Here is a 288358-nt window from a genome sequence, read left to right as displayed (position 1 = left end):
TGCCCTTGAATAACCAAAGTACTCACTCAAAATTGTAGTCTTCGCTACTCATTCACTTAAAATTATCAAGATTTGTAGAGGAATGAAGCTGGGTTAATTATCATTGATAATACACAACTGTGGGCTGGCTTCAGGGGTGTCGGGCTGGCTGATGTGGATAAGGTGCAGCTGTGGCTGGTTCTGTGAAGGGGTTGAGAGCCAATGAGGAGAGAGTGGCTGAGGGAGAGGCAGAAAGAAGCAAGAGAAAAGAGAGTGGGTGCTGGATGAGGTGAAGGCAGCAGAGGGACTGTATGAGGAGTATGATGGTATGAGATGGTAAATGATCTTGTTCCAGCTTGATAGTCTAGAGAATGCTGTGACAAAAATTATAGATAAAAATATATATCAAATATGGGCTGTGTAAGTGAGCAAAGACAGGGAAGGATCTGTCTTCTTGAAAGAAGCTTGGGATTTAAAGATCTTTTCCAGAAAAAGGTTGTCCATTTTTAGAAAACCTCTTCTTAAGAAGAACCTTGAAACCAACTTTTTACAAGAGCGACTTCCAAAGGGACAATTTCGATGCAATTTCTAATCAGATTGCATTTGAGTCAAAAGCTACTATCAAGCAAACAAAAAGTTTGTCCATATTTTGTGAAACTGTGATCTGAAATAGTCTATTTTTCATTTTATCAGAAACCCCCCCCAGGTTTTTGTTTCCTACTTACTGAAAGCTTGCTCGTGTGACAATGCTGTACAGAATCAAGCTGTGTTTATCACAAGGCAGTAAACCAGGAATGGGGGATGCACACTGAGGGCCGATGAACAGTACCTGGTGTAAAAGAAATTGAGAGAAGTGTAGTCACTATCCAAACCACTTCCTTTAAAATGGTGACAGCTTTTCAGTGTATCATTAAAAAACAGTCAGAAACCTAAGCTATTAGAAGATTTCCACAACAAAACTCATTCAATGAGAGCCCGCTCTAAAGTGAATGAGCCTCATGGTCACGTACCACAAAAAGAAGTAAAAGATGGCAAAAAAGGAATCCAGAGGTGACAAAAGAAAGATAACTGAAGTCTTGGAATGTTTATGAAATGCCAGAGACTATTTTTCCTGTTAAAAATCAGCAAATTAACATTGACCAGATGAAACCTACCAACCATTCAACAAGAGAGGCAGAGAGTTAAGAGGAGGAGAGCAGCAAGAGTTGCTTGTGCTGGCAAAACCTACACATACTTCTAAAAATTCAAAAATACACTTGTCTTGTGAGTATTTACTGGTTGCAAAATGTTAGCACGAAGCATCCTGTTTTATTTCAGTTTTCTTTTGAATATACAGTCACCTCATATAAAGAGTAGTTCTCCATACCATCCTTACACAGCCATTTTATTGTCTCTTGGCATCATATGTTCTGGGATATCTAACTCCACAAAGGTTACTATTATCCTATAGTTTGTCACTTACAAACATGGGCTACATTTTAGGTGCCAACAGGACAGGAATCATCTGTGGTTATACGTTCCAGCTGAATAATTCCAAGGCATTTATGTGTTGTGGTTGCAATAGAACTATTCTTCAGATCATCCCACAGAATTAGGAAACTATGAGGTCACTTCCAATAAACAATTACCACATAATTCACCGAGTGACTGCAGGGAGGAAAAAGCTGTGGTTTCTTGTTTATTGCCTATTCCTTAAATGAGCACAAGGTAAACATTAGTGGAATAGGTAAGAGAGTGTGACCTGCAACTAGCCCTGAAATAGAAGAGATATGGAGAGAGTTAGGAAGGAGAAAGGAGAGTTACGTCAATGGAAAGTGAAGTTTGAAAGGATGCTGAGGGAAACAGAAGCACAAACTCATCATTAATGTCCAGTGGTGTTGTCAAGGTGTTGGTGCTGCCCTACTGATTGAAGAAGCTATGGTACTAGATATGTAACTTCCAACAGTTGTTTTGGGTTCATGGGCTCATATAAATCCTTCCATGTGTATCTCCATGTTCAGATTTGTGGTTTGGGGGTTTATAAGGAGGAGAGGGCTATCCATACCTTGGCTTGCTCTCTTCTGCACCATATCTGGCCCCAAGATGTGCAGACATGCTGTGACATGATAAGTGAGGTTTAGCTTCATTTTGTATTCCTCCTTTCCAGCTTGCAGTCTTATCTCAGACACTATGGGATTGCAGAAGCAATGAAAACAGCCTATGTGGAGATGAAAGAGGTATCTGTTCCCATGGCATCTCAGAGGCTCTGACCTGGGTAGATAATATAGGAAAGATAAGAAGAAAGAGGGGGAAAGATATAGGGGAAGATTAAGAGCTGAGATACCCCAAGACATGCTTCAGAAAGTGAGGAGCGTTGCCTGATGTTGCCTTATATGCCTTCTCCTGGTCACTCATTCAAGTGACCCCTTGACCCATTTTTTTTGTTGCAGCTGTGGACAGCTATGCCAGTGCTGCGGCAGCACAGTGGCTGCTGTCCTCATGCTGCTGTCTGCTGACAGCGGGAAACAATGCTGGTGCCTATTGAACAGATGGCTGCGTGGGACACCGGGCAGTATCTTACCCATGCTGGAACACCATGGAGGCACCGTCAAAGGATTGGTCTTCAGCTCTTCTGCCTCTGAGGTTGGTGGTACAGGTACTGGAAAAAATGGAGTTATTGCAAAGCTGAATGGTCCTGAAAATCCTTTTGCTTCTGATCAAATCCAGTTGAAACTGGTGGCACAAAAGTTTCCCACTGAACATCCCTGGAAGTTGGATCAAGGCTTTTTGGATAGCTATCATACTCTGCTACTCCAAAAAATGAGACAGACTCTGCCCGGAGAAAAATGGACTGCTGTTTGCATCAAGCTAGCAGGAATGTAACCACCAACATATTGAAAAGGTTTCGTATGTAAAACGCTTGACTTTGAGGAGCAAGGCCTGAAGTCCTTATATAGTCTAAGATGGTTCTGGATTTGGCTGAAGTTCAGAAGCTTGCTTTCTGTCTGTACAAATAAGCCCCTGGAAGTCCAGTCAAGACATTCCTAAAACAGAGTTTCTTACAGTTTAAAATTAATAGTCAGTAGTAAGTCATTATGATTTTGTGTAATAAACCAGCTATAAGGGTTTGCAGCCAGTTCTTAAACTTCCAGGAACTGTGCTGCGGGATATAATGTTTCTATAGAGATCTTTTGTTGTGCCACAAAATAGGTCTACAAATGTACAGCAGGGTGTCCCCTCTTCGACAATCCTTCTTATATCTCTCTGCCATATATTAGAGTGGTGCCTCACACAACAAGCACACGTCTTCCAATAATTGTATTTTCTAAAGACGTCTTCATGCCTTCCAAAAAGCTGGAGAATAGAGATTAAAAATAAGTTGAAATTTACAGTTTTCAGAGGAGTAAAATCTCAGCTCTACAACTGTTGCTTTTATTTTACTGATTCTTGTATTCTACCTTTTGCTCCTGCACATACATGTTCATATTCTACTTTGAGTTAGAAAAACTCTGAGATTTAGGAATGAGAGTTTATTAGAAAATATTAATGTATTATTATTCACTCACATTTAAAATAAATAGCAAGCTACTATAACACATTGACATGGAAATAGGTTTTTAAATGTTTTTTTTTACATGAACAATTTTATTGGTGGAAGCTCAGGGAACTGGGAGGGTCTCATAAGCAAAGTTAATTTCTATAAAAAGTAAAGAGAAACAGAAGGAAAATCACAGATGGAGCAGTGTTATTGATATACAACAGATTTATAATGAGCTGTTTCTTAAAGCTGCTAAAATCAATAGGTGAAGCATGAGAATATTCCTTTCAGTGACTAAATTTCTTTAGTCAAATTATTTTAATGGATTTCTGTAGACTTCATGCATACTCTTCTGTGTTAAATTACAAGAAACTGTAAAAATCATTTTGCTGTTTAAAGAAACACTATAATATCCATTGAAACTGCAAAACACTTTTCAAAATTATTTTAAATGTATAAACATGAACTCTTGCATTGGAAATCTGACTCAAAAGATTAAGTGAATTTTGACTAAGACCACGTTTTTATTCTGACTTTTTTGTCTAGACACAGATAACCAAAACAGTAACTTTTATAATCAATGACTTAAAAAACATCTTCATCATTTTCTACAGATCAAGAATTATCCTACAAATTATAAAAAAATAAAAAAAATAGACTCCAGGACTTCCAGAAAAATGCCAGAACAAATTACAGATTTAGAATCCATCCAAACAGTATTGGGTTTTGATTATTTTTTCCAACAGTACTGGGGAATATTGTTTCTGTAAAAAAAAAAAAAAAAAGCAACCCCACAGTTTCCGGACATTGGAATTGCTGAATAAAAGAAGCTAATCTTGCAACATGTTTGTTGAGAAACCATTAACGTGCTTCCCTGTTTAAGACCAGCTGGCACATCACAGAAGACTTTTATGAACATTCTGATTTTAATTAATCCCTTGGGGTTCTCCATTGACCTCAGGACAGTTACACAAGGATGAGATTTGTCTTCTTGTTAGAAACAATTCTGTTTATAAATATGTCTTTAATTTTGTTAGGAGCTGGGTGGGTTCTCTACTCTTCCTCAGTAGAGCACTATGAGTACAAAGCTCAGAGTTACTTGCTCTTTGTTTGGCTGCTGCTTAATTAGACTTCTCAGTTCTAACCAAGCTTATTATGGAGCTCACCTTTTGCTGGCCTTGTGTTACAAACCCAGCTTTCATCACAGGCTTGTGTGCTCTTTGCATCTACAGCATGCTTTCTGGATAAAAGAGGCCAAACGTGTGGCTTTCAAGACTTGGGTTAACCCAAGGGAGGAGGGCATAGTCTTATGTGACTTTCTGTTTTTCAGCTGTGATTTCTGAGTTCACATGAGCTGGCAACTCCAGGTAAAATTAACTGGGAACAAACCAGCAGAGATTAAGATCACAGCAAACCCTCCCTTTGCCTTGACTGTGGATCTTCATGCGTCAACCCGATCTTTAAGCGCGTCCACAGCAAGTACCTGTGATGTTACAAAGAGACTCCTCAGCCACTTGAGGAAGGAGTAGGAAGAGCTGTTGAACTTGGATAGTTACGCAAATCCCTATCTCTATGTCAGGAAGCTTGTTAATGTATCAATAAGGAAAGGTGGGGAGAGGAAGGCACGTGGGAGAAGAGCCACACATATGCCAGCATTACGCCTTCTCCTTCGGGGGAGAGTGAGTCAGAAATTTTTGCCTTCCACATATCCTTGCTTTGAAGTGGCTCATTTTGGCTTGATTTGACTGCACAGGAGACACTGCAAACCAGCGCTTGTGCTAATACTGCCAGCCCTCCAGTGGGTAATGAATCTGGTGTAGACAGTCACCACAGGACTGCCCAAAACGTGTTCAAAAACATCAGTCACAGGGATTACACAATGCATTTCATAGCTATTTACATGCAGAAATCTCACCAGCTGGGTTAATCTTGTAGAAGCAAGTACAATTAGATGATATTTTATATGTATTAAAAAGGCTGAGCCACAGGGCTCTGCGCCAAGCTCCGCTCTCATAAACAACAGCGTAAATCCAGAGCAACTCCCTCAACTTCAGTGGAGATTACATCAAAGCTGAGCCAGGACTCATATTCTAAGTTGCTCCTCACTGCCTACACACAGCCTACTAAGTTGCCTAAACTGAACCCTGGCTGCCTCACTTCTGGCACCTTAAAGGAACAGTTACCAGATATGTACATACGTAAGTATTTTTATATATCGAGATATATAGTAGTTCAAATTGTTAGCGATGTTGGAAATAGTCATATAACACCAAGAATTTACTAATATGAATGTTACATTTCAACAAGCATGCGTGTTCTTGTGTGTGCACCTACGCGACACTCACACAGACAATAGATTTATAGATGCATGTGTGAGCCCCGAAGAAAAGGAATAGAGAGGGAACTCTAGCAAAACAACAAAGAGGGAGATGACAGGGTGATTTCAAGGTTATTAATCCAAATTTACAGCAGTGACAAGCAACACTCAGGATGACTACACTGGGGAAAAAAATCATGTAGTGTGTTTTGAACCTTTGACATGACTTTTAAGTCAGTTTTCCCATTTCCTAGTGTAGTCCTTTAAGGATGATATCCTGTGGCTGGGGTAGGCCAGTCACACAGTTAGAGATTACAAAGAACCTATTTTTAGTCAAATTTCCTAAGATATCTGGCTGTTCACATGACTACAGAGCCTGGGGATCTGCCCATCTTTCTCCTTGTCGTCCTCAATGACTTTTGGCCAGTTGCAGCCACATCAGAGATGTAGAATTCATAAATATATTAAATTCCTACAGGTCTCATGATCTTTTGTGACTGAGTGGAGGAGAAAGATCTAAACCAGTTCTCTTACTGTGAGCTCTGAGCAATATGACTAGACATTAAAGGAAGCCACCCAGGAGAAAGGAGGTTTAAATATTCCAGCCATAGGAAATGCTTCTGTCAGAGCTTGCACCACATGAGGCACAGAATGTCATTAGGCACAGAAGAACAAGCAACCAGAGCTCATTGGGTCTTCTACTCAGGGAACTGCTTCTTAAAACAATGAGAAATATGATGCTTCCACCACAATACCTGATAAGGCATAGAACAATAAAACCTGAAAGCAGTTTTAAATCATTACTCTAGTTTTCTAGTAAATCTCTAGTAATTCTCTAATTGGCAGTGACCCCTCAAAACCTGCTTCAAAAACCTATTTTAAGATGGTGTCACTAATTTGTTTCTATGTGTTGAGTTCCCTTTCTTTACGTTTTTTAAAAGCAAGGTTTTGGTACATTGTAGCACCTCACATAGAAAGTTCTAGTGAGCTCAGAAAGATTTGTTGGGTTGGGTTTTCACCTGGAGCTTTCCAGGAGCCCTTCAGATAAAAACTTGACTTAAACATGATTTTTGCTGCCTACAACCTTAGCCGATATAACTCACGTCTCTGAATGGGCTGACCCATGGAACTCTGGGTTCAGAGACCATGGAACTCTGCCATTCCCTGTGGAAGCTCCCTGTTCCCATTGAACCCTCCACTGCAGCTTGGTGTCCATTTATGATCCAATGATTAGGTCAGTTCTCAGGATTTTGAAGAAGCTCTTGAAAATAGATATTGCAGAGCTTGAGCTTGCAGCTGTCCAGGTAGCGGCCGGGAAATACAAACTCCAACTTTGTGCTTCCTTGCAGCTGTTAACTGTAAAGTTTAAAGCTGACATATTAGGCACCGAAGACAAACAAATCACGTGCATTTAATTTAGTATTCAACTAAACAAAATTAGAGTTCCTGCAGCTCATCTTCTGATGGAAAAAAAACCCCACAATAAAAACTTCAGTTTTTCAAATGCCAACAAGTCTCACAGAGAATTTGTATCCAAGTGTCACAGATGGCAAGCATCACGCTGCAAAGTATACAAAAGAACGAATTCGTTCGTTGGATCCTTGATGAGGGTGTACTGTGCTCATAGTTGGAAAAGGAATGTTCAATTAATTTCCAGGAAGTCAGACTTTCTAAACCATAAAACTAATGATACAAGCTTAATGCTTCCAGTCAATACTGATACGCTTTCTTGGCTACTGAAAGGAACCTTTTCACTTCGTTAAGCTGCACCTCCAGAGCCCTCCCCTTTCCCACGGGGCATGCTGCGCTCCCATTCCTTATCACTGCAATCGCAGAGATGTACATTACTGTAAGGCCTTTCATGGCACATCACGCTGCTCTACAGATGTGCTTTCTGCCCATCTGAAATTTTGTGGAGACAGGGGTAAAGGAGATTCCCTTTGAAAACAAACAAAAAACAAGCAAGCAAATAAAATGTTTACTGACACGTCACCGTGCCAGCGCTGCGTGTGCTTGCTTGCCTGGGCAGTCCGCTGACAGCACCATGGCTGAGTCGCCTAAGGCAGCCATGCAGCAAGCTGGACCAATTGCTTCCCTACCACCTTTCCCAGCGGTGGCAAGGAGTCAAAGTCTGTGCCTTCCGTGTTGGACCCTGCCCTTCACCCCACAGCAAATGTCAAGAGCATCTCTTCCCAGAGGACGCCGCGCGGGAGCTCCCCTTGCCGTCCCCAGCCAGTCAGCAGGCTTTGGGGATTGCCAGACCCCGCAAAGCGCGGGGACCTTGCCTGCCCCCCACCTCTCCTTGCTGACTGCCGGGCACATTTACCACACCGCAGTGCCGGAATGGGCAGAGGTCAGGTTCACCAGCCATGCTGAGCGCTGCCCTCTGGACGGGAGCAGCAGCCTCTCGCGTGGGGGATGGCTTGGCCGCTGGCTGCTGGCTGTCGTGTTACTCATTATTCCAGCCCCACGCATGGCTGGAGTTAGGATGATTTCTAACAGCTTGGGGATAAAACCCTAAATGTACTATTTCCTGCCTTCAGGGCCCTGGCTTTCAAGGATATTTCAAATGTGGGACTCTCACTTAAATGAAAAAGGAGAATAAATGCCTAAATCTTGCTCAGGTACTGGTTTTATACTCTCCTCATCACTTCCCAAACAATCCCTCTTAAGCCAGGGAATTTAACAAAACCAGGCTTATTCAGTTGCACACGCATAAGCCAACTAAGAGTGAAACTGAAGGACAGCAGTAAGAGAAGAACTGGGGTGTGGAAGGCAAAGGCCTAATTAGCCATGGTGCGTTAGAAGATCTGATAACAAATAAAAAGCAGAACAGGTTTTAGATGATCTGCATCCACAGGGAAGACTCTTGTTTCTTAACTAAGCAGAAGGGTAATAAACCTCTTGCTGTGCTGGCTTCATTAGGACTGGAATGCATTGTGACTAAGGAAAAGAAAAGCAGCTCTGACACTTTTAACTGATGCGGATTTTTTTAATGAGACTAGATGGCCTGACTTGCAAATGCACATAGACTTGTGCAGGGTTGAGCAGAGGTTGCTTCGTACTTGTAATGATACTGCAAAGTAAGTGCAAAGTTGTGTGAAACCAGTTGAATGTGCTGCTCTGTTACTGGTAAGTTATACTTACAGACCATATCTAATGAATATGGAAACTGGCTGATTTGGAGATAAAAGGGGTGTTAAAAAATGGTTCCTTGGAGTTCCTTCTCAGGCTTGTGTTTTGACACTTCTTTTTCACCTTGTGCCTGCTGTGCCAGGCTTCTCTGAACACGGAGCTTATTTGAATTCTAAGTTCTTAGTACTGCTTTTAATTTTAGTAATAGAGTTCATTTGGATTTTGTCTGGTTTCTGCTGTACTAAAACAGAGCTACATGAAACCACCAGTTTTTTAGTGGATGAAGCTTACAAAAACTATCAATGTTTACAACTTTACAACACTTAACATTTACAACAAACAGATCAGAAACTTTGGTAAACATTTAGGATCCTGCTCATGATTATCTTGACAGTGTCTTCTGAGTTACAGCAGGCCAAGAGCAAACCCCAAAGAAGCTGGTGTCCACAAACAGTAGGCTTTAAATAACAGTTAAAAATCTACTTGTCATCTAAGGCCCCTTGGAGTTTTTCCCTTATTTTCTCCAATTCAGGAGTCCCGTTTCTTAATTTGTACAGTTAAGCCTTCCTGAAGAAATAAAAAGCAGAGGGAGGAATTACTCCACCTATACCCTGGCATCACACTGGAATTCAGGGTCACTGGGGGCAGTAACTTGCTTTGATGAACCAGGAAGAGGTTTCTACAAAGTTCCCACTTCTGCTTTTTGCAGTGGATGCCACCAGCCCTGAAGCCACCCCATTGACATCTGCACTGTTTCCTGTGCTGCCAGAAGAAGTCAATGACAACTTTTATTCTTGTGCAAGCCCTACAAACAGATCTTGCAGGAGATGCAATGCAAACACTACCCCAGAATGATCCACTTGCCCCAGGGGAAGAGGCAGAAGGCACCTTCAACAGGAAAGGAGCATGTCCCTACAGTGGGACAGAGGACAGATGGCAAACAGCCTGTTGACACAGCATGTAGAGAGCTCGTAGCTGCCAAACTACCTGCCCTTAGGTGTCCTGAGCGACTTCCAGTGAAATGGCCACTTGTGGAAAATAACCTTTATGCCGGACTGCATTCAAGCTGGGAGGGTGGAGGCATCCCATCCGAAAGGCAGCAAGAATGCCATTTCACCGGGTGGATCAGATGGGCTTGCAGCAGGCAGGCAGTCCCTCTGGAGCAGGCAAGTTGCCTGCAGCCCTGTGTCCCCCCTGTGCACCCTGCCATCCCCATGGGGAGAGAAGCCCTCACCTTCTAAATCTGGATGAAGTAGAAGGGCACATTTGAAGTATTTATTTGGGGAACAAGAGGTTGCTTATACCTTGACAGCAGGACTGCCTTCAAAGCCCTCGTTCAAACAGAGCTGTGTTTATCAAATTCCTCTGCGCTGAGTATACACATGCCTGAGATTTTAATTCTTTCGTAACTGTGAAGCACTTGGTCATATTTCTATCTGAGCTATCAGGATAGGAATTATTAGATATTTGTGTGAATTCTGGTCTGTTTAGATCAAGATTGCAAAAAAAATCAACTATGTGGGACTTCAGAGGTTCCCCAGGCAGAAAGACTCAGGAGGAGGGAAATCTCTTCTCCCCAGTGGCCTGTTTTGTGACAAAGTGTGTCATAAAATCTCAGACATGGAATAAAAAAGCCCACATATTGCTTTTGATAACTACTCACCCTCAGGCTTTCCGAACAGATGGGAGCACTAAACACCAAAATTCTTCAGCTTACAAACTGGCAAAAGGCCCAGCAGCACTGCTAACAGAAGGAGTTGTACGAGCTCTTCATTATTTACAAATTGAAATTCTTCTGGAAAGAATTACTATAATATGTAGGACATGATCCCAGGGTTTTGGCAAAATGTATTAGTAACATGAGCTATTGATCCTAGGAATTAAATTAGATCTTGGAAGGTTAAAGTGTGATGTTGTCTAATGTATTGGGAACTTTACCTCTAATGGAAAGTTGTTTACACCTGTTGCGAGTGCTTTAGTTAATACATGAAAGTTAGTCTTTCCATGAGGGAATAAGCTGGCTGTTCCTCTGAAACGGTGCCTGTGGAAATCAGGCAAGCAGTTCTGGGCTAGAAGCATGACTATACTACCACTGCCACAGGACTGAAATGTTACAACTACTTTATCTCCTTTTTTTTTTGTCAAATGCAATCTTTTTGTCCCAAATATCTCATTGTGGAAACTTCCTGCAAATAATTCAAAGTTTAGAAATTTGTTTACTAAAAGAATATTTTAAGAGATGAGGGTTTTTTGCTTCTAGGTACTGTCAAAACAGTTTACTTCTAAGGATTCAACTATATCATATCAAGCTAGACCTGCAGACATATTACTGCCTTCGTAGGATATAATCAAACAGGAGTTTGAAGCACTGGAAATAAAGTAGTGGGAACAGAAGGCTCAGATATACAGGGTTGTTCCTATAATTTCAGAAAACCAAGGAGCTCTGAGTTTTGTCATGGATGGGAGCTGGGAGCTGCTGGTTCAGGCAGTGGTGAGGCAGCAAGGAGATCTGCTGGGAAGGGAGCAGGAAGGCATCACACAGACATTTCCTGCTTCCCAAGGAGTTTCTGCCAACACACTTCATCTCTAATTTAGGAAGGGAGGACGCCATCTGGCATACCAGCTTTGAAGGGAGTATGCCCACAGTTTATATTGCAGGTGGTAGCTCCAGTGGGTTAGGGCGGAGGGAGACACCCAGGCACAAATTCACTGAACAGAAGGTTCCTGCCTGCCAGATAACGTCCCTCCCCATGGGTACCCATCAATCAGAAGTGGATGCGTCTCTCTCTGTAATACCTTCCTCATTAAACTTTCACTGGCACTCCTATTGTTTCCTTTAAATGTTTCAGTGTTGACGTGTTGTTTTGTTGAAAAATTCCTGTCTGGCTCTGCTCTGTATCCCTTCCTTCAGTAAGCTGTCAGCGCTATGTGATTTGCCAGGCTTATGGCAGTCACATAACAAGGAAACCTGCAATATGAATGAGTGATATATGTGTGTCTCCCAGAGGATGCAAGTGATGGAAATCCCAGTTATTGGTTCTTATTGGACCAGTGGGAGCTTAGGGCTGGGAAAGAGATCATCTTACCAGTCTCACTGTAGTAAATAAGGCCCCTTCTTTGTTCCCTTGAAGCCACTAATTGCAATGGCAGTTAAGTTCAGGCCTCAGTTTTGGGACCAGCCAAACAGAGTAAGGGAGGCTGAAGCATTCGGATTACCCTGCAGGCTTGAGCTTTTGTTGGTTTTGAGTCAGAACAAGATTTCCAGAAGGCAGTCAGACTATGATTACTGCAGTGCATTTCAGGAATATCCAAACCAGCTTTAGCCAAGAAGCAATAGCACTGAATTTTTGCAAGATTTGTGCAGGCTTCAGCTGAAGCTTGCCATTGCTGTGCCGTGTTTAGAAAGCTAATAGCGGAAAGGAGGCTCAGGCACTGTATCTTTGGATCACAGCAAAGGCAGAGTATTTGTTCAGCTGTGCACGTGCAGGTGGGCAGGCTCTTGCCCCTGCTGAGAAGTTTAATAGATCTCTTACTGTTTTATTCTGCAGTCTTCGCTACAGAAGACCACGCTGTTTTGTTTTTGGGGTTTTTTTTTCTTTTGTTTTTGGTTTTGTTTTTTTTTTTTTTCTCAGGAAATCTTAGATTCCTGCTCCTGCCAGCTTGCCTGTATGGGGCATCAATAAAAAGTGATTGACTGAGTCAGGCCTCCTTCCATGCATTTGCACTTTTGCTCCTGTCAGATCCTTTGAAAAAAGCACAGTCAAGTTTGAGCAGTGCTCTAACTAGAAAACCTCTATACAACAAAATTGGTGTCTTTGTTTAGCACAAGTACCTACAGTTTATCCACAGCTATCTGCCACAAAGTCATGTGGCAGCTGGGTTGTGTTACTTCCTTCTTTCCCCCCTTCTGCTGTATTCATTAGCTTAATTCTTTAAATAAGTATTGACCTTTTCCACCATTGTGAGTGCAGTTGGCAATCATCTGCCAAGCAGCTTAGCTACTTGAGCCCGCATCCCAAGACATGCGGAAGCTAAAGGCACTGGCCTGGCCTGCCCTTACACCTGCTGCAAGCGGGCAGGTGAGAAAATGCAAATAGAGGGATCTTTATTAATTGAAAGGGGACGTGGTTATCAGTCTGGGAAAACAGCACCAATTACATGTGCAAATCAAGTTGAGTGCCTGTTCTTTTCCAGTAACAGCCAGTGCTCTCCCAGTTCCTATCCTAACTGCCATGGAAAACAATCCCTTGTACCAAAGTCCTCACAAGGGAGAAGCAAGAGGATGCAGAGCACTGGAGCAGCCGTGACAGCTTCAAAAGGAGCTGCTTGCTCCAACATGAGAGGTCTTAGAGGCCTTCTGTTCTCTCAGGACACAAGTTCAAGGACAGCAATAACAACTTCACAATGGTGTTCGCTAACCTGTGAGTAAACAGCTCATGCAAGCAAAACCCCATTGCAGCACCTCTCTAGAGAAAAAAGAGTTTTAAGATGGTGATTGGACTGGCCAGAGCAATGGGCATTTGTTCAGAAGAGGATTTGAGGGTTTTCCAAGATGTGTTCCTCCTGTTGGGGAGCAGATACCAAACTGCTTCATATTCCTTGGAAGGAGGTAACAGCCATGGACCACTAGGATCCAACGCTAAAGGCAATCCAGCTGCTGAGCTGCCATGGAGTAGGGCAGGAGTATGTATATGCCTGCACATACATGCACACATTCACGTGCACAACAAGCAGGAGACTGCCAGAGCTTTCTCTGAATTATTTCAGCATAGTGTTTTGATTCCTACAGCCTGACACATTCCAGCCATTTAATGAGAATCTGGGGGTTTTTACTGAACTTGCATTTAGGGAATTGAGCAGACTGTTTTCCTGTGGGAACATCAGTCCTGTACCTTGCACATAAATAGCACAAAGTTAACCTCAGTTTCTTTTATTTACTTTCTTAATCCAAGATCTTGCAGAATACAGGGAAGTGAAACAAGGTGATATATAACTGACAGAACAATGTGAAATCCTTTTCAAAGGCTTGACATTGAAATGCATGCCTGAAACTCACTGTTGCATGAGCTAATATCAGGCAAGTGAAAGCAACTGGCTATGAATAGAGGCAAATTTCTGCTTCAGAGATGAAATCCCCTCCGCAATCAAGAACAGCTCTGTGAGGTTATTTGTCAGGCTCTCACCATACTGCACTATCACGAATTGATTTCAGGCAGAGGATCAGTGAAATTGTATCCGATTTGGCCAGATGCCAGCAGTATTCAAGAAGTTATGATTTCCAGGAAAAAAATACGATTTCCAGGATGAGGACACAGTCTCTATCACCTGCAGAACCATGAATTCTAGGTCAGTGGCTCCTGACTGTTTTGTAAGAAAGGCTCACTAGAGAAAACTGATAGTATTATATGCCTTTCCCTCCACCCCCAAAATCCTGCTCCTTTTCCTCCTGCCACTTGTCCTTAGTGCTGCTGCTACCACTACTCCCCTCTTCATTTCTGGCAACCCACACAGGATTCCCACCACATTCTCCTCTCCTTTTGTCATTGCCTCCCAGAGGAAACCAGGGTGAGCACTCTCAGCAGTTTGCAGCTGGAGTCTGCCCAGCTGTTGTTGGAGAGGTGACTCAATAGCATCGCATTCTCTTCCTCTACCTGAAGATGCTGCAAAATGCTGATGAGCTTTTCAGTAATTACCTGCATCTGTTGAGACGTATGCTTTTACCATGTTAGAAAATACGCACTTTCCCAAACCCTGAGGACTGCAAATAAATGTTCTCAGGTCTGAATATACCACTAGACTACCATGATGGTATTGCATTTACATCCAGCACTTTCCAACAGAACAAGCATTGTTAAAACAGTGAGGATAACGTGAGGAAATAGTTTGAAGTTTTTTTTAAAAAAATACCTGAAACAGCACTTTTCTAATGATGATAGGTTTTTAAAAAAAAAAACCTGAAACAGCACTTTTCTAATGATGATGGAGCTGTTTGAAGTTTGGAATAGGATTAGTTGATCATCTTGTTTCACTAATACTTTTTATGAGTTTGTATAACAGCAGAGATGCATGGCTTATTTTCAGTGGCTTCATCTCAAATCATATCGTAAGAATCAGGTTTTTTAACCCTCTATAACCATATGATGTTTATGAAATACCTCTTAAAGTTCTCTTTTAGATCCTTTTATTATAAATTCTGCTCACTTTTCATTTGTGCACTTTAATAAAAAGCCATTCTTTTCTGAAGAAACATCTTGACTGCAGCTGAACTGAAGCCCATTGGTGATTGAGAGAGAAGGGTTATTGTATGACCCTTGGACAACAGGCAGCTCCAGAAAACCTACTGTCCCAGGCTGAGTTACAACAAGGCGTGCTGTTAAAATTAGTCTCGTATTTGCCAGAGAAACTGGTTTTGTCAACTGAATTGGTAGCGGCACCCAGTGGTTAAAACACAGACTGCAAATACCCAAAGATTTCCCAACTCCAGTGCACTCGTGCCCACCAGGTAAAAAGCTTCCAGCTAAGCACAGGTTGATCCTAGCAAGGGGAAACTGTTTCCAGCCTCTCTCATGAGTACTGAAAGAGTCTGGCATTGAAGTACCTAACTACCCTTGGAATACTCCCTTTTTCACCAAAACAGCTAAATACACATATTTTCCTAACATTATTTTCCTGGGCAACTGCTGCAGTTGCCACGGGAGGTTTATATAACGATTTTTGGGAAAGGAGATGATCCTTGTAATTGCAAATAGGAAGCAAAATATCTGCAGTGAGCTCCTGGCTATATGTAGCCCATGCTATAGCACACTATAACTGCCTTTGACATTACATGTATTTCTATTTACACATGTACGTGCATGTTATATGTATTTATATATGTGTGTTACATATAATTATATATGTGTCTGTGTGCACACATATTTTGTAGCAAAACAAATAGGCAGACCCAGTATATTAATACCAAGAGTCCAGTATCTACTGGTCTGTGTTGCTCACAATTTAAAAGCTGACATGAAGTCGTTCAGTATCAACACTTCATGAATCAGTGTTTGTGGAGGAAACACTGGGGCTGAAATACTGGCCTCCTGAATGCATCCATCCCATGAGGGCAGGTGATGCTCACACTGCTCTGCAGGCTTATCCCCCTGGTCCAGGTAACAGGGGCAGCAGAGCTGCAATGGCAGGGGCTATGACCTTTGTTAATTGGAGATCTGCTAAGCATCCCTTAAGTGTGTATAGGAGGGCTTCTGCTGCCATATCTTCCCTGCTGCTGATAAAACTCTCACAGAGTTCTGTGAGACATGGGTTTCTCACTGCATGGCCTTGGGCCTTTGGACTGAGCCCCCAGAACCTTTCAGGGACCCTGATCTCAGGGTGCTCATCCGTAGAGTTGCACCTACTCTGACAGCAGCAGCCAGAAACATCTTGCTATAATAATAAATGTATTTCTAAGTACTCAGACAAAGCTCTTAGTGAACCACAAAAAGTAAAATAACATTTTTCAAGGCAATGTAAGATCAGTACTAATATGAAAACCACCAACACACCCTTCACACGAGACAATAAACGCAGATGCTGTGAGGTGCAAGCGGTTACAAATATGTGGCCACCCATGGTAGCTCAGAGAGATAACCTGGTACATGGAAAGCTGGGAAGGAGCAGCAGAAAGTGCCATGCACTATTCAAAAATGGGAGAAGCTGGCTGATGCGGAGGCAGTGAAAGCAAGCACTCACTGAAGGACTCACCACAGCCCAGACCTCGCCTGCCGGCTTGTGGTCGTAACTACAGATCACTGCTGCCCTCACAAAACCATCGGGGAAGCTTAAGGCGAAGCTGCTAAGCACAGCCGCCATAAAAAGCTTTAAAAACACGCACCAGCAGGTGCCGTGTTGTTCTGTGCCTTGTGCACCAAGATAACGCCGTGCGGGACAATTTCAAAACTGGTTTCTGTTCTGGTTGTTTCTCCTAGTTGTAAGTCTCCCCTCCTACCACACCAGAGTTTAAGCACTGGAGAGAAACACACCTGCTGCACAGCTAGTTACAGACGTGATCCTCACTTCGGCCAGTTGTTCTTCCTTTGGGAACCACTGGCCAAGAGAACACCCTGCCATAGGAATGCTCACTTCTGAGTGCAAGATGTTGGAGTTAGGAAGAAGCAAACAGCTGGAGACATTCCCATCTCTAGCCCCCACCCCTTTTCCAGGGCTTCCTCTACCTACAGCAGAAGCAAACTCATCTCAGCCACCCACCTCCATGGGTACTTTCACAGGAGTGAAAAGTACCACTTTTTTTTTTTTTTTTACTGTGAGCTTGATGCACTTGGAGCCTTCTCCATTTTTGCCTTCCAGCTGCTGAGCAAACACCTCACACAGCAGGATGTGATGGGAAATCTTCAGTGATAGTTTCCTAAAGAGCCAGAGAAGACCTGGCTCAGCTTATGCATTCAGGCTCTGTGTGGTTAATGAAGCACAGGAATAGCTTGTCTGGTGAGGCAGAGCACTCTTCACCACTGACAACTCTTACAAAAAAAAAAAGGCAAAAATCTCTTGAAAATTATTTACTTGTAGCTGTCCCTCCATTATGAGAGGATGGACTACAGGACCTCCTAAAGTACTGTTCAGCCCTATTTTCTATGATGTCTAGTAGTTTCAGTTTCTAGAGATCTCTGACATGAAGGGACTTTCTACACTGATTAAGATCCTAACAAAACCAACCAAACAAAAAACCACTACCAAACCCAAACCCACCAAAAATCTCCAGTACCCCCCCGCTCCCCCTGAACAGTGATACTTCTTTGTAGCAAATATAAAGTCTTATTTTGTCTTAAGTCCATTAAATGCACAAAAATATTTGCTGATCGGTTGTGGCCAATTAAAAAAACCTACTGATTAATACATGACATAAAGTTTGCACTGCATTTAAAATGGTACTTAAAAGAGGATCCACATCCTTTTTTCATGATTCAGTAATTGCTGTCTTTCATATCTGAGATAATTCTACCTTTAATAAATACGTATTAGTGAGGTATTTTCACATCAGTTTTTGCAGACAATATTTTGAAAATGTTCTGCCTGCAAAATCTTGTGCTTATTTTACCTTGCTCAAGCTTAGTGGCCTCTGCAGCTGTCACACTACGAGGGACCTTCCCATTTTCTCACAGTGGTAATAAAGAGGTCGGCACCACCAGGTGGACTTCACAGAGCTTTTTCCTAATCCCTGTAAAATGCAGGATGTTCCAATAGGATGAAGAGAGTGAGAGCCCCTTTCCCCACTCCTCACCCAACCAAAACCAGCTTGAAGGGGGAGCAGGAATGATAAACACAGGGAACTGATAAAGAATGAAACAGTGTCCTGGTTTCAGCTGGAATAGAGTTCATTTTCTTCTTATTAGCTGGCGCAGTGCTGTGCTTTGGATTTGGTGTGAGATACTGATGGCACACTGATGGCTTTGGTTGCTGCTGGGTGATGTTTACACTGAGTCAAGGACTTTTCAGTTTCTCGGTCCCTGCCAGGGAGAGGGCTGGAGGGGCACGGGGAACTGGGAGGGGGCACAGCCAGGGCAGCTGACTTGAACTGGCCAAAAGGATATTCCATACCATATGGCCTCATGCTGAGTGTATAAGCTGGGGGAAGAAGAAGGAAGGAGGGAACATCCGACATTACGGCGTTTGTCTTCCCGAGTAACCTTAAACGTGTGCTGCAGCCCTGCTTCCCTGGGGATGGCTGAACCCCTGCCTGCCCATGGGAAGCGGTGAATGAATTCCTTGTTTTCATTTGCTTGCGTGCATGGCTTTTGCTTTACCTATTAAATTGTTCTTGTATCAACCCCTGAGTTTTACATTCTTTTCTGATTCACCTCCCCATCCCTCTGGGTGAGGGGGAGTAAGAGAGTGGCTGTGGGGGGCTTGGCTGCCCGGCCAGGGTTAAACAACGACACAGAAGCAAATGCCATCCTATCATCATACAGAATGCTACTGGTCTGAGTTCAGGATGAGGATACATGAATGCGTAGCACATCTTCCCCAAAAATGGTGTCATCCCCATACACACATGTGCATCTTCCTCTTCCAGTTATTCATTATTCATGTCTGCTCAGGCCCAGTTATTTTCAGCAAGATAGAGTCAGAACATGGATTGCAAATTTGGTGGGGCGCTGTGGAACCACCTAGGCAAGACCAACTCTGCCTGTCATTCCAGACCAAGGTTTATGTTCTTAAATACTGCCCAGTGATCAATCCTTTGAGACTTCGCTTTCCTGACATTTCCTGATGTCAAATCTGAACCTTTCTCACTGCAGTTTTCCTGTCATGCAATCAACCACAGACAAAGGGGAACAGTTTCCTTTCCTGTTGCATATCTGAAGATCATCACAGCCCTTCTCAGTTTACCCTTTTCTCTTTTCCTCTTGAGAAAAACAAATTCAAAACAATTCTAACTAATCCAGTCTTGTCTTCAAAGGCCCATTCTGGTTTTTGCTGCTTTCCACTGGTTCTCCTCCTCCTTGAAGGGTGATGCCCAAAACCAGAGGCATCTGAGCAGAGCAGAAGGATTGCTTTATGCTCTTGAAGGCAGTATTTCTGCTCACAGGGAAGGTTAATCTGCAAGTGATTTTGCACAAAAGCATGATGCTGTTAACTCATGTTCCAGGCTCTAGACTGGATAGGATACCCCATGGATTTTTGTCTGTAAAACTGTGGGTTACCTTGTTCCTCAAAATCTTGTGCCCTGTGACACAGGTTGTTTCAGTTACACGTGGAACCTTATACTTTCAAGGAACTTACACAAGTTCTCCGTTTCATCTTTCTAGCCATGGTTTTACAGCCAAACAAATTATGTAGGTTTTTCTTTTCCTTTATTGAATTTCATTCTATTTTCCCCCCAGGCTACTTCTCCAATTTGTAAAGATCATTTTGAATTATAATCCTGTCCTCCAAACTGTTTGAAGCCCCTTCCAGCCTGGTGGTTGCCAACACTCATTGCAAACAAAGACCCTAGGCGACTTTTGAACACAGATGATAAATGTTAACTTTTTGCTGAGCTGCATCACCTGTGGGTCAGTTTGGGGAAGTATTTTCCTTAGTCTGGATTAAAAGACTCTTAAGTATCTTGAAAAAAAGGAGAGACTTTATTTACTGGTACTCTTCTAAAGGAAGAGACATCTGGGCTGGCAAACGACATTAATCCAGAGCAGTCCTGCAAAGACTGTATTTCTTGCAGCTCTTTCCTGTAGAAAAAGCAAACTTTTTGTTTTGCTCTTTGAGCCACTGCCTGGCCTCCACATACTTCCGTAACAGGTCTAATTCACAGAATCACAGAATGGTCAGGGTTGAAAGTGACCTCTGGAGATCATCTAGTCTTTTTGAATTCAGGTCTAACTGCATATATGTCTATTCATTCTTTTTTTATTTTTAATTATAAAGACAATGATTCAAAGGCTTTTTGTACATGTTGAACTTTCACAGAAATACTTAACAGAAGTGCTCATGCAGCAAACTAGTTTTCACTAGGGTAATTTTTGGATCAGGGCGAGCTCTTAGCTTCTGGATCATTATCACATACTTTATACTATCACAGAGTGGCATTTTTTCAATGTATATTTCTGGCTTAGAGTCACGCTATCTGGAGGATTATTTGAATGGGAGGTCTCAAAATAGATTATTTGGTGAATTAATGCATATAGAGATTATGAGATAAAATTATAAGAATATAGAGAATATGAAGATACAGAGAACCCCATCATCTTTCAGGCACTGATTCTGCAGATAAACAAATTATGGCTTTTTTTTTTTTCTCCTCTGTTTCAGATCCTCCTTTGGGATAAACTGCTACTGCTTCATTGACCACAGCAGACTTGTGACATTTTGTATCAGTTGAGGACCTGCCTCTGTTACACTTCAACTAGAATATTAAAAGCAATATACTGTTCATTAAAATAAAACAACTGCATCTGGTGTCCTTTCATGTACATTAAGTTATGGAAGGTTTTAAAGCATGGTATGCTTCAGTAATTTAAGCTCTATTTCAGTTTCAGACGGCACAGTAAACACTTCATTTCATATAAGCAGTGCCATTACAATAGCTAGTTATTTGGTTATTTGGATAGGCATCTTACAGCAGATTATTAGGTGAATTACTGAAGTTAGAGGATATGGGGAACACAAGGGATCCTGGATGCATTTGTTCATGATGAGAAAAGCCACAGGTATTTGTAACAAGACAGAAAAGAAGCAAGATATTTCTGCAGTTAATAAATAAGCTCAATAGCATTTGTAATGGCGAAGCTGACCGATGTCATACACATCAAGGTTTCGTACTCCAGCAACCTACATTTAGTTGCAGAATCCACCATCCTTGTTTTCCTCTGACAATCCAGAATCCTCTGTTTCACATTTACAATGTGGATTTAACTTGAGAAAGAAGGCACACGGGGCATGCAGCACAGGTTTGTAGCCCAGATCTGGCACTGAACAATGCCCCAGACTGAAAGGAGAGGAACAGAGGGAGAATCTATGGGAACATGGTCATATACTGCGGTGTAAACAACTCCCACGAGAGAGGGAATTTGCAAGGAGCGCTAAGCATTTTTATAAACATGAAGACAAACATGCCTGAAATAGGGAGTGATTAAAAAGGGAAAAGTAAGAGCAGAAATTGAAATCAAAATAAAGACCAAGCAGGAGTGTGGGAAAGAAAGAAAGAAAGAGAGAAAGAGAGAAAGAGAGAAAGAGAGAAAGAGAGAAAGAGAGAAAGAGAGAAAGAGAGAAAGAGAGAAAGAGAGAAAGAGAGAAAGAGAGAAAGAGAGAAAGAGAGAAAGAGAGAAAGAGAGAAAGAGAGAAAGAGAGAAAGAGAGAAAGAGAGAAAGAGAGAAAGAGAGAAAGAGAGAAAGAGAGAATGAAAGGAAGGAAGGAAGGAAGGAAGGAAAGAAGGAAGGAAGGGAGAGAGAGAGAGAGAGAGAAAGGCAGGTGGAAAAGAAGGAAGGAAGATAGGCAGAGCAATCTGTCTGTTAGTCTTCACTGCAAACATGGCAACAATGAAGACTGGAGACAGGCTTTCCAAATGGTATTCCAGATTGATGTACTGGGGATACAACCACCAGCTAACAAGTTCTGGGCAAATTTGTTGGTGAATCATCAGATATAATGACAATTCAATCAGACCCTTCTCAGAATGAGCATAGTGAAGGGAACTACTAGGAAAAAAAGAAACAATTTCAAGTGAACTCATAAATAAACTAAGAGGTTTGTCCTTGTTCCCTTCAGAGACACCACTATGCAACAGCACTCAAGGAAAGGCAAGTACTTGCATTTAGCACATGTCACTAATTAAAAACAATTATTGCTGTAATTAAAATACTTCATTCCACTGCTCTCTGGTGGCAAAGGTAGTGTATATCTTGTATCTTTCTATTATCTCAGAGTGGGAACACTGAGGAAATTATTTGGCAAAAGCTATCTTTGTAGCCTCTGGACACAAAACTGAAAGTTGTCTTCGTTAATTTCATTAGCTTAATTAATTTGGCTAACTTAATTATTCAGACTTTCATTAAAACCAATGAAAAAACAAAGTACTGCTTTTGTGTTGATAATGTTTTTTTTAAAAATGCTTATTAAAAGATTGTTTGTACCCAGACAACTTTGAAAAATGCTCTCTATAGAAATTGGGGTTTTTCTCTGTGCCAAGCTTGTCTTTCACTCTGTCTTGTCTTTTTGATTCCTCTTAGATGACTACAGAAGAAAAAAAATATCAGTCTGCAGATCACAGCCTGCAGGCATTGAATACCCTGCAGCATTGGGCCAGCTTGCCTGAGACTAATGTCCTGTTTCCATGCAAAAGTCTCTTCAGCAGAAACAAAAAGGGGGAAGTGAGACTGAGATGAACGAAAACCAATTACCAGAATGATGAATAAGGAGTTAATCTTGGGTCAGCTTTTACCTTTCTGTGAAGACTTGCTCATGGAAACCAGCCATGGAGTCAGGGAGGAAAGGTCAAGCACCAGCAGTGAGAGATGAAAACTGGTCTGGACACCAGAACAGTTTTCAGGTTACCTCCTGAGTGGAGTTAATATCTTTCACTGCCTTCCTATGCACAGCTAATTGCAAAGTTTTTTTTTTTCCTGATATGCCATTCATTTCACAGCATAATTGCATAGGTCTTTGAGAAACAATACAGTGATTTTTCTTTCTCTCACCAACAGTATTTCAAAACATACAGGTCAGTGTGCAAGGAGAAGTAAATACATAAATAGGTGCTTAGTTACATGGTCCCTTAAATGAACATGCATTTGGAAAAACATTTTGTTTTCTATTCCAAAAATCAATTTTAGTTTCATGCATCTCTCTGTATTAACCTATCTAGCACCAGTGTGTTGTTTACATCTTTACTTACAACAGAAAAATCCAAGGTGTCTTTTTGCAGACATGCTTGAACTTTCTCTAACATAGGTAAGTATTTTAATTTGTTGAACTGGGTATGTGGAGACCTGTACACTTGGTAACAAAGGTCGGTGTTTCAGATGGGATCTCTCCCACAGTTAGCATCTGGGCTCTAGATGGTAGGAATCCAGGATGGTAGGACTTGCAGGCTGAAAGAGGAAAGCCACATGGAAGAAACTGGAATTTCTGCCACATGAGAGATTGTGGAGGATCCTTTTCCCAAGCTGCCCTGGCAAAGCAGGTTTGGTTTGCCATCATTTTTGAGTCCATATGCTGGAAAGTAAAGGATGCAGCATCAGTGTTACAATGCGGCAGGGTGGACTTGTGTAGAGGAATGAAGCTGGGTTAATTAGCATTGATAATATACAGCTGTGGGCTGGCTTCAGAGGAGGTGGGTTGGCTGATGTGGACAAGGTGCAGCTGTGGCTGGTTCTGGTAAGAGGTTGAGAGCCAATGAAGAGGGAGCAGCTGAGGAAGAAAGAAGCAGAAAAAGAGAGAACACATGCTTTGGGTGAGGTGGGGAGAAGGCAGCAGAGGGATTGTATGGAGACTGTGTTGGTATGAGATGGTAAAAGACCTTATTGCAGTTTGATAGTTTGGGGAGTGCTGTGGCAGACTTGGATCTAAACTTAGATAATATTCCAACTGATGCAAGTGTGTCTAATGGCAAGCAAAAGTAATATTTCATTAAGTGGTTGTCAGGATTAGTGGCAGGGTATTCTAATACTTTGGAAACTATATGTAATTTAGGCTTGTTCCTTTGTGGATAATAGCCATTAATACCCTTCTCTTAAAGTTAACAAATATTCCTATCTATCTGCTACAGTGGAATATATCTGTAATCCTACTCAATTTCCAAGTGATGTCTTTGTGTCGGATTATGAAACTCTGGCTGTGACCAGAATAACCACAACAAAAAGGAGTTATAATTAACAGCTGCAGTGGGATTGCATCACATTGGTATCATTTTGGGAAATCGGAGAAAAAATGGTGGAAATAAATAGTTCTTGATCCATTCAGAACCTATTCTAATCCTGGAGAATATAAACATGTAATAATGTTATGATGGCTCTTGCACCAGTTCTGTAATTAAAGTTGAGATGACTGTCCTTTAAAGCAGTTGTTCATTTTGCTTGTCCCTGAGGAAGATTACAGTATCTTATTCCCCCACTTTGAGAAGTTGCTTTTTTCAATTCTGAGTGAGTATTCCAAGTTTAATTTGAAATAAATTCAATGAACAAATTTTAGCATGCATTTTAACTTTTCTATGACTTGAAGGTTCTTATTAGGGGAATGACACAGGCATTTCAGATCCTATTAGATGAAAATTTATTGAATTCAGGTGCAAAAAGCTCTATTTTTAAAAAGCTCTTGCTAAATGTATCCATTAAAATTATTTGTATATCCATTAAATTTAATGTTTGTTAGAAATGAATAGGGTGAGGACAAAACTGAGTAAGACAAGGCTGCCAGAGATAGGAAAATATTAAGGATTTAGGCAGATGGTGACTCTGCAAATGGTGGTGCTGATGCAAGACGGTACTATGGTGTTTTTGTGCTAGATGTTCTTAATGACAGATGATGAGTCTTTAACAAAAAGTTCAATTAAGAAACACTCAAGGCATCTGTGAAAGGGATGTACGCATCTCACAGCCTCGGTTCACATCAACAAGACATTAAAACAGACATACTCAGACTCCTGGGTGGTCAGCCACAGTTTCCTTTACCACTTCTTGGCCTATACTCCACTGTTTATCACCACAACCCCCCCAGCTGAATTTATCATCCCTTTAGATCTACCAGCAGAAAAATCTGCACAAGCTCTCCTACATCTGTCCCATTCAAATCAGATGGGCTGGTTTAGACAGCTTAAATAGCAAGCATGGCAGCCCAACAAATTTTGTTTGAAATGGTTTAGTAAGTCTTTGGATGAGTATCTCCTCTTCAGGTGTAAAGGTGCCAAGGAGAAAAATGAATAGGAGTTTAGGACAGGTTCTTGATAGTTTTCCTTTTCTACTGGCACAGTTAGATGTGGCAGATTAAATTTGTCCTTGTTTTACTCAGGGTGTGTTTGTCTAATGCTAATTCTGAGGAACTGACTTGATGCGGAAGTTTCTGTTTTGTATTTTGGCTCATACAGGAAGGGCCACATCATACAGCAGTTACCCTTTTCTCATCTGATCAAAATCGCTCTTGCTTCACACCCCACTCTAGATCTTAGGCTCTTCCACTGTGTGATTATTATCACTGACTGAAGACACAGTCAGGTCAAGAGCCTGGATCACTTCGAAAAACTTTTGAGTAACAGCAGGCACGACCCTTCCTGGCCAGTCTGACGTAAGAATGAACCACTGGAAGGAGCCTTCTGGGTCATTAATTCCTGCAGGTTTCCATGTCATATACCCCCACCATAAAGTCATGAAGTTCCATTCTAAAAACACTGCCACTCTGTACTCACTGCTCCTGTTAAAATTTTTTTCAAGGACCATGTTCTGATAGTCAGAACCCAGCCCCAAGTTTCCAGCCCTTGTTAGTTGGAGGCTGAGTCTTTTGGTTAGAACATGCTGGTCCCATGAAGGGAAGCATTAACCAGCATCCAGAGCACTCTGCTGGCTCAGAGATGCCCAGGTATTGTGCACAGCTCGAGCATTTCATCAGAAGGGAGCACTTCCCTGAGCAAGTGGCTCAGATGCATTGGTAGGACTCCAGCAAAGCAACATTCTCCATGGAGCCTACGGAGGCATCACTGGTGGCTACAGCTGACACCCACCCCATGCAGATCCCCAAGGAGTTATAACAGCATAGCCCTCACTGGCTGTTATCAGCCTTGTCTCCAGATTTATCTACACTCTTCTTCCTCTTATCTAAAAAGATATTGTTCCCTTCCTCTCATCTGCCTCACATCCTTTCTCATCCTCCGTGGTTCAACCTCCTTCCCTCAATCCTCAGCATTATCCTCACAGTGTCTCTGCATTACCTCTTGTCACACCCACAAAGCTTTTTTCTTTTTTTTTACTTAAGTCCTGGCATCTTTTACTCCAGCTGGAGTTCCTTCACAGCTCCCTTCACAGACAGGCAGCACCAGAAAGATGAAACAACATGCCCACCTACAGAGGATGGAGGAACCTACCATCATTTTGAGACACCTTTGTGCCTTCCTTATTCTGCATTGCCTTGGATGCTGGCAAGATGCACTGATACACTAAACTCATCCCCAAGTGAGTATAGGCAAAGCTTTCTGTCCAGGAGTCCTTCTCTGCATCCACCAGCAAATACAAGTTCCAGCTATATTGTCACACTTTGGCCACTACCATCCAGTCGCATCATTCTGCTCCAGCACAGTACAAGCCAGAGAGCACTACCTATGAGCCCCACCAGTTGCGACAGAAAAAAAAGGAGATTGATGTTGTTCAACTCTTGTTCCTCTTAGTTAATTCATGGAGACATTATTTTGCTGAATGCCATGGAACAATGTTTTATAATAAATACAATAAAAAAGAAAATACATCCTAGGTAAAACATAGCTGTTTATATGTATCAGCTCCAGAACTTAAGATAAGCTGAGGATAAAAAACTCCTATTATTTTCAGTTATGACGTTACCTGTATGGCATGTGTGCCTTCCTGTAATCCTGTAATTTTATTTCCCATGCATACAATGCCTTTACTGGTGTGGATTCTTCAGACCGTCCTTGAAAGGTAAATAATTTTACTTCTTTCATAAAGGGGGTTCAGCGAGGGATTTGTCTTGTCCAAAGTTATATAGTAATGTTGTGGCTTCTAGAGCCCAGGTTTCCTGCTTGTGTTTCTGATACCAAACCAACCTTCTCAGTGTCGCTTTAATTTAGATAATGAACATTTTTCAATGTAGAGAAGAGCAAACTGTATTTTTCCTTTGTGTATATTCCTCATTTCCTTTTCTGTAACATTGCTACCGTATCTCAAAAATACCACATTTGAAAAGAAAGAGAACATAATGTGATTGAAAAAAAGTGTTTTACTTATATAATCATGGTTTCCTGATTTTTTATGCAAATTTTTATAACACTTATAATGGAAATAGGATTATAACCTTCCATTCTTTGTTTCTTCCTCCCTCCCTCTCTTCTTTCCTTCTTTCCCACTCATTCCCACAATACAGAAAGTATTAGTCCCTGTGAATATTTTAACATAGGCAAATATGTGACTAGTAGATTCATTAATTTAGGTCAATGTCCTCTACCTTTGATTGCATTATTTGCAGACCTTTCACAGTTAATTGCTCAGTTTTTGCAATAGCAACTGGAAGTTCCTCTCAAGGGTCCCAAAGGTACCTGTTCTTGAATGTGCCATTTCCTCATTGTGAAGACCACCACCACCAAAAAAAACCAAACAAAAAAAACCCAAAAAAGCAGAAGGGTCAGTAACTTTTCAACTAAATGATGCATAGAAACAAAACTGAAAAGCAGAACTAAAACACAAATCTGCAAATTCAGTTTCAGAATTCAAATGCACTTAACTCTGGCTGGGAAGGGAATCCTTCTCAGCAAAGTCTTTTGAAAAACTGCTCAGTGTTTCCATTTTATTTCATTTTATGTCAACATTTAGTTACAGTACAAAACTGACTTAACTATATAATGAGAAAAGCAGTTATTTCAAGTATTACATTGAGGATGAAATGCACGTTAACATTAATGCTACCAATTATGACTTTGTAAATGGAAGGTTATTTACCTTTTGAGAAAAAAACATTTCAGAACCAAACTAAGGTAACCACATGCATTAAATAAACAAATCAAATCAAACTTTAATTAGGCTTGGAGCTTCAAAACAGGGAAAATATCAAAGTTAAGCTAAATAAATTAAACATGAAAAATAAATCTCATTTACTGAGTAATATTTTGTCAGATTCTCTGTGGAGTCATAAATTCAGAGAAATTAAGCATGCAGATGAGAAATAAGGAGGAGGGAAGCAGGCAGATGTAGTGGGAAAGCAAATGTAAGTTAATTCAGGATGTGTTCTGCCTAACACTGATGAAAATCTAAATGAGAGCTCTTTAAACTGCATTTGTAGAACCAAGTCCTGGTGTGATTCACATTCTAACTTCAGATCTCATACACCCTGCTGAAACATGTAAAGCTTGCTTAGGATAGCAAAGGAAGCTCAATTTGGTTCTCTGGCTTTTTTATAAATTTTGGTTGGAGTGAAAGCGTTAGGCTGCAACACTTTGTAAAGTCTAACGTTAATAAGCAGACTCCCTTGTCTGCGCTTCCTTCAGTGCCTGAAAAATAAAACAGTGCAGCAATAGGATGAAAACACCAACTATGGAACTGACAGCAAAGAAAATACAGCAAGACAATTTGCTGTTGCCTGCTTAGTTTTTATAAAAGTATCGTAGAATGGTTTGGGTTGGAAGGCACCTTTGAAGATTATCTGGTTCCAACACGAACATCAATCAGTCCATATCAGAATCAGTTCAAGCATTAACTGACTGCACTGTTTTCTGGTCTGCTGTATTAATAACAAATACTATACTCCACAGCATTAAAAAAAAACCCTGTAGCCTCCCTTTCTATTTCCATAACAACAGTAGAAGCTCAACTTTTCCAATATCCTGATGGGTATCTCTAGAAGAACAGGTTGAAGATGGGAACTCCTATTTACTTCAGTGACTTTGAAAGGAATTGAAAATGCTTTGCCACTTCAAGAACAGGGCCACTCATGAGCAAGACTTCATGCACTAATTGTTAGTGCAAAGCTGCTTCAGTGGCTCTCGGAAGCATATGCAAAATTAAACACTGCAAGATGAGGCTCTGGTCTGAGCTACTGCTTCCCTGGGAAGAGGAAGGAAAGAACAGAAACAGGGAAGTGACGCAGGCAGGGAAAAATCTACAGAACTGGGCTCTGATGGCTGTCCCTGGGACAAGTGGGGTGCAGCCTCCCATCCCATCCCACCCCACCCTACCCTACATTATCCTTATCCCATTCCATCGTGGTAGTACCTGCTTCCCCACACAGCAGCTATATGCAGTATAGCATTCCCAGGTCCTAGAATAAGCAAAATTTGGAGAAAAACACTGCTGGTTTGGCAGTCAAATTAGTCTGTAGCCTTAGGAGACATTGCTGTTCTCTAAGATTAGAACAACCCTGATCTCACCCATTTAACCAAATCAGTCATTCGGCAAAGTACATGTGGCTTATTTTAAACATAAAGCCTGAGAAACCAGCTGTTTGGTCAGTCCTGAGAGGCAAAAAATGCAAAACTTGGTGATTTTGCAAACAGAGAGATGTCCACAGAAGACCTATTGCGGGGCATGCTCTGTGGCCAGGAGCAAAGATGTCTTGCTGATAGGAGGTTGGTGTGCTTTCTGGTTAGCCTCGTAAGTCGCGAGCAAGATGTAGATCACCGAGAGCTTTGTATTTGTACTGAAAAGCAACTTGAAGGCAAGGTACTGTATAACGCGTTCCAGCATGACATGTTCAACCTCCTTTGCAATGCCATATAAATTGCACTTTGTACAAAATCTGTTTTGGTGATACTGGCATGAGGGTTTACTTTGCTTACATGTTGACTAGCAGTCCAGTCCCGCACGAGAAGCTGCAGGCAGTGTTTGGTAGTTCACAGACCACCTCTCTGCATCTAGTGAGAGGACAAACTGCGGAATGATTCTTTTCCACATCCTCTGCTACATTCTGCAGTTTTTGAACGCATTTTGGAGTCACCGCAGAAGAGATAAGCAGATGTGTTGTGGAGGGCTCTGAATTTCACAATTATCTATGTCCTAGGCACCGATTGCAGCAAGACAGTAAAGTATTCTTGCTGATGAGAGCAGCATCAATCCTTGCACAATAACCACTGCTGAGCACAGTAACGGAGAAAAAAAGAATTTGCTAACTACATGGCACTTCCTACTTGAAAATGTTGTGCTTGACTCCTTTATACAGAGGTTGCTTTTGTTCTAGTTTTTACGGTTCCACTTATTCCTGCTGTAAAGCTACTTTAGCATAAAAGCAGTGTAAACAGAGGGTCAGAAGGCCCCTTGGTTTTGAACATTACATGCTGTTCTCAGTAAGAGTGGCAATGGGCCCTATGCCCATCCTCACCCGGAACTTCCAGAGACACCCAAGAGAGAACACTAAAATGCATCTTTGCTACCTTTCACAAACCCATTTTTCATTTAAAATGCAGCAAAACAATAATGAGCTGAGCACGCAGCCCACACCTCCCATCTGACAGAACCCGTACCAGCCATGACCCAGCAGGCAGCGAGGCCATCGGTCAGGCCACGCAGCGTGGCCATCCCTGAGCGCGGGCTGTGCGGGTGCCCGTCCCGCAAGGAGAGGGCAGGGCTTCTCCCCAACCCTGCCGAACGCGGGGGAAAAAGCCCGAAGCCTTTGTTCTTGCTGCTTCAGGGAAGGCCATGACATGTCTAACGGGAGATCCCACACCCCAAGCTTCCCGGTCGCGGTGGCCGCGACCCCCTGGCCCAGGGGCGCGCCGTGCGGCAGGGCGGTCGCCGCGCGGTAACGGGTACCAGCCGTGTGCCACGGGCGCTGCCGGCCCCCGCGCCCGCCGGCGGGCAGGTCCGGGCCTGCCCCCGCCAGGGACCGTCGCCCCCCGCCGCCCGCTGCCCGCGCGGTGGCCGCCGGGCGGCTTCGGCCGGGCGGGGAGTGAGGCAAAGCGGGTGCGCGGGGGCCGCCCTGCCCCGCAGGCGTCCCCGTGAGGGACCGGGTGCTGGGCGGCGCGGGGGGGCGGCTGCCCCGGCTGGCGGCCGGTCGAGGCGGGCCGCCTTGAGGCGAAGCGGGTCGCGCCCCCTCCGCCTCCCGCCACGCCGCGGGGAAGGAGCCGCCCCCGGCCCCCCACAGGCCGGCGGGCCCCCGCGCCGCCGCCGCCCCCCGTCCGCGGCGAGGCGGGCCGGCGGGGCCGGGGGGCGGAGGGGGAGCGGCGGCGCACGGCGGCGAGGTGGCTCGGCAGCCCTGCCGGAGGAGCCCGGCCCACCTCTCCCGTGCTGGCACCCCCTCCTCCCCGCCCCGAAAGAGGAACTCCCCGCCCGCGCGCAGCCCGGCCGCGGCGGAGGGAGAAGCCGCGGCGGCGGCAGCGGCAGCGCGCCCGGCCCCTCGGCACAGCATGGCGCAGCAGCGCCCGCCGCCCGCCGCCGCCTGAGGCGCCCCGCGGCGCCGAGCCGAGCCCGCGCCCATGGCGGCGCCGCCGCCCGCCCTCAGCTGGGCGCTGCCCCTGCTGGCGGCGCTGGCGGGCGCCGGCGGCCCCCAGAGCTTCGAGCTGCCGGGGGCCCCCATCGACAACATCGAGGTGAGCGGCGGCGGCGTGCTGGTGGCGGGCGGCAGCTGCCTCTACGAGCTGCGGCCCGAGCTGCGGCCCCGCCGCCGCGTGGTGCCGGCGGCGGCGGGGCAGGGCTGCGGGGAGCCCCCCGGCGTGCGCAGCAACCTGCTGCTGCCCTACGAGGAGGCCGGCGGGGAGGGCGTCCTGCTGGCCGGCTGGACCCAGAAGGACGGCACCTGCCAGGTGTGGGAGCAGCCGGCCTACCGGCAGCGCCTCAACCGCAGCGAGGTGGTCAGCTGCCTGCCCGACGGCTCCACCGCCGGCGTCGTCTTCCAGCTGGCTGGCGCCTGGTACCTGGCCGTGGCAGCCACCTACTCGGCCGGCCCCTATGGGAACCATCTGGGCTGCGAGCCTTCCCAGTCGGACGAGGCGACCGTCATCACGGTCCGCAGCATGGACAACCTGGAGTCCAAGGAGGAGCTGGGCATCATCAAGCGCAAGGAGGAGCCTTTGCACTTTGTTGATGCGCTCCGGTGGGGGGATCACCTCTTCTTTCCCTACTACAGGTTGAAGGCCAGGTTGGGTGAGGACTCGGAGCCACCGAGCATGGCTGTCCTGCACCAGCTGCGCCCCTCAGACGGTGGCCTCGCTTTGCAAGGGCATGTGTATTTGGACTGTGGGTGCAGGAGCCTCATTGTTTCCTCCAGCCTTGTCCGTCAGGGTGAGCAAGGCTGGTGGGTGGGTGTTTTCCGCCACAGCCGTGGCACCAAGGCCTGGAACGCCACTGCCGTCTGCATCTTTGGGATGGAGGAGATGAAGAAGCAAGCCTGTGCATCCACACACTTCGTCATGAACGGGGAGAGCTGTGTAAGTCCAGGCATCATTTTGCTAAGCTTTCATCCTACACACTGTTGTTGACACTGTTGTTGTTGTGGCTGGTGTCGCTGTGCATGACTCATGGGGTGTCCCTGACCTGAAGGCACATGAAGTTTGCTGGGAACTTCAGAGCTGCACCAGGCTTTGTGTGTCAGCCCTGGCTCCATCAGCCCTGGTGATAGAGTACTTTCTGTTTCTGAAAAGCTGATCCCTTATCAGATCCTGGAGTGTCCTTCCCACCTACATCTCAGGGAAGACATGTTTGAGGGAACACCTGAGGGCATCCTGGGTCAGGCCTGAGTCTCGGGGTCCTCACTCTGTGTGCCCTTTTCTGCCAGGGATTAGTCATACTTCATTGTATTTTCTTTACAGCCTAGATAAAGCATCTCCTACCTTATTCTGTGCATTCACATCTCATGTCATTGCAGCTACATTGGAAATGGAAAAAAAGCCCATCAGATTGACTTCTGTGCACTGGGCTGTTGCTCACTAGTTATTTACGGTTGCTTGTGTTGCTTGTTCGGTGGTAGGTGTTTCCCAAACCTCCCAGGACTGGCCTTGCTCAAGAGGGCTCGCAGCCACCCCCCCAACCTGTATGCTCAGCAGAAAGTGATAGGTGATACATCCTTGTTGTTGCAGTGGTTACATTTTCACAGGCAGCAGTATCCCATGGAGATCCCCTGGTCACCTACTTCTCTAGCACTCTTAAGCTCCTTCCTCCTTTTGAGGGTGAGCTGGGTACGTGCAGGGTGGGATGGGCAAGGCTACCAGCTTTGCTGTTGCCTCAGTAGCTAGTAAAGGAATGGACTAAAAATTGAATTCAAGAAGCTAAAAAATGTAGTTCAGGCAAAGAAGGTGCTTTTGCAAGGCCATTCCGTGCTTTGAAGTCACACTCAGAAGTCTTTTCAGAGCAGTGGCAAAAGGAACAGTACTGAAAAGTATCAGGGAGAACCACAGGGGATCAAGCAAGCCAACATAAAGCAAGCCGTGGCCTTTTGCAGTTCCCCCACCGTCCAGGGACTTTGCAGCTTAACCCCTGAATCCTTGCTGTGTTACGGTGGGAGTTTGTTGGAAACTCTTTGAAAAGTGTGGTAGATTTAAGGTCACTCCTTGGCTTCCCAAGTGTAGCCCGTAGCAGAGAACAGTGCTGAGATTCTTCCAAATACAAACTACCGGAGGGCACGTGTGGTTCAGTCTGCTCATCTCCCGGATGAGTTGCGAGACTATTGCCAGTGTTAGAGGGACGTAGTTATGAATGAGAACCCCGTATGTGGGTGAAATGACTGTGCTGAAGTAAATAGTGAAACTCTCGCAGCAGACACGGAGCCGATCCTTGGATTTCCAATGCCAGTTTATAGCTCAATGCATTTCTGTGTTCTCACAAGGCAAACTTGCTGAATGAATTTGCAGTCTCATTTTCATCTCAGAACACCTATTTACTAGTTGGATTTTTAATTCGTATTCTTTGTTCGTAATTACTCGTGGAGTTTCTTTGCAAGGTGCTTTCTGAGACTGCAAAACAACAAAGAAAAAGAAACCTCCCTGGGCAGCAGATCCTTTATAACCACTTCCCAAAGCCCTAGGCTAGAAATTCCAGAAGAGTCTCATGGATTTCAGATTAGTGTAATGCAGGTAAGGTGAGGCAGGTTTTTCTGTCTGACCAGTGTTCCTCTCAATCCCCTGTACCTGTTGCCTCCCAGTGCCTGAATATGAAAAATCAACGACCCAGTTGTTTAAGGGTTGGTCTGATTCAAGTCAGACTCCTGTGACTTCAGAGTTACTTTCATGTCCCAAAAGGCTTGTCCCTCCTGGAAATGTAGATTATATTTGAGTACAATGCTGAAGAATCCCAACTTTAAAAGTTATTTAAAGGATTGTTTGCTTAACATTATGTTCCTAACTATGGTGATGTTATTAATAATGATATCTTGGCACAATAAATACAGTTTACCACTGACAGGAAAGTGGTGTTTTAATATTTTGTGAGATAGCAGGACATCTGGGTGTTGTGTAGTAATACGACCTATAACATTACATGGCTAATTAGACTTCCTTTTAAAGCTAATTATATGTGCTTATGGTATATAAACATAGAAATAAATGCGTGTAGTTCAGCTTTAATATGTTTTTTATACTACAGAAGGTTAGGCCAGGCTATTGCAGAGTAGGTTTGGAGATGACAGGCCCATATGCTGCTGCTTCTGGGTTGTTTTAGACCAGATCCTTCTACTGTCTCTCACCAAATCATGCAGTCCCTGCAAATGTGGAATATGCTCTTCTTGGATTCAGAAGCACCAGGGCTTCAGAACTGGCAGGAAGATGGTGCACAGTGTGTCCATCACTGCGCAGCTTGTAGAAGTGTGTGCAATAGCTAGCAGTGGCTTTAGCCAGAAGGGAGTGCCTCATAACACAGAGCTGTTGGGAGTACATTGTAGTACAACATGCAGGAATGACAGCGAGCAACGGTACTTAACGTGTGCTTTGAAGTCCAGTCTTTTACAAAGGCAGTATTGATACTGAGCAAATGAATGTGTTGCAGTGTTATGATTGCCTGGAGTGCAAGACCTCTACACTGTTTGTGGTGGGTAGACCGTGCTGAGTGTCAGCCTGACTTTTGCATTGCGGGTGCGGTGTTGTAGGGTTCTGTGGATCTTAGTCTGCTTTGCTGGGTACACTTCAGTTCTGGAGCTCAGATGTGATGAGGTACACAGATCACGGACACAGTTTGTCAGTTGATGTAGGAATTGAAAATACTTTTTTTCACTGCAGGAATGCAGTTTATAGTCAAGAGTATATGTTAGGGAGTAGTGGCAGTTTGTTTTCCTTCTGATCTTGTAATTTTTCAGATTTCTGTAATTATTCTGATTACCTTTAGGCAAGACGTCCTGTTACCTGTCAGCACTCACACAGCTGCTTGTATTTGCACTGTGTTGGCAGTGTGTGTTGGCAGTGTGTGTTGGCACTGTGCTTCTCAATAGTACAGTGCAAGAGGGACTGAGTCTGAGGTATTTGTGATCCTGAATTCCCTGCTATGCTACTGCTGCATGTTCTGCTCTAAACTCATTCCTGTAAGGTACTGAGCTTTCTGGCCTTAACCCAGTAAAGCACTTTAGGGCATATTTAACATTAGGCCTATAAGTACTTCCATCATCTTCATGCCCATGCATTTAAAGTTAAGCATGAACTTGAGTACTTCACTGGATTGGAACCAAATTGCTCTGCATCCTGTAGGAACTGATTGTAGGTGTGCAGTCTCTTTAGCCTTGCATTGCTACTTAGGCCAAAGTTGACATTTGCATTAAGTTTCAATGCTGGTTTTGAGTCTGTCATTGAAAATTAGTAGTTTTTAAGATCCTTGCTTTATCAAAAACTATGTGACTGCTACAGATTCTGTGGAATTGCTCCTTAGAAGAACAAACTAATTCTGGTTTTGTTTTGTGAAGTATTGTGCACAAAGCATTTTGTCCTAATTGGATGTGTTTATTCTGGGCATATGTAATACTGGATTCCCAAAGACAAGATTCTGAACTAGCAAGAGGCAAGTGGTATCTTAAACTACTCTGAAAATATTTTGCAGTTTTATATTTATATGGGTGGTTTTCCTCTGATCCACACGTCTCTGTTTTGAGTATATCTACTTACATGCACTGTCAAGGTGTATGCATTAATGGACTCTAGCGTAACCTGCATGTACATAAGTGCATCTTCTTCACAATTTTCTTAGTTGATAAATGTGAATTTGCCACATTTCATTCTCCATTTCTTTTCAGAAACCTGACTGAGCACTAGCAAACATCTCTGGTGGTTTACAATTATGAAATTGAAGCTCCTTAGCCAGTACATAGGAGGAATGTTGGAATTTGTCACAAACTTGCTCACAGTAGCTAGTGAACTTGAAGAAAGGCTTTTCTTTAGTTGTTCTGTGGCTGAACAGAAGCTACTAGAATCTCAGATCTCTCCCAGAGATCCCAGGATCTCATGGATCACAGCCAAGCAGATGAGTAGGAGAAGTGCTGAAATTAGAGAACATGAAAAGGAGAGAGTTGTAGGGTGTTATCTAACCACACTGACAAATCTGGAAATTAGTGTTGCCAATATAAGAGGTTGTATGGGAAGAAAAGGATTCTACAGTTTTTCAGGGAGAAAATCCAAAAAAATGTTAAGCATATACTTATAAGACAGAGACAAGTTGCTGTAGTGTATATTAAGGTGTTTATTTTATGATGTGCAAAGGCTAAGTAGCTGTGATAGTTACTAAATTATAAGCTGTCTTGGTTGGTTTTTAATCTGCCATTTAATGCAAGTAAAGATGTATAACAGTCTGTTCTTTGAATTTTTGCATTTTTCAGTGGGTGATAAATATGTGGGTTGGTATATACCCCTTTTTAGAGCATAGTTTGGAATCGTAGGACAAATGTTAGCTGGTGTAAGCTCTGCTAAAGAGATTTTGAAGTCAACATAGTTACATCAGCTTAATCATGGCCATTAATTTGCAGGAATGACATTTGAATTTGTGTGGTAACTCATTCCAAAATGATTCATGGTCTTTTATTTAAGGAAAGAATTACAGGCTTCTAAATATCATTTGGTATCAAAATTGATCCTGTAATTAATTTTCTAGTAGTAAAGTCATCTCCTGTGTATTACCAGACTGCTAGTATTTCATCTGATGTTTGACAGATTTCTAGAGTTGTTTCTGAAGTGAATATTTCTGTCCAGTTACAATGAATTTTCAGTTCGTTCCTGTTTGGTGTGGGAAGTAAGCCATAGGAGACTTGTAAACTCACACTGTCAGTAAGAAGAAGAGTTGCTTTTAGTCATCTGGCTTCACCAGGTGTTCTTAGTGGAAACTTTTGAAGGCCTGGGGGCTCTTGAACAGAAGATTCACTTCCTTGGGATCACAGAGTCGTTCAGGTTGAAAGGAACCTCAGAGGAGGTCTCCGTCCATCCCCCTGCTCACAGCATGGTCAGCTCTGATATCAGACAAGGTTGCTCTGGGCTTTGTCCTGTCAGGTCTTGAAACCTCCAGGGATGGAGACTGCACAATATCTCTGGACAACCTGTTCTGCTTAATTGTCCTCATGGTGATTTTTTAAATCTTCTGTCCACTAGAAACCTCCCTTGTTTCAGTTTGTGTTATTATCTCGTCCCGCATACACTTCAGTCAAGAGCCTGGCTCTGTTTCTCTGGTCCCTCTGAAACTGTCTCCTCTGTAGGCTGAATCAGCCTGGGTCCCTCAGCCTTTCCTCATAGGTCAGCTGCTCTGGGCTCCGACTGTCACAGTGGCCCACTGCTGAACTCACTCTGATTTACCAAGATCACTGGTACTAAGGGTCCCAGAACTGAGCACGGTATCCTGGACACAACAGAACATGTGCCAATTAAAGGAGAATGATCACTTTCCTTGCGCGATCTGGCTGTGCTGCTGTCGATACAGCCCAGGATGCTGTTACCCTTCACTGCTCCCTGGCTACACTGTTTAGCCTACAGCCCTCCAGGACCCTTGTGTCCATTGCAGCAGAGCTGCTCCCCGGCCTGTACTGTCACAGGGGGTTAGGCCATCCCAGGTGCAGGACTTTGCATTTGTCCTTGTTGAATTTCTTGCAGTTCTTGTTGGCCTGTTCCTCCAGCTTCTTTAGGTCTTTCTGAATGGCAGCCCTGCAGTAAAGAATATCAGCTCATTTTGATACTATCTGCAAGATTAATCTGGAAGCTTTCAATGTCTTCCTCCAGGTCATTGATAAAGATACTGAGCAGGACATGTCCCAGGATAGGTTCCCTTAAGAACTCCGCTTGTAACTAGTGCCTGGGTAGAGTACAAACCACTAACCAATACCCTCTGAGCCTGTTGATCCATCCAGTTTTTCCACCCGTCCAGTAGTCCTCCTGTCTAAGCTGTAACATCTCAAGTTGGATACAAGGATGCTGTGCTAAACGGTGTCAGGAGCTTTGCTAAAGTCAATTACGTCTACTGTTCGTCCCTCCTCCACAAACTGAGTCATCATCACAGAAGGCAGTCACGGAATCATAGAACTGTTTAGGTTGGAAAAGACCTTTAAGATCATTGAGTCCAACCATTAACATGGCACTGCCAAGTCCACCACTAAACTGTGTCCCTAAGTGCCACATCTACACATCTTTTAAATGCCTCAGGTTGGTCAGGCATGATTCATCCTTGGTGAATTCATGTTGGCTTTCCACAGTCACTTTATTCTTGTGCCCAGAAGTGGCTTCCAAGAGGATTTGCTCCATGATTTTCCCAGGGAAAAAGTGAGACTGGCCAATGTGTAGTTCCCCAGGTCATCCATGTCTTTTTTGAAGATGAGTGCAGTATTTGCCTTTATTCGGTTCTTGGAGACTTCCCCTGATCTCCACAACTTTTGAAATATGAGAGAATGGCCTTGCAGTATCATCAGACAGTCTCTCAGCATCTTCCTGCAGATCCCACGTGGCCTGCCTGAGATTTTGTAAGAGATCCCTGGCTTAATCCTTTTCCAGTACTGGTAGTTTCTCTCTTCCTTGAACTCTGTGAGGACTACAAGACCTTGCTGGTGTAGTCCAGAGCCTTGTCTGCATCTACTGTCAATAAATCATGACCTATTCAGCAGCCGGTGCATATTTTCATTGTTTATTCTTTTATTGCTCATGTAGTTGTAGAAGGTCTTCTTGTTGCCTGTAACATCCCTTGCCAGTTTCAAACCCAGGTGAGCTTGGGCTTTCCTAACACCATTCCTATGTGTCCAGGCCGTTCGTCCTTAGTCACTTGTTCCAGCTTCTACCTCTTTCATACTGTTTTTCTGCATTGTAGTTCAGTCATGACTTCCCTGCTTAGCTCGGGCCATCTCCTGATGTGGCTGCCTGTTTTCCTGAGTTTTGTGCTTGGAGGAGGTCGTCCTGAAAGACCTGTTAACTTTCCTGAGCTCCATTTCCCTTCAAAGCTGCCTTTCAGGGGATCCCACAAACCAGTTCCCTGAACAACCTGAAGCCTGGTTTTCAGCTTTGTACTCTGCTGTTCTTTCCTCACTGCCCTCAGAATCCTGAACTCGGTTATTTCATAGTTACTACAGTGAAGACTGCCATTGATTATCACAGCTCCAGTCAGTTCTTCCTTGATTGTGAGTAGCAAATCCAGAAGAGCATCATCCTTCGCTGACCCTGTGGAGTTAACAAATCCTGGGGTCCCATCTCATTCACTTTGCCCACAGAGCTCTGTAGTCCTGATCTGCACTAGGCAACATCCTTGGTGTCTGCGTGTATGTGCAACAATGGGTAGTGGTCAAAGGAATGGAAAATCACTGGCAGTCTCTCTGCAGTTAATCAGGGCCCCTAAAAAAAAAAAGAAACTTCTTGTAACAGCATGACTTTAGCAGGTGTGTGCCTTCAGCCCTCACAGGAGGGAATCTCTGACCATGGTCACTCACCACTTCCTCTCACTCTCTGCTAATGCTCTGTTCAAGCTCTGCTGGTTTCAAAGCCTTCCTTAATGGAGGTTGTTCTTCCTCATTGTTTATTAGGACACTTTACCAATTCTGTAAACTTGGATCTGAGGCCAGAGAAGGAGTGTTTCTGCTGCTGCAAGGAGTCACAGATTTATAGCCTCCCCATCTCAAGAGTCTCCATCAACCTCTTGCTCAAGTGTAGCCTCTGACTATTCCTCCTGCCTTGCGTCATGAGGCTCAGGATCTTACCTCTGCAAGATCTCTGTAAAGACCCTGTCATTTACTGGTCATCCACCCTGATTTTTTGCAGTCTGCTTGCCTGAGATGGTTTGTCTACCTAGCATTGCTATGCAGTACACAAACTAAAAAAAATTCCTGGAAATAAAATTTTGGAACAGTTAATCTCTTCGTTCCTTAGCCCTAATAAAGGCTTGCTGCGTGCACCAATATTTAAGTTTGTTACCCTCTGATACAATAAAAATTGATGCAGGTGGTTGAAGGGTGGTGAAACTAAGAAAGAAGGATGAGGTAGCAGAAGTTTTTTTCCCTCTAGGAAAAGCATCGATCTATTGTTCCAGTGTTGACTATCGCTTATGCGCTGCTCACAAGTCTTGTGTCCTTTTGTATAGCTCCATCTGTTCATTCACTGTGATGCTCAAACCCTTTATTTTTACTTTTTGGCCAGCTGCAATATGATGAATGCTGCGTGAGCTAAAAATGCTGCCCTTCCCTCTGAGGCTTGCAATGTAAAATAATCAGGAGGAAATAAAGACAGAAAGTAGAATTGTGAATATGGTTGCTGCAGCTGGAATCATGCAGTGATAAATCTGAAAATTACATGTAAAATAGAAAATTAGTATAAATACTTTTCATGCCAATAACCAAACTTCATAGTGGGGTGAACTTAAAAGCAAAATGTAAGTCAATTCAGGAGAACTCTAGGCTTACCTGTACACATGAAGATTTTGGGGGACTATAGAATAGAGCAGAGGGTAGAACTGAAGAATTAAAAACCCAAAGGTCTTCTAGAGTAGTAATGTCTTTTCTTTTGCTTTTCTTGTGTTAGTATGAGCCTGGAAGTGTTACAGGATAGACGGATGATTGTGGAGATGAGTGACTCTTCAAGTATAAAGGAAGTTTGGACTGTAAATGCATTTTTAAGGATGGATATAGCTGTGAAAGAAAGAGCTTGGGAAGGCCCTACAGTGCTGTAACCCCATTAGTCACAGTGGAAGAAGTAAAAGGGCTTGTTAAAAAAATAAATGCACATGGAAAAGGGGTGACAGAAGGGTGAAAGCAGCAGCTGCACCCTGGAGGGAACGGGCAAGCTGGAGAAATAGGTTGCAAAAGGGAGAAGGCAATTTTTGTTGTGACTGCCCACCATCTGAATTCCCCCCTCTTCTTATCTGTATTAGCTCAGTGTCGCATTGACCCTCCCTCTAGCAAGCCGAGTGAGGGGAGGGGGCTTCCACACTTGTCAGTATTGGTTCTTCAGTCAGATGAGGAGGATGCACTGATATGACACTAGTTATTTTATTAGTATGTGGGTCAAAAGAAAATCTGGCAGCAGAGCTTTTCAGAGACTGGATGAGTCCTCCGCTCTTCTGTGATCTTATTGTGCCGAGTCTGCAAAGGAACCTGGGGTGGTTTGTTTTCCTTACACTACTGCATGGTGCACTGCAGAAAGAAACCCCCTAATTCTGGCAGAAATGAAAGCCTGGAAGCGAAGCTTCACTTCAGTCCTTTGCCTGAGTGAAGCCTCATTGTGTATATCAGTGCTGGAGTTTTGTGACCCTCTGATCTAGTGAGTGAGTTAACTTTTTCCACCTTAAAATACTTGCAATCACTTTTCCCGCCCCATATCTAAAACAGATCTCCATGGCACTGGAGTCTCATGCCTAGGCGGGTTTTACTGAAGTTCGGTGCCAGTCGTCTTCCTCCTGGATGAAAAAAACCCAGTATCTTTAAATATAAGAGTTAATCAAGTCTTCTTTTACTCCAAGTGGCTGTTCTTGCAAGCTAATTAAAATGATTCAGATGACTGAAAAAGATTTTAATTGATTTAGGATTGCAGTTCAGAAAAAAAATAGTTCTATGTGGAAAGACTTTTTGGGGTTAAGCCAGCATCCTAGCATGCCAGAGAGTTGAATTCAGCTGTTACCGTGTTATGGATTCACTTCATAACTTTGAGAAATGCCTTCACCTTTCTGCAAAATGTCAGTTTTAATAGTCTATTCTCACACTTTGTTTTGTGCATTAAAGCAAAATAGGTTCTCACAGTAAGAGGGTGCCTGTAGGTTTAGGCATCTGTCCTTGAGGCTGAGATTCTGGGCTTTGTAAGCTGACCTGCAGGGCTTGTTCCCAAGGTCCTGGTCCTGCCCGAGCTCTTGCCCCCCACCTCTCCATGCCTGCTACTCCTTTGTGCCCACGCTGGTGTCATGCAGCCACACGTTCATGTGGTGAGGAGAATGACTCAAACGAAAAATTAGGTAGATAGATGGATTTACAGACCATTTTCCAGGCACGTAATTTCCTTCACTAAGCTTACCGGAAAGTATTATACTAATAGAGGGGAAGGGGAGGTAAAGCTTGGCTGTGGTTGGACCCATTTGGAGGTTGACTGAAAGCAGTTACAGGACTGCACACCTGAGTTACTGCTTGCTGGGGAGATACCTGGGCTTGTAGGGAGTTCAGGGCAGAGACCATCTCTCACCTGGTGAATAACCTTATTCTCACACATCGGAGCTTCCTTTCAGCACTTGATTGTTTACAATCGGAGTTACTTCGTCAGGTTTTTCCTTCCACAAGATACAGGGATTTCCTGCGTGATGTTTTCTTTCATGAGCTCCTTACACACTTGTCACTTGACTTCCTCCAGCTTTGATGGAGAATTGTAGGCAACATGTTAAATTTAAAGTTCATACAGGTACATTCATATTTTCCCTGGCATGAACTTTATACTACTTTATCTCATATTTATGTAAATACGCAAGTCTCAACTTCCTTTAGTGTAAAGCAGGAAACCAGAAAGGGGAGGATGAAGCTTTGCATTTTTTGAAGCATAGTAGAAAAACCCAAAAGTCCATGTGTTTGAAGTGCTTTCTTTCTCCAGAATATTAACATGCTGAGTTGCAGCATGGTTGCTGAGTGTATCTGTAGCCTTCATAGTAGGTGCAGACAGGTGATGGCAAAGCATGGCTTTGCTGAGAAGAACTGGCAATTCAGAATAAGCCCAGGGCAGAATAAGCCCCCAAAAGAGGAATTCTGTTGCAGAGTAACTTGCTGTTAGGCCAAGCCTATGTCCCACTGAGGTCAGTGTTTTAGCTGCAGTAGGTGTAATCTTTATCACAGGTGTGGTCAGTTGCCATGTATAAAAAATAAGTAGTTTAATGTTTCATGTGCCATTTCCAATGATATGTGGCACTGAAATTGTGTCAGAATTAAAATGTTAGCCAAAGTATTGGCTAAAGTTGAGTTTTCTGAGAATCTTTCCAGGGATTCTTCTTTTTCTTAATGTTTTACAGTATAGGTGAATGATTTTGTAATAGATTTCTCTTATATCTGATTTTCAGGAGGCACGATCAATCAAGAAACTACCTACCTTGATTCACTCTGGATTAGTGGCTGTTTATGGCACAGTTGTTTTGGATCAGATAGTTCTCTTTTTGGGAACAGATGATGGACAGTTACTGAAGGTAAGCTAAGCTGAGAGTGGCAGTTCTTCCCTTCTCCATCAGCTGCCACTGTGTTCAAGTGGGTAAATGTTTCCTGGCTTAGGCACTGTATTATAAACAGATATAATCTCCTGAATCTCTGTTTCTTTTTTTGTTGGTTTGTGAAGTAACTGCTGTGTTGTTACGTGAAGAGCAACATAACTTCCAAAAGCAATTATGTACCCTGCTTAAAATTCATGGAAACGTTTCATTAAACTGCTAATGCCTACAGTATCAATTTATGGACTGTGGAGTTCTCAGTTACTTGGTCTTTTGTTTCCTTCCTTGCTTTGGTTGTCCAGTAGAAATGTTAAATATTGTTAAATTTTGGAAACATATTTATTTGTTTGTTGGCCTGTCTTGTGATGTGAACAGCTGTCCATTAAAGAGAAAAGTCAAGATTCATTTTGCTTTAGCTTCTGAATAGTCGACCTACGCTACCTTAAATCAATCACCTGGAAGTGAAAGTTATCTTATCTTATTATCAAACTTTTCAACCATCCAGTCAAATGTCTTTTATGCTTCAATTTTTTTCCGGGTTTTGCGAGAATGTGCATTTCCTGTCTTCACTGCAAAGGATGACTCTCATTTTTTGTTTTTATTAAGCAGGCAGTTGGAGAGGAATATAGTAGAGAGCTTGAAAAGCTTTTACCCATTTGATTTCACTGTGCTTTTGATAATGAAAAATAAAATTGAAATCTTCCCTGTCTCCTTAGTGCAGTGGAGACCATGAATGCATGAATGTATCTCCCTTGTTTAGTCATGTTTATGGAAAACCTTGTATCAATGTTGGTGTGATTATTAACTTGCAAAATAAAGTTTCCGTGGTCTCTGGTTCTCTTGAATTTTGTGTGAAGGGTGGTGGAAGACTGTAGAGTTAGGCAAGGTAAGAAAAAGAAGTACTACCACAGATGTATACTCACAGAAGCCACAGAGAAACTTCTGTCCTGAAGACAGTTGTCAGTAAGTTCCTATTTACATTATGGGTGTCTGGATGTTGGTTTGTTTTCTGAAGGCTAATACTTCCTTCTCCATTCATAGGAGTAGTTAACACATTAGGGCTTTGGGATATAGGCGTCTCTTCCACATTCAGTTTCTGTGTCAATCAGGAACATACTTGGTGGGAGGGGTGTTTCATACACTAAACCAGTGCGAGATTCATTGCGAAATGTGTCTGGCCTGGATTTTGTTGGAATTCTGTTCTGGTGTTCTTTTCCTCCATCTTTCTGCAGTGTGAGAGCCAGTGCAGTAGGTGAGTTGAATCAGGGCACAATAAATCATCTCAGCAGCTCTGATGTAGCTGAAATTAGGATTTTGTTTAAAATACTGACTGATCAGTAAAAGGACTTGTGGATAATTTAGTTTCTTGTGTTTTAGGCTGTTCTTAATGAGGATATGGAATCTAATTGCCCAGAGGTTTTATATGAAATTAAGGAAGAAACCTCCATTTTCCCCAAACTTCGACTTGATCCAGTAGATAATAACTACATCTATCTGTCCTCTGCCAATAAGGTAAGCGCAATATTAAATAAAAGAGTAGGTTCAAATAAGCTGCTGCTTTAAGGGTTTCTGCCACATTATAATTGAAGCATCAGTTTTGGTCGGAGTTAGACCTTAAGTATCCAAACTGCGGTGAACAACTTTACATCTAGTATCTGATTATGTCCTCTAAGTTTGGGCTGCACTGCTGCAGAGCTTGGAAGAGCTTCCACTGTAATGGTGCTGCCTACTGTTGCTGTGATCCAGCAGCACCCTTAATCCTATGCTTATTTTATGTCATTCTGTGGACAGAGTCTTTGCTTCTCTTTTACCTGGAGACATCATGCAGAATCAGACTTGGAGGCAGCAAAAAAACCCTTGTAGACTCTTTGGAGGTGGGAGTTTCTCTGAATTAGCAATCCGGCTATTGGTAGGCTGGGGTCTGCTAGTCAGTTATGGAGTTTCTAATGTGGAGAAAACTCTTAATTTAAGAGATGGGTTTGAAGTCTTAGTTCTGCTGAAATCAATGATAGAATTCTCATAATCTTCAGTTAGGCATAGATTTTAAAAAAACCAAACCAAAACCACAATCAGAAATGATTAATGTGTCTGCATAGTGATGCCAAGGAGTTCAGCAATCACTGGGAGCTACTGCATGTGAGCAAACACATCAGAGCTTCATGTCAAGCAGAGAGCAGCTCCCAGGAGCCAGTGCAGTTGTTGCAGCACATCCTGCAGCAGGGCTACTGAGCGTCAACTTGGCAAATCCCTTTGTCTCACTAGCAGCGGGGAAGATGGCAGTGAAACATAAGGGCTGGCTGTCCATCTGAGCCGGACAGGATTTCACCCAGCACTTGATTACTTTCATTTACAATAAAATCACTTTTCCAGCAGTGAACATGGCATTTTAGCCTGTCGTCTGAGAGAATGGGTAAGTTGGTAGGAGAGCTCCTGACTGATACAAACATCTATCACAAATGCAGAAGGAATCAAAATTTCAGTCAAAAGTATATGTAGATATTCAAAATAAAGACTCAAATTTTCTTCAGCTTTGGTAAAAGAGCAAGTTGTTATAGAGGAACAACACTTTTAGGAATAAATGCCTCTCTGTGATCATCTCTTGGAGCTTAAATAATGCTTTTAAACTATCTTTTTTTAACTTGCTAGTAGTCTATGAAGTTGGCTGGTTTCTGAGCTGATTATCTTGCACACCTGCGGCTAAATTTAATTTTACAAGATATGGCTGGAAAGAACAGTAAATATACTTTTGCAGAAAGCCACGTATCCTTGTTTCCGTTCTCCAAGCATAGGAATTTTTAATTCCTGCAAATTTGTAAAAAAAATAATGGCTTGAATTAGGAATATTTTTCTTATTAAGATTATTAATTAACATTGTTATTAATAATATTATTTGTATTTGTAATCAGATTTCTCTTTTTCTTTTTCCTTTCCTTTTCTGAAAATGGCCGGCTAGGATATTCAAGATGAATGTACAAGTATAGCTACATATAATATAGCCACAATTATCTACATTTACTTATTGAAATGGCATTTTCATGCATGCTAAGGAGTTGCATGCGTTTGTTCTAATGTGCACATGCAGTAACCTGACATGGTGATGCAAACACAGATGCATTTTGTTTTGCGCATGCATTTTTGGATGCACCTTCATCAATCATTTAAAAATCTCAGTTCTGATGAGAGGAAAACAGTGTTCTGCTAAGCAGAGCATTATTTGTAAAATAAAGCTCTTTTCTATTGTTATCTATAATTCGCTATGCTAATCAGTCTTTCTTGCATTAGCCTGTCCATGCTGGCCTTTCAGTAGTAGAACCCAATTATCATTGTCAAGAGGCGTTTCATCATCTGATGGCAAAATACAGTGTGTGTAAAATAGGCTGCATATTTGTATCCAGAGGTCTTCTGGCAGAGGGGAGTCCATAATGAAACTTCCCCAAAGGGATTGTGCTTGGTTGCTGTCAGATTTTTAATAGTAACCCTCAATTTCCCTGTTTATGAAGGCTATTTATTTTAATTCAGTGTGTTACTGCGTTCTTTGGTTTTAGGTGAGGAGAATACCAGTTGCAAATTGCAGTAGATACATTTCTGAGCAAGAATGCTTATCTGCGAAGGATCCCTACTGTGGGTGGTGTTCTTTGAGTCGCAGGTATTTTTTGTATTTTAGACTTTCATATAATAGCAATGCATTATTAGTCAGTGTACATTTTGACTGGCTTGGGGCTATTCAGCATCAAGATTGTATCTACTGAGTTTTTATGGAATCAGTCACAGCCATAAACGAGACACTACTGTCACGTGGAAGGGAGCTCTGCAGTTTTTAAAAACCATGTTAACCCCTCAGATTTTTGAGATCTACCTATAAAATATATGTTGGGCTAAGAAGAATAAATTATTTTGGTTTTAGAACAGATGTTTTTGCTTTCCAGATTGATTGAGAGATAAAACTGTATGCTCATGCTTGAAGCATCTCGATTGCTGAGAGCATCTTGCATGTGAGAATGGAGAAAGTGCTCAGTTGCCTTCTGTATTCATAGTTCCTTGCTTTGGAATCACTGCCTTTGGTTTAGGTCAGAGGAGAATTTCTTTCTAAACACTTCATTCCCACATTTGGGTCATAGTTTTGGTGCTTTCTTTGAAGGTTTGAAAGCTATTGTATATCTTTGGCCTGGACTGGAGAAATTCCTGGGTCATCAAGTGTAGTCTTGGCAACTGCAAGCAACCACATCATGTAAACCTACTCATGAACTAATCGACAACCACATCATGGAAACCTGCTCATAAACTAATCAAGGACCATTCTAAGTTTAGATAGGTTTTTTTGTCCTCCCTGGCCTGGTTGTGTGGCTACCTGAGAGTCTTATTTTTCTGCTGGTTAAAATCTGGCTGCTCATTTTCATCACGTGTGTGTTCATGGACAGGTTACACTGGTACACTAATTTGTTCTAGTGCTCGCATCTCCTTGGCTTGAATAGGTTTTTTCCTCTTCCCTCGCACTTAATCTCCTCAATGGTTTTGTGAAGGCAGTCTCTTTTCTGGCTTTCATTTTGGTGTGCTGAAACAGCTAACTTCACTAAGATCCTCTCACATAAGACACTCCTTTCTTAACTCCACTCCAGTAGGCTGTCTGTGAAATTTATGTATTATTTTAAAAATAAAGATGGCCAGGACTGTCACAGTATTCCAGAAACTTTCAGCTGTGCCTTGTTCAATGGTGTTTAATCAGTCTGTCCAGGAAGCACCTTACTTAGTGTGTCCTGGGATCACAAACGTCTTTTTCATGACAGCGTCACATTGATGGGCCACAATCACCCATGATCAAATAATGCCCCCAGGTCCTTCTCTTTCTTTGTTTTCTTTCCAGTTGATGAGTTTCCAGTCTATAACACATGGGTTGTGAGATCTTCATTGCTCTAGGTACATGTTCTTGTACTTTTATGCTTTGAAATGTCATCCCATTTCAAGGTTGTCCAAGCTTTCCTCTGTGATATTCTCATCTTCCTCTGCATGGTAATGTTCCCAATTTTTTATCATCGTCAGATGTTGACAGTGTAACCCTTCTTTTATGCCAGTTTATCAGGGATTAAAACATTAAACAGAAGTGGTTATAAGGTTGATTTTTGAGGAATTCTACTAGTAGCCTTATTTTAGAAGGTTAATACTACCGTTTAGGTTATTTTGGCTTGTTACAATGTTAACTTGATTTTGCTGAAGACCTGCTACTTTGTTTTGCAAAGGTAGTTACTAGAAGAGAGTGGCAGTGTATTCTGTTACCTGTTTTCTTCAAACTCTCTTTTTTCTATCTTGTTAGAAAGGGTGTATGTTACAATACTAAGCTTTTCAGGCTTTTCGTTACCTTACTGTCTGCGAATAACGGCTTTAGTCAGTAAATCCCCTGTTTATGAGGGGAATCACCAAAAGTTTCCATCTGGTTGAAACAGAAACAATTTACTCCTTTGCAGAAAAAATTACCTACTATAATATGAATCCTATTCAACACCCACATAATTTTTCACTGTTAAGCACTTAGCATCATTAAATACTTGGTTTTGTGAAGAGAGAGCTCTGAGTGAAGCTTTAGAAAAAGAGGAAGACATGTTTTTAGCCAATATTTTAATCAAAGCCCATACATGTCCACTAAAGCAATATATTCCATATGACATTGATGATATGTTTTATATTCTTACTGGGAAATAACTGTTATATTAAATATGTACTCAATTTTTTAAATAAAACTTAGCAGTAATGCTTCATTTTAAAGACAACGTGAACTCAAATCCAGTGTTTTGTAAAAAAGATCTGCAGCTTGTATTTCAAGTAAAAAAAAAAAATGAAACAAAGTGTTTCTGCTGTTCATATTTCTACTCTTTCTTCCATAGAGAGAAATATATAAATTCTCCTTTTCACAGTAATTTAAAACAATTAGTCATAACATTGTGTGATTTCTCTTGATGTTTCTACATTTTCTATAGATGAATCGGATTTACCTGAAGTATGCTGAAATTATTCCAATACAAGGCACTGATGTTTTACTTATATTTTCCATATGGAACTAACACAATAAGTTAGTTACCTGACATGACCAGACTGTCCTGGTTTCAGCTTAGGACTTACTTTTTAATTTGGTCAGTGTGTGTGAAATCTGTGGACTTCATTCTGGGGCTGGTACGTCAGAAGCCAAAATTTTATCTGAAACAAAGTTCTCATGCCATGATGAAATCAGTGTGCTTTAGCAAGCTAGAGAGGGCAAACTCAGCAGGATCTGTAGTTAATGCAAAATTACTGAAGCAGAGACTTAAGTACATATGAACAAACTGGTATGCATAGGTATTGTGTTATAATGAAATAAGAGGAGCTTGATTCCAATTGTGAAGAGGAATCTTTAGTGGCATAAAGAACTAGCTTGCTGTGAAAGATTTAAAAAAAAATATCTTGACTCTGCTTTTCTCTGTGCACATATCTATGCATGACTGAAACTTGATCCTAGGAATTTATATCTTATACTTTCATGCTTGTGTAGGGTCTGGTCTAGTCCACGTTTCCAAGAAAGTGAGACTTGGTAATTGTCTGAGCCTGTATGTTAGTTTTCAGAACTATGTGGTTCACAAATAATATTTATCGGTTATATTCATTCCAATGTGCTTGCAAACAATATCAGTTGTCTAAAAATAGGAATATAACAAAACAGTCTCATCTTTAGGTCACTGGAATTCCTGTTACTCTCGTCCTGTGCAGAGCAATTGTGAGAATTTGTGCTGAGGGGCATCAGATGCTCTGCTGCCCGCTTTGCGACTGCTTCCTATGAAATAACTATTCTCCATAGCATATTGTTTCAGTGTTAAAGGTCAGCTTTTAAAGCCACAAAAGACACATTTTTCCTGCCATGAAGACAAGCATGACCCTGGGTCTTGGGTGACATTACATTTTTTGTCATTAAACTCTTAGATTCTTCATTGTAGATGAGGGAAACAAGTTCACTGCTTGTGTTTCTCAGGCAGTCTAAGGCAAATAACTTTGTCCTAGGGCAGTTTTAAATATTCAGATTTATAAACAGTTTTCTTTTTTAGTATTTTAGTATGCGTCACTGAAACGTATATACTTATTTAGTATCAAGTATTGCAAGTGTGTTGCCTTGCATCTTCAACATCATGATCCTCAGCCTGTAAGAAACTATAGGATGTCTCTTTCTCCTGCATCATTTCCACTGAGAGTTACTTACTCATATGTATCCAAATATCTGGTTTATGCACATCTGTTGATGCCAGAACCCATCCTCTGTGGTTCTAAAACATTGGTGCTGATGGACCTTTGTGATCTCAGTAAGGTAAAGAGAGACATACATGGGACTGAAATCTGTCCTGGTTCAGACAGTTTGAAATATGTCAGGCATAGTCCCAGTTTCTTGCACTGTAGTTATGATCTGAATGTATTCAGATGCAAAGCCTCACCAGGTTCTTGTGCAGCAGGAACTCAGTTTCCTGAGTTAGACCGCAAAGGAAGTGACCTTTGCTTAACTGCATTCCAGTTGCCAGTGTCTTGAAGTACAGAGAAGATGGCTTTATCATTTCTATGGTTTGTGGGATTATTTCAGGCATTTTGGAGAGCAGTGGGTATTTTTCTTAAAAGTCATTCTTGTGTTATTCCTTCTGGAGAGAAAACACACTGTTTGTGAAATATGTTTATACAGTGAGCTCCTCATGAAAAAGTCACATGCTTCTCAAGTATGTACTAATTTCTAGCTTTTAGTGAAAGAATAGTTCATTAAGGCACATGTCAGTGATCACATGATCGAAGCTATACACGCTTCTATATTTGGTAGGAAAATAGTAGTATTAAAAATGTTTGATGTTACATTCATTTATAAATATTCAGTCTTAATATTAAGATACACAGCTAGCACTTACTTGTCTTTAATTGCTAGCTATATGAAATTACTTGGAGTTAATCTGTGGATTGTTCATTAACTCTTTACAGCAGACAGTATTTTAAGGATTCACCTTCCAAACTCAGTGATTGTACATCTAATTTGTATGCCTATGTTCTCTTTTTCTTATCACACATTTTTAATACAGATAATATTTGTAGTATTTGTATAGCCCAGTGTTTCGTCCTTCTTCCTTTTCTCTTGTATAGTTTCTGTTTCCTACAATTTGGCAGCTAACATTTTTATTTACTTTGTGCCATCCTACTTCTGACATGGGTTTTATTCTTGAAGACAGAGAAATCTGTTTTGAGCTACCTTTTCAAACCTGGTGTTTTTAACCAAGTGCACTGACATAAAAGGGAAAGATTACAATTCACATCAATAGATGACAGAGGATATTTGGAAGGAGGGTGCATCTCGTATTTGTAGATATATAGCTATACACATTTGTAGCATAGCTCTACATCTGAGCTTCATCCCCGTCTCCTTTTATACTGTTCGGAGAGAATGAGCAGCTTTTGTAGTGTGATTCATTTCATTTTTGTATGAATGTCTAAAGCAGGTTAGGTGACTTGTACCCTGAAAGAACATCTTTTTCCTCATTGAGTGTCGAGGGAACTGGAAGGGTCAGATCTGGAGCTGTACCATGGTGCAATCAAGTTGCGGGTGATGAATTCGATACCAGGCTACCAAGTCCACTGTTACTAGCCAAGCGTCTAATATTTGCTCAAGTCCTATTGACATAATCAGGACCCTAGGGCATATATCGATGCATTGTAATTTATTTTGATAAGCAGAAGACTTTACTGATTGTTTCCTGAAGCTTTTTGCAGTTATAACCATATTTCTGTAAAAAATCAATAGTGTTCCTGTAAAAAATCAGTAACATTAAATAAATAGAAGTACAGTGTCTGAAGTCAAAACCACAATAAGGAGGCTAGTATAATTTTATGTATACTTTTAGGTGCACATTAAAAGAAAATTGTACACGTTCAAACAGCATAAAGGGTTGGTATAACATTTCACATGCACCTGATAAAGATCTGAAAATCCTGCTAAGTCTCCCTGCCAAAAATCAGGTATGTACATCGAGTTTTATGTGTGTTTGTTTATTGTGACTTAAAATGTGTCATTTTGTCACTTACTGCAGCTTCCCTTCTTTTGTCACCATGTTCCATATATTAGTCTCTTATCTCAACAACTGGCAAATGTATTGGAAATCCCAGTAAGTTGAATATGTCAATCAGATAGATGTCCTCTTCCTCTCCTGTAAAATGTGTCCTGAAGCCATACTTCTGATGTTGAGTCAAAAATTCACTATGCTGACAAAGGAAATCTTTCTGTTATATCACTTTATCAGCTATTTTTATCTTTCTAATGACTATATATCAAGTGTTTTATGTAAGCTCTGAGCTTTGTAACAAGTTACAAAACATTCACTGGGACACATACGCTAACACAAATGCATCTTTAAGTGTTTGATACTAGTATTTACTCAGTATCTGTTCACAGCACACACAGCCTTGAGTATCTGATTATCAAGTATTGTGACTGGCCACTTAATCTGCATGCCATTGTTTCTGGTTTCCTGATTGAATGCACTAATGTGATCATATTTGTAAAGCACTCTCAGCCAGAAACAAAGGATAATTCTTCACAAGACAAATTCTGTTTCATAATTAAGTGCATTTTGATTATGGATGCAAATGTCGTCATCTGCGAGGATTTGTACATTCTTGCTCAAATATTTTTAAGGAACTATAACAGCATATGACACTGTTACAGCAAAATTCTTGTTTTTAAATCCAAAATTATTCCAGATTGCTCCCCTAACGTACCTTACAGATCCATTTAGGTTCTGGAAGTAAACAGTGCAGTTCCTGTCAGGACTCCTTCTGTATTGCCTCTTCAGCTGGGAGAGGCCCACTCCTTTGAGAGGCTACCTAGTGAATTTTCTGCTTCCACCACAAAAATTTCCATTTTGTACATTTCATGGTTTTGTAGTTTTCTGCAAAGACAAGGTGACCACTTAGCAAGTATTACAAGAAGTCTGTTGTGTTCTTTTTTTTATTGTTTTCTAGGTTGCTGTGGCTGCAAGCATAAGCAAAATCCTTACTTCCTGTACAATAAAAGTTGTAACACCTGTTGAAATATTTTATGAAAACGTAGTGCTGAAAAATTCATCCTGCTTCTGCAATCTAACCACTCCAGCGATATCTGATCATGGTATGTGTTACTATTACATGTATGTAATGCTTATTCAGTGTCCTTTATCTCTGGGGAGAATTGAGCATAAATACAGGCCTAATGAATGTGAGAGTAGGTAGTGATTTTTATTAAATGTCATTGAAAAAAAAATCTGTGTTTTGTCAGGTGATTTGAGTATAGTCACACTATTCTTGATAATTAAAGATACGGAATTATTTCTAGAAGTAATAAAACAGGTTAACCTATGGTTGGAAACGGCTTCCTCAGTTCAGCCTGTAGCACTGCAACGTTTTAGCCTAGGGTGTATTTACATGGTGCCATTAATCACTGTCTAAGGAAACTTAAGATAGCTCCAATGACAATCAAGCTGACTAGAGCTATGCAAGCTGGTCCAGTGCTCTGCCTTGACAAATCAACCCATCTTAACCCTTCTTTCACCTGCAAACATAACTTGTTTTTGCAAGAAACTGTACTAGTATAAATAAGAGGAGAATCTGACTATGGATATCTGTGCAATAAATAAACTTAACCTTCAATTAACTGTTTCAACCTAACTTAGACACTTGTGAGAAAGTGATTGCCCCATGTAGAGGATTAGCAGAAAAATAAGTGGTTCGGGGGCAGTTTGGCTGGTACATCTTTTTGACTTGATTTTATTCATCTTTCTGAATTACTGGTTGAGTCATTTTGCAATAATTCTTATACTACTTTGTTCACCAGTAGTTCTCAGAATTAGAGACCTGAGCCATTTATATTGAATGCATGTGATCTGTTTTGTGCATCTTATGGGCAGCTACAAGTTTTAGAATGAGATGGTAAATTACTGAATGTCTGGACTTTTGAGCTGTTCTCTAGGCTTTGGTCTCAAAGATCAGATGATAATCCTTCACAATAGAGTCTTATATGACTGCTAGGAGGAAAATGTCCTGCTTGCATTGCTTCAAGGGTCTGTATGGAAGCACAAAGCTTTTTGAATACAGATTGACCTTGTACTTTTTTAAACTCGCTTATGTTAGAATACAAAAGAGAGTTTTCATCTAAACTGAGGGACAAAGATAGCAAGGATACCATGTGCTCTTAAGTGACTTGAAGAGGAAACAAAATTTTCAGATAAATGCCTGCTTTTATTTTTCCCCGGATAATATAGCCCAAAAGACACCTAATACTTTGCAGGAATATGTTTCTTTTATAACACCTTTGTGTAGAAAGAGGTATGAAATGTTAGCCAGAACTTACAATGACCTGTTGTTCTGGAGAGCTCAGTGCTGCAAAGAGTGCTGTCTTGGGGACCCTTGCCCTTGAGGGAGGTTTCTTGGAATACTGGGATCTCAGGAGCTCATCCTACAGACTTTGTATGAGAAAAGCTCCTCTGACGTCATACAAGCGTTGTGTCAATTTCCTGTCCTATACTGATTTGGGAATCTAGAGTAAGAGACTTTGTCACTAGCAGATGACAGCTAGGGTTGATATCCATGAGTATTCTGGTCTATTAAGCTGTCTCTAGTAAACACTATTAGTGGATTTTTAAGAGGGACAAATGCATTATAGAAGGAAAAACTGTCCTTTACTGACCCAGTCCCAAAAGCCACGTTTTCTTGTAATTATGGAGTACATTGTTTAGTTTCTGTGCCTTCACGGACTAAGGCTTTCCCTTACTCCATTAGCAGGTTTTCAGAGTATAGTGTTATGGAAGCCAGCTTGCCTTGCCTGTGCTTTGTGCCAAAGATGACCCCTTTAACAGCATCAATCAGAAGCTTAGCTTGTGCCCACCAGTATTACTGCCACTCACATGCTCCTGTGAGTTGAGATATATTAGTGGATTATGCAAGTGTGGAAGTTATGTTGACTATTTATGGTACCTCATGTAAAGTGGTCTCAGCCTCACAAGAAGATGCACTTGCAAAACTCCTTCAGGTATCATTTCTGGAAAAAAAAATTAAAATGCCTGCTACTCAGTGCAATCAAGTGTATTTTGAAAGGTCAGACCAGGCCTTACAGAAAATAATAGCTTCCATGAATTTCCACACAGACAAAATCATGAAACCATATTTGACAGTGTTGTTTTTAAAAAATTACACAAATTTATAAGAGAAGACACGCCTTGCCAGAAGCAAATAGATTCCTTATTTCTACTTAGTAGTCCTAGTAAAATGCTACTTTTCAGTAGTACACGGCTTGAGACCTTTCTCATGTAATGACCTAGGCAAATGATTTAGGCAACTGTGTGCCCACTATGTCAGATGTATGCAGATACGTGGATTTCTGGAGATGCCAATAGGTGCTTGGTGAAGGATTTCAGAATGTTTATGTGTGCTAATCCACATCTTCAAGCATTAAAACACCTTTAAAAATCAGATTCTTTGCTACCCGTGTAGTGAGATATTTAAGCATAGGAACAGTCCCAAGGGCTGTTTCTAACAAGCAATGCAGGCAACCTTTGCAGTGAGCACCCCTAGTGCCATGCTGACATGTGGAGCTAGGAGATACTTCTGATTTAACAATTTAGATGTAGCCAAAGCTAGCTTTCATCTGAACAAGCCAGCCTGTGACAAAGACAAAGCTTTCTTTACCTTTGCAAGGTAGATATACTTTAAATCTCTGTAACTTTCCTGGATTAAAAAGCTATCTACTTCCTAGCATAGAGAAGCCAGAAAAGTCTGCACACACGAGTTTTGTTTGATCTCAGACAGTCATTCATTTCACAGACGTACACATCTGCAGGCACACAGATGAAAGGGACCTTGGCTTAAGTGGTATATATCTAACTCTGCTTTTCGATGTGGTATTCTGCTCATAGGAGAAGATACTCTTTCATTCCACAGCTGCCAGTGAATTGTTGGTATAGTAATTGCTAGCTGAAATAATGGCAAATTGACTCATGCAATCATAAAAGATTTAAATAGGATGAAAATTGCTACTGCATAGATTACAAAAGAAGACTCTGAAACCAAGTCTCTGAGACAGAAAGCGAGAGAAGTATGGTGTGTTAGGGTCCCTCACATTAGCACAGTCTGTTGTGTTAGAAGGCTTGAATCTGGGGTCTGACTGTATTATAGTATACCATTGTGTGCTCTTCAGGAGATGATTCTAGATCCCTGCCCCATGGTAGCATTTCCTTATCTGTATGCTGACAATAACGTTACTTTTGTATGTCATGCAGTGGTGGCATCAAGCTTAATTAATGAATGTGTATAAAGTCTTGGAATAACTCAGCTGAAGGATGCTATGGAAGGACAAAATCTAGTTATTTGTATCAGTCAAAAGTGTGAATGAATGTGTGAGAGAAGGTGCATACCACGTAGAGAACAGCTGAAGGCACGTGAGCTTTCAACTGAATTATTTTTTGACAGTTATTTCTTGTAATGTCCAGCATATGTCTGTATGTCTAACAGTCACATTTTTCCAGATTGTCTAGTTCTTGAAGCATCGCTGTCCTCAAGCTCTTGGAATATCACACAAACATTTCAGCTGAAAAAGTAAGAGCCTTGTTCCTATTCAAGTTCACTGAGGTGTTTGTGTGTTTGTGGGGAAGGGGGGCTGAAGTATGATCATTCTTCTTTTTTGTATTTATTAAAGAAATGCATTTTGCTAAAGGTAGTCAAATCCCTTTTCCTGGCCCATTTCCTCCTCCTCCTCCTCTTTTTTTTGTTGTCCTTAGAAAGCTACTTCTTCTGATGACGCTTTTATTTATCAGGACCCTGGCAGCTAGCTGTAGGAGAGTTATTACAATGATTGAATTTAAGACAAGTGCCTGAAGAGATAATAAAGGATGTCACAATGACATTAAAATCCTTTTTGTCCTTGTGAAAAAGGTGGGCCCCTGGAACTCGGGATAGGACCTAGATCAGAGGAGTCAAGAGATTCTGTAAAAGCCACTTTATGGAGCTGGTTTTTAATAGAGCCAGATGCAACTGAAATATAGTCCAGGGGTAACATGAATACAATTAAACCAGAAAGTGATATCTAATCTGCTAATAGGAATAATTAATACCTATTGTTCTGTATACGTTATCTTTCAGAGCTGTACTCTTTATTGAGAGCTCGCAGTAGAAAGCATTTGTGCCCAGTACGTGGCCTAACTCTTTATGATATGTGGTTGTTAAAACTTAGAAAGACATGGCTATCATATACTGTAGGTAACTGCAGTGTTCCTGTTCAGAATGGTCCTCCCCTATACAAAGGGCATCTGGCCTCTTGGCACATAGGCACCTGGAATGAAATTGAACTCCTGTTTTTTGGGAAGCAGCACATCACTTCCCTGTCCCTGGAGCAACACAGGGAAGGAGCTGTCTTTCTCTAAATCAGAGCATTTCTCAGCAGGTGTGGGGAGGGCCTGTGCTGCTCTTGGCTTTCCTCCACGCTGATAGATGCATTGCAAAGCAAGATAGGGACAAACTACTTTTCAACAGGCGTATTATTTGGTAAGGGAAGGCAATAGTAAACTAGCAGTACTTGCTAGCTCTACACACACAGAAGTTAAGGCAGGCTGTGAAAGAATCAGTGATGTTTTTTTGCCCTTCTCTGCTTAAAAAGTACTATCTGGCCACTTATGTACTGGAGAAAACCACAGCAAAATGAAACACAGAGTGTTCTGTCTGCTTCATGCTTTTTGGAAATTTATGACTCAGCATCTCAGCACAGATTGTATTTCATACTAAATTTGTCCTCAAAATAAGCACAACAGAACAATAGACTTAGAGGGTAAAGTTTTATGCATTTCATTATATGTTTGCCAGGTTGTTCTCTTGGGTTTGAGCTTTTTTCTGTCACTTGAAATTTCACAGTCATGGCTGAATCTAGGTTGAGTTCCTGTGTCTTACAAACCCTCTGTTTTCTGTGTTACCAGCTGCTCACGATGTATACACAAGGGTGAGTGTGCCAGCTGTAAACAGACGCGTGTCTCTCCTGCCACCACCTGCCAGGTGAAGTTTATTGGGGAGGACTGGAATCCCCTGTGATGCCTTTTCCTTCTTTTTTAATATCTGAGGAGCAGTGTGTCTCTTCCTTGTCCTGACGTGGAGAAATGCTGATTTTTTTTCAGGATAGTTGTAATGCAGCTGCTTCCGAGGGGATCGCCACTACGCAGAAAACAGAGGTTAGTTGGCATTTTAAGATCGCCATTACTGAGGTTCTGTGGGTTGGGGGAAAAATTTATTCAAAATGAAAGGACTTTGCAGGAAGAACAGAGATATGGATGAGAAGGCAGTCAGGTTACATAGAAAGGTAATGCAGGACTTGGATTGATACTATTTTTTCTTAATGCTTTGTTGATGCTTAAAGGTACCAACAAAGATTTGTGTTTCATATCTAGGCACTGAGACAGTGAAAACTACAACAGTTACATGCCTAGCTCTAGATGCAGTGTTTACAATATTGCTTTAAATGCCAAAGTCCACATGTGCTATATTTAGGTACTCCACAGGAGCCAGCGTACTGAGAGCTGGGACGTATAAGCTGACCACCAACAAAAAACCCCAAAGGAGAACATCTTGAACTTAGTTTCCCACCTGGACTTAAATGCCTGTTTGAGTTCTTCTCTCACAGACAACTCTGGGAAACTAAGTTTCAGAGTCTCAAACCTCTTCCTGATTTTATGCAGCCAGATCACAGCTTCTCCTGAAACATAGCTGCCAGGAGAGCAGAAGGAAGGGGAGGATGTGTCATCCAGTTTCTGTGTAACAGACAAGTGGCTAGAGGATGCATCCAGGAACTGAAAACCCTGGGTGTTAGTAAATCCCTGGTTCACAGTTCCAGAAAAATTCTCTTTGCTTCCAGACTGTAGACAGAACGGGAGATGGAGCTACTCTCCATCCATCCTGCTCAAGCTGGATCACTGGAAAGGAAGGAGTGTCACTGGTGCCCTTCTGAATCTGGTTCTTGAGTTCTCTATTGAAATCGTATAGACTATGTGAGTGTGCAGTCTACACGATTTGCCTTGTAGGCCAGCCCTTCAACCATGAGGTTATCCCTTCATTATTTAAGGTGCCAAAATGGTTTTATTTTCTCATAAAACTGAGCAATCTTGACATCAGTGGTTGCTTATGGCATGCAGGTGTTAGGAAAGAAATGAGTAGCGAAGAGAAATTTGACTGATGAGTAAGTACACAGAGATTTGCTGCCTACACTTTTTGGTTTCTGCTTTTCTGTGAGTGATAGCACGGTTGGTATAAATAGCAACTGTGTTCTTATCTCGAAACGTTTTGTTAGAATTACCCCAACTTTTACCTGTGAAGATAGGAATTGCCTCTTAAATTCAGCTGTTCAGCTGAGGTTTCTTAAACAAAATCACAAAATCCATTTTGTTTTTCACAGAGACAAGTGGGATTGTAATACTTGTGCTTCTGAGCATTAATATTCTGGATTTGGTTTGCATATAAAACATTATGGCTGGTGGAAGAACAGAGGAAATTCTTCTTTGCTCTGCTTCCAAGTGCATTAATTTGACATTGGTAAATAGTTGGAATTGCCTGGGAGATGGCTTTCTTCCACGGGCCTTATCTTGGAAAGACAGTGATGGACAAGGCAGTGAAAGCACCAGAGGCAGTCCAAAGGCAGATGTTTATTTAGAAGTGATTGATCCATTCAGAGGGCTTGAAATTGCATTTGAAATCCTGCTCTCCTTTGACTGCTGGTGCTTTAAGGAGAACATACTGGAGTTCTGAGAAAGAGGATTTGTGTTTTCCCACAACCCCAGCTGAGCATTTAGATTAATATACTTTTTTTTTCAGTGACAGCCCCAGCCCTCCTCCTGAATCCAGCTGCTGGATTCCATGCATGTGCCTTCCCCCTCCCCGTGCCAGAGCAGCACTTGGAGTGGTTGCAGAGTACGCTTGGCTGGGGAACTGATTCGGCTGGAAATAACTGTTGTCTTTCGGCAGGTTATTTTTCATCTGGGCCAGTTTCCTGATCCAGTTCTTCGCGTGGCCTCGGGCCCGTGCTAGCACCGCAGGAGGGGCTGTGCAGGAGCGGGGATGAGCTCCCCTGGGTGGCAGAGGCTGCTTAACCTGGGCTGCTGCCAGAGATCTGGCTGGGACCTGCAGCCATGCTAACCACACCTCTGAGGATGTGGCTGCTGCTGTTTACGCAGCCCCAGGGAAGTGCTAGGCTGTCCAGGGGACCAGGGGCTGCAGCTCAGAAATGTGGATCTCTATTGAAGTTGACAGGGCTGTGCTGATTTACATTACCTGAGGACCTGGCACACGCTGTCTGTATGTCTCTCTGCATGTTTATGCTGCTTTCATCACATGCCTCACCACTAGTGATTTTTATAAATACCCTTCTGCCTCTCAACTGTCTCTCTCCCCTCTCGCTGCCAGGCATCTCCCCCCGCCCTACCATGCAGCAACTGGGAGGTCATCAGCTCTCTAGCACTGGGCAGATGAGCACCCCAGGCTCCAGCGAGGGTGCTTGGTCCCTCCTGCATTCAGTGAGGAAATTCGCAGTTTCTTTTGCTGCTGAGGAAAGTGTCACAGACCGCGGTGGTCAAGCGGGGAAGCAGGCTCTCCAGTGGCTGGGGGTGCCTGGCGTTGCCCTCACCGGGGCTCACATCCCTGGTGCAGCTCTGGGGGATCGCCATGTGTTTGTGTGACACTGCATTATTCCTGTGCTTCACAGCTCCCTGCTGGTTACCAGTGAGAGCCCCAAAGCATGTGTTTTACTCATTTCTGTAGGATTTGGCTTCTGGATTTGTGTGAGGATATTGACTGTCCTTGGTGCGCTTGAGGCTGGGGAGAAGCAGAGGGACAGGGATGTGGGTGGAGAAAAGCACTGGTGCTTCGCTGGCTCTGATCTCTCAGATTTCTGCTTCACTTGTCCTGCTTGCATACTGAGGGTTAAACTGATCCCTGGATCGGGGTGGGAGCGAATTTCTCCCCACCCACCCCCACCCCCCAGCCTCGGGCTGTTTTTGTCAGGGCTTTCCTTTGCCCCATTATCCATACCAGAGGTCATCTTGGAGGCCCATTTGCAGGCCCTCTGGCCCCAGCCTTTCACTCTCTTGCCTTTTCCTGAGACACAAGTTGCAGCTTTCAGTCAGTTGTGACAGGTCTCACATTTGCTCCAGAGCACTCTGGTGTTCAGCAGGCTGTGGTAGCGTGTGGGAACAACGTGCCAGGGACCTTTCTGAAGCAGGCAATGGCTGTGTTTGCAGAGGATGGTGATGTGACCCCAGTGGTCCCCACAGACCACCAGCCCGAAGTCTTGGTGTTGCTCTGAAAAGATTACTGGGGAGAAAAACCCTGTGGGAAGGTCTTTCCTGGAGCTTTTGCACCAGCAGCTTTTCTGGGCTCAGGAAGGCTGAACTGCCCAGTGGAGGTGTCCACAGGTGCACAGCAGAAGTCAAGAAGTCAGGATAATCATAATACTCTAAAAACTCATTTTAATATTATAGGCAGTCTAGAAGCAAGCTAATAAATCATTTGGCTGAGAAGGTCCCAAACAGTTTGTGGTTTTTTTCACATGTGTTTTTTCCTGGTTTTTTTGAATGTCTTCAGTTTGTTGTCTGAAAGATACACTGAGAGGAAACAGTCTGTGTGATTATAAAACTGAGGAAGCAGTAAAATTGATTAAACATGAGATGCTGTCAAATGGATCAAGTAAATACACTAGGGGAAAAAAACTATCTCTTCTTGCTTGGTAGCGTTAGTAAGTTAAAATAAGTAAATGCAAAGATAGCCAAAGAAAAGCACAGTTTAAAAATTGTCCACGTTTCTGCAAGACTGTGACAGAGCAAACTAGAATTATTCTTCAGTGCTGGAAAAGAGATTTGTAAACTTCTTAGAATCAAAATGGGATACCAAAAAATCCCTGCAGTTGTGTTGTACCTTTAGCTCTATGTATAACTTTGAAAAGACTTTCTAGTAAAGCTAATTCTGGGGCTCTTTCTCAACTTTTCATTCTAGGATTTGACCCTGCTTCCCCTTTTCAGGTCATGAGAGATGCCTTCATTTGTTTCTCTGATCTCTCATAGTGACGGCACCACAGGTTTCGTCTTGCATTGTTTCTTAGTTCTTCAAGGGTCACACAAGATGTATCATTTCAAGCTGGGTTTTTATGATGCTTACCTTCCAGTATGTCAGATTGTGATTCCATTGGACAACTTTGTTATGAGATACATTAAAATAGAAAATATGTAGGTAAAAATAGTTGGCTTGTAAAGAAGTTCTGATTGACAGTTATTCCCAGGGTCAAGCTTAACGAAATTTGAAATTAATAAGACAGATCTGTCCCAGTGCAATAAAGATTGCATTCCTGGGTGGTGGTTGGTTTTGCAGCTGTTGTTTAACTGCCTAGCCTTTTTATAACCAGATTTTGTTTTGTTTTGTTTTCTGATAGCTTATCAGCATTCATTCCATTGAACCTCTGTGGATTTCTACGTTAGGCAAAAGTGAAATAACAGTGAAAGGAGAAAACTTTACACGTGCATCGGGCATAAAACTGATACTGACTGGAATCACAGGCTGTAAGCCAGACATGTGAGTTAAGCTCTGAAAAATAATAATACTTTTTACTTTGCATGGTGAAAATTATGCCCATTTTGCCCTAGCAATACAGTTGTCCAGTAACCCTTCTCAGCAGAGTGGGGGATGCTCTGCACTCCTTTAGTTATACTTCCACTTTAAATTCCCAAAGGATGGAAATTAATTTGGTGTTTGGGTACAATACAAGGGATGGATGTGTAGATAGGCAGTTCTCGCAGCAGTAGTAGGACAGTTCTGTACCTGTGATCCTCTGTGCTTTGCAGCAGGCAGCAAGAAGTTAGGTCACAAGAAAGCCTCAGATTTTGTTTGACTCACTGCTGCTTCAGAATATCCCCCATATATTCTAGGATTCTGCTTGTGAAAGCACAAACGCCGTGCCAGGGAAGGGAAGCTCTCATGCAATAGCTTGTACTTTTCTCTGTTAATGATTGCACAGTGTTACCCCCTAGATAATTAGGCTATCTTATTCTGAATCAGTCATTTTCAGATGCATCTGCAATGGCTGCCTGTGATTACCAAGCCCATTTTCCATAGCTAGCACTTGAAAAAGCATTCATGTGGTACTGTTTGATTTTTACTTCAACCATGGATTTCCTGGGGACTGCAGAAGAAAAAACAGAGAGAAGAAGTGAGAGAGAGGAAGTAGAAAGAGGAAGGAGTGAAAAGGAGGAAGGGGGCGAGGGGCAGGGAGAGGGAAAGAGAGAAAGAAAAAGAAGAAAGAAAAGAAAGTTTAAGGTTCTCATTCTTGACTAGCTCGTGGACTGTGTTGGTAGCACAAAGGAGTACACAGTAAACAGCAAAACCACACGTTGCCTTACATAGCCTCATCCCAAGGCCACAAGACCTGTATCTGTACTGTCTTGCCTGATTACTGTGACACACAGCAACTTCATTCAAAAGATGCCCTACTTTGTCTTTTCAGCTCCCTGCTCTATCTTTCCACCTCCATCTGGCAAGTCAGAGATTCATTTCTCTTTTCTCCTTATCCTTTGCTATAGGTCATAGGCTTTGTGTAGTAACAGCAGTGAGTGGCATAGTGGGTTCTGCATTTCTGACTGTTTTCTTTCTCTTCCAGCATTAAGGTTAGAAGTGTGCTAAATGATACACAAATGACATTTGCTCTCCCACCAACACGTAAAGAGGCCAAACGTATATGTATACAGGCTAATGGAGAAAAATGCTCACCACCAATGACCCTGCATTATGTTTCACTGCCATCATGTTTTGGAATCACACCCAACACTTCCTGGATTAGGTAAATTTGTCTTTTTATACTTTTTATTTATTTACTGAAGTGTAGTCCCACTGAGCTGATATGAACCTACTTGGCAAGACTGCAGCTGATGTAAACTTGGATGACTGCTGTAACCTGTCATGAAGAATGAATTTACGCCGGTGAACTGATTTAGCATACAGATAGGGTCATCATGCAAGACAGATTCTGTGTTTGTCAGGATTCTGTAAACTTCCCTGCCCACCCCAGGTCTTCTTTTGACTTCCACAGAAGTCAAAAATAGTCTCTTCATACTAAAGCTAAATCCAAAATATGGGTAGCATGCATGAATTCAAACTCCAGTTAACTTTGATTTCTTGATACTAATACACCCTTCACCTCTGAAACAGTATAAAGTATCAGTGAATTGGAAATCACACGAAAATTATCACCACTGCAGTGATACACCTAGACTTGCTTTAGGACTTGGTTCCCTAAAGCCAAAAGAGCCCTTTTCAAGCCTCTGCTGTGTTCTGTGAGAGGCTCATAGCTCCAGTGAAAGACTTACAGGGTGGTTTTAAGATACTCTCAGGCACAGCTTTCCACCTGTCCTCTGGCTGCACTGTTTTTACCCACTTCCCTGTTCTTAATCTGGTAACTTGGTGTCAAGCACTGGCATATGTGGGTTTGAGGCAATACGTTGGACTGGCCCCTGCAGCAGCTGAGCAGCTAGGGTGCATGCCCTCATTTCCAGGTGAGAGGCAGCTCAGGCAGCTGGAAATTAATAATACCTTAAACTACTCCAGCTGTGTTCAGCAGAGATTGGGAGCCAAGAGCCCTCAGACACAAGCACCATTGTGTGTGCTGAGACAGATGGTCTGAACACTGCCGAGAATGTTTCCTGTGAGGTGCCTGGCACCATTGGTTCGTCCTGAAAAAGGCAAGAATTAAGCATAGGCAGGGCTACTCTGGGGCAGTGAAAGACCCTGACGTTCTTTCTTCAAGACAGAATGTTAAATCATGGTCTAGTTCTTTGGCTGCATGAATAGAAAGCAAGTCCCTGAAAAGGAGTATGCATGTTTGTGCTATCTAGTCATTTGGTTTTGTGGTAGCAAAAGTATTTACCGTTACATTACGAGAAAAGAATGGAAGCACAATGTATAGCTCATATTATCTTGTCCTGCAGCTTGAGTGTATTATATTGGCTGCTACCAAAGCAAAATGCATGAGTAGTTTATTCATGGCTGAAGCCTTAATGCAGGACTTTATCTGTGAGAAAACAGATAATATTAACCCCAACCACTGCCCTCCAACCCCTCTTTCTTTTTTTACAGTGGTGGTCGCAAAATTACTACGATTGGTAGAAATTTTAATGTGGTGGACAGTGTGATTATTTCAGATGACCAGAGATCAAACCTCACCGTAAGTCTTAATCTCCTTTACAATACCAAATAGAGGTCTCTTGAAGGTTTTGTTCCTAAGGTTGCAGGAGAATCTCAATATTTTTTGAACACTTGCAGGCACACGTCAGACACCCTACTGAAATAAATGTGACCACTTGTAGGATTACAGTTGCACACATTCTCGGTACAAGATCATGGATACACAAAAGCTACTCTCCTGCATAATTCCCTGAGTATTTTTAATGTGCTCTAGAGACTTGTTCCAAATCCATCCTTTTTGAGTCTCCCCAGCCTCCAGACGGGGGTGGTGTACTTCTCTCTGGCTTTGTGTTGAGCACCCAAATGGTGCCACTGCCTCAGCAAGGGGTGGAGCTGATGTTGGGACAAAACCCTTTCTCCAAGGCTGTGAGGAGGTAGGCACCCTGTTGACTCCTGGGCTTGCAGCACAGAGACCAGAAAACCCCGTGGAGTAAACAATGGGGTGACTGTAGCAAACCCCGCTCAGAAGTAAAGCTGGGGAGAGCCAGTGCGAGGGGTGCTGGAGGGCTTGTCCTGCTCCTCTCGTATCACCTACACTGAGGGGAAGGAAGGAGAAATCACTGTCACTATTCCTGTCTCACTGCAGGAAATAGCTGCCATAGCAGTGTGCAATCAGCCTTAAAGCAGCGTGCAGAGTGTGTGGTGAATGTGCATAAAGGTAGACACAGGCTCAACACAGAAACTTTCCCAGGTGCTCTGCATGCAGCCCTGATCGCAGAGGTTTAGCAGATACCTGTGTGAAGTCAGGAAGACATTAAAATGATTTTGAGTGCCTGTTTGTGATTGTGCTCACTGTTGAGTACTTAATGACTTACAGCTTTGCTATTGCATTTCTAGGTCTCTAGGTGTCCTGGAAATGAATCTGAATATCATTACTTAACACCAAGCCTGGGCCATGCAACGGAGGGTAAAGTTGTTGATATGATGTTAAAAGTGGAAACTACCTTTATACCATGCGTCAAATTACACTATCACCCTGACCCAGTGTTCATTAACTACCAGCTGCACACTGAGCTGGATCCTGATCTGGAATTAAAAATATATGTAAGTTTGAAAGTAATAAACTCTTAATTCCTTATTTAAAGTAGTTATTGGGGATTTTGTTTCTTGCTGTATGTAGTTTATTTAGTTTTTATTATTTCATTGTTTTTCCCTCTAGAAAGAAAATGACAACTTGAATATTTCTAAAACTGAGGTAGAAGTTTATCTGTCATATATGAATGGTGCACAGACCAAAAAGATATGGTTCAGTGTCCAAAATATTACCAAAAAGCCAGACCGTAGCACTATACTGTGCAAATTCAAAAGGGAAGGAACAGACAAGATTGACTTTTCCACGGTGAAAGTTTTTGTAAGTAGAATTCCCTTTTGTTGCAGTTCAACAGTGTTTGGATGTTTATACAAATGTAGTAAACTGTATCGATAATGCTGCCATCGTGAATGTTCTTTATAGAGGGAGGAACTGGATGCGTTTTCTGCTGTACTGGTACTCAGTAGTACAGTTATCCGCCTCATATCTAAGCATGCCTGCCTAGCTTAGGTACCACTGACGGTACTGAGTTCATTTACTGTCTGGTTACTGATGTAGTGTCAGAGGTAGGCTTTGCAGCCCAAACTGAGCTCACTTCTGCTGAGCTCCAGGAAAGCAGTAGTTTGTCACACCTCTAGCTGCAGCACAGACATCACCGATACAGCATCACTGGCTCTAGGAAAGCCCCTCATCTTAGATCTGTAAGCAATCTGCTGCTGTACTGTGGCCATGACTAAAAGGATTGTGTCCTCCCATTTGCTTGTTCTTCCTAAAGTAGATAAGGATCTTGGAGAGTGCATAGGGATTGCCACCTAGACAGAAGAGAAGGCATTTCTGCATGAAAAAGGGGTGATATTCATTGTGTGCTGGGAAGGCCAAAATGCTTTGAACATGTGGCACAAAGCCAGGCCCAAACATAAGAACATTAGCATGGATGTCAAAGCTAAATGGCAGCTTAAGATATTTGCTCCAGGAAAAAGATGAAGATAGGAATTTTTTAAAATGCAATCATCACCATTTATGAGGGAGAAAAATGATGCCAGACCCTTATTGCAGTGTATGGTGGCATAAAGCTGAAATCACTCTATTGACTTCAAGGCATATGGCTCATAGTAAAGATTAACGAAGCTATTCTCAATTTCATATCACTGTTAACTGATCCCCCATCTGTGAATCCTGCCGTCTGAGCCAGTTATGGCACGGAAAAGCCTTTCTGAGATTGGTGTTGCATTTAAATATTAACGTTGCCTTGCAATATCACGTGCTCATCCTGCAAGCTTCATAGGAGTCACTGTCATCAAAAAGTCACCACTTTGCTAAGGCAAATCACATGCAATAGTTAGAATGTAACATTTCACTTCTGGTACCTTAAAAATTATTTTTTTCAACATCAAGAAAAATGTAAATGTCATAAACCATCAAGTGTTTTTTTCAACCTTATAAATAAATCATCATCGAAGAAGTAGGGCCACCCTGAAGAAAGGATAAGATGGGTATAAAAGATAGATATGGTTTAAGAATAAATGTATGTCTTGCCTTAGTTTTCAGGATGAAAGAGGATATTGAGTGTGGGGTCAAAGACAGGATCAGTCTGAATGGAGGTGTCAAAGAAGAGAATGCCATTCTTGTTACAGTACCAGGATTCAGGTAGATCAAGGGGCTCAAGACAGTAGGAGCAGGATCATTCCCATCACAGCACTGTGAAGGAAATGGCACATAATACTGTAGGCTTCATAGGAAAGATTTAAAGGAAAACTGCAGTCAGAAGACATACTGTATGACTGGAGAGCAGCAAATATAAAGCCAATATTCAAAAGAAGAAAAAAATAACTAGGCAAATGGAGATGTGCTGATCTAATCCTACCTCTGTGTAAAGCTTTATAATGTATTTGGAATGAGGGTCTCATGAAAGACCTGGAGGTAAATGGAAAATGGGGTGTCAACTTCTTTTCAATAAAAGCAGATTATGCTAGGTATCTTTATTTTATAAGATGAGTTGTTTTCTCAGCAAGAAAAAAGCAGTAGATCACATGTACCTAGTCATTCAGTAAACTACTTAACATGTTGATTATGAAGACACTAGGGATTAGAAAAACTGGATGCTCTGTAAGGGGAAGCTTACACTGGGCAATGTTGATTTTCATACGGTTATTATTTAACATCGGTAGTGACTTGAGTACAAAAATAAGGCATGTGCTAATAACATTTGGTGATGACATAAAGCTCAGAGGCATTACCAGTCCAGAGGAGGTTTTATAATGCCATGCAGGAAGAATATGAGTTTAGGAATAGGAATTGGATTGATTCAGGTGTACCTTATTTAGTCTGTGATTCATAAGCAAGATAAATAAAAGATAAGGAAAGAAATGGGGCCACTGGATACGAAGGTTATGGTGAAGATTAAAGATAATCTAAGTATAAGCAGAAAATTAAGTGAATGTTTTGCCTCTATTTTCAATAAGCGGGGATGAGGAACAGAAATTTCTGCTTTAGGAATGCTTTGGCTGGATGTGACAAGTGGAGAAAAGCAGGTGTATTAGTCACAGGATGATTAATGTATTTAGCCACCAATGCATTTCAGTCTTGGAAATGGCAAATAGGATCTTAGGAAGGCTCAGATTGGAAGTACTTTGTGTAGGAACTGTGAAAACATATAAACAACTGAGGAAAAAATAACATTTGACAGAGGAAATAGGTCTGCTTTATGTTCTGTTCTTTGTAGCCCCAGCAATACGAAGTCTCTGTTCTTCCAGCCCTGTGGGGTTTCTTTGCTTGCTTGTGTCTGTGTAGCTGCAATGTGACTATCCAGTTGGCAGTCTCCAGCTGCCCTGGCTGCTCACCTCCTGTGACAAGCCAGTGACTGAAATCACCAGATCTTTGCCTTCCCTGCTGTAACCCAAAATAATTTCAACCCGACTCTCCTTTTCAATTATCCCAGGCTCATTTCTGTCCCTGGCACTTGGTGGTATTCTTTTCCTGTGTCAAAGTGTATTTTTACTTCTAGTATTTTTATAGTCTTAGCTACCCTTTATTTATGTGCTTTCACAGTCCTCTTTGAGATCCTCCTTTGTGAAATTTCTTCTGCCATAATTATCAGTGGTGAATGCCTCAGTTTGGCATCTGGCAGACTTCAGCACTTTTGTGTATCCCTAAGAGTTAATGCCTGTCCTGCCTTCGACAAGCCCAGTGGCTGTTGGGGGATGTTGTGTGTGTATGTTGTTTTTGTTCTCAAACAGACCTTCAGGAATGCCCTGCATCCTATGTAAAGAGGTTGAAACTTCTGCAAAGAAATAGGGAAGAGGGCTGTGGGCTAGGTGTATGTCAAACATTTTACTTCCCTTATTATTAGCATGAGTCTTATCTTACTTTTCTGCTCAGCAGAGTAACACTGTGAGTGCAAAGGAATATTTTTAACAACACACCTTCCTTACCTCAAAATGCCAGAATGTTTAGCAGCGATTCTGAAGTCCATGAGCCACTTGGCCAGCCTGAGGCCAGATCTTGCCATTCGAGGGCTCTAGTTTACAGTGAGAGCAATGGCAAAATTTGATGCTGCATGAAGACCTCCAAATTTTTCTCTTGTCACTGCTCTGTTATCCTGCGTAAACATCAAACACACCAAAAGTTAAGTTTGTGTTGGTTCATACATATTTTCCCAAATTGCTGCTGTTTTCCCAATAATCTGCAGAACCAGTGTCTTCCATGTGCCTTATTTTTTTTTAATACAATAAATGTCATTTTAAGCACTGGTATAATGCCTGTCCTCTATTAACACAGCCATTATTTTTCTTCAGGTCAAATTAGGAAATTTTGAGCATGAAGTCAAACCAACATCATCACACATATATTTATATGTTCTTATTTTGCTACCTATTGTAGTGGGTGTCATTATAGGTAAGTACAATAACGTGTTTTCAGTTTTTGATTTGCTGAAGGGTATAATCATGACACATAAAACACATATACATGCACACATACATGTTTGGGACTGTCACAAGCAGTCCGATGGTTTTCCCTGGTTCCCAATAAGCGTGGACAAAGTTAACTCCGGTCTGGTGGTGAAGTCCATCTTGTCAGATTACAGCACGTTAGGAGACAGTAGTTATGTCTGTTCTGCTGGGATTATTTGTCATCATTTAGTGAGGCAAGCCATAGGACTGACATCCTTGTGTCACAACTCGGGCCCTTCCAGCTGTCAGCTGGGCTTCCCTCCTGTCCCTGGGGCAGATGTTCCCTAACAAACTGCTTATCCTCAGGCAGTGTTTGTGGTGTTTCTGCTCAGTCTCATTTGGATCATTCATGAATTTGTAGGTCATTACTAAATTGAGGGGGGTAAATAATTATACCCTCCTCTTTTTGTCATACTTGTTTTCTGAATGTGTTGACCTGATTATGTATTTGATGAATTTCCATCCATTGTAATAAGTTGAGGAGTTTGTTGTTTTGTTTGCTTGGTTTTCTTTTTAAAAAGTGCATTACCTTTACAGGAACCGTATCTCATGCCTTTACTCTCTCAAAATAAGCTTTAGAGAAGTTAATTCAGATTTGCTGCTTAAAACAACTGGTTTTCCTGTTCTATCAGTGCTACTTTAAGAAGGCTGCTAGCAGAAGTGGTTGTTAGATTCTGTGTCTCACTGTGCAGGTTGTACGTAGCAGGGTGTGCTTCGAATAAAGTTGGATTGACAATTCTATGACCTTGTTAAAAGGAATGTTTCTTATTAAACATTAGGGTTTAGATCCAGATAACCAGGGCTCATGGGTACTAGCACACTAACAACAGTAGAAACAGTAATCCTCCTGGAGAGTGCAAGTGTATGTTAATCTTTCTGTTTCTTAAAGTAATATTAATATATATTTTATATAGGGGTTTTCTGTTCTGCGATTTCTGTACTCAGAATCTTTTTTTCTTCCTTTTTAGCGGCATTCATAGTTACTAGATACAAATCCAAAGAGTTAACTCGTAAACAGAGTCAGCAACTTGAACTGCTGGAATATGAGATTCGGAAGGAAATACGTGAGGGTAGGTCTGAAGAGCTTTATAGAGCTTAAGTACAGGATAATTTCTGAACTGAAACTGTCAAGAAGCTCACATGATATAAACATTTTAATTTTATAGCTGTTAGAATATTTTTGTGTTGTATCAGAGTTCCGCTTTAATGTTGTGCACTGCAGTAGCAGAAAGCACTGAGCTACTAATAGGATTGCACGTAATATTTCCTTCAGCAAAAGTGGGAGGAAAAAAATGGATTGGTACTTTCCTGTTCATAAGAGCTTCAGTAGTAAAACAACCTCTCTTCCCTGAAAACTGTTTTTAAGGAATATCTACTGGGGCCAAGTTATAATCGTAAAGATGATTTTGTGTCAGCTAAACTAACTCTCTGGGTGGGGAGGGGGGTTGCTTTTTCAGGATTTGCTGAGCTGCAGATGGATGAATTAGATGTGGTGGATAGTTTTGGAACTGTTCCCTTCCTTGACTACAAACACTTTGCTCTTAGAACTTTCTTTCCAGAGGTAATTATTTACAAGTCTTTCAGTTGTCAGCCCTGCCTAATAATGAAAAAGCTAGGAAGATCAGGATCAAATAACTACAGTAAATACTACATAGTGATTGCACATTGTTTTCACGAGAAACTTTTCTTAAGTCAAGAATTAGCAAAGAACACTTATGGCTGTACATCTCTATATTTAATGAAGCCTAACTGCTATAGATAAAGAACTATTGTTGAATTTTCAAGGGTTGTGTGTGCATCCATTTCTTTTTGGCTCAGCCTCCCTAAGCTGCTTGCCTTTCAGGCCATCCTAACTAAGCTATAATTTATCCACTGCTTTTTCTTGTTCTCATGCTTTCACTTTCCATGCTATAGCTAATTAAAGCAACAGTCAGGCTAGCTAACATGCTACTAACATCATGACACTTCCTAATTAGACTTGTGGGATGAAGAAATGGCTCTAAGGTTGTGCTAACTTTCTACTCCAAGCTGCTGACAGAAATGGTAAGACCTTGATTCAGAGGAGTGCAGGTCACATGCTTAAAAATTTCATTAGTACTTAAGTGCTGTCTGGTTTAGATGTGGATATTTTCATTGTTCTTTGGAGCAGTTTGTGCCACTGCATCAGAGGACCGAAGAGGCCTTTTTTCAAATGTTTTACTTCTCTTGCTGTTGGGGTTTTTTTTTTTTGCATATGTAGCACATTACAATGCTGATAAGTGCATTTGCCACAGCTTTCAAAATTTTATCATGATGTTAAGCAATGCTTACCGACATTTACTAATTGGTAGAAGCTGTGATCTCAGCTGGTGATATTTTGCTGTGTAACTGTCACCAATGAGTAGAAAACTTTGGTTAGTGCTGCGGTTTTGTAGGGTATAGCTGGTATGTATGCGAACTACCCACTAGTCTTCATGTATTACTCATCAGTGCTGTGGTCCCATCCTGCAGTCTTATCTGCACACTGCATCGCTTTATTGCCATGTGCGATTCCACTAAAAGCTCATTGTGATAAAATTAAACATGTGATAGTGCAGAATGAGAGTCTTTTTATGTACACCACCAAATACCAGATACTAAGGTAGACTAATATTTAACAATTACGTATGCATAATCTTTGTACGCTTTGAGTCCAGCTCTCACACCAAAGGAAACTGGGAATATCTCTTCTGGTACTGCTGGGATGCCCCCAGTGTAATTTTTATGGGGTCGCTAGGAGGTTTGAAGGAATTGGACCAAGGAAACGTTACTTTGTGTATCTCTTTTCTTTCAGTTTAATTTGTTGCCAGGCATATTAGAATTAAAATAGTGGTTATTTTTAGGAATGCATCTTTTACTAGTGGTAGTCTCCTGTCAAAACAGTAACAATCTGTAGAAGCTGTCTGGGTGGAAATGCTTTGCTTTATGCAAATGAAAAGGAAAGGAAAAAAGACATGAAGTCTGCCACTCCATTGCATTATGTGAGGTCAGAAAGGGAAGGGCTCCTGTTTTGCCTTGGCGAGACTCATGCTGCTGCATCCTGGAAACGATTCCAATTAGATCTTATCTCAGTGTGAAATACTGATACCACAAAGGTAAACTTGCCACTATTAGCTCTCTGCAGACATGCAGTGTCAGTCAGGCAAGTTATTTAATGTATTGTGTACCGATTTGTCCTGCTAAGTACTTACCGTTTACATTACCGGAGTGTCCAAACATGCCTTGTGCTTTATGAATGTGGTAGGAGAGCAGTGCTCTACTAAACAAATATTGCTGGTGAACAGAAAAGGTGATGGGGTAGTAGATTGCAACTGAGTGTCAGAAGGGTCAAAGTGACAAACCACCACTTCCCTCACTAACCTCATGTGTTTGAATGATGCCTGTACTGTACTCTTTCTGCCTTCCAGTGTGTTCAATGTTCAATGAGCTTTGTCTCTCCTAACCTAAGCTGTTTAAACATGGACATCAAAGCTGTTCACTGAGCATCTTCTGTAGTCAGTGCAGAGACAGGCAGCTCAAGAAAGCGATCCATCCTACTTGTCTAAGAATCTGTCTCAGGATGGGATGAGTTGCTTAAGGATACCTGAATCAGATACCTGAATCAGATACCTGAAATGAAGAGTGATAGACCCCATCTCATTTTGAGCTTCTCACTTCCTGCTGCTTCAATTTTTTTATATTTAATCTGGCTTGATAGCTTTTGTTTTGTGCTTAATGCTTGTAGGTTTTTAGATGGATATTACATCTGTTCTTAAAATATTCCTTCTGTTCAGCCTGGTTTTTTGCTTTACTTGTTCAATTTAGATTTTTTTCTGTTTTCCCTCAATTTCCCACATTGTTTGGTTTGATGCTACCATACTTGTTCCCTGTTCACAAGCATTTTTAACCTTTAACGTGGTTTTGATTGTTTCATTCTCTGTGTGTGTGTGTTTTATTGGTAGATGGTGTTAGGGGGGGCTGAAAAAGTTCTGGAAAAATGGGAATAGCCAATGGAGGAAGAGGGAGAAGAATATGGTAGGGGAGAAGAGAACAGGAGTCATGAGGAAAAGGAGGGATGAAAAATCAGATAGGTAGATGAAAAATTAGATGTGAGCTGGCAATGTGCACTTGCAGCCTAGAAAGCTGATCATATCCTGGGCTGCATAAAAAGAAGCCTGGCCAGCAGGCTGGGGGAGGTGATCCTCCCTCCCTACTCTGCTCTCACAAGAGTGTCTCCAGCATAAGAAGGACATGGACCTGTTGAAGTGAGTCCTGAGGAGGGCCATGAAAAGGTTGGAGGGCTGGGATACCACTCCTGTGAAGAAAGCCTGAGTGAGCTGAGATTGTTCAGCTTGGAGAAGAGGAGGCTCTGAAGAGATCTTATTGCAGCCTTTCAATATAAAGCAAGCTTATAAGAAAGACAGAGACAGACTTTTTACCAGGGCCTGTAGTGACAGAACAAGGGGCAATGGTTTTAAACTGAAAGAGGATAGATTTAGATTGGACATAAGGAAGACATTCTTTACGATGAAGGTGGTGAGACACTGGAACATGTTGCCCAGAGAAGCTGTGGATGTCCCATCCCTGGAAGTGTTCAAGGTCAGGTTGGATGGAACTTTGAGCAACCTGATCTAGTGGGAGGTGTCCTGTCCATGGCAAGGGGGCTGGAACTAGATGATCTTTGAAGGTCCCTTCCAACCTAAACAATTCTGTGATTCTATGATTCTGTAAGGAAACTAGGGGCTGCCAGCATCACAGATAGAGCAGATGACTGTTAGGAGTGTGAATTTGTTGCTCAAGGGTGCTGCTTTGGGAACATGCAGCTGTGTTGGGACCTTACAGGCTGTTAGAATCAGACAAGAGGCACTGACAAGGTATTGGAGAACTGGGGGCTTCCCTTTGTTGTGAGAGCTTTTGCTAGGACTGGATGTGTGGTGGCACCTGTGCCTCTCTGGAGACTGACAGCATGGACCTCCTGGAGAGCTCATTAGTGAACATTCATGAAGTGCCTTGAAATGAATGGAGGCAGATGAACTTGAGTGTCACTCTGTTACAGAAACCCTGTATACCGAAGGCTATCATTGCTGTCCTAGAAGGATGCAGCCTACAGCACCCCTCACACGCCAGCACATTTGCAGATGAGGGTGATGAACAGCTTTTCCTGCGGACCGATAGTTGACTGCTGTGCTAGTGCAGCTCAGCAGCACAGAGTAACACACAGAGCAGCACTGAAGTCAGTACCAGCTCATCTTTGAGAGTTCACTTTTCAGTGAACCTTGGCAGCACCTTATTGTGTAGAGTTTTTTATATTGTAGCTGTGCTAGAAAACAGCATTTGCATTGTTTTATTTCGAGTCGTATGCCATCAGGAACGTGCTTGGCATGTTTAACATACATGTGTTAGAAATTATTGGTATGCTTAAGAATGATAAATATCACCTGTCTTATATTTTAGTCAGGAGGCTTTGCATCCATCTTCAGTGAAGACATGCCACAGGTAAGTTGATGTAGTGTGATATGCCTTATTTAACAAACAGTTTTTCAAGAGTAATTGTATCCCTTATCTCAGTGTTGTTCTAGAACACATTGGATTGCATTTTCAGTGTGTTCCCTTTCCCCCATGAGGAAGGTTACGTGGATTTATGTATAAAAAGAATTTGGTATGTAAGATGCTGTTACCCAATGTATATTATGATTTATTTAAATGAAATAAACAGAATCTAGTGATGGAAAATGACAGGCAAACTTAGCTATTGGCATTACTTTGTGTATATGACAGAAAATGTGTGCTCTGCCTGTGTGTACTCTGTGTTGCACAGAAATGCAACTGTATCTTTGGTAAAATCCTGAGACCCGTGAAGTAAATGCAAAATTCCCGCTGATTTGAATGAAGCCAGGTTCTTATCCCATATGTTGCTTACCATTTTTCTGAGCATTAAGAATCCATCATAGCCAAACTACAGTTTGCTTATTTTTGTTTAACTATTCCAGAGCAGAGACCAAACAAGCAAGGACGAAAGCTTCAACATGTTGCATGCTTTAATTTGTAACAAGAACTTTCTTGTTACTCTCATTCACACCCTTGAAAAGCAGAAAAATTTCTCTGTGAAAGACAGGTATAGTATGATTATGCTTATCATCTTCAAGACAAAGAATTAGCAGGAAAAAACAACATGGATTGTAGCACACAAATGTAATTTCTGTTTCTTGCAAAACACGCTTGCATTACCCCAGAGCATTTTTCTATCTTCTCCATCTGCACACAATGAGGAAGAAAAAACATTGCCATTAAAAAAAGCCATTAAAGAGAAATCAGAATGTTTGCACATGTAAACAAAGAGGCAGAGAAGCAGGAAAACTCACTTCAAAACTGTAAACACTTCCTGCAGTTAGATCAACAGTTCTACAGTTTAGAAGTGTTCTGTCACTGAAGCAGGTGTTGTTCTGCAGAATTAAATCTAGAGACACAAATTCTGTGTTTAAAAATAATCACAAGAGCAGATGGACTTCAATATTTTATATTTTTGTACAGATCAGTGGACAATTTCTGTACCTGTGGAGGGAGAACTTAAGATATGAACTGCACTAAAGTGTATTTCATTTGTTAAAGATGACTGGGAAGAGAAATTCCAAATACTATAGCATTCTTCCCTCCTGCCCCCTTCTTCTTCCTTTTTTTTTCTTCCTTTTATTTTTGTTTGTTTGTTTGTTTGTTTAACAGGTGCTTGTTTGCATCCTTCTTGACTATTGCACTACAAACTAAGCTAGTTTATTTAACCCATATTTTGGAAGTGTTGACAAAGGACTTGATGGAGCAATCAAGCAATGTACAGCCTAAGCTCCTGCTCAGGCGAACAGAATCTGTGGTAGAAAAACTGCTGACAAACTGGATGTCTGTCTGCCTTTCTGGATTTCTTCGGGTACGTGTACATCTTGTTACTATGTAAGATATGCAAAGAACTGTTTTAACTGATTTCTTCCATAGGAATTGTTAGAGGGATCAGTTTAAAGCATTCAATTTAACATTATTAATGTGTTCTCTTCTAGTTTAGATGACTTAGCTAGCTGTCATCAATGGGAGGTAGGAAAAGAGCACGTATGTAAGCGATGATCACGTCCTTTATTTGGCTGAGATTTGGGTAGTTTTGCAGTTCAAGCATATTCTTTTCTCATGTTAGACATTTCATCTCCGGGAGATGTATTCTGGTCATACTAAAAGACTGACATGCTTGTTTAAGTACAGCTGTACCTTTCTGTGCAAGCTGTTGGAAAGCTACCACGTAATGGAAATGTAAGGAATACCATCTTTTGGAAAACTAAACTTCTTTCCACACTTTTTAACCTCCAAACAGCCTGCAGATTTTAAGAACTAAATGACTTCAAGTGGAAACAAAATAAGCATTTTCTTTCATTTTGCTGTTTATTTTATTCCACTTCATAGCACCTCGTTCTTGGTTTCAGTGCTTGGTTATGCTTCCTGTTTCTCTTACCAGTGTGGTGGTATTGTACTGTTGGTATCACTCATATCAGTTCTTGCATTAATATAGCAGCAGAATTGTTTGAGGCTTAGCAGCTCACACCAGTTTCCTGAAACCCCAGGAGAAAGCCAAGGAACTGTCAGAGATCTGTTCTCGGTACACCAGTCATCTTTACAGAGCTGTGCTAGTGAGATGCCTTAGCCAGGCTGCAGGAATGGTGTCATGTGGAAACAAAGATCCATCCTTCCTTTCTCAGGTACTTCCCTGAAGCCTGCAGTTCAGGCAGGAGAGGGAAGCCCCAGGTTCATTCCCTCTTTTGCTGATACACCAGTCTACATCCCACGACCTTGCTCCCAAGGCTTTTTTTCAGGGACAGCAAGGGGAGACACCAAGTCAAAAGGAAACCAGTTGTTAGCTTGTTTTCTCACAAGACTGAAAAAGGTTGAAATAGCTGAAGTATGTGTGTGAACACATGCACATCTCGCCCCCCACCCACTCTCTGGTGGAACTAGGAAGCATCTGCCAGGTGGAGTAGGAGCAGCTTGTCTGTAGCGTGCTTGTGCACAGCAAGGGGCTGTGAGCTGTCTTGCCACACACTCCAGCTGTCCCTTGCTATTTGCATGAGACTTTCACATGAAAAGCAAAGGATGGGGCTTAAACAAATAACTAGATAAATCGGCTCAGAGGGATTTTCTTTTCTAATTGCAAGATAGCAAGTCAGTTAAAAGGAAATAATTTGTTACACTTGATATTTTTCTCTCATTATTCATGCCCATTTAATTATTGCAAAAATAAACATGTTCCTTGCATTTGTTTCATGTCCTAGGAGACGATTGGTGAACCTTTCTATTTGCTAGTGACAACCCTCAATCAGAGGATAAACAAAGGCCCTGTTGACGCGATAACTTGCAAAGCCCTGTACACGCTTAATGAAGACTGGCTGCTGTGGCAAGTGTCTGAGTTCAAAACAGTGGTATGTTTGCCAGTTTGTGTTCCCTCCAAACATGGACAACTACCGCATTTTGTCTTTTTCTAGGAAGCTAAATTAAGGTTCTTGGATGCTAAGGTGATGGTTAAGTACCCCGAAAATACAATTGTTATTGCTGACAAAATTTCAAAACGCAACAGAGTTTAACTAGCTAGCGTTTCACCAATACACATTTCAGAAATAGCACTCACTTGTGGCTTCACAGCATGCCTTAATCGCCAAAGGTTAGGCTTAATGAAGTCTCAGGGTATTAAAATTCCTTCTTATTTTAAAGTGTACTACAAAAATATAAACATATGCTTAGAATTTAAGCTAAATTACACTTTTCCAATGAATGAAAGAATGGAATGCTGAGGTTTTATTTTTCTATTGTGTTTACTTGTGGCTAATCTTCAGGCAGCAATCCTTTGCTGTGTGTTTCCATGTTACTAGCTCTAAATTAGCAAGGTTAATGTGGTGGATTTTAATTAGTTGCATGGTTAAAAACAAGGTGTCTGGGAAGCCTAGCTAAATTTCTGAACTTCAGCATAGATTTCTTGCCTTCTCAAAGCAATTACAAAGCGCTTTCTCTTTTCCAGTTACACCCAGAATTCTTTTAAAGCTGGAGTTCTTTTACTGATTGTCATTCTGACACTGAGGGGAGGAGGGCAGCAAGGATTATTGTACTTTGGAGCATGTAAAAATTGTGGCTTTTTGAGTAGAAGGTCTGAAAAAGGGTTTCAGAATAACCTGAGCACTTTTTTTCCAGAATTTCCAGATTTTGAGCCTGAGAACTTAAAAATCTATGTTTCCAGTCATTTCCATAGCTTCCTTGCTTCTTAACTCCTGGCTTCCTGTTAGAGTTACCAGACATACTTAGGAGTATGAGAAGTGTGACTGAATAGCGAGCTTCAGAGCTTGGGAGCAGAAACTGCCATGGCAGGGACACTGCAAGTGCTGGTGGCTTTGGAGGAGAATTCAGTACTTTTCAGAGTCCATATTCTGAGCCTCAGGTAGGGCTGGAGCTTCTAGGTCTGTCCATCTTCCATTTCTGCAGCAAGAACCTGGAGGTCCTAAGATGCCATATACTGGAGCAGACTATGTGACCTTGAAAATTTTGGCTGGTCAGTAACCCATTGGACTTAGCTCACTGGGTCACATAGGAAGCTCACTGAAATGACAACCTTTCTGTGAAACATTTCTGAATTGTTATTTTCTGCCAAAAGCTCTTGGACTGACAAATTTATAGGCAGATCTTCTTATAGCTGTTTACAAAGCTGTTGTTGGAAGCTTCATTTGAAGGTACTTCAAGCTAAGTTACCACAACGTGCATTTGGAAAGGAAGTTTGTGACTAAAAATTAAATGCATAATATTGTATCTTTGGTTTCCTTGTTTGTGCGCTGCGTTCTGGCATGCATTTGGGATCCAGGGTAAGTTTAAATATATCGCTATATATAGCCATAGCATACAAAACCCAGTAGTTATGCAGAGCAACAATTTTCAAGCAAGCTCAATATGCTTGTTCCTAGTAGACTGCGCAGGAACATCTGGTCCTGTGGAATTGATTGACTTTTCTTATTTATAGCACAAATTCAAACTGAGAGCACCTTGGGGGGGATAGCTGATGCTGAACCACTGTACACTGCCTTAAATACTTTCCCTAGTGCTACTTCTATGCATACAGTTGCTGATAAGGTCTTGTGGGCAGCCTGCAGTGGAGAGAGGGGAAGCGGTCTGAAGGACTCGGTATCAGTGGGGAAGGCTGGCTGCAGATGGATGAGGAAGTGAGAGAGCAGAGAGCCTTTCTTGAACATTGTTTGCTGCCTTTGTGCTTTGTATTCCTGCTTTTTAGTAGGAGAGAATGATACTGTTCCAGGGTTAGTTAGTAAGTCAGCTTTCCCCACTAAGGTCCAGTAGGGTATTGGACTTGGCTGAAAGTGGCTGAATGTTGCCTTTAAAACTGTCAGAAAAGGGGAGGGGATCCTGCAGTAAAATTATAGAGATGAAGCCCAAGGACTCTGGTTCTGGCTGGACAGGGAAACAGTTTTGTTCGGTGTTCTGTCTAAGATTTATGCTAGAAACTAGAACTCAGCTGTGAAAGAGATTTAGGTGGAACAGTGAAGCTTTCTGGGCTGGGGAAGCAGGCCAGCTGTGCACGTTTTCTCTTCAAGAATAGCATTTAACAGGATGCTGAAGTGGAAGGAGTCAGCTTTTCTTCTCTCACTAACACCACTCACGTGCACTGCAATGAAATGCAGGACCTTTGAGCGTACCAACAGGAAACCAAGTATTTTCTCCTTTCTTTGGAAGAAAATTTCTCCCTAAAGGATTGCAGGTTTTGGTTTTTAGATGGAATTAATTCTGAGCTGAATTTTCAAATGCATTTGCACATTTGCTCACTGCAGTTACATTCTGAGTCTTGCAGTATTTTGTTGGTATTTTATTTTGGCCCTTTCCACAGCCCTACAATAGCAGTACATTAAAACCTACCTGTCCAGAGCAAAGTATAAAAACACAGCCAAAAGGAGAGTGACAGAAAGATACTGAAGCACATCTGCAGGCACACAGTGTCCAGGTTTTTAAGCTGTGTAGCCACTTGAAGATGCAGAGATGCATCTGGTAAGGAGTTTAACGCTCAAAATAGTGGCAGGGCGCAAAGAAGGGTGTAGGCATTCTGCATGCAAATATCTCCTTTCAGGATCGGGAGTCGGTTCTAAGCCAATAAAAGCAGAATACAGACAGGCTCAAAAAAATCAAGGGGGGTTCCACCGGTTCTCTCCTAAACACACCACTATGCAGGTAAACTCTTGGAGCAGGACAATGAAGATGCACCGAGCAGAGAGCAAGAAGGAAGGACAAGACAGATTTTCTAAAATTCAGGCCATTTGTAACAGGTCAAAAAGAGAACTAAGAAATATGTTGGTTTTGAATTGTGTTAGAGCTGGCCCTTGGCTGGGCCCCATGCCTTTTTTAAAAAGGCTACAGACCTTGGACCCAGCCAGCCCCCTACTGTTAGCCCTCTCTGCTGGAAAGGGTCAGATATTGAACGGAGATGAGCTGCTGAAGTAAATACTCAAGCAGAGGAATTGAAGGAAAGATGCTTCTAAAAGCACTGGTCCAGTATGAGCTGAGGAGCTGTGTGGTTTCACACTGTGCTTATATTTGGGTATTGAGAAATAAAACTGCCTTGAAAGAGACTTGGATGTGTTGTGGAGCCTTTTCACAGGCTGGGGAAGCAAGTCTGCTTTCTCACAGGCAGACAAGCAGCTGCACCCCTCAGTGAATAATTTGCTCAATGACTGATGAAGCAGTGCAGCGCACAGCTGAGTGTTAGCGTTTCACTGAAGTGTTTCATTTTAAATAGAAAAGCTACACAATGTCAGCCTAGCATGGGAGAAGTTCTTGGTGGAATCTCTCCTGTGGAAAACCAGGGGACTTCTTCCTGTGGTAGACTTGGTGCTCCAGCATTCTTTTGAATAGTCACTGCTTATTTTAAAAGAGAGGATTTGGGCTGTTGAATTCTTTGCTGAAATGAGTTTGCATTTTGAGATGGGAAGAAATTATCTAATGCACCTGTTCAGCCAACTGCTTTTTATTGACAGTGAAGCAAAGCCAAGTGGTGGAAGGTTGTTCAAAGTGTCCAACTGCTTTATGAGTTAAAGAAGGGTGTTAAAAGAAGTGGGAGGGCTGCAAGGGAGTAGAGCAGCGAAAGGGAACCCGATTTCCTAATAATACCCATGCTTGTGGTATTATTAGGCACACTTTGTGAGAGATAAGGAAGCTATAAGAGCATGTGACATACGGGGATTTTTGTCAGCAAAAGAAGACGCAACAGCCCTCTCTAGGAAGCAAGCAGGGCAGATGTTGGCTGCAGGAGAGTCTTCTGAATTAGGTACAGATTGAGTACCGTTGTAGCATCGAGAGTAGAACCCTTGCTTTGCATAGTGCCCATCTAGCCTAAATTTAACTCCTGTAACATTTTTGGTGCCAATTTGTTAGCTGTTCTATAACCTCTTCATGGGTAACTGTTCTGGCTGCTACAGAAGGATCATACAATCACTATGTTTTTTCCTGTTTGTTGTATTTCATAGTCTGGGTGACAGGAGTGTAGGTCTAAGGCAGTTTTGTTGCGCTGTGCATCATGGTGCTGTCTCCTTTACATAAATTCTCTTAAGTTCTAGCAGTCAAAAGTTTTTCTTGTTTTTTCAGTCAGTGTGTTAAATGGAAATACACTTTGTTCAGATGCATAGCTGAATAGAGAACAGAGTAATGAGTAAGAACCCTTGAATATCCCAGATGATTTTTCTTTACTTCTAAGAAAATACGGCATTATCACATTTACTTGTTAAACCACATGACATTTATCTGCTATGGTTATTCATAGCTTTACTAAGTAATTCATTGTTGGAAATTCATTTTCAAGAAAACTGCAAAACTGAAGAATCATCTATAAACATTGTCTTCAAATGTCATTATTTCTGTCACTGCATGAGTGCAAAAAAAATGTTTTTAAAATTTGTTCCTTTCTTTTAGCTAGGTACCAAACTAGTTCCTATACAAGTAGTTGCAGGTGCTTGCCTTGTTCTCCTTCAGTAGCCTTTAACAATTCTTGCAACCTTTGTTAAGCCTTTGCTGAAGAGCACTGTGACTTTGTGTTGCTAATCACTAGTATCTAGTGCACAAAGTCTCAACTCTAGACATTACTAGGCTGAACCATGTCCTGTAATTTTCTCCTGAATCTTTCCCTAAGTTAACTTGTATTTCTGTTTACTTTGTAAAGTGAGAAAGCTTAGAAAAGGGGCCTGATAATGTTTCTTTGTGCCTTCCATGTATTCTCCTGTGATTTCTCTTAAATGTTTTCTGACCTTCAGAGCTGATCATAAAAGGGCTTTCATAATTTTACAGTCCTTTCTGATCCTTTTTCCAGTTCTACGCTTTGTGTCTAAATGCAGTGATTGTGACTGTCAGATTCTGATTAATGGTTTCTAAAGCCAGGGATCGTGCTGTCAGACAGGTTGAATCTGATTTATGAGGACTTCAGCTGCAGAGGGAAGACTTAATAATAATTGGCTTTCCTAGCTCCCCATCAATTGCTTCATCACTTAAGATTAACTTCTGCAGGAAATCATATCAGCAAAACTGTCTGGCTCTCTTGGTTTAGATTTTTATGCATTTCAATATTTCTTCCCATCTGACCACCTTTGAGTCGTAAAGTGTTGTTATTATCCTCACTTTGTGGATACTGTCAATTAAGGAGTCCATAAATTACTTGTATTCCACCTACATAAAGAACTGCTGCTCTCTTTTTACAGTCCTGTCATCCTGCAATGAGTTGAGCGCGCAGGGATGGGAGAGCTCTCACATGCTAATAACTGAAGAGTCTGCACATTTATGTGTGATCCGTGTGAGACCATGTGCTGAAAAGGGAATGCAGCAGAGAAAAAGACAGTTTCTCCTGATGGTCTGAAAGGAAGAGAAAATAAAGGAATCAGGAATGTGCATATTGCAGTGTAGGAATAATGTTAGGAGGAAAGGATCAACTAAGGGAAGGGATGCTTCCAAGGATGTAAAGACAAATCAACATTAGTTAAAGTGTGACTAGCTACTCCAGAAAGATCAGTCTGGAGACTACAAGAGACAAAGTCTGATTAAAATGAGTTTTCCAAAGTCAAAATACAGTTAGTCCCTGTCCATATTTTTATCCTACAAGACCACGACCTCAGGGCAGTCAAAGTCAAGGACAGGACTGCTGTCTGTTCAGTGGGTCTGTGGGCCTAACCAAGCATGACTCCCTCATTCCTGTGCCAATATATTTTTTACTAATTTTCTGCATGAAATCCCAACCTGAGGCATGGCGTTCAGTCTGCTTCTCCTTCTGTAGGCACCATTCCCACATATCCTCCTCTTCTGTTCTGTCTGTCCTTTCCATGGACTCATTTTCCTCACAATTAAACATCTTGGTGTCCTGATTAAGTTATTCTCAGTTACTTCAGTTATATTGTAGCCTTTGTTAAATCCTGATCTTCATAGTCTTGCAACCCTGTTTTTAATAATCCTTTTGCTTCTGTAGAAACAGTGAAGTTAAATTATGTCTCATTGAACTACTTTTTTTCACCACCAGTGTGTCGTAATTCCCATTCTTGCTGGGTAATAAAGCAGAAAACAGCATTCTACAACTATTAAATACATTTGTTATTAAATAGTAGTTATTAAATAATAGCTACCCATTTTTCTAAGAAGAGGGAAAAGTTGTCCTTGCAGCGACCTGGACGGAAGTTCTTTCCTTCACGTGACAGCAGGGGGAAAAAATTTTTAGTTGCTTCCTCTCTTCACAGTCACTCCTTCACTGAGTCTCACCTGCGGTCCTCTCATTTCAATCAAAAGATATGTATTATATCAGAGATGTCCAACAGCCAGAACAGTTTGAGTATGTAGATTTTCCTGCACCACTTACAGTAAAGTGCCAGCACCTGAAACACTTGTTTTAATTCTGCCCCAAGACATCCCCAGCAGAACATCTGTATCTGTGTAGCTGAACAGTGATTTCTCTGCATGGAGCAGGCTGTGGCACTGGAAGCGATTGCTGTTATCTCTCAGCACTAGCAATTCTGTGCTCATCCCTTTTCCCCTGCCTTTTGGCAGTTGATCTGCCTGACCTGACCAGAAATATGACTTGACTGAAATTCTCTGGAGATGGTCACCCAGTCTCATTGGCACCTCCCTCTAGCCCATACTCACCTTGTGCGCAGCCTAGCAGCTGAGTTGTGCCCCAGCTAAGAGGGAGCTAAAGGGCAGGGGTGTTGTGACTGGACAGGCTGTATGGGTGTTTGACCTGGATTAATAACGGATAGAATAAATCACGCTTTTCTGTGCAGATCTGGACCACTTTGGATTCTGTCTGCTGCAACATGCTTTTGCTTTCCACTGCTCCTGCAGCAGCCCTGTCTCTGCTGCCTCTGGAGACACAGCTGTATGCAGACAGGCGCTGACGTCTCCAGGGGAGGTGTATTTTTTTGTATGGTATAAGGCATTCGGCATGATCTGCTGGTGTAAATAGGCATTTTAACACTACTTCCTATCCACTCAAAATCGGCCATGCTTACCATGACGACTTACTTAGCAACCTTATCAGATCTCTAGTCGCTTACAGTTTTGCTTTTAAGGCATTCATTTTAAATAAATGATGCGCTTTTTTTTTAGAACATGCATTGTAATTTTTCCTAGTGTCCTGTCTTTTTTTAGTAATTCGCTATATAGGTTTGCACAAAAAGAGAGTACAAAATACACTTTTGGAAATATATAGCTATATATCTTTGATTCTTCAGACACAAGGATTTCTGAATGCTTCATTGTGTAATTCCTTCAAATAATCTTTATTTGAAATTGCTTTAATAATAAATATGCTGAAAATCTCTCAGGTTTGCTGTCAGGAATTTGTAAATTTCCCATGCCAGGTATTCCCTGTAAGTCAGAATAACATGTGTTTCTTTCCCCAGACAGTGAACGTTATCTTTGAAAAAATCCCAGAAAATGAGAGTGGAGATGCCTGTCAAACTATCCAAGTTAATGTTCTGGACTGCGACACCATAGGCCAAGCCAAGGAGAAGAGCCTTCAGGCTTTCCTTAATAAGAATGGCTTTCTCTATGGTCTTCAGCTGGATGAAATTGGTCTTGGTAAGAGAGTGTCACTCTATTATAGTTTATTGGAATTCACTGGTTTTCTTGTTAGGAATTCCTACCTTTGGCTTTGCTTTTTTTTTTGCTTTTTTTTCCAGTGATTAGGCAGAACATTATCTTTCTAGAAGAAAGATACGTTCTAGAAGAAAGAACATAAGGGATTTTAGGGAAATACTAGAGCATTTATGCTACCAGTTAGAGCACTGGAACTGTATCTATAGTGCTTCTGCCAGGACTTCAGCATGCAGTTAACAAACACATATTTATTGAATGTACATAATTTATTTGTTTCTTTTCTGGGTTAAGGTGGCCCATCCACCTAAGTACAGCCAGTTGATAAATTTTGTCAGTGGGTAAGATGAGGTGTCATGATTACCAAGTACTTTAGTCCCTATCTACTACCCCTTCTACCACCGCCCTTCCTTCCAACAGGCCTACATTTCACTTGATCAGGAGAACTCACAAATATAGTTTATTTACAGCCAGATTAGGTTTATAGAATAGTTTGCATGTGAATCACAAAGATACCTATAATATCTACACATGTAAATAAGGCCATTCCAGCAGATGAGTCGAGCCACCTTTCCTTCTCAGGTCTTCAGGGGCCCAGGGTCAGATAAAAGCCACCATGTAGTTGCCACCATACCACTTCCCGTGTGATCCAGTAAGAAATCTAACAAACTTTATTTGTATTTGTATTTGTCACCTCCCAGATTTGCCCCCTAAGATGCTGGTATTTCCTCACCTTCTCAGACGCTATGTCAGCAAGTGGTGATAATTTACTTTTATATCTGATGTTTATATCTACTACCAGTGCCTGACCACCCTTCACAAATACTGTGTCAGTCTCGTGCAGCTCGTTTTGGTGATCTCTTAGAAGTGGCTTGTGGAACCTTTCTTCTAGTCTCAATGTGGCCGTAACACCCGGGCACGCTCGTGCAACAGAATAGCTAGATTAGGTGAAAGCACCTCCAAGAACTCCAACACAAAGTGAAGCACCAGTAGCCTGCAGTAGTGGAAGCCACCCAAACTGTCACCTCAGAAAAAGAATCTGTAGCGTGGGGAGTGCAAAATGACTCTCATATGACCTAGCACAAGGACAGAGAGAAACAGCTCAGTTGGGAGCCACTGGTCTAGAAATAATTAGGTGTTGTTTTTCTTTACAAACATCTGTACAGTAAGAATGCTGTTGGGATGTAATTGTTTTCTGTTGCTGTCATATCGCAGAACTTGTGTCTGAAGAGCAGCAAAGAGAACTGTTAGATATTGATGGTTCCTCAGAGGTGATGGAGGATGGGATAAGGAAGCTAAATACCATTGGTCATTATGAGGTAAGTACAGGAGCCATACTAATGAATCCAGAAGTCTATAGAAGACTATACTGTCCTCATAGAAGTATCTTGATTGACCAAAACCTTGAAGAAAGCACTGAGCATTATCAACAGAAGGGAAGGAATGTGTGACACACAACTTGCCAATGAGTCATATGTTTTCTGTTACTTTTCAGAGGTTTGCTTGTTGCAGGGTTGCTTGGTTTAAGCATACCAGGTAAACTGTTGTTTCTGTTGAGCATTTCAGTTAGAACAGCATCTGATTTCCAGCTATGAATGTTGCCTTGAGTCTTTTCTAGTCTCTGCTGCTGAGGTTTTGTTGCACCATGAGCAATTGTTTATATCTCTTCCCACCTCATATTTTGATTTTCTGAACAGGCAGTAGTGATATTTGTGAAAGCTCATTGCGAGTCAGAATAGAAAGGACTGATGAGTTTGCTCTCGCTCTTCTCTTCAGACCTCCTGTGTCAGCCTCCTTCCCTTTTTCTCTCTGTTTCTGCTTCCATCAACTGTCACCACTCGTACCGTAAGTTTTCCCCTCCACTTCCAATTGCAGCTATAAACCAGTCACTTTTAATGTTGCAGTAATTTGTTCATTGTTGCAAAACACACAAGGCTGCAACTGGTCGAAGAGCCCTTCCGGGGGTAGCACGTTGCAAAAGCATAGCAAGTCACATTGCCTGTCTAAGGAGTTTCCACTGACAGTAGTCAAAGTAGAAGGTGAGAGGCTGGGGTACAACGTGCAACAGATGGTTGGCCTCGGGTGATAAGGTAGCTCACGTTTTGATGCTTACAGATGGATTTGGGAAATGAGGTTAGTATGCTGAGTGCTTTCAGTGAGCTTTCTTCATGCCTTGTTGTTGAATTTGAAAATCTGGCTCTTAACATCATGATCTATTTTTATTTATTTAGAAGTTTTGCTGATGAGTGTAGTCTGTGCCATGCAATGCAGTATGGTGCTGCGAAACCTGAGCCAGCCCTGAACACATTGTTGTCTGCATAAGCAAATACAGTGCGATCCACAGAGAGAAACGAGGACTCCTAGCAGGACTGTTAGTAGCTTGGGCAGAACAAAAAGCTGCTCAGATCTGGCCCAAGCTCATTTGGAGTCACTTTACAGATTTCTGTAGGTGTTTGTTGCGCTCCTTACCTCTTGGGGAGGCAGCAGTGAACCCCGATGCCCTGTGTCTCAAATACAGCTTTTCCTGTGCCTTTTTTGAATCATCTGTAGATTAATGTGGGACTCCCCCCTCTCCACTTGTAAAGATTTGTACATATTAGGACATTGCGGTGTTACACTCGGAGTCTGTGCAGCAAAGGTCAATGGAGATTCGAGTCCGATTAGGTATTTGAACTTCTCTCTAACGTCGTAGTACCCACTCTCTTTACTGCAGGCAGCTATTCCAATTCCCTGATTTTACCTGGTAGCTTTTGGCACTTCCTGAGCTCATGGCATGCCATGGCTCCTGGGTGCCGTACCTCATGGCAAACGAGTCTGCTCCAGTTGGTCACTGTCATTCCTGGGTATCATTGTCCCAGCCCTTATTTTCGTCTGAGGTTTCTGCAGGCAGATGCAAGTTAGATTGGAGGCTCAATTGTTTTTGCAAAGCTGTAACTACACCAATTATAGCTTAGCAGCTGCCTTATGGAAATTGTGCTGGTTGTCTCAGATATTTTAGTTTGCTTTTTCTGACACAAAAATGGACCTTTTAGGCAGAAGCTTAGTGGCATTTTAGGTTGTGGCTTAGTGGCAAGTATCAGCCATTAGCATATCTAGTTTATTTTCTTGTATGCATATTAATGCAAAAAGGAGTGTAAAGGTGTCTAGTTAGCAAGAAAAAGGAACATTGCATACACAGTGTGAGGGTAGTAGCATTGCCTGAGGAATTCCAACTTACATTTCAACAGTGCCTAGTTTCGTGACAAGCCTGATTTTTTCTTTCTGTTTGCCAGCCTTAAATGCTAGAATGTAACCAGATTTTTGAAACTGGGAAGTACCATCAAATATTTTTAAGATACTGGAGGATGAGGGTTGTGTTGCAAAGGTCCCAGAAGACCCGGTCATTCTTGAAAAAGCAGACATAGTTTCTACACTGGCTTTGAAAATGCACAAGTAGAGGATGTTTGCATTTCTTGTGGTGTTTCTGAACGTGAAAAAAGTCGCTGTTTCTAGACTTTCATGTGTGTCTGATTTGTGTGCTCCTTTTGCTCTAATTTTTTGCTCCTGGTAGGGTTATTGATGTGATTTTTTTATGAGGTCTGCAGTATTGTTTGCATGAGAATAATGAGAAGCCTTGACAAGAAAGTTGCTGGTTATCATGATGTCCTCGTTCCCACATAAGAAGAGAGCTAGAGAACCGCTTTCAGGTCTGCTGTCCAGTCACAGATCTCCGATTTCTCAGCCTGTAGCAGCATTGCATATTCCAGGATCAGGCACAGCCCCAGAGGGTAAATCTGAATGAGTGATCCAGGGAGCTCACTGCCAAGAACTGGATTATAGGGAGGACAGGAGGCCTGGAGAACAGGAAAGATACATAGAGCCACTCTGCTACGTCTTATGTTTTGCAAAGTAGCTTGTACTCCATGTTGTGTGGATCTGAACAGATCTCCACTCTCTCTGTTTGTGCCCCTCAATAACGCACCTGACAAAGTAAAGATGTTTTGAGGTGCCCGTGGAAGCAGCCCACCATGAAAAGCGGTTTAGGCATCAGGACACAAAAAGAAGGGCTTACTTTTATTGTTATTGGATCATAATGAAAGAAACAGGAGGTATGGCTGCTGCAGTAATGATAAAGCAGGGAAAGCGTATTCCACTCAATGCTAAAAGCACAATTTGTCCCAGAAATAAAACCTGAAGTGGGGGCTTGGATTATGACTGCACTGCACCAATGCTTCCCGTTCCTGGCAGGAAGCACAGTTCTGCCTCCGAGCTCTGCCCATCTCCCTCAGGACAGGAGGCAACAGATTCCAGCGTGGAGCTGTGCTCCTGCTTCTTGGAGAAGGAGCGGAGGCAGCGTATAGCCACACTGCTCTGGGAGCGTGTCAGCTGCTGGGTAGCGCTGTTCCGGTTTACTTATCTTGAGGGCCAAGGAGGAGGACTGTCTGTGTCACCTCACAAGCTAGCCTTAGAGCGTATTCCCACTTGTAGGTTTTAAAGTGCTCTGTGTTATCTGAAAGAGCTCTGGAACACTGTATGACAAATGGAAACCCTGCAAAAAATCGTACTTATAAAATAGATCGCATTTACTTTCCAGGAGCAAGTGCAAGTGCAGATTTCTTTGGCGCAAGACACAGCTTTTGATAGAGTATCTTAATGTTTAAACTGGTTTCTCACACCAGGCTGGCTGCCAAGGTTTAAAAAACACTTAAATTATTTTGGCAGAGATCCCTTCCTAGAACTGGCCAGTTGTTTTTGTAATTATAGAGGGAAGTACACTAGCACTTGGCAAGACCCAGCATTTGACAGCAGAGCAGTGGTGTAGTTCTCAGTGGGAACCTTTTTTCAGTTACTCTTCGACAATAAAAGCATGACTTGCCAGTTTCTTTTAAAGATAATAGTTACCATCCCCCGGCAGCACTATAAATTCAGGGAAGGCGGGGGTTGTTTTTTTCCTAGAAATCCCAAGGTAGCTAGATATGGATCTTGACTTTACAGTTCACAGGGTGTAAATATTTTGCTAAGTTTGAAAATAGTTCTTGGGAGCACCAGGCTAGGCCCTCAACATGTCCCCGCTGTAGGGCATGAGGGGAATGGACTGAGCTCAAAGAAAGGCAGCCAGAAGAGAAACCGTCCTGGTTTTCCCCTCCCTGCCTCAGCTTCCTCTAAGATCCTATCGCGCTGGAGCCAGGGAACTCAGCCTGGGCAGTCTGTAGAAAGATGGGTTGCAAGAAGCGGCACAAAGCAGTACATGGAAATGAAAATGTCCAAATAGGAGCTGAACTAGAAAAATCAAAGAAAGGGAAAGGTCTTAAAGACTGGTTTGCAGAAGAACTGCCATCCCACCTTTCCAGGTAAGGCTAACAAACCACAGCTGCTGCCCATGCCTGAAAGCCCAGCCCTGGCTGTGGGCTGACAGCCGTGCACGCCGTGGTGAGGATGAGGCGGGCTGGCGTGCTCCTTCACCACCACGGGCTTAAAGACAGGAGAAATGAAACTGAGGGGTTTGTGAATTCTAAACACTTTTGTCTCAGCATGATATGTTTGGTTTTGCTTTCAGATTTCAAATGGAGCCACCGTAAAAGTCTTTAAAAAGAAGGCAAACACCCGATCAGGTAACAAAGGAGCTGCAACCTATTTAACCTTTTGTGGGGAATGAGCTGGGAATGCAGAGAGCTGAGCTGTGACAGGTTGTATCCTGGTCAATAGGAGGTCAGACAAATTGGCACTTTGATATGGTTGAGCCAAACGAAGAGCCGTGTTACCCTGGCTCTGGGCCTCTGGTAGGCATAGTGGGCCTAGGAGGAGAAAGAAAGGACAGAAGGACTTACAGTCCTCGGCATATGAGTGCTTAAAGATACGGACTCATAGGCAGGAAAGCCCGGGCGACACAAAGCAGTGACTGGTGGGACCAACACAGGGAACATGCCTTGCTCTGGTGCCCAGTGCTGTGCATCACAGACATAGTGTGCTGTCCAGACACAGGCGTAACAAAAAAAGTGTAGTTTGGGATTTATTTTTTTTTATTCTCTTGGCTGTGTTTCTGAAAGCTTTCTTTGGGCTGTCTCAACAGCAGGTCAGGAATTAAAAGGTGCTTACGAGGGGTCAGTTAATCTCATCTACCCCTGCAATCAGGTTGCTCTATCCCAGCTGGTGGCTTGGGGAAGGTGGACTTTCTGTAGCCCCTGGGGAGAAACAGACACTCCTAGCATGTGGTCCTCACTGTCAAAGTCGACATCTAGAGTTAGGAGAGATGCATCCCTGAGGTGCAAGTCACTGGGATGGCACTGCTCTCGCCCTCAGCAAGAACAGGGTTGTCTGTTCTCAGTCACTGCTTTCAAGCCTGACCTTAGCCCACCTGCACCGAGTACTGTTAGAGACTAAACCAATGCAATCATCTCACCTGCTGTCTGTTGTCCTCCTTTCAGAGGAGCTTCAATCTGCAGCCAGCTTACCCCAGCAGCAGGTGATGATGCCCTAGCTTAGTGGTCCCAGCTACAGGCTGGCACTGGAGAGGGGAGACATGACCTGTGTGTTTCTCAGAGGCTCCCCCCACACCACAGGCAGGAAAGCAGGACAGCCAGCCCGCTTCCTCGGCATGCGGGCACGCACCCTGCTGCACAACCCAGAGCCCAGCAGAATTCACAAGCTTGTAGCCATGTCTTTCGTTAATGCCTCTTTGCTCTCTCCTTTCTGTTGTTTAGATGTGGACTACTCGGATGAACACTGTCATTTGGTGAGTTCAGTCATTACACTGTTAAGTGGTAGATTTAGTACTGAGCTGTATTTGTATCTGTGTAATCTCTCTAATCTCTTCGTGACAGATTTTACCAGACTCTGAAGCAAACAAGGATGTGAAAGGAGGAGGTCACAAAGGAAAGCAAAAATTCAAAGTGAAAGAAATGTACCTGACAAAGCTTCTGTCAACTAAGGTACACTGTAAAAGCCTTGTTGGGGGGAGGGCTGATGTTAGGCTTGGCTAATCTGGCAGAACAGAAATAGAAATGAAAGCAGAAATTACGCAGACTTCCCGCATGTGTATCCAATGTTAAATAAAAAGGTAGCCTAAAAAAAGTCACTGTGCTAAGTATGGATTACGACCATTTGCAAAGACAGACATATTTCAGGTTTTCTAATGCTAGAGTTTTAAAGTTGTCTATCTCCTATCTGTCTATCTCCTATCTCTCTATCTCCTCAGTAAGCACGACTTCTTTTCTCAGGTTAAAGAATAAAGGTGGGTTACTGAGCTTATAGAAAGCGAGTTTTGCCACTGAGTCCCATAGAATGAGAACGATCCCTTCTGGAGAGACAGCTTTCAGTCAACAATCTTCTCACTCTCTGCTAGACTTTGCCCAGCTTACAGACCACTTCCAAGGCCTGAGTTTCATAAAATACTGCCCATGAAATGAAATAATCTTTTAGGATCTCAAATTAAGCATCCAGAATAACTAGATTAATTTTGAAAACAAGGTCTTATTTTATTTTAAAACATTTAATTTTTTTTTTCATTTTAATAGGTCTTTTGGAGTTTTACTACAATTACCCAATTTATACAATGCACTTTCCTTAGGAATAAGTCCTTCCTACTCCCTCCAGTAATGCCATCTTGTTTCTGACTTACTCAAAAGGGTTATGAAACTCTTTGCAACAGCATATTTCTTAAAATATTAATTAGTACACAACACAGAGAGCTGTGTGATGCAAGAGGCCTGAAGGGATGATGATTATGGCCACCTTGAATTTAAAAATCTATCAGTCATTATTTAGTTAGATTGTTGATAGCATCTGAAGTAATTTGGGACACTGCCCAAAGTGAGAATGAAGACTGGTCATCTCTCATTAGCTGTGGAAACTAACATAAGCCCTTAGGAATTACTGGAGTAAACCAGTAACTTACGGTGGAAGGCTGAAGTACAAAAGGAAAGATCAGACTCTTAAGAAACAGTCCTTTTACAGGGCTTTAAATTAATCATCTTCTCCAGAGCAGGATAGTGCTCTGAACAACAGTGCCGTGATACCCTTTGCTGCGAAATTCCACCCGTGATACGCTGCGCACTAAAGGAAATGGCATTGAGCCGTGTCTCTCCCTTGCTCTCTCTCTCACCCATACACACACAGAGACACAGATGCAGAGTTTGCCCCGTGAAATGAACTGGCCAGTGGTGCACCGAGGCCCTGGGGTACACTTAAGTCCTTCTTGTTGAGAGAAAATTGGGTTGAACTGAGCTTCAGAACAGACGTGAAGAAAAAAAGCACAAAACAGTTTTGCTTTGTTTGCTTCCCCTTATGAATACTCTGTGATGTCAGTGAGTCCACCAGCAGCCAAGCCTTTGCTTTTATGAGCCAAGTAGTTTCACTTCTGGATCAGAAATACCCAGTTTTCAGTTCTTCTCTCTAATGTTAGTGTCTTCATATGCCGTCCAAAGCTGTTATCCTAGAACTAGATCAAGCGCCACAGTCACTTGGCTGTGAAGTGTTGATGAGCACCTGTGTTCAACATGTGTCGCAGACAGCACCCTGGAGACCAGTGCCCTAGAAAACTGCTTAAACTCCTTTTGCTCACCTTCCTCTTGCTTCCAGTCCAAGCTCCAAATGCCTTTAGCAACAGTGCTGACAGTATCTGAAGAGTTGATATTGTCTTGTTTGAAAGGAGCGATTCCTTCCACCTACGATGTATCACAAAGTTCACCACAATTCTTCTGTTGGTAAAGTGATAGGCCATGTGACATTTGAAAGCAGATCATTATGGTGCATTTGTAGTTTCAGTTTTACTATTGACTGTCTTGTTTGCCAATAACCTATGGCCTAGATGTTTGCCACAAGTGTATTGTAGTTTCGGTGCATGATTGCCTTGCTCAGCTCTCTGAGAGAAAAAGCACTATTCTTGTGCAAAAATAGCGTGGTTCATTTTCTTACTTTTCAGGTTGCAATTCATTCGGTTGTTGAAAAGCTCTTCAGGAGCATTTGGAGTTTACCCAACAATAAAGCACCTGTTGCCATCAAGTACTTTTTTGACTTTCTGGACGCCCAGGCTGAGAGCAAAAAAATTACTGACCCTGACGTGGTTCACATATGGAAAACCAACAGGTATGCCCATACGATATGCACAGGAGTGCGTGCACTCTCTGAAAGGGTAGTTGCAAAGATGGAACAGGTCACCTGCCGTCAGAAGAATTGAGATTTTGGCAGGTCTGGGTTTGGCTCTGTGGATCCCAGTAACTAGTATATTGTGATTGGATACTGATACAAACCACCATAGCTTCCAGGACTTGTAAGTCTGCATGGTGACTTCTCACTCAGACAGAAGTACCTGCAGGTTGTGACATTATTCGAAGATGGAAGGGTGACCGAGTGATGCGTTTGCTCTGTAGCCTTTGTTCCCTGATCCCTTTTTTAACAGCCAGAAATGTGCTTCTTTCCGTGAGTGCAGTGTAATTAAACTACCATTTTAAGGCAGTTGTGCTACCCGAGTTGTTAATTTTAAAGATGCTTGTTGTTTCTCTGTCTAGTCTTCCTCTTCGCTTCTGGGTGAACATACTGAAGAATCCCCAGTTTGTCTTTGATATTAAGAAGACTTCGCATATAGATGGCTGTTTGTCTGTAATCGCACAAGCTTTCATGGATGCCTTTTCTCTAGCAGAACAGACTCTGGGGAAGGTATGCTGCCCTTCCAGTTTTTTCCGCACTTCTCAAACCATGTCTTTTTCAACTCTGTAATGATTTAGGGGATGGAGTCCTGGATCTGCTGACATCGGGGGCAAAACTGTCAGTGGCCTAATTAAGCTGGGTTTCCATTCCTTGTTGCTCTGTCTCACGAGACTTTGAAGAATTCACTGGAGGAGACAGATACAGCTGCTGAAATGCTGTATAGTTAACTGCTGCTTGTCCTCTCTGCAGTTAGTCTCTGCACAGTGTGTTTGTAGAACGTGTGGGAGAGGGTGGAAATTGTAAGATTTTAATGAAGGTTTAAAGGATTTTTGAACACAGGTCTTAAAAATATTAGCATTATTTGGTAAGTAGTCCAAATTTTGTCTGCCGTACACCAGTGTGCAGAAAACACACACGGTAAGCTACTGGGAGCTGTAAGAATACTTGAAAGAGCTTTAAAGTTTGAAACAGTTCCTTTCAGATGTACTAGCTGCTCTCTTTTTATATGCAAAATTATTTGTTGGAGTAACAAGTCCAGAAACGTTACATTCAAAAGCTCTGTAGTATAGTGTCCAGGACTCTGGGGAGCAGAAATACTTCATTTTTCCCCAAGGATATTTTCCTTTTCTTTGGACCAAAGCAGGAAGCATTTGTTCAGGCTCACGCTACCAAGAAAAAAAGGCTAGTCGTTTTTTAGCCTAAAAAAAAATAGACTAATTTCCTGTGTGATCTGAACCAACTGCTTATCTGTTGCAGGTAAATGAAAAATATTTATTTATCTAATTTTAGGAGTGAAGTGTCATGAATTCAGACTAATCACATAACTTGATGGGAAAACTGCAAATGAGCATGGTCTGTCAGGTTTCTGTGCTTAACATCTGTTCTGAAGTACTGTTGATACTACGGCTTCCATTAGCCATTTGAAAAGGGATGCTGAAATGTGATAAAGGTTTTCAGTGCAGTAAATATCTTGTGGCCTTTTAGTACTAAAATCTATTTACTTTCATGATTGTTAGCCTTTTATCTTAAAACATTCTTTAGCCACTTAGAAAACAAACATTTAAATAATCTCATTGCACAGTGGAAACAGTAGTGACAAGATGTCACGTGGTGATGTCATTTATTCCCCAGACTTTAAACTAGAGCAGTGACAGGAAACTACCAGCCCCCACTTTTACGTTCTGAAAACATGGTTTCCAGGTGGGGCTTCGGCTCCTGCCAAACAAACATCAGCAGTTTATTTCCACAGATAAGCCTAAAGCTGCCTGGTAGGTCAGTGCTGACCTGGGTTCTTGAAGTCCTGGGGAAAAAAAATACATCCCTTTGGCTGTGCATGCCTGGCGGTCAGTTCTGCACGCACTCGAACCCCTGAGCAAAAGGAGTAGTAGGGACCGGAGAGTTTTAGGGAAACCCCTGCCAGGACAGGATCTAGCAAGGCTCTCTGGCACATTACCCTGGGGACCTTTCCACAGCACTGCTGTATACTGTGCGTAAACAGGGTACCAGCCTCAAGCCCTTTGGTTCAGCTTTCACCATCTTTCAGGCCTGGGCAGCAGTGAGGGGGAAGCGAGAAAGAAAAATACGTCTAAGGGACAAATGTTCATTGCTCCTGATGCCAATAGAAATAATTACGTGGCAACTGTCGTGAAACACAATGCGCTGTTACTGAGGTCCTGCATCTGTTCTTCATCTTTATTTCATAACCTTAATTCCTTGCGTATAACCACCACAAAGAGGAATGAGTCACAAAGAGAACAGACACAATTAGATGCAATTAACTATGTGGAGGTGGAACGTTAGGAAATCTGTGCTGTGAAAATTGACAAGGCTTCAAATACTTTCTTTTAAGGAAGCACCAACAAATAAACTTCTCTACGCTAAGGACATTCCACTCTACAAGAAGGAGGTGAAAGCATACTATAAAGCCATCAGGGATCTGCCTCCGCTGACCACTTCAGAGGTTGAAGAATTTCTAACTCAGGAATCTAAGGTATGGTTGAGAAGCGGCAACTTCATTTTCTTGTATGTTAAGTTTTTTAAAAAGGAGAACTATCTGACTAGAACCTTTTTCTGGTTTAGAAACATGAAAATGAATTTAATGAGAAAGTGGCCTTGATTGAAATCTACAGATACGTAGTGAAATACTATGATGAGGTAAGCGTGTCTGCTATTCCTGCTTAATCCCTGAATGTTACCTTGCTACCTCAGGCTTGGAAGCTGGCCTTGACTTGGAAGTAACCAAGGGCTGGCCTGACGGGTGACTTAGCGGGTGCCGCCCCAGGGACGGCCCCTGGGTGATGCAGCTGAGGCTGCTCCTCCTGCTGAGCTGGGGAGGGGGGGAGGGGGGTGGCAGAGCAGTGTAGCCCCCCGGGCAGTTGGAGCCCCACCTCTCAAGAGGGGTCACAGGCCGAAGTAAATGCACCTTTACTGTCACCACTGGATTTCACAGAACAGTAGCAATAAAATCCTCCCTTGCAGTTTTGAGGAAGTTCCTATATAGTCCAGATTTCTTGTTTTACTGTGTTTGCAGAGTATCTGCTAACGCCTGTCGCAACTCCTGTGCACACGCTCCATTTCCCTGGAGATTCAGAAATCAGATTAGACTGTAGCACCGGGGGTCTCGATTTAACAGTCGGTACAAACACCTCGGCAGAGCACACTCAGCCTTACAGCAAGAGGCGTCTGCTCCCTTCCCATCATAGCCCTCTTACGCTCTGCTTTCATAGTCTTTCTCTTAAAGAGAAAAAGCTATAGCTTCTGGTCCCTGCTATTGCTAGCAAAAGAAATCTTTTCTCAACTGAAAGCACTTAGTCACAGGCTACCTCTAAGCTGCTTTGTAAGAAAATCCCTGCCCTCCACTTTGCACGATAGGATTCTCCGCTCCGTTTTGCTCAGCATCCTTAACAGAGGCTGCGTGTGACTGCGCAGGGAGGCAGATAAGAGCCGAGCTGGGGTGTGTTGCCTGAAGGTCTCGTTACCACTTCCAGCAGGTTGTCTGGGTCTCCCAGCAACCAGACCTTTCTCTCTTTCATCCCCGGCAGCACAGCATCAGCACTGGCTGTAATCATCCAGCTCTCAGTCACCTGTTAGCTAGCTTACCGGTTCTGATCTCTTAACGTCTCAAATCATCTGGGTGCAGCAGCAAATCTTTCCCTCTTAAAAGAAGCTTGGGATGATCCTCAGAATGGCACTACACTGTATTAAGCTCATTAAAGTTGTTGATAGAGGAGACTTCAGAATACTTTCTAATCTTAGTGCCCATTTTTGCGTTTTTGAAGCTAGTACTGGCTAAACTCACCCCATCCTTAGAAGGAAACCCTCCCTGTGCCCTTCCCCTCCGGCTTTGGACTGGGAGCGGCTAAACCTCATTCATTGTTTGCTGAGACCTCAGTCGCTTTGTAGAGTTGCCAGCAGAGTTTTCAGACAGCAGCAGTGCGCCTTGCTATCGCCTGGGCTGGTGCCAAGTGGGCCAGTTAGAGGAAGAGAGGCAGTTTACTGCCCTCGGTTTATAGAGCAGAGGAAGAGAAATAAATATGGTTTGCAAGTCTGCTCTAGGGTGAAACCGGAGCACTGGCCTTGCCTCACACTTCAAGAGATGAACATGTGTTGGATTTGTTTTGGGTTTTTTGCTTGGCTCTGTCATTCTTTTGTGGAAGCGTATCAAATCCTGTAATCACAATGACTTAAAAGGAAAACTACCAAAATAGAGTGTTGAAGTCAGAAAAGAATGTTTACATATAGGCAGGCATTCAGATGGATTTTTCTGCCAGTAGTTGTTGGAATGCAGAAGAGCAGGCTTTAAAAAACAGCGAGTAAAATAAGCACTAAAAAAATTTCTTTTTTTTTTTGCTAATTGTTAACAGATTGTCAGCAAACTCGAGCGAGAACGGGGGTTTGAAGAAGTCCAGAAACAGCTCCAGCAAGTAAAAGCCTTATTTGATGAAAAGAAAAAATGCAAATGGCTTTGAGCAGAGCACTGGCTCACAGCATCACTGTGGGGGATTTTAAAAAAGTGCTACTGCTCCCAGAACTGTTTTGACTGACTGTATTTACAGGGTTTGAAACATTTGGACACTTCTCCACTCTGACCATTCCAATTTATGTCTGCGTTTGGGACTGAAGTACGGGCAGGGTTACATATTCAAACATGGGCATGTGAATGCGAAAGCGAGTCTAGCGTTGGCAGGACCAGCATTTTTAGGTACTTGAACACACATACCTTTTGGTTTAAAAATACAGCCTAAGTAAGCTTTCTGCTTACTTAAAACCAAGCTCATAGGAGATGTGCAAAACACACTGCAAGTTCAGAGCTGCCTGTGTGAACTTGTAAGTTGCCTGCCTCTTTTTTTTTTTTTAAGAGAGAAAGCTGATGTTTTGCCACATACTTCCAAACTGTAAGGATGAGCTCCGGCTTCAGAATACGGGTCAGCTGCAGTTTCCTTCCTTCCAGACAAATGTACACTGGTTCCTGTTTGGAGAAAAAAGAAAAAAACCCAACAAAACAACAGCACCAAAGCAACACTTAGGACAAGTGTGTTTGTTTAGCAGAAAAAGTGGGTTTGAGGTTTGAAGGCAGATGCCGCATGGCAGGACGTACTTACCTTTCTTAGGTTAGAAATTCCACATGCAAAGCAAAGCCAGCCACTGAGCAAGGGAGAGGCTTTTGGGGAAAGGCACTAGACGGGCATCAGTCTGTGTTTACATTGCTACCGTTCCATCCTTAAATAAGCTGTGAAACACCCGTGAGCAGCTTCACAGGTGAAATCTCCGTGCAGCTGCAGTGTGTGGGGACACCCTGATTTGATGAAGCAGTTGACGATGGCTGCACTTCGGTGCACAAACCTGTCCTCAGGTGCGTGGTCAGCCCATGGGTCAGTGCTGGCAGTCCTGGCAGGTCTTGCCATCTGTATACAAGGGCCTCCCAACTCTGAAGCCAGCATATTTTTTTTTCAGGTTGATCTGCGCAAAGACTTTGTCAAAAGAGGGTTAGGTTAATAATACGTAGGAACAGCAGGGCCGGTGTAATCTCCGACTGTCTGAGAAACTGATGCAAACGTGACAGCTAGGGCCGGATGGGGAGGGGGTAGCTGCCTGCCGTGGTCCTGCTGGGGGGGTGGGTTTGCGGGGCGTGGGCATTTCAAAAGGAGGGTGGCCATTACAGTTGCTGCGGTGGCTAAAGTCAGCCCAGCTGGAGGGCGGGTGTGTGGCCATGCTGCTGAGATGGGGCTGCCGTGCGAGGCCGTGGAGCGGCAGCCGTGGCTCTAGCTCTAGCACCCACTGCAAAGCCCAAGTGTTGTGTTGCTGTGGAGTCTGCTCCGGTCACGCAGAGGCACCTGGGCAGGCCTCCACCCGTCCCTGGATGGAGGGAAGGCGCCGATGAGACAGACGTTTCCACGTGTTTCCGGAGGGGTCCACCCCTGGAGGTGAGTGGCGTAGCGCGGTGGCCCACGGGAGCGGGAAGAGCTGTCGCTGCCTTGGCAGGGGCGAGTGCGCCATGGGCTGCGAACAGTGCAGATGGCCCAAGTTCAGTACAGAAAGCCTGGGCTGGGCTGTGACCAGCCGGGGACACCTACGTGTGGGGCTCCCGAGCAGCGGAGCGAACCAGTCATTTATTGTCACATGCTGCTGCTTTGGAGGAGCCCAAAGGCTGCAGCACAACGGCTCTAAAGCCGGCTGCTTCAGTGGCAGAGGCCACCAGCAGCTGGTACCAGGCTTAACTCCGGAGCACGTCGCTGACCATGCTTTGGCAGAAGCAAGGCCGGCTGTTAACGTGGATGAAAGCAAACACAAAAACACGTTGCCTACTGGTCTGCCCCCTCCCTACCCTGCGATTGCACAAGTTGTACCTCTTGCGTATCAGAGAGGGCAGCCACCAACACATACTGTGATGGCTTGCTTTTTTTTTTTTTTTTTTTTTTTAAATTTAAGGCTTACACTCGCTATTAAGTTTACACTTTATACTTGATGGAATGTATGGCTTTGTTCAGGAAACTGCACTACAGTGTTGCAGTACTTTCAGCAGTTCTCTTCTCTGCCTGGCACAATATATTTTGATAAGTTTAATTTTAATTGGAGAAAAAGTCCCACCCCAACCCTAACCTATCTTGCCCTCTGTCCTGAAGAAGTGGACCATGGCTTGAGTAGCACTTAAGCTTAGCATACACGTACCTTAAGGGCTCAGTTTTTATCCTTCCTAACCCAATGTTTTGAAGCAGCATCAAATAAATAAAAAAAGCACAGTAATTAAAGGAGGGGCATGAGCAGATTTTCCAGCTAGACAGCTGTCTCAGCAGTTCTGTTCCATTCCAGGTGTTTGCTGGCAGTGCATTTGAATTAACTGTGATAGTTTTGTTCAACAGTAACTTTCTGTACAGGCAGAAAAAAACAAAACCACCAACATTTCTGCTTGAAAAGCTGTAAAATATAATCTGTTTGCGTGGGTCGGATCCTGTGAACTTCACTATATGTGTTTATATGATGAGGAAACAAAAATCAGTCCTATTCTGTATTTGTACTACTGCTTGTTTGCTACAATAGCTTTAATTATTTCTAGAGATTAAGTATGTGTTGAAGCAGGCCCCGTAGCTTTAGCCTACAGCCTGGAATAGGATTATTGCCTTTTATTCAAGCCTCCTAAACAGCGTCACTCTGTTAGTAAACCATTTAAAGTCATGCTGAGACTTCGTAACCCATCAAGTGGATCTCACAAAGTGATGTGAAGTATAATTAAGTGATTGTGGCTCTTTTGGTAGGTTTGAGTCAGCACACAAAACATTGGCACATCTTCTACATCTGCAATGCACTGTTTACACGGACCAAAAAAACAACCTCTGACTAAAGCTGTATTAATTATGGCAACCCAACAATTCTAATCGCATCCTCTGAACTGAAAGCAAACTTCTCTTTAACTTATTTTCATATGTTTACAGGCAAACTGCTATGGCAAACAGCATATTTTCTAACACTAGCTTACAGAGCATTATTTTGCAGTCATCTAGTTTGAAGTCAAATCTTACTAATGTGTAAAGTAATTCCTGTTGTACAGAAGTTAATCTGTTGTTTAAAATGAATGGTTTAAAAAAAGTGCAAATGACAAATGTTGGTGTTTGTATGGGTTTATCTAGAATAAAATGCATTTGGAGGTTATTTTGATTAACTTGTCTGCTTTAAAACAGTTAAGGCAAGCACAGCTTGTAGCAATGCCAAGGTCATGCAAGGAACAAAGCACAAGACACTGACTGGTGTCAGCTGAGAAGTACCACTGCAGTTCCAGCCCTGCGAGGCTCCAAGGCGTGCGTTACAAACCTCTTCCGTCACTCTAAAGTACAAAAAAACCCCAACGAACTGTACAGTGGCGAGCAACACGAGGGCAGAGAGGTGCTGACCCAGCAAATAACCATAATTCTTCCTCCTGCTATTACCCCTTTTTCTGCCCTCCAAGACTTCCCCTAGTTTGTGTAAACTGCCCTCCCTGCCCCCTGCTGTCATGTAAAGCCTTGCTGAAGGCCACATAGGCGGAGCTGAGGACAGACGTGCAGGCCACCAGCCATTATGTATGAACCTTACACTGGGCAAAGCCAGTGGGGAACAGGTAGGTACTTTTTCCAAATTAACCCTGCAGGAGACCACAGAAATAGTTTCTGTTACTTCCAGTAGTTACACTTTTCCTCAGAGATGTCTAACAAAATTCCCCAAGAGAGCGCAGTACAATCCTTACACTTGGGGACTGGATGGAAAATCAAAACCACAGCCTCAGGAGAGAAATGTCACCATATGCACTGTCATTAGTCAGTTGTCTATTACTACAGTCTAATAACAATACTGAATAAGCTATTAAAAAAAGAAAAATCGCACTGTGTATCTCATTGGCTCATACTTTTACTGCAGTATTTTGAGGGGGGGGGGGGGGGGGGGGGGGAAGACTCCAAACAAAAACCAGATAACAACATCCCTGTACTTCCAGGAAAGTTTTTGCTATCAAGTAAAAAGAATAATTGATTCTTTACAAGTTTCTGTCACTAAGCTGATAATGAAGGGGAAAAATGCATTCAACCTTGAATAAATATTTTTATAATAGTTAAGTAAACAAATCACAGTAGCAACAAATACAAACTTACATTTTCATCATGTGAAGGCAATTTGTTATACTTCATCTCTACTACATTATATTAAAAACCCTGATTATTGCTTATTCCCGTTATAAAAATAGAAGCACAGTGCCAAGGGTAGCAAATAAAAGTTTTCAGCACTTCTTCCTTTTCATTTCATCCTCTTTATCTGCATGGGAACTTCAAAATGACAATCCACATGTGGATTACAGCATTGTTAACAATCAAAACAGTAACCCAGCAAAACTCCACACCGATACAGTAGCTTCTACGTTGAAGAAATAAGAGGATATTATCAAGTAAGTCTCAAAGGGTTTACAAAAAAAATTTAAATTTTTATTTTAAATATCAGCACAACTCAAACTTTGATAAGTGTTTTTTCGAGTTTTGTGTGATGAGATTATTTCATATATTTTGACTTCCAAATAATTTTATCTCATTTATATAAACACATTTCAAAATATAGTTATCTTTCAATACTTCTGTTTTGAACCATAAGATTTGATAATTTATGACAGTCTATCAAAAATACAAAACTATGTAGAATCTATATTACGCTATTCAGGCACATATAAGCATGTTTTTGGCAAAATATTAAAAGCACGTACAAAGATTAACCTATTGAAAACTAACAGCATGTAAAGTTTACAGATTTTATTTGGAGTCCTCACTTTGTGCATCACTTTCTCCAGCAATCTTATTTCTAGCTAAATCCCTGTACGCACCCACCGCTGCTCGCTCTCTAGATGGTCCAAGGTCTTGCAGCTGTTTTCTCTGTGTGGTTTCTAGTTCTTCCAGCCGCTTGCGAAGAAGGGAAAGTTCTCTTTGATGCTGTTCCTCCTTGAAATAAATAATACAAAAAAAGTGGCTCTATTACATTTTGCACACCTACAGGGGACCAAAGTGAGCAATAATTCCTTTTCTTTTAATTAGTGATTTTAAAATAAAAACACTGATGTCTAAAATATCCTTATTTGTTAAATTTTACTCCTCAATGTTTTGTTGGTATTGTTCCAATATTCATGATGAGCAGCATCAGCAAGAAATACGTGTGCAGGCGTTCCTCCTCTCAGATGAAGAGGGACATAGACCTGAGGTCTCAGTAACCAAGGATCTGTAAAGTCAGCCTGGTCAGCCTCAGCCAGAGAGATTTTCACCCCCAGAAGCCCACTGGAGTAAGTAAAATTCTTTTAACCATACAAGAAATCAAGAGCAGCAATGGCGCTTTCTAATAATGAAACCATGGTATTTGAACACCATTATGGTATTTCTTGCCCAGAACGAACTATTTAAAGACTGTCAGGAGAAAGTACAGAGAACTGGGTTAAAGCTGCCTGTTTGTTATATTCTGCAATGTATCATCTGTCTTTCAAGAACTCCTTCCTATTCTGAGGAAGGGAACGTCACTAGAAGCTTTCCTCAAAGTTTCCTTCCTCCGTTCAAAGACCAAATACTCCTTCTTTAAGACTAAGGTCTGTGATGAAGGAGTGTTCCAGTACCCTCTTTTGCTGTATTATTTTTCACAACTTGTAATACATCACCACCTGAAGAAGGGAGAAGGACACTTCAGGCCCAGGAGGCAAGGCAGATGATGACATTATACTGACTGGATTGAGTGATGGTATGTTAGGATTCAGAATTAAACTCCGGAATTCATTATGCCTACGTTGCAAGTCCTTTAGTCTCTTCTGGAGGCGTGCATATTCTTCAGAGGAAACATTCTGCCTAGGAAAGAAGAGATTTCTTACTGCTCAAAATCTTTATTGTCCCGACACAGAAGCATACTTCTCCACAAGTACTCTGCTGTTTACTATCCCTACGAAGCAAAACAATATACCAGAAGAACTGGAAGGTGAAAGACCTGTGCATATTCGAGAAGTCCCTCTACATATTAAGGTATCTCCTGTATTACAGATTAGAATTTACATGGAATAAATTAAGCCTTTAATATCATTCACAGCAGTAAGCCACAGCAGTCACATTACATTAATTATTTGAATCAAGCCCTCTGTAGGTGCTCAATAAAGAAAAAAAATAGGAGTTTGTCTTTCAAAGTGCATGCTAAGTCTGTTTCTTTTACAAATACGAAGTCTGTTTCACTTTCTTCTTTCGAAGGGATTCCTGCAACAGCATCCATCAGATATTTTTTCCTCTATTTCCTCCGCAGTTGTCTTACGGGCTCTCGGGTGCCTGTCCCAAACGGACTCCATTTAAATAATTCTAGTGCTGAAAATGCCATCAGACGGGACTCCAGTTACTAAACTAAGTGTCATGTATCTTCAAAAATACTTCATTTTTTAAATTAGATCTTGGGCATATACCATTTTTCAAGCTAAGAAAAAGCAAAGTTTATTACCTGTTTAACACCTGGTTTTCTTTTTCTAGTTCTTCTATCTTGGCTTCCAGAAGTTCTAGTTTCTCTTGCATCCTCCTCTGTTTATTGTCATTGAGAGTCTTTCTCTGTCAAACAGACATTTCAAACAGCTAAGTAATGTCTTGATAGATTAGATCCTGTAAAAATTAAACCTACATTGTACATGGTTTCAAGCTGTGACAGTTCTTAGGATTTTCCTTCCTTAAGAGGAGGTGCTGTGGTGTTTGAAGGTTCTGAATCTCCATGATGGGAAACAGATGAGATGGGAAATCATCCACAACTGCAACTGAAATATGCACCACAGCTGTCAGTCACTTGCTGGTCAGTGACCAACTGTATTAACAAACACGGACTGTATTTGAGAATTACAAAACTCATTCCCATGTATAAATAAGTATAAACATGACCAAAAAAATGCATGTGGTTTTTTTCCCCTCCTCATGTTGACCTCAACCTTTTACAAAATTAAAAGCTACTGGCAGGTTTCACAGCCTGTAAATGTTCAATGCATAAAATTGCCAAGTAATCTTAGGCTTTTATAAACAATTAATCAGCTTTTCCTTTCAAGTTCTTTCATAAAATGCAAGCTTATGAGAAGTTATAACATTCCATCAAGAAAAAGTAGAACATAATTTGTCTGGTATCCAAAACATCATTCTTACTAATCAAGGAGTCCACCTCTTAACCGTATACACACACACATGCACAAAAAAAGCCTCACAAAATCTTTGATGGCATTACAACAGAGTTGTTGGCTGTAAATAAACTCTTAACATTAAAAACTATTCTAGCTGACCGAAATAATAAAGCTCAACTTTTCATAAGCCAGATCATTCAAAAAAAGAAGAGTCAACATGCCTTTTTCTGAGCAACAGCAGCTCGAGATAGCTTGTTCTTCACTTGGTTGTATTTCTCTTCTGTCTCTGTGATGCGCTGAGTAAGCATGTGCTTCTCCTCCAGCCATTCTATACGTTTATATTCTAAAGTCCTTCGAACAAATCAGATTAAAAGATTAAGAGGTTATACAGACAAAGCAGTGCATTCAATTAATGCCTTAAGGCTCTTAAAATATAGATCTTTTCACCGCTCTTACCTTTATATACTTGAAGGATCTGATTTAATTTGATTATGCTAACAATTAATTGTGACTAACAACATTCGAACCTGTGCATTAACATCATCCTAGGTGTTGTTCAACTATAAGGCAAATTTTGAAAACTGATTTCACTAAGCTATTTAACTGTCAGCTGCATGGTGGTTTGGTGAGCTGCCCAACAATCCACGGAAAATTTCTACATTCAGGTCAGACAATGACACTGGAGCACAGTAGACACCTATGCCAAACATCAGCTGTCAGAAGAGCTGACAAGTACCTTTTCTGTTTGGGAGGCAAAATGTAAAACAATAGGTTGTTGTCCTGTGCAGTCTACTACACCTTTGTAACAGAGAAGTACAGACTTGACCAGTATGTTCTCCCAGCCAGAACAAACACCAAGACAACATGAAGCTCCCACCAATATGGTTCCTAGACAACATTCCAGCCGAACACACACCACCAACAGCATGCGCTATCTGTTCAGGCCTTTGCATGGTTAAAACATACTAAAATGAGGCTGTGTTCCCTAGCAGGGGATAGGAAAGAAGCCAGTTTCTCTCAGCTGCCTTGTTTGGGCTATCTGCATTGTGCGTCAAAGTAGACAAGAACTACCTACATATTTAACTACATTAGTATTAAAAAAAATAAATAGTGAGATTCTGTGCAGCAATTTTTAAGAAATGCAGATCAAGGCTTGGTATCCATGCATCCATTCCACTCCAAATCTGGGCTAATGCCATTTACCTACAGGGATTCTGAATGAATCCTCATACATTTCTCATCAAACGGCCTTTTCCTTCCCCACAGCAGAGGTATTAGGAATCATCCACTCTCATATCAGAACCAGGCTTCTGGCCCACTTGATACCCAACACAGTTCTTTTAGTAGACCCAGCATGGTTTGTACTTTGTTCTTGACTGTAAACTACTACTACTACTATCTAGAAACCAAAGAGCTTTCTCAAAAAGCTCTGCTTAACAACAAAAGAATTTCAATTGAGAAAGTGGTTAAAAATGCCATGAGTTTTTTCTTTTTTCCAATTCCACTAACAGTGTTCCTGGAATGCTTAACAAGTGCCTGTTTAAGCTCATCTCTGATCTGTATCAGTCTCAGTTTGCCTTCAGTCCTCATTTCACATTTTCATTTCCAAGCCTAACGTTGGTACAGGCAGGCAGGCAGCTGCTTTGCCTACTTACGACTAAACTGGCTTTATTTTAGTTATCTGGAACTTTTTATCTTAGGCTTCCTTATCTTTTGGTCCTTATTTCACTTCCTCTTTAAGCCAAGTTGCTTTGCTGAAACTTAACACTTGAAGTTCAAGCTTGTAAGAATTACCAAACAGAGGAAGGAAGTCCTATCACCCACGGTCAGAACAGGAACGGAAACCAGTCCCAAGGCTCCCACAGTAACAGTAGGACAGACCTGGAGGACCTACATGCAGGCTGCAAAGCTGCTTACTTATAGAAAGATCTCCGAGGACTGCCAGGATCCTCCCACTGCCTTCCCAGGAAAACCTGACTCATCTATGGCCCACAAACACAGAAATTACATTTACAGTCTCCCTCAAATAACAGTGACAATCTCATTCAAAATATGAATACACCTTCCTAAAATAAACATCCAAAAGGTATTCAACATGCTACTGACAACTGAATGTGCTCCCCAGTCCCAATGCAATCATTTCTTCTCATGTTAAACTGAAAAGCAATACTTAAGCTAATGACAATGAAGCAACTGCAGTACCAATTGGTAGCAAAAGAGAAGTGAAAACAAAAAACGCCACATTGTACCTTTTGGAAGTTTTCTATTTAAGCTAGGATGCTAATTTTTTTAAAAACCCAGCACACAATAATCCACTATAAATTAGACATGTATTTGGTTATTAGGATAGGAAATACCAAACAGCCATTTCAGATAACTGACAAATTAATCTTTACATTTCAGGAAACTGTTCATTGCTATGTGGAGTCTGAACAAGATTTGGTTTTGATAGTATGTGGTCAAGCTTGTGCATAAAAGGAAAGTGATTATTTCTGATTTTGATGAGAGCAACAATAAGATATCCACTAAGCATTTATTAGCCTCCTATCAGCTAAAAGGGTCTAGTGGGAGCAGAAAAATAAAAAGTATATACACACACATACAAAGACTAGGTCCCTGAAAGCTTATCAAAGCATAACACAATGCTTAAATGTTTTTTTCACCCTTAATGCTTCACACTCTTAGATGAACTGTGTGTGAAACTCTAGATCCACTTAAACTATAATATGTTTGAATTCACTTCAGTATAAATAGGATTTCCTTTTATACAGATAGTGTATTTCACTACTCAATAATTAATTGTAACAGACAGGAATGGAAACAAACTCCTATTTTTTGAAGTTACCACAAGCAAAGCTTTAATATATACTGCATAAGAGAAGGTATGGCCATTTTTAACAATGGTTCAATATTTCCTGGTCATTTTTAATTTCTGACTTTTTTCAGAATTTACCATCCATAGTTAAGTAATCCCCGTGGAAGAACACAAGCAACATGAAAAGGAAAAGTAAAGCCAAAAGGAAGAAAAAAAATTACTTCTCTGTTTCCAGTTGAGCTTTTTCTGCCTGAGTCCTTGCATGTTGACATTCTTGTTTCAATCTCTCTACTATTTCCTTCAGCTTCTGATTAGACTCCAACAAATCATTTTCTGATTGAGAAAGTGAGGCAAGCTGGAGTTGCATGTCATGAATTTGCTACCAAAAATAAAGAAAATTTTCTATCTGATAAGGTATATAAATAACTTAACAATTAACTCTGAGATACAGAGACAAAGCAAAAGGCAGATACCAAGTGGCTGCATTATCTTTTCATGAGCACTTCTTATTTGTTCCTTTTCTCTTTACTCTTCTCCAGAAGCTTTACAGTAAATCACTGCTAGACAAAGAAGGTTTTCTATTGTAGCTAAAATAAGAAAGATAAGCAAGGCAGGACTCTTCAGTCATTGATGTGTCCCCCAGAATATAAGAAATCCAACATTAAGCCCCAGGGCTGAACAGAACTAGATCACCACACAACATGTAGTGACAGAGCTGTGGAGCTACCCAGACTCTTCTCTCTCATAACACACAACGTGTGATAGCCAGCAGTGGCTGTACCAACCAGTTCAGAAAAACAAATAAGCATAGAGTATAAAAAGTCCACGCCCTGCAGCAAACACAGAGAAAGGATGGTTTCCCTTTCCTTATCCTTTCCCTACACAGACACGCATATACCCCACCTTCTGATTTCTAGAGGGGGAAAAAAAAAATATTGCCTTGAACTCCAAATGCACACAGCTTGCAGACTACTTTGATCCACAGCTATGTTCTTGCCCATTAAATAACATCATGGGTGAGCAGGAGTTAAAAGAATTAGGTTTTATTTTCAACGCTGCCATCAATTCACTTTGCAATAGAAATATACCTCTTTACACTAGTTTATTCATTTATGAAACATCTGTTAAGCACTTGAAGAACCTCAGATGAGAGATGCAGTGTAAATGCAAAGCATTACCTAGAAACAATTTCTAAGTCTCCATGGAAACAGTTAAATAGCACATAACTGTATTCAATATAACAGTCTATAAACATTCAGCTTTGAAATCCTTGGTACCCACAAAATGTATGAAGCAAAAAGCTGTAATCCATTCATAAAGGTCCAGGAAAGCATGACTGATTTCTGAACGCTTTTGCTTTTAAATATCTGTTGTATGCATTTTGTCCCTCAGGAAAAAAAGCCTTAAAAATTCATTCTAATCTTCAAACACTGGACATGGTAACTGCAGGAAAGATTTTATTTCTCTATAAAACATTACAATGCAATAAAACCTTACCTGTTTCAGATCAGCACTTTCACGTTTCTTTTCTTCCAACTCCTCTGTCTGAATAGCTTGCTGTTGAATTTTTAATCTAAAATTGTATAACACATCCTTATTTTTATCTAATTAAAATATAAATATTGCAAGTTAAGACAAATCAGTCTGACAACAGAATATATTGCAAAATTTGAAAGGCTGATAAATATTGAACAAAATAATGTTTTAAAATATATTTTTATTGATTATTGAAATTCATCTAGGAGTAAATAAGACGTTGATTTGTTTGCTTTTGGAGTGTGACTTTTGCTCATTTTATCATACTGACCTTCATATAAATGCTATAGTAAAACCGCTGAGAACTATAATAATCAACTCAAAGAGACATCGTATTAGGGTCACCGTTTGCCAGTTGCTGATACGGTGCCACTGCGGGAAGGGAAATGGTTTACTCTAAAATTGGGGCTATGGCAGAAGCCAACATGAACCCAGTTTTAACAAACATAAGCATTGAAAAATTATGTCTTAAAAAATTTAATTAAAATCAAATAAATTTTACATGTTTGGATGAAAAACGTTAGGTTTGGTAGTTTGGTTCTTGTTTTTTCTTTTTTCAACAGCACATTTTAAATTCTGCCCTCTTTTTACACAATGCAAAAGATAATTTTAATTTACCATAATGAATATTTGTGTATCTATGAACAGAAAACCTTTATCCTGACTATTGTAAAGAAAGTGGGGGGAGAGGGGTGGAAGAGAAATTTGTGTTATGATTAGAAAAGCCACACTACCGCAAACGCTGAAGTTCCTTTTTGCTAGATTCTTCTGCTATCTGTACAACACGTAGTTTCTCTTCATATTGATCCTTTTCAGATTGTCTCCATGTATCTTGTTCCAGTTTCATCTTCTCTAGATCAGCTAATCTGGTCTCGAGTTCTAACCTGAGACGTTATTGAACATGCACACAATCATGACAAAATGCCAGAAGCATTTCGTTGCTAAGAACAACATTTTTAAAAGTTACTCAAAACATTCCTCGTTTAGAAGTTGAGCAGTAAATCAACAAACATACTTTTCATCCTGTAAGGCTGCAATTTGTTCAAAAACTTCCTCTTTGGCAGCTTGCACTTTACGAATTAGCTCCCGATCCTTTTCTACTAAAAGCACCTTATGACGTTCAACAGCTGCCTTAAGAATTTCCTTGTCTGACAGCAGTCCTGCATTATACATTAAAAAAAGGTAAAATATCATTATTGATATCAACCTGATAAAATCTAGCATTAAAATAACTTTATAAATTGATAAAAGAGAGCTAAAAATCACAATTCACATGATAGAATGAATGAATGGGGGAAAACAACCCAAGAAAAACAGAAAAGGCATGGCCTTTCTTAGTATAATAGCAACATTTCAAAAACTTTTGAAGATTAACCATTATACTGGAATCAGTCTACGATGGTTTATTATTTTAACATACAAAAGTAATTAAACAGTTGATATTATCATAGATTTAGTCTAAAGCAATTTCTGCTAAGTAGTTGTGTCCAGACTAAAAAAAAAAAAAAAAAAAAAAGTTCCACAATAGCTACAAGAAGGTCAAGCAAAAAAATTTGTCATTTTCTTTTGATGGAAAAGTTTGTGGTAAACACTAACTGGTTACCAACAAAGCTACAGTAACCTGTCTACAATAAATCTCAAATTTTAATCCATTTGTATTACCAAATAAGGCAATTCTAAAATTATGACTCTATAGGCAGGGACAAAAGATAAAAACTAAAAATTTGTGACCAAGACACATGTGTTCACTGGCAAATAAGCCAACATGCTATAATAATTTCTCCTGGATTACACAGAAAATTCAGGTTAGCATAAATCTTGTCTGTATTTGGTTTCATATTTCATAGGGTCCAACATTTTTAGTTCACAATATACTGTTAGTGTCGGTATAGAAACACCACTTTTCAGCTGCTCTTAAGGGAACTTAATACTAAAAGCAAGTGAACAGAAACAACTATTCCAGGAAGACAAAGATACTGTTTTGAGGTTATGGCAGATTGGTGAGTACAGTCCACTTAAAAGCTGTGTAGTGATTTAAATCATCAACACATAACTAGCACTAGGAAGCTTGGGCCTTTTCACTCTAGAAAGCTATTTCAAGTTGTCTACATTCTCAGCTGTATTAGGTAGCTTAGAACACTGCCTATTTTCTTCAAAGAATGAGCTAGAAATTGTATTTTGGTTCACATGGCAGCCTTACCCAATTGTTATCAATTCCACAGAATCAGAAAACAAAACATCTACTGAAACCCCATGGTACGTTTCAAGCAGAGTGTGAAAGACTAAAATTTGGCAATAATATAAAAAATAACCATATGAAGTACACAATTTGAAACAGATTACGCTCAGATTATGTCACAAAGTCACCAATTTAAGTAAATGCAAAATTGTTCTGTAACTGATCTTCTTAACCTAGTAGACCAAGTAAAACAACACAGTTATTTCAGATACAGAATTGTCAGATCTATGATCTAGACCAGAAGTAGAAGGTGAAGGCTGCTGGGAAATGTTTGGAGGAAATATAATTGTAGTATTCTAACTAGAAGTTACAAAAGAAATCTTTAGGAATCAATTGCATGTTTTACCATCCATTTCACTTTGAATCTTGTTTCTCTCTCTTTCTACCTCACTCTTTGTTCTTGCTGCCTCCAGTTTGACATTTGTTACTTCCAATTTGTGTGAGTGTTTAAGTTCTTCCACCTATGAATTACAAAAAAGAAAAACCCAAATAAAAAATATATCTATATTTGCAGCTTTAAGTTTTTTTCATGTGATCCTTTGGTAACAAGAAAATCTGCCAAATGATCATGGACTATGCTTATTTTAAACCTACCTTAATTTTATTTTTTATCCAGTTTCCTGAAGACAATCTAGAATACGCACTTTTGTAGAGAATTTTTAATGGTATCTATTATATAGATACTGTAACACTAAAGCTATTGACATGATCTGATTCCCTAAATCATAATCAGGCTATTACAGGTTTTTATTAATTCCTCAAGTCTCATTCAATGATTTTCAGTGTGTGAAGTCAGTCATCTTGAAATGCAAGTTTTACATATTCCCCGATTAAAAGAATCAAAGTGCTCAAACACAACATATATTCTGTGAACTGACTATTGGCAAGTATTCCATCTTTAACCAGGCAGTTATTGCAAGCTACAGTGTAGAAAAGTTACTCTTTTAAGAAGCCTTGGTGATATATGCACAGATGCACAGGACTGCCTGTGAAAACTTGGTTTCTGAGTAAATGCTATACGTTCCACAAGCTAGCCTCCGAATACTGGGGTACTTCTGGAAAGACTACTCATTGGAAATATCTTGCTATGATACTGGTCCAAATTGTTTAAGACACTGATGCCTCGCTAACTCAAGCATTAGCATGTCAAGTTTACACAAACCTCACTTCTGACTAAAGATCCCTCAGTCAAGCTAAAATAAATTTAATTCCCTAAGTAAAACAAAACAGTGATATGCAAAACCAGATTACCAATTGCCTCCCCCAACTAATCTCAATTTAGTAACTACCTACAGTCCTCCTGACCTCCTGGAGTGCTATAGTACTTTCTAAAAATCCAGTTCTTCATAATTTTAAAGTGCATTTCTCTACAACTGTGACATGCACATCAAATGGCCTCATAAAAGCAGGAGCTTTAAGAACACCAAATCAAAGAAAATTACTGCTTGCATGGAAACTTTCTACAGTTTAGGCATTTGTATGCAGTAATTACACGGTCAATGAGAATTAAATATCTAGAGGAAAGCACTTAAAATAAAAATCCATTCACAGTGACAAATGTAATTACAACCTGCTAGCATATACAAGTGGCAAAAGGTTAAGAACGACATAGTAGCTTATTAAGTAACTACATGGTGGATTTGGTTGCTTAAATACTAAGCAAAGACATTTCAGGGCAACTTGCAAAGATTTAAGGTGGCTTTTTTAAGGCCCAAAATCCAGAATACAAATGCATGCACCTGTGCTCAGAAGTAAGTTTGAGCGGGTGCAGCGGGGGGTGGAGGTTAGCATAGAAATTGGTTTCTGTTTTCCTCCCTTCAAGAAACACCACTGAACATTTTAATTCTCTGGTCCTTCTAGAGGTGAGCAGAGAACAACAGTTAATACAAAAAGTAAGGACGGTAACAATCTTCTATTCCAATAGACAACTGAAAAAAAATGTTTAACAGAAGCTTTCCCTTCCTATTTATTCATATGAGACAAGTATGACACGCTGTATAAATGGGCTTTAAATACTGGTATAGGTATATCTTATTCTTACCGTAAATTAGAACTTACAGATACACTACTACTACTAGATGTACAAGACCAAAGTTACTAGCTTTACAGTTGGTTCAGAATTAACTAAAGCCTCTCCAGAAAGGTAAGAAAACACAGGGATTAAATACCAGCAACTGACAGATGTGATAAAAATTTATTACCCGGTATCCTCTCCAGAAAGGAGGGAATGAGAGACAGCAGAAAGCTAATATTTACCTGAGTAACTATTTCATTAGGGCTAGTATCCTGACTCAAATTTACATAAAGTAATGTAAGTATTCTGCAACATTTGAAGGTAAAACAGTTTACTAATGTTTCGATTTTTCTTGTTTATTCAAATCATCACATATGGCATTGCATAAAGGATCTCTCTGTTTTGTGTAGCTGAGGAGTCACTGCAACCAGATAAAACTCTGAATCTGGCATCCATACTAACCTAATTATGCTGAAATACTAAACAGTGATGTCAAGTTCCTTAAGCACTTTCAGGCTTTCCCTAAACTTGAAGCCTTCTGATCTTTTTTCATTAAGTATTTTTCTAGAAATTTCTCTAAAAACTCAAAAGAAGAAAGTATACAAACATAGACCAAAACCTCTAAGATCTGGTGCCAACCCAAGAACTAAGATACTCAAACATGTTGCAAGACAATGATCTCCTTAAAATGATACTATGCAGTGCTGTACAGAAATGTTTTTGTACAAGCTATGCTGGCATTAGCCCAAGAGGAACGCTATGCTAATGTGACTATCCCCCTTCTAATAGAACCAAAATCTCCACAGGTGATTCCAATGCAGCTTGCTTCCTGTAGCTAACGCAGCCCATTCAAAGGACACTTTGTAAGATCTCCAGAAGTCATAGCTCCATTAGAAAAAAAAACACAAAACCACAAACCACCAAAACCCAAAAACCAATTTAAAACTCTATTGCACTTTTATACACTTTATGAAAAAGTAATGCTTGTTTCTATCAAATAAGGCTGGCTATTTTCATTAATACTAAAAACACAAACAGACACATCTTCGAGGTGTGTTCTGTTTAGAAAAAAATTTAGAAAATTAAATAAAAACAGCGTAACCACAATCTATAGAGTTAGTTTTAAGGGTGACATTTTTCCTGTAAAGTCACATATTCTACATCTTCCAACTGAAACCGCGAAAAAAATTCCAAATCTATTTTAAGTTACAGCAGTTACTTTATTCTTCATGTAAAATATAAATGGAAAAATTTGAACATAACAGGATTTGAAACATGTATTTAAGATACCATTAAAGCACTTACTTTAGCAGCTAAGGAATTGACTTCTCGTTCAGATTTGTGAAGTTTGCTAGTCAAGAGTATGTTTTGCTCATGACTCATCCGCAGTTCTTTCTCAATTCGATCTAACTGTAGTTCAGCAGACTTCTTTTCTGCCTTGAATAAAGGAGTTATATGTAAGATTTTTGGAGCAAGGCTGTCTCTTGCTATTCACTTGAAAGGTGCAATTCATCTGGGCTTTCAGATATTACTGATCCTTTATGTTATACGGTAATATAATATATAAGTATTTATCTTTGCTCAACAGTATGTTCCAATACAACAAGGGTCTTGAATTTTACTCAAAAGTCACAACTGTTTTTACTAGCACTGCCTGCACAGAATCACATATTTTCAATCCTACTTCACAAGAGGCAATCTGACTTGGTTAGGAGGCAGCAGGTATTCCTACCAGTAAATTACTGGGCTGTAAACACCAGTATGACTACAAGCAGTGCTCAAAAAGATGTCATATGTTGGTCTATGCAGTTATAATAACTGAAGAATTAACATCATGGAGAGGAAATAAAATGCAATTACTGTGAGTACTGTAGACTCAAGACCCTGAGATTTACTAAGCATCAAAAAGTTAATCTAACCTATGATTTCAACTTCCTTTTTCCAAACTGACCTATTTCCAGCAAGACTTTTTAAAGTTTTCTACATTACGAATATTACAGCACTTTTTAAGTTCTGATCAGAACATTTGTAACACAGATATACTGCACTGATAACAGTAAAAAGGAAGATGAACAATCTATCCGTATGCAACCGTGTGAGAAATCTACATGGAAAGACTCACTACCTAAAGAGAGATCAAGAACGGAGAGGAAGACTGAAGACCGCAGATGAGGAATACAATGAAACCCGGGGAAGCATATAACAGGCCAGAAAATAGCAAAGGTTCTTTAAAGGGAAGCAACAACCAAAAACTAAACAATTGCAGTAACGTGCTGGAGAAAGGAGAGACATGGGCACGCAAGAAAGACAATAGATGAGGAAAGGATTAAAGAAATAGGGGAGCACCATACAACATTTTTGAAAAGTATAAAAAATTTACTATAGCAGATTATTAACATACTGTCATCAGTTTCTAACTCCAGCCAAGTGACAAGTGCTAACGTGATCATCTTACTGACTGCAAACATGAATATCACTCGCATGTTTAGAAAGGAGATCATTCAACAGAATCTCTGAGTTGAGCTCTCCACCTTTCCAAAGTTGAATTGGCAGTATGTGACTCCCAATGTACTTACAATTTGGTTTAAAATCTGAAATGTACAAATTGAAATTGTGGAGTCCATGGCAAAATTATCAGTGACTCCAGTGACAGTTCTAACAGGCCAAGCATTAACCTCACTACACTCTACAAGGAAGCAAAATTTAAAAAGGAAAAAAAATTCTTACCTCTAGAGACCTTGTCATAGTCTGCATCTCAGCTAACTGTCGTACTTGTACTCTTTGAACACTTTCTGCTTGCACACCACAATTGTCTCTTTCTGCTCTTAGTTCTGCTACTTCTGCTTCTAAGCCTTTTAGTTTCTGATACAGTTGTGCCTTTTCTCTAGAGAGTGCTTCCACACGTTTACCGTCCCTCGTGGGATCAACGCTAAGCAGCTGATTATGGAGCTCTTCTTTATCTTTATCCAGCCTTGCAATCTGATATTTTTTAATCAGAAAAATAAAAGCTTTTACATTGGTTAAGTGTCAGGCAGCATAAATACAGCAGTTGACAATTCAGAAAACAGCAGCAGTGTGCATTTAAACTATTAAATTACATTCACACTTATTTTCTTTCTTAGAGCAAGAAAATCAACAGACCCATTCTTCAATGCCTTTTTTGCTTCAGTTTTCACTGATAAGGATTGTCCTCAGATGTCCCTGAGCTCCCTCACAGTCTGTGGGAGTAAAGCAGTACCCAGAGTAGAGGAAGAAAATGTTAGGGATTATTTAATCCACTGGACAAACACAAGTCCTTGGAATGGGCCCAAGCATTTTGAAGAAGCTCACTGATATAATCACAAGCCTATTCTCGATCATCTTTAAAAAGTCATGGTGATCAGAGAAGGTTCTTGTTGACTGGAAAGAGGCAGACAGCAGGCCCATCATCAAGAGCAGCAAGAGGGTCAAGAAGAAGGATCCAGATAACTATTGGACAATCGGCTTTCACATCAGTCTCTGTGAAGGTTATGAAACAAAGCTTCTCAAAGCCATTTCAAAACACATGAAAGACAAGGTGATGGAAAGCAGGACTTACTAAGGGCAAATCATGCCTGACCTACTTCTCTGCTTTCTAGAAAGAGGTGACCAGCGCTGCAGATAAGGAGAGAGCAGTGGATCCTGTATACCTTGATTTTAACAAGCCCTTGGATACAGTCTCTCATAATCTCCAAATTGGTGAGATATAGGCTGGGAAAGTGGATGATAAAGTGGGTGGAAAATTGGCTGAGCTGCCAGGCTCAGCAAGTGATGATCACTGGTGCAAAGCCTGATAGGCTGCCTGTAACTAGTGGGGTCTTTCTGAGATCAGTACAGGGTCCAATATTGATTGATGCCTTCATTAGTGACCTGAATGGAGTACACGTTCAGCAAATTGAAGGTGACACTAAACCGGGGGGGGGCGGGGAATAGTCAATGTGCTGGAAAGCAGAACTGCTATTCAGAGGGACCTGGACAGACTGAAAGAACGGGCTGCCTGGAACCTCTTCAACAAGGGCAAGTCATGCATCTGCGAAGGAGTAATCCAGTGCAACAGTGCAGGCTGGGGGCAATTGTTTAGAAAGCAGCTCCATGGAAAAGGGGGTCCTAGCGGACAATAAGTTGAACATTTGTCAGCAGAGTACCCTTTCAGCAAAGATGCAGATTGGCAGAAACCTAGCTAGCAGATCCAAGGAAGTGATCCTGTGTCCCCTTTCCAGTACTCCTAAGACTGCATGTGGAGTCTGTGTCCAGTACATGAAGAATGACGACAAACTGGAGCATGTCCAGTGGATGTTCACAAAGATGGTCACAGGGTTGGGGAATATGACATGTAAGGACAGGCTAAGAGAACTATGCCTTTTCAGCTTGGAGAGGAGAAAGAGATGCATGGTGATGGGAAGAGGGGCAATGGACACAAGTTGGGAGATGTGAAATTCCAATTAGATATTAGGAAAAAAAGTTTACCACGAAGATGGTTAAGTACTGAAATAGTTTGCCCAGAAAGGTTGTGGAATCTCCATCCTTGCAAATGTTCAAGAATTAACTGGACATGGCCCTAAGCAATCCTATCTCATTACACTTCAATATTTTAAGCAGGATGTTGGACTATAAGGAGGTCTCTTCCAACTTATGATTCCACAATTCTGTAACCACAACAGAACTCAAATCTGCTAGTAACTCAAGATAATCAACATGATCGGGCCCTGTCAGCCAGAAAATAATGCAAAACACCCCAAAACTTACTGTTTCAAGGTAGTATAATAGGTACAAACTAATCTCAAGACTGTACCTAACAAACATATTATAAACATATAAACTCTATTGTTTCAAAATTAGTTATATGGACTAAATGTAATATTGGGGGCAAAAGAGTGAGCAAGTATGGTATATAAGAGTTCTCTTGATATTTGGAGACTAGTCCAAACTCTGATCCGCAGCAATTTTTAGAAGTTGCATCAGTGACCTCTATGGAACAAAGCCAATTTCTGCAGCAAAAGCCCTCCAAATCCCTTTTATGAGGAGATTCAAATGCTTATTGCATGACATGTCCAAGCCATCATTTAAGAATCAGGATGGTTTTGTAGCCTCCTTATGCTAAATGGCATGGAAGATTAAAAAGGCTCTAAGAGGAACTAAATCACATTGTGCCCTGAGCTCAAGGTAGTTTCATTCTCTCTAAGTGTGCTAACTAGCTGCAGGACTAGCACAAACTCAACAAGCCCACAAGAAAGACTGGCTGTAAAGCAGCATGTGGGTTTCACTCCGAAAAGGACAACTGTTCAGTTTTCAATGCATTACATTTGCAAATTTTGATTGATTTTGAAAGTGATGATTGCTTGGATTTGTGTCTCATGTTTGGACTAATACATTCAAGTCTGGCATCTTAGGATATATGCTCCCAGACAAATACTTAAATGAATATGCAAATGGCATACAACACTCATTTACACTGCTGCATATAATTAAAACATAAATAAGCTGGCAATTTATTTAGTTACACTTTTGAAAGTCCAAATCTTAAAAAATTTAAGAATTGTTTATTCAAGAGTTAATACAACTGAAATAAAGTTACCAAAGTTTTCAGTATCTTTTTGACCACCACTGTCATGATGCAACCTTGTTGCAAAATGTACCCTTGTCTGCTATTAACAATGTCTTCCGCAGCCTTCTTCCTGGATTAGTTGCCACACCAGTAATTTAAAATCTAAACTTACATCAACAGCTCAGATAATTTATTAATTTCAGATTAGCATAATGTCTCAAATTCCAAAACAATTGCAATTAAAAAATTAAATAATTTTTTTTTTTTAAGCAAAGCTACTGACTGTCAGTTATCAGAAGGCAAGTCTATTACTTATAATAGCACAAACGATATTGCGACACATCACTGAAGCAAACCTACAGAGACAGCTTTAGGCTAAGTCATAAAAGTGTTTTGAGAATGCAGAGAACGGAAACAAACACCACATTATGAAATGGTGTCAAACTGACAACCCATCAAGTACCAACATCTTAGCAAAGCTGCCTGAACATTGTGATCAGATACATTTTAAGCTACTGTAAGATTCAATGTACCTCAGCCTCATATTTGATTTTCTTCTCTTCTAAAATACGTGCATGCTCTTCCTTTTGATGTTCAAATTCTGATTTCAGAAAAGTATGTTCATAACGAAGTTTGTTATATTCTGTTCTGTATTTTTCCACTTCCTAAGTTAGACAAAAAAAAACCCAAACCAACACAAAAACATCAGAGAAGTTTTCAGATTTATTTCCTTCAAATGTCCATGCAATATTCCCATTATTTTACAAGTTATATTTGATGAATTGAATCCCTCCTCCTCCCTCTTCTAAGGTTTCAACCTTCACTGCCTGGGGCAACAGTACCAGACAAAGAATGTCATACTTTGCTCCCCTTTCAGTTTTAATTTCCTAAGGTTTTACCAACAACTATGAACTGGTGATCTCTACTCTAAATGAAATAGAATTTCAATACTTACTACTTACATTTTCTAGCTTCTGATAACGTTCTGTCATAGGAGATTCCAAATCCTGCTGTATTTGTGCTTTTAACAGTTCTAATTTTTGAGGAGTTAGCACCTTAAGACAGAAAGGTATCATAAATAACTAGTCGTATTCATTTATTTACACTGTGATAGGACAAATAACCAGGAATAAAGTATTTAAGATTTTAGGAATCCTGCTTAATTTTCTATGTTTTTCTGAAGAATTTTCAATAGTAGTTACAGAAGCAAAAAACCGGATTAGTGAACTAAAAATATTCTATAAGGATAACTGAGGCATTTAAAATGTCAGTATTTACTGGTAGAAGGAATACAAATGTCAAGCTGAATTGCCAAGAGATTCATCTCCTTTGCGGGAGAGAGGGGGGAAGGAAAAGTGGTCTCACATAAAAGACAAAGAATTGGTGTTTGGAAAACCTTAAACAGTAAGTGAATCAACAAAGAATCAAACTGAGCAACACCAAACAAATGCTTTGTTAAACACATTAGATACGTGTTCTCCCACAGACACATGGATACTGGTTTTAAAAGAAATTAACATCAGGAAAGATAACCTGCCTTAAGCTCCATGCTGCATGGTATTCTGTTAAGCTTTCTTGGGTATAGCTACTAATTATTTAGTTACACTTTTGAAAGTGTATATATAGCAAACTAAATACCAAGAAAATGTTTAAAATTTTGTCATCCACAACCTCCAACATATCCTAATTTATTCTACTTTTCTTCCACTTATCTGTACCTTGAAGTCCCTGAAACTATTCTAGTTATGGTAGCAAGGGACATCTCCATTTGAAGCCTGGGATCCTTTGTTAGATGCTGTATTTGTTTCCCAAGAACATGTCCTGAATTAGTTTAAGGAAAAAAGCAGTTCTAGAAAGCGTCATCAGAAGTTATCTTAAATGTGAGGGGGGTTTGTTTGGCTTTGTGTTTGGTTGTTGTTTTTTTAAAGATGAAGAAAGCTATCGTTCATGAACAGAAACAAATATCTATTTTTCCAGTCACTTATCCTAACAAGTTTAAGCATCTAAGTTATTTTCCAGGGAAGATGGTTCTCCCCATAACACAACAGCATGCACAGACAGAGACTAAAGGTCTTACTATTAACATAGCACATAACAGGATTTGGAAGATTCAGACAAACAAGAAAACGATATTTCAACCCATAGTCACTCCAGAGAAGAAATATTATTGGGGTCGGATGAATTTCAAGATATCTGAAATATATTCAAACTAGGTATATACATGTTCACATAAATACATGCATGGCCCTATTACAGGATTAAAATTCATATTAAATCCTGCCATTAAATTATCTCACCTGCATCTTCAGTTTTTCCAGCTCTTGAGTTTTACCCAGCAACTCTTCTCGATATTCAGCAAGAAGAAACTGAAATTTGTCATGTACAGTCTGCTTTTCAACTAACAACCGCTTCAGTTCATCTTGTGATTTTGTATATTCCTCCTGTAATCTGCAAGATAAAATACAGAGCTATTTTATAATTACCCTCTAAAATTAGATCTTAAAGCTTATAAAACTAACGTGCGGAAGCAAACATGCAAATACCATGTTGGAACTAAGCTATTAATATCCTCATTCTGTAGTATACTGAAAAGTCATCGCATATTTACAAGCCTAAAAAGTATTGCAGAAACATGTATTTGCAATGTCTTAAGGTATTTTGAATTGTTTATGTTCTAATATGAACAATGCTTAAATCTGTTCTTAAATACAGAAATAGCTAACATACACGCACACCTTCACCCTTCCACCTAACATTCAGCTTCACCTTTTAACAGTTCAAATGAAGAAACCTGTTTAAATTCATATACCTTAGATGTTCTGCCTTTATCGTTTGATAATTTGCTTTATGGTGTTCACATCGCATTTTTTCATCAATCAGAAGTTTTTGTAACTCTTGTGAATTAGCCGTATCACCATTTCCAACCGCAGGAGGAAGGAGACTGCCCAAAGTATCCATTTTATAATGACTGTTCACAATGAGTATGGAAAGGACAAAATAAAATTATAACTAATTTACAAAGCCATTCACTTTTTCTGCTGACGTCCCAGAAGATCAAGTCACCTGAAAAAAACCAAGCACATCTAATTAGCAATCAAGTACATTCACAGTTCAAAGATTTCACATGCTGCTTTTGCTTTCAGTACAGAAAGACCCTAGCTCTGCTGTAACTCAGGTTACAAACCTCTACTGAAAGAGCAACTCTTCTCTGCATGTTCTGCCTGCCCTGAGAAGTAAAAGCCCTTCCAGGGGCACTGAATAAACAAATATGGAGATTATTTGATCAATACAAAATAAGCACAAGCACTTTATCTAACAGATTACATGACAAGTTATTTTTATTTATGCTGTACACTAAGAATCGAACTATGATGCTAGTAATGCCCTAATTACACCTTGTTAACCAGAGTTCAAGCAGACACCACAGACACCAGACACATAGCTTTTACTACTACTTATCACAGTCTGTCACACTACCCTAACAATTTGTACGACTCAATACACGACCATTTCAACTGGAAGAAGAACAGATAATTCTCACTGTTTAATCCCTATCAAGCCCTCTCTGGAATAACAATCATAGAATTGTTTAGGTTGGAAAAGACCTTTATGATCATCAAGTCCAACTGTTAACCCAGCACTGCCAGGTCCACCACTAAACCATGTCCCTAAGTGCCACATCAGGGGTCCTCAAACTACGGCCCGCGGGCCGGGTACGGCCCCCCAGGGTCCTCAATCCGGCCCCCGGTATTTACAGACCCCCCTGCCCCCCCCCGCCGGCGGTTGGGGGGGGAACCAAGCAGCCGCAGGTGACTGCCTGCCACTGCATCCGCGCGCCGGCCCCCTGGTTAAAAAGTTTGAGGACCCCTGTGCCACATTTACATGTCTTTTAAATACCTCCAAGGACGGTTACTCAACTGCTTCCCTGAGCAGCCTGTTCCAATGCTTGCCCACCCTTTCAGTGAAGGAATTTTTACTAATATCCCATCTAAACCTCCCCTGGCACAACTAGAGGCCATTTCCTTGTCCTATTACTTGTTACTTGAGAGAAGAGACAGACCCCCCCTGGCTACAACCTCCTTTCAAGTGGCTGTCAAGAGCGATAAGGTCTCCCCTGAGCCTCCTTTTCTCCAGCCTAAACAACCTCAGTTCCCCTAGCAGCTCCTCGTAAGACTTGTGCTCTAGGCCCTTCAACTTTGTTGCCCTAAGAGAAGAGTTAAGGTTTCATGGAAAGACTGGAAGATAGCTGCTCAGAGTTCAGCCCTGAAATATATCATTGATACATGTCACTTCCTTGTTTTCAAAGTTTATCTAGTGGTTTCTTGTGACCTTTCCAGAAGGAGTTTTGCCAAATCTGACAATATCAGATTGGTGTGAGAAAGCTGCAAACTGACAGATGCTGAGAAATGAGGACATATTCTAATATGCCTCATTAATTCTTCTCAATAATAGAAGCAAGATGTATTTATCTGATCATTACTGACACTTCTAAGGGTTCTGGGGCAGGAAGGACTGTAACTGAATTTTAGGGAAGTCACAAAGCTGTGAAACCAACTACTCTGCCATTTTAGCTTTTGGCATAGCTGGACTGATGCCTAAGAACTCTATGGTTGCAGTGTACAAAGTTTAATTCAAAGTTACAAACTGTAACTTTGTACAAAGTAAAACTCAAAACAGGAAAAATGTTCAATTTCCACCATCACTTCTACCTCCCCATCTTTACATATATGGTTTAATATATAATGTTTGCTACCATTCTACTCTAAATCTTTCGTGGGTCTATCTTAAAACATTTAACATTTGATTTTATAAACCCCTGAACAATAGTTCAGGACAAGTAGTAAGATGAAAATTTATCTTCCATATAGGACAATAAACATTACATGTCAGTGCCCATTCCAATAAAGATATAACAATGTCAAAAAACACATTTACATTTTCTTTCACATCTTTTCCCTGCTCCATCACTAAGATGGGAAGATGTCAGAGGAAAATCTACCAGAATTATACCACCAGTATAGGCAACAACAGCAACTGTATTCTGCTTCACCCACATTTGCTCAGAGAATAAGGGGGAAGAAATCAGGAAAAAAAAGAACATTCTCCTCAGTGACTGTCCTACATGCACAACCAATTTCAAACATTAATAGCACAAGTTTCAAAGAACCTTCTAATCAATACAGTATCTATTTTTTCATTCCTGAATTTTGTTGGTTGTTGAGAAACAAAGGACAAGAGTAGTTTCCAAACTCAATATAAAGTCATTTTTAATTGTTAAACCAACAGCTGTATGGAGAACTGGTCAGTGATCCTAAGGACAACAAACCATGTGCGAGGTTCTGGTACACTGAGAAAACCGAAGGCAGTACATCCCTAAGAATTTCTAAGCATACCAACACAGTTATCATGATCACTGTAAGAAAAACAACCAACCACCAAAGAAAAAAACTCCACAAACAACACCCCCCAAAAACCAGAAATAATAATAAAAAAATCCCACAAATACCCAACCAACCACCAGGTAATAGTATTTTTCTCTGTCACAGGTCTTTGGTTTTATAAGCTACAGATATCAAATGTAACTATCAAACCGTAAGCCAAAGCTCAGATCTGTAGCTTTTGCTACTATCAAAAAGTTCACAAATTATAAAGCAAGGCACACACCTGGTCATGCATTCATCTGCATGATTATTTCATGAAAAAGGAAAGGACAGGGGTGGTGGGGGTGGGAATGTATCTTACAAAAAATTGTTTCAGGCTGCAAAAACCTAAGCAGTATGTATTTAAGGAAACAAAACTATTTTGGCTTGCAGGGACATCTAGTGGCATATTTCATGATTTGCAGTCCTGGTGATAACTGAAACAAACTACAGTAACAAAGGTATTTCATTACTTCATGAGAGCTCTTTCTTTGAAATCATTAATCGCAACTTGTAATATTTAACCAACTCACATTCTTAGAAATAAAAAGCTTTCCCCACCAAAAAAAAAAAAGTAATCATAAAATAATCCCTGCCAGTGAACTGTCAATAGTAAACATTGTTCAGGGCTACAAATACTCTACGTATATTCCTAACAAGCATTTCTTCTGTGCTAATGACTTACAGTACTTGCTCACAGTCAATGAACAGAACTTAAATAATCTTCAGAATTACACAAAATACACCCATAATTTTTGAGAAATACTTTAAAGGAACACTAGTTAAAATTTCTTCCTCTCTTGGAGATCTGTTCAAGAGGTAGAGAACCATAAAACATACTTCAAAGAAACTAAAATCACACCATATCTAAAATTAATTCTCCAGCTATATATTTGCCAAATGTTATCAGGTTACAGAACTGCAAACTTGTATCAGTTGTGCCAAATTCATACTATGAAATCTTAACATCATTTTGTGCAGGTACACGTATAAAGGTATCAGTACAGAGTCCTGAAACCTTGGAAACGCACTCTCGGTATCCACAATAAAGCACTATTTATTGTAGAATATCTAGCTAAGTGAAGTAACTCAATCTTTTTCCAAGAATCACTTTTGGTTTGCCTTTCTTCTCCAACTGTTTGTTTCATATGGAAACATTGCTTAAAGACCTACTTCGCATCGCTTCTTTGTATCTAGACATTGTGAAAGGGCTTTTCTTCTTTTAAAAGATTTTTCAACTATTTTAACTTTTTGTTTGCTACAAACAGTTAAAATGGTAATACTTGCATTTAGAGAAAATATTAAGATATCAATATAATTTATTTATTTATATACCAATTTTTATTTTATGTTGTTTACAACAACAAAGTTTCCTTCTAGCTTACCCAACACAACCAAATTATGTTATTTCAGCACATATTGGTAATTCACCTGGGTGACATATATAACTCACTCATGGCTCTGTTTTCCATAGCACAGTCACACTCAAAAGCTTATCATTTCTGAACACTGTTTTAAACAGTTAGGTGATATAATGAATGTAGTTTTGCAACTACTGATGAAAAAATTAATAGTATTTAGCCTTGTGCCATGTTTTGTTCAAGCAATAAAATTATCATTAAAATCTGCTGAAAGCCAAACAGCAGTTTCACACAAGGTATGGTTTAATCTATTTGCCTGCTTCTGTCACTCTTCCTTTTTTTTTAATCGCATCAGCCAAGGTCTTGTGAAACAAACCATTTGCCTGAAAGAGTGAGACACTCAAAAGAAGCACAGCCTCGTGAAAGTGCTCCTTCAAACACCACTCCTTAAGCTTAAGAGTCTACAGCAAGACTAGATAATGAACAATATGAGGGCTCACTGTCACCAGGAATGGGAAGATTCCACTTCTCCTTTCTTCATCCCCATTCCTAGATTTGTCACTCATCAGACCCTTCCATGAACTGATTTAACTCAAGAAGCCAACGCACTTAAACAAGCAGAAAGCACTCACTAGTTTTCTGAGGTCAGTGAGTCACAGTAGCTCTCGGAAAAATCCAACAAGCTACATCAGTGAAAGTAGGCTGCTGGTACTGGCTAGGAGAAAGGAAAAAAAGCCAAGTAAATAGGCAGGAGGAGGAGGAAGGCTTTCTCCTTTCAGGAGCAGAGTTGTCACATCATGAACTTGGATGTTCGCAAAATCACAGCCTTTGATACCTAGCTAGATACCTAGCCTTGGATACCTAGCTAGATACGTAGCTTTTAGACAGTCGAAGTGAAACACATCCTACCTTAAAAGACTATGCAACATACCCACAGAGATAAGACTTCCCATGAACATCAAGTGAATAAAAAACAAGAGAAAATAATATCATTTAAGAAATATGATAGTATACCTCTCATTATTTTAACAGTCCATATTCTACTACCACACTATCAACAACTTGCAACAGCCAAAGTAATCACCTTAAATATACATACATATATATATATATGGGGGCAGGTGGGAAATATCAGAGAAACATGCAAACTTTCATTACAGGAAGTTCCATAATCTCGCTACTGCTCAGATATCAGTGTAGAGAATCCAGTGAAAATAAACACTTAATACTTTTGTGCACCTACTGCAGACGTTTTTGAGAACATCTGTACAGCTTCTTCATTACAGGAGACATCACTCTCAAACTACTATTGCTTCCTCCACAACGCTGTTCAAATTACAAATTCCACCAATTAACCATACATTATTTGAGTGTCCATCCCTACACATGGCATACAGCATCACCTGTTCAATTTCTGTCTTATACTAGAGATATGGTTAATAATTAGGTGAAAAGCAACAAATAAGGTTGTGTCTTAACTCAGAATTGGAATTTTTGTTTTAACCACATACACTACTAAGTCAAACTGACAGCAGTTACTAATCAAACTGAAATTTTGTATGGGAGCCACAGCGGGTAAATCCAGCTATACTCAAGAACAAGTAATTTATACATGTTTTCCACTGTTTCTTCATGACAAGAGCCCTTCAAACACATATGAGAAACTTTTCCTCACCAGAATCTCATTCAAAGTTTAACTAGGGCATAGAGATGACTGCTTGTCATAAATAATCCTATAGTCCACAACCAAAACTCTTCTGAAAAATCACATCCCTTTCATACTGACTTCAAAACAGAGATGTTCAGAGAGGGCAAAGGTCTCATATAAGTATATGTATCCTACACCTCCTATAGGCAGAAATATGATTATATGCACCTTACAGTATGCAGGCAACGAGCACGTGAGAGGCAAAGCAAGCTCTGTAAGTCACCATAATATTTTTACTGTTAATTTTCCTGTGGCTTACGGACATAGGAGCCTGGTCTGAGGAGCAGCACTAATACGGACGTCACGCATCCAGAAGAGCGGGAAAATAATCATTACCCTCAAACCGCACATGCCTGCAGTTCACCGGTGCAAAAGCAAGCACGCAAACCAGCAGGTGACAGGGGGCAGCGCGCGGCCTTCCCTGCCCCGGAACCCTGCCGCCCCGGCTTGCGCTGGGCGATTCCCGACCCACCAGCCCACAACCCGCCAACAGGCCGCGGCAGGCTGCTACCGCCAGGCAGAACACAAGACAAAGACAATCGCCCTGCGGGACAGGCTGCCGGCCCCTCTGCTAGGTAACTAACGGCCCAGGGGAGGAGCGAGCGGGGCCGGGGTAACGGCCCAGCTCGAACGCCGCGAGGTGACGCCGCAAGCAAGAAGGCCCCGGTCGGTCGGTCCGGTCCGGTCCGCCCGCCCGCCCGCCCGGCCTCCCCTCGGCAGTGCCCTGCCCCTCATATCCCGGCCCGCTCAGCCGGCACGGCCGCCACCGGTTCGAAGAATTTAAAAATGGCGCCTAACCTTCCGCCGGCGCCTCCGCCCGCCGGGGTCCCGCGAGGCGCTGAGCATCCTGGGAGCGCGGGGGCGCCACGCCACCGCCCCGGGGTTGGCCGAGGCGAGCCGCGCGGGGCGGGGCGGGGCGGGGCGGGGCGGGGGGAGGCGGGGCAGCGTTGCCGGGGAAACGGGCTCGCGCGACCTCTGCTCGCCGCGTGCGCGTGTGCGCCAGCGTCCCTGCGCGGGCTTCCGGCGCCAGCGGTCGTTCCGCGGTTGGGGCGAGGGGCAGTAGCGTAGGATGCCGTGCCAAAATAACCCCCCTCTGGTGAACCGCGTGGGGTTAAAGCCCGGGTGATGCGTCCCGGTGCGGCGCTGTGCAGCTCCGGCACCAAAATACGGCGCTCCGAGCCCATCGTTGCAGTTTCGCCTCTGAAGGAGAGAGGGAAACAGCAGCGCTGACGGGCCCGACGGCGCGGTCGTGCGGCACACAGTAGTTTCTGGTAACAGGTAGCCGAGGCTAACCCTGAGGAAAAAAGTATGCATTATGTTTTGTATTCAGCGGTACTAAGTAGCTGATGTCCAGCTGCTAATACCAGACTGAACACTCGGGCTCACATAGCCACCTACAAGGAAAAATACGTTCCAGGCAGTAGTCGCTGTTTTCTGACAGAAATCAGCTTGTAAGAGCAGCTGAAATACTGTGAACAGGATCTTCTTGTAAACTTCCTCAATTTCTCTCTAAAATCTCTTTGACTAAAGTAGGAGACCGACCATCTGGACCGGTATTGACAGTCCCCTAATAAGATTAATCCTTTAATAGGGATGTATTTTTTTTTTTCAGTTAGTGTATTAGAAGATGAATATTACTGACGACACACACATCCCTGAGGAAAAAAGCCACATGTTAAAATTGCCAGCAGTTTTATACAGATCTGGAGATTCCAGTAACAGTTAGCTCCCCTAGAGGTGGTTCTAAGCTCAGTTAATATGAAGGTGTCTAAAACGTGTTACAGCCACTTCCATCGCTACATTGACAAGAGTTTAGTACTTCACTGGAAGTCTGACTGGGAACTGATGTTGCTGTACAGTTTTATGTGTATCTTGTGCTTGTGGTCAATACCTTTGCAATATTAGAAATAAAATACCAACAGTATTCAGTCTCTACCAGTGTATATATCTATACTGAAATAAGTAACATTACAGCAAGTTAAACTTCACCTTCCAAAATGAACTGAAATTTAATTCTGGTGCAAAACAGATTTTGGTGGGGAAGGGGGGGTGGGGGGTGGGGAAGCGCCGTAGTTCTACACAGCTTTACAATGCAAAAAATCTTTACAAACAGTATTATGAAGTTGTGTGCCTCTCTTGTTTTCTGTATCAAACTTGCTGATTTTCAAATTACTTCTCCTATTATCAGCTCTACAAATATTAACGCTAACTGAGGTTAAACAGAAGTCTTCCTCCCTTGTAGAGCTTCATTAACAGGAATGGTAGCATGGCCCAGATTCTTTCTTTGGTTCTATTAGTGTTAACATCAGGATTACACAGCTGTTACCTGTTGGAAAACAATTAATTTACACGAGAAACGTGACGTCAAGAATCTAGCTCACTCAGTGTGAGTACTGCAGAGAACATAGCAAAAAAGTTACAATATTCAAAGTTATTTAGTTAACGAAAAATCAACTGACAGGGTTGGGTGTCTTTTGCCAGCTAATATGTTGGATAATGGTGCCATTTTTGTGTAATCATTTCCAAGGTAGAATCTTGTTCTAAGAGGATGACTCAAGATGGTGGAAATCGTGTTAATTTATTTTTGCCTCCATGTTGTTCACATTCATCAAAAAATGGCATTTATTTCCATCCAAGGCCCACTGAGTCATGTAATTCTAGTTAATCACCTGATAGCATTTTTGAAGTATGGGTGGTAATGATGCTCTTCATCACAGTGACCGTCTCTCATCATGTCTCACAGCAATGTGAGAAGCAGCGCTGAAAACCTGCTCCTACCTCTTCTTGCTTTAAAAATAGAGCTGCTGCAGTGACTCAGATGGGCTTGACCTGGGAATCTTGTAGAGTAGAAGGAAAGAGAAAAATCAAGAGGCAAGATGGAGTTCAAAGGCACAAGGAGGAGCTTGCTGAAGGAAGGAGGAGTAGAAAGCAGGTGTGTGGGACTTACGAACACAGCAGAGGGAGAAGAGAGAAGAGGGTCAATCAAGAGATGAGCTGAGAGAGCAAGAGGAACAAACGGCTAGAAAATGTAGACTATAAATATTACAAGACAAATTAAAACAGTGAGAGAGAAGTAAATATGAAAAGAAGCCCTCCTGTTGAGGAGTGAGGGGAAATACATTGGGGTTTGTTTGTTTATTTTCTCTTTGTTTATGTCAGTCTTACTCTTCTAATTCAGTCAGTACTTAAAAGAAGCAGGTATAATACCCTTATAATATGTTGGATTCTCCCAACAGTGGCAAATTCCCCTTTTTAAAACATCTCCCACAACACAGTTTTTTTGTAGAAATAGAAATTTATGCAGCTACAGATCTCAGTGGTTTATTTTTCAAAGAAGTAAAGTCTCTCTAAGTTACGCTAAATTCACTGTGGGGCTCAAGTAAAAGTAATAAAGAGATACCATTTAGAGACCTCAAGGGTTTTGTTTAACAGTATTAGGGATTACTTATGTCTCTTTAATGTCATCTTAGATTAGTTCCGGGTAGATCAGCATTTCACAGGGCAGCAAGGTTCATCCTCACACAAAGAAAGCAACATGCAAAGAGCTGAAAAATATGTGGAAAAGCCCAGGAAAATATTTCAATGCTTTTTGCAGATACACTCTTTGGAAGAAGATATTGTGTAAGTATGGTCAGAAAATGTCTTGATGAGTTTGAAGGCTCGTTTAGACTTCCATGCTGCCTCAGTTGAGCAATCTGAAAATAGTTGCTAGATTAGATAAATCCTCAAGCTCCTGTAGCCCAGTGGCATATCTTTAGAGAAGGGTTTTGCTTTTACGCAGACATGCTGCTGGACATACCTGTAGTTTAATCCATGCTTAGTTTATGTCACCTTGACCTGAATCCAACCTAGCAGGACAGACGCCAAGTGGGAAATTAGTGTTGGGAGTACAAGCTCTGTTCAGCCTCTGAGTCAGCAGAACCTGAAAGCATCCAAATAGTTCCATCATCTCATATGGCAGAGATGTCTGTGACTGAGTAGTGTGCTATTTGTGGTGGAGAGATAAAACCATACATTGTTGTGCGCAGCTTGCCTGAGAAAAATAGTATTTTGGCCATTGCAAAATTACTTTTAATTTTTTAATGCCTGTCATGGTTTAACCCCAGCTGGCAACTAAGCCCCATGCAGCCACTCACTCACTTCCCTGCTGGTGGGATGGGGGGAAGAATTGGAAGAGTAAAAATGAGAAAACTCGTGGATTGAGATCAAGACAGTTTAACAGGTAAAGCAAAAGCTGCACGCGCAAGCAAAGCAAACAAGGAATTCATTCACCACTTCCCATGGGCAGGCAGGGGTTTGGCCATCCCCAGGGAAGCAGGGCTCCAGCATGTGCAATGGCTACTTGGGAAGACAAATGCCATCACTCCGAATGCCCCCCCGCTTCCTCTTCCTTCCCCCAGCTTTATATACCAAGCATGATGTCATATGGTATGGAATATCCCTTTGGCTAGTTCTGGTCAGCTGTCCTGGCTGTGTCCCCTCCCAATTTCTCGTGCCGCTACAGCCCTCTCACTGGCAGGACCTGAGAAATTAAAAACTCCTTGACTTAATATAAAATTGCTTAGCAACAACTTAAACCATCAGTGTGCTATCAACATTGTTCTCACACCAAACCCAAAAGAGAGCACTGCACCAGCTACTAAGAAGAAAATAAACTCTATCCCAGCCGAAAACAGGGCAGTGCCATAGTGCTGTGATAAGAATCTTCCCTGGTTAAACTCAGAGGGGTTTTTACTGTTGAGCTCAGTAGGGCCAGAATGCAATGTGTAGCACTTAGGACATCAGAAGATACAAAGCATGAGGCAGTTCATGAAGCCATTACTCGGGCAGATGTGTTGTATGGGACTGCTGATCACACAGGCATTACCTACTTCTCTGTTCAGCATGTGCGTGGAGTATCTCATGCTTATAAGTACTGATCTTCTGCATCCTTCCCCTTCAACTGTGTTTCTGTGGCTATGAGGAAAAAGGATGTTTCCCAGACCAGTACAAACTCATTAAGATGCTATTCAACAGCAAAATACAGGGAGAATTGTCCTGGTTTTAGCTGGGATAGTTGATTTTCTTCCTAGTGGCTAGTACAATGCTGTGTTTTGGATTTAGTATGAAAATAATGTTGATAAGACACTGATGTTCAGTTGTTGCTAAGTAGTGTTCATATTAAGTCAAGGACTTAGGAGCTTCTCAAGCCATGCCAGCATGAAGGCTGGAGAGGCAGAAGAGGCTGGCAGCCAGGACAGCTGACCCAAACTGGCCAAAGGGATATTCTGTTACTATATAATGTCATGCTCAGTATATGAACCGGGGGCAGTTGGCTGGGGCAGTGTGGATTGCTGCACAGGAACTGGCTGGGCATCAGTCAGAGGATGGTGAGCAATTATATTGTGCTTCATTTGTGGTTTTTTTTCTTGAGTTTTATTTCTCTTTCTATTTTTGTTATTTTCCTTTTCATTACAATTATTATTAGTAGTATTATGTTTTCCTTTATTTCAATGTTTTTACCTCAAACCATGGGGTTTTACCTTTTTCCAGTTCTCCCCATCCCACCAGGGCGGGGAGTGAGTGAGCAGCTGCATGGTACTTAGTTGCCAGCTGGGTTATACCGTGACAGGAATTTATTGGGCTACAAGGAGGTATCACGTTCATGTATATTGTCCTCCTGTGTTACAGGCTTCAGTCTGGGCTGTGCTTTCATTTCCATTAAATTGACTCCATTCTAGCCACACTAACTAAAGGCTTTTTCCAAATTTACACACATGGATGGGTAGAACCACACACTCACCAACTGAAGGGATATGACTGCATCAAATGTGAGTTCGGTTCCTAAAGCTTCTGTCAAAAGCGTGCCAGTGCTTCTTTCAGCAGCTTGCCACCAGCCAGCTTCCAGCTTGTCCTAAGGCAGGGTAGTTCAGCCTCCCTGCTTCACTTCTGTCTGGATCTGGTAGGCTGCACATAAAAGGTAACATAGCATTGATCCACTAGGTAACTTCACAAAACTAATGAGTTGCCCCCTAAGTCTGTGGTCCAAACAGGAACTGAGGAGGATACAGTGTGGAAATTCCCTCTTTTAATTACATCAACTCTCTGCTAGTTGCTATGGGAGGCAGCACCTGCCACTTGATTGCTGTGCTCCACAGTAGTGCAGGCAGAGCAACAGCACACACGCGTTCAGGAAGCATTTATCACCAACTCTAAACTGCACTGCTGGCGGCATCTGAACTAGCTACTTCAGAGTAGGTTTTGGTGTTGCAGAATGAGTTGCAGTGTAGTAACAGATTAAGTCTTGGGTTAACCTTCTAAACTAATCTTCAGCTAGTTCCTGGCACATTCACCCAACTTTAGTTCTCAGAGGTATTAGAGACACCTAATGGTGAGGACAATTTGTCTCATCCGGTGATGACTAATGCTGCATTGTGACTACTACTAGGCTATGAGTGACATTTTTCTTTCTGTGCAAAGCTAAACAGCACTGTTGTATTTTCCTCTTCACCTTTCTATCTTTGGGTGCTAAACCAGTTACCAGGTACCTGATGCACTCTTCAAAGTCAGAACTATGAGCAACTCTGAGAACTGATGATGAAAGAGATGCCTTTTTTCACGCCTAGTTTGCCAGTGTGTTAGCAGGGGTCATTCAGCCCCTGGCAGAAGTGGGCAAAAGTCGTCAGCAGCTGGGAGGCAGAACCTGCTGTTTGTGAATAGAGTCAGTCTTAATATAGGCTGAGTTCCAGGCACCCACATGAAACTCAGCATGACAAGACCTTGGAAAGTCTGCAGGTGACGTGGGAGCTGCTGTATGCCATTTCCTCAGATAGGAAGAAATAGGAAGTACAGCATGATTGCAAAGTTGCACGCTGTTACCATGCTGTTTCTACTCTGGTTTTCATATAAAAACATAATATAATTCCCAATGGCTACTGGAGCCATCTGACAAGACCTCTGCTTTGTGAAAAATAAATGCAAACGTTTTGCTTTATGTCAGCTATGTTAACTATTAGGCATGTCACTATTACTTTTTTGGGAGACATGACCCAAGATTTCTGACAATAAAGTAAAAACTCAGCTTAGATTTCTAATTTGGTTTTCCAAAGAAATAATCCAAAGCAAATCCAACTGCTTGGCACAATAGTATGACATTTGCATAGCATGTTCACACAAGCTCTGGAGAAGAGCAATGATGATCCCTCATGTCTGCAATTTTATCATGTCATAAGCTTGTGAATAATTAAATTACCAGTTTTGGTCAAAACTGTGGCAGAGCAGAATGCTTAGTTTCATCAGTATTTTAAGCTGGCTGTCCTGGTTTCAGCTGGAATAGAGTTCATTTTCTTCTTATTAGCTGGCGCAGTGCTGTGCTTTGGATTTGGTGTGAGATACTGATGGCACACTGATGGCTTTGGTTGCTGCTGGGTGATGTTTACACTCAGTCAAGGACTTTTCAGTTTCTTGGTCCCTGCCAGGGAGAGGGCTGGAGGGGCACGGGGAACTGGGAGGGGGCACAGCCAGGGCAGCTGACTTGAACTGGCCAAAGGGATGTTCCATACCATATGGCATCATGCTGAGTGTGTAAGCTGGGGGAAGGAAGAGTAAGCCGGGGGGGGGGGGGGGGAGGCATTTGGAGTGATGGCATTTGTCTTCCCAAGTTGCCATTACACATGAAGGAGCCCTGCTTCCCTGGGGATGGCTGAACCCCTGCCTGCCCATGGGAAGTGGTGAATGAATTCCTTGCTTTGCTTGTGTGCACGGCTTTGGCTTTACCTGTTAAACTGTCTTGATCTCAATCCACAAGTTTTCTCACTTTTCCAATTCTTCCCCCATCCCACCAGCTGGGAAGTGAGTGAGCGGCTGCATGGTACTTCGTTACCAGCTGGGGTTAAACCACGACACTGGGGCTTTACACTCAGTTGAATAGCTTTGTCGCTGCCAATTGAATAACTTTGTTACTGACAAAGAAATACTGCTAAGGGTTTGAATAATGAGACAGTAAGTTTAGGAAACAATGTTCATCATCAAATAATTGCAAATATTTTTATTTTAAAAAATGTTAATGGCACCTTAGAGGCAGTCATGACTACACAACAAAATATACAAAAATTACATCTTCGTAATTTCATCTTTCCACAGTGCTGTACAAAATGAAAATGGTATGAGAAACATTGTGGATCACATAGTGAGACAATTAACTTTAGTCAATAAAACCAGACAATTGATACTACCAGACCCAGGTCCCCTGGGTAAAAAGGAAAGGTGGCTTTGTGCAAAACTTTCCAACAACAACACAACTTATGCTAAACATACAGCAAATCAGCCGTACGAGACAGCTTGATTAGTCCTCATGCAGTCTTTATATATATATATACAGCATCATCTCAGTTTGCTTTTTCAGGGAAAATAAGCAAGTCCATAAACTAAAATTAAACTTTTCTCAGTCTTTCACTGCTGTAATGCAAAATTGTCTCATTCTTTCTGGTGGATCCTACTCAGCATCAGAGACACCATTCAAACTTTATCTGAAAACAAGCCTTTCATAATCTTTTGCATTTTAAAGGGAAGCAATATAATTAATTAAAGGTCACATTCTGGCATGATGGTAAATGAAAAAAAACTCAGATAAATATTTGCCTAATTAAAAAAAAAGGGAATAAACTTGCCTGATTGCTGTTCCTAGATGGACTTTCAGAAGTGATTAAATTCTGCTATCCAAATTAAAGTGTTTAATTACATTAATCTGTGTTTACCTTCTGTTGTACCATTGAATCCAGAAGTAAGTTGTCTATATCACAGTGGAAAAGGGCTTGGTTTCCAAAATCGGTTTCCATACCACCTAAATGAACCACAAGCTTCTGTGGTTTGGTTTGTTATTTTTCTGAATAATTTCCTGTGCATTGATTTTAACTCCAGAAGGCACTGCCTGTGATTATTCAGTTGACTTTGTACCAAACTTAAGCCTGAACCAATTCCTCTTCGAACAGCAGCATTCAACTTTCACTTCAAATGTTGGAGTACTTGTGGGTTTTTTTTTGCATGACTAACATTTAGCTTGTAACCCTTATGATTACAAACCTGAAGCTCACGCTTACACTGGATTTGTCTAGCTTCAACTTCTAGTCAGGGGATCACATATCCTTCCTACAGAAAATTGCCTTCATCTATTGAATTTCTATTCCCCAGATAAGCAGTCATGATTTGTTCACAGAAAACCATCAGTATGTAAATATCTTTCATGTAGTGCAGATATTGGAACTATACATGATGGTCCTGCATAACACAAATATTTTGATATTAAACTGAAAAGCAGTCAGAATTGATAGTGCTTCTCTAAGAATTCAGAACAAGTGGATACCTCAGGAGTGCAGTTAAATGAGAAGTTGCACCACCGCACATAATGTAAAGCTGAAAGGAGAAGGAATTTAAACTGGGCCTCATTCAGTGCTGTCAATGACTAATCAGATGTTCAACAACAATAGAGTTATAGTTGAAGCTAGTGGAGGGATCCATTATACAAGTTTTAGAGGAAACCTAATTTAGACCTGAATGCTGAAACGGGAGAGATCAGTAGGATTGTGCTAATTTTCATAAGAAACTAAATCTCCAGAAAGCTCTGAGTGAAAAACTGCCAGAAGCCTATAGAACAGATATTAACAACTAACTGAAGGTCTTTTCGGTTGGAGAACTACTGTCAAAGTGAAGTGAAATAACTGACTCCAGGCAACACCAAGCAGAAAAGACGCTGTCTGGCAACTTTTTGTTGAGTAGGAGTGTTTTAGAGGCTCATGATGAGTAAGCATAAGGAGCATACTACAAATGTCTAGCATGTGGTATGAGAACAGAAAAGCAAATGGTATCCTGACAGAATATGGTTAATCGATCGAGAAGCTGCACAAAGTTCTCATTAAGAGAAGTCTTGCAACCATTTGGGATGGCCTAGGCATGCTTTCATGGCAAGCAGAACTCTGACTGCAGGCCACATACAAACACTCATATTATTCCAGCCCAAGCAGCGGAAGTGATACTGATACCGAAGTTAGTGGCACAGGCATCAGCCCTGGCTAGCTCAGCCGTCAGCCTGCTCTTGATCTAGACACAGACACAGCTGGCCACATCCTGGTGCTGTTTCTATCTTGTTCCCTGTGAACAAGTGAGGAAGAACCTCTCTATGCTGAAGCTGCCCCACCATTCTGCAGGGAGGCTGCCCAGAGTGCAGTTTCAGGGGCAGCTAATTCACTGCAGCAAGAAAGAAAAAGGCTCCTCTCACTTTCCATCCCCGCTTCACACTCCCAAGACCATCCCATCAGCCCTCTAAGTCTCTAGATGTGGAAAGCTTTCCACCGCTCTTGCTAGGTGCTTCTTCCAGCCTTGTGAGCGAACATGGCACATGGAAGACTGCACCACACACCACAGTCAGCACGAGGTAAGAGATGGAAGGGCAAAGGCAGGAGGGGAGACCTCCCTCCCCTTTGGGTGGCCCTCTGCTTGGGAGAGCTCCTGGCACTGCAGCCTTACTCCCTGTAAAACTATAGCAGTTGCACCTGAAAGCAGGCTTTTGCCCTTCACATTTATTTTTTTTTTAATTTCTTGGTGCATGTCACATCCTCCAGTGATTTACATTCAGCTGGGAAAATAACCTATAGAAGTGCTATGCCCATGTACCAATTAGGGTTGTTTTAATTTGCACGACTAACATTATGCAGCCTTTACAGCTTTTACTGTGTCCTCTGCCAGATATAAAGCCAATACGGAAAGGCAAGACCTTTTTGGTCTTTCCAATTTGGACCCAGACAGAGTTTATCAAGACAGCAAGTAATCTTTCACAAGCCCACTGATTTTATGTTCTGCCCTCATTTTGCACTGAGGTAATCTTCCAGAATTGTAACAGGATGCCCTTGGAGCAGAAGCCTTCACATCCCCAGGTCATACCATACCAGCTTCCTTTGTTATAAGAAAAGTGACTAAACTTTTTCCTGCCTGACCCCAAGACTACTTGACATTACATTTTTAACTACATACACTAGCACTGGGAGGATCTTCTCTTTAAACATATAACCACACAACAGGCAAAGTTTTTCTTACATAAAAATGATGAACACATGGTATTCCTTTCTTGCACATGTATCCTTCTGAACCCATTTAACAAAATGCTAGACAAAGTGTTTTCCTCAAGTGGCCAAACCAGAAGGTGGCTGTGCAAACCACAGAAGAATGGAGGTTGTAATAAAGATGGCAAGAAAACACCATGAAGAGTCACAGCTTTCTGAGGATCAGTACCAGGACTTTTTTTTTTTTTTTTTTTTAATGGATGTATTCATCTTGCGGCCTATGGAAATGGCAGGGGAGGGTCATAGAGATGATTAGTAAAATGGATGGTGGAATTCAGGAAAAGATTTCAGAAAGGAGAGGACACTGAATAGAAGCACACTCACTGGCTAACGAAATGGAAAGTACAGACTATAAAAAGACATCATACGCCTTTTCAAAAATGAAGATCAGAACAAGTTATATGAAAACAGTGGAAAAGACCAAGAGGATCTCAGGACACATCAAAAGGGCATAAAAACAAACCAAAGGAAACCCTTTCTTGTGATGTAAATGCCAGGAAAAAACTGTTTTTTTCCTTTTAACCTCATTAACATTGTGGAAGGGACTTTCCTGTGGAGATAAGTTTATGAGCTGCATTGGTGGAAGCAATCCCTGCAGTTTATTAGCTGGCTGAGGCTAAGGACAGGCACTTGGAAGGTGGGGGTGAAGGCCTGTTGCAATGCATGCATATAAGTACCAAAATGGGTTGAGACACATGAGAAGAAAGGTCTCACTGGACCGAACAGCAACAGGAGCACATACAGAAATCAAGACAGAAAAGTTTTATACTTAGTACTACTTCCCTTCTTCAGGGGATACCAGGAGTACAGAGGTAAACACAAAGACGAAAAAAACCCAAACCCCAAACACTAAGGAAAAGAAGAATGTATCTATATAGTAATTCTTGACACAGCCAGGGATAAACAAATCGGTAAGTCTGGGCTTTAAAAAGTCATATCCCTCTCAGCAGGACTTAGGTTGTACACTCCACCTTCCCCTGAAGATGGGGCAGGGCTGGGTTAGGATAACATGCCTGATGTGATCAATTTCTGGTGCCTGCAAGCCAGCACAATCCCTCCAGATCTCTCCGTTCAAAGATGTAGCACATATAAAGAATTCTTTAACGATTATTAAATTGTTTTAATTTTATAAATGCTGAGTCATATAATTATTTATGCAGTTAATTCTGCCCTTCATTCCCTGAAGCCACAAAAAGTAACTATATTCACTGTTAATCCTATCATGGTAAAATATCAGAATTCTTCCCCCGCCTCCCCTTCCCCACTCCCTTTCTTCTGAATGAGGTCTTCTGAATTTCTACACCAACTATTGCACTTGATTAAAAAGAAATACACACACTGAGTAATTCCCCACCCCCCAATCCCATAAAACCAGCATAACAGATACAGCAACTGAAAAGAAAATCTGTCATGACAATTATTTTCTAAATAAGTAACACTGAACATCAAATAACTGGAGAAACTGTCTTTCCATTTAATGGACAGTGAAGAATAATTATGATTGTGGTGGTTTGTTTTGGCTTTGGGGGTTTTTAAGATCTTGTTCATCATGGCTGAAAGACAAGTAGATTTCAAGGAAATTTTTTTTGCGATTTTTAAACCAAGCAAAATAAATTCCAGTAAGAAAAAACCCCAACCTTGTCTCCTAGCCGTGGTACTGTACGCTAATATATTATTTTCAGGAACGTTTGTCAGGAAAGCCTGCACTGTGTGTGTATATTTACAGAAGTTTAACTCCCTGCTCCCCTCAGAAGCTGCTCACTTGCACTCCTTCCACATTCCTTAATCTGACACAGGGAAGAAATCCACTGTACCCAGAGTCCCACCACCTATCTGCTCTGCATTCCGAGCACCCCAACAATTCAGTGATAACAAAGGCTAACCTAAATGTTGCTTTTCTGTGTACTTCTTTCCCCGCGCAGTTTGCAGGGCTTGAAGCAAGTGCGTGCTTTGGTCTGCATGACAACTTATCCACCAGTTACTTACTACTTTGCTCCTTTACAAAGTGGCCTGGAGATCCAGCCGTTCAATTCAGTTCCTGTTTGGAAGTCTTCTGCCACATTTATGAACTTCCCAAATGTGATAAGGAACAGTGCCAGGATAGAACAACCACAAACTATGGTCAATAATTACCGGTCTAATTTACAAACAATAAACTCTCTGTGCAAAAGGTTACTAGCAGAAGCATCAAGTTTTGCTGGTCCTGAAAACTAAAAATCCCATATACAGATACCCATTAATTTAGAATCAAGAACTATCAATACATAGGACTGTATAATTTGGCTTCTTATTCTAGTTGGATTTAGAGAGGAAATTAATTAGTCTAACAGGACTGATACACATTATGGTCCACTCCTGCCCGATTACACTCTTTGCACTCCAGTCTAGTAAAATGCACACCTGACACGGGAGTTGCTTGGATCCCTCCCAGAGCATCATACCATCTTTTGTGGGTGTGTGTTTGTAAAGTGGAAAAACCATTGTATTAAGGCAGAAGACTGACATAAGCAAGCAGTTCATCACAGACACAGACAATTACACACAATTGAATTGAACAGGCAACTGACTGCCAACAAGTACGCGTGTTTGTATTTATACCTTGCAGCCCAAGAGTCTTTGTGGTCTTCTCCATCCAGTTTGTACATTTAAACTGACAAAAAATGATTTGTATACACAGAGCACTTAAAAACAAGGAGGGAAAGGAAAAAAGAAAAATAAAAAAGGGACAAAGAAAGTAGCTAGACCAGAAGCTTTATCTTGGTATAATCATCCTTTCTATGGCACAAATTATATGATCCCAGTTCTTACAAAATATTGCCAGCAGCGTCACTGCGAAAAAAGTGCAGATGATATGAAAACGGCTCTTCATCATAGGAGCAATGAACTTTGCAATAGTAGAAACGCATACTAAGATGACAGTCATGAAGGCCAGGATAACATTTATACATTTCCCCAGGAGCACTTTGGCATTAACTGTTTCAGACTGCTGTGCTTGCTGTTCTTGCTGATGAAGCTCCAGCTTTGAAACCCGGGTCTGGCATGATTCTAAGGCTTCCTGGAGACAGAAAATAAGAATTAGGGCAGCTATATTTCCATACAGCACTCCTCCCATTCTGGCTGCAGAGCCATCCATCAGCTAGATTAGAAGTATAATTTATTATAGACTCCTAAAATTTGAATAAGCCACCAACTTTTTAAAAAATAAGTGCGCATATATATCTGGGTGTGTTTTTGTATCACTGCCTGCTCAAGCATAATCTAGTCTGACAACACTGTCCAAAATGTAGTTTTTACATTTTTCATGCTTGAGAAGAAGTATCGTAACTCATAGTGTTCACAACAGAAAATGTTTCCTGCATATACTGATGAGATAAAGTACTGGGAAAGCTGTTGCCGTGGCAACTTGCACTGCATTAGAACAACATCATAGTTAGTTTCTTCATATATACTATAGAAAATATCAGGGCAGTACAAGCCTGCTGTGATACTAATTAAATCTACTTTGCAACATGTAGCATTTGGTTTACACCACCCTCTCTGGTCTATGTTACTTTTTCTCTCAAAGCCACCCATGGTACAGTGCAGGGCTTGAGCCTTCAGTAACAGATTGCCTTTTCCTTCTGTAGTGTGACGGCTCATCAATCCGTACTCCAAGTTGGCAGCAGAGACAGTGGTGATGCTTTTATGGGATTCTCTCTCTCACACGATATATTCCACTTCACATTTTGTTCTAAAGAAAGCAGACCTTTCTCTTCTGCTTGAGGGTGGACTAAAAATGGTGTTTTGAGTAAAACACTTCCTAAGTCACTAACCCCATGCTTAAGCCCTTTCAAAGTGAAACATGGAAAAATTTCCAGCTGCTTCACTTACTTGCCAAAAATGCCACTTTTTACTGGAGTTGGGACTTGGGGATTGCTATGTTACACAGTGCAAAGCTATAATTTAGCAAGATTGATCAAGTTGACATAACCTTTTACCACTGTGTAAAAGGGAAAAATCATGCTCCAGCATCCCTACTTTTTTCCTCAGTCTCAAACTCTAAACATTTTCCTTGCACTGGCGGGTGTTCACCTGATCAGACAGCAAGCTGATTCAACCCAATCCTCCGTGAAGAAGAAACAAAACCACTGCGCACAGTGTTATTAGCTTTATTTTGCTGGTCAGTTCTCCGTTGTTCTGGCAAGTAGAACTGGCTTACCATGTGACCAGCCAGGCACCAACGTCAGCGCAAAGCATATGGCACAGCACCTTACAAAAGGCTGCTTCCTTTCACTGTTCTAGGAATTAGTAATAATATAGGAGACAGTTCTTAATGGGTGGCACGAAGTCCCTTATGATTCACACATGCTCTCCATTACACACTAAAGAACTTTCCTGGGCCTTCTTTCACTCTGACCGTATGGTATTTGCAAATTTTCTTGTGCTGCTTTAAAGAAAGTCCAGGTGCAAAAGTCCAATACCTGCAGTTCTGCTTGAGAGGCTGAGAAAGTGTTTTAAAAACAATCTGCCCATCCCTTACGGACAGAGTACTCCCAAGTTACATTGTTACCTAAACCAGCCACAATTTAAATGCTTTTACTCCGTTCTAGCCTATCTAAAACCCCACAAAGAGACAGGTTTAAACAGATCCAACTGTACAGAGATAAAAGAAACAAGGCTGTATCAACGCGGCACTTCAATGAGTTTTAAAAGCCTCTGACATCCCGCCAGAGTTCTGCTATTGAGTTAGCAAATGTTTCACAGCCATTCTGCTGGAGAACTTGGGTCTTGCTCAGTTTTTACATCCTCAAGATGCCATCCCAGAAAGGAGTCCTGCATAAGAGAACTCTCCTTAAACCTACAAAACAACCTGAGATATGCTTCGATTCAGCAACATCCCTTTCCCACTCTGCTCCCAGGAGTTTCCCAAGTCTCACACCAATCAGGAAACAGTGTGATCATCTTGCTGCCTGCGCTCTCTACATTTAGAGATGTGGGCACAGGGGTGGACAGGACAGGGTTGGTTGGTTGTGGTGTTTTTTTCCGGTTTGGGTTTTTGTTTTGCTTTGGGGTTTTTTTTCCTCTTCCCCCCTCCCTCCACCACCATCTGAGCCAATATGAAGACAGTCTTTGAGCATTACTTAGTTGTTAGCGAATTTAAGCCCAAGGTAAGGCAAACTAATGTTTTCACCACCTGCTCAGATTTTGGGTAGAAATATTATGCATTATATCAATGCTTATATTGTATATAAATATTACAGTATGTAACTACATGCTGTCAGAACAAACTTGTAGCCATTATTACTGGCTTTTGATTGAAGCCAGACATGACTATAACTGATCACAGAGGTGAACGTATGCTACAGCTTTGATTACATGGGCCGTTGTGACTATGAGTTAAACCTCTTAAACTATAACTGGGAAATCTACAAGTCCAGTTATCAATTAGAGTTCTTACTTTTTACCTTAAATTCAAATTATAATAAGTCTTGCCAGTGATATGACTACCTATTGGAGAAAGTCTGAGCCAGACGTTTGTTAGGACACTTTCAGAAGTGGCGTTTACATAATACAGGGAGATTCAATTCCTTCCTCCTCTGGTACAAGAAACTAAACCAGGACATTCTTCATCCACAAATCTGCATAGTCTATATCATCAATTCCAGCAGATAAAATTCTGAATTTATTAAAATAGAGACTGTCATCAATTTAAAGCATGCCGGGTTTTCACCTTAAAATAGACAAAACATGGGCTTAAATCTTTCCAGAGGTTCCTTTTACACAAAGATGCAGAAAGATGCAAGGGTTTTATAGTACAAGATTTCTACAAAATGTTACGAGATTATGACAAGGTGAAAAAGAAGTACCTGAACATCTCGTGACCGCTCATACGCCTGATACGCCACTTTCTCCTCTATGCTGGCTAGCTCTTGTTTCAAGTTTGCTGTTTCATGTTGATGAAGGTCGGTCAGGTCATTTAGCTGGTCTTCCAATCTTTCGTATCTTATTAGGAAAAAAGGTCTAAATTTAGTGCCTTCTATTCAAGTAATGTTAAATCATGAAAACAATTACACATTTTAAATGGTAATTTCTCAGTGTGCTATAGATTTGACTGACTGGCATTAGAGAGCACATAGTGAAATCAGTAAAATCTTTGGAAACTCTTCATAAGCATTTATTCAGCAAACTGAAAGCCTTTTTTTTTTAGTGTTTCTTGCTGGCAGTGGGTGTTAAAAAGCAAATATTTGTACATCATAGACAAATTATAAGAACTATAAACAGTGCCTCAGAGTATCCAACACACATTTTCCCATTCTCACTCTTCAATTAGACAAGAAGATATGGTTTCACAAGTAAGCTTGAGCCAGTTAACAGCTCACCAGTAGTGAAAGGAAAAATATGTTCCCTGGATCCCCTCTCAAACACAACTGTGAGGTGCTGCCATTCATGTACAGCCTGTTCTGGCATGTCTCTGCATAGTAAACCAGTTCAAGTAAACCATCAGGAAAGCAGAAATGTTTTTGGTGAGTTTGTAACTTGATTTAACACACAAACAATTTCTGTGCAGCTGGCACAGAAATGATGGAGGCAAAGTAGTCTAGCTGTGGAAATAGTGGCAGGAGGCTTGAGATCTTAATAGCAGTGAGCTGTCAGAAAAGGCTGCTCTGCCTTTTCCTGAAACCAAGTCCTGAGTTCAGAAGGCCATTTGCTCTGTTCTTTCCTCCCTCATGTTACCACCTGCTATCCAGCCTCCCCGTGTAATTCAAGAACAAGGGAAACATTAAATATTGCACTTCATACTGAATTTTTGCCAATTAGCATAGTAAAGACTTCAAGAATCAACACTTAATTTAACAAGCGATATGACAAATGGAAAATAGGTAGAGCAGGTGCAAGCCCTCTGTAGAACGTATGTCACTTTCCACAGTGGATGATAAAGAAATTAATTGCCAAGTAACAAATGCAAGAGGAAACAATGCTACAGTACTTAAACCAACATTTCACAGCTGTGTGTTACACCAGGTACAAAGTGACATTGTGTCCACAAAATAGCAATATGCCTGAGAAGTTATTTGGACAAGGCACTCGGGACTAAAGGGTATACTTATCAGCTGTAAGTCAGCTCTGCTACACTGTAGACTGATTAGCATTTTCAAGTTACAATAGATTAGAATCCTTCCACCAGTTAAGAAACAATTGGCTTCTCCTATACGTAATATTCACATAATACAGTATGCCAGATGAGAGAATTTTCTGACAAGCCTTCGACAAAAGGCAAAGACCTACCACACCATCTGATAGAAAGTATTAATGTTCTACACATATTTTCAGTTACTGGAAGGAACATTTTTGTACCAGATATTCATTGGAATTATATTTTCCTCTTGCTTCTGAAATATCACACACACAAGCACACACCCACATTTACACTTTCCAAATAGCTTCTATACCAATTCAAAAATAATCTCAAGAAAACAGTTAAAAAAATACCTATATCTTTCCTCTTGTAACATCTGAGAAATAAAGCCATAGTCTCTTTTAAATTGTGTTTTTAAATTCTCGATATCATCAGCTAATTGGGACTGTGTGTCCTTGATTTCCCTTAGTTCCTCCAAAATCATGGAAAGCTTTCCTTGACTGTCCAGGGTACTTGCCACAGCATGACCAAAGGAAGTATTCCCATTACTATCTGCTGAGCCAGAGGTTCCGCTTGAGCATTCATCATCACTAACGTATTTTGGTTTGGCAACAATGGTGGCACTTCCCCCATACGTTCTAGAACTCGTTTCTGGCCGAAATTCATCCAAGGTGTTTTTGAGATGAGCAATGTTGTCTGCACTACCAAATTTGTTTCGGATCAGGTTTGCAAACTCTCTAGACTTGCTGAAAACAAAGACAGGTGGTGTCAAAGATACACCTGGCACACCCGACTTGCTGCTCTCTGTTCCGTGTCCAGAGATACGAGGCTTTCCATGCTGAATATCTTTCAGGTTATCTTTGGATGTATCCTTAGTAGTTTTGGAAGATCCATTTTGTTCAATATCCTTGAGCTTTTTGTGATACTGTTCCAACTTCTTCTGCAGCTGGGCAATGGAGTGGGCAGATTTCTGGTTCTTTTTCTCAAAGACTTGTTTAATGCGCCCAGCCTGTTGCTTGTCTGCACTGTTTACCAGTTTCAAATACTCAGCCACATTCCCATCTCGAGCTGTTTGTTCAACTTTGATTTGTTCCGTAACCTTGAGGATTTTCTGTTTCAAGCTATCTGCACTGAGCTTGACTTTGTGAAATTCCAGGACCCCATCTGGTACATCAAAGTTCAGGTTGGTGTCAGAGCCTCCACGGCGAATGTTAAGTGGTAAACTCAGGGTATTCATGTCATGTCTTTCCACCTGAGAGGAACAAAGATAGATGGCATTTAAATTTTACTTTTTTAAAATCCAACTTCTCTGTCCAGTTCCTTCTCTGCATGTAATTATAACAGGTACACCATATAAAGTAGCTTCGAGTAGCAAAACAGAATGAACTTTTCTTTGAAATTAAGAAGCATTTTTCTCAATTTCCCTAGGTTGACAAACAGCCCAAGGAACTGCCTGTTCCTATTAAAAAAGCAGCAAGATGAATTAGAGTGGAAATTATTCAAGTATAGATTTTCAGAATCATTTACAGTTATTCATTAAATCAGAACAATGCCTAGTTAGACAAGGTGCCTAAAATTATTGTTTATTATTAACGGTTTCAAAGACATCATGACTGATAATCACTCCATCTTTCTCTTAGAAATGGTCAAACCGATAGAGATGTAAACACATGTTCTCCTCTACAGCAGTATTAACTGTCCAGTGTATTTTACTAGGTTAAGTCCTTTTTTGATACATGTTCCTCCCATTCAAATTTGTCACACAATTCAAAGTTTTTGCACAACTAGTTGAAAATTCTTGGAAATTTACCACATGATTCAACAAGAAGAAGCTGCTAGCTTTTAATACAGAGAGCATAGAGAAAGAATGGGCCCACATTTGACTTGGCATGCTTGATGAAGATGTTTAACAACTTCAACTGCTGTGGCAAACTTTTAATAGCAAATGCACTGAGGGGGATTTGCAGAAAGAAACTTCTGAAAGAAAACTGCATTTGCTCAAGTATAGGATCCATACACCTTAACAGTGCTCTGAGGAAGCGTAACAAAAACGATCAGGTCACAACACAAACAACAGAAAGGCAAGATAATCTGATACAAAACATAAAAAGTATTTCCTCAGAAAGTCAAAGCCACAGGGGAGGCAATAGACAAGAATGACCCAACTAAAACAGCTTCATCTGTATTATGGTCTTGTACTAGGCTGTGTGACAAAGAAGGTGTATTTCGTTAAAGCTGCCGCATCATCATATCTGTAGAGACTGCTTAAGAAACACTCCAGCCCTAATGGGCTTTCAGAGCTTTAACACCAGAGGGTACTAATACAAATTGCTCAGGCAAGACCATTTCCGACAAATCACAAGCTGTATCAAAGTATCTTTTAAAGACAAATTTGTGAAATGCTTTAACTACTCTTCAAAATACCTGAGATACTATGTCAAAAGTTTGATTTCCAACTACAGTATTTATCTATAATACTGAAAATCTTGCAGCAAGACCTATATGCACATGCATGTTCAGTGATCACCATTCAATTACTTTCTTGATTAAAAAAACCATAAAAACATCATTAAGCATTGCGGTAAGGTTTGTTTTCCCACCCTTGTACAGTTTTGGTGGCCCTCCTGGAAATTCTCTCCAGCATTTCTGTATTGCCCTTAAAATACAGGCTCAGGTACCAGATATGGTGTCCTACTATTAGTGATATGCATCGCGAACAGGTTGATCAGAACTATTCTCGCTCTGTGTCTACCATGATGAGTTACAAACACACAGGAGGCAACACAGCCATAAAACTAGATCTGTACCTGACCATTTCAGAGACAAGATCATCTCTACTCCTACTTTATACTCTTATCCTTATATTACTGAGAATTACAGTGCTTTTTTTTTTTTCCTTTTTCTTTTGCTAATGCACTGTTCATGGTGCAAACCAGGTGACGGAAGTTCACTTTCACCAATCTCTAAGAAAAATGGACACTTCCAACATGCAAACTGAAGAGTTCTAGAGTTCACAATTTCTTCTGGAGTATATCGGTTAATGGTAACCTTTACGACTGGGACTCTGTTCTGGGGATTAAACCAATGCTGCTGCCTAATAGCTCTGCACTTTACCAGGTTGTTAAAAATAACTGATATTGAACCATATGCTTAATTATTAAAAAGACATGCAAATAAATTTTATGAATATATAAAAATTGTATATGATTTAATTCCATCAGTCATATGTGCTTCACTGAAAATCTACTTTGTTGATGAGATTTCATTTTAGTATTTGCACAGATATGACACACATGGATGGTATTCTATATTCAGGGTGACACCTGTTAAAAGAGTGATAAAACCCACAAGTGTCAAAAGTAGCTTCCATTTTTATTGTGTGCATTTTTTTGATTTCTGGTGTCGTTTTTTTTAAATTGAACAAGTCTTAGAAACATAACTAATAGAAAAAGAATAGCTTTTACAGATCATTTTTTAAAGCAGTAAGACTCACAATACTGTTGTGGTAACTAAAATATACATTTAATATAAGCAAAAATAGTTTGACATAGGATACTTGTATCTTTCCAGAAGGCCCATACAGTAAAGAGAAGCAATCAAGGCAAAGAGCTGGAAAGCTTAGGTACTAGATCTGAACCCCATATTGCAAATATTCCTTTAAATGGATTTACTGGGTCTGGACAAATTCAGTAAAGAGAAAAAGCTCTGTATAAAATAAGAGTTTCCTGAAAGAACCCAAGACCTTTTTTAATAAGCTTTGGCACAAAATTATGCTGTAATAAATCACCAAATTGCATATACACACAGATCTATCACTGATGTCACTCAGGACAAGCTGTACATACTCCCAAGAATGGGTGGGTCTATCTCTAACCTTTACACAGCATTAAGTGTTTACTTCCTTAGTACAAAATAGTCTAAAAATATGTTATAATAATTGGATACAAGCCCAAACCAGATCCCTTCTCCCTTATGTCCTCTCCTTCACAGGAGTCTAGCAGTCAGCAAGGTCTATCATCACCATGCACCCCACGGCTTCCTGGAACTTCCAAGGTCACAAGAGCAATAGAGATAATAAGAACAATAGCATCGAAGCTGAAAACTGCCTTGCTTTTGAAGTGGAGGAAATAATTCAGCATCTGGCAAATATACTTCTGAAATTTGTAAAACCTATCATAGGGTCAGTTCAAATTCTGTGAAGTTTAGAAAAGAACTATGTCTAAATTCCCAAAACACTGCTAGGAGTAGTTTTTTCGGCTTACTGAATTAAGAGCTCACTAAGAGGCTCTTGAAACCTTCTGTTGATGTAATGCACTTTGTTGGGTTTAGGTTTGGGGGAGCTGGGGGCAGGAGGGGGGGGCGGGATGGTGTTGTTAGTTGTTTGGGGTTGTTTGGGGTTTTTTTTTTTCTGGTTTGGGTTTTTGTTGTCTGATTGCTTTCTTTTTCTTTTTTTTTTTTTTTTTTTTCTTTCTTTCTTTCTTTTAATGCAGAAGCAAGTAGACACTGAAGGACCCAGGTATCTCAGTAGACAAGTGGCCTATCACCTGTCTTCTACCTTGATGAGGTAGAACAGTTTGGCAAAGATTCATTTGTGATTGCTTTATAGCTCAACACTAAAGCAACCCCAAGACAACAGAGATCCAACTTCAAATCCTACCCCAAATCCACCTTGCTGCAACAGTCTAATCCTGAGACAAGAATTACCTTCTGTGTTAGTAATTAATGCTCCTTCCTGAAGCACAGTAAGTGTAGCTTGCACGTCCTGCTGTATCAAATGCCCAGTTCTTTATACTGAACAAAAGACTGTCAGTAGAGTTCAAGATGGTACCTCATCCCCATAGGGACTGCTGCACTCTCCTGTGATGTGGGCTGAAATCTTCCCACATGCAGGAGGGCTGAACACACATCCCCCTCAAACTATGTGAGTGGTCTTCCAGCTACGCTACAGGAAGAGACATGGATGAATGCCATCCATGCCATTGTTCTTTCTGTGACTCTTAGGTCACCAACACCTGACAGGGCTCCAAGCTGTTAATAATAAAGAAGTTGCTGAGAGATTGAATTATTATTTTTTTAAAAAAAGATTGTCATTGCGGTCTCCAATAGAAAAATAAATATATATACACAGCAGTGGCCTCAATAGCCAAAATCGGACCAGACATATTTTGGAAAAGAGAAGCACTTAAAGAAAAAAAGAACAGAATTATTATACATCTCTCCTATTACGATAGCAGTTAATAGGGAGCTGGGGATTAGCAGCAAATGAGAGGAAGCAGTTCCAAGACAAGTGGTAACCCAAGCCCAGAGTCTGAGGAAATACCAGAGACATGCCCAGGATCTGGCTTCTAGGAAAACCAGGGAAAAAAGTTTGCACATGGCTGCTGGGATAGTCATAGCTGATGTTAGCTTGAAAGAAGAAACATGGAGCTTGGAGAGACCATTTTATGGTGCAGTTCACATATGCAGTTTGCTATAACCCAGCTGAGAACTAATTGCAATGTTTGTGCTGCTTGAAAACTAGCTTTTAAGAACTGTTATTTAGGAGTGCAGCAATTCAGGCTCCCTGCCTGCATCAGAACCAGACACTACACGTGACTAGATAGGTACCTCTCATAGGTAAAGCAATTTCCTTCTGCCCTGACCCGCCTTTTTCCAAGGAGCCAAGCAGATGCCTGGCTGCATGGTCAGGCTGTTCATGCAGCCCACCCCAGGCCAAAGTGCAGAGCTTTGAAAGGGATAGTGGAATAACTGCTCGGTGCAACAACCACAGGCACACTGCTAGGAACCTTTCATTACACATAAGTTGGCAGCTATACTTTCAGTCTTAAATGGTAAGCGGAGGGCTGGGTAAAAGGCAACCCGCTGCTCATAAAGCAGCACTCAGACCAAAACAGTGCTTTGAAAACCCAATCACAAAAGCAAGGATAGGGATTTTATTGGCATCATAAATGATCCACATGTTTTTTCATTTACCATCTGCAAAAGCAACCCAAGCTCAGATCTGCAGGCCATGCTAACAATAAGCCCAGAGTACAAAAGGACCCACGTGCCCAAATGCCACAGGTAAGACTGCTAGAAAGGGGTTCCATATGGACAGGAACTGCTGAACAGGTGAGAACATCGTGCTGACAGCCTATGCAGATTGGCCATTATATCCCCTGGTTGCAAAATGTAAAGCAGACATAAAATGTTCTTTCTTTCCCCAAAGATCCTGGGTGAGATCCACTTTTGAGAAAGAAATCCATAGCAAATAGAGCATAGAGAGCATGCAGCCCACTGTCAAGCAAATATCTCATGGCTGTTCAGATGAATCATTTCCTGCATTCCACTGACTGTGTCAGAGGTTCTCCACCAACAAGTGAGAGCTCAGCCATCTATGTTTAGGTGTCAAACTGAACTCTACTGTTAATTTCATAATTTCTTTTATACTCTAAGAAGCATCTAAAAGAAGCATAGAGAAAAAGCATTTGCAAGACTGAGTCATTGACTGCATATATTCATCAGGCTCCAGAAAGCCCACATCTTTGTGTGTCTTACTAATAGAAACAAACCATGAAGACAAAGTGATTATTTATTTGAATAGGCTTAATGTAAAGGTGTTTTTGGGTTTGGTCGTTGGTGGTTTTTTTCTTTCCCCAAACAGCCTCATTACCATTGCCAGTCATAACTGTGCAAGCTAAACAAAAGCTTATGATGACAATTCAAGTCCATCATGCAAGACTTTTAGAGGGGTATCTGCTTAGTGCTTAGAAAAAGAATCCCTTAAGAAACATAGAAGATAGGATTAAAACAGTTTTAAAGCTTTCATGGTTTATCAATAGCAATAAAAATAATGAGGAGTAATTCTCTTTTGTTAAGAAGCAGACATATACCAGAAGCACAGGGGTTCCAATGGGTAAAAGAGCACGCAGAGGAGATTTTGTTACTTTTCCAGTATATTCCAAAGCAGAAACGTGTTTGGGGAGAAAGTTTACCATCTCTTTCAAATTCACTGCACCTTCTAAAATCCACAGGAGAAGTCTCCTTATGAAAGGCTTAAAACAGTGCTTAATCATCATAAAATATTTTACATTACATAAAATCCGTACCCAAATTGCTGTGCAATACATAAGAGCAAAATACCCTCTGCTCACATTTTTTTAAAGAGCTGCTTGATAGTACTGTTTAGAAGCATGTACACTCTGAACATCATACTAATGATCATGCAGAGGGTTGAGAATATAGAAATGGAGGGAGACAGCCTGCTTCTACTTCTTGCTGGGGAAATCAGAGATCCAGGGTAAAGGATTTGTCTGAGCCCACCCAGCAAACACTGATGGGAGTCAAGTAAGGCAGAAGGTGGCTCTTTTACCATCAACAGTTCTTCTATCACCTATCAAAAAGACAAACATTAAATCTGTAAGGTGTCTCACTAACATAAGTGAGGGGTTTATTCCAGGTGAGAGTCAAAGATAAACCCAGATACCCTCTGGCAGGTATTGAATATAACTCAATACTCAAAGGCTGGGGAGCTTCAAGGCTGTTTCATGAGTAAGGCGTCATAGACAGGCAGACTAGCCTGTGCAGCTTTGGATACTTTTGAAAATTTTCCCCACTATGCCAACAAGGTCTGGTAATTAGAAAAATTCAGTTGTTATACTAAGCAACTTAGGCAAGACCTCAAACATAGAACCCACTCCTCCTCAGGGTCAGTTTGATCACCTATCTTTCCTTCCATTTTAATTATTTTTATTACCACCACAGAGTTGAGACTGTAAGCACAAGCACCTCAAGAAAGATATAAGTGAACTTGTAATTTTAGTTTAAGCAAAAAAAAACAAACCCAAAACACCCCTCGACATTCAAAATGCTTTAAAATAAACTCTGTAGAAAGCAATTGCAACGGAAGCATATACATATAAGTTCTGGTGTTACTAGAAAGACAGGTTTTCCTCTCTTGGTCTAATTTGGTCAACGCCAAATAGCCATGTATAACCTGCAACCCAAACAACCAAGTTCACACCAGTGTTCTTTTGCCTCAAATCCTATGGACATGCTCAGTTCAAACTAGGAGTATCACAGAAATAAACTTTTATCTAATTTATAATGAAAGGATTGAACTAAGGCCAATTTAGCTAGGTCACTCACTGCTTGTGTGTAAATAAGTCTTTAGATACAGTACTATTTCAGATTAAACCAACAATGGGAGAAGAGAACAATGAGGGGAAGAGGCAGTTCTCTGGTCATTGCTAACACCAGCTCCTTCAAAACCCAAAAACATCCATGAAGTGCCTCCCATGTCATGACTTGCACACAGTCCTGTTCCAGGTTGTTCCACAGTATAAAATTGACACAAGCAAACCAGTTCCAACACAGACAACTTCTGTGCCTAGACTCTACAAACTTCAACAGACCTTTATAAAAGTAAGCAAGCTAATTTCCATTTACTGTCCAGCAGTCATGTTAAAAAAAATATAATTAACTGTTCTGACAAGGGAAAACAATATAGCTATAAACTAATACATTTATTATGCTTAAGTTTCTTAAGCAGGCAAGAGGTAGGCTCCACACCCCACAAACTATTTTGCTTCAGATAAGCACCGTTAATTAAGGAGTCATTCAAATACTCTCTCCTAACTTCTTAAACAAATTTTTTTTGTTTAAGAATATAAATACAAAATATAAAAAAACCTTTTATATGCATGTCCCTTCTGTCTCAGGTTTCTATAGCAATGTAAGGAAGTACTTGGGAGCCCCAGGTGCTACACAAGTGGTTCTACCAAGAAGTGCTCATGAGAAGCCTGCACTCCCACTCCACTGAAGGAAAATGCCTTTCATCTGACACAAATCCCTCAACATACAGCCACTATGAATCAGTGCGGAGGTCGCATATTTTTGAAGAGTGATGCAAGACATTCTGTATCTCCTTCTAGACTAACTGTTCAACTCTTAGTGTTTCTAATAAGTGCTTTCCACCCCCCACCCCTAGCTTTTATGGATTTTCTTCCCCTCCCATTCAATAGTAAGCTTTCTTCTCCTAAAAGATGTTCACATAGGTGGCAGGAACGAAATTTTCCTGAACACTGTGAAATACTTTGTGAAAAGCCACCTGCTATACATTTGCAATTATTAAATCCTTTTCTATGAATGAGAATTTGACAAAAAGCCAGCCACAGCCCTGCTATGACTAACCACTTTCACAGTGCATATGCTTCTGATTTCCTACCACTTGTGATTTAGTGTGCTTTCCTTCGTATCGCTCCATTGCCTAACTGCACATCACAAATCATCTATTCCATCTTGACAAAGCTACAAGTCACCTGCTCCCTCCACCTGGTTCTTTCTGTTTCAGTGTCGACAATTAATTTCATTGCTATTCAGACTGTCTATGCATTTCCTGAAATCCCAACTCCTGGAACTGTACAATCACACAAGAGATTCCAAGGAATATTAGGAAGTTTCTTGCACTCTGTTATAGAGAAATAACCCCCATCTAGAACTTCATAGTCAACAACCAACCAAATCCTCCTTCCCCCAAAATACAGACAATGTTAAGAAAATTTTAAATGCGTGATTTAAAGATCTACAAAAATCAAACCCACAACACTGATTTTAGAATGTTTAATTAATGACTTTTTATCGCTTTGAGCTAGCAACACTTACAAAAAACCTATTTTGTAACAGGCACATTAAGAATTTACTGTAGCATGGAATTTTGGAAGTACTACCATTCAGAGATAAACCACCCTAAATCCAGACACAGCAGCCATCGTAGGCAGAAGACCCAAGGCATGGGGTTTTTGTTTGTTTTAACCATTGTAAAACTTCCATTTATAAACAAGAGAACAATAGCTCCGTCATGCATAAGATCTTTTAATTTTTGTTAATGCTGTGGCAGCACATCCTGAGCGTATAAACAATCACATCTTGTCCTGTACATGAACTGAGTCACTTACCAAAAAGTAGCCTGCTTACTTCTTACTTTCCACCCCCACCCCCACCCCCACCCCCCCACTTCTCTCCACACTGGGCCAATAAAGTAAAATCTCAAAAATATGTTTCTGTTACATCAGCAGGACTTTTTAAGTTCATTTTTTGATATGAAGGCCTGATGAAAAAGTAAGTCCTGCCTCATCGCATTACATGACTAACAACCACAGGCTGCCTAATAAGCAGCTTAGATGTCATTTTTCACTTTTGTGGAAACTATTGGAAGGCTTTACAGCTATAGCTTTGATCCCTTTTTAAGACTACTTTACACGTACCCCATCTCTCTAACTTTTAGATATTAGGTGCCCTAAGCTTTGCTTGTCCATTAAGTTTAATACCTGGCAGCCCTCCTTACAAGTGTCAGCAGCAAACAAACCTATTTGAGCTTGGATGTGTGCCAAACAACACAAGGTCTCTTACTCCCCTCCCCTTTACTTCAAGGCTGCTCTTCAGGATAGAGCATTTTATTTACCTCTCCATAAGAACTAGTACATTTCATGACAAGGCTACTCTTATCTTTTAAAGCTTAGTTACACTTACATATACAAGCAGATTTCCACTGTTTGCCACATTATACATATGAGTACGTTTTTTTGTTCCATGCCTATATCCAGGCTTGTATTTGTACCTAATACTGCAAATAAGCCCAAAGGCAGAAAACCACAGGGAGACTGGGCCATCAAAAAAATAAAAACCTTTGGCCATACTTCATGACCTGCATACACTGAAAGAAAGAAAAAAGATGACAAGCCTAGAAAAGAAAAAAAAGTTTTATTTTAAAACCTGTTTTATTTGAAAAAAATTTTTTTATTAGCAAAATCATATTTCATTATGCAAAATAAGGTCAACTAAAACTGGAATCACACAGATGTATTATTACACAGGTCATTTGTTACTCAAAAACACTGCTGCAGTAATGGTCTAAGCTACTACACAACTGATTAACACTGCTCTGAATAAACTCTGGAGAAAACATCTTAATTACAGTGCAGCTAAGTGCCAAAATTCTCTCTGGATTTGGTGGATTTAACCCTCTGCCTCCTGAAGACCACAACAACAAAACTTTAAAGAATTTTCTTATTTACATTTCTTTTTAAAATAGCAAAAATCTTTTCCTTTCTTTTGACTCAAGGGGCAATATAAAGCATTAGGCAACAGAACCATAGTTCCCTGCTCAGGCAGTACCATCCTCCTGGAAGAAAATGTAACATTGTCCCTACATGTTAATATAAATAACATTGTTTTGAAAAGTAAAAATATAATGGAATAAGGTTTTCTGCTGCTATGACTGTGCTACTAAACAGGGTCACAAGCAACACTTTCCATTTACAAATAGAACTAATTGAATCTTCTTGAAAGCAACTGTAACAGTTCTTAAGATGATAGTAAGCATACAAATATATGAAGACATTTCCTCCAGATTATTTATATAAATGTACACATAAAAATATACTTTTATGAATATTTTTAAATATACATAAAATTATTATTATTGAAAGTACTAGTCCACAGAATATGTCATATACATAAAAAATAAATAAATCAGTGTTTCAGCTGATATTCACCTTCTGGAAAACCAGCTCTTGGCATGGTATTTTAAGTTTACACCTTAAAATCAATTCAAATAGTTACAACTAAATATTAATTAAAAAAAAGTAGCTTTTCCAGGAAAAAAAGACATAAATAGCACATATGTTGAAAAGGGGTGTGCCTCTACTACAAGCAGATCTCCCTGAATCCTCCTTTTTGAAGGGGCTCCATGTGCACATAATAGCAACGCATCAGTGACAACTACTCCAGCTAGTGACACTTTTAGTGTGTGCCCCTGCTGCCTATTTGTTAGCTGCAAAGGAAGAAAATCTTTTTAGAAGGCTACAAAAATTTTAAAATAAACTCTTAGGTTAAGCATCTTGCAGGAATCATACATTAAAACACTGTCTTTACACACAATTTTAAGTAGTTTCTCACACAATCTTTTAAAATGCTTGTAAGTTCGTACTGGAGTGAATGTTTGTACTGAAGAGGCTGGGATTGTGTTTTGTTTTTTTTTTAAAAAAAAAACAACTTTCCTATCAGACTTTTCTCTCTGAACCAAGTTCAGCTAAAACTGTTGTATCAATTTTATTGAACTAAAATAACCCACTACTTGTACTTGGTGATGGGTCATCGCAATACTCGATTTTTTCCCTTTTACTTTCAAATTTTTATATACAACATACACTGCAAATACTCATGCACATTACAGAAGATAACCCATTAAAGAAACTGTATCGTAGAGAAGTTCCACAAGTTAGTAAGATAACATCAATTAATTAAAAAAAAAAAATGCTGAAAGTTTGTCTAACTGAAAAGAAAATTAAAGTTTCACCAAATCAGAGAGTAATAAAACCCTATGGTAAAATTTTTCTCTAGTCTTAAAATATTCCTATCCTGAAAACACACTTTCCCGGTTAGTGAGATTAAACTGAATTACTTTGAGATAGCAATTCAGACAATTTTGGAAGATAAACTAGGTTAAGTTACACTTATGTCACCACATTACTTGTAAAAAAACTATTAAATCATCTTTTTTTTTTTTTTAAGTTCTAGGGGTAAGGAAAGAAACTATTTTTTGAACTGCCTTTAACAGGGATTCACAAAATTTTGAGCGTATGGTACAAAACCTCGGATGTAATTTTGAACAAGCTTGAGTAGCAACCGTCATGTATTGTCAGTGTAGAGTACTGGCAAATGAAAGCAGACTTTTCCTCTCAAGAGATGTTTGCAAACTGAAAATACATCTGTGTCTGTTTGGCCAGAACTAAAATGTCAAGGGTAGAGTTAACTGTGGAATGACCTCCTGCTGATACTAAAGGCTCATTTACAAAGCTCACTGCCTTCTAGTCCAACTACTGGGCACATGTGGTGAACATGTCTTCATGTAATATAAATACACAGGAAAACATGTATTATGCACACAATTCAGGCACAAATTCAATGCTCATAAACTAAACAAACCAAACCCCAAAAAACCCCCGCTCCTCTCTCCCATCCAACACAAAAACCATTCCCAAATGCAGGACTGCAAGAGGAGAGTCACAGGCAAGAAACAATAGTGACTTTGTTTAACAGACTACTGGGAAGTGCTCAGAAACAGTGCAGTTGCACTGCACATTAAATTGCATAGAACAGATTCAGTACAAAAAAAATGTGTTCAGGTTGATCTTTCTTAATCTGCTAAAACCATGTTGCAAATCTAAAAGTAATTTAATACAGTGAAGTTAAACCCTTTATCTTACATTTCATCAACCCTTCAGTTACAATACATTACAGAGCAAATTTATGCAACTTCTTGGCTACATTAATATGTTTATGCAAAATAGTACTCAATGTGGCACAGACCTAGTCAAGAACTATCAATCATAGGAGACAGCAGGACTAAAAAGGCAACACCAATAATGCAACAGCAACAGTAAGAGTCACATAACAAAATTACAATCAATGACAGCTTTGCAGCCTGTATTCCTTTAACTGTCTTTTCTTGCCTTTTGATAAGTGTTATAGACCCTTCATATAGAAAGCCCTTCAGGTTTTTTATTTTTGTTAAAACTCTATCTAGGAGGACAGAGGCGATTAAAGCCTTTATAATGTTTTCAGAGTCACAATTTAATTTGGATCTCAGCATCGTTAAGGATATCTTGGGCGTTTTGTCCTAGCCCTCCAAAGAACATGATGGTGTCAGAAGTACATATTTAATTGAATAGGGCAATATGAACAATGTTTCATTATTCTGGGATAGTGTCCCTCAGGTAATGATAAAATTATTCTTCAAATAATATCTGTGGAAACATAATTAAAAATCTGAGGGGTTTACTTTACCAAGATGTTTACATGGCCAGACACTGCACTAACCATAATTCAGACTTTAAAGATGAAACAGACAAACTTGTCAATTCATATCAACAAGCAGCACTGGCTAATCAAACAGATTTTTTTGGAAGAGGAAACCTTAATATTGTCATTAGAATATTGCAGTACAGTCAACTCTGCATAAACAGGAACAAGCATAGCTTGTTCCAGAAATAATGTCTACACTGACAGTTACGTGCCTCTTCATGCTCTAACTTTGTACATTTTTCTTTTCAGTATATCTTTCCTTCTATTGTCTTGCTTTTACTCATCTAATATTTGCAACTTCATCTTTTTATCTGAAATTAGTTTAATCATGCTTTTTATCTGGGATACATTTTACCTGGTACAGTATTTGCCAAGATGTTAAAAAATTGCCAATCTATGCATTGATGTTTCTTAAGAGTCATATAGAAGGAGATACAGGAAATTAAGACTATCTCAGAATTATTCACCTTTTAAAAATAATAGTGAGGAGTTATATCACACCATACAAACAAGTGTTTACTCCTGTAATACTCTTGTAAAACTTTGCAGACTCCAAAGCCGATGATTTTATGGAATACATTCAATTCAATTTGAATGGATACTTGACACAACAACTGATAATATTGCTTAATTAATACAATACAAACTTAAAAGAGAATGGATTTTGCTACATCCTTAGTAGTGTCTATTATTAAACCCATAGTGATGGGTATAAATATGTATGATAGACACAATTTTCAAATTAGGCGTTAGTACAGACCTCTGTTTTACCCAAGAATCCCTTTCAGTATTGCTGGTAAGCTTCACATGCTGTGAAGAAACATAAAGCTACCTATATTGTCTAAGCAGACATGGTAATAGAAGTTATTTGTATTATATCTAACAAAAATTTCACTAAGCAAATAGGTATTTCAGATTCTTACACAGCCATAACCCATGTTAGCTAGACGAAGATAGCGCTTCTGAAACAGCAACACAGACTATTCCTTTTCAGCAACACAGACTATTCCTTTTCTGCTTGGTCGAGTTGTCACACAGACACTCGCCATCCATGACTTACACCTTCCAGGAACTGAGTCACAGAGTTGACCAACCAACTTCTCTGCTAAGTCTATGAAAACAACAGAAGATGCTGCAGAGCATTTTAAAAAGTTATTTTTCAGCTAATTGAAAGTCACTGCCTCCCTTCCCTAACCCCAGAGAATTGGGAGAACCTCTCTCAAGCCACTGCCACACTCAAACAGTTTCACTCATCTCATTATAGCATTCTTGCATGAAGATATAGGCTGTCCAACTCAGGTAAACTTGTTCCCCACATTCTTTGGCTATTACAGCACAACAGAATCATTTAAAGCAGGATAATGAAGTTCAGTCATGTGTTTCCCTACCTAACTTCCATATATCATTTTATTACGCCATAAAATACTGCGATAAACCTGATGGTCTTTTTAAGGCAGCTTGTAATCTTAATTCAGAGCATTTAAAAAAAATTACCAACAGAAAATGGTATATGTTCATCTTACATTCAAGCTAAATCCAGAGGGTTTCTCAAAAGCACAGACCTAAAAAGACATTGCCAATTTTCTTTTAATGCTAGTTCCTAATTACTAAACTCAGATGACTTTTTTCTTCTATTTTTAGAGTTGTGGATGTTAGCAGCTTATTCACCAACATGATTTCATTAGAAATGAAGCTGCAATCAACATTCTGTTCCTAGCCTGCCTTCGTCCCTCTCCTTTGAACTTCCTAAAGAGATTAAATTTTTTTTTCTCTCTTAAGTTTCTATTCAGACAGTCTAAAAGGATATGTTTTATCACATGGTTGGCTTTGGTGTAAAAGACTTATAAACATATTACCATATTCAGTCATAGCAACAGCACAGAAAAAAGCAACAAAGCAGAGCTCAGTGGGAAAGGAAGCAGACACAAGTCATGCTGTCCTTGGAGCCCAACCACGGTTACTGGCACTGCACTGAGCCAGCGCTCTGTACCTGAGCAGGGAGTTCTGCAATCCTGTAGAAAACACCCTAACATTTGACACTGGAGACCTCTACCTTTGAAAGTGGAAAAACAAAACAAAACCCAAAACACAGTACTCATTTTAAAAGATCAAGGCATTAGAAAGATTGTCTAAATACTTTTTCCCTTTCTCATTTGGTCATGTCCTTAGAGTAATTTAACCTGCATAAGCCACCATCTATAAATCAGATATTTAGTGGTCTCAGCAGGCAGACAAAGCTCTATATCCACTACCAAACCCTCAAAAATACGCCTCCTGTGAGATTAGCCAAATGATGCTAGCCTAATTACAACTTCCACACAGTGAGTTAGTATTTTATACTGTGTTACATGTTGAAAAAACATTTTCCAGATACTCTTCCTAAAGCAGACTGACAAATACTCTCACTTTCTGTAGTGAGTTACTTGACAAGTTTGAGAAACACATAGATTGCACCATAGCTCCTTTGCAAACCAACAGTGCCAACAGTTCCCCAAGCAAGTCCCGCTCCTCCTTTCAGCTACTGCCCTTTGCTCATCCATGAAGTCTGTCATGCCTTGACTTCAATTTTATTATTTCTAAGGAAAGTTTTTACCTATTACCTGACTGAAAATTCCACAACATATGTCCAGGTTTCACAGCTAGGGCCAAGGCCAAAAATTCAGGAGTCACATGGATAGTAGTTACGTCAGATTTTGGAGAGTCCTTTCCCAGAACAATTTGTATTTGCTGCTGTGCCAAGAAGCTTTTGCTGGTATCACTTTGATTTCAGAGAAATAGAGGGTTGTCCAAGAAATTATAGTGCAAACTGCAATGGCAGCTGCTTCAGCATATGCCCCCTAGTTCCTGGTATGTTTCAATTGTAGTAGACTGCCTGCAGCTAAGCAAGCAAGTGGAAGAAATGCGTTAGAGGTGTCACCTTTTGTACACAGGAGTGTAACACACACTAACCTAGCTGCAGTTCAGATTTTGGTTCCAGAGTATCAACTGTTTTCCAAAGTTGAGGAAAAGTACTTGCTCCCAGCATTGTCTGGGCAGAAATGTACCTTAAAAATTAGCTTCTGTACACTACTTATAATAAAACAAAAACAAGAATACCTAACGTTTCAGCAACTTAAGGTGGCCTGAATGGCTTATATTCTATGTCAGCTAGAAAGGAAGCCTGTAGATTTGCAAACATTCATTAAATGCTTTGGGAAATGTTAATGTGCTGCAGTGCTTCGCGCAGACCAAAAACCTTCCACGCAAACATGAAAGCAAGGATCTTCCCTGTCCCCGCAACTGCAAGAGCAAACGACAAGTCACTTCTTTAATTGATTTGCTCTCCAAATTCAGATTTAAAAATTCTCTATGTATGTACTAACCAGGCAACACTGCATCATTTTAACATTATGGAATAAACTGACATATTTAATTATTCATTCCATTTGATCTGTAGGCTTTTTATTTGCTTTTTATTATCTTTCTTGTTCATTTACTGCTTTAACAAGACTTATTAAAAAAAGGTCAGTACAGAAATAAATATGCCAGGTGTTATGTTCCTCTGTGTACTTTAACAATATTTAGACAACACTCATATAGCCTGAAAGCAAAAAAAAAAAAAAAAAAGTAAAAATTCTAAAAGCCTGCTACAGCTGACTGCTAGCTGAAAGCCAAAGACTCACCAAATTAAAAGCAGCTATATATTCAAATATTTTCAGATGCTTAGCCACAGATACTGAGACCACTATAGCGTAGTATATCCATGTAACAACTCTTAACTGCACTTAAAGTAGTTTAAAATAGACTAGTAAAAACAACTATTTGTCATTTATTTAGCTTTTTATTGAAGAGCTGTTCCCTCTTAGTATGACAAAGGTGATGTTTAGTTTCTGGATTGACTTCACAGTACAGGTTTTTAAAGATTCATGCACAATGTTGTGCATGCATTCTTATTAAGTGTGCAGAGCTGCGCTTGGAGGTTAGCAGATTTTAACTAACTTAAAGACACTTATGATGTGGCATAATAAAAAATTTACATTCATTTTAATACTGCTTTTCAAGTTCACTAGGTGGCTTCTGGGTCACACGAGGCAAAAGAAGTTCTTACTATGTTTAAAATATCACAATATTGTGATATTTGATTACCTAACATATATGGGTTGAAATTTGTGTCAGAACTTACCACTGGTCACTGATCAGTTTTATTACTACCTACATGGAAAGGAAAGGAATCTTCCCAGAAACACCTCCTAGAAAGAGTACGCATTTCCAGAATGTACATGATTTCATTACACAGAGCAACAACCCTGTAGGGACTATGTAAGATTTAACCCCACCAGAGAAATTTCATTACAGCCCAGAAGGCCAAGATCCAACTACAAGCAGTTATCTTTCTGTCAGACAATATCACATAGTTCAACTAAAATAGAATCAACTGATTCAGTAGGTGTGCCCACAGACTGGTTGTGTAAGAGACTGCTACAGATGAATGTACATAAAACCACTACCTACAGGACTTGGAAGTCTGCCAATATCCCTTAAAGTGAGCAAGTCTAGCAAGGTCAAAGTATTTTAGAGTAAAATTTTCAGAGTTAGGTTATTATGGCTTTATGATCACCTTCTGAAGGGTTCTCATTGTTAACAGCAGAATCTAAAAGTTATAGCCAGTAGTTCTAGACCCCTGCCTCTGGCACAACCTGCCAGAATGATTTGAGCTGTACTTCTGATCTGCAAAAAGGCAAATCCTAGAAAAACTCCACTAGTTACAAGAGAGGCCCCAGTGACAAACCGTATCTCAAAGCTTGCATTAAGATAGTCATGCCAGACGTACTCAATGATCTGTTCCACAGGAATTTGCCTTTCCTCCTACCCCCAAAGCACAAAGACAGACTGTTGGGTAATACAAGCCAGAGATGAAAAGTAAACCTAATCACCACATTGTTTTTTCAAACCTATCATGAGTTCTAAGTGTTAAAACAGGATCTATTTATTTCCCTTTTGGTCAATATTGCCTCCTGAACCTGCTCCGCATCTGTTCATAACATGAAGATTTTGTGATCCCCTGCCCACAGAAGATCAGGTGTCACAACTGCTTTCGTTGTCGAAACATTCAAAGACTCCTGTCTGGCCAAAAGTAAACAAAGCCTGTCTTTGACAACCACAGACACTTGATCTGTGCTTATGTTTAAATGCCACACAGCTCCTGCAGCCACCTCAGGTGAAATTTCATCCTCAGTCTGACACCACAGGCATCTGACACCTTGCACATAGTATTCCACTACCTGCAAATCAAAACCTGGGCTCTTATGTCTTCACTTTATCTCATCCATGGCATGAATGATGATACCAGCCACTTTGGTAGGTGGAAGCTGAACCAGTTGCTATTTTGGGTGAGGCAGGAAGGCCTGGAAGTTTTCTAAGCATTAAGCTCAGGGAGGACACCGCAGGGCCTGTTCTGCTCCTTCCCAGAGGATGAGAGGATGCGAGGATGCCACATACAAGGCCTTTGCTTCAAGTCACAGCTTACTGGTTAAGTGCAAGTTCATGAGTTCTATTTGTGTGAGCAAAAACTCATGTTAGTTCAGGCTTTTCCCCTTACCTCTTTTCCACCCTTCCTTTATCTCTGTATACTTTTTTGTGAATTCTTCGGTTCTCAGTTCCTTTTCTGTCACTGCTTTCCTCCCACTTTTCTATCTACATACTTTGTAATAGGTGAGTACCTTCTCCTCACCCAGAACTTCTGCAGTATCTACCTGCTGCCCAAAATCTCCAACTCAACTTAAGATTCTGCTCATCTCTGAGCCAAGGGGTCTTGAAGCCAGGATCCAGCTTTATAACACTTATAACAAGCATATATTTTGTCATCAGTGGTAAAACTTCCTGTAAATCATATCAGTACCCATTCACATTAGGAAATTTGAAGAAAATAATCCCACTATGCAAGCTTAATCTTTCTAGTAGGTCATTCTCAGTCTCTCAAAAGATGCCTTAAACATACAGATGCTCTTTAGCTTACATAACTTTACAAGGAAAGCAACAGAAGCTTTAATTCTAGAAGTCTAACACTAATTTAACTGCAGCAATATGATGCAGCTGCAGAAATAAGAACCAATGCGAATGCAGAACCAGCAGCTCCATAAAAAATGAAACAATCTCTGACACTCAGCCTTCCCCATCAGCCTGTCGGAAACCTTTTCTGCTCTAGTCCCCTGTGTATGCATCTTCACTTCTCAGAAGCACAAAAAAGTACGAAAGGGATCACATATAAGACCCAAAACAAACCCCAAACAAACCCAGGCCAATATGGAAAGCTTAAGTACTAAATTATTCTTATTCATACTCTACTCATGAGGCTATCCAGGCTGCCACTTGTCAAGCAAAAATAACATCTGATTTAAAACCTACCATTGCACTACACTGTAGATAATGCATGAGGGGGAGATGATTGCAATTGCCCTATAAAATATACTTCCAATTTTTTTCAGCTTTTTCCCAAGCTTACAGCAATTAGCAGAATAAATTAAAGCTCTGTGGTATCTGTATAATGAAAAGAATTGACAAACATCTTCTTGTCTCTCTTTTGTGCTACTCAAATAACAGATTGGAACGATGGTAAGTAATACTTCAAAAGCAATTTTAGCTGATTGAAATAGAGCCATGATTCTAAACAACATACAAGAGAACTAATGTAGGTAGTCTGAAGACTTAGTACTAAGGCAAATGTCACTGCTTGAAGTGAGATGCATGTAGCCAGTCATTTCCTAAATTCTTTTTCCTGTTATTTCACATGCTTTGAAATCTGTTTTCCTGAAGAGTTTATTCCCTCATTCTCCAGGGATTTCTTTGCAGTGACTTCATAACAGTCCACTAATATCACAGCCTCTTGCCAGGGGAATCAGTTCAGATGCAACATGTATCACAACTTCAGGGGAGAAATCAATGAGGAAGAAATACTCCATCAGGATGAATCACACCTTTAGTCACATGTGCCTTCAGCAACAGGCATGGGGAAAGAAAGAAACTGACAAGCAAGCCTACAATTAAGACTGTTCATCAAGGAACTAACAGTCACATTGTAGGCTCTCCTCAGCTTAAGACACATCCAAACTCACAGCTTCAAGGAAGAAACCCCAACCACCAAACTGACAGCAAAGACAATGGCATTCCTCTGCCTCTCCTGAAGAACTCTGACCACCAGATTCTGAGCTTTATGGACAGTAGGTCAGTGAGGGCATGCCCCAGCAAAAGCAAAACTGTCCTCACACTACAGATGTGTTTTGAAGAAATGCACTGTCACTACAAGAGGGCACGCTAGCATGTTCCCTCATGTTCTTGGGCTTGCTCTTGTTATTCTTCAACAGGGAACTTGTTGCCCTGAGCCCCTACAGTGCTGGGGCCAACTGCCTCAGGAGGCACAGAAATCTTTATAAGACTGCACACCTCAAACACAGGCTCCCAAGCAGCTCAGCAAACAAGACGGCAGGGAATACTCAAGGTGTCCAACAGGCTCCTTTCCTTAGTTCAGCAGCAGCTTACTCATGCTGCAGTATTTCCATGAAACATATCTGATTTTTATCCTACTCTTGTAAAACCATGTTTTGGACCATTTTTTCAGTACGTTATTCATCAGCAGGGTCAGAGCCACACATCTCTCCCATTAAAAGAGAAATTGTGCTGTAATGTGCCCTACCAGCCATGACCTGAACAAAGTCTGCCAAAAAAAACCATCTATCACTTCTTAATATTGACAGGAATAACTTGAAAAATGGTACTGTGCAAGCCAGAGTGCTTAAATGGATTGCAGACAGAACCCAATTTCCATACACTCTTCTTACCTCTTCAGTAAATAATAACAGAATTAATACCATCTAGTTAGCCAGTTCACCATGATTTCAGAGCTTATACACCTAAATAATTCATCACTGAAGAGATGTGATTGCACTCTAGTTTGAAATTAAGCCACGAGTCTGTCGCTTTTGAGACTCCCCTTGTGCCCGTTTCCCCACTTAAGAACCCCAAGTTGTTGGCTACAACTTTAATTACTGTTATGCTTGAGTGCTTTACAATTTATTTTTTTCTCTTAAACATACTCATGAAAGAGATTTTCATGAACTAGTCAGAGGGCAGCCAAGTACCTGCACAAAATTGCTTACATCCTTTGGAATATTTTCTTGAACAATCCTGCTCTGTATTGTCAGGTATTAGAAAAATCAATAGGAAAATTCTGAAGAAAAAAAATAATATTTCTGTATCAAGTGAAGCTTCAGTTCTTCAGATTATTAACCTTAACACGAACATCTAAAGTTCAGCAAATAAAAACTGAACCAGAGCTAAAAAGCTACCAGCAATATCCAGCCTTGTATGCAGCAAAGCCCAATACTTCCCAAGTCAGATTTTTTTAAATGAAAGTACACAAAGTATAGACAAGCTGATGAACACTTAACACTTAGTAAGATACTACAGAGCAATCCATTGCAAAAAAAGCAACATTTTTTAATTTCTTTTTACCAAGGTCATTATTTTCTTGCTTCAGTGCTTGTGAAAATGAAATATTAATGTCATACACAGAAATTACGCATACTTTTCCTGGTTTTGGCTGGGATAGAGTTAATTTTCTTCTTAGTAGCTGGTGCAGTGCTCTCTTTTGGGTTTGGTGTGAGAACAATGTTGATAGCACACTGATGGTTATAGTAGTTGTTAAGGTAATGTTTATACTAAGTCAAGGACTCCTTAGCTTCTCAGACCATGCCAGCAAGAAGGCTGTAGGGGCACAAGAAATTGGGAGGGGACACAGCCAGGACAGCTGACCAGAACTAGCCAAAGGGATATTCCATACCATGGGACGTCATGCTTGGTATATAAACTGGGGGGTTGGCTGGGGCCTTCTGATCGTGGCTCAGGAACTGGCTGGGCATCAGTCAGTGGGCAGCGAGCAACTATATTGTGCATCACTTGTTTTTTTTCTCCCTTCCCTTTGGATTTTATTCTTCTCCCCTTCTGCTTCCTTTTCATTATAACTATTATAATTGGTTTTGTTTTACTTTATTTCAATTATTAAATTGTTTCTATCTCAACCCTTGAGTTCTACATTCCTTTCTGCTTCTCCTCCCTACCCCTCTGTGTGAGAGTGAGTGAGTGAGCAGCTGCATGGTATTTGGTTACCAGCTGGGGTTAAACCATGACAATAGTGAAAACCCCCAGAGCTCTGTCCAGACACCTAGATCCAGAGTTTCAGAAGGTACAAACAGAGCTACTTCAGTAAAAACCATTCTTCCACACTACGTGGCAGCTAAGCAGTGCAGAAAATATTTGACTAACATTAATTGCTTTTTGTGTTTGCAAGCATGGATGAATCCAGATTCTCAAAAAAAAAATATCAGGAATATCACTATAGTATGCACCTGAAGACAATGAAACCCTGTCAAACAGAATTAAGTGTGCCTACTGAAAGAAAAAAACCCCACACTAGACAGCAACGAACATGCTGTGTTGTTGGAGAGAGAATTCAAAATGTAGATGGACCATAATTTTCCATTCATCCCCTGCCACATGAAGTGTATGCCCAAATATAGTTAACACTAGTCTTTTGCAAATCTTACATTAACTCATGGAACATGGATAAAAAAATCTAAGACCAAGAATCATTTCAAACTAAACCCTAAGATTTTAGTTTCCAATAACAAATACAACCATGGAAATGGTCAAAAAGAAAAAAAAAAAAAAGGGAACTAGTCCCCTTCTAAAATTTCAGTGACACTTTCTATATGTATCAACACAAATGCTTCCTGTGGCACTTACTCTCAATGAAGAGCGCAATGGTGTGATAGGAAACAGACACCTCAAAATGCAGCAGATACGAGAATAACTGTGCACATCAATCATGATAGGAAGCACTTTGAGCAACACCAAGCACCACACCAAAGTGGTCCACAGTCACTATCTGCTTCTTCATTTGATGTGTTTTGCCTTCCCAAAGGTACACCATCTCATTTTGAAACCACCTACCTCCCTTCATAGCACTTTTTCTGGCCACCTATTTGCTGCTAAGTAGTAAGAGTTGGCTGGGGTGTTGTGTTCAAATCAAACTTGCCTTCCCAAATGGTCCTAAAGAGTGCTCTCTGGCAGGCCTGTTTTCTCTTTCTACACTCCAGCATGACATGCTGAGGATGCTAGAGCACCGTTCCCCAAGCATTTAGTGTAGATCATTTTAGAGCTTTCACTATTAACGCACTTTTGTCAATTCATCCGCACCCTGCTGATTCAAAAACTTCATTCAAATTCGAGTATAAAGCTGCTTTTTGCGGCAGAGCTCCATGGTACATAGACACTGTCAGAGGGGGCACATGTTACACCTGATCAGTGGCTGAATAAGCATCAGCTATCTATCAGTTGGATAACTTGATCCTACATTAACTCTATACTCCTTCTGAAGAGTGTCATTATTATTAGCAATGCAATGCAGAGGAGACCACAGATGATCAAAAATTTGTTTCCAGAGAGAAAGAATGAACTTTTGCAGGGTTGGTTACATGCAAATTGATGGTCAAGCCAAAGACAGCAGCATCAGACTACGTTCAGCACCAGCAGACGGGCTGAACCTTCTAAGGTTACTAAGGAAGCTAAAAAGGGTATCTCATACCTGAGCACAGCCTGTACATTAAGCAAGTTGTCTGCAGTTCTACAGTAAATAAACTGTATAAAAAAAATAAAAAAAGCAAATAACAGTAATGGCTTTAAAGACACTAGCAACCCAATTGTCTTGCAGTGGACAACTGACAGATGAACAATAATTACTAAGACAAACTGTATGAATTATCCAAGCAGCATCTCTAAATCACTGGCAGAAACCACATATGCCCACAAAGCCTAGCCAATCCATTTTTTATTAATAGACTGGATTTCTCTGGAACATTAATCTTCTGTTAGGCTGTGACTTACTGCTTGAACTGGTGAGCACTATGGGCAAAAACATAAAAACATCTACATGTTTACTTAGTGTTACTATTTTTTAGCAACAATTTCTGGTTGCCTTAAATTACCCACTCCAAACTCCAGCTGCACATTGCCCATCACATAGCTTTTTTCCAATGCACCTGGAGGGTATCAGGACCAGCAGCTAGGACAGAGGTCTAGAGTGAATATATATTCTAGTCTAATACTGTTAAGCAAAATTAAGGCTTACCCATCACTAAATGGATTGGATTGTTAGCTAAGCAGTTTAACATAATAATTGCATTTGAACTGAAATACAAGTGTGTATATATTGCTGCATGTGGAAAAGCACGTGAGACGGGACCTGACAGCTCTCTACCACAAATAAAACTTCTGAAAGTGTTCCATAATGCTTTCCACTACCTCTTGCAAAATTGAGCCTTAGCTCAGCCTGAACAGCAGTGTGGAACACTTGCTGTATTCCCCTGGACATACCTGAATTGATAGAGAAGTCGTCACAGGGACAGTCTGCTGTATAATCCCCCACAATCCAGCAGAAGCATTAGTTCAGCAAAAACAATGAAATGTGGTATCATTATGGACCTTTGACTTGTTTCCTACAGCCACAATGGCAGCAACACCTTCCCAGATCCCCTCAGTCCCACACTTCAATACCCACAGTTTCTCTTATGTCTCTAAAACGCTACAGATTTTTTTTCTGCTTCTTCCAGTGTCCATAATTGTCTTTTTAAATGGCTCCAGCTTCACTAGTGTTCCTTGTATAATCTTTCTGGCCTGGAAGGTGGGCAAGAAAGCATATTTTGTGGATAATCTTACATCTGCCTACTGACAGACAAGCATGCCAGCCAATGGATCACAAGCCAATTGTCTCTTTCACTCCCCACAAGAACAGATAAGCACCTGGTGAGGACACAGGAAAATTATTTTCACAAGTTATCCGGGCTCATTAACTTTGAAGCCTCTAGCCTCCTGTCAAATTTTCTAGGCAGAATATATTCATTTCAACACAACTGAATGATGTAAAAGCCTCAGGAAATGTGTAAAATAATTTCCAGGACAGAAACAAAGGACTTATAGGAAATTCTGGGCTCCTACCATTGAAGTTACATTCAACTTACCAGGCTTCCTTTCCAAAGGAGTAATATATTTTTCCTGCTACTCAAGTTTGGAAAGTAATTTCAGATCATCATTATTCCCATGGATAAAAATTTCATCTTGATTTACTACCTTTACTTGCCGTTATGTCTTTCTCTTCTGCACCCAACTCTATTTCAACCATTTCTCCTTGTTAATGGCATGTAGGTGCAGGATGACGTATATTAAACAAAAATTAATTTCACAGCACAAACTTCCTCTCTTTGCCTAAAGGAAAACTATACCAGACACTTTGCAAGATTATTAATGATCTCTAGCCCCATCTCTCTTCTATTTCCCTATTCCCTGTGAAATCACCAACTGCACATACTGTTGTATGTGCATCACATGGCACCATAGCAAGGCTTTGACTCAGGGCCACACTCTTATTCTAAGCACAGGCAAATCAGCAGACATGGTGTTTACCTTTGCTGAGATAACAGACCATATTCATCTGGCAGAATCCACCACTGGTTAAACCAAAAGTTAATTTTTTTTCATTTTCTATTTATCTTTAATTACGTCTTTCATTATTCTCTTCTTGAAAATTTGCTCAGAGATCTATTTGCTTTAAAGCTTTCCACATGACTGAGGTTACACTACTCCTTTCCCTTTTACAAAGAGGTCCTATATTTGTACTCTTCTGGAGGAGTTTAGTCTTGCTAACTCCTTGCAGTTTTCTCTCCAGCACAAAGATTGAAGACAAAGTCCATGTTTTATTTTCACCTTGATTACAAGTACATTTCTACATATTCAGTCAGATTTGCCGTTCTGCCTACACTCAAAGACCAGTGCCTTCTTGCTAAACACGCAGGACAAAGTTAACTACTTAAAATCTATGCACACATCTAAATAGGTTAATCTCATTCCCACATTACCTTCACTGAAGAATTTACCTGTTCTCTTTTTATTTACAGTGGAACACACTGTTTCTAGTTCTAAGGGATTAAAAAAGTAAATACTTTGGAAACAAGTATCTGAATCATTTAATAAACAATTTAAAAGGTATCCAAAAGAGATGAAACCTAATGAGACAAAAGAGCTGACAATGTATTAGTCCAAAATTAAATGGATGCAGAGGGAAAAGAAGAGAAAGGTTAGTCAAGAAGGTGATGGGAAATCTGCATGCTTCAGACTGGGAAAAAGAATGCCCAAAGAATCAGAAAAATGATGCATCAGTTTTATACAAGCTCTGGACAGGGTGTAAAGCTGTAACGTGAAGAATCTTTTAGGGGCGTTTAGAGGGCTTCTAAGCTTTCTTTAATGTTATGAAAAAATCTATGCTGATACGATAGAACATCTTTTGTTGCCAAATTTAAGTACTGTCAGCACTACAACCACCATAGGCAATTCAATTTATGAGACCTCTGGCTAAAATCCCGGTGGGTGTCACATGCAAAAGTAGGAGCAGTTTAGCCACTAAACCACTAATGCTTTAAGAAAAAGCTAATACATGTTGCTACTGTAACTCACACTGGCCAGTAAACCCCAGAGTATATCCTGAGACAACAATATAATTGTCTTATCTCGTGCAGCCCTCACCCCTATTCTCCCAACTTTGCCTTTCATAATGAAGTTGACAAACTACAATCTCTATAGACGTTTTCCCAGAGACAGAAAACCGCAGGAACTGGTATGAAATATAGCTCCCAGAGGAAAAAGAAAAATAATCACATTCCATGCATTTCACATAGTGTAATTTTACAATATTTTTTCTCCACAAACAAAACATTGGAGGAAAAGATCAACCAGATATTCATTCTTCGGTTCTGCTTGTGCTCACTTTTCTAAAAGGAAAAGAAAGGTTAAATACATAAAATACAGAAAGAGTATAATTATTTTAAATATTTTATACATGTATGTGTATGTATGTATAAAATAAAGCAAACCACACAACGGCATATTTTATGGCAATGTAATTACATCTGTGTCCTCTTTTCCCCTCTCCCACAAAACACAGACAACCCAAGTCTAAATCTTTACTACTGAAAACACATATTTGGTACAAGCTGGTAATTTTAAATTAACACCTAGCAATTAGGAAACTCCATTTTACACCTGCAAGAGCACACCAAGAACATAGAGTTCCAAGTCTATTTAGGAAAAAAGTTACCCTGAGAGCACCATGTCGCATGAAGAACACACCTTGACAGAAAAGAGCTTTATACAGTAGAGACAGTCCTTTACTTTGGTGGAAACAGGGGGATGACTTAATATAATTCAGAATAAGGAGATTAAAAATAGGATTGTGTCTTCTGGGACGTTCAAATATCAAAACACTGCAATATTAATATTTTCACACTGTCAATTTGTTCACTTCTGAAAAAAGTATACAGAAATTATGTAGAATATATAACATACCTACAATTTCAGATAATGCATGAGAATAATTTTTAGTCATTCTCCCTTTTTAAAATGACAGGGATGAATAAACAATGCAAAGCCTGCTCAAGCAGGAGAAAGCTGAGCAGCTTTAGCCTGAAGAATACTTCTCAACATTCAACATTCAAAAAAGCAAGTACATCTCCTGTGATAACGCTGAGGGGTTTTTTGTGTTTGGAAATGAGCTGTTCAACTGAGGACAGTTTGTACCTTTGTTAACATGACTGTGTCCTAACTCTTATTGCTATTGCGAAGATAACGACAACACATAGACCTGCCGCTCCAGGAGGAAAAGATATTGCAGAGAATGATGCAATTTTATCATAAAATTCTTAGAGCAGGCAAAACAATCTTCCCAGTTATGTTAACCACAGCACTGGATGGTACCAGGCACTACCCTTCCAAAATTAAAGCTTCCCCAAGTTCAGCAAAGAATAATTACTACAGGAAATAAAGATATTTTCATGTGTTGGCTAGTAAAATATATGCCAAGTTCACTGCCCTTTATATGAAAATTTCAAAAACTCAGTTCAAATACAATACTTCCAAGCCAATTCTAACTCTGCAGCATTAAAACACACTGATATGATGATTCAGTACACTAAGAAACTGTTCAAAATCATCTCGGAATGAGAATTTCTTCTCATTTTCAATTCACTAACCCTACTGTTACTGAAGTATGTATTTATCAGTAGATCAGCCTGTTAGGCACCAAAAAAGCAACATCATAACCAACATATTTAGCCTTACACAGAAACATACAGTGCTAAATTTTATACAAGTATTCAGGCATAGCTATTAAAACTTTGTCTCACTAAACCAGGAGGAGTTCATACCCCTAAAATTAGCAAGCTACACTGGATGTAACCAGAGATAAAAATTTCTACTTAAAAATAGAAATTAACACTTTATAGCAATGTGCAAGGGGTATTAATAAAGTGAAAATTAATTCTTGCTGACATTTTAAAGGTAGCTTACTAGGCATTCTACAAATTAATTGCAGCCCTTTATTCTCCTAAAATCAGACACACGTTACAAAAAAACACCACAAAACCAAAACAGTACGAGTATTCTGTTTTACACATAAAATTACTTTCTCTACTTTTAAAAATGCAACTTCTAAACCAAATCTTCACTTAAGATTTCAGTTTCCATTATTAACAGCTCCAGTACAAGTTAACTCAATCAGCATCTGTAATAACAGTATAAGGCTGAACAACCTTTGTTTTCTCATTGCTAGAGAAAGGCAAAGTGAGGCAAAGTGGCATCTGCAGGAACAGGGACCACTGCTACAACTCCCTTCGTACTGTCAGTCACAAGCAAGTAGGCACAAATATTAACTACACAGTTACACCTGAGGAGTGATGAACATCAGACTCAAATTTCCTTAGCTCACACACACTGATGTGAGCTACAGCACTGTAGATAAAAGGGCAAAAATTTCCTCTTTCCCCCAGCTCACTCCTTTCCCCCATTCTCTTCAAAATGTCCATTCAGGAATAGCAAAAGCAATTACATGCTGAAGATTACAGGGCACATTCTGAAAAGATGTTATAGTTTGGGGAATTCACTGACAGATCATGCTGAAGCACTTACAAGGGTACTAATGCATAATTACTCTGAGGATTGGAATAGGGTAAATTAGAAGATCATCATAAAGACTAAAAGTTTCAAAGGAATTAGGACACAGTATCATCTGTCTTTGGAAGGCCAGGATTTAAGCAAGTTATGTATTTTCTCAGACAGCCTCTATTTTGGACCTCTGTTGAAGCCATTGAGTATAAGTTCCATCCACACTTTAATACAACCACAGTGATCGAAGATCATCTTTGCACCCCAAATTTCAGCCTTCTTCACCCTTCTACCCCTGCCACTGTGCTATACTGGTTTCTTTTTCAGCCACACTCACTTTACAAAACCAACATGATGGCACTAATATTTGCCAGCGTCTGGGCATAAAGTAGTCTCATATAAACAACATGTGACACTGAAAACTTACCACACAGCACTTCTCGCCAAGATGTGAAGTCTGGCTGCATATGCTCAAACACCCTAGTCTTTGAAAACTAAATTCCTGCTCTTACAGAAGATTTGTTTTATTAGCAGAACCTGCCCAAAAAGGTTACAGTAGACTGAAGTCTGACAAACATATGAGGAATAATAAACTGTCTCATATGTCCTATCAGTACATCTTTTGCTGTAGGTTAGGCAAGGCCAAAGTGAACTCTTTAAACAACAGAAGAATATATGGAAAAAAATTATCTTACTTCAAACCCAAAGTAGTACTGTATATACACAAAGAAACAAGTTCAATCAGACTTCCTAATTTGATGTTCTAAAAATTCCTAGATAAATTTCTGCCTTAGGCTTTTTAACAATCAGGTTCTGAATTTCTGAAACTCATGATGCCTACCTTGCTGAAAGAATGATTTTTTTAAATTCTTTTTTTTTTTTCTTCATCAGCAACACCTATAACAAGACAATACAAATACTTTACACGGTGGCTGTGTGCTTGCAGCTTCTATCACTAAAAGCTTGTCTCTTTGTGACTACTTACTGCCATGCTAAAAGTTCATGAACATCTGCTTTCATTAATGAAATTATTTAAAATAGCATCTGTAGAAGATGCTATTTTATTAGATAGCATCTAATCCTGCACTGATGAAATTACCCATTGTTGCTGCTTATTCGCCCAGGAACAGGACACAGCTGACAGGAACGCCCTGGTAGCGGTCTCATCTGTTTGCAGCCTATAGTCTTCCATAAGATGACATGTGAAATCAGTACCAGTCTAATTCCAATTAAATGCACCACTAAAAGTGCAAAGCTGCCAAACTTAAGATTATCAGAAGCACATTCTGCCACCAGAAGTAGTAAGAAACCTACAGATTTACAGAAGCAATCTTTTACTTTCTTGCAGTAATAATAAACTTAAGATTACTCTCCTCCTTTCCAAGTCACACATAGGTATTTTTTTCACCTTTCTTCCTTTAGCAAAAAAACACAAGCTTTCTGCAATTTAATTCTGGCTTAACTACACCGAGAAAAATAAGTATTTCTGTACAGTACAGCAGGAGCACTCTATAATAATCAAAACAGAGCCAAAACAGAAGAGGAGAAAGGACAGGTAACATCCTGTATTGCCAAATTTCTGAGCAACCAGAGACCAATGGTTTCTCCACATAATGGAAAAGCTGGCAAACAACAGATTTGGAAAAAAAAAAATCCTAAAACAGTACAGTTATGCATAAGTGAAATGAAGATTCAGTAATATTAAGAATGCACTGTGCAAGAGGGAGAGCCAAAAAAGCCTTTTGCTTTTCTGCATGATAAGAACTTTAAAGTCTCACTCAAGAGTAAAGTTGATTTGGCACAGGTACCTAGATAGTCAGTACATACATCTAGTTCTATAATCTATGAAAAATGGTGAAACTTCTATCTTTTATGCAGTGCCTGCAATATCCACTGCCACACAGCTATAAACTGGATTTAGGCTCACCCAGATTCAGATGCCCACCTTTATGTGACCTAGTTTAAGCTTCTACCAAATCCACAGAGATCAGACAGACAACCTGCAAGAGCTGTACCCCTCCCGGCTACTGAAGGTGCCTTACACAACTACCTGAAGAGCAAATGCCCAATTTCAAACAGTTATTCATGACTTACATGATTCCAGGGGAAGAAGTACCTATGGCTGATAGTCTTAAAATCTGCCTGATGTGGAGAGCAGGAACATGCATCCACTGTGTATTTTTGGATCTCAAAAACAAAACAAAAAAGGTCAGAAATGTTTTGGGGGGGGATTTTGTTTCTTTCTTTCTTCAAGTATCCACTTGAAGATGGATAATGATTCTGCAATATATATCTTTCACAGTACGTATCCCCTCCCCTGTGCACCCTGGGAGAAATCACGTTCCCTTCAGAGGTTAAATGACTCCCATCATTATACAAAGGCTGAAAGCCGCCACAGTAGCCTGAACCCCTGTCACCAGAGCCTTAGGCTAACATTGTCACCGCCGCTCTCGACTTCATTTCAAACCATAGATTCTCTTCAAGCAAATCACTGAACTTCAACCTTCCCTGACATTAACTGCCACACCACATGAGGGAACAGAGCACACAAAGATTATCCTAGTTGACTCTCTCAAGCCTGAACAAGAATAACTGAAAAAAGGGCTTGGCTATTTGTTTCATAACATTACAAGTGGGCGTATCTTCATTGCAAGAGTACTTCATCAAAATTAAAGAGCAGTTTGAATATATGCTACAGCGTAACATACATATTCACTAGTAAATGAGAAATCCCACCTAAAGTATGCATGAAAAGTAGCAACATATGTCAAAACGTTTTGTGAAAGAACAATTTGTAAGTTACTGCACTCAAAGCCCAGCTTTCCAAACCTGAAAGAATATCATAGCTTCTGGCATCAACAAATCACACACAAAAGCTTGACACCAAGTCTTATGTCACTAGAGATCCCACTTGGTCACTTCCAGATCAGGCTTTGTCAGTTCATGCCTTATTCATCCTCCTGATCTCATATGCAATCCAAGACTTTCCAGTTCCTTGGTAAAGAGTTCAGGGGGCGGGAGGGGCAAAAAAACCCCAAACACACACACAGAAAAGAAAGGTGCATCTTTTTTCTACATTAAATTTCTGGTGCAAGACACAATGATGCCCTTGGATAGAAATCCATAGGAAGCCAGTTTCATAAATATCAGAAATAGAAGATTTGCTCAACAGGAGATCTCTGTGCACTAGAGAGAGAATATTATAGGAGTTCACACTGGGAAGACACAATGGAATCGCCTGATGATGGCGCACCTCCTTTAACAGTAGCAGAAAGCATCTGGCTCTTACAGACCATAATGCTCCTTGGTGCTTCCCAAGACCAATTACAACCACATCCACACAGTTTATGGGAATAACACATATAAGGGACAGCAAGGACGGTCTCAGAATTTCTTTATGTATCTACTGGCAAAGAGAGGAGAAACTCTCGCTGATTGTCAAAAGATCTTCTCATTGTCTTTACTCTTCTCCTTTTCTTAAATCTTCCTGAGGTCTTGTTAATAAATGCTTTCACACTCCCATCCCCTAGGTCTTCCCATATCTTTGGTACAAAGGCTACCAAATCCAATCCACTTGCACAGGACACAAAGAGCACAGTTCTTGTATAGATTGCAGGCCATCATGAGGACCAGAAGCACCTGCTTCTGATGATGCTGTATATCAGAAGGGCCTGAGTGTCACCCATTGCATGAATTCATGTGTGAAGATAGAGTTTCACTGTACAACCCATCACAAAAGCTGAGCAGGACAACTTAAGAGTATGGCAAACTTACTGTCAACATTCTGGACCCATTTCAACAAAACAGGAGCCTGGCAGCTACTGAATTAGTCTGCTGCCATCTACTACATGGCTTTAAAAGAGACTCTTAATTCTTATCTTAGGAGCAGGCTGTCATCCTTCTTTTGTTCATTAAAGTGAAATTATGTAATTTGCTCCAAAAAAGGATTGGTAACAGGTGACAAGATGTAGTCAGATTTCTTCCTTAATATATGGGAGGAGGGCGAAATGAACAAAGATAACTACTTTTTCTGAACACAGCAGGGAAGGGGAAAGAAAGAAATCAGAAACCTGATGAGGTGACGAAATACTGTGCTCATCTGGCAACAAACGTCAGCGACAACCATGACACAGAACTACACTACTCCTGCCAAAACCTCTAGTAAAACACATTCCTATATTATGCACACGCATCAGTAATTGGAGCAATATCAAGTATGAAGAAGTAATTTAATTTCAAGTCATCTGTGTGGAATCAAGAAAGGAACCAAGAAAACTACACATGGCCTTTGGAATAATTTTTAGCTTGATGCTAACCAAGTCCACATTTTTCATACTTGCTTCAACACATCATAGATTCTTCTTAATGGTTTAGGTACAAACAAAAAGAAAAAACAACAACCAGATATATAATTCAAGAAGTGCAGTCAATTTTATTTTATGAGACTAAAGAGAATCCAAAGGCATGATACAGGATGCATCCTCTTCATAACTGCATGTATTAGAACATTTATTGGTAAAGAGTAGAATTGAGATAGATACAAGAAAGGGTTCCAGAAGTTGAAGCTTTCCTGCACAAAATGCCTTAACAAAAAGACTTATCACAAGAGCAATGTACCTTTCTTGCTTAACTTTTTTACCGTACTAAGTCACTGTCATGTTAATAATATTTTATTCCCTTTTCTTCCTTTGCTTTTTTTAGTGTGTGCCCTGCCCCCAACATCAAGAAGCATTTCTCCTATCCCTTTCTGGCTACTGTAATTTTCGGATTTGAACTCACATTTCTTCCAGACTTACATAAGAAGATAATAATAATCTAATATCTTATAATAATAAAATAATTACAATATATTGACAACAGTATGACACTATTAACACTGATATTTGTGCTGTATGTGGACACTGAATTATCAAAGTGTGGATTCAAAGGCTCAAGACCAGTACATTCAAGATTTACTGCATATGGAATTCTGTGTCTCACAGCATCTACAACATTTAGACACTTCTCTCAACAACAAAAAAAAAGTTAAAGAGAAAACACAAAGTGAGAATGACTCCATTCTGGGCAGAGCATGTGAAGTCCCACCTCTATTCTTCTCTCCATCATGTCTCCCCACTATCCCCTCCATTTCTTGCTATTGCTCTGACCGTGCCCAGAAGCTGCTGAGAACTGCCCAGTCACACCCACACACTTCCCCTCTCCCTCAGCCCTGGGACGGGGAGCAAGGAAGCTTAGCACTGGGAGGGGTGCAGAATCTGCAAGTACAAAATTACCACAGTGGGGGTGGAGGAGCCCCATGCTAGGTTGCTGATGATGGATTTGATACAAGATAGTTCTGAGCAACTTCAGGAAAGCTGGCAGCCTGAATGAAGATGGCAACCTGCAATACGGCAGACTGGAGGAGAAAGAAGCCATGAATGAGCACACAGTGAAGAGTTTTCTTTAGCTCTTCTTAAGTGAGAAATGTTCCTCACACCTGATCTAGGCAACTCTCACTCAACAAGATCTCTTTATTTAGTTTTTCTAACACTAAATATCTCTCTGAGATCAGTACTGGGTTTGATCCTACTTGGTTCCAAAGCTTCCATCTTTCCTTGCAGTTTTCTGCAGCCTTCAACCAAAGCTTCTTACCTACTGCAATCCAAAACACCTACAACAGCCACCAGAGTCCAAACAACAGCCACCTCCTGTTTAATATAAATTCATCTCCTTGGAAGCGAGACTAAGGAGTGAACCTTCAGAAGTCCTCAGCACACTTACAGTAGAGTATGTTACTAAACTGAACTGCCCTGAACCAGAAAAAATGTTAAGAGTCAGTTCTAATTGGTCTGTCAGTTTGATCTTTGGGCATCACTCACCTGCACAGACATGCTTGTATAAAGCAGCTTACCCTAACAAGGCTTCTCTTTCTGTCAGTAATTCTTGTAGCGTAGCACTGAAAGCCCACTTAGAAATCCACTTGGATTTAAAAACTAATAATCTACAGACCCTGAAGCACTGACTCCTCATATTTCCTGTAAGTTGTGTTACTTGCTTTTTTGGTGGTGCTAGGCAATATCAGGTTTTTCTTAAGAATGGAGGACTTACATTTCCACCAGCTCTGCACAATACTTTCACTCACCTTATAAATCAATACCTTCAGTGCATATAAACTCACTCCAGGGCACTGCAGTCCTCTCTATCTTTAAAACACCATCTTCCACCATAATGCTTCTTCAGCTGAAAAGCCTTGCTTTAAACACAGGATTAGCAAGTCAATAGAACAAAAATTAATCTTATTTAATGCTTGAGGAGCCAACAGTTTAGTATTCTGTAAATAAGAGTAGCCTTTTTGAAAGCCATCATCCTATTAACTTTAACAAAAATCACGACATAGTAATCAGAGTGTTTAATTGTTGCAATCCTTATACATATATATATACACACACACACTGGCTGCATCACAGCCTTTGCCAGGAAACTTAAGAGGTTTCCATAAATTTTTAGCAAACTCACTGCAAAAGCATTTACTTACAAAACAAAAACAAAGAATAAAATCCACCTACACCATCCCAGTTTAAGCTAGATGAAACTGTAATACAAAAGTAAGTAGCATCTACCACTCTCTAAAGAACACTTAATATGTAGAGATTTTTCCATAAGGTTGTTCATTTCAGATTGATTCCATAGGCCACTGATGCCAACCAAAAGTTTCCAATGGATTCAGCACTACTTGGATCACATTTTTTAATTCAATAGCACAGCTTTAATTCTTTGCATCCCTGCGTAACAACTTCATCCAGAGCTACTGAAGAAACACTGACAAAGGAAGGTAACTGTTACTATACTGTACCCAAACAGGTAAATCAAGGAAGAGATGCCTACTATAGTAAAGGTTAACGAAAAAGCCTTCAGAATTGATGCCAAATATTTCATATCAAAGTTTCATTAAAGTGTACCATAGTCTCAGTGTCCAATACAGAGATAACTAAAAAAAATATTATTATTTCTGTAACTTCTGCCCTCTCAAATTTTATCCATCTGCAACACCTAAACGGAGCAATAATGAAGTGGGCCAGCTCTCAATATGATTAAGCTTTTCTATAATTTTTTAGAAAACAAAAAGCCTCATTTCAGCTTTCTACAATAACAGCATTGCAGCTCATAATTTGTAGATATTCTTTATACCTCAGCCCATAGAGGCATCCCCTCCACTCTCATCCTTGTCCCTAAATTAAAGCTTAGATTATGTACAATAATATAAAGAACTGCCTCAGAGGGGTTCTCACTTGCTGAGTGACTAAAAAAGTCTAGTTACACAGCTACAAGCCATCCCAGTTGCATACCAGATCCCATATGTCAAGGCTTTAGAACAGCAGGTTTATTTTTGTCTTTGCATATTAATCCTCCGCTCTTTCAGACTAATGGAAGAGCAGAAAACTTTCAATAGTAAAGTAACTCGCTATCCTCATTAGCAATACTGCAAATTTTCTTTAGCAAAGTTTATCTATCTGGATACATAAATGAAAAGCAAGATTTACGTTCCACTATTCCCCAACACTACATAGAAACTCATCTCCCACACAGGTCTTTCCCAAAACCATATTTACTGGGCAGGAGTTGTAGTGTGAAGATGAAAATTGCACACTTGCTATTTGGTGCCAAAACAACTAAAACTAGACAATTGAAAGCGGCAAGCTTTTTAGCCTGGACAATGCTAGATGTCAAATCCAGCCAAAACCTTAAAGACTCAGCCTCTATGCAGGCATTGTGCCAGGTGGTGCCTAGTTAAAGCCCTACCTATAAAGGTGATGACAATAAGCAAGCTAGGAATTTAAAGCTGTTGGCATCCATCCCCCTACATCACCACTGGCAACCTGACAGAAGGACAATTACATGACCTTCAAAATGAAAGCTAACCAGAAGGCTGGCAATTTTCCCCCAGTGACTTTTTTTTTTTAAATATACCTAACATTTAAAAGGTGATAATAGATGTCCTAGTCCTGTAAGCAATACCATCCACTGCAATAAGGTTGAATCAAAAGGAAAGGAGACACTGTACAATCTTCAGAAACATGAAATTTCCAGGTGGAACCCAAAAACTATGAAAGGTCTGAGTATAAAGCTTCCAAACCTAAAAATCAGTTTAAACCTTGAAAAGAACACACATCCCCACTTCTACTTACTGTTTAAAACAGTCTTCTTGGGTTGGAAGGGAGAAGATTGATTGGGTTAAAATACAACCTTTATTGCTTATAACTCTACCAAAGAGGTTCACCTTGCAGGATCCGGGGAGCACAGCAATACTATACTAAGCCATACAGAAACAATTTCCCCCTTTATTTCATTTGACAACAAATTACACCTAACATTGACCTTTAGCTTTTAGATGTATTTAATCCCAAAACTCAAAGTATACTAAAGAAAGATACCAGCTTTCTAAACTTCCTAATAATCATTTCTGGAACTAACAAAAAAAATAAGAAGTCACACTTTTCCAAATAGCTCTACAATGACAAAATAAACAAAACTTTATTATTGTTTTAAATGATCAAACCAGGATTTTCTTCAGTTTGGATCAGCTAATCTGTCTTTTTGGGTTCACATTACAATTATCGCTTCCCTCTCTTACTCCCAATACCCCTGTATCATTTAGCCTACTCTTCAACAGGTTTCACATATTTCTAGATACACAGCGGATTCAAAACCATTGGAGGTCATAATAATATTCTGTCCCATCAAATTATCTTCCTCTTATGTCAAAATATGAGGGCACTGTGGGAAAAGCATGCCTAAGTTCTTGGAGCACAAAATATCTGGGGGTTTGGTTACAAGTCAAAAAAGCCCAGAACAAGCATTTCTCCTATGCTGATTGTTGCATTTAAAGTAACACCAGGAGATTAAATCTAACACTGTGGGTGAGGTGGGTTTTTTTGGTTTGGGTAGAAGGGGGTTTTTTGTTGATCTGTTTGTTTTGGGGTTTTTTTGGTTTGGGTTTTGTTTTGGTTTTTACATTTTTAATCCTTCTAGGTCCCTTTATGTTATTTCCTCTAAATGTACTAAAATTTTAAGCAATAGAGGGAATTCAAGGACAGATGATGAAAGTGATTAGAGGCTTAGAAAGATTTCAATATGAGAAGAGATTAGTAAAAAGACTGCCTTGCTTATAGATAAGATGAATGGGAGGGATCATAAAAGAGACACGGAAAATGAGAAGAGACATTCCACAGAAGTTTTTTCATCAGTAGAAAGCAAATGGATTTCTGTATTCCTTTTTAATGTAAGCCTTTTTGTGTGTGTGATCACACACACGTTAGAATCAATCCACAAACACTGGTTCTATTGCTAGTCTCACTAAGGCTGAAAGCCCAGGAAGATTGAAATTAAGATTCTTTATTTGTTACTAAATAAGCCACATTTTTTCCAGCTAAGGTTTGGAGTTTGTTTTTGTGTTTGGTTTTTTGGTTTTGTTTTTTTGGGGGTTTTTTGTTTTTTTAAATAAAGGAAGAATTCTTACTATTTCAAATATGTCTACCACTAATAAAGAGAAAGCTCTGAATAGGCTCCGATGTGCAAAAAATTACCTAATTAGGACTTCCTACATCTCTCTAAAGCATCTGGTACTTCTTAAAAGTAGGACGTATCACTGCATAGACTTCTGATGGGATGCAGTAAAGGAGCTCATATGTTCTAGTTGTACTAGGAAAGGATTTCTCTCCTACAAAGCCACACATACACATTTATAATCCTGATGACACATGGAGGATTCTTGTTCTGTAAGGAGCAAGAGATCAACAGAGAAGAGCAATGCAGAAAAAATATATACACAGGTTTCTGAGGTCTAAATAGGACAACCTGGTGAGCAGAAACAATAGCTTTAAGTAAGCCTTGAAAGGTGGCCCCAACACAATGCTCTACAAAAAAAAAGTCAACACAGCAAGGTGTAAATTAGCACAGCCAAGCCAGTCTGAGCATCAGAAATCTAACTATTGCAAATACATAGACCTCTGCATGGACTTACTGCCCAAGAAGTACAGTGTAGCCAGAATCTGAGCAGCTCTAGTCTCCCACAGTACTCACTGCAAAAACAAGTCCCTTCAGAAAGCTCCCCATGACACTCTTTAGTTATTCTGCAAGCTACATTCCAGCAAGAACAGCACTTGGTGCCTGATAGATAAAAATGCAGCCCTTGTTCCCAAATCTTGTCCTACTTCACAGCTTCAGTCCTGATTTTGAAAGATTTGGATTAGTTTTCGAAGTGTTGCAGGAATCAGCTTGTAATGATGCGAAGCACAGTGAAACTGTAGTGACTGGCATTAGCAGAGGCAGACTGAAACATTTTGCACAACTGTATTGTCCACATCGATTCCACCTGCGCCACCAGAGGTGCAGTAATGCAGATTACGAGAGTGACTAGATACTATTGACAAGGAGAGGCAGAAGTCTTCTAGAAGGGTACCCTTTTTTAAAGCTGGGGATGGACAATTTACCAGAACCGAGGTAACCACACAACTGCAAACCTATCCCCACTAAGTAATACCAAAACTGTAAGGCACTGGTATTGTTGCAAGCAATAGTAGTTTTATGCCCCACTCTGTGCTGCCATGCACAGCATAGCTTGGCTCTCTTGTGACTCGTCCAAGAAAGAGAACAGGAACCCAACCCTTCCCTCAAAATACATTGCCTCTTTAGGTGGTAATGACTCCCCCATGTTAAGAATGGCCCAGCTGTCCTTCATTATTGTTTCTCTTTCAGGCACTGGGAACTTTGCAAAAAACATGGCATATGGTTCACTGGAAAGTTGTTAACAGAGGCCAGGACATCTTATACTTCAAATGGCCTTAAAGAAGAAGGTCTTGAATAGACCTGTTGTCATATGCAGAAGGAGTTTTTTAGCTGCAGCAGGAATTTTAAAATCCTTTTCCCCTCAGATTCTAGTTTACAAACTATAGGCTATATTCACAGCAAGATGCTCTAGCACTTCTGCAAACTGAATGTGATGATGCCTTCCTACAGTATGTTGGAATTTTTGAACTGTCTTCTTGCATGTCAATAGAGAAGGCTTCACTTTCTCACAAGAAAAATCCTTAGATGGGCTTGAAAAACACAGGCAGTAATCTACAGGGCTGCAGAAGCTCTTCAAAACACGCCCACCTAAAAACTGGACTCAATAGCCTGTGTTATACAGACTATGAGATCCAGAAACTGTTTTGACAGCTCTTTTCCTCAGGCTTTATTAGAACTATCTCACCCTACTTCTTATACCACTGTCCCTATCCTGCAGACAAAACCAACTACTAAGACTTTCTTCACACAAGCAAGTCTCCCTAGTTTGTTCAGGTTCTCTGAGTGTGCTGCCTCAGCTCTGTATTGCTGTGTTCGTGCTCTGCATTGCTCTCATCAATGAATGTTTGGAAATTACAGCTTTAACTACTGCTGTTCTGATGCTTTTTATTCAGTCTCTGAAAGAAAAGCAGTGTCCTGCTTTCTCGCGTCTTTCCTAAGTAACACCACCAGTTGCTGCTGCTCCAGTGCCTGACCACTTCCATCCCCCTGGTTAAAGCAGTAAGAGGAATGTTGAAGTTATTCAAGCAATTTACCCAGGAAACAATCCTATTTGTCTGAAAAAAGCACAAATGGATTTAATGCAAGTTCTTGCCATCATCTAGAACATACAACCTGCTGCTACCACCTCCAGCAATTATATTACAAGTTCTGTGGTATCTGACACAACTTGTAAAGCCCAACCCCTCGAGCAAAGCAATTACATACAACTCTACAAACCTGTTACAGGGTTATATTTCCAGTTCTCATGGTCGCAGGAAGGGGAGGCTAATCCTGATTAAAAGAAACCCAAAATCCGACTGAAGCCCAAAGCTTTCATAAAATTCTCTTAAGCATTTTTTGTTGTTGTTTTTCAATGCACAAGTACAATATGCAACGCTGAAAATTAGCTGTGATACTTCATGCTTTTAAACAAATCAGCTAGACTATAGAGTGGACTTCAGATTTAACTCTTAAAAGACACCAAAAATCATCCTTGAAGATATGCAACTTTCTTCTGTGGCCGCAGTAAGCTAGGTACTACATTATTCTTTCAGCAAGAACAATTAAGAGGAACTAATGAGTTCAACTTTCAAAGACTAAAAACAAAGGAAATATATAAAAATTTTAAATGAGTTATGAGTAGCATATGCACCCAGCTTATGGTATGAAGAGCATTGTAGACCCCACTAGTAAAGCTACAGTGTACAGGGTTACCATTTTTAAAACATTTCATTATGCAACAACAATCTGAAGCACAGCATCTCCCTTCCAGCACTGTCTATTAATGGGGCTGGATGGAAAATACTACTAACGTGCAGTACAAGAAAAGAAAAAAAACCCAAACAAAACAAAAAGGAAAACACCCCAAGAACCCTCACCCATCAAAAACACCAAAATCAGTCTTCTTGCACAAGAAGCTAATCCCTACACTTCAAACTGTAAAGCTCATTTACTGACAGATGCAGGATCTCAGAATAGAAAACAGAATTTCTGCTGATATCCCAAGTCAGCTAGAGCAACCTCTCTTTCCTTCATATCTTCCTGCAGCGCATGGGAAGGAAGAGCCATTTGTTTGACACCTGTTTGAGCTGAGCATTTAGGCAAGAATTTGAAATCTGTGCATTAACTAGAGAGCCAACTGCCTTCATCAGCAGGACATCCACCACAAAGGCTACTAAATACATGAAAGGATCACAAGTATTGCCTATACATGTTTATCATATATTGTATGAACAAATCATCAAAACAGTAAGATAAAGATGAACTTGCTAGGAGACCGTAAGAGAAACTACCCCAACAAAGCCAGACGCCATGGATACACAGTATATTCTTACTTTATCCCTAGCACACGCAGATAGACCTTTTCTGCAAATCTCCATCCCTGCCACAGCCGTGTTGCAGGTAACTTCAGGAAGGGAACCACAATGATTCTCTGCTGCTAGATACAATCACCTGATTCACAGTTCATTAGACACACCTTGAGAAACAAGACCAAAACCATGTATTCACCAGCGTGATCTAGACACAGAGTCACTTTATTAAATCATCAGCGCTGTTGACTTCGGTAAGTTCTCTGTTACTCTCACCTCCAGCTAGTTTCTATTGTGGATATATCTCGAACATCAGTTTCTGTTATGTCAACAACCGGGTTGATTTCATTTTCCTATATCAAAGAGTATTTAGAGTCGGAATACGAAACCACAGATAAAAAAAACTTCCCTTCGGACCGACAACCTAGCAAACGCAGAGCCCTCTTGGGAACAGGCAGCAGGTCGGTGGCTGCCCCTCACAGCTCGGCACCCAGGCCCACCGGGCAGCCCTGCCGTCCCGGCCCGTCGGCTTCCAAGGGTGGCCTCACAGCCCCCTCCGCACCCCCACACGCCTTACCCGTGTCTTGCGGCGCCGGTGCCGCTCCGGATCCGAGTACGTCCTGTCCACGGCCAGCGCCGTGTCGCTGCCCGGCATGCTGCCCCGCCGCCACTGCCGCCTCCCCTCAGCGCCGCCCGCCAAAAGCCCGCGCGCAGGCAGCCCCGCCAGCGGCCGCCCAGCCACCAGCGCAGCGGCCGCAGCACTGAGGGGCCCGCCGCGGCCGCCGCCGTGCGGGAGGGCACGCCCCGCCGGGTGTGCCCCGCGGGTGTGCCCTCCTCCGGCACCGGGCGGCCCCCCGCCCGCACCGGGTGTGCCCTCCTCCGGCACCGGGCGGCCCCCCGCCCGCTTCTCCTCGGCCGCCGCACCCGCATTAACCCCTCAGCGCGCCCGCTGCCGCCGCGCGTGGTGGCGCCTCACGGTCGGGGGTGGGGGGGGTCGGGGCTGTGGTATTTCCCTATTTCCCGCTCTCTGCGAAATAGGGAAGACGCCTGAAGGGAGGCGAGGGTGGGAGCGAGCTTCAGCCAGGGGGAGGGAGCCATAAACCGCGGGGTTTTTTGCCTTTTTTTTTTTTTTTTTTTTTTTTTTTTTTAATTTTGAAGGCCGGCACTTGTTGGGCGGGGGGCAGCAGGAGCTGGGACAACGACGATCTTCCCAGAGGTATGGAGGGGTAACAGCCCCATTCCTCCTGCAGACAGCCACTGCTTTAGTTCAGGCTTTTCGCTAAAGCTCCAGCTCTCGGAGGACGTTACCATCGAGTGGCCATCTCCACTTCTTTTAAAAGAAAGTTAGAACCAGCAGCTATAGCAAAACCTCACAAAACCTAGCACATCCTGAAGGTTCAGAAGTACAAAGGGGAGAGACAGGAAGAAACCGTAAGTGTATTGTCATTTTGGCACAGACTCAGCTGTAAGGTTTTGGCTGTTTGCGGTAGCATAAGGCAGCCAGGACACAGGTGAGTGGGGCTGCTGGAAAATCCTCCATACCTAGAGGTTCACCACAATAAACATGTTGTAAAAACTCTGTCAAACCAACTAAATAACCAAGGGTCTGCATTTTCCAAAGTGGCCAGTGGTGTACAGCAGCCAATCCAGTCCCCATTTCTGCACATCACACAGATCAGATAAATCCTTTGGCGCCCTAGCACAGGGAAGCTGCAAACCTTACTTGTGAACACCCAAAGCAAACTTGTCTTCCCGGGCATGCGTATGCCAATGTAATTAAATTCCTAAATGCTGAGCAGGGTTTCTGACTCTTTTTTCCATTTGTCTTCAGAATATCTATGCTGATGAATGCATTTAAATCAGCAACACTTATATTTTAAACTGCTGAAAAGTGCAAGTAGAATACTGTTTTTGTAATCACTCGTTAAGTTGTACAGGAAATGTACTTCTTTCTCTTATGGAATAAACAGAACAGCTAAGTTACCACTTCTACCTCGTTACATAAAGTAAATCTGGAGTTCCTTCAGAATTACAGCCTTGCAACCACAGCAGGACTTCACCTTTTAGGTACAGTTGTTAAGATGTTCATGCATGAGTCACACTGCTTTTCCCTAGCTGGAGACAGCAACAGTCTCAAGGCATGTGCATATAAAAACATAAATAAATCAACATAGCTAACTATCCTAGGGGGGGCACACAGCACATAAAAAATGTTTCCCTGCCACCATTTACATTTTTTATTGTAATCTTATGCTCTGAGACAACACTACTATCACAGGTTAATGATCTGATATAAGGGCCTCCTTGGTGAAAGACCTAAAATACCAAAGTAAAAATCCTAGACCGCAACTTCTTGACAGGAGTTTCTTCTTCAACTCTGACATCAGTTTTTACAAAGCTATCCCAAATGAATTAGTGAGTGGGTTTACTAAAGGAAGCATTATTTGCCCAACGCAGTATTCAAAGTAACCAAACTAACACAGGATAACTGCACACAGGCGATGACTTGCCATCCTTCCTATACTTCTTACACAGCTGAACAAGACAGCTGAAGTTGGAAGGCTGCTGGGAAAAAGCTTTAAAACGGGAACTGGATTTCTTCAATCCTTCAGCTCAGGCATGAAAGTTAATTCATGACTCAAAATGTACCAGAGGGTGGGGAACTCTAGAGGTAAAGGTCATCAAGAAATTAAATAGGCAAATGTTGTGGGTTTGGGGTTTTGACTGAAGTCATAATTGTGCATTTCCAAAGGGGACTGTGCAGTTTCCAGCACCTCAGATGAAACATCCCTAATTCCTCAGAAACTTTCAGGAGTTTTTTAAGCCTTGCCAGACATAGTCAATCAAAGCACAGAGGGGGTAAGTAGTTGGAAAAAGGGCACATAAAAGGCTTCAGCTGCTTGGCTTTTTAGTAAAACATGGTTTATTGTAAATCATTGTTTATTCAAAAGTTTAAGAGTTTTATTTAAATCATACAAGCAGACTAGCTGCAAAATGATGAAACTTCTCTTCAAGATGAAAAGAGGCAGGGATGTGCAATATGTATTTAGAGTTATATCGTGTGTGGTTGGGCTCAGTAGTATTAACATATGTACCAATATATTCACAAAGGAAGCACTCTCTCCTAATGTAGCTTCTAAGAAGAGAGGATAATACAGTTAGTCTGACAAGACCTTGGCGTTGCATTAGTTACACCTTCCAATTAAGCCTGTGGATCCGCTTGCTTGGGTGCTGCTCTCAGTGGTGACACACGTACTGGCAACAGCATCCTGCACCCGCAGCAAAAGTCCTGGCATGGTGGTTCCCAGAGGAGCTGTAACCACAGGGCAGCGGGCTGGACAACTAGGAGCAACTGCTGCACACAGCAGCAAGTTATGGTGAAGGAGAAATAGCTGCCTGGGTAGAGGCACTGGTCCCACAGATCAGGAGAGCCCTTCCATGCAAGCTGCATTAGGAGCTGTTGCCATCTCAGCAGTCTCTGCAGGTGCTGCACTTTGCAGATATCTCAATAAATGGTTCTTTTCATATGCTGGAGCTAAATCATCTGCATCTTAAGACTGCAAATTTAGTGTGTACCAAACTATGGTGCCATGCAATTCTCTGGCCAAAGGCTGCTCTTTTCCCCTTTAACTTTCCCCCCCTCACACATGTGCTGCTAGGTCCTTCCTGGGCTGTAGCAGGAGCAGGACTGTTATCCTATGGTGTGTTTGTGGAATACATTTCATTTTGCTTGGCTGAGCAAGGACAACTCACCCTTCTCTTGCACACACAGCTGGTTTGTACAGAGCTCCTTTCCCACTCCAAAACAGAAACATGACTCCCCAAACGTTGCAGAATACTGCACAGCACTTCTGACAGCCTCACCAGGTACTTCTCTCACTGTTATTTTCAAAAGCCCACAGAGTTTAGATAAATGCTCTTCCCACACACTGCACCTGCTCTCAGCTGAACTTTCAACCCACTAAAGCAAATCCTTCCAGATACTGGCAGGAGCATGAGGCAGTGCCACAGATAGAAGTGGTAGCCCATAGATGAATTGTCTTATCCTTTGTTCTTCTCACAAAGTATTTTTAAAAACTCATTTCTATGGTTTAAATTAATGATAAAAGCATTAAATCATCCCAGACATCCATTGTGTCAATTTTAAAGTTCACATACCTCAAAATCCCTCACTGACTGCCCAGAGTCCTTACAGGCACATCCTTCTCCAGTGCTTTCCCTCACTTCAACATACTGGCTCCTTCAACATACTTAACTCCTGTTATTTACATTTTTTTGCCTACCTTCTTAAAGTGACCTTTTAAAAAGTAATGCCAATTAGGAATGGAAGGTCTGGTTAGACTTTAAGATCACTGTACACCACTGCGTTCAGCTTTCAGAGGGACAGACATCAATACTGGCTTTGCCTGCATTGCCCTGTGTTAGGAAAATCAAATCGGTGTCGGGGCAGCAGAGGCATTTCCCAAAGCAAGCCTGTCAGGGGGAGCCTGGGCTTTCTACAGACAACTCCTGTCTCACTCTTCCCTGCGAAAGCTGCATCTTTGCCATCCATTTCCTGCTGCACGACCCTGCACAGCAGGTCCCACCTGTAAGCCATGAATTATCTATACTCACTTACGCATAGGCCGTGGAGGGAGGGAGAAGAATTGGCAGTGGCAACAGTGGGATTACTTAGCAAAAACCCAACTCTCACACAATGTAATCCCAGAGATGAGGTTGTATACGCATACTGGGAAGCATCACAAGAAAGAAAACCTGTATGGAGATGGAAGGCGTGGAAATTCTGTTGTTAGGAGGCTGGTCTGAGGTTTGGCCCCATTCTTTTTCCAGATTTATCATGAATCCGGATCTTGGCAATTTACTTTACTACTTTGGACTTCCACTAGCACATTTGTAAAAGGAGAAGCACAGCACACCTTTCTTCTGCGGAGAACCTTGAGCTCTCCACAATTAAAAATGCTATTATTAAATCTTGTGTTCTGATGTTTGGGAGAAATTAAACATACAGTGTCAAGAGTATATTGGCAAAGGTACAATCAGGAAGAAGGCGAAGGTCCTTTTTTCTACAATGGTAACATCTGTACTCTAAACAGGATACTGCTGCTTCTCATGAAAGACTTTTTGACATGCCCTCCAAATCTTTTTCCAAAAGCTTGTAGCAACCAGTCTCCAGGGAAAAGGTCTGCATGATTACAGACTGTCAGTGCCATTTCTAAGTCTGATGGCAAATGGAACAGTGCTGAGTGACATCGGTCTTGCAGTTATCCCTGAGTGCACTGTCACGGTTCTTAGTTTATCTGCCAAAGCATGAGCCTTCCAAGCTCATAGGAAAGGAGATACTTCACTTGTCTGTACCCAGAACAAACTACCAAGGGATCACACACACAGAGACATGCAGATTGCATTGCCAAGCTGTGACGTTCATTCAGAAGATACTGATAAACATTCAAACTGAAATTTTAAATTGATTCCTCTCCTCCCCTGATTCTCTCCTCATGGAGAAATGTTTTATGTGCTTTCAGGATATAAAAGCCATGGACACTCTGTGAATACCCGTTTTCAACACAGGAAAAAACTGCAAAACTAAGACTGTCATCATGTCTTATGCATTGATAGGGGGTGAAGGATAGAGAAGCAAATGAAAAATTACAGTTGAGGGTAACAGCAGTTCTCCCTCTTCCCTTCCCCTGCCTACTATCCTGTGTTTCTTGCTGTGTGATGACAGGCAATTTCAAGCCCCTTCCTTATTCTTGCTCAGCCTAGGAAATTTCTGCTACATAATTCCTCATTGCACCTGCTGAGTGACAGCATTAGTGCAAACAGTACTTACAGGACTGTGGCGATGTTTTGCATTTTAAATGCTATGAATAAAAGCCACCTTTTTAGCAGACTTGATTGCCACCTGTTCTGTATGTCCAAGAACTTGCCTGGAGCCCAGCTATTTACATTAAAGATGACCCACGTTTCAAACGCTGTGCAGAATTCTCCCTCGGGCAATGTTAACAGTTGCTGCTCATAAGCTTACAAATTTTCTTCTGCCCCATAATACGTCATTTGGGGCCCTTCTGGAAATAAGTGTATGCAGCCTGGCTGCCCCGAATCAGCCATTTCAATATTGCCATGAGGTATGCTGGACCAACAGCTGCAGCCTGTTGGCACATAAAGGTGTACCCCATTCCAAAACACAAATGTGAACTTGCATCTAAACTGTTCAGACTGCAGCCAGAAGGCAGCCAGCCTGAATCTCCTATTACTGCATATCCTGGTGGTTATATCAGTGTAACCTTTTATCCCAAATTATTCCAAATTAAAACAAAGAAGCCAAAACCTCAAACTAGACATAGCCCATAAGCACAAGAATTGGTCTCAGGATGTGTGACCTCTACCCACTGCACAGAGCCTCCCTGAAGTGGCATGTAGCCAGGTAGCTGACATCTGAGCTCCTAGATGCTCTGTAAGTCAATACACCACAGCCTTCTCCCCACTGCTTTATGGCCGTAGCTTCACAGACATCTCGGCTCAGTTTGTGGCTGATGGCTGCACACGGAGATTGTAGATCGTGCTGGATAGGAACCCGTCAATTTTATCTGTCTATGAAGTGCATTGCATGGCTGTGGCTCTGCAGAAGTTATGTCATGGTAAACACGTGACATCAATTATTTCCATATTAAGAGACAATGTCAAATGCAGGGTTAGGACTTCTTTGCCAGTCAACCAGAAAACACAGATGGGTTATGAGAGGACAGAAATATTCATGATTGCACAAGTAAGTATACACTACTTCCTGGTGAGCGTTGTTACAATGCAGCTCTTTGGGTTTCAGTGTAGTGACTCTATCTACAGACATGCAAGTTACAGGGACATGAAACTCAAGTTCCCTCATCACTATCAAAACTGACCACCTATAACTCATCTAACTGGTTTTGCTAATTCTAATTCAATGTAATATGAAAGCTTTCCTTTAAAACCAGGTGAACAGGGAATGTGTTAAGTCAGTTACCTGGTGGGTTAACCAGGTAATAATAAAAGCCATTAGATAAATACGGTTAAGAGCCCATTTAAGATTAGCATAATAAAACCAGAAAGCTCCTTCCAGTTTACTTTTCTGTCTGCCAGACCTAAACATATGACATTTAGCTCTGATTTGGGTGACAGGGACTCAAAAGATCAACATCAACTAAGCAGAAAAGTCCAAATGCCACTATGTGCCACTATATTTAATTAGCATAAATTTTCCAAGTGCCTGATTTTTACAACAAATATTTTAAAGGCAGCAAAATGCAAACAAAAAAACCCCACAGAATAGCATAGATATTTGCATTACACTAAGTAAATTTGTATCAACCATCATTTATAAGTATCCAGCAACGTAATCCCTTTAATCACCTAAATATAGTAATTTATCAAGGAGTTGGTTCTGGGTTATTACTATGTATTACTATATAATGCTACAGGATAGTTTTCACTGAATAAAGCATTTGCTGTTATTTGCTTCTTGGTTGTGTTGCTAACAGGTATTACATTCATTTTATTTTCATTTTACAATGCTTTTTATGGAAAAAATCCAGGTCCCTCGATTAAAGTTTTGCCAACTGCTTCAATATGCAAGGCCTTTATTACATATTTCTGTATATTCCACAGAAATTCACTCACTACTCATGTCCCAAATATAGGAGCAGAGCTTCGTAACTGCCTGCATGTAAGTATTCATTCTTCAAAATATCAAACTGCAGCACCTGTATGCATACATTCCTGCATCAGAACTATACAATTACTAATACTGGAATCATGATTTAGATTGGAATTTAGGTTTAGTGAGTTTAGATATGTGACTAGTTGCCCATGGAGGCAAGAGATAAGATATAACATGATTCCTATTTTTAACTATCCTGGTGTTGTCAGATGCTTCATTATAGTCTGTGAGAGAACACAGATTCTAAGCAGAAAAAATAAATCTAATTGTTTAACATATACTCATACTCATCCTTTTAGGACTTTTAAAATCATAATTTCATAAACTATTATTTGTTAAAAAAATTTGGGGACAATTTTTGAAAGATTCAAGTGTTCTGCTTTGTTCTTGTACAACTAGTGTAATGTATGAGATATCTTACAGTACAGTTTTCTTATCCCCTGGGACCTGAGTTTTAGCAGGAACATATAAGCAGCAGCCTATTTTGCAATGTTTTGGAAACTGTAGCAACACAAAGTTGAGTTCTAGCATTTTGTTTCCCCCTGAACTTCCATTAATGGAAAATGTTACAGCATGCAATCACTAGAAAATGGATCAGGGGAGATAAAACATCTGCCATTAAAAATTCCTATTCTGTTATACAGGAATATAATTTTCTGGAACAAAATTAATACCTTTTCTCCCAGAATAATTGTAACTGAGCTTTTCTTACTAAAGTTATATCCATGAAGGGTAGGATTTCTTTATCTTCTTAAGCAATACAGCTATGTTGCTAAAGCATTTATGTGTAAACCAATCTTAAGGCAACAGAAGCATAGAGAACCTCAGTGTCCACAGACACCTGACAGGAGAGCCGAAGACACCCTGCAGCAGCCAGACAGTTCTGTGGCTGAAAGAAAATGAAACCTCTCTGCCCTTCCAGTGCCCCCTCTGTACTCTGTCCTACCCATCACCAGTTAGCCTCACATGCCACTGAAATATGAAGCTCTCCCTCTTCCTGCCTAAAACTCACCAGTTTTGGCAGCACAGTTTGGGTTGGTCTGATCTGGGAGGTTGACAAGTAATTGCCTCTGCTCGAGCTACAAGCAACTCCCCACTTCTTTTATGTAACCACCTCAGGCCAGCAATTTTACAGATGTCAGACAGATTTTTCAAGCCCAATATAAAGGCATGACATTACCAACAAAAATCTCACAGGCACACACTTACAAACCAAAACAGAGAAAAAACCTGTAATAATTATAGGCTTGCTAGTGAAACTGTTCTTTTACAATGTTCCCTTACATTTATTTATGTTTGTGTATCTTACATACACAGCCTTATAAACAATTTTATTTAAAGTATTATAAGGGGAGAAATTGAATGTTCCAGCTTTCCTATTCTACTAATAAAGATTAATTATTACACATAGGTTTTGAAATGGTTGTAATTATGAGTCTCAGTAGAAAGCATTGAAGGAATATATAAACTCTCAAAGCAACATAAAAACTCTAATAGCAACATGGCATATCATAAGCGATTATAGTTCTGGGGCTCAGGACAAAGTAACACAGCTGAGGAGAAGCTGTGTTACACAAATCAAGAAAAACCTTCAGAAACAAGTGGTATTGCAAAAACATAGGACATGAAAGGAAGGTGCCTGCCTTGAAACTCACTCTGACACCAATTCTAATGATTTTCAGTATCTCAAATGCACTGGTCTGGTACAATTACAAAATAATGGAGCTATTCTCCATTAACACTCACCAAAACTGAAAAGCAGGCTCAGGCGGGATGTTATTGCTCTCTATAACTACCTGAAAGGAGATTGTAATGAGGTGAAGGTAGCTCTCTTCTCCCAGATCACAAGCAATAGGACAAGAACAGCCTCAAGTTGCACCAGCAGAGATTAGATGGGATATTAATAAAAATTTCTTCACTAAAAGGGTGGGCAAGCATTGGAACAGGCTGCCCAGGGAAGTGGTTGAGTCACCTTCCCTGGAGGCATTTAAAAGACGTGTAGAAGTAGCACTTTGGGACATGGTTTAGTGGTGGACTTGGCAGTGCTAGGTTAACGGTTGGACTTGATGATCTTAGAAGTCTTTTCCAACCTAAATGATTCTATTTCTTTCAATGAAAGGTTGTCCTTTTTCTAAAAGATACATTTTCTTTTAAGACAACATATCGCAAACCTTTCACTGTCTGAAAAATTAACAGGAAAAACATTCTATTTTCACTTTCATTTTTCATTTCACTTATTTTTCATTTCTGCCACAAGTTTTCAAGAAAATAACTTACCATTTTCCAACAGCTCTGTTTTGCACGCTGAAATTCTAGGCATGGTTTGAGGATTTGCCTAAACTGAAAGGCACAGTTCTGCCTTGGCTGGTAAGCCAAACTGCTCTGGTCACATACCTGTAGCTCTGCTGTAACTGCACAGAGAGTAATAGCAAGCAGCTGCCAAAGGGCACTATTTATATGTGCCCGTTGTGCAGATGAAGAACAATTCCAGCTACAGGTGGGGCCTCCCCGACAGCACAGCCACCAGGTGACATCAGCAGCCTTGAAACTACTGGCATGGGAAGATACCAGAGGCCATAAAGAGACACGGCCAGTTACTGGTATCAGCCTGGAAGCAAGCCATGTGAGCTGCTCACAGGTAAGTAACAAAGGCAGAAGAGTATTTATACAATGCATGTAAACTGCAACAAAAAACACTGACTGCTTGGATGTCACTGCTTCCTATGTAAAACTGATGGCTGATAGCCTGTAATGCTACATCTATATATGCATTATCAGGGCAGAGAGATGTACCTTTACTGCCTGTGTTTGGTCTAGTATCTTATCCTTGAGGCTGGGTTGTAATATGGATGCAGAAGTTATGAGCTGCTCAGAGACTTGATCCAGGTGAAAACTACCTCTGTCAAAACAAAATACATTATTAGATTGCAAAAATACACAGGTATGAGTTTTATTAGCTCCCACATCCGACTGGCTGCACAGCTCCTCAAGCCTCGGTGTTGACTCTGGAAAATGGTCAGGGAATCATGCCTCAGGACAGAAGGCAGAACCTAGCAGAAGTCAGAAGTAAGGACTAAAGTTGATCGTGTGACCACATTCTTAGTTGCCAAGGGTTTAATGGTGTCATAGCTTGTTGGGTAAGTTTGTATTCAAAGGCTTTTAACATCAATATGCTGTGGATTTTTATAAAGGCTCATTATCCTTGTAAAAGATATGGAATGAGGATGCAGTCAAATATTAAGGAATCTAACATTTATGGAAATTTGTAAAAGTATGGACACCCCAAAATGAACTATTAAGCCTTTAAAATGAACCATTTTCTCATTTTCTAACAGATCTTCAATAATAGTATGATTCAGTCAGGCCTTGGAAAAATAACATACAGCATCTTCCAAGCAAAAACCCAGCAGGAAGCTTCAGAGTGAATCTCGTGCTAAAGCTGAAATCAGCAGTTATATCTGAGTGTCGTAATACCAGCTGCTGAAATTATGATGAGGGAAAGATGAAACTAACAGCACTGCCTGAAGGACCAAGGGTAATGCAAATGTGGCATTAGAACATCTGTGGAGATAAAGCATCTGAGGTACACAAACAATTATCTGGTTTGCTAGAAAAGTGAAAAAAAAATCATTCTGTATAACTAAAATAAGTGACCCAGCAGGAATATGCTCTTGTCTTCTCTAAGAATGTGTCATCCCCAGGGGATGCTTCACTAAATCTGTATAAACTTTCCCCTGCCTACTGATAATGAAATTTCCTTTAGTTATCGGGATTTTATCTGGTCAGCCCCCAAAACCATAACGTATTTATTTTTCTAAGGCATCCAATAGTAAGAAGGGCACATCTGTACACAACTCAGCTTCACTGATGCAGAAAAGAAGTAGATAAACTCAACTAAATCAGCAGGGAAGTTTTGCATTCCTCTGTAGTGAATGGACACAGGCAGCAGAATAAACATGTAAAAGTTAAACAAAGTCCCTAAGCATTTAAACAGCTTAAAGTGAATCCTCTTCTTCAGATGAAAATAGAAACAAACAGATGTAGTAACTGCTCTCAGCAAGACACCTTCATCCCGTATATCAAAATCATACAGCAATTTTGAATGAGAAGAGATGAACAGCTCCCAGTCGGCAGGTTCTCCCCCCACAGGGTGTGTTTTCTATCTGTGGACAGTTCTTTACCTCCTCTTCGCATGCACAGAGCTAAACTCCCTGCAACTTGTTTGCATTGCAACAAACCTCTTTTTGATTCGATTCCCCTAGAAGTTCTTGACACAACCCTCTTGTTTCCTTTTGTAATTTCTAGATTTATGCACATAAAAACATGCATCATCAAACACAGGCGCAGGAGCATTTCCCCCTCCCCTACTTTTCCAGTATTCCTCAGCAGCTGTGAATGACTGTTCCAGCAAATGAATCCCTACTATTTTCAACATGTCTTCATAACGCCCTGTAATCTCAGAAATAAGAAAAACACTAGACAGAAAATTTTGAATATAAACTGCTCAAGCTACCTTCTCTTTGTTCATTAGGTGTTCTACAGACATGCGTATGTATAAACACACATTATTAATTAAAGCCTCCCCAGTGCTTACAGCGTTTTATAGGCAGAGGGAGCAGTTTCCATGTGGCACTGCATGGCGTGTAGGGGGAACACCCACACCGTACCTTCTTGACTTCAGTCTGCCAAAAGCCTGAGCAGTTGTCAGCTGGGCACTGTGTTGGATGGACAGTAAATAGCAATACAGGGCAGTAGGAAGAGAGTTAACAGTTTCTTTTAGAAAGGATGTGACAGACCTGGTACATTTTTACCCCAAGAAGAAGTAAGTGGACTTGTCCTGCATGTTACAGGTTGATTGGGGGAGGGGGGCGGTTCTGAGCTGATTTTTAGTAATTCTTGCAACAGATTTTTAAGATGGCGTGAAATTGCAACGAACCTTTTGACTTCTGTGAAACATTACCAAAAATCTAAGGGCACTCCCAAATCACTTCTGTTACTGCCAATGGGTTTTAGTTCAATTAATTGTGGACAGCCATTAAAGCAGGAAAAAAATCAGTCCTGTAACTGGAATGAGCAAGTTATCACATTCTGCAGAACCATTCAAATACGGGCACAGCATCAGTGTCTGTAGTTTACGACAGCACTGCTGCAGATGCACAATAAAATCTTGGTTTCAGCAACTAGTAAATTTGAAATACTTTTCACCACAAATTCTGTGGCATTTGGATATCTTTGAGTGTTGGATATGGAGCCCTCAGTCAGACTTAATTGTGTGTCTAGCTATTGTAAGCTAGAATTTATATACATAAGTACACATATTTGTAGATACATATATATACACACATAAGAAAGCATGCAATATCATCATTTCTTGAATCAAAATCATGAGAAGCTGTATGAAAACTTGCAGTTTTAATACCGAGCACCTGCAGTGTTTCCATATTAATAGGTGGGCTGCAAGCTAGCAGGAGCACTTCCACCAGGACTGTGTCTCAGGAAGAGGGAAGAAATATATAATTTGTTCTAGCTGCCTTTTCCTAATTCCATTTACTAGGATTTAACTGAATGAGGGAAGAATAGCTATCTAAAAAGCCATATACGTGATGAGAGTTTGTTCCCATAAGAAATTTCAGAAATATGTCTCCAGGTATCTGTATGTATGTCACCTTCCTGATTAAAATCTAATGATAGTAATTAAACTGATTTTGATCATCAAGGATTTTATCAGCATATAGTGCTGCTGCTTAGACAAATGGGGATTCCTACACATGAAATATCACCATTTAGTTAGACCTTGTAGATCATACTGTCAGTACCAGTCAGCATCAGTCTCTGGAGCAGCTGTGGCAGAATTTACCATGTAGCTGAGATCTGCTGCAATGGATACTCAGGACTAATTCTTTGGACCTTAAATTCCATGTAGTTTTGCAAAGACACTGATGTATTTATGCAAGTGCTTTGAAGAATATGCTGATCCTGTCAGATCACATGGCATCTGAGAGAGAATGTGGAAACTATTTTCAAGATTTTAGAAATATGCACGTACAAGTTATTGACTTATGTATGGCCAACAGCTTTTCTGTGAGGTTATTTCAAAGGCACACTGATATTTTACCGAATTATCCATCACTTCAGGGCTATAGTTACAAGCATCTTTTATTAAAACTTAAATTTCCCTGGATAATCTACTTGGTCTTTTCACTTCATTTCTAATGTTTTTCCTTAAAAGAGATCTGGAGACTATCAAGCTGAGGTGCTAACAAAACAAAAAAACAACCCCAATTTAACTTTCAGATATGGCCACAGCACTAGCATTGCTAAACAGGGAGTCTGAAAGGCCTCCTGCTGCACCCTTTTATTAATATTCAACCTTGATCTTTCTGCATCCTTTGATTTTGTGGTTTGCTTGAAAGACTTGATACATACAGGAATCTTTCAAGTATCATTCTGAACAGTATTTTTTATTTTATTTATGTATATATACAAAATTGTTTATAGCAGTTGTGCTTTAGTGTAACACAAACAAATATATCTGATACAGTTAAGCAAATCAGAGATGACACTGTTCCCAGAACAGTTCTTGAGCTCTGCCTGTGTTGAGCTCCATCCCATAGTCAGGGGTATCATCATGCAGTTTGGCGCTGTCAGCACAGGATGAATTTCACCCCTCAGACACTTTCCGACTAATCTCATTTCTGTCAGCCTCCCTGGAAGATGGAAGACAGTGTATGGATGCCTTATATGAATTTGAAATAAGCCATAAAGAAGACAGATATTAATTGGGTCTCTTCTGCTGCTGAAGGCTGATGCCTTAGCTGTGTACTGAGGGAAATTCTTGTCAGCACAGATGGTTAGTTTCAATCAGGCCATGCCAATTAAATGTTATTATAACAACAGAGATGGGGTTATTTTGTGGCAGCAGCCAGATTTCAGGCGAAGTTAAAAGCACGTGGGTACTGAGAAAGTTAAATCTGATACTAAACATGGCAACAAAACTCAGCAATCTGCTGTGTGCAGGTGATACTGCAAGGCACAGGAAAGCTTGCCTGAAACAGTCTACTGCATCTGCTGGCATGCTGTAATGCAGTGGTACCATGTTTTAAATTTCCTCTGAGGTGAGAAAACTCAGTGTAAACACTCTGCCTGTATTTGTCAACATTTATCTCTCAATGTATATTGATCACTGGAAGCCTAAAAATAAAATAAAGCCAGTGTGCAGTACACACAGTTTAGCTGCAGCTCTGGGGAAAAAAAAAAAAAAAAAAAAAAAAAAACAAAACAGCAAGCACTGTCTTTCAGTCCAACATCGCTTCATTTGCCATTGAGTTACATGTCTGATCCTTCCCTCCAAATAGAGCAGAGGAGAAGGGGGTTGGGGTGGCAGATGTCACCTTCCATGTTCTTAAGGAGTTGACATGCAGATGTGTGTCCTGCTCTGTTCACTTGTGGGGTGGATGAAACCTCTGCCAGGAGGTATTGTTGTCTCCGATGAGGTGATATGGTAAATTTTTAAGCTGGGTTTGTTTGTTTGTTTTTTCTGTTAAAATCTGCCAGTGGCCTTATTTACTAATGCCGGTTACCCTGGATAAACGCCCATCAAGGACTGTTTTGCACTAATTCATCTAGAAGGGAAAAAGAGGTGCACCGTCATAGCTCCATCTTTCTGTTGCCATGTTTCTCAAATATTTTCACATTATGCTGCTTGTACAGGACCCCAGGGACAGCCATGTGAAGTTACTGGGGCATATACAAGTTTGTAACCCTCCTCAAGGTGCTTTTTTACAAATTGGGCACAGGGATGGGGGCAGTGGAACAGGCTCAGCGGCTAAGATTTACTAGAAGGCCTTTACACAAGAAGCAGAGACAAATCCTGTGTAAGAAGCTAACAGACAAAATAGGACAGCATGTGGTACTCAACATCTGCCCTTGTGCAGGATGGAACAAGCACAGAAGAAGATACCCAAAACATTTTTGACAAAACTTCCCTGCTTCATGGGCAGCATCCGAAAACAGCTGCTACCTTTGCCTTCATCTATGCTTCCCAAGAATGAAAACAAAACACATAGCAACAGGAAAGGAAATCTGCAGTAACCTTTCAAATCCTCAAGAGCAGGAGCATGCATGAATGCTGTGTTATTCCTTAAAATTTTTATGTAACTTGAAATGTCTGTGTAGCCTGCGATGGGTCATGTACCTCAAAAAAAAATCTCAAATCCCTTTAAAGCTGAAGACATTAATAAACCTGTGAACCAGAAAACCATTTCTATTGATTTTTGTTTCCCTTGTCTGCTGCTGCTGGAAACATGCTTCTCATTCAAGAAACTTACTTTTAACCCATGTGTTCCACCATCGTCTGGACATATGGGGAGGAGGAAGCAATAGGACATGGAATAATGCACAGGAGGGAAGCAGCAGTATGGGAAGTACAAGAGAGAAGACAGGGAAAACTCAAGCAACGGATGTATGATTACATTTTTGCAGAGCAACAAGCATGTTGGCTTTTTAATACACCGTCATCCTTGCTTCAAGTTCCCTGGTGAAAACACTACCTGCTGAGAGGAGCCAGTGAGACATGGCAGCACCACCCGGCACACACGGCATGGGAACATGCAGCAATGTGAAGCATGACTTCTCACTGACCTGCTAAGTCCCCAGCTGCACAAGTCCCACAGCAGCCAACAGAGGGCTAGGGCAGGTTACAGGGTCTGTTAGCCATGTACCACCATACTTGGAGGAGGTGTCAGGTGGGGAGATGGGAGCTAGATGGCTGGGTCAGAGGCTAGTTAGCTCTGCCACTGTAAGAGGCCCAGAGGTCTACACCATCCCCCTGTCAGATGTAACATCATCCCCTGATGCTTCCCTTTGGTAACCTGGTGCAGGGCAAGAGACAGACATTCATCATGGAGCAAGCTGCGGGCAATACCTCTAGGTGTGCTTTTCCCCAGCCCTGTGCCCACCAAAGATCATCTCTCTGAGGGCTGCTGCAAGACAGAACAATGATGAGTTGGAAAATGGCAGCACAACACATAAGTCTGTGATTCACTGACAGATGTTTTGTTTTCCCCTGTGAACCCTGTAGCTTATGTGTAGGGTCTGCCCATGTCATAAAACTGAGAAGGTGCAAAGTATTTTAGAACGTTACTGCCGGTCTATAAACCCCTTATCTATGTTGCCTAGCACGATTATCAAGGGTCGGGTGGCCCCCAGGTTCCTCAGTACTTAAACAACCTGTGTAATCAAGTCAAGATTTTAAATTCTTTTGTGATCTTCTTAAAATATCACATAAAAACCCCCACAAATACACAACACGGACTTGAAGCATGCACATACATGCAAAAGAGTCAGCTTCAACTTCTATGTAACCCAGTAATTCCTTGCCTAGCATTTACACAAGGACAGTAAAACCATTATTTCTAAGCCTCTCCCTTTTTTATGATCATTATGCAACAAGGTAATTAAGGTCAGCTGAGGTCATTATTCCTTAAGTTCCCAGCCCTGACAACAGAAACATGTGTCTGATCTTTGGTTCACAGAAAGGTTTTTAAACTGTTCCCACCCACCACCACTCTTAGAAAATTCCTCTTATGTGTGTTGGCTGCTCATTTTTCTTAACCTTTGGAGGCTGTAATGTTGCTCCTCCACAAGGCTGAACTCTTAAGACTGCCTATAAAGCAGGCATGTGGTCCAAGATAGTTATTGATCCTAATTTGAACTAAATACAAGACCTACACACACCAGTTGCAAGCTTAGTCTTAGCTATATTTTACTTGACAGCTGAATTCTGCTACCATAGAAGTTTTCTTAAAGGCCTGGACTATTTGAAGCTGCAGAGCAAAAAGTATTAAAAAAAAAAAAGAGGGATAAAATATGTTAAGGAGAACAACATGCTAACCTTCTAGGACAACAAGTCTAGTCAGGTACAGTGAATCACAGAAAGAGAAATCACAGCCATGCTTGAAATTGCCATCACAGACTTTCCTTTACAAGCACCTGGTAGCAATATCAACAGATGTGGATCTTGGGTTTGGACTACCAGGATGACAAATGCCAGTGAATCAGTGCAGCAAAGTAGGTCATGGAGTCACCACTTCATCTGTTGCTCCCACAGTCACAACAGACTTGCTTTCTTTTGCTTTGATTTCACATGTTACTGTGCATGTTTGGCACTTGCAACTATTTCATTGTTTCAAACAGCTCTCTGACATTTTACATGGAGTTTATTTCTCCAGCTTGTTCATTTTAGTCAGTGGATTCAGGTGCACATTAAGAGGTCCCTGATTTTACACTGATCAGAAGACTCTTAATTAAAACGCCAGTTAGAATGGTAGCACAATTACAGCAATAATTTTCTCTGAGCAATGGGCATTCATAGCTGAAGGTAATGATTAAATTTCTGCAAAAATGTTCTTTATTTTGAACTATTATCACTCCCCCAAAAAATAATATTCTGGACAAATATTTATTCTCGTGGCAATTAAAATTTTGAGTGGATGTGTCACCTCCCCATTGTGTGGAATTTAATAAAAATGCCATCACAGATAGTGGGCCATAAATAGAACTTAAGATTTTTCTGTTCAGTTAGCATTGCCTCATCTAATCCAAACTATTTGTGTCAAAGTGAGATCTTACTTAATTTTCAGTAGGCATTTAAATAACTTACCAAGTAATAATGCGGCAGAAGAAATACTGATATAGACTGTAAATTAAGAACTGTTCATTACTTTGTACCTGTGCGGTTGTTTGCAATACTTCTGTAATCCTAGTTTATCTTCAACCACTGCAGTGATAAATACAGTGCATCACAGTGCAATGACCAACTGAACTAGCAACTTAGGACACTTCGGCTGTGTTTCTGCTCAAGAAGCACATTGCAAAAGTATTGGGCAACACACTGAACGGGGTGTAAACCACTGACATGCTGCTCGGAGTCCAGCAGTCCTGGAGCCAGCCACACTTCCCAGAGTATCCTGTTGCAATCCCATGCTACAGCTGCCCACGTTTAAGATGCCCAAGGTCTGTCCTGAGTGTAGCTGAAACCCAGAGCACACCAGCCCCTCAGTTGCTAACCCTGACAGCTCACAGCACACCTCCTCCCTCAGCTGCCCTCAAAGCTGCACAGGTACTGTTACACTGTCCAGATATTGCTGCTACCCATTGGCACCATGAGTTCATCTTGAAAGAGCAACCATGGGCTAGAACTTACGCTTCATCCCTGGACAGTGTTGTTTTTTTTGTTTTTTTTTTTATTTTGGGTACATACAAACTTTTATCTTTCCAGTTCACTGAGAGAATTCTGTAATTTGTGACTATACTATTGTAGCTTCTTGTATCGTGTGTATTAAAATAATGATTAAAGTGTCACACTTCTCTCAATGCTGTCATTAAAAATCCATGCCAGCACTCAGTGGCTGAAAATAAACAAAGAGAGATAGACAAACATTGAAACGGAAGTTCCAAAGCCACCCATTAATTTGCCTGAGCCAGACAGTGCTGGTAGCATGGAGAATCTGGCACTTAGATTTCCAGTCAGACATTAGGGACCACACTGCCCTGGCCTTCAGCATCAGTAAAGCTGTTTATTCAATTGGAACTGCAGAAAGCTAACTTGAAAATTAACTTGATGGTAACCTACTACTTTAAAAAAAACCAAAATAGTGTGTGGCTACAGCTTCAGTACTATTGCCACCTACAGGTATTATTCTCTTCATTACACAAAATAGTGAAGCATATTGTCCTGACACTAAACTTTGGTAAACTCAATCATTACATGTAATTCATTGAAGATGTAACATCATCAGCTCTCTGAAGCTACAACTGAACATCTACTGTAAAATTCAGTGAACTACTACTCACTTGAATGTGGAAAAATGTCAAAAAAATCAGTGGCAGAAAGGCTAAAAATATAAATTGTAGTTAGGAAAAAAAAAAAGACTTGCTCTATATGATCAGACACTGTCTTAGCAGTTAGTTAGCTTCTGCAGACAGTAAAAACCTGCAGAGAATGTGCTCGATGGTACACGCCCAGGCAGTGGAGCAAGCCAGTGCTCAGGCTCAGGGCAGCAAAAATCCTACAGCTGGAGCTAGCTCTGGTCTCTGCTGAATGAGGAATTAGCAGGTTTGGTAACTCCAAGCTCCAGTTGAGAACACAAAGTGCACAGCAAGGATGTGGTTGTCTGTCTTTGCTGCCTTGTCTAAGAGGGGGAGGCAACAGCCTTTGTCTCTTAAGGTAACACACACTTGGGCAGAGCAGAGTGCCTTCTGAGCAACCTCTCTAAACCTGCAACTTTTTTAACTTCATTTGGAAACTGTTTTTAAGAAGGAAATTTAATCGTAATTTTTAGTGGTGACTATAATACTTGTTGCTCAGACCGATCACCGCCTACGAGTAAGTCAATCACAAAGGTTTCCAAATGAAGTACTTAAGCTTATTTGAATTCCTATTTTAGTTGCGCTGTAATTTCCAGATATGCTCTGTATCTACAAATATCACTGGAAAATGAAAGAAGCTGTGACCGCTAGCCATTTTGAGAAAAGCTGAAGAAACAAATATTAGAAAAATAGTGTAGTTGGAATAATAAAATCAATTGCTTTTGACACGTTTTGGACTTCCCAAGTGCAGTATTGAAAAGTATTGAGAGCACTGAGGCACCAGGGTATGTGAGGATGGGTATGGGAACTGGTACACAAGACCTTGGAAAAATGAATAATATAATGGTCTTAATTTAGGGAAAAAAAAAAAGTTTTCTACTGAAAACAGGGATCTGATTTTAATAGTGTTTCCCAGTTTTACACAGGTGAATGGGTGCAAGTACTGACAGAGAGATGGGTGTTGTTGGGAAAGGTGAATACTTGGTACAGCCATAGATTCATCTTCACCATTGCTGCTCCACACCACATTAATAATCTATATATTCACAACATTACCAGCAGAGCTAAATCACAGTGACTAACACTTCAGCTATAGCTAAGGCTTGTAACTATTTCAGAGTCAGAAAGCCATAATATATCCACTTTGAAAACAAAATTATTTAGCATATGCATGTATACAGAATACAAATGATCTTGATATAGTTTGGGCTTTCATATTAATGGATAATTTCAATCCAAATGCAGATATTTCTTTTTGCATGCTTTTGCCATGTTTATGTGCATAAAAAATTATGAGCCAAGAAATAAAAAACAACTACCACTTAAATACCACATACCAGACAAACCCAATCAGATGCGAAGCTCTGTGCAATAAGTTACAAAACAGGTGTGTATTACTTGGACTCCTCCAAAATCCTATCTATGCAGGAAAAGCAGGTTCACTCTATATACAGAAAAACTACAGAAATTTCTTGCTAGAAGTACCTGTCTTTCAGTGTTCTACTTTTAAGGTAAATGGCCAAGTTTCAGCTTTACCAGACTCAGGCCCCTTTACAAGATTTCAAAGAGTGAAAAAAACATTTCCTTCTCTTCACTTTCTCACACTTTCATTCAAGAACATTTTGTGCACAATTCAGCTCTAGCTGTCTCGTTGTATGGGGCCTTTCCACAGCAGAACAAAGAACAGGTTGTTTTTCAACAGTAGATTGGAGGGAGGGAACAGGGAAAAAAATAAAATATGCAAGCATCATCCTTGAAGCAATTACCTCTGGTTTTGTAATTAACTAAATTTCAACCTGATAATATCTATTTAATCAGAAATTTCAACCGAGTGGTCGGGAAATGCGTCAGAGCACAAAACATACAGCATTTGAACAGATATAAGCAGTATGAAAAGCACCCATCTGAAATCAGAAGATGCACACAAACCACGGCAAATCTCACAGCTGACACAGTGCTCAGCTAAAGTGGGGGCAGCACCGCAGCCAAAGCAGCTACTGGCCATTTTACCCCTAGAAAATGAGACTCATTTGAGAAATGATGGTACATCTTTCTGAACTGTTATGAAGCAAGAAATGCACTGTGTGTTAGAAGAGACACAGCTTGCATTCTCCACACTACATGAGAGGGGCCGCGCCACTGACAGGAGTGAGGGGTGTGGAGATCAGGCCTGGGAGCCGATGGCTATGCCAACAATGCCACGGGTTCAGTAGCTCTGAGAAGACAGCACGGGGAGTCAGGCAAAAACAAACGAAAAAGACCTCTTGACATGCCCTCTTGGAGGCCAAGCAAGAAGCTGGGACTTGTATTATGTGATGGGGAGCTCTAAAGTTCTCCCATGCAGGATCTGACAAAGATTAATTTTGGCTTTGATATTAATACATATATAAGAAACAACCAAAGTATCTTCACATGCCGAATAATGCAAACAAATAAACCCACATTGTTCAAGGAATAATGTCTCCAATGGTGTTTAGAGGCTTTTATTGGTACACTGACTCTTGTTGCTCTTATTCTTAGCAGATTCTGGTGTTTTATTCTAAGGGAAAGAACAAGATTTTTTGCAAAGAATTAATATATTCTTAAATGCACTAGGAAAACTGATTTCACTAAACTTAGCAAGAGTTTTTGCCTCTGACTTAAGTTACACTTTCACACATCTTCCCAGCTACTATAATAGGCATGTTTCTTCTATGCAGATAAAATCTTACCAATGTGGTCTGTGTCAACATGAAAGGAAAGTAGAAGTACTGTTAAAATTTATGCTAAAATATAACACAGTTTCACTTCCATGTTGGTCCAAAAATATAAAGCATTTAACCTTTAAAATAAAACCCTTTTAATTATAAATGTGAACAAGAAACAGTACATTTACTCAGAGTACACATTTTTTTTGACCGAGAATATGATTTACAGATAGCATCTGAGTTGTATGAATTTTCAAATGGAATTAGAGTATTTTAGATACAACACTGCAGAGTCCAAGTGATTCAGGATCTTCAGTCCTATCATCAAAATAGCTTCAGAATTTAACAGCTGGAATCTTAAAAATACACAAGTACAAAAAACTCTCAGAGCTGATCTCTTTAATTCATTGGGAATTAAAGCTCTAATTCGTCAGTAGATATAGATGAGCTTAAGAAAGCTTAGAAGAATTTTCTGTCCTAATAATCCGCCCATTTTAGATGCCTCCCTCCCTTCTTACAGGACCAGCTCAGCTTCTGGTGAAGTAGATGCTGTATCACTCTTTCATATTAATGTAAATTGGCATCAATTTTGATCTTTCCTAGTGCATCCAGCTATGATTTAAGATCTGTAACTGCTTTATGATTAGCCGAGCAACCCTAGCAGCAGGAGCAGAAATCTTTGAAGAAGAATAGAGTGAAAAGCGTGAGGCCAGAATCACCACAGCAGACAGCAGAAGCTGTCCCTAATTACGAGCCAACATCTTTGAGCGCTCAAATAGGACCCTGAGTTCGATTGCGATTACAGACTCTCCCTAGTATCTATGTCTTTTTTTTAAAGATGAGAGTTAAGAACAGCTGAAAAAAAAGTTATCTGTGTCTTGTTGGCCAATGCAGACATGACCTGTACTTTTAATTCACTGTTTTTTGTTTTACAGCAGGTCATTATTCTCATTAATTGCTAAGCTGCTGGCAGATCTGTTGACATTTTGGATGAAAGATCAATCTGGATTTAATAAAGCGACCAAAAGGAAAGGGGTTATCCTTTTGCTTAAGAGTCTGCCAGATCAACAGCATTGTGCAGACTGACATCACGATAGGCGGTAGCTTATTGATACAGCAGTCATTTTTTAATCAAGATGACATAATACAACTCTTGTCTGGCATGGCATATAATTACATCATAAGTGCATGGCCAAATTGTACTGCAAATCAAACACAGTTCCCTTCCCGATTCCTCCTAACCAGAAGTTCAAGGTGGGCAAGGTAGGTAGGAAGGGGTGAGAGGATTTGCACAGTTATGTTCACAGGTACCTGGGGACACAGAAGTTCTTTTGTTGGATTTACTTGTACATCTAGCAGGCTAAGTACAATGCAAGGATATTTAGGTTCAAGGCGTTCTAGCTTTCCATTCAGCATCGTTCAGAACTACTAAGAAATTTGACTAGCATCAGATCTGAACATAGAAGTTTTTAACTTTCTGTTTTCCGCTCATTGTGAAGTTTTCTTTCCATTCTCTCTCCTCCTCACAGACACGTGTGCACCATTCCTGCTTCCACATTAATACAGACTTCACGCTGCTAAGTTACAAACTTAGCTTTAGGCACATCCAACTGATTCCTTTTTATTTTCCTGGCCCATCCCCAATTCAGATGGCACAGCAAGCATGTTCCTTTCTGTAGCTTGGAGCACAAGAGGTCACTTGGATGTGTCCTGTACCCTTGCTGGCCCTGACAAAGCAGGTACCCATTTCCAGCAGCGCTCACTAGGAACAGCCTTTGACACGAGAGCAGAGCAAGGGGCTCAGGTACATGCCTCAGCTCTGAAATGAGACACGCTAACTGGTGCACTTTAGACTAAGTGCAATTAGCTTTTTCAAGCAAAGATTTTTAAATTTTTTTTTTTACAGGTAATTTTTCTTGGAAAAATTAAAACAAACCTTGTTTACTCTAAAACATACGTCCCATGGCAGAAACATCAGACAGTAGACACTTACACTGAACTGAAAAAAAACCCCAAAAACTGGCAGAAGGATGAAAGAAATTATGACAACCTGCTCTGTGCTGGGCTTTGGACAGGGAAAGCTCGGGAAAGGGATGTGCTGCTTCTGCAATTGACTGGAGTATGCTGTTAACTCAGCACAAAGTCTAAGAAGAGTAAATAGAAAGGCTGATTTCAAAGAGCTCTGGGTCAAGCCCCTGCTCTCTTGCTTAGAAGGCAAGTTCAGCCACAACATCTGAAAGGGTATAAATGAGAATATGCCATCCACTTGGAGTAGGAATTGAGCTTGCAGAGACAGGATTTCAGCACAGCATAACCAATGCTGAAATGACTAAGTACATGCGAGGAGGAGGAAATGGAAAACTGCTGAAAACTTACTTCCAAGATAATGTGTTCCCACTGTGACCCTTCAAAAAGTGAACTTTTGCTGAACCAAGTAACTGGATTCCACCAGGCTGCAGAAATGTCATCAATCACATGTCACTATAAGTAACTGAGTATTTCTAGAAAATGAAATTTAAAGTAAATACGGTAGGTCTATAGATTCTAAGAACTAATGACATTCACTCTGGAGTATATTGAATATTTTAAAATTTGGGAACTGAAAAAGATTTTTTGGAAATGTCTTCTAAAATTGTGCATTTGAAGGTAGCAGCAAGGTGCGTTAGGAAGTAGTAAGACAGGAAACTGGAAATTGTTTCATAAAGAAAATCACTTTTGTGAAACGCAGTAAGAAACATCACAGTGAAATTACAGATAACAATTGGCATTTTTGTGCTACCTTCCACAGCCTGTCCCGAGACACTTGTTCTAAGTGAATGAATAAGGAACTTGTCTCTGGCCAGTGAAACAAAGAAGAAAGAAAATCCTGTGTTATCCTAGTTTATTGTGTCTTGGTATAGGCAAAGATGAGGCACGTGCTGTTTTGGGGTATAGCTGAACTGACAAAGCAGGTACCTTCTTTGGAGAAAGGCTCTCTGTGGCTTTGTAATACCTGCAACGGGTGAGCTACTGCCCGAGCAGTCAATCTATCATGTCCCTTTTCTACTGGCCTAAAAATCTTCCTGCTGAGTGCAGCACAAACTGATTTTTTTAACCTGCACCCCTCCTTATTGAGTAGGGCTCTCACCCCTCAACTGCTTCAAATGGGACAATTGCTCTGTTAAACAAAATAGGGATTTAACATGTTAACTGTGCACACAGGTTTTCAGGCTGAAGTCTAGGAACATCTGAGCTACTGAGATGAGATTGAACTCAGTTTGCTGTCAACAGCTAGTAAGTGGATCAGTTGAGAGCAAATGGCAAATTACACACAGTTATGGCTGGAAAAATTACTCTATGTACAGGTTAGGATAAAAGCCTCATTTGGGACAGTGGAGTTTTAATGGCTGGAAACACAGTTAAATAATGCTAATTAGCCATTAACAAGCACTCTACACCTGCAAAGAGCTCTTCAATAGATAAATTGAGTTATCCTTGTGTTATATGAATTAGTCTCATTTTTTGGCAATAGAAATTGAGGTCTTTAGATGAGACACCCCAAATTACAATTATTTTATTTGCAGATGGCTTACCAATAGGCACGTGATGAGTCAATGACAAAATTCAGCTGCAAGTCTTTCAGTCTTGGGCTCTTGTCTGGTAAAAAGTCCTTCCCAGGGATGAGGAAAGGCAGAAATAAATAGACGGATACATTTTAGCTGAGTTGCAGAGGGCTGGAGGCTTGCCACAAGTCTCCACAGCAGTCTTTTGCAAACAGTGCACTCTACTCACTCATATGTTAAAATTCCTACATTAAAAAAAGGGGGTTCCTTTACCTCAACTGCCCCAGAAAGGGTAAATATAGATGCATATCTGTAGGGAGCTGAAAGATTACCTCAACCGGTCCTGTCCGGTCCACCTTTCAGAAGTAGCCAAATGGCTTCCAACTCCTGTTCGGCCTCTTCTAGGTCATTTCCTCAGGGATCTCAAACGCACAGGCCCACTCCATCTCCAGCTATGTTTGTGCCATATGCCTGGGAGCTGCCTGTACAAGAGTACTTGCCACCTTAGCTGCCTAGTGTCACCTGTGAAAGAGAGCTCCAAGACACACCCAAAGCACCTGTCTGGCTTAGATCACCACGGCACACTTAGATGTAAGTTACTCTAGTCATAAGTAGAATCTGCATTGCTAAAGTGTCTCTTCTCACCAGCTTACCAATTACCTGAATTCCTTAAATTAGGTGTGGGGACAGAGAGGAACAGTGTCTTCACCTGAACATAGTATCCCAGTTTTTCCCAGGGTCTTCATTTGGCAAAGACCGTACATGAGCATTTGTCATTCTAACAAAATAACCAGCCTCAAGGAGAGTTGGCTTGCAGTCTACATGAACAAATCAAATACATGAGGAGAAATGGCTAATTATTATCAATTTTTTTTCAAGAAAAAGAACACTTTCATAAATGTCATTAGCTATACCTAATTTTGAATAAAACTTAAAAAATAAAAATTTTGCTAACTAAAGCTCTGAAAAGTCAAAGACCTTACTTGCAACAAGTGCAGAATGCTAGTTCATTCAAGACAGTTTGACACACCTAAAAATAACCCAGTGAAGAACATTTCTGGGACCCTGAATACTTCAGCAAAAGTTAGGTCCTATTCTTCTTACCAGCCTTGGTAACCAATGACTAAGTTGAACTAAGGTATGAGAACAGAGATAACCTTGCCTGCCACTTTCCAAACAATCCATGTGGGTTATAACATCAAAAATACACACTTACCCGTAAGCAGGTTTGGTAATGAGCTTCCTGGCTTTACACCTAAAGGTACCTCATTTTTTGAGCAAAGCTGGCTTCCTTCAGCCTGATAGATCTCCTGCTGTTTTGCTCAATTCTCCCACTTTCCTGCTGAATTTCTTTAGTCTTCTGAAATCAGATTATCTTCTCCAAGGACTTGTACTGGGTTCATTAAGAAGTACAGACAATTCACCACAAAAATTACTCTGGGCATATACTAAATATGATATCTATCGTGAACCTCAGCACAGGTCCAGATCTTCTCAGTTCATTGGTAATATTAAAGCTCTCATTGCTCCACCTCCCTAGTAGCTTTAATAGGGCAATTTCTGCACATCTGAGCAGACACATCTGACAGAACAGAAGACAATGACCTCTTCCTCTCAAGCCCTCTTTGCATGCTGAGTGTGGTTTGTGCCTCCTCTTCTTGACATCCTTCCCTCTAGCAAAGCCACTTCCAAAAGCACGACACAGCAGCTGGTTGTTAGCATGCAGAGCGCCAACGGGAGGTTGTAGGAGCAGCATATACATAGTGCATAAGCGAGAGAGCTGACAAGAAGCAGAAGTGTTATCAGGGGTGGGGAAATAAAACTTTCCGTATAGTCAATACACCTTGCTCTAAATGCTCATTTCTAAAATTCTCTCAATTCCAGAACACAGCCTGGGGACTCCACATGCCTGGACGGACCAAAAAGCATACATACATCATAACCAAAATGCTTAGATTACCAGGTATTTGGCTGTTGGGGTTTTTCTTTTTAATACATACCACCAAGTTTTAGCTTAGCTGATTGAAAAGATTATATTTGAGTTCTGCATGCAAAGCTGATGTTTTTCACTTGTACACATCCAAAAAAAGGAAGTGAGACTACAATACAAATACTGAAAGGAAATGTTTTTATCTCACACATACTCTTTTTGCCACTGCCTTCACATTTCCCACAGGGTGGGAGCACGCCACGCAGCATTAGACTACAGAGAAAAGACTCAGCAGTGAGTCAGGCTAAGTAAGTCATAAGGTAATGCTGTCTGGATTCTCAAGGACTCTATCTAGACTGTTGTTTATCACCAAAGGCTGTAGCGGAGTTCTTGCACATAAATACAATGCTGAGTTTCTAACATACGCCATTCCTCATCCTTAGTCTAATGACTTTTCAAAATGCATGGCACTCTGATGATGCACAGGTCTTCCTTGGGATAAAATAATCAGGTTTTTAAAATCAGAAAAGTACATTCACAAATTATTTAAATCATATTAGGAAATACCAATTTCAACTATGATGCAAACATGGAAATTCAGAAAGATAACAACTTTCTACTTGATTTCTGTGAAATGCAAGAGACATTTCTCTCTTGACATTTTTTCCAATCATTCTCCTGTTTAGCCATTCTGTAAGTATTGTACAAGGTTAACAGCACCGCTTTGTTTTTAATTCCTTATTGGAGGCAGCTACAAAATCTAGAGGGGGTCAGAATGTGCAACTGCAAACCACTATTGCTTATTTTAGGACTTACTCTTGTGCCCCAGTAGCTCAAACTGCAGTCACTTTGACAAGGGGTTGAAACCAGCTCTGAATGCCACCAGGAGCTCTGTCTCGTAAACACTGTTTTCCTAATGTTGCATAGCTCTCTATGAAAAACAAATAAATCCCTATGCTCACTAACAGGGAGGAAATTCAGATATTACTTTCTTCTCTTTTCTTCAAGGGCAGATAAACACTGTGCCACTGTCACAGGCGAAGGTTAGGTCAAACTATGGCCCTTCCTACACCAAGAGTAAGAGTTCTCAAGGCACATAACCCATAATAAGGATGTGAAGACCAGCTGTCACCACACTACAGCTGCACATGGGCCAAGTAGTCAATTTTTGACAGGGATTCAGTACAGTTGAGAAGTAGGTAGTTTCCTCAACTCCCCATCCACACACAGCTAGCCAATATACAGAAGATATGGGCAAGCAGCGGCTGCAATCCCACACAACCTTTCCAAGGGAACCATGCTTGTGGTGTGTGTCTCCTTACTTGTCATTAACTCCTGGTTTGTGTCTTCTTGGGTCAGGAGGCCTTGATCCCTTGACAAACTTTGATCCCTTGATATCACTGGGAGATCCGTGCAAGCCCTCCTGCAGGCTAGCATGCAGAACCAAAAGAAGGATCTATTATCCTGCCGCAGCCCTGTCAACTCTCATGATTTTATCCAAATTTGCTGACATTTAGAGTTTCCCAAAGCTCCTAGTCCCAGAGTGGTATAACCAAGTGAGATTCTCGCTTTCATATTTAATGGTGTAATATTTTGATTACAAAGAAAAGCTAAAGATCTGTCAGGAGTGTCACCTAATATCTCATAAAGCAGATGGCAAAGAGAAAAAAGTCACTGTTTTTAATCTCATTACTTTGGAAGGTCTGACTCATGGCTGCTAAGTACAAAAGTGGCAGAGAAGACATAATACATCTAAATGCTGCCTCAAAGAACTTGTACACCTTGCCCCCAAGCTTTGATGTAGCTAAAAATTAATCAGTGTTGTGGAGTGTCTTGGCAGAAACAACTCACTCAAGTCACAAAGTTGAGCTAAGCCAGGAACTGGACTCTATCTGCAGCAGCCCAAAAGTACCATTGCTTTGGCTGAAAACGAGCAACAGATTATGCTTTTCAAAAGCAAACCTACTTGATTGCTTTCATATTGTCCAGCTCTGATTCTGTAAAAAATGAATCATTGAAGCTGATGAAAACTGAGTAATTGGCAAGGCCAAGCCCTGCGAGGCAATTAGTCCCAGACATTATCGCAACTGCTTGTACTTCCTTGCCTCTGGCAACTGGGTGGTAACAACTTGCATAAAAATGTATTTAGAAAATTCATTAGTAACAGTCCAAGTTAATTGTGGCATTAGTACAGCTCAATGTTAAGCTTCTAATTAAAAGATGTCAAATCTAACTAGGTCCTTGAAATATCTTTAAATAATATGCATGCGTTTGGGGTATTTATTAGATTAATATTATTTTGGTTTTGTTGCTCTTCAGCCGTTATGCAAGCTGCCTCATTTAAGGCCATTTAAACGGTAATAGCTAGTTTTAGTAACACTGAAGTAGACACTAGAAGACGCCTTTATTAAAGATGGAAACAGTTTCCTGCATATTTAAGAAATAAGGTTTATTTAAGACATTGTAAGCCACAGTTCTATTATCAAATAATTCTAAAGGGATTAATCCACAAAATGTACCTGTCTGGGAAATAGCATCCATCTCTTCCATTCAGTCTGGGAAATTCAGTCTGAGAAAGGGAAATACATAATGTGTCCTAGTTCATTTAACCTTTCAGTCAGCACTCCTGAATTCCTTATGAGCTTCCGATTCACAAATCTCCTGTTTTAACTGATGATACTCAACATTTTTAACCAAATTGAAACTCTGACAAATGCACATACTTCTCATGCTTCCAGAGTAGAGCCTCCATGACAGCGAGGAGAAATGGATAACATTTATCAGGTTTTTTTATCAACTGAAAAAACACACTGGAATATGTATTTTATCAAGGCACAGCTGGTTTCATCTTGCTGTAAACAGGACACTAGACTGGCATGAAAGACTGAGTCAGTATAGTAACAAACCGTTCATTTACAGAAAAAGAGTGCGGTTTCAGTTCACCTGGCAAAAGTTGCAACTCAGCCAGAAGTCACTAAAAAATTTTGGTTGAAATTAATAAAGTCAAGTATTTGTAAAGCAATTCTAGTTTAATGTATTTATGTCTGGAAGTGTTCAATCTTCCAGCTAACTTGAGAACTTACATACCTTCCACAAAACCGATGAGGGGACAGTGGTATCATGCCCCCTTATGGACAAGTAGTTAGTCCCCTAAAATGATTAAAATCCAAAATTCAGACCCCTGAAAAAATGTGAAGGAGACAAGGAGACACAGAGCTGCCTTAGGGACCAGCTAGCTAAACAGTCCTTGACAGAGATTTATGTATTCGTCCCTCCTTGCCTCCCAAACTAGGGAAAGGCCAAAGGCTGTTGAACCTTGAACAGTGAAACTCTGCAGAGAATCACTGTGGTCAGAAATACGTGTGTGAGTGACAGCTCGGCATCAAAAGCCTGGAGAGATGGCTTGCATCAGAAGAAATCTCAAGCCTAGCTGTGACTGAAGCAGCTTTCAGAGCAAGCCTTGGGGAGCTACCCGCTGTCCCAAGTGTTGGGGATGTGAGCAAGGACACTGCCTTGGGTTACTGACTATCCCTAGCATTCAAGGCAGTGGGATTTTGATGCAATTCTGTTTATTTACAAGGAAGTACAAAAATACCTGATTCCATTGCATTTGAGTTTTTTCTCCTAGCTGGACTAGCTGAAGTGCACAGCCTCTACAGTGCAGCCAGGTCAACTCTTGTAGAGGTGCCTCCTGCATCAGAACGTGTTTCAACACTTTGCTGACACCTCTTGACATCCGTGTAAACAGGGACCTGACGGATGGAAGAATTAAAGTTCATAGCCTTTATGTTTAGCTGTCAAATGGTCTGGATGAGATCAAGCACCTTAAAATCCTGTTAGTTCACTTGGGTGACACGAACTGTCAACACTGTGCTGTGAACACCCAACTCGCAGGTAGCTAGTAGTGCAGCAAGGAGTGGCAAACACAAGCTGGCAAGGAAATGTTTGCTAGAGGTGGCTGGATTTCACACAGAATAATAGGCAAAGGTATTTCCACTCAGCCTGAGACACAACCAACTATTATCTGATGGAATTCTATTCCAAAAATATAAAACTCACAAAGAAGTTTCCATCCTGCCCAGTTTGATACTTGGTTTCCTTATTACGCAAGGTTAATTCCCAAATCTGTTTATTCCCAGCTTTTCTGCAGGGTTTCTTTCTATCCTAAAGAAACTTTGCTTCCCTTCACAGACATCCTCTATCTGTCATGGTTCCCTAGGGATCAGCTGCCACCTAAATTCTGCCCAGATGGTCAGGACCTAACCTGCAGGGTTAGGAAATGGCTTCAGACAGAAGGGAACAAGCAGGACTTGTGGACCCAAATCCTCTACAAGAACAACCCAGGAACAACAGCGCAGCTTACAAATAGAAAAATTGAAAGTAACGTTAGAAAGTGCATCTTCACAATTGGTGGGGGGAATGTGAGCAGACAGAAGAGGTTAAGAAGGTCATTTTCACGGAGACAAGTTACGAAGTACACTCTGTGCTGCATATTACTACACTTTCCTCTGATGCACTTAGCTGTGATCATAACTAGTTGGTGAACTACCAATGTGATCCAAATTGGTAACTCCTATGTGCCTTTAAGCAGTCTGCTTCCTTCTTGAAGTAATGAAACAGAAAAAAAACCCAAATAAAAAAAAAGCGCAAACCAAACCCCAGAAATATCTGCAGACAGAAACGTTGTTATTTATTGAAATACTGTGCATGCCTCAGACTGTAATTCAGTTCTTTTAAAATAGACCAACTGGCCTAAAAAAAAAAAACCAGCATCACCTCACCTCTTATATGAGTGTTGACCTGGCAAAGTACAAAGGTAAAACTCTTCTGCTTACCAGAAAGCTCACATAACCAGAAGACAGAGCCACAACACTGCCAGTGAATTTTATTCTTTGATTCTGCCATGGTAAAGATTCAAGAAAAATTAAATCAGGGAAGAATTAAGCATTTAAAAATATTTTTTCAGCGTAAGTGAGGATATATTCATGTAAAGATGTAATTAAGAATGAATAAATACTCACAGTCCAACATATTGCAAAAGCTGTGTTCAGTGGCATGGTTCTGCTTCTGCCAAGTTAAGCTAAAAAAGAATATTAACTCTCTGTTTCTGTACAGAAAGTCCTGTTACTTCCTATTCTGTCACTGTGTCCAGTCAAAACAAACCTACTAAAAGCAACAAGTGTTAATGAGGCGCTTTTCTAATCTAGCAATCAGCATGTTACTGAAACCAGAAGATGTAAGGATGTTGAGCAGCCTCACTGATAAATACTGATACATCAGTATTTTAATAGCCTGATCAAAAATCAAGAGCCTCCAGTAAGAAAGCAGAACAGTATAATATGATTGAAGTAAGATGCTCTGTTGAAGTGTTGTACATTGCTTAGTCTATACAGGAGCAACTAAGCAGCAACTCAGAATATAATTCATTGCATACATCCCGAACGTTGAAGTAACAGCAAACAAATACAAATAAAACAAGCACCATAAGGGAGCACATGGTGATTCTTTGGTGTATCTGGGAGTCTAACTGAGGCACTCAGCAGCCTCAAGGTGCAACCACTGCCTTGGGGTAAAGGGGGCGGGCATATTCAGGGTATTCTTCCCAAGCCTTTTTCACCTGCACTGAAAATAAGCCATCTTACTCTCCTCTATTTTTCTGTCTTGACATGATACTGAAAAAATTGCTCAGCTGCATATTAGCCACAAGCAATATGAAGAAGGTACATGTGACACACCTTTTAATGAAGAAATCAAAAAGAAATGAAAATCCATTTAGACAGAACTTATATGCATATATATCACGCAGCACCATGAGGGAAGGGAAACAATTTCCCAGTTTCCTCCTCAGGATCTCTTCACAAATTAGTAGAGAGGCTGCTTGCAAGAGTCCCATCCTTTGCTCATTCTCTATGGGAACATCAATAACTCCCCAGGAGGGACTGCATGAAAGGCAGATACACGCACTGGAAACATATGGGTAATTGATCTCTGGGCTTCATTAGGAAAAGAGAATATGAGTCAATGCAACTGGCAATACTTTGTATCACAATACTTCCTATCACAACATCGCAGCTAGACAGATGGGCTCCTAGTGATGAAATTAGATGCAGCTGGAGTTGTACCCCTGCACCATATTAATCCCCAAGTTGTATTTTGTCATGGAACAAAGGCAGACTGATTGGCAGTGCTCAGTAATCATTTCTGGAGCCCGGAGCACCCCAATAGGGGTCAGCAGCCTTCCATTTTCTCGGGCACACTGGCAGACTCTCATTGTTCTCATATACAGAACCTTCCTGTGGGCTTCCAATAGCCAGGAAAGTAAAAAATTCAAAATGCAAGATCTAGCACAAAATTGCTTTGACTTCTCAAGACAAAGCCACAGCAGGAATAAGGCAAGAGAAGTGTCTGCTCTATGCACCTGCTAGAATAAGGGAAAGCAGAAAAAAAAAAAAAAAAAAGATAATTTAGGTGAGTCAAGTGTGTGGCAGCCTCCTAAGAATGAAACTCAGCAAGCCCAGGAAGCCAGGAGCTGCAGCAGAGGGCAAGGCAGCGAGAGGAAGAAGGGGATGCACATGTGGTGACCGTGAAGTCCTCCTGTCCTCCCAAACATGCGTACACAAGGAGGTGAAGGAGAAGGAAGGCACTAACTGAAGGCCCTAACTGAAGCCAGCTGCAATTCAAGTTGGGGATGAGGTGGCCATGAGGTACAGGAATGCCCTGATGGCTGCCTGGGGTACATGACTTCCAGAAGTTTGGAAAGAAGCTGCTAGATGCAGCTCACATAAGACAAGCAGGTTGTGCAGTGGGGCAAAATAAGGAGTTATATTCATCACTGAGAAAGCTCATTGAAGCCCAGAAATTTCACATGTATGCATTTAGAAATTAAATGCTAAAAGGAGTTGATGATCTTCAGCAATGTTTGCTGGCAAGGTTAATAAAGATGTCTTTATTTCCCTAAAGAGGAGACGTATTTCCAGAACTTAATTTTAAAAAACCTCTATCATTCAACTTAGATAGTAACCAAACTTTTTAGGAGGGTTTCTTTTCTGCTTTCCTGTGGAGGGCAGATTGGTCAGTAATCAGAGAAAGGAAAACTGGGCTAAGAAATATTTCTGTTCTGTTAGCTGCAGTCGCTTATTGAAGTAAGGCAGTTTTTCCATTCTGGTGAACAACCATGTTAGAATTTCATGTCTCTGCATGAGCAACCACAGGATAGTTTTATCAGTGCAATTAATTTCTTGCATTTACATATGGAAGAGGCTCATGTTCACACTTAGAGAAATGAGGTCGTGATCACTGTAGCTGGAGGTGCTCAGGAGTGTCCTGACTCCACTTTTGCCAGATCACTTAAAATGCCTTTGGTTTTTATGATTGAATGTCACAATGTTCAGCCACTGCAGTCATGAGGTCTTCTCTCTTCCGACAGCTGGATACAGAGCCTCTGCGAAAGGGCTGAAACATCCTCTCTTCACCCACAGAACGGACTCACATCTTCTACAGAAAAAGCTGCTGGCAACCCTCTAGACAGTGGGGTCATGGGCTTGGACCCACAGCTTGCCACATGCTGTCTGTTTACAGTATGCAGCAGTTTCAGCCCTGGTCAGCCACATCTCAGGATGTATTGTTCTCACTTGAAATGTAAGTAAGGCTTAAAATGCCACTATATAGAAATGCAGATCACTAAACTTTCTTCTGAAGTGCAAGAGACTAGAAGTAGTGTACAAATTATTGAAATCTGAAACTGAAAACGTGCATATTTTCATAAATGTACATAGGGATGCATGTTTGAGAGATTAATCAACTAACAAAACCCAGAAATGATACTAAAATATAAGTGCTCATCATTATTTTTATATTGATGTCATCTTTTAGCACAGAGCATCAAAGATCTTTAAACAAATTAATGAATTAAACTTCATAATGCTGCTGAGATTTAGGCAGTAATTACCCAGCCAATATGGATAAAAAAATGACAGGTTCTATAGAAAAAATTAAATGCTCATTTGTTATTGATACCTCTGAATGTTATCAAATTACAAAGAACAATTCATATTAATTGCAACATCGTAACTGCATGCTCTCACTCGTGGGACTTTTTCAGAATTAAACCTTTCAAGCATTTCTCTTTCTATGAAAATTTCTCCCCAGATCTAGGTTTATTTTAGGGACAATATAATTTTTTTCTGAATGCATTTCTATCTTTCTTTGTGATGACTTGCTTAGTACACATGGGCAGCGAACATCCATGTTGGAGGTAGCCTCCCGATATCTGTTTTTCTAGTTCTGTGCTCTGATGCCTTCCTTTCCGATGTAAGTATTTTGTAGGATTCTATAATCATAGATGGGAACTGCCTGTTTCCAGTTTAGCTTTAATTACCTCTCATTCAGCCTGCACCTTTAAGTAGACCAGCCTGTTCTCTGGACTATTAAAGACTTAAGCGTTTCTCCGGCAGAATCAAGGACCATATCAACAATAGCTGCATGGGGTTTTTCTTCACCAGGCTCAGTAAGTTTTTACATTTAGCACCTCTTGGTCTTGGTTTAGAGGTGTAATAGAAAGGAAATCCTCTTTAACAACAGTGCTAAGAAAGGAAAAGAGAATACAGTTTTATTTGTGAATAAAACCTATGGGCATTCAAAGAAGATGGCCAAAATTTGAAGCTGCAACATACTTACAAAGGCTGTGCAGTCTATGATTAATACTAACTGAGACTCAAGGACACTACAGCCACCGGAGGGCCAATGTTTTACTGTTCAAAGAGAAGATACAAGTTGAGAGAACTCAGACATTAGCTGTAGGGTACTGACACAGCACACATCCTAGTTGCTACCCGAGTTTTCATGAAATCAAGCTTCCTGTTATTAGTTCTCTGTAAGGCATAAACTTGGCTCTTTCTTGTTAAGATGTTAGAAGTATTTAGCTTCTTGACAAACAGTTCAGTTTCAGTGATGGTAGATGTTATTACCTACATGACTTGTGTGCATGCTGAGATTCTGATCAGGTGTAAATCCACTCAACTACCTGGCCCATGGGAAACAACAGGTACTTAGTATTTCAAGCCACCAGAAGGGAATATTGACCACAGTCTCCTTCAGTCTGGAACTGGACCATGGTCTCCATCTAAAGAGACATCTGTGTAAATACGGAATTACTGGTATCTACGTAAGCCTGCACTAATTGTTCTAAAAACCAGCATTACATTATACTCAGCAGCCTGCTGATTCATGATGAAAGAAATAAGCTATGCAACAAAAACCTGAACAATGTCATACCTAAAAATAGAGAACAGTTCAGACCAGTGCAGTAATTGCACCATAATATTGGTACTAATTTATGGGCCAACAATTGCAGACCTTAAGCTAAGAGCAGATTTCTGAAACAAGCCAGAACAAGATGTACTTATAAAGACAAAATACTGTGGGATGCTATGATGAAGATGGCTTCATCAGATTAGCCTCATACTGAGATGCAAGGAGAACCTCTTAAATCATTAGTAAAGCTGCAGCTTCTCATTATTTTTAATAGCTCTTGATATGAACACTGGCGCCAAAGTACCTACAAATAAGCCTTACTCAGTAATCTCCAGCGTTCAACACTGGGCTTCACAATGCTAGACCTTCATTTACAGCATCAGGCAGGCTAAAACAAATGCACAAATAATAACTCGCAGTACGCCTTCTTCCCCAGCTTCACCTGTCACATCTCAGATCAACCTCTCAAAGCTGCTCATTACCTACCCACCAGAGCTTCAGCAAGCGCAGGTCAGCATGACCCCCGTGACTTCAACAAAGCCGTATCACCATCCGCTCAAGACACAGCGTGCACAGAGGAAAGGTTTAAAAGTGCCCATTAGCACTCTCTGCACAGGAGATGAGGGGAAGAGAGCTGGGAGTCTCGTGGACAGGCAGAGACCCTGCAAGGGAGGAGTGGGAACTGGAAGGCAGGCTCAAGTAGGCCAAGGGCAATCAAAGGTAGGAGAGAACAGCAAAGTGCATTTGCCAGAAGACTAGGGAAAAAGGGTGCTCCGGAAACGCAAGAAAACTGTCAACCCTCTCAGGGGAGGAATAACAAAGGCTAAGTGAGAAGGAAGTGAGAAATCATGTCCTGAAACAAGGAAGCTTCTAGAGTGCTTGGCTGCTTTCCTGCCTTGTTAATTGGGAGACAGTGCAGGGCACACCAGCTAGTCACAATAACCACCTCTGCTGAAGCTGGTGCACCCTCACCATGCCAGGGGAGCATGCACACACTGACTTCCCAACAATCCCCCAGGAAGAAGCACATCTTAGCACACACTTGTTTTTTGGCTGCCCATGCTCCTCACTTCCATCCTTGCTCTCGGGAGCCGCAAGATAAAGCCCATGTTAGAAAGCCTAGGTGAGCAGGACCTGCCATGTTCTGCCATGTTTCCCAGGACTGCAGAAGATGACCTGGACTTCTTGCAGGAAACTTGGTCAGAGCATATCACAACAGCAGTGCTTTTGACAGACACTGAAGGATATGGAAAAAAGGACAATGATTAAACAAAACAATTGCATCGTTTACCTGAATGAAGAAAATGGTATTTGCTGTTGTTATCTATCTAACATTCCAGCTGAGTTTTTCTTATTTTATATTGTGACTTCCCAATGCCTGTACCCTGCATTTCTGCAAGGGCATTATTGTGAGATAATCAGACTCACAGAGTTCTCAAACTTTTCTAAAGTTCTCTTAAATGCATTAGAAAATTATAGGCTACAATTTTACAGGAGGGAAAATGAGACAGAAATATCAGTGCCATAACATCCACCAATTTTGGTTTCATTTTGCACAGAACTTCATACTTTCACAGCACTTAATACATTCAAAGTGCATCTTTAATTGATAGTTTCCAGTTGGATTGCTTAGCTCTTCTACAGAAATTTTCTAAGGAGACGACAAGCTCTCTGAGAAGCAGGAGTAAAGTATGGCTTCCTGAACTCTCGTGTCTAATAGTTGGGAAGCCTTGGTGCTTATGAATTCTGACTTAAGCTCTTCCAAGACTTTTCCCACTTAAGCTTTTCCCAGAACTACAACTTCTACCCATCTGCCTTTTAGGGACAAATCTGGTGGTCTAGAGCTAACTGTCTCCACAAAAAAAAGGAAATGTCCTTGTCCTCTCCCTTCCAGCCTAGGCACACCAGCACACCCACAATAATGCTAAAAGGACTCAGTGTCTGTACCAGCATCATCAGGTGAACATATCACCTGTCAGTAGAAAAAATAACAGTGCCAAAGTTCGAAGATTTTAGCTGTCCTAGAGAAAATGTGAAATGGGATCACAGTACATCTGAAGACTCACGAATTATAAGATGAATGAAGAAAACAGTTTTTGTCATCTCAGTTTTAAAACACTTTTAAGTCCAGCAGTTCTGCTATTTGCCCCAAAATACCACTTCTACGGAATCTAACTACACTGGCACTCTCAAAAAAGAAAGAAAGAGAAGAAAAGAAAAAGAGTACAATTACAGCCAGTCATAAATATTAAAAAGTAGATAAATAATGAGTAAATGCTAATTTTACCTCCTTTCTTGTGCCCACTAAAATTTGAAATATGCCTAGTGGTCCTTTCTGTATTATATTTAATAAGCTTTTTTTCTACTATATGAGTTTAAACCAGCATATTTGAATGCTGCTCATGGAAAATTTTTGTCCCATTGAGCATATATTGAAAACAAAATCAGAAATTGCCAGTGAAAGCCACGCTTTAAAGACATTTGTAGTCACAAAGTAGGATTATTTGCACCTTGTAAATGGGGCCAGAGACATTCTCCTTTTGAGCAATGTCCTGCAAACATTCTTGCACTTATGTAACTTTATTTGAATGAATTTAGTGTGGTAATTCTCATAAGTAGAAGTTACTTACAATGTTCAGTTTACTTCATTTTTGAAATCAAAATATATTTGAAAAATATGTCCAAACCTCTTGCAAAGCAAGAGGACCACTTGATGCTGAGGACACGATATGGAGCTATTCTCTGCCTTCCAAGATCAGTAACAAAATTCATAAAAATTTCATTGCAGAGATTTGCAAACTATATGACCTTTATTCATTACACTGCTTTACACGTTCACACACAGGCAACTAAGTGTTGCCTAGACTGCTTCAGGTCTGCAAACTCCCCAAAATAAAATAAGCTTGATCTGTGAAAGTTTGGCTCAACTGGAGCTCAAGGGAGAGTTTTGTGGATTATAGTAAAATGGGGTTTGGATCTCCTTGATCTTAACAATTGTCTTTTGTTTATGTCAGCATGATTTTTATTTTTTTTTCAGTGAGGTTTGACAAGTCTCATTGATGGCACCCGAGCACAGGAAAGCTAGTCACTACGTCACAGACATGACCTCTGCCTCGCACCAACAGAAGATAGGAAATGTGCAAGAAGGTTCAGTTGCCTTCCAGCTCCCTCATCCTCAGGGTTCATGTGGGTCTCGGTATAAATTATAGCAATAATATTATAGCAGTAATTGCTTTCTGGCTGCCACTGCTCTGGCAGTCTGCTCCAGGCACACGAGCAGTTCCTTAGGCTCAGCTGACAAGTAGGGGTGACTCAGGAGAAAGCAATTCAATTGCCTCTGGATTTCTGCTCACACCCTAACACAGACCATCTCCCCATGCCTTCCTCTGCCTTCCTTCTAGGCTGAAATTAAAGCTACAAATGTAATGGTGGTGTTGCTGAAATGACAGGAGGAAAATGAATGCCACGATTTTTTTCTTGTATGCCAGAAGCAGTGTTGGAAGAGAGCGTGATCTTCCCTCAGCTGGGAACAGGGCTTGGGCCATACCCTGCCTGCACATAGCATCCAGAACTGCCTGCAGAAATCACCTCCCAGGCACACGAGGGTACCCACAGCTGGAGGAGTAAGAAATGTGATTTATGGAATACAAACACCATATAGCACAATTTCCTCTTGCTCCATTCATAACGTGTAGTTGAAAAAAAAAAAACTATCCCATGCTATCTAGTTTATTGGAGGGGAGTCAGGTTACAGTAATAGCAGAGACTAACTCATCAAATCAGCATTCACCCACTTTAATTAATTAATGTAAAGCAATATAAACTGGTGACCAGGATAGAAGATAAAAACTCAATACAGTTTGGAGAAAACATCAAACATCATGGAGAAAAGTGGCATTCCTCTGTCAGGACGGGATTTATTCATAAAGCAGGTAAACAATTTCTAAGCTGTTCAAAATCATCTGTGCAACAAAAAATTAATAGTCAGATCCACACACAAGCCCAGCAATCTAGTCAGAATCACTGCCCCTTTTGTGCATGATGGAGGCTCTTGAGAAGCACATCACTGCAGGGTTGACAGGTCTTTCACCTCCATGACAGGACATTGGTGTGGATTAGGTGTCATTTTGCAAAGGTGAAACAAACATTTTTTATCAGTAAAGTGCAGAAATGTTCTGAATTCCCTGAAAGAACATTTGTGGGAGGAACAGGGCAAGGTGGTGGGAAATTGGTGGAAAATAGTATTTCCATGACTCTTTGGAAAGTGGGAGAGAAGCAAGTTGTCCCAGGCATCACCAGAAGTATGTGGCAGAACCAGGAAGGGAATTTCCATTTTCAGACTAGTATCACACCTCTGTTTTAACGCTAAAACTAACTTGCCTCTTAGCGCTCTGGAGCGTGCCCCCTAGCACAAGCGAGGTGGTCTCAGGTGACCAAGGCAGAGGAGACCCAGAGTACAGCCCCAGTATGCCCTGGCAGGCTGCTGGGAGGGCAGCTGTGTGGCTGCAAGGGCTGGCAAGTTAAAGCCAAGCTGTGATGATCACCGTGCCACCCTCCCTTTGCCTCCTGCCTCTCCTGTCACCTAGAGACACAGGCTATGACCAGCATGGGAAATCCCTCATTATCTATTTCACTTGCCTGGAGCTGTGGAGAGAATCCTAAAGCAAGCCATTAAGCATTGAATTTCAACTTATTTGTCTGATTTCTTATTTCTTTTTTTATTTATTATCATGATTCGTGACCTCAAGTCTCTATCTCATTACAAAGGCGCAGACAAGCCTGGTACAGTCTCCTTAATGGAAACGCAGAGCCGAACCACATGTCTGTCAATTAGCAAATATCCCAGTAAAGGGTCTGATTCTTAAAGTAATGAAACAATTACTGTTAGATGTTATTATTTATTATTTATAACACCGTGGCACTTCCAGTCTAGAGCAAGACCTCACTGTGCCTGGCACAATACAAACATCGAACAGAGTATGTAATCCAAGAGGTTTTGTTTGCAGAGCTGTGGCCTTATGCCTGATCCTACTGATGCTCTCTAAAACATGCAAGCAAAAATTATACTAAAATTAGCAGTGGCAACAGCAGCAGTTATTCTTCCTATCAGAAGGAATGCAGGTCATTTAGTTTGGGAGTGCCATCCCTCCTTCCCCCATTGGTGCTGCAAGGAGTTCACCCTGCCCAGAAGGTGGGAATACAGGAGGAGAGCATCACAGCTGGTGCACAGGCTTTCGCTTCTGGCAGATATTGCTGGAAAACCAAGGCAGAACTCACCCTCTCTCCTATACACAAGGTAACCACCTTTTTAAAAGCCAAGGGCAGCCCCTAACTACTGCTAGCCTGAGAGAAGAGAGAGGATAATACTTAGAAACGAACTCCACAGGCAACCAACAGCCCCATGTCCTCAAAGGTCAGCTCAGGTTTTCCAAGTGAGATGCTAAGAGGATGTAACCAAGACTGAGTGTTTCAACTGAGAGAGGGAGCATGAATGCTGAGCCTTGGGGAAGAAAGCTCTACTCAAGTGTGGGATACTTTCCTTAGGCAGCTGATGGAGCCTTCACTGCTGAAGCAATTCACAATTAGATGTGAAAAGAATCACATAAATACCGTAAGAAAATTCACAGTGGATTCACAATGATGAAGAATATGATCCAACAGTCTTTCCCTATCTCTTAGCATGTGTCCCCTGAAAATAAACACTTACCTTTCAAAATATCACTGTGATCCAAAGTCTGTTGAAGTCTCTAGAAAGGCAAAATTCAACTGGGCTTTAAATGAGGCCATAAATTTGGGGAAAGTGCTATATGTTTTTTAATTTGCTTAAACAATGAAAAACTAACTAAAGGTTTTGCCAGTAGACCTGTTGCAACCATTTATACATTTTGCCATAAATCCCAGGTATTCCTACAAGCCAGGTGCTAGAAAGTTTTTGCTTTTTTTGCCCTAAAGGTTTTTTGATGTATTTATATATAGGCTTGGCAGTACCAATTATTGTGTCAGCTGCATAAAGGTAAGCGTCCTTATAGCAAATACATATATACCCCATAGCAAAAAAACCCCCCCACATTCAGTAACTTTGCTTCAAGATATCTAAAATCGGTTAGTTTGTAAAGGCAACAGGAACATGGAATGGAATCTCATCTAGAAAATATGTAAAAAAAAGTAACCAAAACGTTTTAAATTCTGTCCCAGCAATAATGCAATCATACTGCAGTATCCCAATTTTGATAACCTGTGATTTTCTCAGAGCATGTATGTTATTACTTTACATCTTGAGTAAATGTGCACAACTTCCAGCTCAGGTCTGCACAAAAGTAAGGGTCTGGGGCAGAGGTCTGTTTTCCGAAGAATGAAATCCAATTCAGGCCTCTGCACAGAGTCACGCCTATCAAAGTCTCAGTCATAAAACTGAGAAAAAAAAGGAAATAAATCTGTTTATATAATTTGGTATTTTAAAGTAAAAGAACCAATCAAATTCCTTTGATGTTTTGAGTACCTTCATGGGGACAAAATACCCCAAAAACTCAAAACACCCGAAACCTGAAATACTCTAGAAATAGGAGATTTACAATGAAGTATGACAGATGCTATGAAAGCGTTCAGACTGGTAAATTTTAAGTGCATACAGTTAACACTACTTTCTGGAATTGTTTCTCTAGATGACACAAAGGAGTCAAAGGAGCATAAGAATGGATGGTCTGGAAGAATCAGAAGTGACCATACTTTTTGTTTCCATTCTTCCCACTAATAAAAACTGCAGAGAGAATTTTTGCCAGTGGAACGGAATGCAAAATCTCTATTATTAGCATTATCAGCTAAATCCTACCCCTCTAAAAGATGGATACCATTCTTTCATCTGTATTTCTCCTCTTACAAACTTCTCATTTTCTGTCCCCTGTGTAGTAAGTGCTGAAATTAGTTAGCTAAGTCGTCTCGACTACATGAAATACTGACTGAAGCCTGTAACCAGAAAGCAAGAGGAAAGCAGTGTTTTTTACAGCTCAGGACTAGGGTAAACCTACAAGGCCTGAGCTTCTGACACTTTGTGTTATGTTTTTAATTTTACAGAATAGGGCTACACATACAAGTGAATGTCAGAGGTAGAAATGTCATCATTTTGGTCATCTCCATTATCTACCTATTTCCTGTTCTAACAGGGGGGGGAAAAAAAGAAAAGCAGACTTTGACAGTAGTCCCAGATCATCTCATTCAATTCTTTATCTCAAAAAGACAGACAGCACCAGCTAGGACACAGTCACATGGAGGCTTATCCCTACACACTCTCCAGGCAACCAGCACCGAAGGCAGCAAGAAAAATTATTGCAGTGAAAGCCCTGCTTAAGCCTTTATGTTTGTCTGCTAGTGGAGTCCTTCCTTCTTCTCATGTATTTTCTTACAAGACTAAAAATACTTCAGTAGCGAAAGCCATTAATAATGGAGATAGTTGTGTTGTGGGGTTTGGTGTCAAGTTAACTGTTTAAAGAAGTAACAGCAAAACATGGGTCTGGTTAACACCGCATCCCCTGTTGAACTCCAAATAGCACCTAATTAACATGACAGGGGGTCAAAATAAGAGTTTGCATTAAACACGGTGCTGATGTGGTCTGTCAGCTTTTCTGACAAACAACTGCTCCACTTTTTGCCGTTTCCCAGTTCACAGCAGCAGCAACATTTTAGGCCAGCAAAAACCACAACACACAGCTCTGATCTCCTGCACCATGTGGGACACGGAAGTCACCCAGGAATCCCTGCAGTGAAGGGATGACTTCTTCTGAGCCTCGTGGGCAAACATTGATCTTAGGAGTCTGTAGATTAAATAAATCCCAGGCCCGGTTATGATTTGCACTGAGGCTGGCCTTACATCCATTTGAGTCTTTTTTACCCTGCTAGGATAGGCTGGAGATGCAAGAACATAGTCCTATCCCTCTTAGGAAGGCATCTCACACTTTGTGTCTCAACCTCTTACTCTCTTAAATGTAACTCACTCTTCAACACAGATTCTCTGAGATGCATAAATGGGAGGGGAAGGTAAAACTCCTGGTATGCTGCTACTCATGATTTAAATCATTACATAAATCTCAACACTGTGTAGTAGAAGGCTAGAGAATAGCCCAACACACCTCTAGCCCCCAGAGGTGGTATCAATGGATGCAGTTTTAGGAACAAGGCTCCAAAGCTAGAGGGGAGCTGCTGCTTTTCAGGTGGAGCAACTGACAAAAACTGAGCTGAACTGCATGTAAATGCTACAGTCTCAGTCTTCTCAAAAGGAACCACATTAGGTCAGAGGAAGCCAAGAGCAGCTGCTTATTGGTATTTGCAGTGATGATGCTATTATAATGCATTACTTTTAAGAAGTTCAAAATCCAAGCACAAGTCAAGCTACTTTCTCTCCAAGGATTTAACAGCCTCCCTTTACCTGTAAGTTTTAAACACACACACTGCACTGTCAGTTATTATGATTAATCATCCCTTTTTGTGGATTTGAGATCCTGTTTCTTAAATCTCCTCCTACTAAGAAGACTAACTGATGACATAAGAAAGAACTGAGACCTTGCAGTATTCCTTCTTGCAAGGCAGATACGGGAGATGGTAGCACACATCATCCACACAACTGGACAAGGACTCCCTACTACAGGTGTTGTGCACTGCCTTTACTTTTATCCTGAGAAATCCTGGGTTCCTTACACAGGCAGGGAAATACATCAGTGGATGAAACCTTCAGACACAGAGTCTAACGTGGAAGGAAAGCCCAAGTCTCACTGTGTGCCAGCCCAAAGGCATGCATGCATGCAGAAAACCACTGACCTATCCCATACAGCCATCTCCTGGAACAACAGACTTCCCTGGTTACTGCCACCCAATACACAGAATTAGAGTGGGTTTTACCCTGCTGAACAGCAGCTGGCTTAAGATACCCAAGAGCATGCATTTAATCCCTGAGCGGCTGTCTTTAAAACAGGAGTGCAATGATATATCATTTTGTGGGACCTGAGCTTTCTGCAGTTTTCCGACGAAATCACCTGGTCCTGCCAGAACACTGTTCTGTATGGCCCCATAAAAGAGCTGCATTCAAAGAAATAAACCCATTGGAATAATGCAAAATACCACCAAAGTATGCTCAACACACACATCAGTCATTAAATACTTACACTCAGTTTATCAAAGGGGATAGATGAACCAACAAAAATGAGTTTGTTCTAGGAGCTATCTTTGGGCCTTTGTACCTGTGGTGCTCCTAACAAAGATGTGAATTGCTTCCGAAGACAGCATTGCACTGTACTGCAGGGACAGATCCTGCCAGATGCCAAGCTGTATGGACACTACACAGTGTCGATACCGCCCCAGATTGTCAGATATAACGTCTACTATTTTGGCAGCACATTTACACACACTAATTACAGCAACATCTAACTAGAAGGAAATGTTCACTGGAGCTCTCGCCACCCAGCAGAGAAGAGAGGGCACAGCCTCACCATTGTTAAAGCACTAGCCAGAGTACCCCTGAGGTGTTTGAGGTTTTCACTGACAGGCTGTAGGCTGACACTTAGATACAGATAATAAGAAAGTGTTCTCACAGTACCAGGAGAAATCCAGTCATACATGTTCCCTTTACCTCATCATTTGAATTTTCTTATGCACGTTTATCTACACAACTTAGAGGCTGTAAACTGTCTTCTTTTAAACAGTGTAAATTGCCTTATTTACACCATTGCATTGTGGCCTTTGTATATTTAAAACCCCTTTGATTGCCATAGGCAATTAGATGGATGACCTGAACTGTCCCTGTCTAAAATTAAGCTGCCTGAATTTAAGCAAGGAGTACCACGAGCCAGGCAGTCAGTCCCAAACTACACTGCAACAGAGCAGGAATTCCCACTGGGCTGCCTATCTCCTGGCATTTTGCTGCCTTGCGAAGTACAATACCTTTTTAAAAATTGATTTTGCTTGTCTGTTAGTTTTCCAATTCTGTTGTTCTTTCCCGGTTCTTACATGTCAGCTGCTTTCTGTCCTCTATATGCATGTGTTGCTCACAAACTTTTCAGGTTTGCTTATAAAAAGCAGCCTTGCCCTACCCACAGAACGCATTTACTGTGGATGACCACACAGTCAGGGGATAATCATCTGAAACAACTTGTTCCACTTTCAGTTAGTGTCGCCTGTCCCTCACAAGAACACCCCCAACCCTGAAATCCCAGGTTATTGCATTGTCAACTACTATTCAGAATCTAAAGAGTCATTAAATCCAGAAATATGTTCTTATTCTGAAGAAATTTCATGTTGTCTTCTTATGGTCAATACAGTAAGAAGACAGATATGGTGTGGAGTATCTTGGCTATTATATCAGGAAGGAAAACCATATTACATTTAAAGGAAGGAAGGTGACAAGTCTCAGTGATTTTAATCCGCTTTAAAAATTAGTATTATATGAAAAACAGGCTAGGACCTTTGATAAATCTGTTGCTCATTTTTACCACTGCATTCTGTATGTGGGCACTCAAGTCAGCACCAGTGAAACTGGTCTCCTGGATAATTTTTCAAAAACATATGATAATAAATTCATAAACCGAGTCAACTGCTAACTTGAGCAGTAAATGCTCAAAACTAGCCCTTGCAAAACAAGAGATGAATGAGGAACATGACAAATAATTTTTAACATTGTAAATGCAAGGCTCTTTTTCTAAATTGAAGGAAAATTGTGAGTTATATGGAATCATATAATATCTCAAATTGGAAGGGACCCATAAGGATCAAGTCCAACTCCCCGCTCCTCGCACACTACCTAACACTAAATCATATGACTACAAACTGCATTTAGTGGTAAGCGCTGCCAAACAAGGGCTACAGAAATGCTGACTGACCTATTCTCTGAACTTGCACATGTCAAAAGTAAAACAACTCCAGTAAATACTGATACTATCACAAACAGCTTGTGTCATCTAATTAATCACTGGTAGTTATTACAGCCAAACTCTGGATAGTCAGGATACAAACACAATCCATCCTATGTGAACAGTCACCTCTGCAGGCTAACTACTACTTGTTTAGCACATACACAATACATCTCACTGTTGTGGCGGCAAAGAATAAGGCTGCTGTAAGTCAAATTAAAAAGTGTTTAAGCATTTGGAGAACATCTTTACTCTCTGACCATATCCACAGCAGACCACCTAGTCCTGGCTGGAAATGAGATGACAGCAATATCTAAATACAGGTGAGTTGCACTCAGGAAGCCAACAGCGTTCCCTAAGCAGTCCAGAAGGCCAATGTTCTCCCAGCAAGGTAAGAAGAGTTGAGTAGGTACCATTGATTTGGAGAGGTAGATGGTTTCTGATTTGGTGTGGCATCTGCAGGTGTCAGCCCCTGGAGAGAAACAGAAGTGTGAGCTGGGCAGCAAGGACCTGAACAGCACTGAAGCCAGACTAAAGGGTTGTTTCTGTTTCTAGAAGTGCAACCCAGCAGTTGTCTGTCTGTTAAAGATAGCCTGAGAGCCTTCCTCAAAACAAGACTCCTCCTCTTGCATGAATGCAAAGCCTCTTGCATTGCAGGAGCACATCCTGCCCAGCACTGAGCCCAGACAGCACATCCGCAGTGATCAGCCTACTTGCCCCGGATGTCCTGGATGGACAGAATGTGCAGGAGGGCATGCAATGCCTATGGCTTTTCTAGAGGCTGCTCCTTCTGAGCAAAGATGTGTAGGCAATGTTTTCAGGCTGAATTTTGATAGCTGAATATTAATGAAAAGGCTGGAGACCCCACAGGAATACACAAGAACCAGAAACTTCAGGGAGGACGTAGGCTTGCTCTTTTTTCTTTATAGCATCATTAAAAATTCTATAAAAACATGTAAAATGGTTTAAGTTTTCCTTGCAAGATTACTAAGGCCAATGAGGGAAAGATAAACCCTTTGCTCCTCCTCCCCACGCAGTCACACACAATCAAGCTTAAACTCCAACATATGAGCACTTAGAGATTGTAGGTGCCCTAAGCTCTCCCAGGGAGAGACCAGCCATGTCTTGTTCTTAGGCTACTATAAATAAAAGTAAAAGAATAAACCAAATAATTTGACTAATGCACTTCTTGATCAAACAAAAGAATAAAGCAATCTCCATTGCTTCTGCACTACAGAGCAAGCTTCTCTGAAGAAGTACAACCACCGGGTCATCTTTTTTTTCTTTTTTATAATGCTTTTTTTTGCAAAACATTCTAGATCTTCTATTAATGGCCAGTTCATTCCTGCTCTCTGCATCAGCTGCGTTCAAGAGGCACGCTATGCATAGCCCTGCTACACCCAATTGCAACTGTTTCAGCACCACCGGTTGCATTAATTGTACCTTGAGGACACAGGCACATGCCAGCTCCTACCTCACAACCATCTTTAGTCAGGCCTGCGTTATACCATGCTGAGACATCCCTCCACCACAATGGGCACCCATGTACTGTACACAGCTCATCGGTGTGATATATGGTCTCCTTGAGCAGGCGAACCCAACACAAGGGGTCACGGAGCCAGAGAGGGGCCACCACCCTATATTGTTGCTGAGCATATTTCAGACGGTGACACTGTTCCTTCTCCTCAGTCCCACTACACAACCCACAGATGTGGCTTAGTGCTGTGGCCATTCCCTTTTCACATGACTGACAAGCGGCCCATGGCATCATCCAACACGTGGTGCCTCTCTACTGGGGAAAAATCATACTGCACTTGAACCTGAGGCTTCTGAAAGCTGACAGTACTTCCCATGCTCCCATGTTTAGCTGTCCTTTATTCACTGGAGCCTGCATTTATTACTAGTTACAAGTTTGTCCCCATCTACCTGCTCCTTCCTTGCGCCATGATCCAAGTAGTTTCAGAGCAGTCTCCTGGGGGAGCCATGCACTGGAAGGAGACACAGGAGACAGAGTGCCTGTTCGCCTCCAGCACCATCTCCTGCTCCCACAAAAGCAGGGAAATGGGCTGGGAAGGGAGATGTCCAGGCAGTTCTCCAGAGAGCAGGGAAAAAGTCTCTTTTGTGGTCACGCTAAAGGGATTTAAAACCCTGCCCCTCCTGGGAGTTTTTGCTCTTGATTTTCAGTGTTTGGACCTTACCCTGTACAGGGAGGGTTAACTAGATGTTAGAACACGCCTTTTTCAATTCAAAATGGAAACCCTGGAACACACATTAAAAAAGGCTTTTTTTTTTTTTCTGTTTTTAGATACTCTAACATTCAGAAGGAATTAGATAACAGCTATAATGGCCCCGCCTACTCTTGATCCTTTCTGCTGCCAGAACATTTTGTGTAATAAATCATGAGAGCACTACATTACTCGGAAGCTAAAAATGGAGCAGTCAGGAGGCAGCACAGAGCTCTGCCTGCAGAATACGGAGTTGTATTTGATAACATCTGCACTTGGTCTGATTTTAAGCTGCCTCAGGTGGGATAACAAACCCAAATGAGGAAGGAAAGGTTCACAGGGTCATTACAGCACAGGCTGGCTTTTAAAATATTTTTCTTTCAACTTCACTTTCATCACATTTTGATTTAGGTTGGGTTAGTTCCTGGAGAGGGTTCCGCTTAACAGAACACCAAGGGCACCACTTACATTTCCCCAAATCCAAGACAGTTGTTGAAGAGTAGTGAAAGGGTGCAGCTGAAAGGCAGGATGCAATATCATCTTTCCTCAAATCAGAAGGGTAAGATCAAATTGTTTCCTCCAGACTGGGAGAGAGTGTTTCTGAAAAACCGGTCCAACTAGCTGTAAATTCTTAACTGGCATTTTATCCCCCTGTAAAATGAGTAACAAGCACTGATCACAGCAGCGGAATTGATAAGGCAGCTCAGGTCTGGCTAAGAGCTGACACATTGCTCCAGTTGCATCCCAAAGCCCAGTCCCAGGCACCCTCACTGTAAGTGATGGCTATCTACACCGAGTAAGTAACCCGGCTCAACACGACACCCACCTGCCTTTGCTGGGCTAACCAAACGGGTCAGCTGAGCTTCTGCTAGGAAATGGTGAAATGAAACTATCTCAAAGGCTTATTTGTAACAAGAATAAGAGGTTTTAGCATCTGCTAGGGACAAGTCTGGGTAACGGTCACAAACAGATTTTTTTATGCTTTAGGCTTTAAGAACAGTTTTAGTTAAAATAGCTGAATTTTGTAGATGGCTAAAAAATAGACCCCGAATGCTAGCACTCACTTCAATTGCATAAAGTAGTATGTTTCAGCTGCTGGCACTGAAAAGGCTTTTGGGACAGATTCATACTGGGAACCCAAAAATAATAAATCAAATGAGGTTTTTTTCTTCAAGTAGTCCTATCATCTAGGAACTAAACATCAGTGAGCGCTGAAATTCACGGGAAGATAATGAAAGTACAGCTGCAGGCTGCTAGTCCGGGGGGGTTTGACACCCACAGCTGCTGGAAAGCACATGAACCAGTGTGCAGATTTCTGGCAGGCCTCACTGCTGTACATTTACCACGTAAATAACCCTGTATGATGCAAAAACATCTTAAGGGTTCTTTCCATATCCAGATGGTATTGTTCTTTCTAGCCCAGGCTGCTAGATGTCTGATCTTAAGGCAGCCTGGCAGGCTACTTAGATTTTCCCCACAGATGTCTCCATGTTTTCTTCTGTGACTGATTTACTGGAACACGAAAAAATGAAAAGCAAAACTCAAAACTGCTACTCGCAGATGTGCACGAACTGCAATTACGCAAAGAAATCAGATGGAGCCATCTCATTAAGAACTGATCAAATATGTGAGTACCTCTTTGAAAAAAAAGAAGAGGAAAAATAACAGTTAATGACTGACATGATTTGAATTAATAGCTATTAAGGCCACCAAGACTGTTATACTCATCAGCCAGTCTGATCTGCAAATACACCAGCCAAAGATACATCAGCACTTTCCTGTTTCCACTGTCTACGCATAGGCGTTCCTTAAGCACATTCATTTAGTCCTTTCATCATGCTGCAGTATTCCAGCTTTATTATTTATTACAGATAAACAAAGATGATTATGATGATCACATGTAGTAATTTTTGTGCCTTTCTCTGCATGCTGTAAAGCCAGCAGATTTACGAATGACCTGATCTGCTCTCTGTGGCATTGCTTGGAATTCTGGCCACAAACCAGCACCAAACCATAACACCTACTGAGCAAAAACTGAGCAAAAACAGGGACAACTAAAACATACCAGTAGCACTCAGCTCACTAGCACTTTCTGTCTGTTTCCCACTCAGATTTCCCTTTTTAGAAATCATTTTATCCGAGTTCCCTGTGAATATGCTCTCTGCACTGTTTTCTGTCAGGTATCTTAATCAGATTTTAACTCTACAGTGATATAATGAGTTAAGTAAAGCATTTACTCTCCAGCTAGGGACCATCACACTACCTGCTTTAGTGCAAAGCGTATTAACTTTGCAAAGCACTCCCTCACTTAAACACTTAACTGCTGGTTAATACTAAAGTGTGGACCATTGATGATAGCATAAAGGTCTTCTTTGGTTTACTTACATAGAGATTACAACTGCACATCCATCTGTTGCCAGTAGGCATCCTTAACAAATGTAACTTAAAAAAGACCTGACCCAAACTTACAAACTACTTTTTACTTCTAAAATGCAATAATTTTCCCATATATCTAGCAGATCAGAATCATTAGATCAGCTGTCTTCCTCCTGTCACTAATCAGGTCAGGAGTATTTCCTCAGTTCTAGTCTCCCTGGGCTTGAAGCCAGACTGAAAGCACATTTTGGACCTGGACAGGCAAAAGATTCCAGGGACAAGAAAAGTTTGGGCATTGCCCTGGATGCTAGAGTGGAAGTAAAAGATGCAAAACTGAAATGAGACTCCAGGGGCTGATATTCTGTTCCTACCTCAGTCCCATGCTGCTTTGTAACCAAATACCGTTTCTCATAAACACCATGGTCATGAGAACGGTGTAAAGTCCCTGGAGGTGCTGCAGTCTCCACACACAGAAGCTAGAAGGGCTCCACAGCTATCAAACCACAACAGGATGAGCTGGGAAAACAAACTCCCTAGCTGATCTCAAGTTTTGCACACAGTTTTCAAGGTAAAAAAGTCAACACAAACAGGTGACTTCTTGAGCTAGACTCCAAGGATTGTAAAAACAAACAAAAAAAACCCCACAACAACAAATCTGCATTGCTATTCCTCTACATATGGAGGGGAGCAAGAAAGAAGAAAGTAAAAAAAAAAATGAAGTTTCTAAGACTAAGGTCTTTCTAGGCATTTTTTTTTTTTAAAAAGTTAATTGAGTTCTAATGCAGGAAGAACATGCAGAACCTATTGTAAGGATCTCTTCTAGGAGGAAAGGGTTGCTGATAATTTTTTTCTGGTTGGTAATTATTGTCTTTTAATGTGTGGGGTGGGTTATTGGGGCATGTATGTTCATGATAGAACTTCTTAGCTCCTTAAAGCATTGCTTTGATTAAGAGTCAAGCTCTGTAATCTAAGGACCCTATATCATAGAATGGTTTGGGTTGGAATGGACCTTAAAGATGTATTATGTGGACCATATGTCCTAGTTCCAACCCTCTACTATAAGCAGAGACACCTTCCACTAGACCAGGTTGCTCAAAGACCCATCCAACCTGGCCTTGATTTTTTTGGGCCCTGAAAAGGGCCTTTGTGTGGTGCTGGTGGGGGCTGGCCAGCCAGCTGCCTTAGCAGTCCTGTGACTCTTGCCGGCCCTGGTGGGACCTGTGCTGTTGCCACCTGCCTTCCTGAGCAGCATCATGGCCTGGATGTTAGGCAGAACGCTTCCCTCTGTGATGGTGATGCTGCCCAGCAACTTGTTGATCTCCTCTTCACTGTGTACCACCAGCTGCAGGTGACAGGGACGATGTGCATCTTGTCACATACCACATTGCCCACCAGCCCTGGGATGTCAGCCGTCATTATAACATGCATAACCGCTGGCTTAAACAGTGTTGAATCATGAACTTAATTCACATGCATAAAATCCAGAGACAACAGCGAGATCAAATACTATTTCCAAAAAGGCATGTTTTGCAAAATGTCTTCTAATGAGAATGTATTTTGATAAAATATTACTGTCTCCATGATATGGATATCTGGGCTGTTATTCTAACAATAATTGAACTACTTCTTTTAAGTTCAGGAAGTTTAATTTTATTAAGTGACTGCAATGTACCATATTCATAAACAAGTCATGAAGACTGCAGACCAACACTGACACGGTTAACTTGCACAATAAAAGGAGAGATTAAGCTTGTCATCTTCAACGCACTTGTGTAATCAATTTCTTTTGGATACTGAAGATATGAACAAAATGGTGCTTTCATTTAATTTAAACACTAACAAAAAATTAACATTTGGACTTTAGTCAAGCAGCCAGGAATTACTTCCACTGCTCATACTGTAGTGCTTATACTCCTGCTATAAATAAGTAGCCTAATGACATTCAAACAATCCAATCTGTCAAAACAGGGACACAGAATAAAAAACTATTTTAATACTCTTGCCATTTCAGCATGCCAGAAGTCAATTAGTGGTATTAACATTTGAGTTTTGAGACCCAAACCAAGGTTGGTTTCAGCAGCTCTAGACAGTATAAGGCTGCAGAGCAAGGACAGTCAAAGTAGAATTTCAGTATTTTAAAATAGTAAGAGTCCCTGAGATTGAAGACCTTGTTTTAAGGAAACAACCAGGAACCAGGAGATGTCAGATGGCATACTTTTAAAGTTTTTGTCTTCTGTTTTACAGGTCTCAAAATTCTTATTTGCCCAGGTTTTCCCAGCACTTGAGAAACTAGAAACGGTATTTAAAAGGTGAGAACTTAGTGTGACTATCTCAAAAAGAAGTCACTCTAAAACCAGCAGAGTGTAGCAAGGGTCCCTGTGAGTGCATGCTGCTATTAATATAAGCAACTTGTTTAGCTAATATTATATTTTATCTTCAAACAATGCTCACAAGATGCCATTTTTCACCTCAATAAGAAAATTGTTGCATTTAATATTTCCCATAACACGATGCACATGGTTTACTGATGTATCTCCAGGAGGCTGCAAGAGGAAAAAAGCAGTCTCCACCCCTCCAAGTGCCAGCTGCAGCATCACTGCCAGACCTGAACAGGGGGAGCAGGCAGCAGCTGCCTGCGGCCCCACTTCAGCCAAGTGGGGTCCAGCCTCAAGAAATGAGGAGACTAAGCCTTATGAAAGGCAAGCCCTAGAATCTGTTGGAAGTGCCTGAGTTGGCACAAAAGAGTCACCTTTAATTCTAGGCCTAGGCCTTACTGTTCCTCTAGGGTCCTCTGGTCCCCTCAAACTGATTTTAGCAGCTCAGCAAGGATGGAGGCCAGCACTGGCAGACGGCGGTCCCAAGTGTTTGCTGGAAGGCTGTCAGAGCTACCATCCTCCCTCCTGCCTACCTGCAGACAGGCTTTCTACCAAAGCAATGTCAAACACAGCCAGAGAAAGTGTCACTGCAGGTGGGTCAAGGTAAAGGACTCGGCAGCCAGCTCAGCCAGCTCCACATCCACCACAGCCTCCTGGAGATCATCTCCACTAATCCAAAGGATCATCCTAAATAGCAAGCTCTGTACCAGCCAAAGAAATCCAACCAGGAAAACTTAATGGGAGATACAGTGCTCAAGATGAGATTGGGTTTTCTCCCTGTTTGAAAAACTCCAGCAAGACTACAGATTGCACACACACTAATTAAACCCTAACGGAGCCTACAAAAAAGAATTAGGATGGAGTATCTATTGCACATACAGTCTTTCTGGGCCTTTCTGCAACTACAGTTGGTCCTGCACTTGGGTCACACCAACCCCACACAGCGCTACAGGCTTGGGGCAGAGCGGCTGGAAAGCTGCCTGGGGAAAAGGACCTGGGGGTGCTGGTTGGCAGCCGGCTGGACATGAGCTGGCAGTGTGCCCAGGGGGCCAAGAAGGCCAACAGCATCCCGGCTTGTATCAGAAGCAGTGTGGCCAGCAGGACCAGGGCAGTGATTGTCCCCCGGTACTGGGCACTGGTGAGGCCGCACCTCAAATCCAGTGTTCAGTTTTGGGCCCCTCACTGCAAGAAGGACACTGAGGTGCTGGAGCGTGTCCACAGACGGGCAACGGAGCTGGGGAAGGGTCTAGAGAACGAGGCCCGTGAGGAGCGGCTGAGGGAACTGGGGTTGTTTAGGCTGGAGAAAAGGAGGCTCAGGGGGGACCTTATCACTCTCAACAACCACCTGAAAGGAGGTTGTAGGCAGGTGGGGGTCGGTCTCTTCCCCCAAGTAAGCAGCAACGGGACAAGAGAAATTAGCCTCAAATTATGCCAGGGAAGGTTAGATGGGATATTAGTAAAAATTCCTTCACTGAAGAGGTTGTCAAGCATTGGAACAGGCTGCCCAGGGAGGTGGCTGCATCACCATCCCTGGAGGTGTTCAAATAACATGTAGATGTGGCACTTAGGGACATGGTTTAGTGGTGGATGTGGCAGTCCTGGATTAATGGTTGGACTTAATGATCTTAGAGGTCTTCTCCAACTAGATGATTCTATGATTTTTTATCTAGAGGAAAACCAGGATACTTGTCCATCCACTGAGATCATGGCAACACTTTTCACAGCTGTTTTGGATGTCATCTGCTCAATACAGCTGTTTTGTCCAGACCATGGGACAGGCTGCCCAGAAAGGCCATGGAGTCTCCTTCCTTGGAGATACTCAAAGCTCAACAGCAACACACCCAAACCACCTGCTCTAACTGGACCTTGCTTTGAGCAGGAGATGGGAATAGAAGCATCCAGAGGTCCTGTCCAGTTTATCTGGTTCTGTGATTCATCGCTCCCCTAAAAATAGCAAGCTGAAACTGTGCAAGATGTTAATATGAAAAATAATGAACATAAAAGTCAAAGGAGGTAATATTTGGTAGGGTTAAAATATGGAAGAAATCTTAAACTGTAAATTTTGAGGAAAGACAACAGACAAAGTTTTAACTAACTCCTGTTCTGCTGTAATCCAGACCAGTCATTTGCAGTTCACCATTGTCAGATACTACTTCAAGAAAGAGGCTTTAAAATTTTAAGCTAAATATAACTTTTAAACAGCAAGAAAAATATTCTGAAGTGTCTTATGTTTAGTGAATTTTTATCTATTAGAGCTCAATTCAGCTCTCATGAGGTCATAGTCCATCCATTATTTTTAGTGCAATCTGGAACATGACCTAACTTAGTTGGCTGATCAGCCTGTCTTTTTAGTGTCAGCATTTTGGATAGTCACAGTTATGGCCAAAACTAATTACAGAGAGTCTCTCTCAGGCCATTCCACTTTTAGTAAGGTCCCCATGTTTTTTTCAGGAGGTTAAGTGACTGCATCAATTACTGCAGTAAATCATTGACTTCAAAGTGAGTTTACTTGCTCTCTGCTGCCTAAGCTCATCCACCTAACTTGTTTTCTTTAACTGTGACACCTAATTGCTATCCAAGCACTCTATATTCCGTAGAAAGACAAATGAGTTGTCATTTAAAAGCTTCAAATTTTCTGGAGTGATTTTGGGCTGATATATCTAGATCTCCCAATAGTAACAGCTACAGACAGATCAATGTTTTTGCATCAGAGATAAGACTCTGCTTTCTGACTCCCACTCTTTCGGAAAGTGGACTAACAGAGTTTCCACTGCCATAGTAATTCATTAAGAGGACACTGTATTCAGCAGTGATTGTCAAAAGTAAGCACGCCAGAAATTTCGCATCAAAATTATAGATAGAAAACCCAGTTTCTGTAAAAACGCAGTGAAATTTGAAATGAAATAGATTATAGTTACCTCCACATAAGAGACAGAGTTTGAGCACCTCCATTCAGCAGAAAATTTGCTGTCTCTCTGGAAGCAACAATCATACTGACTGATAAATAACTTCCTGGCCCCACTGAACTTCAGCTCACAGGAAACATGGAAACAGGAAAGGAAATTAGCTCTCTCTTGCAATCACCCAGAAGGTTACAGGGTATTAAGAAAGAGGTAATGTGGATTTACCAGAGACAGATCATGTCACTTTTCCTCCTACAACAGAATAAAAGGCCTTTCTGCAAGACAGAAGTAGATGATGCTCTGTATCTTCTGTTAATATACAGCTTTTTTTATGCTCTTTCACAATAAAAACCAGAAAGTGCTTCTCAGTGGTTTGCTGCCAAACGGGAAGGCTGTACCGTGTGATACTCGCTTACATCTCAACTAAGACAGTGAAATAGAAAACATGAATTTTCTACACACAGTACAGACAGCAGCTGGAAGGGCTGCAAGCACATAGGAGGGCAGAATTGGAAGTTAAAAGGATTTGAGAAACCTGTTGGAATGAACTTAAAATAATATGATAATACTGTATGAGCAAATGAAGATGTAATTATCAGCTGCACAAATACAACACGGAGAATGGATGGATGTGGACATCGGACAAGGTCACAAATATATATGTCCATGTCATGCTGTTGCAAAAACAAACAGCCAAACAAACAATGTCCCTAAAACAAACTTCACCTTGGAATCTATAAACATTAGCTGAAGCATTAATATCTACAGCTGAAACAAGAGTATTGCACCCAGCCTGGGCACAGCACTTCTGAGAAAGCACAGACTACCGTAGGGTGGCCAAAGAAGAACACAGATAATTAAATGTAATGAGAACAGTAACTGGAGCTGTTGCATTTAGTTCAGGATTCCTCTGCTCCCCTTCTCTGCTACTGCACAGGATCCCTGACCATATTACATCTTTCATGTGACTCCCATTCCCGTTACTCATCCTGTATCACAGACTAGTCAGATGATGTTTTCCATAGTACAACATGGGAAATTTTGTTCTACAGAAATGCTGGTTTCTTTAACAGCCACATCACTGTTCTCACAGGGAAATGCATCTGCAAGTTATAAATGGGACAGCCAGCATCAGAACTAGAACAGAGGCCCTGGGTTCAGATCACCCCACTAAAAGCACAGCTAATTTCCTTCTTGCCTACAGCCTTTATTTCAAATGTATAGCCAGAGCAAAAGTAGGGCTGTGACCTTCAAGGTGTTCTCTCTGTCCCTCATGATTTGATTGATACAGAAAGGACAGGGAGGCACAGCAGTGGTTCGGCGGCATTACAGTTTCTACTCTAAATTTAGTGACAGGGAGGAAAAAAAAATTCAGATACAGAAAAGGAGAAGCCAAAGCGATGTGCTTGGAAACAGAGCGAAAAATGCAGTGGTGGGAGAGTGTTGCTGCTAATTGAAGAACTCCCTGCAGTGGATAGTCCTAGAGATTCCAAATGCAGACATGGGAAACTAGCACCAAAAAGCTCAAAAAAAAATTATAAAAGCATGTCTTTTCTTTTTGTGTTAATGAATATCTACCAAGCATACAAAAATCTAAAGCAACAGATGTCTTAGAATGAGCATGGGTATCCACAGGGGCCCATGCTTCTTTGATGTACTTCACTAAAACTCAAGTAAAAAACTTAAGAGATTCAAACAGCCTCAGTGTTTTCCTACTACGTGATGCTGCACATACCCGTATTTTCAGCTCACTAAATGCTGGGGAAACGCTACACCTTAAGAGGAGACAAATAGGAGTTTTGACTCGGGAATCTCTGCTCCTCAGGCTGAGGGAATGTTATGAAAATGTCTGAAGATAAACTTCTCTCTGACTAGATAGCACAAACCTTCATCATTTCAGCATCAGTGCCTGCAGGAACCTAAGGCCACCCTGCCCCGCCTCAGAAAGTGTTTTCTATTTACTCTTTTCAGTAAAACATTAAGTTCTTTTGCCATGGGTAAAACCTCCACAGTGGTGTGTGCCTGCTCTCCTGTCAGAGCCCAGCGGTGGGGCTGGCTGCGCTCCCAGACTGAAGTCAGGGACGTGGCAAGCAAAAGCCCCACCACCAGCCCGAGAGAGACCTCCAGCTACTCACATCCCCTGAAGCCCGGGCACCGCTGCCACCTCAGCCTCCTGTGTGTGCCCGGTGCCAGAGCAGGAGCGTGCTGTGCCGTGGGCTGGGACGTGCCTTCCTCTGCCATCCCCTCCCTTACGTAAGCAAAGGTAACCCAGAGGCCACAGCCATTTCTGCTTGAATACATGTCATACAAAATATCTTCAGGCACACAAGCCCTTTTTTGTTTGCTTCAGATACAGTTGCCTGATAAGGAAAGCAGAACCCCTTTAGCCTTGAGAATGGACTGTGCTTACAAAGGCATCCCCATCCCCCAGCCCCTGCTGACAGCAGGCTGGGGCTGCAAGACAAACATAAGGCACCTCTCCTTCACTTTGCCAGGGGGGCCAAGAGAAAGAGTTTCAACCTTCCATCACAAAACAGCCTATGTAATATGTAGCTGTCAGCAGCAAACTACCGGTCAGCTACACAAAACGAATTTATTACTGATTTTCTATTTGGAGGATCATTCTAAAGACAAATGAGGGATGCATCAAGAAATCAAAAAGGAACACTTGTAAGTTTTATAAATCAGACAAAATCAAAACAAATCTCTTCCCAACAATCTTTTACAGGATGACGTACAACCATATGAAGTTTTAATGGATACAGGTTGAATATTTGCTCCACAGGGCACAGGAGAGAGGGGGAGACCACTAGGCTTTTTTTCCCTTTTCTTCCCAGTTCTCCTCCCCATTAATCAAAGCACATCCTCTCCTGTGGCACACATAGTAGCTATGTGAGCAGGGTCACCCTCCCTTTTGGATCTTTTCTCCATCTGTGAGAGCCATTTGTGACTCTCCAACAGCAAGAAACGAATCATAGACAAGTCTGCACCTGCACAGGTGATGCGGGTTTGGAAAGGACCATTTGAAAGACCACAAAACCAAAAAATAAAAGTGCAAAATCTACAGGTATCAAGAGAAACCCAGTAATAACCAGCTGGGAGTACACAGATTCACTTGAATGAGATTATGTGCTGTCATTTTCCATCAGTCCTCTCAACCGATTGCAGCATTTGATACATGCAAGCAAGATTCTCAGGCAATGGCAGATGAACAAAACTAATTTCCTCCATAATTTGAAAGTCATTAGGATGCATGTACCAGAAGCATCAAATTAAGCACCCATGACAGGATCAACCTCCATCATCCCTCAGGTTTCTGCAAATTAACATTGCAAATTAAGTATTATAGTGAAAGAACTTCCAATCTGTTTCCTTGGTTAGAAATGATTTTATTATGCCTACTTTTAAAACACAAAATGATCAAGAGTTCTCTTTTTTATATAGCTAACAAAGCTGTAGCTAACAAAGCAATATTTTACTACTCCATGCTACAGCTGCAAAATTATGATGTGAATGTAGAAACTAAAATTCACACTAAAACTCATCTCTCGCTTGGTTTTTGTTAAACCTGTTAATAATACTTACATTACCAAGGATTGGTAGATACGGTAGGAAAGTACAGTTCACAAACAATCAGAGGTAAGAGGAAAGTGAGAAAAATGCAGCAGTACCAACGTTCAAACAATTTTATCTATCTGTACTGTTTGTAAATCAAGACATTCTCTAACTTAAGGCTTCCAGCCTGCCAAGCACTACACACATTGCTAGATCAAAGCATTCAGAAGCACATGGGCTAAACAAACTTTCATGATATTTTTGATTTGCTGACCAAAGACAGATAACCTAGAACACTATGACAGTATAAATACTACCAATCACAGAACAAACAGGCTCTGTATATTTGCCAGTTCACTTGGCTATCATAATCTTTAACATAAAATATAATATTCTGGCTTAGGCTTGCTGGATTTATTTACAAAGTAAGACAATTAAGACTGGGAGAACAGATCTGGAGAATATGTCTCCTCATTCAGGATGCCTCAGAAAGATAGCGAGTCTTTTTGAAGCGTTGCTATGTACAAGAAAATATACAGAATGATAAAGAGAGGAAGCAGAAAGACACCCCACAGCGTAAGGTTTATGTAAATTGAAACTCAAGTCTGTATATGGAAAAAGCTGGAATTATAATAGCAAGTGTACTCAGATATATGTTTGAATGCCAGGAAATTACTCCAGTACAACTTCTGTCTACTACAAAGTATATATTAGTAATTTAGCTCAAAATGGTGTTAGTATTTCTAAGTCTCCCAAGTCCTCTTTTCTCCCCAGGCCAGTTCAGCTTCTGCTACCACTCCATGTACTGTACACACAGCATCTCACAAAAAAGCTGAAAATTGCTAATAAAAACTGGTAAAAGAAAATATTTTAAAACTGTGATTTTTTTTCCCCCGGATGTTATTATAGATTAACACCACACACACAAGTAGAAAAGGAGAAATGCAGACGTAAAACACACATAATGCTAGACCTATGCATTTCCAAAAGGGAAGACTGCCACAAAGGATTAAGTTATTTTCCCTGTACAAAAAGTACATAAACACTACTGAAAATAGAACTGTATGTTATTAGCCCCCTCATATTCCATTCTCTCCTGGCCACTTCAGAGCAAAGTGTTCCCCCTCTTTCATAGCTGTGTACGATCTCAAAGTATCTAGTATGCCAATAAACTCCAAACACTATTTGGGAAGTCCTTTTTGAACTATTGTCGTACTGCGGAGCAGTTGCAGCTCCATACTTCAGTCCATAGCCCCAGGAGACCATTGAAACAAGGGGGCCAGTTTACATACTTCATCTTTTAATGAGTTAGAAGTTTAGGAGAAGCTATGATTTCACACAAAAAGTCACCCTCAGGGCTTCTCCACAAGCCACGTACATCACCCTAATTACTTTAAGTACCTAAATTCAGTTGTGTAATTTTGAATCAATTATTTTTTCCCCCTTCAAGTAGGAAATCAGGACTTCAATGCAGAATGTATAGACATGCACATCCAAGTGTGTGCATTTGCTTACATAAATGTTCATGCTTCATAAACCTTCTGCTAAGGTTTGACTCTCACTGGATCATAAATATCTGGAGACTGAACAAAGAGGATTTTCACAGAGTAAACACTTTAAAGCTCAGAGCAGGATTTTATTTCCTGCTGTTACACAAGCAGTGAAATATACTCTGGAACTACCAAACACATGTCCCAGGACTTGTCATATAACAATTGATTTCTTCATCTTCCCAACTGTATCACAGATACTCATTTCAGCCAAGGACTGCATGTTCTTATCATCTACCACAACCAACTTCTTCTCTAGTCTATGGGCCAGATACAAATTTATTCTAACCTGAAACCAAAATTCAGGAGAAACACTTCATAGCGAATTACTATCCACCAACCAAGCATCTCTCTTGGGAAATATTAGGCAACATTTTTGCCACCTGATCTTCCCAGAGGAACAAGGACAGCTTTATTTCTGCTTCGCACTCCTTCAGTAGCGTAAACTGCGGAAAAATTCAGGTTAACATGCATCCACCCTGTCGCTTCAGTCTCACCTTTCTCCCAGCCAGCATTGTCTCTCTCAGGTAGCTCTAGTAGAGGAAATTTTCACCTTTATAGCCAAATCCTGAAGTTCTATGACAGGATTTACAAACAGCAGAAGCAGCTGTTAATAATCCTGTGATGAACATGCAATGAATTCAATCCTGAATCCAATTCTGCAATCATTACCTCTGAAGCCATAGGACCTCTTGTTAAGGAGAAAGATTGCTGCAAATATCAGAAAAAGCTGTGTGTCTGGGTCACTGGTTTAAGCTTGTTTCATTCCAAAAGTACTTTCAGGAAGTCTGTGTCTGTTCACGTGCTGTCCTGCAGGGGAGAACCCTCATGAATCAAAAAGAAGAGGTGAAATACATTCTTGTTTTGATTGAAAAAGAATAGCCAAACAGCATCAGGCTGGAAAGTAATACAAGAATGTAATTCCAGTTGAAAGTAGATACCTTGACTCTGAGAAGAAGTTTGAAGGCAAAACCACCTCAGATGAGAATCTTACTTTAACTAAGAGGGTCATTGCTGCTTTCCCACACAGCTGCAAATCAGGACCCAGTATATGCAATAAAAAGCAAAAAGTTCATTTATCAGCTGGAAAAAACAAAAAAACAAAAGCTCTTCCAAATTAATAAGAAAAGAAAGCTGATAGTATTTGCCTTCCATTTTACACTTCTTAAAATCAAGTCTGTCTTTTTCCCCTTTTTATCTTGTTTCCAAATTATTATTTCTCCCAGTCTTCTCAAGAGCTCCATCTCTGGGCCTATGTGCAGCCAAGCATGTTCAATCACAGGAAAAAAAAAAAATACCCAAAGACTTGCTCCTCTGAAACACACAGGTGAAGACATGTCTTCAGGTAAGGTGCAAATATTTCTGTACTTCTCACCTCTCTGGTTCTTACCCGATACCTTGGTGTCAGTCTCAGGTAGCTCTCTAGACCTTCATCTGTCATGATATGTACTACATTGTAATACAGAACCAGCTCTAAGCTTCTTGCTTGCAGTCAACACTGTGAAGTACAACTCCGTGTGAAAGACAACGAGTAGATGCCCCAGGCACCAGACTGAAAGGAAATGAAGGAGTTTTCAGGAGCCAGGGAGGACAAGTGGGCAGCAAGGAAGATGTGCAAGAAGCACAAAGAAGCCCTTCTTGGGCTGTGACCAGTGTCCTCTTTTCTTGGGGGTCTAGGGAATATCTCACCCCAGTAATCTGTCTCCACGATGAGGCCAAAACAGCCCTTGAGGACTGTCGTGCTACATTGGTGGCTGCAGCTTGAGGCAGCAGGAGTGCCAGAGCAACATGCACATGAGACAACACATGCTGATAAGAAAGCAATGTGAGGATATCCTCCTCTCCTTCCCCATGGAGTACTGGACACTACTCACAGTCTGTATACACCCAGGTACAGACATGCTCATTCCTGCTCTGAATCTTTCCAGACGAAGGCAGAGGTCCCCATGCTCAGTGGGTCCTTGCTGGCACATGCAGGGCTGCACGTCAGCTCAGGTTACAGAAATTGCTCCTCTGTGCACAGACATTAGCAAGTGAGAAAAGTGACCAACGGATGGAAGGAACAAATATGACATGACATTGAGATGCTCTGCAGATCCATGTGAGGACCTCTCAGCGACATTTAAATCAGCTCTTCCTAGCAGTCAGAGAACATGCAGCATTAGGATTCCGTAGGATTTAAGTGCAGGCAGACCTACAGCTTTAGCACCCAACAAACCCAATTTTGCCCTGCCATCCACTTTGATCTGTTGCCTGTGACAACTACACCCAGCTGCCTGTGGCTAAGAGCCACCCCTGTTGCATGGCAGAGCTTAACTGTGGTAGTTATTGGCAGTGACGTTCTGGAGGACAGAAGTATAAATGGGCTAAAATGTGGAAACCTCATGGAGGCTGTGACCATCAGCAGCTAGTGAGAATGGCAGCTTGGGCATAAGCTTTAGCTCAGGACAGTCCCCTAACAACACTGATTACCAGAAGTGGGCTATTGTAGCCATGATCCCTTCCATACATACCTATAGCTGTATCTATACACACACCCTCTCAGCCTAAATTCGTGTTTTAGTATCTAATACTGATTGTCATGGGAGACCTACAGTGAGACCTGGCATGGTCATTATTCTACCAGAGACAGATAATCAGTAACATCTCTTCTCATGACTCTTGCCTGCCCAGGAGTGCTGTTGCAGCAGGGGATGCAGGCTGTATGTATAGCCAGCGGTGTCCCAGACAAGGCATAGCTAATGGCCAGCCAGCTGCAGATGCAGATACATCAGCAAGTCCTGAGGTACGCTGCCACCTTCTTGTAGATTAGAGAGATGACAGTGAGCACCCTTTACTCCTTCCATTTCATTCACAGCAAGGTTATTTGGCACCCAGACAAATGTTGCTGTGACTGTCATTGCAGTGGAGATGAAGGGTGCTGAGGGTGCTGGTTATTTAACAGTACAGCCTGAGAGTCCTGCAGGACACACCGATTCTATACGGATGCATTGAAAAAAATACTTTCCCCCTTTCAGCCCTGATACACATGTACCATTTAAGTACACATGTACTTAAAAGTGCCTATCATTTGATGGGTTCTGGTTTGTCTACACCAATATATGCTTGTCTAAGAACAGGAACTATGTTCCATAACAAGCAGGATAATACATCTAGATTGTCAGTAGTTTTAAGTCAACCTAAGGACTCTCTGACTTTCTCAAAATCTGTGGCTGGCAGAACATCTCACCTTAAATGTTGCCAGGGTCTAAAGTAAGCTTTGTCCCATCCCATTCTGACATAAAGGATTAGGGAGGGAAAGGATGAGAAAACAAGCCTTGTCCTCACTCCTAACAGGTAGCACCGGCAGTTCAAACAAAATAAAGTCCACTGGTCTTAAAGCTTCTGCATCAGATCCCTCCTGCCTGAGACACCCTGGTCCTTCTAACCAGCACAGCGTTTACTGCCTGAGAACAGTGGTGATGCAAGTAGAAGCAGTGGGATGGTGGGGGGTGGTCTCCCTGCAGCAAAGCAAGCTCAGCTTCCTCTTTACTATCCCTCACCAAAGATACTATCTTAAGCAAGCCTGGAAACTCTGTTGGGGATTACAGTCTGGATGGGAAAAATTACATCCCAATCACAAATGTGTTAGCAACAACAGCCATTTCTTACAAAACAGAGGGAACCAGAGTCATTGAGAAGCTGAAAGATGAAGAAAGCAAGGATCTGCTAACTAACCTTCCATGTAAATCAAGACTGGCTCCCCCAGATTCAGCCAAGTTACACTAGAAGAAAAAGTATAAACAGCATAAGAATCTAGCCCACAGCTCTGCATTTCATCGCATTAGTAATATAAAAACAAAAAACAAAAACAAACCGAAGTCTGAATGTACACATTGAAAAAGAAGTGCAAACATTTTAAAAGCTAAAGGTCCAAGGTTGCAGGACCGGGGGCTTCATGGACTGTGTGTTGCTCTGGGTAAATTCAGCATGAAACTGTCACTCACTTCATACAGATGTGAAAAGAAACCTATAGGACACAAAGGAATGAGAAATTTGGTTATTTGGGTGAACTGTGGCCTCGTGACATATCTGCCTGTTCAGGACATCCGCTGCACACTTCTTGGAGCTTGCATGCACACACAAGTTTAATGGGTTCAGCTTAAAACAACCTCTTTTAAAAGCGGTATTTTTACCTACATAACCCAAGATAAAAGTGGTTTGAAAGTGTACTGTCACACAGCTTTATCTCCACTGATACAGAAACATTCCTCTAACTGGCACGGCTCTGTATCAGTCTTTCACAGTGGGACTCTCCGAGTTACAGATTGCATTTTTCTTACTATTTCCTGAGGTGCCTGTAAAGCTTTTACCAAGAATTGGGGACCAATTACAATAAAACAGCCACAGCAGGAGAGTAAGTTAATTAGTTAAAGAACATGAAATTGAAATCAAACAACCTTGTTTCTGTGCCTCAGGATAGGATTTCAGATGTTTTATAAGAAAATGGAAGAGAAGACAAGACAGTAAAGACCTCAGGAAATATGTCTTAGCACTAATGATTTGAAAGCTCTATTTTCTGGAAATCAGAAAAATACAATTCATAAGTAAGGCATTTGAAAAAGGTTTAGAAAAAGAAAAAGCTACAGGTGAACTAATCTTTTTAGCTTAATTAATTTAAAATACAGAACTTAGAGAATTTGTTTAAATAGACAATACAATTTAATATCTTTTATTTTCTGGCTGTCAGCAAGAAGCAAATGTTCTCTTATGCCATACAGTCTATTGCTGTGAGAGATGACAGCAGTGTCCATCTTGTCCTTTCTTTCCTTCATCTTAATTAGGATTGAAGACCAAAAATTTGTGGCTGTCAACACCCAAGAGATACGTGAACTACAAGGGAAACACAGCTGAAGTCCTACCTGCGCGTGTTGCACACCAGATACGGCAATGCTCTTTCCTTCCCCTCTCCTATTATAGCATTTCTAATACAGCGTGTTTGGCTGTATTAAGGTATACAGTATAGCAAAAGCTATTTCTGAACTCTCACATCTATGCACACACAGTGGTAATAACACAAGACTGTAGTAACTGGGGAAATTTCGATATGACAGTTTTCTAAAGGAAAATTATTTCCTTGAGTTCTGCATGAAGGAGAGGACCCTGCTCAAAAGTCTCAAACCTGCATTTGAAGCACTCATGGGAGACCAAAGCAGGCATTCAAAACCCCACTAAGCTTTACCTTTGATGATGAAATGCAATTTTGGATGCTTATTTAAAATTAGGTTTAATTGATTCAGATGTCACTTGCAAGTCAGCTTCTGGCCTAAGTGCTCACCAAAAGGAAATGAAACCATGAACACAATGTGAAGAGCTGAAAATAAACACACGGTGATGGAACTAACACACTTAATTCACGGACACTGCACATCTTGGTTTTCTTAGATGGCCTCTGCTTAAGGATGTCAACCAAAGACTCTTCAGAAATCCAGGGACAATTCTCAAAAAATCCAGCTCTGGATGCTTGATCCTGAAGGACTCTGAGAGACTTCACCTGTCACAGAACCCCCTAAAATTTGTCTGTTGGGTCTCTGACAAGAGAAGCATGTGCCTGTGCTAGCTTTTGCTGTTGGAGGGAATTAATAAAAAGAGTTACCACTCCTATAGCGTTTTATGACAGCGGTAAGTGAAAAACTGATTCATATTGCTCTTTTTTCCCCCAGAAGGTTATTTGGTTCTGTTACAAAGTAAATACAAACACTTTCTGAATTCCTAGCAAATAAAAAATTCAAAGTATTCTCAACTTCCACGAAATCATTCAGTATTGTTTTAAACTTCTAATTTTACTTAAAATTTAAAAAATTATGATTTTTATAAAAAAACAAAGATACTTTGTCTTTTCAGAACAAAAAAAAAATCTGACTAATATCTCATACATATGGGATATGATACTGCCACCAAATCTGCTTTTTCTCTTAGGGAAAAATCTGTTGCACTTTCTATTTTTAAAGATTTGACACACTTAGTATTTTTCTGAAGGAATTATCTAAGGTAAAGTGGCATCAGATAACCCCAGGCAGCACTGACCCTCAGCAATACTGCCTGAACTGATGTGCGCTCCTGGTCTTATGGGGAAGGATGCCAGTCCCCCACACAGTCCCCTTCCCTTCTGTTTCCCTGAACTTATGTTTGTATTTGGCCTTGTGGTGTGGACTGATAATGTTGCATATCTTGTAAAACTAGTTCCTGCACTTGTAAATACAAATAATATTTCACCTACGATAAAAAAACATGCTGAGGTACACACTGCAACTTTATTTTCTTCCTGGTCTTTTGTATTGAATGCTGGGCTGTATCTTCAGGGGTTTGAGTCTTCACTTCTAGATCATTTGATATAACAAACCTAATAAACAGGCATAAGATAAACACACAAATGGAAGCTAATCACTTTATTATTTAAAAAGGGCTATTTAGGCCATACATAGTAAAGAGCTTCAGCTCTTTAATAATATGCCTCAGCTACTCTCAGCCACCACTTGGGAAAGAAACATTGTGTTAAAGAAAGGCAAAGATCACATTTATGGTTTGATTTTTACTTGCCATAGTTGCAGCAACTCTTAAATTTATCAGAGTACAAGATGCTACCAAAGAATAGCGTGGTTTGAAACCTGTCTGGTTTTCAGTGTGTTTTGTGTCATTGATGGCCATTTTTATTGCCACTTTCAGAGCTTCCTTTTTCTTCTTCACCAAACCACTCCTAAAAATATTGCAACAGGAACAAGTGAGTCCTTTTAAAACCATGCTAAGCATATCACTACAAGATGTATTTTTAAATCAGCTGCTGTCCTCCTCAAAATGAAGTATTTGCTGTGAACTATTCTAAGGTGTAAGACAGCAAATGGTATTTTGACTTGCATTTCATAGGGCTTTCCCAACTCTAATGAGTGCAGCCTCCCAGCCCTCCTTCAAGGATGGTGGCTGTGCCCTCTCCCACTGCAGAGGAAGAGGGACTGTGAAACCCTGAGTGCCTTAGGGGTCACGGAGGAAGTTTGGTGTAAGGCTCACCTCAGCTCGTGGCCCTCTCAGCTGTCAGATCAACCTCCTGAGCCAAATCGAGCAATCACTTCTCCCTGAACAGACTGGTCACGGCTGCCGCCCGTAGCAAAATCCTTCAGACAAAATGAAAAATGGAGGGAAAGGAAGGAATCTTCCACACCTTTCTAGCCCTCTTCTAGCTCTTCACCTTCTCAAGATCTTAAAATCTTTGATTATCAATGGTAAACAAGGTCATCAATCAACCCCTCCCCTCGAGCCAGCCAGTGGTTAACCAGCAGAACCCAACTGGGCACTGCACCAGCCAGTTCTACTTGTGACTTGCTGCTGCTACCATGCAACAGAAGCTCAATTCAGCAGGATCCTCCTCCTTCCAGAGCGTGCAGAAACCTTGCTAGCTATAAGAAAGAATAGGTTGAAATGAAAATAGATGCCCACCTGTGACTCAAACAAACAAACAAAAAATCAAAAGGCTCAGATCCTGAGCTGGCACTGCCGTCCGTAGTGCAGGAAAAAAACATTTAGCAATGTACGTATTGCAGAGTTGTTTCTTCCTGAATCACATCACATCCACATGTATTCTGAGCAATCTGTTGCTAGGTGCTGATTTATTTGATAGCTTAGTAGACTTTGAACATTTTTCCAGAAAGGAATGTTGGACCTGAAGGTTTTGTTGTTATTTTGTTCAAATGAAGCAACAGCAGCTGAAAAACCTTGCGTGACTCCTCAGCAGAGGTAGGATAAAAACAGTCTCTGTTTGCATTGTGGAAGACCTTGAAATCAGATCAAACAGTAACTGTGAGGCATCTTCTTTTGAACTGCAGGAGCAGGTGTAAAGTATTATTTAATCTTACGGTCTTAAGGTGAGATTAGATCCACAACTTGGAGAGTCTGGTTCAGAAACAACCCTAATCAACAGATCTTTCACAAGGCGTATACTGTTCAACATCAAATAAAGCTTTGAACTGGGTGATCTTGGGAGATTTATTCTCTCGTACTTTTGGTCCTGTAATTTTGCATCAGCAAAGTGAAACTCAAATGATTTGTTTTAGTCTTAGCTAAATGTAAACAGATACTCTCCCATTTCTGAGATTGTTTTTCATTTAAGGATATCAAAATACATTGCAGAGTCCATTAGATGGCATTCTGTCTTGCAAGGGAGGGGGAGCAAATGATGCACAGAAAACTGCAGTGACTCCCCCTGGAAGTCACGAAGCAGTAACATTTAGAAAAGACCCAGTGCAAGCCCTTGTGCCTTCCTTACCAGGCTGCTCTGCAGACTGGACACTGTCATGACTCCGGAGCACTGGCCCCTCTTCGGGGTCTAAAGACAAGACCTGGGGAATATGTTTCTTTTCACAGAGGCTTGCAGCTGGTGAGACTACGTGCAAGCTAAGGTTTAACAAATCCTCCTGAAAGCTGTTCATACTGGTGTCCTCTCACTGCCCTGGGCAGCCAGCATTCCCCTGAATGCCTCCTTCCCAGCCATGGGGGTGGTGGGGCATGGCAGTGGAGGAGCCCATTGGAAATTAATTCAGCATGTGCACCTCAGCAGGGGAGCCCCACGCTGATGGACCAAGCTGCGCGGCATGGTAGGTGCTGGAGGCATGCGGCACGCGTGCTCTGTGCGTGGCCCTCTGCGCCCAGGGCTGGTGGGCATTGACAACCACCCACACAGCTTCAGCTTTCCCCACGGCTGGCTGCGATGCAGGCTCAGCGGTGGCAGATCCTAGGTATGGTCTCCAGCAAGTGAGATCTGAACATCAGAATAAAACAGGGCCCAAATTTTCACTAAACACTGGGAAAAACACTGAATGGCCTCAAACCTCAGTGCCTCTTGCGGCTGGTAAGGAGATGAATCTGCATTTCTTAGTCACACAGCCTTGGTATTGGAGCTCTCGACGTGGATCTGAACAGACAGTAACTAAAACTGCCATAAGTATACAATAAAACTCCACTGCTAAATCTAGAGGACAACACTGCATTTCCTCATAAGAACCTCTGTTTTATTCTGTGCCACTGGCTAAGTCTTTGAGCAAGAATAAACCAAATATTTCCTACCTTACCAATTTCAAGGCCAAAGCTATACAGTTACAGCTCACTTGCACTTTAGCTCTTCTGAAAAGGAGATGGTTACAGTGAATGAAGTTACTTTCTAGTCTCCCTTTATAAACACAACACACAGGTTTCTCAGTCTGTGCATCCTTGTTGTGTCAAAAAAATGTAATTTTGTTATTTTTACAAAATTTTAAAAAGTAGGAATTAACAAGTTTGTGGCATTTTTATTCACATCTCTCTGAATATTACCATCCACCCCTGAAAATGAGCTCACTAAGTGCCCATAAGCAACATGGTGAGCCCAGGCAAGCTAGATACATGGCAAGAGCCTGAGCAAGTGAATTTTTCTGGAAGACAAAATGCAGCACCTGCCTGAACTGACTGTATCTGCTAGAGGCATAACTGCCCCCCTCCATGACTTTCCCAGTATTCCAGCTCCATTTCAAAGCCCCCATAGCTGCTGAAAACACTGTCCTGGCGAAGTGAAGGCAGTGGTCTCTTCTGGCAGTCTACACACAGATCTGAACTTTATTTTTCCCTCTAAGTATGTTAAACCTTACACAGACCTATATGTCTGCTAGCTGTAGTGTTCACAGAAAAGCACATGCAGTAAGTCTGTCTCCTGAAGGTCCACGAGGAACCTGCACATAAGAACACCATGAGCTGTTGTCCCTCATAAGTGGTTAATCCAAAACCACATTAGAAATGGCAGAAAAAAATTACTCCATTTGACTTCTGTGGCTCTTTGGTTAACCAAGGTCTTACTGCAATTACATCTCTGCACATAATGCATAATACATCTCTATACACCTGTAGAAACTAGAAAGTTACATTACAGTCTCACCTCACAGATTAGTTTCCATATAAAATTACATCTCTTAATCAGAGGGGAGGCAATAACTTTCAGAACAGGTGTAGCAGAAGGACTCATATGTCGTACCTTGCATGGAGATCCTGCTGATTTACCAGTTTCAAAACTCTATCTAATAATTTGGTCCTTTGAAAGGCATTGGTGAAGCTAGGACCTAGGGGTGGCCCCAGAGCCCACTGAAGTCACTGGGTACCTCATGGCTTTCTGTAAGCTTTGGATTTAGAGTGCAACATCTGTACAAAACCTAAACCTCAGAAAACTGAGTGTAAAAGAACAAATGGTACTGATCACATCAGCAGATGCAGACCTTGCGGCAGCTTAGTGTCATTTTGTATACAAGAAATTTAGGATACAGGACAAGACAGGCTCGGTTTCTGAAATGAGATGGAGTTAACCTGTCTCTTGCAGGAAGCCTAGCTCCTAGTATGATCTCTCATAAATAATCAATCCCTTTTTCGCTTGCAGTGCTGTGTTGGAAGGATGCAACAGAGCAGGAGGCTGGAAGCTCAACTACCCAAAGCTCTTCATCCTAATGCACTCCAGCTGAGCATGGCAGGGCCTTGAAGAAAGAGGAAACCAAGTGGAGAGCATTCAACCAGAAGCATTTACTGCAGAACTCAGAAAAACAAACTGGAAGACAAAGCATTATATTGCATTTTAGACCCTAAGCCTGCCACTCCCACTTCACAGGCTGAGCGTCCCACCCAGATTCACACTGACATCACACACTGACCCTTGCAGCAAGATCCACGCAAGCACGAAGTCCTACGTAACATTAATTACCCCGTGCCCTTTAGCAGCACTACTTTCTCCGTACAACTTGTAGCATCCACAATAATTTCCTGGGGATACACCACAAGGTGTAACTCTGAAACAAAATGCCCTCACATGAGAAGCATGTATAGCGCATCATTCTCTGCGTTGCATGCTTGATCACTTTGTACACATTCTTTATACATCTTTGAGGTAAAAATGGTGAGAAAAGCAGCCTAATTCTTTTGATACAGATAAAATTTTCCAAAACTCAATCCTCTGTTAAAAGTGTGAAAAAATGCAAAGGTTTCAAATGCATTAGAAAGTAAACAGCATAAAAATAAACCATGAGTATTTACTGGTGGTGCAATTAGAAGCTGATCAGAGTGTAAGTGTCACAAATGACAATGCTCTGACAGATGTAAAAAACACTAGTAAGACATGGCATGCTTTTCAGTCTCATCTTCCACAAAGCTGAGAGATTTTCTAACACAGAGAAATAAAACGATATTCAGCTACATATACAGTGGTCAGATTTTGTACACAAGTGTAAGCAAACCTTCAAGGCTGACAATCGGAGATGCTGTAGACCTGCGGCTACTGTTGGAGGCAAGTAAATATCAGCCCATCTTTAAATCTGGCCATGAATACCACTGAGAGGGTTGGAAAACTAGTGTATTGCCACTTCATGCCTGAAACCATAGTTAGACGCCAGGGAACATTAAAACAAACAACAGTGACAAAAGACTACTCTTTCTGAGGTAAGAAAAGTAGGGAGAGGTGGGAAAGATAGAAGAAAACCACCAGAAGACTCTTTGTAGAAGAGCACTCACCAGCAATGCCTTGCTGACAACATGAGTTTCACTACAACTATGAGCCCTCCTGAACTTGGGACCTTGTACAGCCTCAGAAACTGCATCTTCAGAAGCAAACTAAAACCCACTTTTTCTACTCATATAATCCTGAATCCTTTCTAGATGTTTTATTTCATATAGGAAAACCTGGCATTAAAGAACCTGGCAGAATCTTTGAAAAGCTTCTTTCTTTGTCTCTCAAATTCAGCAATGTAATATTGAAGGTAATAAATATTTTATAAAAGTAACCTTCTGTCTCCATAAAATGTGTTTATAAAAAAAAAAGTCAAACCAGTAACTCCTGTCTCAAAAATATGTATAACAAAATAGATTTACACACTTAAAATGCTAACAAGTCAAAGGAGATTTTAAGACAAATCTCTTAACAATTATTCCATTAATGCCACATTTTTAATGAGAATAGACTCATTTTTTGAAAGTCAACCTTTTTCCTAAAACTTAAACCCTTTTCTTACAAAGAGCGGGAGGAGTAAAACCATTCCATTCACCTAATGCCGGGTGAGAGTGCATATAAAAGCAAACATACGTGTTGCTGAACATGATCAGAACTATACACCTGTGAGTCACAGGGTCCTGTATGGCTGAGAAAGGTTCCTGCTTATGTCAAGAGAAGCCTGTTGAGCAGGGAGGTCTGGCATCTAGCCCCCGCAATCTGGGAGCACGGAGCTCTGACATCTGGCCCTTGCAATCGGCATACCAGGTTGTCACAGCAGGCTACGCATGGTCACAGGAGTGTTTAGCTATTTCAGAATTTTGTGTGACCTACTGTATGTGTCTAAAGTCACCTGAATCTCACTGAAATGACTTACCAGAAACTGCTCCAGCATGGCAGTTACTTAATTCCCCATATATATATAATTCTGATATCCAGTAGTTTGTGTGACACTAATAAATCCATCATGCATTGGAATAAGAATACATTCCATGTACAGATGATGCTGTTGAATGATTATATAGAGGGCACAGAGAAACATAGTAAGTTCCCTGTCGGTGAGTTCTCTCATTTAGGATAAATCTTTTTTTATAACACATACAATCACTGTTTGATATATATATATAAAAAAAGCTTTATTACAATGAAAGGGAAATATTGACTATACAGAAATAATATCAAGCAAAAGAGTAAATCATAGACAGGCCTGCCAAACCAGTACCACGTATTAAAGTTGCTATGGATGCCCTGAGGCAGAACAGCGCAGTTTTTTCAAAGTGATTTGGAAATACACGATTCAAAATACATTGCAAAATTGTTCCAAGATGTGCTCGCCCTCAGCTGATGGAATTGCTGCTGGCATTGAAATTGCTGTCAGAAAAGCTGTAACTGTCGATTCCCAAGAACCTGACCCAAGTCTGTGAGTCTCATAATTTTCATCTTACATTATTTTTTATTTCCATACTTTTGACTTGGTTAATTAGCCTGGTTCCCTATGGAAATCAGATTTCCAGAATCAGTCTGTGTATATGTCTGTAATAAATTTCTAATGTTTATTTCAGACTAATCAGGCAGATACTGGAGATCTCAAATATGATGAGCTCTCCGTGTATTTTGTAGAACCGGAGTGAGGGAACGCCAAGGTTTTGATTTTGTTGGCCAGATCAGTCAAATGAGGCAGCCTGCATGTAGCTGTCAAAATATTTGGCAGAAGAAAGGCTGTATGAGAAAGGATAGAAATTTTATAAGATACATGGTGAGAACAGGAAATGGTAGTATAATTTAATTTGTAAAAGTCTACGAATGAAAAGGCTCAAGACCACAGGAAACTGAGTTTCTACAGTATTCCCTGTAGCCACAGGACTTAACATATATTCCTTTGTGAAGAAGCTAAATTCATAGCAGCAGCTATATTTAAGCTAATACTAATGACGAGGTTTTCACTGCTAAGCTTTACTGTCTTCCACAATACATGGGACTGCTGATAGAATCTGAGGGAATTTCACAGTTATGCTGAGCTCACCAACTCTGCACAAAGCTCAGTAAAGCTGCTGTGTAGTGTCTATGTGCCTAAAAGGAAGAAGAAAGGGCTACTAAGTATGAATAAACTAGTCCAACAGAAGGAGTCGAAGCCTGGCTAATGGCTCCTATTTTATTTTAACCCCATGGCAACCGGTGGCAGCTCAACACTGAGAACAGCAGTGATGACGGTTGTGTAAACTGCAGAGCAGCAGTGCGGTAACAGCTAAAAACTAGTTTCAGCTGCTCCTGCCACATCCACCCCTGTGCCACTTCCTACCCCAGTTCATAAGTAATTTCCCCAAGAAATGGATTTCCTCTGCATTTGACAGGTTAGTGAAGAATCCCATTTTCCTTAATTTCACTTCTGGGATGTATGCATTGCAGTTGTTGGAAGAAACCGCTACTTTTAAACCTAGCATTTGATTAAAGTCCCCCCAGGACTTTTCTCCTGTAATTCAATGACCCTTCTTTCACAGTCTAACCAGAATTATTTGCAAACTGTTACGGCTACTGAGGACAATAGAGGTCTCCAAGCTGCACCAGTAGCTGTAATTAACACATGAGCATACATCAATATGTAATTGACTTCTCAGGAACTTCAGTGCAGCCACACAACCAAGCAGCTCTGACAATCTTTTGGCATGCAAGCAGCAGCTAATCCTGCCAGAAACTGGAAAAAGAGGAGGAAGAGACCGAAACCAATTTCCTCTGCAAGGACTTTTCTAAGATCGTCTTCCCTGGTGCCGGGTCACATTCAGGCCCATGAAACCCATTCTGCTTAGGGGTCAGGGATCTAGGTGAGCAACAGTGCTGCAAAACTTCAAAGCCTTTCCTCCTGCTCTTGGCCAGTCAGTGATTATTTACCATGGCATGAACGACAGCACTGCAGGGGTAGGTACGATGAGTATGTGCTGCAGCTATCAAGATTATAGATGGTGACATGGGGCTGGAGTGCAACACCTCAGGAGAAATGGGAGCCCTGGACAGTAATTGCATGTGCACCTCTGCAAGCAGTCTTGGGAGGGAAGGACTTGGGGCAGGATTTTTTGCCCATGTGAGCAATGCGATGGTTAATTGTACAGAGGGAACGGCTTTTCTTTGAGAAGCAGGCCAATAATTGCATTGTTTCTCTGCAATTAGTCCTGATAGTGATAGGTATAGGCCATCACTGATCCCTGTGATCAGAAACACAGAAGGTGACCATTTAAGAAAGTTAGAGCGCCCAGCCAGATACACACGGTGTTTTGGATGAGCGGGAAGCCGCATATTCTATTCTGAAATGAACCATAGGGTGGCACTGCTTTGAAACATTACCTCCGAGTATTTTCCATGGCATTTTCTATACTCTACAAGAACACACAGAGTTCCCACAGAAATCAAGTGAATAAAGTGATCCAACAGAAACCTCAGTGATATAGTGAGGATTAACATCGTTGGCATATGTACTTTGACATATTTACTCTTAAATTGCTAAGTTTTGTGCTGAAAAGTTAAATGTCTCAGATACTTTTTCTCAAGCACTGCACCGCCTATTTCAAAATGTATGATTTTGTGTGTAACACACCTCCGCTTTGTACAACCGATTGTCCTCTAACATGTAGTACCATAAAGATTCTGCTCTTTTTCTGTGCCACATTAACAGCCAACAAAGACATTCTAAGAAGTCATTTTCTGTTTCGCATGTAATGGGCAGGACAAGACTGGCAGAGAGTTTGGGAAAGCAGGCTTTGCAAGCAGAGTCACAGGAAATTAATAGTGGTTATGGTAAAATGAACTAGAGAGATCCCCTGTGACTTACTGATTTGCTGTTGTAAAACAACACGGTACAGCTGGCACCACTTTAAAAGAACAGCAAAAGGGACCTAAAGACAGCTATAAGAAGGCAGGAGATCATGACAGTCTGGGAGAGAATAGTGCAAGACTGATACTTAACAAATCTTCTCGAATGCAAAGACAGGGACCTGACTGAATTTCCAAATATCCTATGCATTCACAGAGAATGCGATGCTGGCTGTGTGTCAGTGTGCAGTGCCACTTACTCATAGCACAAGGAAAAGAAATGGGTCAGAAGATAAATGCTCACCGACTGAAGGACCTTCTGCAGGGTCATCATGTAAGGGGTCCAACTGATCTGAAAATAGCAAGGCCATGAGTTCAGGTGCCCCTTGATCTTCTGTCTCCTGCACTGCAAAGAACTCCTCAGCTTTCAGGCAGCCCTTTACTATGAACTGTAGAGCTCAGTACAAGGTCCTAAACCGCTGTTATTTTTGCAGTCTCTACCACAAAGTACGGCTTGCCCAGCTACCACATGCTGTGCAGAAGAACACATTAGGGACACAGCAGAACTAACTGAGCCTGGTCTTAGATATTTTCTTTCTCACGGTACTTTTGGTCTAGTATTACAACCCAATAGTGACCTTGCACTGGCACCCTTTCAGCCAGTGGATTAAAGTGTTCAAAAAGCCAGTGGAAGAATGGACGGGCCACAGACCCCTTTCCAAGTGCACTGCACAGCGGAATAACAAAGCAGGGTCAGCTACAGACTGAATTCAGGATGTGCAATTGCCAGTGAATTGACGCAGGCTGCATCTCAACAGACAAACAACATCCATTCATTCATGCATCTGTCTGTTTGGATTCATCTATTCATTCTGCCTGTGGAGCAGAAGACACACTCGTACACAGTCTGGCAGAATGCAAAGCAGTCAAGTAAAACAGCTGGAGAGCCACCAAAATGGTCCACCCATAACAACATGAGTATGTCCTTATTTACTATAAACTTACTGGTACTTCAAACAGGGGAATATGCTAATCCACACCAAGAATGTAAACAGATCTCTTCAGAGCATAGTGACTCAAGATGATTTTGGGATATCTCTACCACTCTGGCAAGGTAAGGTGAAGCTTACTTTTGCTGGAGTTGTCTGAAAAACCCTGAATGCATTTAAAAACCAAAAGGCAGCAATAGTGGGAGGCAGAAAGATGGAGGAACTTGTGAACATCAGCATGCAGAGTTAATAAGATTCTATCAGTAAGACTCATATGATGAGTTTTAGTCTTTTTTTTTCCTCTTTGGAGCATCCAAGATTGTCTTTATTTCAAATATCACCATAGGAGCAGTAATTAATTCAAATGAAGTGGGATTTACTCTAAATGAGCAAGAAAAATATTCTAAAACATTCTGAGCTCCAAACCTTAACAAAATTTTAAAAAAGGATTTATCTTTAAAATACAACTTTCAGAGAAAATTAAGTCTACTAATATTTTTTTTGAGTCAGCAAATACACTGTGTAAAAATAGCACATTGGCTCTCTTTGAGAAGCAGGCTTTCAAATTCTTCTTTTCTGTCCTGAGTAATAGGTAACTGAGGACTACCAGTGTCAGTGAGAAGCACTTGGAGCTACTTGGCTCTTACAGATCTTTTTGATCTGGATACTAATAGCAGTTACTGAAGTGAAGCCCAAACATTAAATACTATTAAGGTCTTTGAATCCAGTACAGAAGCACTTCAATTATCCAAGCCTTGTGTTATCCCAGATGAGGTCATGATTCTTAATGCTTATCATATTGAATATTCCTGCCATTTTCTGAAGGCTTGATTATCAAAATTATCCTTTGTCCCTTGTGGTGCATGGATAATTGAGGTTTACACATTTCCTGAAAAACAGGCTTTATACCTCATTAAACAGACCCATCTGTATTTCTACAGTGTAATTCCTGAACAAAATCTGTGCAGTTTACATGCCACAATAGGGCAGCATGATTATGCTAACTATAAGGCAAACTGGGCTTTAAGTCTGAAACTGCTAGAAACCCACAAATCAAGTGGCAGGGCTCCAGCTTTGGAAGCAGATTGATTTTCTGTGCTCTGAATAGGCACTCAAAATGGCACCATTTGTTACATTATTCAAGCTGTTCCGCTGAACAGCATTTTACTCATGTCTAACTTACACTGGCACCGATCATCAGTTGTTTTTAGTAGGAGTGAGAGTCCAGAAGGCAAATCATACACAGCTCAATTAGTTTAAACTAGTACTACAAAAATGTGACATGCAGATACTAATTCTTAGTCTGTTGTAGCAATGCAGGATACTTAAACAGAGCAAGCTCAGTGTATGAGTTCACATATCCCTTTTTTAATATACTGGTGATGGACTACGCAGAACTCCTCTGCATGAATTAATTCCCATGTGTTTACCTCAAATGCAGAAGTGCACAACAGTACCGAGGCACCGGACTCACTCATCACCCTTAGTAGTATCTCCCTGGCATTCTTAAAAGGGGAAACAAAACCCACGAGACGCACAATCAAAGTCTAGGGGGAAATCGCTTTACCAATCAATCAGCCCACCTTCTTGGGAAAAGCCCATGGAGAGCATAGGGAGGTTCGCAACTGCCAAAGCATCACCGAAGCCTAGCTCCTGGTCAGCACTATGTCCCACCAGCTAACAGAAAAATTCTTAAAATACAGCATTAGCGAAATGTGGGACATCAGCTTCTGCTCTGTTTTTAGGAAGACAGGTTTAGAGGTGATACATCAATCTAATCCAGCTCATTCAGTACATTGTGTCACTCTTTCATACCTCATTATCCAAAAAGCATCCTAGCAGTATAAGACACCTGAGAGAGACCTGTACACGAAGCCCTTGTCACAGGGCAACGCCATGCAAAGGCACTGGCGCGGGGGGGGCTGGGGGCGGGGGGGGGGCTTTCAGCAAAGAAGTGTGATTCAGTGAAAGGAGAGGGTGAAGAAAACATCTGGCACCACGGATTTCTGCAGAGCAGCACTGAGAGCTGGAGAAGGGGACAACTGAGTAGCGGTGAGGGAACCAGGGAAAACTACACAAGCATCACATAGCAGGAGACAGGGACCAAGGAGAAGGCAAGCCAGAGCTGCAGAGCATGCCAGGGAAGTCTGAAACGATGCAGCACTGGTGGATGGACCACAAAAGGACAGCAGTACAATCGAGGGCAGAAGGCAACATTTGTGGGAAGGCCTCCTTTGGAAGCAGAGCAGAAAGGAGGTGCCTGCAGAAAATAAAGAGGCTATCATGGAGCAACCCAAGGCACAGGAAAAACGGCCTTCACAGCTTTTGAAACAATGTTACTGCGAGCACATGAACCCAGTCAGCTTTTCTGTGACCAAGTCACCGTGACAGGCTGTAGAGCTCAGAGTATGCGGGTTGCAATGGGCATTAGAATCAGCAGGGATACAGCTGGTGAGCTCTATGCCACTTGAAATGCCTCAGAAGGGTTGTTTCATGGATATTTCTGTATGCAGAAACTTAATTTGATCAGAAACATAATTATCTGTGTCCTAGTTCTTCACTATACCTAAGTATTTGTCTTACAAAACATTACTCCCAATGCATCTCTAGACTTATGCTATATATATATATGTATATATAAAATCTTGAATGATGTTCAGTGACCACTGATCAGAAGACAGTGCTACCTGTGAAAGAAATACATGACAAATAATACTGAACAGGCTTTCATTTTTACCTTAGCTTTTTATTCATGAAAGAAGATCCTCCCCCAGAAAAGTGCTTTTATACAGCTAGAATTAGAATTTATACAGCTAGAAAGATTCAATTCGTCATACTGATTTCTACCCTATAGTGGTTAATGTACATCCACATGTGCTGCTTTTAACTATAAATCCACCTGAGGGAAGGCAGTCTCAGCTAAGGGTGCCTAGTTTAAGCTGAGTTTAGCTCTTTGCAGGATTAAGCCCTATGAAGCAGAAGTAGTCTGCAATACAGAGGAGGTCAGAGTAGAGTAATTCTCTAAGTGAGGCTGCAGATTATATCTCATGCGGCAGGTTGCCAAGGAGCTGCTAGGAGCAGAGAACAAATACAGATGGGAGGAGGTGGATGCAGCAAGGGTGGAATTACGCTGAAAAGGTTTTGGCTACAAAGGGTGATGATAACAGGCAACAGGAACAGACAAAGCTCAGGACCTACAGAGCCTAGGCAAGGATGCTCCAGCAGAACTAGCAGAAGGACCCCTGAAGATCCCAGCAGTGCCTCCTTCCCTAGCTGGAGTTTCACAGCCACAACAGACCTGTCAGGCATCTTCAGCCCTGAGCCACCTCCTTCAGCTGCTCACTCTCCTCCCATCCGCTGCCCGGGGACCCAAGCACCACTCCTCATATATTTTGGAGGTGCCGTCCATTTCCCTTTCCTCCATCCTCTTTTTCAAATAGAGGTATGGGGAAGGAGAAACTGCATGAGAAAAGACTGAAATTGCTAAACAAGCTCTAATCTTAAATCCTATTAGAATGGAAAACCTTAGTATGCTCAGTAACAGATACAAAAACCTGACAGCTCTTCCCCGCAGAATCATTCAGCTATTTCAAAACTGCACTGGTTTCCCAAGCACTAGTTTAGGAACATTTCTTTATTCAGGAGAGCACTGATGCATGTAAAAGTGCATGCTTTTACAACGCAGTGTCTTAGAAAGACAAATTCTAGTTGTCTTGGCCAAGACAGTCCTCTAAAACTACTGGCTTTCCCCTTCGTTTCTTTGGTAAGCCTTACACAAGAAAATTTTATCTCTTGCCCTCTCATGTACCGTAGTTATAATACATATCTACATCACTTCATAGCGGTGTCATGAGGATTCGTTAATGCTTATATATACTGTGAAGATGAGAAGTCCTACAAGCAAGAAGATCCATCAAGGCAACTGGTTCTAATGCACACTTATCTCTGTGGTATCTCTCCCCTTCCAACACCCCTATTAGCATCTCTAAAGCTGTTTGCCAAAATCTGCCCTGTGGGACAGCCAAAGCTGACCTCTGGATAGGCTCAGGGGACTGAACCAAACACCAGGCCAAGTAAAGTTAACAATGCTGATCTCAAGCACAGCAAAAATTTTGAGAACACACATATACTTTCAAAACCCTGACAGCTGCAGTGCCAAGGAAGAAAAACACACTTATGAAATCAAAATGGGCTCCAGAAGCAAGGCACAAATGAACTGATTGTTATTAGCCTGGGGTAATTATTACTTTTTCCTCATTTTATTTGATGTCATTCTTCCCTCTGATTTAGTGATTCGTTGTCTTTTGTTTCTAAATTATATTCTGTTTAAATTTAGTTACCATAGAGAACAGTAAACCCAGCCTGAACACCTGGGCACTTGTTACAGGCAGGCTATTCTGGAGGTGGTTGTTCAGCACACCAGAACCAGCAATTAAAAACTGCCTCCAGTGTGCTCAGCTTTGCTGAGACTCATGACAACAGCCCTTGGTTCATCAGGCAGCTCCTCTTCCTCTCCCCTGTCCCACTCTATACATGGAGACCCAGGCCACACACAGTCCCTTGGCCCTGAAGCCATCAATAGTAGCTATCTGGTGGACTGCCCACCTTGCTCAGGTACAGACAGTCATTTCTCCTCTATCTCCATGGTGCTGCAGTCTGACAGTGACCCACATTCTCATTCAGATTCACTGGGGAATCACAACTGGGAAACCACAGCAAGCAGCACAGGCTCCAACAAACTTGAGCAACCAGCTCTCGAGGACATCTGAGGTGAGGCACCACCCAGACGGTCCAGATTCAGACTTCACGGTCCAGATTCAGACTTCACGTGTTTGCTCCCTGACCATCAGGATCTACCCTGGCCCCACCAGCCACGAACAAAGGAGGAACAAGCACCCTTTGCAAGTGCTAGTCACATGTATTCTTACAGTGGCATTGTTGTGGGAGTGCTTCCTACGCCTGGCTTGCCAAAGCACCAGCTTACCCTCTCTTGACAGTAGTTTTAAAACTGTACCCTAACCTCAGAGGCTCTAGCAAAAGAGTGCTAAGATCCGTGGCCAACCAGGCCTCCCACAGGCAGCCATTCCCCCCCTAGGCAGGGGCAGGCAGCAAGCGATACAGCCTGTCTGCGCTTGTCCTTGCCTTGCTGGGTGATGGGGCCCAGAAGAAAGGGGTCTGGGGTAGCAATGAGGAATTCCAAAGCTTTAAAGAACTGGTGAAGAGAATTTGGCCACTTGTTAGTCTGAATACTGAGTGGTTTTCCATGGGAGATTTTATATTATTTCTGTGATTCTAGGTAGGTATTTGCCTTTTTTTAATAAAAACATTCTGTCACCACCTGTCAGGAATAAATTCAGGCAAAGAAAACAAGACAATATTGAACTAGAAGGCAGGATCTTGCAAAACATCAGAGCTGATTCATCCTTTCCCATCCCTTCCCCCCCACACCCTACTCCAGGCACCATGCCAAGAATACATTAACTTAACCTGCCTCGGGATTTACATTAGATCACTATCCATGACCAGCGATTCAAAATTTCGTTTTTCTCCACCATTGCCGTATTTCTGTAAGAGACATACTGAATAAAAGTAACTTCATCATTCTCTAATTATTCCAAGTATTCCAATTTCAGTAGAGTCTGGCAGCAGAGGTGCCAAGTACAAAAGTCTTGACTACTCACTCCACCTCTACAATGGGTACGTCAGGCTATTAGGATATAAACCTGTTCTTTTTCTCCCAACATGTGTGAATTACCAAAGTATTACGTATGCAGATACACATTCTTGCTTGCTAAAGCGGCACTCCTGCTTTTTAGGATCTGAAAACAGCAGTTAGAAGAAGTCATCTGTTGTAAGGCTAAGTTTAAAAATCCTCTTGATTAAAAAAAGCTTTTTGAGCAATGATAAATGACTGTCAGGAAACTATGGCTTCTCTTATCACCCAAAGCTGGGGACATTTTATTCTGCATACATACCTCAACTCATTTTACATAGTTTCTGCAATGATGGCACCCAGGGTTACAGCCCAGAAAACTCTCTGGCTACACTTTTCCTTGATAATTAAAAAACCCAAACTTTATTAATGTAACATAGCACTTACCACTCTGCAGAAGGGCCTTTTTTCTGCTCCCTCCCCTCATCAAGGTAGTCTGTGCTCAGCTGCCTTCCCATGCAAGTGCTCTGCAAGCCACAAAAACCCAGTTTTCCCAGAGCAGCAGCTGACCTGGCAGCAGCAAGCGGCAGTGAAAGTAGCCCTTTCTGAAAAGTTTTCTTTGTGTTGCAAAGCAGTTCAGAAAAACAACTCTGTCTACCTGAGCTTTTCCTTGGCCTGAACAAGCATCCTCAAGGACTCACTGCTCCAGTGGGAACGGAATAGCAGGGGATGCCAGGTCATTCTGGCAGCAGAAGGAGAAAAGTCTCTGAGGCCGGACACAGCTTCTCAGCTGTAAAGCTGGGCATGGTTATATCTTTGCTGAGAGTAGATGCAAACAGCAAAAAGCTTAGAAAACTTGTCCCAGTTCTCCCTTACGAAAGGTCAGAAGTAATCTGCTTACTGAGAAGGCATCCCAAGTCTGTACAAACAGCCCTGCTCTCAACAACAAAAACCAAATTAGAATAGAATTTTAAAAAAATTTATTTTTTTAAAATAATGAAATAGCCCTGCAATCTAACTCTCAGGAAGACCTGAACAGACTGAATCTAAATGGTAAAAAGCAATGGAAAGGGTATCTCTTCAGGCTTCCTTTATACATTAAAAAAAAACAAGAAAAAGGACAAAAAACCCTCTTTATTTCTTAGCAAGTCAATATGTATCATACATCCATTTGCACTCATTAACTCAAGTAGGCCAGTAACAAAGGCTTGCCACTAGGGGATATGTCCTTTTGAAATGGTTAATGGAGTTTTAATTAATTGTGTTACCTGAAAATATATCTTGACAAAAGCAAGATAATTGAAATGCATTAAAAAGTGTGTTTATTCAGCTGCCCAGAAATAAGCTGAAAAAGACAAAAAGACAAAGAGAACATGTAACAGAACAGTTTTTAGAGCATCTGAAAAGGAAGAACTACTGGGAGACTGGCAAATTCAATTACTGGTATGAAAAATTATATGCTGGCAAATATCCAAGAACAACTAAAAAAAGAAAAAAAGAAAAAACAGATGTAAATACTAATTCATTTAGGAAAAAAGAGTAGAATATCTGAATAAAACTAGCAAGCATTAATACTATATTGCTGTTGGGAAAAAAATATATATTTTCCCCTTCTGGAAAAGATTTTTGACTTTCCATTGAGAATAAAGAGCTTTAAGCCGTTTTTTTCAACTAGAGGTTAGTTTTTCAGGGGAAAAAAATCAATATTTTCAGCAGAAATATCTTTTCTGTGGTGTTTTTTTCTTTTAAATCAGAACCTTATTTTCTATTAAAATCAGATTAGACGAAAATAATACAGGCCAGTGAAGCATATCCTTTTATGATGGTTTCTGGCATTCAAGGTCAGGCTCCACTACATTAAATACAATAGCTTAAGATCAATTGTTCAGAAGCAGGAAAACAGTGACCAGCGAGCCAGTGTCCTTATTTTATACGTCCTAAAGCCACATGAGATCTGTCAGGGCATGTACAGATGTTGTAGTAGGGCAGAAAAGAGCCCTAGCCACTTTTCACCTCACAACTACAGACTATCAAAGATTTTTGGAAGTCTTACTTAATCTTTAATGAAACAAAAGGTTTCTCCACCAACAACACGCTCAAGACAGACAGTAGCAGAAAAAGATCAAATAAATTTGCCAAAAAAATCCCATGTCAAGTTCAACAGCCCAGTGAAAACAGCATACCTGTTTAACCAAGCCCAAAGCCCAAGCCACTGACCCACACGACCTGTTTCAGAGGAGGCATCATCGTACCAAGGACTACAGGTCGGTGCCACTGACCCTCTGAAGATGGCAATTACTCCTCAGGCAGCAAGGAGGAGGTACATTGAATGCTTCGTGCTGTTTGCAAACTATCACAGAGGCTTCACAAAACGGTGCACAGACCAGAAAAGTGCAACCATTTCCAACTGAAAAACTATTAATATAGTTTTACAGGGGTTAACAGTTCACAGTCATCTGTGGGTCTGAAACGTTTGGCCTCCAAGTCCCACCACAAAGTACTCGAGATGCTACATCAGTTAGTTAGATATTATAACTTAAAGACACCTCAGTCATTATCAAGCTACACAGAATCTAATATCAAATGAACTGGTTGGTCCAGGAAATCCCAGATTTGCTCAGTCTCAGCTCAGTTATTTGGAAAAGGGGTGTTACTGTCTGATGCGCTGGGCGGACACACCAGCTACATCCTTACCCGAGAGGACTCGCTGCTTCTCTTAGGTGAAACAGGCGGCCATGGAGACCAAAACACAAACCATTGATGCCAATTTCTAAATGTACCTCTGCTAACCTCTGCTACACAGTAAAACAGCAGACTGAAGAAATCCATTTTTGCACTAATTGCTAACTACTGCAGAAAGGGCTGACAGGAAAAAATAGTCACACGTGGCTTACTTACCAGGAATTCATATCAAGGTGAACCTATTAACTCCATTTATTTCACTGCTCTGCCATACCCCAAACAATTGAAAGGAGAAACCCTTTGGAAATTGCAGTTTTATCACTGGGCAGACCTGGAAATCATCTTTGTTAAGAGAGGCAAAATTTCCCTCCTTTCCTCAGAGCCAAAAAGGTCAGTCAGCTCATCTGCCCCCTTTTTTTCCATGTCTGTTTGGGGATTTTTTTTCATATATATTTTTTAAAGCAAAGATTTTATTGTCTTCTCACCAGGACAACGTTCCAGCAGTGGGGAACATACAGAGGAAAAGGAAAAGGTATTAACTATCCTTTTTTGTGTCTGTTGTGCTAGAATCTGCTTCATCCTCACCTCAGAACATGAGGACAGGGAAATCTTGGTCCTGGCACAGGCAAGCTGTCAGGAAACATGCAACCAGCCACTCTGACCTATCATTGCCCTGAATGGGAGTCACAAACACAAGAAATGACTTAAAAAAGAAAATCCTTCTGGTTTTAGTTCAATGAAGCCAACCTGTTTAAGAGATTTTAATCTTCCTCCATTTGTTTTCCCACTGCTTTAATCTTAAGTATGCACACGTTCTCTGAGATGACATAAACTCATAAAACATTTCTCAGCTGACCTGCTCAATGAACAGTATGACTCTAACAGGGTCAATATCTCAGAAGCAACCTCGGGAGAAAAAAAAGCTCGGTTGTGTGGTGCTGGACTGTAAGAAGCATACTGGCTCTCATTAAATGCATGCCTGTATCTTGGCTGAAGCAGTGGCCAACACTGGATGCCTTGGGAAGACTCTCATGACCAGAATACTCGTGTAATGCTGCTCCCTGGAATACTTCCCAGCTGCTGGGGATCTGCAGGCCAAGGGCTTTCTGAGCCAGCGGTGTTAATTTTGTACTCAGGGACTTCTGAAGTATCCTTCTTGGATTTGCCCGCTTGTTTTTTGAATCCATGGAACTCATGCCCCCCACAATGCCCAATGGCAAGGAGCTGCACAGCTAAACAGGGAGCACATTGTTTTTCTCTGAACCTGGGGCCTGACAGTTTCATTTGATGGCTCCAGTTCTTCTGCTGACAGACAGTGAACGATCAGTCGCTCTAATTCTTCCTCCCCATGCCATTTTCACCTCGCTCTCCTCTCCGCTTATTGACAGAGGTGGCAGATAAAAATACCACCACTAAGAAAGACAGTTGAAAGCACATCAGCCATTTAAATCCCATTTTCAAAAGTGAACCCAGGGACTTCGATACATAAACCTCGCTGACTTTCTATTAGATTTTGGCTCCTTATTGCCCAACTTCAAATAATTTTACTCTAGAATCTTAAGAAAATAAATTTTAGGTCAGAGATTTTAAATAGATGGCAGATATATTTGAGACAGCCCATTGACATGTATTTATACCACAATGACACTTCCAACTTTAAGACCCCCAAAACTGCAGAATTACCAGCCTACCTTTTAAAATCTCTAGTCTGCATTGCAGAGCAGAATGAATTGCCCTTCCATCATCTATTGCCTGCCACAGCACACACCACCATGAGCCTGAAGCCTCGGCTTCATTGCCTTGGTCCCCTTTACTCCCTCGCTACCGTTTCAAGTCTTTTCAAGCACTGGGAAATTCCAGCCCTGTATTTCGGTCTGTATTTGCATCACAGGCACCACTGGCAGAGATGGATCCTGCTGCTAATCAGTTCAGTCACGAAAAAAATACAGCAGAAGCAGTGATGGGAAAGATGAACGCTTTAGCAAACAGGAGTGCTTGAGGTAAAGGCAGGAAATCCTCTTATCTTTAGTCCTTCAAAACCAATGCTGATACCCCAGCGAAATCCTCACTCAAACATCATGTAATCTTTTAGGCACTTAAACGCCTCCAGACACCTAAATTAACTAAAAATCCACTAAAACCCACTTAAACCTGCCCCAGTCACAGCCTGCCCAAGCTGTAGCTGAAATCTCCGACTGCCTGTCTGTCCTGTTTCTCCTGACAGTCAGAAGCCCCTGTTCAAAGCCCCACTCTGTTGTGTTTGGAGCAAGGATTTATTCAGTGCTCCCTCATGCTAGGGTGGCCTGCGTCTTACCCAGTTAAATTGTCTGCATGTTAGCTTGGCTAAATCTAATGTTTAAGTTATCTGTTGTCATGGATTTAATTGCTGACACATTTTATATTCCCCAAGGGTAGCCAAAATAGCTGAATAAAGAAAATCTCACTGTTACCTCAACCCTGAAATGTAGTCGTTGACTGACAGTGCTATGTAGTATTTGGAGACAATCTCCAGACAACTAAAAATACTAAAATGGCACTTCTTTTACCGCAGCAGAGCTATGGTGCCACCCATTCCCATTAGCCCAAGTTATTCCAGTATGTGCAGTTTTGCCCAACAAGTTGTAAAGACCAGACAATGACAACTTGGTTAAAAATAAAGCTTTCATTCCGCTCAAATATTTGGTGAATAAAATTTATAGCAAGATGCAGCACTGCTCTGTATCTGCCAAGGTATATATGTCCCTCCTAACTATCTTACGAACTGAACCGAGAATTACCAAGCAAGGCTGTGCCTTTTCCCTCCTCATTTGTACCTACAAGAGGAGCTACTGATTACTGAGCATCAGAGCCAAAAGACACCTAAGAACATTAAATGATATATAATACAAACAGAAATAATAAGCAATTTCATCTTTATTACACACTTTATTTAGCCCAGCCCGGATTTTCAGTATACACTGCCCATACTAATTTCTTCTTTTTGTTGTCCCTAAATGCTAATTTCTTGATGTTTTTGATTTCCATTCATTTCCAAGTGTGAGTACATCTTGCCTGAAGAAATAACGCCAGCAGTATTTGACATGTGAATTTGTTTTCCCTAGCGAAAATGAACAAGATACACAGAGCTGCTATTCAAAATTATAATAAAAGGAGATAAAAATGAGAAGTTATATATAATATGTACTTTAGTGATCTGGTAGAAGACTGTTGAGGCTGAATAAATTAGTTCCTAATATGGTCAATTAAGACAGGTAGGTCATGTAGCAAGAGAAGCCGAGAGAAACAAGTCCGAAGAGACAAGATTGCTGAGGTTTGGAGAACTGGCTTTCCATCCGTTGCCTGGAAATGTAGTCTCTCCTCTCTTAACTCTCTTACCGCCTTCCTGCAATGTCTAATAGACAGCTTGTCTCTATGAACTAGAACATCAATCTACTTTATTTGAATGACCGGGAAGAGGGAGGTATGTAAAAACAGGGAAAAACCTCAGGGATTTTCTTCCTGCTTATATATGCATTAGTGCTTTCTTACTAATAAGAAAATGAGTAAAAAGCGAGGGGCATATGGAAGAAAATAATCAGATCACCTGGAACAAAATCAAGTGGATCAACCCCAGCTGATGTTAGCTATACATCCAGGTGCAGCACCTAGATACTACACAATTACGTTCTTAAAATATGTACTCATACAAACAAGAAAGTACTTGGAAATGCCTATGTCACCTTTAACCGTTCTGACAGCTTGAAGAGGGAGGAAAAGCAGTGGTGGCCAGGAAACTGTGCATAGAGCCATTGTCTTTCTCCAACCTGAAAAGAGTGTGTAGAGACAAGAAAGGGAGGCGTGCTCTCTGGAAGGATGAAACTCCTGTAAAGCATCTCAAATAAGGCATTAGGATAATTGGGAAACCTCAACCTCACTAGCACTCAGAGGATTTTAGAAAGCACTCCCTTCATGAAGAACAAGTTGGACATACGTAGCTGGAGAGGCCAGAAGAAGGGCGAGGGGTGGCAGGCAGAGAGGTCTAAACTGCTCCCTGGCAGCAGCATTGGGTAAGAGCTGCTGAGCTAGGCTCCAGGTTCAGTAGAGAGCCCTGAAAGCAGCGGGCTAGCATCCTGCTACTGCCCATCCCTTCCCGTGGTGGTCTCTCTTCCATGCTGTACAGCTCTGATGCATACAGTGCCAACTTAGCCCCAGCCACTCTGCTTTCCTCCACAGACTACAGCGGGGACCTGAGGAACACATGGCGGGTCACCTGTCTAAGATGTGTCTCTGCACTGGTGAGCAAAAGTGCAAAGGAGGTTGCACAGAGCATCACTGTGTCACTCTTGAAGCCGCAGCACCTGCGTTCTACTGCTGGCTTCAGGTCACCACTCCCTGAAGGACTTCACCCTGCTTCAGTGACTAAAGCACAGGGAGCGGGCAGGCTCCCCACAGAGACGTCTCACCTGAGGAGCCAAGGGCTCAGCTTAGGAAAACCAAAGCCCACCTCACACACACAGCTCAGCAGCAGCTCCACCAAGACACTAACATTTCACTGATTCCACCCATCCTCACAGGTCCATTTTCTCCACATTAGAGTTGAAATTCAGTACACTCCCAAAAGAAAGGGCAAGGACATTATTTCATCTAGCTCTGGCAACAAAACCTAGGTTTCTACTATGCTTCTGAGACATCTGAAAATTCTTCTACTTACTGCTCCTTTACAAGCACAGATGGCACTGGAAAACTTGATCCAAATGGAAAGTGTGGATTTAACACTGAGCTGTTGACCCATACTAAACCCTGTGCAAGCATTTCAGCTTTCTATCTCTGTGGACAAGTCCTCTCCAGCTTAGTTTATTTTTGAAGCAATCAATGAAACATCAAGTGCATTTAGGGACAGCAAAGTCAGAGAGGTCCCCAGTGTTAGGCTTCCTTGTGTCAGCCATAAAATCACGCGACAGGCAGAACAATACAAAACTGGGCATTTCTCCCTATTTTATCTTCCCTTCCTGACAGATAAAAAAGCACAAAGGGGTTGCTAAGTCACAAATGGTAGAAAATCCTCTGGAAGAGCAGAGAATAAAGAGGAGACAATGTAATCGACACCGAGGTTTCACATGCCAGCCTAGAGAGCCACAGCATGAAATTAATTTTAACTGTTGGTTGCACACATGACTACTGTTTTTCCAAGACATGCTAAGGATCTGATCCATGAACTCAGAAGGAAGGTTGTACAATGCGATACCTAGAGTAGGATCTGGGCACTCATGATCCAAAATGAGGGCTGCAGTTTTGTTTCTTTTTATTTCTTGCTCCTTTTGCCTAAAAGGAGATTCCCTTTTTCATGACGGTCCATCATGCAGCCTTCATTAACTCTAAGGTGTTGCCTAAGAACTAGGGATTACAATTTTTACCATTTTTAAGCTGAAGTTATCTTAGTTTAACTTCTCTTGGCACCACTATAGTTCTCATGCAGCACAGAAATTTAGCACAGGTGGCCCATAATTCACAGTGAGGTCAGTCTGCAATGGACAGCTCATGCGTGTGCAACACAGAACAGGCTGCCAGCGTAGACGAACCCTCAAGCCCTGATTCAGCCCTTGGCCAGCAGCAGAAATAGTATGAAAAAGAAACGAGGCTCGAATACCTTGTATCCACAATCCCCGAGGTCATCTTGACCTTTAATAAACCCTCAATTTCAAATCTTGACCATCTCTGCACTCCCCCTCCTTGTAAGCAAAGGAGTATGACAGGCAGTGGAAGAAGGTACAATGCAAACGATGCATTTGTTCCACATAATTCACAATGCAAGGGTAGAATTAATCAGCTTTCTCTTACCCAGCCTGTCCAAACTGTATCATAACTACATAATAATTAACACTAACAGCATAAAATACTGCTCTGGGAATATTTGCAAAAACAGAATAGCAATGTCGGGCTTCAGGAGTCTGGCTATGCAGAGGGTTCGTCTCCAGAACAAAGGGAATTCCTAAATCACCTTGTCACACACTGTGTCACTTGGGCTCTGCCAAACCAAGCGCAGCCATCAGAGCCCAGATCAGTGGCTCAGAAGCACTGGAGAGGACCATGGACTCCAACCACCCCACTCACCACACAGCGAGGTTAGAGACTTCCCACGCCTTTTATCACAAATTTTGAGGGATGCCTGGCTACTCCAGTTGTCTGAGCTACTGTGCACTCAGGCTAGCAGACCTGAAGCTGTAACAACAGAATTTGGGAAGACATCACACAATGAGAGCAAGAGAAGAACAACAGCGGGACGAGAAGCCTGAGCAGTTATGTGACTCATTCTTTTTATAACACTCCTTCTCCACTGGCACTTCCCTGTTACAGCCAGTTTCAAGCAATGATAGGAAGCAGCCCAGGTGGACCTAGAAGGAAAGCTTGCCTTTTGGAAGGAGTACTGGAAATTGTGATAAGCACTGGAAGGTCTGTACGCACACCCTCTCAGGTCAGGGAAAGGACTCTACTGACTTTAACAGCCTTTGGTTGGGGATCCGAAGTGGGGTCCGGTGCCGCTGTGGGAAGGAGGGCTCTCCCCTCGGCTCAGACCTTCAGGCTGTTTTTCTAACGCTATTAGGAGCGACTTCACCAGCCATCGGAGTCTTGCATTCGCCTGCGCGCAGAATAAACCGCGCCGCTGCCCAGCGCGCAAACCAAGAGCTGTTCGCTCGCCCCAGCCTCTCCCCGCCCGCGGTCCGGGCGCGCAGGGCCCGTGCGAGGCACAGCGGCGGCGGCCGGGAGCGACGCGGGCCGCCGGTCCCTCTGCGCGGCCGACGGGCAGCGCGGCGCTCCCCCGCCCCGGGCAGTCCCGGGCGGCCCCGGGCGCCCACCCTGCGCCGCCCGGCTGAGCCTCCCCCGCCGCCGCCGGGCGCGCAGCCAGCGGGGAGACCCGCAGCCCGGCCCCGCCGCGCCCCGCGCTGCCGGCCGCAGGCAGCCATGGCAGCTCCCGCGCGGGGCGCCGCCGGCCGGAGCGGCAAAGTTTGGCCGGCCTCGACCGACCGGGCCCGCCGCCCCCCGCCCCCCGCCGCCCCCCGCCGCCGCACCATGGACAGCGCCCGGCGGGCTCCCGCCGGCCGCCCCGCCGCCCCCCGGCCCCCGGCCGCCCTGGCGGGCGCACCCGAACCCGCGGGGGCCGCTCCCGGCGCCGCGGCGCCCCCTGGCGGGGCCCCGGCGGCCACACGCCGCTGCCCACCCTCCCTCCTCGCCTCGGCGCCCGGTCGCGGCGCCGGGTGCTCGGCGGCGGCCCCGCGCTGCCGGCCCCCGCTCCGGTGTGCGCGGCCGGCGGGGCAGCGGCGGGGGCCCTTACCTTCCGCAGCATGCTGGGCAAGGCGGCGCCGGGGACTCCCCGCCGCGGCGCCGCGCTCTCCCGCCCCTCACGGCGCGGCCGTGCCCAGAGCCCGCGGGCGCGGCGGCCCTCCCCGCGCGCCGCCCGCCTGCCCACACGGAGCGGCGGCGCGAGGGCTGCCGCCCGCCACGAGGCAGCGCGGCCGCGAGGGAGGCCCGGCCCCGCCGCCCGGCCCCTTCCCCGGCCGCGGGCAGCCCCCTCCCCCCCCGCCCGCCGGAGGGGCCGCCTGTCCCGGGAGGGCCGGGGACCGAGCTGGGCGCCCGGCTCCGGGCGGCCCCCGCTCCCGCTGCGCGGGCGCCCACAGCCGCGGAAAGCAGGCCGCGGGTCCGGCCCCGCTTGCAGCCGCCTGCTGCCCAGCCGGCCGGGCCGCGGCAGGGCGGAGGGTCGCTCCCCTCCCGGGGGGAAGGGCGACGCGGGCCGGAGGGCTTCATGCGCCGGCCGGCTCCGGGCACTGGGGAGCCGTTTGGCCCACGCCGGTCCGGGGCTTGAACACCGTACGCGGCCACAACGCTCCGGCTGCCCGTAGCGAAGCAAACCTCTCCCAGAGCAAATTACACCTGTTCCAGGAGCAATTCGCTGCTCCTGCAAGCTGTAGCACACCGTCAGAGCTACAAGTTGTTCTCAGGTTAAAATAGAGCCTGATCTCGAAAGGTATTTAGTGCTAATTATGACGCACTTTATTAATATTAAATGCAAGAGCCCGAGGCTCCTGCTGTCCAGTGCGCTGAGGCGAACCGTGGCCGGGTGCGTTGCATCTGCACACACAGCCCCGGGCCAGCCTGAGTGCCCAGCGGCCAAACCCACACCACACAGCAGCAGGTTGCTCCATGTCTCGGGAGGACAGGATCACGCATTTCAGATTCCAAAGGATGTGGCTTATCTCGGGGCAATCCATTGTTGCAAGTTTTCCCGGTGTCCCGGCATGTTCTCAAGTAACTTTTGGTGAAACTTCAGTCCTCTGAGCGTATAATGACCCACGAATGGCAGATTCATTTCCAGCAAGCCAGTTAGTAAGTACAAAGCAGACAAAGAAGTCAGAGCAAACTGTCATCGCATTTGCATTCAGAATTAGCCTGACAGGAGCGGTTTAGCTGAAGTGGCTGAATATCAGCTGGCAGGCTAACACAGAGCTCATAACCTCGTTTCATGGGGAGCCGGGAGCCACACCATAGTACCCAGCCATGAAATCTCGGCCATCACATTCACAGTGCTGTGCAGACTGGGCCAGGTGCTGCTGCCTTTGGTGTGGCGCTGTAAGGTATCGCTCAGCGCAATGTTGCATTAAGGTGCTAAAATGGAGGGGGGTCACTTGAGCAAAACCTGCATGACCAGTGGGTTTTTATGTTGGCTGTGGTTCACCAATGGCTGGTGACAGCTATGGGGCTCAGATTTGCTGGGCTTCTATTAGCACATTAATTTACACCTCATGGTGCTGGTTGTTAGTTCGCACTCAGGTCTGAATATACGGGCTTCAGCTGTGCTTCTGTTCACTTGCCCAGGTTGCCTCTTCCCTTTCATTTGTCTCCTGAAAATGAAGAACCCCGCGTTTTGACAAAATTTCTGTATTACAAGTACGATACAATGTTTTCATATCCACTGTAGATGACTATTCACAGAAATCAGCGGCATTTCCAAGAATATTGCCTGCTACAGCCACGAACCCTTCTTGTCCCCTGCCCAGTGTAAAACAGTACAGGTCACATCCCTCTTAATGTACCTGCTGTCACCTCTGGTCACGCCAGACTCTTAAACGGCTTTTCTTTCTTCCAGACATTTCTCACTGAAGTGCACATGTCCTTCTTGCATGAGGACTGATTGTGTAAGCTTGATACAATTACTAGTTTACCTAAAGTGAAACAGGATAATCAAGAAGAATAAGAACATCAGCAACAATCCTGGACCATAGGCACATGGGAATGTGCTCTGGGTATTTGGTTTGTTTTCTCTGTAGTTACACTTATGAAGAGACACTTGCTCTGGAATCACTTCTTTTCTGGAGAAGATCTGAGTATGATTAAAAGAGAGTTGGAACCCTAAGATTCAGGTGTTGCAATGCTTAAATTACAGCTATGGGGTTCTTAGAGTACCCCAAAGCTCAGTGCTTGGTACCTTGGCTTTTTATGTATTAGGAGGGTTCAAGAACTCGGAATGAGTTTCATAGCAATC

The 288358-nt window shown here is 41.3% G+C and overlaps 3 protein-coding genes across 6 annotated transcripts; 1 reads left to right on the top strand and 2 right to left on the bottom strand.

The window, feature by feature from the left end:
• Positions 1-31539: 31539 nt before the first annotated feature.
• Positions 31540-103810, top strand: PLXNC1 (plexin C1). Its single transcript, XM_037387869.1, has 31 exons — positions 31540-32505; positions 43526-43648; positions 45044-45178; positions 47212-47312; positions 52552-52666; positions 53669-53813; positions 57202-57271; positions 58642-58717; positions 58837-58890; positions 63129-63268; positions 64350-64529; positions 65822-65909; positions 66767-66973; positions 67089-67280; positions 70754-70853; positions 71878-71979; positions 72367-72470; positions 76361-76402; positions 76897-77021; positions 77627-77825; positions 79210-79356; positions 86848-87025; positions 88256-88359; positions 92577-92631; positions 93721-93752; positions 93841-93948; positions 95940-96103; positions 96526-96673; positions 98514-98654; positions 98744-98818; positions 100528-103810. The coding sequence occupies exons 1-31, from the start codon at positions 31555-31557 to the stop codon at positions 100630-100632; spliced, it is 4506 nt and encodes a 1501-aa protein (XP_037243766.1). The 5' UTR covers positions 31540-31554; the 3' UTR covers positions 100633-103810.
• A 901-nt stretch (positions 103811-104711) lies between these two features.
• CEP83 (centrosomal protein 83) lies at positions 104712-131318 on the bottom strand. Of its 3 annotated transcripts, none has more exons than XM_037387866.1 (16): positions 131238-131318; positions 124760-125013; positions 124248-124398; positions 122913-123005; positions 122484-122615; positions 119115-119366; positions 117693-117824; positions 114720-114834; positions 113150-113294; positions 112869-113018; positions 112096-112171; positions 110820-110977; positions 108005-108134; positions 107129-107232; positions 106317-106497; positions 104712-105612 (listed from the first exon to the last, which is right to left on the bottom strand). In XM_037387866.1, the coding sequence occupies exons 2-16, from the start codon at positions 124906-124908 to the stop codon at positions 105427-105429; spliced, it is 2154 nt and encodes a 717-aa protein (XP_037243763.1). In that variant the 5' UTR covers positions 124909-125013; positions 131238-131318; the 3' UTR covers positions 104712-105426. The 3 variants fall into 3 exon arrangements, with proteins under 3 accessions (XP_037243763.1, XP_037243764.1, XP_037243765.1); XM_037387867.1 differs by having other exon boundaries at positions 106439-106497; XM_037387868.1 differs by lacking the exon at positions 119115-119366.
• A 7124-nt stretch (positions 131319-138442) lies between these two features.
• Positions 138443-286263, bottom strand: TMCC3 (transmembrane and coiled-coil domain family 3). 2 transcript variants are annotated; one of them, XM_037389367.1, is made up of 4 exons: positions 286154-286263; positions 149003-149901; positions 147379-147514; positions 138443-144587 (listed from the first exon to the last, which is right to left on the bottom strand). In XM_037389367.1, exons 1-4 carry the CDS (start codon positions 286163-286165, stop codon positions 144285-144287), a joined length of 1350 nt encoding a protein of 449 aa, XP_037245264.1. In that variant the 5' UTR covers positions 286166-286263; the 3' UTR covers positions 138443-144284. The 2 variants fall into 2 exon arrangements, with proteins under 2 accessions (XP_037245264.1, XP_037245263.1); XM_037389366.1 differs by lacking the exon at positions 286154-286263 and adding an exon at positions 191928-192197.
• Between the last annotated feature and the right edge of the window lie 2095 nt (positions 286264-288358).

The sequence above is a fragment of the Falco rusticolus genome, chromosome 5 (assembly GCF_015220075.1).
Source record: "Falco rusticolus isolate bFalRus1 chromosome 5, bFalRus1.pri, whole genome shotgun sequence".
Lineage (NCBI taxonomy): Eukaryota > Metazoa > Chordata > Aves > Falconiformes > Falconidae > Falco > Falco rusticolus.
Note: the sequence above shows the minus strand (reverse complement) of the source record. Positions and strands in the feature narration are given on the sequence as shown.

What these genes read in the sequence shown, in the direction of transcription:
- CEP83 (XM_037387866.1), bottom strand. Translation starts at nt 124,908, where the DNA reads ATGGATACTTTGGGCAGTCTCCTTCCTCCTGCGGTTGGAAATGGTGAT. An exon ending in GATTCAAAGTGAAATGGATG is followed by an intron (nt 113,295 to 114,719) that starts GTAAAACATGCA and finishes TGTATAATGCAG; the next exon opens with GACTGCTGTCAGACAAGGAA. An exon ending in GCTCAACTGGAAACAGAGAA is followed by an intron (nt 108,135 to 110,819) that starts GTAATTTTTTTT and finishes ATTTGTTCGAAG; the next exon opens with GACTTTAGAATATAAACGTA.
- PLXNC1 (XM_037387869.1), top strand. Translation starts at nt 31,555, where the DNA reads ATGGCGGCGCCGCCGCCCGCCCTCAGCTGGGCGCTGCCCCTGCTGGCG. An exon ending in GTCTCCCTGCCAAAAATCAG is followed by an intron (nt 52,667 to 53,668) that starts GTATGTACATCG and finishes ATTGTTTTCTAG; the next exon opens with GTTGCTGTGGCTGCAAGCAT. An exon ending in TGTCTGAGTTCAAAACAGTG is followed by an intron (nt 79,357 to 86,847) that starts GTATGTTTGCCA and finishes TTCTTTCCCCAG; the next exon opens with ACAGTGAACGTTATCTTTGA.
- TMCC3 (XM_037389366.1), bottom strand. Translation starts at nt 192,005, where the DNA reads ATGCCGGGCAGCGACACGGCGCTGGCCGTGGACAGGACGTACTCGGAT. An exon ending in ACCGGCGCCGCAAGACACGG is followed by an intron (nt 149,902 to 191,927) that starts GTAAGGCGTGTG and finishes TGTTCCTCTCAG; the next exon opens with GTGGAAAGACATGACATGAA. An exon ending in AGCGGTCACGAGATGTTCAG is followed by an intron (nt 144,588 to 147,378) that starts GTACTTCTTTTT and finishes TTCTGTCTCCAG; the next exon opens with GAAGCCTTAGAATCATGCCA.